The sequence below is a fragment of the Tamandua tetradactyla genome, chromosome 7 (assembly GCF_023851605.1).
Source record: "Tamandua tetradactyla isolate mTamTet1 chromosome 7, mTamTet1.pri, whole genome shotgun sequence".
NCBI lineage: Eukaryota > Metazoa > Chordata > Mammalia > Pilosa > Myrmecophagidae > Tamandua > Tamandua tetradactyla.
In genome coordinates this window covers 144,082,783-144,371,140 of record NC_135333.1, presented here as the reverse complement: position 1 = coordinate 144,371,140, position 288,358 = coordinate 144,082,783, and the positions used below count along the sequence as shown (strand labels likewise).

The following is a 288,358-nucleotide window of genomic DNA, read 5'->3' as shown; positions in this document are numbered from 1 at the left end:
AAGAGATCAACCGTTTGGTGCTGCTAAACCTGTAACCACCTCTCCTGGGAAATAGCGATCCCTCGGCCTGGAGAGATTAATCCTAGTTCACTAGATGAAACTGCAATGGAATAACCTGAAGTAACTGGCTTAAAAGATACTTCTAATTTTTTCATGATCCACTCCCATCACCCCTTTCTTCAAAGACCTATAACAAAACCAAAGTCTCAACAGGTCCTGAAAGGTGAGGTACGAAGTGTGACCGAGGCAGAGGTATGCTATACTCCAAAAGAACTGCATGAGTTTTCCAATTTATATAGCTGGAAATCAGGGGAATATGTGTGGGGATTACTATTAAGGCTGTGGGATAATGGTGGAAGGAATATATAATTGTATCAGGCTGAATTTATTGAAATGGGCCCACTAAGCCCAAATTTTCATGTTTTTACTAAGCAGAGATTCTGCATTCAATGTTGTAACTCGAGGGGTTAGAAAGGGCATTAATAATTTGCTTGGGTGGCTGGCAAGCATCAAAAGGTGGTCAACATTAACTGAAGTTGAAATGCCAGAACTACCCTGGTATAATGTAGATGAGGGGATCCAAAGGCTTAGAGAGACTGGAATGTTAGAGTTTATTTATCATGGAAGACCTGCTTACACACCCCAGGAATGTCCAGAGTACTTCCAGGAGGTTGTGTATTCTCTGAATCAGCATCCACTTATGGTGCTGTGTCTCCCATAGCCAGGATTCATGAGTCCAGGAATCAAGGGGTGGAAAAGGGAGTGACACCACTCATCATCACCCCTAGTGATCTAGAAAAAATTTTGCTTCCTGTTCCTGCAGGCTTAAATTCTGTTGGTCTACAAGTCTTGTTCCAGAAGGAGAGATGCTCCCACCAGGAGACAGAACAGTGATTCCATTGAACTGGAAATTAAAGCTTCCACCTGACCATTTTGGGTTTCTCATGACTCTGAATCAACAAGCAATGAAAGGAATTATTGTACTGGCTGGGGTTTGATTCTGACTATAAAGGGAAAATAGGACTGCATCTACACAAGAGAGATGAAGAAGAGTTTTCCTGCAATACAGGAGATCCCCTAAGGCATGATGTATGATTAAAATCAGTGGAGAACTGCAACAACCCAATCCAGGCATGATTACCAAGGGACCAGAAACTTCAGGAATGAAGAAATGGGTCATCCCACCAGGTGAAGAACCACGGTCTGCTGAGGTGTTTGTTGAGGGTAAAGTGAACTTGGAATGGGTACTGAAAGAAGGTAGTGATAAATATGAACTACAACAACATGACAGCTACAGGAATGAGGACTGTGAGGAGATGAATTTTTCTTCCTTGCTTGTTGGGAGTATGTTTGTATTTGTACATAAAGCAAATATCTTTGTTTTCTTCTCTATCTTATCCTAGATAGTTTGCTAGATGCCAGAATGCAATGTACCAGAAATGGAATGGCTTTTAAAAAGGGGAATTTAATAAGTTGTAAGTTAACAGTTTTTAGGCCATGGAAATGTCCCAATTAAAACAAATCTGTAGAAATGTCCAATCTAAGGCATCCAGGGAAAGAAACCTTGATTCAAGAAGGCCGATGAGCTTTCTCCGCCGGCCCGCCGCGCGGCGCTCACGCCCCGCAGCAGCCGACCCGCCCGCCCTCCTTCTCCCCTCTCTTCCCCCTCCTGCTCCAGCGGCTCTCCAACCACCACGGTGCCCTCTTCCCCCACCTTCACCGGCTCCTCCGCCACCAGCCTCGACAGCCTTGCCGCCCTCACCTTTCCTCCTCCAGAACAGCTACTGGGGGAGTGGAGACGACACAGAGCAGCTCCTGGAGCCACGACGGAGATCAAAGGGACAGCGTACCCCATCCTGGAATGGCTGACTGTCTGGGAGAACCAGCTCCGGTGAGAACACCGAGGGATGCGGGCTTTCCCGGGTGGGATGGCAAGCAGCCAGAGTCCCTCCCTTCCTCCTTCCCAGTCCAGCTGGCAGAATTGGGCAGGCGGTCCCCTCAGGCCGCAGCGGCTGGCGTCCCCACCATGCAAGGCCCCCCGGACCAACTGAAAGAGTTGGGTCAGAAATCCCCAGACTGCGGAGAATGGTGACCAGGGGGTCCCTTCCAAACACGTCACTCCCCGGTCCACCTGGGAACAGTGCACTCTCCCAGGCTGCGACAGCTGGCGCCCTTCTGCCACGCTTGGCGCCCCGGGCCGACTAGGAAATTTGGTCGGGCGCTCTCATGTGCTGCGGCGGCCGGCGACCCTCCCCGCGTTCGGACCCCCGGGCCGGCTGGCACTCTTCCAAGATGCTTCGGCTGCCAAACCTCCCCTACGGCGAGAGTTTTCCAGAGTTAAAGGACCCACAGCAACTTTTACTGGTGGATCCCACAGACAAACGTGTGCCACGAGCGCCACCTACTGGGCAGGATAAGAAAAACAGAACCCAGAGATTTCACAGAAAAATCTTACAACCTGTGGGGTCCAACACTAAGGGAAATCTGACTAAATGCCCAGACGCCAGCAGAAGATAACGGATCACGCTCAGAAAATTGAAAATATGGCCCAGTCAAAGGAACAAACCAATAGTTCAAATGAGATACAGGAGCTGAAACAACTAATGCTGAATATACGAACAGAAATGGAAAACCTCTTCAAAAACGAAATCGATAAATTGAGGGAGGACATGAAAAAGACATGGGCTGAACATAAAGAAGAAATAGAAAAACTGAAAAAACAAATCACAGAGCTTATGGAAGTGAAGGACAAAGTAGAAAAGATGGAAAAAACAATGGATACCTACAATGATAGATTTAAAGAGAAAGAAGATAGAATTAGTGATTTGGAGGATACAACATCTGAATTCCAAAAAGAAACAGAAACCATCCAGAAAAGAATGGAAAAATTCGAACAGGGTATCAGGGAACTCAAGGACAATATGAACCGCACAAATATACGTGTTGTGGGTGTCCCAGAAGGAGAAGAGAAGGGAAAAGGAGGAGAAAAACTAATGGAAGAAATTATCACTGAAAATTTCCCAACTCTTATGAAAGACCTAAAATTACAGATCCAAGAAGTGCAGCACATCCCAAAGAGATTAGACCCAAATAGGTGTTCCCCAAGACACTTATTAGTTAGAATGTCAGAGGTCAAAGAGAAAGAGAGGATCTTGAAAGCAGCGAGAGAGAAGCAATCCATCACATACGAGGGAAACCCAATAAGACTATGTGTAGATTTCTCAGCAGAAACCATGGAAGCTAGAAGACAGTGGGATGATATATTTAAGTTACTAAAAGAGAAAAACTGCCAACCAAGACTCCTATATCCAGCAAAATTGTCCTTCAAAAATGAGGGAGAAATTAAAACATTCTCAGACAAAAAGTCACTGAGAGAATTTGTGACCAAGAGACCAGCTCTGCAAGAAATACTAAAGGGAGCACTAGAGTCAGATACAAAAAGACAGAAGAGAGAGATATGGAGAAGAGTGTAGAAAGAAGGAAAGTCAGATATGATATATATAATACAAAAGACAAAATGGTAGAGGAAAATATTATCCAAACAGTAATAACACTAAATGTTAATGGACTGAATTCCCCAATCAAAAGACATAGACTGGCAGAATGGATTAAAAAACAGGATCCTTCTATATGCTGTCTACAGGAAACGCATCTTAGACCCAAAGATAAATATAGGTTGAAAGTGAGAGGTTGGGAAAAGATATTTCATGCAAATAACAACCAGAAAATAGCAGGAGTGGCTATACTAATATCCAACAAATTAGACTTCAAATGTAAAACAGTTAAAAGAGACAAAGAAGGACACTATATACTAATAAAAGGAACAATTAAACAAGAAGACATAACAATCATAAATATTTATGCACCGAACCAGAATGCCCCAAAATACGTGAGGAATACACTGCAAACACTGAAAAGGGAAATAGACACATATACCATAATAGTTGGAGACTTCAATTCACCACTCTCATCAATGGACAGAACATCTAGACAGAGGATCAATAAAGAAATAGAGAATCTGAATATTACTATAAATGAGCTAGACTTAACAGACATCTATAGGACATTACATCCCACAACAGCAGGATACACCTTTTTTTCAAGTGCTCATGGATCATTCTCAAAGATAGACCATATGCTGGGTCACAAAGCAAGTCTTAACAAATTTAAAAAGATTGAAATCATACACAACACTTTCTCGGATCATAAAGGAATGAAGTTGGAAATCAATAATAGGCGGAGTGCCAGAAAATTCACAAATACATGGAGGCTCAACAACACACTCTTAAACAACAAGTGGGTCAAAGAAGAAATTGCAAGAGAAATTAGTAAATACCTCAAGGCGAATGAAAATGAAAACACAACATATCAAAACTTATGGGACGCAGCAAAGGCAGTGCTAAGAGGGAAATTTATTGCTCTAAATGCCTTTATCAGAAAAGAAGAAAAGGCAAAAATTCAGGAATTAACTGTCCACTTGGAAGAACTGGAGAAAGACAGCAAACTAATCCCAAAGCAATCAAAAGGAAAGAAATAACAAAGATTAGAGCAGAAATAAATGAAATTGAAAACAGGAAAACAATAGAGAAAATCAATAAGACCAGAAGTTGGTTCTATGAGAAAATCAATAAGATTGATGGGCCCTTAGCAAGATTGACAAAAAGAAGAAGAGACAGAATGCAAATAAATAAGATTAGAAATGGAAGAGGAGACATAACTACTGACCTCACAGAAATAAAGGAGGTAATAACAGGATACTATGAACAACTTTACGCTAATAAATACAACAATTTAGATGAAATGGATGGGTTCGTGGAAAGACATGAACAACCAACTTTGACTCAAGAAGACATAGATGACCTCAACAAACCAATCACAAGTAAAGAGATTGAATTAGTCATTCAAAAGCTCCCTAAAAAGAAAAGTCCAGGACCAGAAGGCTTCACATGTGAATTCTATCAAACATTCCGGAAGGAATTAGTACCAACTCTCCTCAAACTCTTCAAAATAATCGAAGTGGAGGGAAAACTACCTAATTCATTCTATGAAGCCAACATCACTCTCATACCAAAACCAGGCAAAGATATTACAAAAAAAGAAAACTACAGACCAATCTCTCTAATGAATATAGATGCAAAAATCCTCAATAAAATTCTAGCAAATCGTATCCAACAACACATTAAAAGAATTATACATCATGACCAAGTAGGATTCATCCCAGGTATGCAAGGATGGTTCAACATAAGAAAATCAATTAATGTAATACACCACATCAACAAATCAAAGCAGAAAAATCACATGATCATCTCAATTGATGCAGAGAAGGCATTTGACAAGATTCAACATCCTTTCCTGTTGAAAACACTTCAAAAAATAGGAATACAAGGGAACTTCCTTAAAATGATAGAGGGAATATATGAAAAACCCACAGCTAATATCATCCTCAATGGGGAAAAGTTGAAAACTTTCCCCCTAAGATCAGGAACAAGACAAGGATGTCCATTATCACCACTATTATTCAACATCGTGTTGGAGGTTCTAGCCAGAGCAATCAGACAAGAAAAAGAAATACAAGGCATCAAAATTGGAAAGGAAGAAGTAAAACTATCACTGTTTGCAGACAATATGATATTATACGTCAAAACCCAGAAAAATCCACAACAAAACTACTAGAGCTAATAAATGAGTACAGCAAAGTAGCAGGCTACAAGATCAACATTCAAAAATCTGTAGCTTTTCTATACAATAGTAATGAACAAGCTGAGGGGGAAATCAAGAAACGAATCCCATTTACAATCGCAACTAAAAGAATAAAATACCTAGGAATAAATTTAACTAAAGAGACAAAAGACCTATACAAAGAAAACTACAAAAAACTGTTAAAAGAAATCACAGAAGACCTAAATAGATGGAAGGGCATACCGTGTTCATGGATTGGAAGACTAAATATAGTTAAGATGTCAATCCTACCTAAACTGATCTACAGATTCAATGCAATACCAATCAAAATCCCAACAACTTATTTTTCAGAATTAGAAAAACCAATAAGCAAATTTATCTGGAAGGGCAGGGTGCCCCGAATTGCTAAAAACATCTTGAGGAAAAAAAACGAAGCTGGAGGTCTAGCGATGCCGGACTTTAAGGCATATTATGAAGCCACAGTGGTCAAAACAGCATGGTATTGGCATAAAGAACGATATATCGACCAATGGAATCGAATAGAGTGCTCAGATATAGACCCTCTCATCTATGGACATTTGATCTTTGATAAGGCAGTCAAGCCAACTCACCTGGGACAGAACAGTCTCTTCAATAAATGGTGCCTAGAGAACTGGATATCCATATGTAAAAGAATGAAAGAAGACCCGCATCTCACACCTTATACAAAAGTTAACTCAAAATGGATCAAAGATCTAAACATTAGGTCTAAGACCATAAAACAGTTAGAGGAAAATGTAGGGAGATATCTTATGAATCTTACAACTGGAGGTGGTTTTATGGACCTTAAACCTAAAGCAAGAGCACTGAAGAAAGAAATAAATAAATGGGAGCGCCTCAAAATTAAACACTTTTGTGCATCAAAGAACTTCATCAAGAAAGTAGAAAGACAGCCTACACAATGGGAGATAATATTTGGAAATGACATATCAGATAAAGGTCTAGTATCCAGAATATATAAAGAGATTGTTCAACTCAACAACAAAAAGACAGCCAACCCAATTACAAAATGGGAAAAAGACTTGAACAGACACCTACCAGAAGAGGAAATATGGATGGCCAAGAGGCACATGAAGAAATGCTCAATGTACTGGCCATTAGAGAAATGCAAATCAAAACCACAATGAGATATCATCTCACACCCACCAGAATGGCCATTATCAACAAAACAGAAAATGACAGGTGCTGGAGAGGATGCGGAGAAAGAGGCACACTTATCCACTGTTGGTGGGAATGTCAAATGGTGCAACCACTGTGGAAGGCAGTTTGGCGGTTCCTCAAAAAGCTGAATATAGAATTGCCATACGACCCAGCAATACCATTGCTAGGTATCTACTCAAAGGACTTAAGGGCAAAGACACAAACGGACATTTGCACACCAATGTTTATAGCAGCGTTATTTACAATTGCAAAGAGATGGAAACAGCCAAAATGTCCATCAACAGAAGAATGGCTAAATAAACTGTGGTATATACATACGATGGAATATTATGCAGCTTTAAGAGAAGATAAACTTATGAACCATGTAATAACATGGATGGACCTAGAGAATATTATGCTGAGTGAGTCCAGCCAAAAACTAAAGGACAAATACTGTATGGTCCCACTGATGTGAACGGACATTCGAGAATAAACTTGGAATATGTCATTGGTAACAGAGTCCAGCAGGAGTTAGAAACAGGGTAAGATAATGGGTAATTGGAGCGGAAGGGATACAGACTGTGCAACAGGACTAGATACAAAAACTCAAAAATGGACAGCACAATAATACCTAATTGTAAAGTAATCATGTTAAAACACTGAATGAAGCTGCATCTGAGCTATAGGGTTTTTTTGTTGTTGTTTTTTACTATCATTACTACTATTATTTCTTTTCTCTATATTAACATTTTATATCTTTTTCTGTTGTGTTGCTAGTTCCTCTAAACCGATGCAAATGTACTAAGAAATGATGATCATGCATCTATGTGATGATGTTAAGAATTACTGAGTGCATATGTAGAACGGTATGATTTCTAAATGTTGTGTTAATTTCTTTTTTTTATTTTTATTTATTTTTTCTTTTTTTCTTTCTTTCCATTAATAAAAAAATAAAAATAAATAAAAAAAATAAAAAAAACGTGAAGAAAAAAAAAAAAAGAAGGCCGATGAAATTCAAGTGGAAAGGCACGTGGCAAACACGGTCAGGGTTTCTCTGTTGGCTGGAAGGGCACATGGCAAACACGATGTCATCTGCTAGCTTACTCTCCAGCTTCCTGGAAGGTGTTTTCATCTCCAAAAAGTCGCTGGCTTGTGGACTCTCTGCTTCATGGTCTGTGGCATTTTCTGTTGTGGGTTTCTCGTGACTCTGTTGTTCTTCTCTGCTCTGAACCTCTCAGAATCTCCAAAATGTTTCCTCTTTTATAGGATTCCAGTAAAGTAATCAGGACTCACCTGGAATGGGTGGAGACACGTCTCCAACTAATCCAGTTTAACAACCACTCTTGATTGAGTCACATCTCCAAGGAGATGACCTAATTAAAGCTTCAAACATACAGTACTAAATAGGGATTAGAAGAAACAGCTGCCTTCACAAAATGGTATGAGGATTAAAACATGGCTTTTCTAAGGTACATAATTCCTTCTTAATTGGCACACTCCTTATCATATGACATAGGTTATGAATATCAAGTTTTAGAGTCAATGTTACCCAATGGACTTGCACTCTAATCTGGATGGATTTAATGCATTTTCCAATTACACGCAGGATATTTGAGTATTGTTAGGTGAACAATATGTCTGTCATCATGTTCAATTTAAGATTAAGGATGGTTTAAGGTGATGTGGATAGCTGCCATTTTGCCAAGGGTTGGACTGTGATGGTTACGTTCTTGTGTCAGCTTGGCCAGATGATGGTGCCAAGTTGTCTGGTCAAGCAAGCACTGGCCTAACTCTTATTGCAAGGACATTTTGTGGCTAATTAATAAACCAGAAGGCTGGTTTTTAAATAATCAGTCAGTTGATTGCATGTATGGCTAATTACATCTACGGCCAAATAAGGGGAGTGTCTTCTACAATGAGAGAATCCAGACAACTGAATTTAATCCAATCAGGTGATTTAAGGGCTTTTTTGCAAGAGGTGATGATTTCAGCAGTTAGAAGAGAGAGCTTTTATCTCTGCTTCAGCCGGCCAGCTTCTCCTGTGGAGTTCATCAAACTCCTTCATTGTGTTGCCAGCCCTTGGCCTACCCTCTCATGCATGTAAATGCATGAGTTGTGTGAGACACTTTTATAAAACCTCAAATTTACAAGTATCTCCTGTTATTTCTGTTTTCCTAGAGAACTCTGATTAATACAAATGGATAACTCTGAAGTCTGCAGAGTGATCACCTCTGGTGGAAGGAAAGGCCTAAGAGTAGGGAGGTATGCACAAGGGTTTAGATCAGCAATATTTTACGTCTGAAGCTGAGGCATGACTACAACTGCATTTTTATATCAGTCTGTCTGGCTTTTTGTAAATATGAAATGGTTCATAAAAAAATCAAATAATATAGTTATTGCCTCTTGAAAAGAAAGTAGGAAAAGGGGACTTTGGGGAGAATGATTTCAATTTTGCCGGTAGGTAAGACTTTATTATACTCCAGTTTTCTATAAATCTGGAGCATAAAAAGATAAAATATTAACATATATTAATACTGTGTGGAGATGTCTTAGTTGATGGTTGTATCAGTCCCTGTGCTTTTCTTTTTTAATAAAATTTAAAAAATTTACAGGCACCTCCTCTAGGGACAATATACATGGGAGTCGTTATAAACGGGGTTACACTAAGTCACCCGAATTACAGCATATCGCCTTTTCGTTATTGCCACATGTACCTGGCCAAATATTAAGCAACTTATTAGACCAATCAACATGCTTTTGGAAACCTCACAACAAATATAGTAAACTATTATGCTCCCTTCAAACAAAACGAAACAAAGCCTTTTAGCAAATAATCTGTCCTTCTATCTTGTGACTGGTTCTAAGTAATTCTTCAAGTGTGTGGCTTATTTCAATGAAAGGGCAACATGGGAATGGCGATGAATAAAACCCAAAAAATGAATTAATCACTCGCACAGCTTATTATGTTTCTGTAGTGAACATTGCGTGTGTTTCCCCCTTTGATCATCATTCATTCCCCTTGTTTTAGTAACAGCTCTCACTCTTCCCTGAGGACTCATGCCTTTCCCACTCCCAGTCCCTTGTGGTTTATGTGGATGTGATCAACCTCTGGGCTCTAGCATGTGACCCAGGACTGGTTAATGGGAGTCTTCCTAGGACTTCTGATGGAACTCTTAGGAAAAAGCAATTTCTCTTCTGTTGAGGATGTAAATGTTGAAGTTGCTGGTGGACATTTTTGTTTCAGAACAATGAAAACTCAGAGGAAATTAGGAGCAAGATATAGATGGAGTGAGAAGAAAAGAGATAAAGCAATTGAGAACATAATGATTTTATGACATTGTTGAGTTACTAGATATAGTTCCCGGCTATGTAAGACAATAACCTGTTACTTAAGTTACTTTAAGTTGAGTCTCTATGATTTTCAATCAAAGGAATTTTGAGAAGCATACTTACATGCAAATGTCTGAATTATACTGAAACTCTAATTGTAGAAGTAATGTGCTTATTTTTTTGAGGTTAATAATTCCTTCTATCTTTCTCTGCTTCTTCTGGGTGACACTGGTGCCCATGAGATCATATCCAGGCTTCTTGTACACATCTCCCATGTTGCTTTAAGGCAAGGGTCATTAACCTGACAACCTGACCCTCTAAGGCGTCTGTGGTACAGCTACATGGGGTGTGTGAATGTCCCATTAAAATGTGTGTAAAATGTTAAGTGTATTCAAATATATATATTTTTCTGGGCAAAAGGTCTTTGGACTTCATCACATTAATGAAGGGACTGGTAAACCCAGAGAGGTTAAAATCACCCTTAGGTAGTCTAAGGCAAAATTGTAGGGATAAAGGTTAAATTTTCATGTTTCCAACAGTGTCTAAACATGCTAATTTTGCTAAACATACTAATTAGAGAATGTGAAATAATGAAGAAGCAATGTCACAATCTTCCTGGCATGATAAAATGACTTGTTAAAATATAAGCCCACTAATTGTTAAAAATGCCTAAAAACTTATTTTATCTAAACCCATCTGCAGCTACCACTATCTGAAAGGTGGGAGAGGCATATATATTTAATGACTAAAGATAGCTTCCCAGAAAGGTTTAGAGAGCCCTCCAGTGTCATGTATACAAATGAAATATTGTAGTTTTCTTGTTCTATTTGCATGAAATAATAATTCTCAGCAGTATCAATATATTTTGCATATTGCTGATTAAATCTTGAATATTCATGCATGCATTTAAAAGCCTTCTGTTGCTATGGTAGAAACTAATAACACGAAATGTGTTCCAGTTTTCCTTTAGGGAGAAAAATATTGTAACTGAAAATTAAATTAAAGCCGTTGCTTATCAATGGATATAATCAGAAAAAGAAAAGTGTCCTGTGAATAGTAGAAAGGCTAGATTAGATTTCCAACCAAATATCAATGTTTTGTGGGCCTGGGGCCTGGAGAGATTAATATTCAGGAAGGAATAAGTGTCTTTAGACCCTAAGCATTCACTGTGTATACAAGTCCCATTGTTTATTTGGGAAATGAGGCAACAGAATTCTAGAATGACAGGGACAGAGTGGAGGGACATGGAGTAAGATTGCCCCTCCAAGGAGCCTGGGATAATAATAAACAACCATCTGGATACACTGATTTTTGACATCAGCGATGTCTGCCCTAGGGGAGTAAGAAGAACAGAAAACAGCTTCGCTTTCACAGCATGCCTGCTTAGAAACAAAGTACTTAGTAGCCCTTACTAAAATTCTAAGTTTTAGTAGAGTTCTAAATTCTATTAAAAGTAGAATTACGTAAATTTGGAACTCCTATAGACCAAAGTTTCTCAACATTGGCACTGTTGACATTTTGGGCCAGCTAACTCTTCTTTGTGGGGGGTGCAGTCTGTGCCTTATGGTATGTTTGGCAACATTTTGGCCTCTATCCACAAATGCTAGTAGCTCCCTATTGTGAGGGTCCAAGATATCTCCAGACATTGTCTAATGACCCCTGGGGGTGGGGATGAAATTGTTCTCTGCTGAGAAGTACTTCTGTAGATCTTAGCAACCACCTAGCTCAATGATTCTCAAAATGCAGTTTCTATGTCAGCAGCATTAGCATCTCCTGGAAACGTGAGAAATGCAAATTCTTGGGTCCTGCCCCAGATCCGCTTAACCAGAAATTGGGGGTTAGGCTCAAGAAACTGGGTTTGAATAACTTCTCCAGGTGATTCTGAAGTTGACTAAAGTTTGAGAAACAAAAATCTACATCAACTTCCTCATTTTACAATTGAAAGGTTGGTTGAGTTACTAACCACCATCAAATAGCTGGCTAGCAGCCAAAGCAATATAAAAGATTGGCTAAGCCTGGCTGTTTTAGTTTGTGAAAACTGCTGAATGCAATATACCAGAAATGGATTGGCTTTTATAAAGGGGATTTATTAAATTACAAGTTTACAGTTCTAAAGCCATAAAATGCCCAGACTGAGACATCCAGAGATAGATACCTGGACTCAAGAAAGCTGGGAAGGCACATAGCAGATGTCTGCTGGTCCTTTGGCTTCTATTTTCAAACAGCTTCCCTGGGGGGCATTTTCTTTCTGCATCTACAACCATCTCTGTCTGTGTCAGCTCTGAGCTCTTTCCCTCTCTGTGAGTTCTCTTAAAGACTCCAGTAAACTAATTAAGGCCCACCTTGAATGGGCAAAGTCTCATCTCTATCTAATCAAAATGAACAACCCGCAATTGGATGGGCCACATCTCTACGGAAACAACCTAAGCAAATGTTCCACCCTACAATACTGAATCAGGATTAGAGGAACATGACTTTTCTTGGGTATCTAACAATTTCAACCAGCAAATACTCTAGTGGTCAATGAGAGGGAGAGGTAAGGGGTATGGGATATATCAGTTTTTCTTTTTATTTCTTTTTCTGAAGTGATGCAAATGTTCTAAAAATGATTATGGTAATGAATATAAAATATAGAACTATGTCATGATATTGTGAGCCATTTATTGTATACTATGGATGAACTGTATGTGCATGAAGATATCTCAGTAAAAATATTTTTTAAAATCTTAAACCAGCACACTGCCTTGGAGGAAAAGGTGTCTGGATGAATACAAAGATATTTCATCCAGACACTATATCACAGTAATGACATATGAAATGTCCAGCTGCACAGCAGAAAAGTTCCAAAACTAGCTGAATCTTTTTCTCAAATTTGATCTCTCCCTTAGATTCCCAGATTTCCTATGTTTCCACACAAAACACCTCATATTTAATGGCACATTATTTTTTTCTAAAGATAAGCTAACAAAATGATTCATTTACAGCAAGGCTGTTTTATTGTGTATTTTTCCTTCTGACTGTCATCACTAGATGCCAATTTTATTACACAGTAACTTGGAGTTAAAAAGGCACTATTTTCACAGACACTGTTATTATTATTATTACCCTTACTGATGTCACTGAGTGTCAATTTAAGATTTCAGAACTTTCAATGAGGTGGAGTGGGATAATAAGCGGAAATTACTAGAATGCTAATAATTAAAAATGTGTCAACCTTATGTATTTGAACAACCCTACCCATATCGCTTTAAAGAAAAAGTTAGCCTAAACAGAACACTGTGCAAAAATAATTTTTACCCCTGGTAAATGAGGGCAGAAATGTTTGAATGGAAAATAAACTGCACGTATTTGCTCTGTTTTCTGCTCTTCTCAATAAGAAGATATACGCACCCCCAGAGACATCGTGAACCCTGAATCCTTCATTGTACACTCCCTGCCTGGTTACTGTGGGAACTAGGATTTTTTAATTTCAAAGGAAAGTTGTGTGACCCATGTGCCTTCTATGGGAAAATGACTGAGCTGGGTAGGAGCTGGCAGAGCACACCTCCTGTAGGAAGATGATGGTTCCATGTGTGACTAGATTACTTAAGAAGCCAAGGAAGAAAGAAGTCACAACCAACAGGGGCCTGACTGCTGTTACTGCAACCCAGAGCCAATGTTCCCAGCTCTATGCCAAGAAACTCTTAGAGATGACAACTTCTCGTATCCTCTTTAGTGTTAGTTGCAAAATTTCCGGAAATAACTTTGTAGATTTGAGTATATTTTTACACTTAGATTTCCAGAAATGTTAAAATAAAATGATGTTTATCGTGGGATTGATTATTGATACAGTTATTTAATTGCCATCCTTTTGAAATGCCTCCTGATTGAGAGGTAACAGTGCACATTTTGGTAATCCTGTTTTCATAGACATCCCTATGGGCACATGCATATGCTACATACAGAAGCACTTTGTTTCACGTACATGGAATCATATTATGCATGCTGCTTTATCGTCATCCAGGCTACCTTCAACTTCTATTCCAGTTATCTTCATCCCTAAGGCAGTCAGCCTTGAAAGCTTCATGTGTCTCCTTCCAAATATTTATTCAGTTTATGCTCCCACACTAACATGTATTTATATACAAAGTGTTATTAGAATTGTTATCAATCCAGAATCTAGAACAGACCCAGTATTTAGAAGTGTCTGCAATAACATAAGTGCCCAATAAATATTTGTTAAGTGAATGAATGGTTTGCTTTACAAAAATAGGATCATATTATAGTGGGAGAGCAACATCAATTTGCTTAATTACATCCCTAAATGATAGTCAAGATGTTTTTAATTTTTTATCACTATAAATAATAATAGTTAACACCTATTGAGTATTTACTGCATGCTAAGCACTTTTTTTTTTGAGCACTTTATATGTATTAACTCACCAAGGTAGGGTTATCATTCCCATTGTAGGAAATTGAGCAGGTGAGCCTAAGAAATGTACCAAAGGCTAAAGATAGCCAGTAGGAGGCAAACTAGTCCATGAGGCTTCAAAGCACATTTCCCTAAAACACTTCTATACAAGGCAATAATCAGTGTTTGTTACTGTACAAACATCATAATGGACTGGTGCTTTTATTCCTATTTGGTAGTTTCCCAGGAGTGAGATTACTGTGGAAGAATATGTATATGTTTTATAATGTTAAATTGCTTTTCAAAAAGACAGTAACAATTTAGACTTCTGCCAACTGTGTATGACAGTGCTCTTTCTCTCAGCAGTTATCATTTTAAATATATACTATTTTCTGACAGTAGTGAAGTTGAGCATCATATGTTTATTGGCCATTTGGATTTATTCTAATATAAATTGCCTCTTAATATATTCCATATTTTTCATTTAAATTATCTTTTTCTTATCATCTTGTATGTTATGGATGTTAACTCAAATAATACAGCTGAAAATGCTTTATCTGATAGATATGTTGCAAATATTTTCCAAAATTATGTCTTTTAATTTTCTTATGTCTTTTCTTTTCATATAAATTGTCTAAATTGTAAATTATTACTTCAAATACTTTATAAGTGATCTGCAGAGTCATTGAAATTAGATAAAAATTGTGCAATGAATGTGGACACCGTTATTTTGATAATCATTTTTGAATTTTTGGTCTTCTAAGTTGATGTTAGGAGACTTTAAAATAATTATTTAAAATCAATTTATTCTTTCAACTCTAAAAAATGTTTGAGGAAGTTCAAATTAGATTATATGTCCTTTTCCAAGGAAAAAAAACTAGAGCAAACAGTTTTGACATATGGAAACTATTGCTTAGGAATTTTAAAGCTTGTAATCATCCAAATGTAATAATAATTACAACGGTTAAGTCTTAGAATACCAGATGAGTGGACTTCAGAATTTATTAATTTCATAATATCATTCAAATAAGTCAGTTTGTGTTTTAAAATTTTTCCTTCACAATTGTTGAAAACACGCTCATGAGATAATGATAATTAAATGCAGTGCATGGTTCTGAATGGGATCTGTTAAGGGAAGCGAGGAGGCATATTGGGTCATATGAAAAATTGGAATATAGGCAGTAAGCATTATATTGAAGTTATATTTCTTGAATTGGATGACTGCACTTAAGGTGGTTACATAAGTGAACGCCCTTATTCTCAGGAAATGCACATGGCAGAAGTAGGTGTCAAGGAGCATGATATACACAAACTGCCCTCAACTGTTCAGAAAATGGATTGATGGAGAGATGACAAATAGATAGACAGACAGATAGATGGATAGAATGTTATGGCAAATGTGGCAAAATGTTGAAATTGGTGGATATGCATATATAGAGGAGTGGTGGTACGTGGGAATTCTCTGGGGTTTGTATTATTTTGTAAGTTTGAAACTATTGTAAAATAAGTTTAAAAATAAGAAAAAACTTAAGCATACTATAGAAAAATTATTCTTAGTCAACTTATTTGATTTTTAATTTTCATTTTCAGCAATTATATATCAGCATAAATACTGTTTTTTAATTAAATACATTATTTTAATTTTAGCTAATATCTTAATTAAATGATATATTATTTAAAGTAATAAAGAAATTCAATAAATAAGCAACAGTCTTTAGGCACCAAAGTTTGTTTTAAACCTGAAAAACTATGCATGATGTTGAGGAAAACCTCATTCTCTCAGATGAGCATAAAGTTTTTATTCATTTAATTTTATATCACTTATTATTATAACTACCAGTATCAATTTAAATCTCACTATATTGTTAATCTCATATTTTCATGAAAGAAAAAATACAACTATTTTTCAATTTTACATACCCTTCAGTGAATGTGAAAATATTATTTTCTTAATAATTTATAAGGTTTTTCTTGCAGATACTTTGATAACATCTTTTCTTTCCCATATAGAAATTTAATCCCCACCTCTAGCTTTGACACCACCTTTTGTTAGTTAATTGGCTCCTAGGAGGCAAGAAACAGATCTTTTTTTAAAAATTCATTTAACTTGCAGCCATATGCACACAGGCTTTTGTATTGTGTATTCTGGTTTGACAGTTGGTTGGTTAGCTGACAACATGAGAGTTTTAAGTTAGGTAAGAGAAAAAAACATTTAATACTGGGATAATTGACTGTAGGAACCTGTTAAATCTTTTTCCTTGTATATCTGAGAAAATACTTTGGGTGTGGTCTTATCTGTAAGATCTTGGGGGATCTCAGCACTCAATTATTAATTATTAATATTTTTACACACTTTACAGTAATGATGTGAAAGGAGGTAAAAAAAAAAAAGAACAAATGTACTCTGGGCTCAATGTAGTATTCATGGTAGAGTGTGCATTTTTTTTTTTTAGAAATCATTCCATTCTACATATGCAATCAGTAATTCTTAATATCATCACATAGATGTGTGATCATCATTTCTTAGTACATTTGCATCGATTTAGGAAAAGAACTAGCAAAACAACAGAAAAATATATAGAATGATAATATAGAGAAAAAATTAAAAATAATAATAAAAATAAAAAATTAAAAAAAAGATAAAAAAGGAAAAAACAAAAAACACAAACAAACAAAAAAAACTATAGCTCAGATGCAGCTTCATTCAGTGTTTTAACATAATTACATTACAATTAGATAGTATTGTGCTGTTCATTTTTGAGTTTTTGTATCTAGTTCTGTTGCACAGTCTGTAACCCTTCATCTCCAATTACCCATTGTCTTACCCTGTTTCTAACTCCTGATGGTCTCTGTTACCAATGACATATTCCAAGTTTATTCTCTAATGTCGGTTCACATCAGTGGGACCATACAGTATTTGTCCTTTAGTTTTTGGCTAGTCTCACTCAGCATAATGTTCTCTAGGTCCATCCATGTTATTACATGCTTCATAAGTTTATTCTGTCTTAAAGCTGCATAATATTCCATCGTATGTATATACCACAGTTTCTTTAGCCACTCGTCTGTTGATGGACATTTTGGCTGTTTCCATCTCTTTGCAATTGTAAATAATGCTGCTATAAACATTGGTGTGCAAATGTCCGTTTGTGTCTTTGCCCTTAAGTCCTTTGAGTAGATACCTAGCAATGGTATTGCTGGGTCATACGGCAATTCTATATTCAGTATTTTGAGGAACCACCAAACTGCCTTCCACAGTGGTTGCAGTTGCACCATTTGACATTCCCACCAACAGTGGATAAGTGTGCCTCTTTCTCTGCATCCTCTCCAGCACTTGTCATTTTCTGTTTTGTTGATAATGGCCATTCTGGTGGGTGTGAGATGATATCTCATTGTGGTTTTGATTTGCATTTCTCTAATGGCCAGGGACATTGAGCATCTCTTCATGTGCCTTTTGGCCATTTGTATTTCCTCTTCTGAGAAGTGTCTGTTCAAGTCTTTTTCCCATTTTGTAATTGGGTTGGCTGTCTTTTTGTTGTTGAGTTGAACAATCTCTTTATAAATTCTGGATACTAGACCTTTATCTGATATGTCGTTTCCAAATATTGTCTCCCATTGTGTAGGCTGTCTTTCTACATTCTTGATGAAGTTCTTTGATGCACAAAAGTGTTTAATTTTGAGGCGCTCCCATTTCTTTCTTTCTTTCTTCAGTGCTCTTGCTTTAGGTTTAAGGTCCATAAAACCACCTCCAATTGTAAGTTTCATAAGTTATCTCCCTACATTTTCCGCTAACTGTTTTATGGTCTTAGACCTAATGTTTAGATCTTTGATCCATTTTGAGTTAACTTTTGTATAGGGTGTGAGATATGCGTCCTCTTTCATTCTTTTGCATATGGATATCCAGTTCTCTAGGCACCATTTATTGAAGAGACTGTTCTGTCCCAGGTGAGTTGGCTTGACTGCCTTATCAAAGATCAAATGTCCATAGATGAGAGGGTCTATATCTGAGCACTCTATTCGATTCCATTGGTCGATATATCTATCTTTATGCCAGTACCATGCTGTTTTGACCACTGTGGCTTCATAATATGCCTTAATGTCGGGCATCGCGAGACCTCCAGCTTCGTTTTTTCTCCTCAAGATACTTTTAGCAATTCGGGGCACCCTGCCCTTCCAGATAAATTTGCTTATTGGTTTTTCTATTTCCGAAAAATAAGTTTTGGGGACTTTGATTGGTATTGCATTGAATCTGTAAATCAATTTAGGTAGGATTGACATCTTAACTATATTTAGTCTTCCAATCCATGAACACAGTATGCCCTTCCATCTATTTAGGTCTTCTGTGATTTCTTTTAACAGTTTTTTGTAGTTTTCTTTGTATAGGTCTTTTGTCTCTTTAGTTAAATTTATTCCTAGGTATTTTATTCTTTTAGTTGCAATTGTAAATGGAATTCATTTCTTGATTTCCCCCTCAGCTTGTTCATTGCTAGTGTATAGAAACACTACAGATTTTTGAATGTTGATCTTGTAACCTGCTACTTTGCTGTACTCATTTATTAGCTCTAGTAGTTTTGTTGTGGATTTTTCTGGGTTTTGACGTATAATATCATATCGTCTGCAAACAGTGATAGTTTTACTTCTTCCTTTCCAATTTTGATGCCTTGTATTTCTTTTTCTTGTCTGATTGCTCTGGCTAGAACCTCCAACACGATGTTGAATAATAGTGGTGATAATGGACATCCTTGTCTTGTTCCTGATCTTAGGGGGAAAGTTTTCAATTTTTCCCCATTGAGGATGATATTAGCTGTGGGTTTTTCATATATTTCCTCTATCATTTTAAGGAAGTTCCTTTGTATTCCTATCTTTTGAAGTGTTTTCAACAGGAAAGGATGTTGAATCTTGTCAAATGCCTTCTCTGCATCAATTGAGATGATCATGTGATTTTTCTGCTTTGATTTGTTGATATGGTGTATTACATTAATTGATTTTCTTATGTTGAACCATCCTTGCATACCTGGGATGAATCCTACTTGGTTATGATGTATAATTCTTTTAATGTGTTGCTGGATTCAATTTGCTAGAATTTTGTTGAGGATTTTTGCATCTATATTCATTAGAGAGATTGGTCTGTAGTTTTCTTTTTTTGTAATATCTTTGCCTGGTTTTGGTATGAGGGTGATGTTGGCTTCATAGAATGAATTAGGTAGCTTTCCCTCCACTTTGATTTTTTTGAAGAGTTTGAGGAGAGTTGGTACTAATTCTTTCTGGAATGTTTGGTAGAATTCACATGTGAAGCCGTCTGGTCCTGGACTTTTCTTTTTGGGAAGCTTTTTAATGACTGATTCAATTTCTTTACTTGTGATTGGTTTGTTGAGGTCATCTATTTCTTCTTGAGTCAAAGTTGGTTGTTCATGTCTTTCCAGGAACCCATCCATTTCATCTAAACTGTTGTATTTATTAGCGTAAAGTTGTTCATAGTATCCTGTTATTACCTCCTTTATTTCTGTGAGGTCAGTGGTTATGTCTCCTCTTCCATTTCTGATCTTATTTATTTGCGTCCTCTCTCTTCTTCTTTTTGTCAATCTTGCTAAGGGCCCATCAATCTTATTGATTTTCTCATAGAACCAACTTCTGGTCTTATTGATTTTCTCTATTGTTTTCATGTTCTCAATTTCATTTATTTCTGCTCTAATCTTTGTTATTTCTTTCCTTTTGCTTGCTTTGGGGTTAGTTTGCTGTTCTTTCTCCAGTTTTTCCAAGTGGACAGTTAATTCCTGAATTTTTGCCTTTTCTTCTTTTCTGATATAGGCATTTAGGGCAATAAATTTCCCTCTTAGCACTGCCTTTGCTGCGTCCCATAGGTTTTGATATGTTGTGTTTTCATTTTCATTCGCCTCGAGATATTTACTAATTTCTCTTGCAATTTCTTCCTTGACCCACTCATTGTTTAAGACTGTGTTGTTGAGCCTCCACGTATTTGTGAATTTTCTGGCACTCTGCCTATTATTGATTTCCAACTTCATTCCTTTATGATCCGAGAAAGTGTTGTGTATGATTTCAATCTTTTTAAATTTGTTAAGACTTGCTTTGTGACCCAGCATATGGTCTATCTTTGAGAATGATCCATGAGCACTTGAGAAAAAGGTGCATCCTGCTGCTGTGGGATGTAATGTCCTATAAATGTCTGTTAAGTCTAGCTCATTTATTGTAATATTGAAATTCTCTATTTCTTTATTGATCCTCTGTCTAGATGTTCTGTCCATTGATGAGAGTGGCGAATTGAAGTTTCCAACTATTATGGTATATGTGTCTATTTCCCTTTTTAGTGATTGCAGTGTGTTCCTCATGTATTTTGGAGCATTCTGGTTTGGTGCATAAATATTTATGATTGTTATGTCTTCTTGTTTAATTGTTCCTTTTATTAGTATATAGTGTCCTTCTTTGTCTCTTTTAACTGTTTTACATTTGAAGTCTAATTTGTTGGATATTAGTATAGCTACTCCTGCTCTTTTCTGGTTGTTATTTGCATGGAATATCTTTTCCCAACCTTTCACTTTCAACCTATGTTTATCTTTGGGTCTAAGATGTGTTTCCTGTAGACAGCATATAGAAGGATCCTGTTTTTTAATCCATTCTGTCAGTCTATGTCTTTTGATTGGGGAATTCAGTCCATTAACATTTAGTGTTATTACTGTTTGGATCATATTTTCCTCTACCATTTTGCCCTTTGTATTATATATATCATATCTGATTTTCCTTCTTTCTACACTCTTCTCCATACCTCTCTCTTCTGTCTTTTCATATTTGACTCTAGTGCTCCCTTTAGTATTTCTTGCAGAGCTGGTCTCTTGGTCACAAATTCTCTCAGTGACTTTTTCTCTGAAAATATTTTAATTTCTCCCTCATTTTTGAAGGACAATTTTGCTGGATATAGAAGTCTTGGTTGGCAGTTTTTCTCTTTTAGTAATTTAAATATATCATCCCACTGTCTTCTAGCTTCCATGGTTTCTGCTGAGAAATCTACACATAGTCTTATTGGGTTTCCCTTGTATGTGATGGATTGTTTTTCTCTTGCTGCTTTCAAGATCCTCTCTTTCTCTTTGAACTCTGACATTCTAACTAGTAAGTGTCTTGGAGAATGCCTATTTGGGTCTATTTTCTTTGGGGTGCGCTGCACTTCTTGGATCTGTAATTTTAGGTCTTTTATAAGAGTTGGGAAATTTTCAGTGATAATTTCTTCCATTAGTTTTTCTCCTCCTTTTCCCTTCTCTTCTCCTTCTGGGACACCCACAACACGTATATTTGTGCGCTTCATATTATCATTCAGTTCCCTGATCCCCTGCTCAAATTTTTCCATTCTTTTCCCTATAGTTTCTGTTTCTTTTTGGAATTCAGATGTTCCATCCTCCAGTTCACTAATTCTAGTCTCTGTCTCTTTAATTCTACCATTGTAGGTTTCCATTGTTTTTTTACATCTTTTCTACTTTGTCCTTCAATCCCATAAGTTCTGTGATTTGTTTTTTCAGACTTTCCATTTCTTCTTTTTGTTGAGCCCATGCCTTCTTCATGTCCTCCCTCAATTTATTGATTTGGTTTTTGAAGAGGTTTTCCATTTCTGTTCGTATATTCACAATTCGTTGTCTCAGCTCCTGTATCTCATTCGAGCTATTGGTTTGTTCCTTTGACTGGGCCATATCTTCAGTTTTCCTGGTGTGATCCGTTATTTTTTGCTGGCACCTGGGCATTTAATCAGATTTCCCTGAGTGTGGGACCCAGCAGGTTGAAAGACTTTCCTGTGAAGTCTCTGGGCTCTGTTTTTTTTATCCTGCCCAGTATGTGGTGTTCGTCTGTCTGCGGGTCCCACCAGTAAAAGATGCTGTGGCTCCTTTAACTTTGGAAGACTCTCGCTGTGGGGGAGGGCTTGGGGACGCGGCTTGGGGAAGTGCCAATCCAAATCTCCCAGCCGGCCTGGGAAGCCGTGCATGGTGGGGAGCGCCGGCCGCCGCGGCTTGGGGGAGTGCCAATCCAAATCTCCCAGCCGGCCCGGGAAGCCATGTGTGTGGAAGGGGCTCAGGTCGCCGGCCTCCGCGGCTTGGGGGACCTCCGATTCAAATCTCCCAGCCAGCCCGGGAAGCCATGCATGGGGGGGAGGGGCGCCGGCCGCCACAGCTTGGGGGGGTGCTGATCCAAAGCTCCCAGCCGGCCCGGGAAGCCGCGCATGGGGGGGAGGCGGCCACCACGGCTTGAGGGACCGCTGATCCAAATCTCCCAGCTGGCCCGGGAAGGAGGGAGGGAGGGGCTCTGGCCGCCAGCCGCCATAGCCCGGGGAAGCGCGCGCCTCTCGGGGACCTCACCGCAGGGGATTCTCTTAGCCGGTTCAGCCGTTCCAGAATGGGGTATGCTGTGTTTCTGTTCTCTTCGTGGCTCTGGGAGCTGTTCTGTACTGCTTCTATTTCTTTAGTAGCTGTTCTGGAGGAGGAACTAAGACCCGCATGTCTTACTAAGCCACCATCTTCTCCGGAAGTCTAGAGTGTGCATTTAAGAACAGAATCAGTAGTGGCAACAAAGGATAAGCTGATTTTAGTCATCCTTACCCCCAAATCTCCATCAGCTTTCCAAGCCTCTTCAAACAATAGTAATAATATTTACATTAAATATATATATGAATGAAAGCCTCTGTAGAAAATTTTGCTTTTAAATTAAAAGCATGCTAATGCAAATACTACCTCACGGCCAGTTATCCACACCAACTTCCACTACCCTGCCATTACATATTTGTTTGTCTTAATCCCTTTAGTATAGTAACACTTGTGCGGAGTTGCCACTGGGAAGACCACTTCGACTGGAAGCCTGGATCTTCATTTATTAGTGACTGAGGGTGAGTTACTGAAAATTAGAATGATAAAAACCTGTTTCATAGAGCTTCTGGGAACAACTGAAGAAATTACTCCTCCCTGCATAACTTTCACCCATTGTTATTTGTTGTGTTGGAGGGATTTTTTCATTATTTTTTGAGCAAGTGAAAATAACATAGGAATGCAATCCCTGCCTGTAGTTTATGGGACACAGGCTTAAAGTAAAATTCTTAACACAATCACCTGTTCACAATTTTTATAGAAGATTTACAAGTGTGGAATTATGATCACGGTCTCTTATTTCACTAATGCAAGAAATTCAACCTATCAAAGACCTTCCCTATATGTGCTGCAGAAAATTTTAGAAATAGTAAGCAAGAAGATCATTCATTTACAGCAGATTTTAGCTTGTCTAAGAAGTTTTATATTCCTAAAAGTGTAATGATTTATGAGCCTCTCCACACATCTTAAAGTCAGCCATATGCAGTATTGGAGTAGAGAACAGGTAGCTATTTTGGGAACTCTTAGGCTGGTTGAAGTACTTCGAAAGTACAGCTTTATCTTAGGGAAATGCTAATCAAAACCATGAGATATCGCTTCACACCTACTAGAATGACCACTATTAAACAAACAGGAAACTGCAAGTGTTGGAAAGGATGTGGGAAGAAAGGAAGAAGTGAATACTGGTTCACTGCTGGTGGGAATGTGAAATGGTGCAGCTGCTGTGGAGGATAGTTTGGCTGTTCCTCAGGAAGCTAAATATAGAACCACCATATGATCCGGCAATCCTGGGTATATATACCCAGAAGAATTGAAAGCAGGGTCATGAACAGGCATTTGCATACTGATGTTCATATGGCATTATTCACAACTGCCAAAAGATGGAAAGAACCCAAGTGTCCATCAACTGAAGAGTGAATCAACAAAATGTGGTATATACATATGATGGATATTATTCAACAGAGGGAAGGAATGACGTCCTGATGCATGCAACAACGTGGATGAAACTTGAGGACATTATGTTGAGTGAAATAAGCCAGACAGAAAAGGACAAATATTGTAAGATCTCACTAATATGAACTAATTATAATAAGTAAACTCACAGAGTTAAAATTTAGACTATAGGTTACCAGGAGATAGAATGAGGGTAGTGAATAGGGAGCTTAATGTGTAGAGAATTTTTAATTTAGTTCAATTTATTTACTTATTTTTCATGTGTTTATGTCTATTTTACATTATTTTAAAAGTATTTTTATTGAAAAGTCTTCACACACATAAAGGTCATCCATAGTGTGCAATCAACCGCTCACAACATTTGCATCATTCCAAAAAGAGAAATAAAAGGACAAAAGAAAAAACTCATTCACCCCTTATTTCTCACCCCTCCCTCTCATTGACCACTAGTATTTCAATCTACCCAGCTTTTTATGCTTTATCTCCCCCTATTATTTATTTTTTATCATTAATTTTTTATTTATCTGTCCATACCCTGGATAAAAGAAGCATCAGACACAAGGTTTTCACAATTACACAGTTACATTGTAAATGTTATATAGTTATACAATTATCTTCAAGAATCAAGGCTACTGGAACACAATTCAACAGTCTCAGGTACTTCACTCTAGCAACTCCAATACACAATAAACTAAAAAGGGATATCTATATAATGCATAGGAATAACCTCCAGGATAACCTCTTGACTCTGTTTGAAATCTCTCAGCCATGGAAACTTTATTTTGTCCCATTTCTCTCTTGCCCCTTTTGACCAAGAAGGCTTTCTCAATCCCATGATGCCACGTCCCAATTCATCCTGGGAGTCCTGTCCCACATTGTCAGAGAGATTTACACCCCTGGAAGTCATGTCCTACATAGAGGGGAGGGTAGTGAATTCACCCATTGAGTTGGCTTAAGAGAGGGAAGCCACATCTGAGCAACAAAAGAGGTTCTCTGGGGGTGACTTTTAGGCATAATTATAAGTAGGCTCAGGTTCTTCTTTGTAGGAATAAATTTTTAGGGGTGAACCCCAAGATCATCGGCTCAACCAATTGAATTGGTTGTCCCTGTTGCTTGTGAAAATATCAGGAATTCCCCAGATGGGGGAGTTTAATATTGCCTTCTTTCTCCCCAGTCCCCAAAGGGAGACTTTGCAAAGTTTTTTTTTTTATTCTCTGCCGAAATTACTCTGGGATATATTGGGATATCACATTAACCTGTAAAAACTAACAAGATCTCACTCCCTAGTCAAGATTCTATACAATTATGAAATAATAATTGTATGGTCAATGTATGGTCAAATAAACTGATCATACAAGTTAAATGAGATAAAATATAAATTTTAATTAGATAAGATATAAATTTAAATTTAAATTAGATAAAATATAAATTTTGCATCAAATAAACATCTCTCCTTTTGGTCTCACACAGAAGTTGAAGTTTTAATGTATGAAGCATATCATCTTTTATCTTGTATTCTGATTTATCTTATCCTATCCAGATCAGTTTCATTCATATCTCTAGTCAAAGTCTGATCATTTTTTCAACTTTTTTTTTTATAACAGTTCCTGCATGCCATAAGCTGACTTTCATAGCATCAGTGTTCTAACTCGAAGTCTCAGGTGACATATAAATACCCAAAGTTTCAGGGAATGACCAAGTTATACACAGATAGCTCAGTATGTCAGAATTTAGAAAAAAAAAAAAAAAACAGTTACAACTCCAGAATAAATGTGACTGCTATAAGAGCTTACAATCTAGGTCCCTTTACAATAGCCCACAACTTGATAACTCATGCTCTTGACTTCAATTCTCCAAGTTTTATATTTAGTCCATACAACTGAGGCATGATGATATTTGTCATTTTTTTCTTATGCCATTTCATTCAACATAATGTACTTAAGGTTCATTCACCTAGTTACATGCCTCACTTTCTTCTTACAACCACTCAGTAGTCCACTGTATGTATACATGACAGTTCTATCTTCCATCCCTCAGTAGTTGAAGCCTTGGGCCACATCCATCCTAGGTTTAATTTAAATGTTTAGAAATGGATAGAGGTGGTGGTAACACTTTTTTAAAAAAAATTTTTATTGTATAGTATAACATATATACAAAGCAAAGAAATAAAAAAGCAATAGTTTTCAAAGCACTCTTCAAAAAGTGGTTACAGGATAGACCCCAGAGTTTTTCCTGGGCTACCATATGATCCTCTCAGATTTTTCCTTCTTGCTGCTCCAGAATATAGGAGGCTATCAAATCAATCGATTTTTTTCTTTCTTTTTTTTCTTTTTGTGAAAAATAACATATATACAAAAAAGCTATAAATTTCAAAGCACAGCACCACAATTAAATGTAGAACATATTTCAGACTTCACCATGGGTTACAATTTCACAATTTTAGGTTTTTACTTCTAGCTGCTCTAAAATACTGTAGACTAAAAAGATAACAATTTAACAATTCAGCATCCATATTCATTTGTTAAGTCCTATCTTCTATGTATAATTCCACTATCACCTTTGATCTTTCCATCCCTCTCATTGGGGTTGTTTGGGCTAAGGCAATTGTAAATTTTTGATATTAGAAGGGTCTGTCACTAATATGGGGTAGGAAGATGGAACTATCTGATGTTCTGGAGAAGCTGGGCTAGGTTTCAGGACTTATTTGGACCAGGGACCATCTGGAGGTTGCAGGTTTATAGCAAATTACTCTAGTGCCTGGAACCCTTGTGGAATCTTATATACTGCCCTAGGCGGTCTTTGGAATTGACTGGAATGGTCCTGGTTAGGGGTTGACAGATTATGACAGGTGACAGAGTTCTACCTGAAGTTTGAGTAAGAGCAACATGCAGAGTAGCCTCTCAACTCTATTTGAACTCTCTCTGCCACTGATACTTTATTAATTACACTTCTTTTCCCCCATTTGGTCAGGAAGGAATTGTTGATCCCATGGTGCCAGGTCTGAATTCATCCCTGGGAGTCCCCTCCCACGTTTCCAGAGAGATTTTCACCCCTGGATGTCATGTCCCATGTAGGGGGGAGGGCAATGATTTCACTTGCAGAGTTGGGCTTAAAGAGACTGAAGCCATATCTGAGCAACAACAGAGGACCTCCAGAAGTAACTCTTATGCCTATAGGTAGACTAAGCTTTTCGGCTACCTACATAAGCTTCACAAGAGTAAGCCTCATGATCAAGGGCATAGCCTATTGATTTGAGTATCCCTAAAGTTTGACACAGTGTCAGGGGATTCTCTGACGGTAAGGTTTAATAGTTCCATTGTCTTTCTCCCCTCCTTTATGGGACTTTGCCAATACTTTTTGATTATCTGCTTAATATATTCCAGGATATTTCCAGGCATTTTAACCATCTATACAGGATTAAAGGACCTCTTTCTTATTCTGTGCTTCCTGTGTTTCAGTTGTTCAAATGAGCTATACAGATAGGTTGAATTAGATTACACACCACAGAAAATTTCAGATATAGATCAAATAAAGCTTTCTTCCATTGGTCTCAAAGAGTACATGTGGTCCTTTTTGGTAGAGCCACGAGAAAGCCAGCAGATGCCACCATGTTCTCCATGTGCCCTTCCAGCTGAGAGAGAAACGTTGAACTCGGCGGCCTTCTTGAACCAAGGGTTAGAGAATATGAAAATGAGATAAAAGGCTCCCAGAGTTGATCTTCCAAAGTGGAAAATCAGATGAGAGGATTTTCTAGAGTTGCTGAATCACCACTTTGCTGGACATCTTGTCAGAAAACCATTATATGAAGTATGAAAGAAGGCTGCTGAAGCAACCATGAAATGGGGTGGCTTGAGCAGTGGGAATTTATCAGCTAACAGTTTTGGGATTGAAAAATGTCCAAATGAAGGCATCATCAAGGTGATGCTTTATTCCAGAAGACTGGCTGCTGGATATTTTTGGCTCTTTTGTCTCATGTAAGGCACATGGCAGGGTCTGCCGGTCTCTCCCTTCTCTACTGGATTTCATTGCTTTCAGCTTTTTGTCTGAATTTCATTCTCTTATAAAGAACTTCAGTAAGAGAATTAAGGCCCATCCTAAACGAGGTGCACCACATCTTAAACTGAAGTAGCCTTATCAAAAGATCCTACTCACAACGGGCTCCACAGGAATGGATTACATTTAAGAACATATTTTCCTAGGGTATACATGGCTTCAAACCACTGACTCCACTCTCTGAACCCCCACTCCCCAAAGACTTATTTTTTTCTGGCTGCAAAATATATTAATTCCATCATAATATCCCCCAAAACATAACTGATATCAGAAACAAGTGCTTAGTACAAAGTCTAATCAAAATCAGTTATGGCAAAGGCATTACTCCAAAACTAAATGTCAACTGGTAGAGGGCATAGGGAAGGGATATGGAATCTCAGTGGAAGAAATGGAAATGTGTTCCCATAGATTATGGTGGCAAAGACATGTCTATTTACTTAGGATGCCTTGTATGATATGTGAAAAAATCCATTTAAAAATGATCAGAGAGAAACAAGTGCTAGAGGAAATGTGGAGAAAGAGATGTATCTATTCATTGTCAGTAGGGAAACAGAGTTTCAGCGCCTTGGAGGGCAGTGTGGTGGTTCCACAGGAGACTAGGGGTGGGGTTGTCATATTATTCTGAAGTCCCATTGCTCATTATATACTTGGAGGAACTGAGTGTGGGGACATGAATGGACATTTGCACAATAGGGTTTATGGTGGCAGTGTTCATGATCCACAAGTAATGGAGATAGCCTAAGGGTACAACAACTGAGGAAGGAAAGGGCAACCAAACTGTGGTGTATACATACAATGGACTACTGAGCAGCCCCAAGAAAGAATGACATTATGAGGTAGGCAACTAGGTATATGAACCTTAAGGACTGTATGTTGAATGAAATGTCAGAAACAAAAAGTCAAATATTATCATGCCTCACTCATATGGACTTCATCCTGTACTCCTCTATCACATGGTGGCCAGCCTCTCCCGGCCTCATCCTTCTCTTCTGGTTTCTGTTGGATTTCGGGTTCTGGCTGCTCCCTCTATGACTTTTCTCTCCCTGAATTTCATTCTGCTTTTAAAGGACTCCAGTACTGGGATGAAGGTACCTCCTCATTGAGGTGGGCCACACCTTAACTGAAGTAACCTCATCAAAAAATCTGACAATATGTTCATGCCCACAGCAATGGATTAAGTTAAAGAACATGTTCTTATCTGAGGTACATAGATCCAAATATACCTATACTGTGTAAAGAGTAAAAAAGTATGAAAAGAGGGTAGGGAAGAATGAAATGGAAGCAGAGAAGCATAGACTGGAAAATTAATGGAAATTTTGACATGGGATCAGTCAGTAGTTTAATATGTATGTTGAACTAATCATTTGACTCCCATAGATTAAAATATATTCATTTATAAAATGAGTGTTGGATTAGATGATTAAGTTAACAACAAATCCTAATTTTCTTCCATCCTAAGAATTAGTAAAACTAAACAAAAAATATTAACTTTGAATTTTTGATTCAGAGGTGTGTGTATGTGTGTGTTTGAAAGTGGTATGCTCTATATGTGCAAATACATTTGTCTTCTTAAGAAAAATATGCTTAATTTACAAAGTACATTTTGCAAGTATCCTGTAGGTTTGAAATGGTGCAATAAAGTTATAGTAAATACATAACATTAAAATAGCTTGTGATACACTGGAGAAAAAGGTATCAATAAAAATCACATTGTAGAGCACATATGGTAATACTACAAAAAGATTCATAATTTTAAAAGTATAACAATTTTTTCAAGATGTTTCATTTTCTTATTCTGATTTGCTCTCTTCTATTGGTTAGTCTGTTAATTCTAACCAAAAAGCCAGGAAGTTTTTAATGGGCTGATATGAAATGGATTTTATTAATTCAACCCTCTATAAGCATTCTCATGCATCATTAACATTATACACTGCAAGGTACTGCTTTCCTTAAATTGCAGATCTTCAGATACAAATTTGAGATTGTAGTAAATAATTGACTAGTGAATGAACACTTGTAGTATGTGCACAGATGAGTTGTATGAAGTCTTTAATTAGGATATACATCTTAAAATGGCTCATTAAATCACAGAACACAAAAAAGCCATTGGAATTTGAATGATTTAAGGAGTGTGATCAGAATTTGATGAAACTACAATGTGAAATATTTAATTTTGATATTTCAAGTTCATTAGAATTATATCTCTATTGAGTATTCTAAATGTCCTATATACATTAGGCAAATATAATAACATTTAATTAAGAAGTTCTATACTGTTGTAATATCCTTTGGAATAGCAAAGAATGTGACTAATAAAATTGAATGATCATTTCCAAAAAAAAAAAAAAAAAAGAGTATGTATGGTTCTAAAATATAGATACTGTCTTCCTTATCCCTGTGTTCTGAATTACTTTAACCCCAACCTGTTTGGCTTCATTCTTATCTCTAAAAATCAGGTTATATATATATAAAACAGCCTCTCAAAATCCAGAAATAATATTCACCACTCTGGACTTAATGTGTTTGCTCTAAAAGCTTACAATCTAGGACCCTGTTTTCTCATAAGCATTTTATATAGGTGACCATACCATTGTTATTTTTTTGTTTCTGGCTTATTTTGTCTCACCAAATGTCCCACATGTTCATTCACATCATTGCATGCCTCACAACAGTGTTCCTTTCTGTAGCAGCACAACTTTCATTCACATGTATACACCATTGTTCACCAATCTACTTCTCAGTCAGTGCATCCTAAGCCACCTGCATTCACTGGGCATCATGTAGTGGTCCCAAAGTCCACAGTCCATCAACAGTCTAAATTTTAGATAATTTCAATGTTCCTTTATGCTGGTCATAAAAGTGGAATCATAGAGTATCTGTCCTTTCATGTCTGGCTAATTTTGCTCAGCATTATGTCCTCAAGGCTCATCCATTTTGTCATGTGCCTCAGGATGTCAGTTTGTCTTACTTCTGCATAATATTCCATCATATGTATGTATATACCACGCTTGGTTGACCTACTCATCTGTTGATGGGCATTTCCCTACATTTTCTTCTAGAAGTTTTATGGTGCTGGTTCTTATATTTAGGTGTTTGATCCACTTTGAGTTAATTTTTGTGTAGCGTGTAAGATAGGGGTCCTCTTTCATTCTTTTGGCTATTGATATCCACTTCTTCCAGGTGGTAACATTTTAAGCTAAGTGTAATTAACAGCATCAAACTATGCATGTGATTGTGGCTGAAAGAGAAAGGTTAGAGTTGTGTATGTCACTAGAAGGAAAGCTAGAGGAAAAACATGGGACTGTATAACACAGTGAACCTTGTGGTGGATAATGACTGTAATTAATAGTACAAGTATGAAAATGTTCCTTAATGAACATTTAAATTGTTCAATAACAAATATACATCATATTTCAAGGATTTAATAACAGTGGAATATGAAGAAAATGCATCTATTGTAAACTATGGACTACAGTTAATAGTAATATTTTAATATTCTTTCATCAATAATGAAAGTATCACACCAATGCTAGGGGTCAATAAAAGGGATGGGGATAAGGGGTATTGGATGTTTTGGTGTTTTTGTTTTGTAGTAATGAAAACGTTCTAAAATTGATCGTGATGATGAATGCGATGTGATGATACTGTGAGTCATTGATTTTTATACTTTGGATGGATTGTATGGTGTGTGGATGTATCTCAATAAAACTATGCACAAAAAAAGAGTGCAGTTTTAATTACTATTCATGTCTTAGAAAGAGAAATATCAGAAATAACGATTTTGAAATCTTGCCTTCCACAAAATACACAGGGTTTGTTTCTTCTAATTTTGTTTTTGTTTTAAAGACTAAAAATAATGTAAAAAAAAAAGTGCGCATCATAAAGTAGTCACACAATAAATGGTAGCTACACATTGTGAAAATAGAATGGTTAATAGTTTCACTAATCAACTTGATATGTTTAAAGTTCTTTTTATCCAGGGAACTACAAAGAAGAAACAGAACAACTGAGTCAGGTTGACATACCAACAATCTTTCATTGTCCTAAAACCTCTGCCCCTTCAGAGAAGAAACAAGTCATGCTGACCTCAACAAACTTGCTTATCTTCACTGGATAGCTCCGCTGCTGCAAAGACATCCTGCCTGTCCAAGTTGCAAAATTAATGAAACATGGCCCAAGGACACCCTGTGCCAGGCAACTCGCGTAGCTCACTCTTTCTTGCTCCCCCTCTCCATTCCCATACGCTCCTTTTGTTCCTAGCAGCCACATATACTGTCTGCCCAAAATTGCCTTTTAATCGGTAACCTTTTGTTGCTGTTGTGCATTAAAGCTACTTAAGTTCAATGAACTTCTATACTTTGGTTTTCAGAGTCTGTTTCTAGCAAAACACTGTCCCTTCTTGAGGACGAGGAGCACATATTTTGTACCCCCTCCAAAGGCCCAGTACATAGTCAGCAATCATACAAATATTTATTAAATGAAAGGATGAATGAATGAAATGAGTCCTACACTGTTTTCAATCCGTGGCCAAACTCTGGAGCCTCGCGCTGCCAGTTAAGACTGACGCTAACTAGTCCACAGTACTAAACTACAATTCCCAGCATGCAGTCAAACTCCGTTGTCGCAGTGCATCTTGGGAACGAAGTCTCCAGCTCTCCATTGGCCAAGTTGCAGAAGCGGACTTGTTTGTGGAAATGCGCGGGGTCTAGCGAACACTCGCACGGAGACTGCGCAGATCTTCTCCTCACCTGAGTTTCACGGACTTGATTTTGAATAGTCAGGAGTTTAGCCGGTAGGATTTAAGAGGAGTTCAACTTCCGGGGTCACAGGAAGCAATTTAAAGATGGCGTCTTCCTCGGTAAATGGGTCAGCTACAACGTCTGGGAGATCTGAATTTCGAAACCAGAAGCTGAAGCCGGAGGACCGAGGTGAGATTGTATGTAAGGGTGAAGTTTGGAGTCTGTGGGCGTTGAGCTGCGATTTTTTTTTCTTTTGCTGAGTGAGCATTGTATAGTTGCCTTCGGTCTGTTCTGTGGGATCGAGAACCTTGGAATACTGATGATTGGGGAACTGGCTGGGTCCACAGAAACGATTGAGATGGCCGGTGTGGTGCCTCCACGTGTACCTAACTCGTTGCTTTTGTTAGCTATCCGCCATAGTGAAGGTGGTGAATTCTTTCTCCTGTAAAAAGGTCAAGACAAGAACTGCGGAGGGCACTACGGGAGTTTACAGCGCGACGGTGGCTGGAGGTCGTGGACAGCATGAAGGGTGGGTCCTTCTGTGTGGGAATGAACGATCGTGATTGAAGGAGACAGACAAGGATATGGGGAAGGAGATGTCTGGCGTGTTCTCAGCTCTGCTTTATCAACCACTGAAGAAATTTGGAACATTTATCATTCCATTAAATCGTTTATCAGATTGCTAAAACATTAGACCTCGGAACTTCTACTCTTAAGACTGCCCCACTTTTCATTTGTTCTTCTGCTTGTAGTCTTGTTATATATATATATATTTGTATGAGTTACAGGGGGAGTGGCTAGAGAAGTAGCCCGGGTCCTACTCAGGTAGGCTTATAGGTTAAAGACCTTGGACTCTCATTCTAGGGATATTGGAGATATAGTAAAAGCTTTGTTCGGTTGTTGCTGCTTTTTGTTTTTTCTCTAAGTATAATATCCGTGGCAGAGAGTTCAGTACATTTATTTGTGAAACAGTAAAACGAACACGTTGAGATACCAGCAGCTACTCCCTTAAGTAGAACGGTAGACTACTACCATAGCCTAAAAAAGCCCACCGTGTGCACCTCCCAGATCACATTCTTTTCCTTTCCGGGACTAGAAGTAACCATTCTTTGAGTCGTACTGGTCATTCTCTTGCTTGTCTTCATAATTTACTTCATAATCTACTAAAAAAAATTGGTTTTCTTTGTTTTTAAATTGTTTCTGAATGAAAGGAGACTGTATGCTTTCTCCTGCGTCTTGCTTCTTAGGCTTAACTTTGTTTCTGCTGCTCAACCAGGACTATACCTGTAATTAGTTATTTTACTTATGGTATCCTGTTCTCTTGAGTGGGTATACCCTTCATTCTATCATTGGTGGCCATTTAGATTGTTTACATGGTTATTATAAACAGTGCGGCTGTTTATACAGTGTAAAACTGTCTCCTGGTACATATATTCTAGAGTCTCTCTAGGTTGTATACCTGCGAGTAGAATCTCTGGAGTGTAGGGTATTTGCAGGTAATGCTAAATCTTTTCCAAAGAGGTTGCAACAGTTTACACAATTTACTGGCAGTGATGAGACTTCCCATTACTCCACATCCTCAGTAAAACTTGATATTATCTGAATTTTGAATTTCTGTCATTTTGGTAAGTATGAAATGGTATTTGTTTACTTTTGTTTTTGTATGCTGTATGGCAGGGTCATGTTTCATTACTTTTCCCTGTGAGTATCCCGTTATTGCAGCACCATTTGCTGAATTTGTATTTGTGTTTGTTTTGCTTGTTAGTTTGTTTTTGGGGCAGTGCGTGGGCCCAGAATTGATCCCGGATATCCTGCATGGCAGGCAAGAATTTTACCACTGAACTACCTTTGCACCCCATTTGATTGAAATTTCAATTTGACCTTTCTTGATTTTTATTAAAGTTGTGCATCGTTTCATATACTTTAGGCTATTTATGCTTTCTCTATTGTGTAGTTCTTGTTTCTTTTGCCAGGTTTTTAGGGGGTGGGTTATGCATATTTTTCTTATTGATGCATAACCAATTGACATGCTTTAATTAGGTAGATAAATTACTTAAATTAAGTTACAGCTTTTTTGAATATTGCGTTTTTTAGAGTACTGGGTTGTGAATGGTATATGTGTAGACAAACTAATTTTCTGTGATTTGAACCAGAAATAGCAAAGTGGATGTGTGTACAAGAGACGGAAAGCACATTATGTTTACTCAATTAAAGTAGATAACATAGGTTAAAGCCCTGCCTCTTAAACTTTCCTGTACATACGAAGCTCTTGACTAGATTGTTAAAACACAGATTACCTAGAGATTTTGATTTGGTAATCTATGGTAGGGTCAAGAATTGCATGGCTTTTAAGTTCCCAGTTGATGCTGATGATAAAGGACTATAGATCATACTTTTGAGTAGTACTGGATTAGAGTTGTTGGATTCAAGACATTCTTAAAATCCAGGTCCAGGAGTTTTAGTAAATGATGTGGGAGATAATTTATGGCATATACCAAATGATACGGATACAAGGAATTTAGTTTTAGGTGACTGAAATGTATACAGATACTTTTAAATACTATGTGGATGATAATGACTGAGATATGTATTTTGTTGAATAATATAAAAAGGGAGGGGAAAGAAATCCAAGTTTGGGGAAACTTTTGAAAATTGTTCAAATAACCCTTAAAATGTGATATGTGAATTTTCCCCCTCTCTAGATGAATCAGAACTCCTCACTGTTCCTGATGGTTGGAAGGAACCAGCCTTTTCCAAAGAGGATAATCCCAGAGGACTCTTGGAGGAAAGCAGTTTTGCAACTTTGTTCCCAAAATATAGGGAGGCTTACTTGAAAGAATGCTGGCCATTGGTGCAGAAAGCCTTGAATGAACATGTATGCATATTTTATTAATTTCTTTGAAATTTTTGCTCTTGCTTATGCCTTTATTTTAAGTAAGTGTGTGCTAATGGAATTTTTTAAAAAGGTACTGACATAACTGGTTAATTTGATTGCTTTGGTATTTTTTATAGCTTAGTCAAACTTTGTTCTTACAGTTAATTAGTTTCTAATTTTGTGGATAATATATTGCTTTGAAAAATTCATATACTTTTAAAATTTTAGGGGCTTCATGGACTGTCTGAAACTTAACCCTGAACTCCAAATGGCAGAATGCCTTTTCTAGGTGATGACAATTTCCATGTACATCCATATGAACTGAGGCATGTTCCTGATTCATTACTTAACTTTGCATTTTAAATGAAAGATGTGGATGTGGCCATTTTTCCTTAATTTGTTGCTGTTGCCATACCTCTAGAGCAGTGTATTTGTTTTTGTTTATTGAACTGTGAATGGAAACCTATTAATGGATCAGGAAGTTGATTTAGTAGATGCAGTGAGCATTAAAAAATGAATATATCACATGTGGTAAGGGGAAGTATTGTTTATGAAACTTTTGTTTCAGGTTTGTATATTTGTGTGTATAGTGTACTAGGTTTATTATAAAATATGTTTTTATTGTAGGGTTCCTTAGGAGTCCCATATGCCCATTGAAGTGAGAGTGGCACAGCAAGCTGCATTCTGTATTACAGCTGTTTACATCTGGGACTGAACTCATTTTGTTTTGATGAACTCATAGAGAGAGACAACTTCATCTTGGGTTGTTACCATTCACTATATTGTATTCCTCAGGTTATGCCCCTGAGTCAGAAAATAGCATTTTTATTTACTTTGTTTAAATCTGATTCTTCCTCTTGATATTGATGCTTAATTTCCCTAATTTTGGCTTCTTTCTTGAATTTATGATAATTTTTTTTCACTTGTCAGTTAGCCCCCTAAACAGAAAAAAATTTTGAACGGCAAAAGTCCATTCACAACTTAAGGACCATTTTGTAGATTGGCTCTGTCTTGGTCCAGGATAGAGAAACTATACAACTTTACATTTTTACTTGAGTTTGGCTTCCTTTGGATTGATACACATTTATTAAACTAGAGATAATCTTGTTTCCAACAAGAACATAATATTTTAAAGCCAAGAATAAACGGTTCCAATTGTCTGAGTTTCTTGCATTCTATGGTGGGGGTGAAAGTAAACAAATATTCTTTATTATATTTAACTACCAAGCTTCTTCAGAGAGGGAGTTGAAAGAATTTGAGAGATGGCTTAATGGCACAAGAATTAATTAATGGGTTGGTGGGATAAACTCTGTCATTATCTAAAACTGAATTTATTTTTAGGCAACAGCTTGTTTTCCATCTTTTCGTAGCACATTAATGCAACCCTGGACCTGATCGAGGGCAGCATGACTGTTAATACAACAAAGAAGACTTTTGATCCATACATCATCATTAGGGCCAGAGACCTAATAAAACTTTTAGCACGGAGTGTTTCATTTGAACAGGTAAATCTAAATTTATAAAGACTGCTTTAGTTGCTTCAATATTAGAGATAACACCTTAACATTCTGTCTTTTTTATCTTAATTTCTTTCTTTTGCCATAGAGTTCTCATGTTTGTGCTTCATATTATTAACCTGAGCTTGGAAAATAAATGTATTTATAAAGAATATTGATGGGGGTATAATCTTTATTTTTCCAAAAGGCAGTCCGAATTCTTCAGGATGATGTTGCATGTGACATCATTAAAATAGGTTCTTTAGTACGAAATAAAGAAAGGTTTGTAAAAAGAAGACAACGGCTTATTGGCCCCAAAGGATCCACACTAAAGGTACGTTTTGTTAATGAAAAGCATTTTCTCCATGAAAACTTGAGTATCTTCCTCTATCATTACTTCGTTAGGTATACTAAATTTATCGTTCTTTCGACATAGGCATTGGAACTCTTAACAAACTGTTACATTTTGGTTCAGGGAAACACAGTTTCAGCCATTGGACCTTTTAGTGGCTTAAAAGAGGTAAGTGAACTATTCATTATCTTCTGTTAATTTTCAGCAGAGAACAAATTAAGTTTGTTATAATGTAAAGTTCATTGGATAATATATTGCTTTATAACTATTTTCTTAGATTTTCTTTGATTTCTCATCAGTAAATATTTATACTTCATGTAATTTGAGGGAATCATTACTTCTGTCATAATGTATTATGACCAACCTCTGGCAGCTATGGCAAAGTCCATTTCTGAATTAGAAGATCTGCTCATCAGTACTCTTCCCACTACATATTTTAAGTGGGCATTTAAGAGCTTATGTCTGTAGCACATTCGAGAAACCTAATCTAGTTACATCTATGCAGATAATTAGAGAATTGAAGAGCTTGTGATTTGCAGTAATGTATATAGCCAGCAGAGGTCAGACTCTGAAAATATTTTTTCTTCAAGGAATACCTTGTGTTTTTGAAGTTTAGTATAATGTTTATTAAATATTTCATGAAAATTTTCATTAACTTGTCATATTAATATTATAAGGAAATCTGTGGAGCAAAAACTGTTTATATTAACTACTTTTTGTGCTATTGCTGTCTGTATGTATCTGGGAGATTTTGCTTCCTTTTCTAGGTCCCTTAATATAATTTTATTTGGACCTCTTTCTCATAAATTATCTGCCCTTTTCTCATGGGGCAATAATAATTTAAATATATTGACTACCTTGTAATTTTTAAATTACAAAGTCTTTAAAAGGTATTCTTATTTAATTATTATAACAGACTTTTCAGGTATAGGTAGTTTTATTTGCATATTACATATGAGAAAGGTAGAACAGGAAAATCAAGTGACTTTTCAGTATATAAATAGCAGTTCTATTATTTGAACCCAAATTTTCTGTTCCTTAATACAAGCCTTCTTTCCCATACTTTGCTTAATTCCAGAGTGTTGCATTAGTTTTAGGCACCACACTTGAACAGGAAGGTTGAGAAACTTCATTGTATCCAGCAGAGGTTCACTATTATTATGAAGGTCTAGAAGCACCCAGAGCAATTGAAGGAACTAGTATATTCAATTTGATAACCATTACCTGAGTCATAGGATATTTTATACTATAATAATATTCTCCTGTACATTTTATCAAAATCTTTGTGTTTAATTCATTTTTTTTTAAATAAATTTCAGGTTCGAAAAGTAGTCTTAGATACCATGAAGAATATTCATCCAATCTATAACATTAAAGTGAGTTCATTATATATTATACCAGTGGTCATCAAACTTCTTTTAGCTTGAAATTAAACCTTTTATGACAGTCTTATATATAAAACTGATGAAGCAGAACTGTTTTGGGCAAATTGCAGATAGAGCCCAACTACTCAATTCTGCCTCCACTCTACCCCAGACCTTCACTTACCTCCTTGTAAAGCTTAGGTCTCTGTGGAGCAGTTTCAAAGTACTGAAGGAGAAACTGTGATATATAGTTTTAATAAACAGTGAAAATAAGCTACACAGAATATGTAGATAATATCAATCCAGTTTTTCATACATTATAAGCCCATGTATTATGTTTAAAGATGGGATATATCAAGAAGATTCTACCTTTTTCTATTAAAGTCTAGAATATCTGAGATAACATTAAAACCATTTTTGGACTTTAACACTCAAATTGTAGACCCTTTGAGAAAGATCTGTTTATGTCACTGAACCAAGTTTGTGATTGTACTTGGAATTGTAACATGTTAGAAGGAGATATTTTATGATGGGTGTTTGTTGAGCAATCTCCTTAAATTTAATGAAGTTTAAAAAGTCACTATTAATTAGGGCAAAAGAGTGATTTTGATTTACATTGGGGCATTGTAAAAACAGAGCTAGTGGTCCATGTGATGCCTGGTTTGCATCCTTTGATGTTCCATTGTCTAAAATTCAGATGGAGTGAGGAAATGTGAAAATACTGACTTTGACTAATCAAAGAAATATTAACTCTTTGACTAATCATGCGAAGGGTTATACTTTGCCTAGGATACTCAGTTGCTACTAAAAACTTCCTGCTCTTAGGAAACATAGGGCTAATTAAGAACCCTCCCTGTATTAACATCTTTAAATTTAAAAGGTTTAATGAAGTAATGGTTGAAAAGCTGTATTAAAATTTCATTTTCATTGTGATTTATTTTAATAGTTTTATATTTCTTAATCTAAGTTTCTGATGGTTTTCTGATACTTGATTAATTACACGTTTAAATTTTTTTTCTTGATAGAATTGGTTTAATCTCACTGAAGAGGCTAGAAACTACCTTTTTAAATTTTATCATTCATAGAGCAATATTTGTAGTGTCTTAGTTTGATAAATGCATGAATTTTGAAATTAAAAATTTTTTATTCTTCATATGTTGCCATGATTAAGACCTTAATGATTAAGCGAGAGTTGGCAAGAGATTCTGAATTAAGGTCACAGAGTTGGGAAAGATTTTTGCCACAGTTCAAACACAAAAATGTGAATAAACGCAAGGAACCAAAGAAAAAAACTGTTAAAAAAGAGTATACACCATTCCCACCACCACAGCCAGAAAGTCAGGTCAGTATTAAATCTTGAATTTCTTTATATGAGGGGAAACTCTTTTAACCTATTTTGTCAGAAACCTTACTGAGGATATTTTAGGTGAAATTTCCATGTACATGTTTGGGTATATAGAGCTATAAGAAACTGGAGGTAAATATAAATAAATAGGCTTGGGGGCTTCAATCATGAGTTTAAATTGCACTAAGGAGATTGGTGTCAACTGTGTCCCTGAAGCCACTGTAAATGTTTTGTGAATGAAAAACTCAACAATTTAGCCCTGTACTACACTAGTATACTTCAGCAACTACTGTACTATATGACTGCTCCAGTTCTAAAATCTTAAATTCTAATATCCAACCTTTCTTCTCTTACATGTTATTTCCTTTCCCACCATGACCAAAATTTCCTTGTTTTACCAGTTATTTTCTTTCATAACCCCTTTTCCTTCTGTCACACTTGTCCAGAAAAATGCTAAAACTTAAGATTATTCCAAAAACTTGACTTCTTTCTCAAACGGTGGCTACCAAACCTAGCTGGAGAAAATTTTATCTTTGATTAAGTCCACTATAAATTCATGTTTCCAACCTCATGGAGGCCCACAATATTGCCTGGCATTTCTTCTATGTTTCCTTAATTCTCTTAGTACCCTCCCACTCCTAGTGATGACTTTGCATTTTATTTTACTGAAATAATTGAGGCCATTGTGCAAGAGCTCCTTCAGTTTCTCTCTTACACATTTTTTTTTGTTTGTATCAACCCTTACCTTTTACCTGTTCTTTGAATTCCATCTTCACTTACTTCCTGAGGGTTCTTGCATTATCTCTTCCCTTGGTGGTATCTTAAGTCTTTCCTCTGTTTCATTTAGCTAAGCATGTAAATCTATCCCTTTCTCCATATCATCTTCCCTCCACAGCGAAACTCCTATATTTAGGAGTTTGGGGGATGGTTCGATGAAAGGTCAAAAGCAGAAAAGGAATGATGATGATTGTGGTGAAAAAATAATGGAAGTGATGGACCATGTGGTCTACTCTGAAAAGGGAAGAAAGTGAAGACAGAAGAAAACTGATAGTTAGGGAAAGGAGGTTGAGTATTATTTTACCTCTTCTGCTAGTTGGTAGGCTCCTGGAATCCAGGGATACTGTCTTATACTTGTTTTTACCCATTTTAAAGTCTAATACAGTAGTTGAATTTACAGCTTACAAACAAGAGTCCAGAGCTCTCTGTATTCATATGATGTCCTTTTGCTAAAGTTGCAGAAGTAAAAATCTGTTCCCAAGTTTCAGTCTTAGGCAGTGACTTCTCATCCATTTTATTTCTGAAATGATTAATTAAATACTGTTTTCCACAGATTGATAAAGAATTGGCTAGTGGTGAATACTTTTTGAAAGCAAGTCAGAAAAAGCGACAGAAAATGGAAACAGTAAAGGTAAAACTTTGTATCTCATTTACAACATTAATAGCAAAGTTCATAGAAACTTGAATTTTAATTTAACTGTAAATTGTATTTTACTCATGTACTTTTTCTTCTAAAAATGTAGGCTAAACAAGCAGAAGCTCTCAGTAGGAGACAAGAAGAAAGAAACAAAGCTTTTATTCCACCAAAAGAAAAACCAGCTGTGAAACCTAAGGAAGGTATATTTCTGTTTTTCAACCCTTATGATGTTAAAGTTCTTTTATCTGTGAAAAGTAACTCCATACTGAATTTGTCTGAATCTCTTTGTCAAGTTAAAAAATAACCATATCTTCCAACAGTTTTCTTAGCATTCATTAATCACTAATTCTAGGGACAAGAGATGACTGGCGTAGTTTATAATTTAGCAGCTAAATAGGCTAAGGCCTATTTCAGGGTATCCCAGATTAATAATCCTCTCCTGACATCTCGTCAGTGCTTGGGAAGGACTGTGTTGTGAAAGATAGAAACCTGGGTGGTGCATCCTGTGTGGAGATAAAAGTAACTAAAGCAGTGAGATTCCTGAGCTCGGCTATCATGCCTCTGATAAAGGGCTTATCATGAATTGTTCTTTTCTTCCCTGTATTTATGTGATCTCTGAGTTAGTTTGGTTCCTATATTCTTAACATGGATTTCTTATCACTTGGGCTAAAGGACACCAATAGAATGATGATAGGAAGGTTTCATTCAGGGGCTGTTAAAAGAGAAAACACTCATCCTTTTCTTTTCCAATCCTAGCCTCATTTTCTTTCCCTCTGCTAATATTTGTACTCTTCCTAAAGTAACCTCCAAAGTAAAATAGGCCACAATGTGGGGAGAAGAGGGACTAGCAGGATTGTACTTGATCTGTTGGTTAGAAACAAATACAACACATTACTGTTATGGTATCTTACATTGTATTAGTGTTAACAGCTTTAAAAATACTACATTCTACTATGGAGATCATTGGTTATATAAAACCTAAAGATGTCATAAGCCCTGTAATTTCCAGTGTATATGTTGTCAGTTGTGTGCTCTTAAAATATTCTCTATAGAATCTCAATCTATAATGACTGAACTATAGCTGTTTTAAAATAGTAGAGGCTTTAAATCTCTGTATTCTTTAAGTTGCCCTGTCGTTTGTGTGATGACATTTTATTCTTTGATTCTTTTATGCTGTAAATACTGTACTTTTAAGTGGGACAGAAAAGTACATTGTTTTGCTGCTTCCTTTCCCTATTTTGTTCACATTTTTGGCAGTGATTACGTGATGGAATTCTATTAGGTTGCCCCCTAAAAGCTATCCAATTTATTTTTATTACCAAGATTTTGTTAAGTAAAATAGTAGTCATTGAATATTTTTATTTTGAAGTTTTTGTTGTGGGATTAGATGAAGTTGATTTTGACCTATAACCTCATGATTTAGCTAATTAAATTCTAGAAGGGTTAATGTGTAATATTCTTCATGAAATGTAATTTTAAATTATTGTAATGTGCTGATGGAAAATTGGCATATTGAGGATTAAAGTCCCAAAGAATATGAGTAAAAATCTTATCTCCAGTATATTCAAGGAAAAATAGTTTTAATATAGTTGAATCCAGTAATTGGTTTAACTTTCTAAACTGTAATTCTATTTTCATGTATACTTCCACTGATGTATATTTATAGTGCTTGATTTTGACTTATTTTCTCTTAATCTGAAGAAAGTTTGAGATGGTGGTTCAAAATTTCCTGCATTAGGCAGATATATTTTATAACATGATCTTTCAGTTATAACGGTATTCTGAAATTACTGCCCTAAACATACATTCTTTGTTTTATTTGGTAGGAACTAAATATTTACATATGTTCATGTTTTTTATTTGTCTAGGTTCTACTGAAATTAAAATTGATGTTGCTGCCATCAAGGAAAAGGTTAAAAAAGCAAAGAATAAGAAACTGGGAGCACTTACAACTGAAGAAGTTAAGCTTAAGATAGAAGCAGATGAAAAGAAAAAGAAAAAAAAGAAGTAACAGACCAAAACAAAACAAAAATATCCCGAACTAGAATTTACTAAATTAATTCCTTTTGTAAAGGATTTTGATATCTGAGGACATTAGTTGTCTTATCTGTAAGAAATAATACTCTGGCCACTTTTTTCTGAGTTGTTTTTGTCAATAAAACAGCATTCTTTTAAAATATAAATTATGGAATTCTCCAAGGGTTTTTCAAAAACTTTTGTACTAGAAAATAGTATATGTGTCTTTGTATATGTTACACCCAGTGTTTTCCAGGCAGGTTTTGCCTAAGCATGATTTTAAGAGCACTTCTTTAGGCTGTTTATATCAAGATTTTGGGGATGAACTATTTAGCTTTTGTAACTATTCAGAAATTTAATGTCTGATGCATTGGTTAATTTTCAAATATAATTATGTCCCAGCATTTGGTTTTGAGGAAAATAAATGCAAATTTTTCAGTGTTTACTCTTTCTCTCTAATAATAACAAGTAAACATTTAGGCTGATCCCACTTTACATCTCATTTTATGTTTTATTAAGATTATACAACCTATAGGCAGAAAAAGCAAGGCCTCTTAAATTAAATCCCTTAATTAACTATTTATCTTGAGTCTGGGGAAGGGATAAACCAAAAAGACAAGTCGCAAGGAAGTGGGAAAAATCAGATCTTTAGAGTTGAGGTAGCATGAGACAATAGTATAGAAATGTCTTTTAACTAATAATGAGGGCCACTGGAGTTACTTAGAATGATTTAAATGTAACATACTCATTTTACAAATTTGGAAACTGAGGCACACAGAGGCTAGGTTACTTCCAAAGATCACGGCTGTGTGGCAGCCTGAAAATAACACTCAGAAAAGTGGAATGCAAAAATGGGTTAGCCTATAGACTTAGGAATTTGAACAGATTGTTCTTTTGAGTTAGGGCTAATTGCAACATGTTTTTTTTTTCCTGAAATTTTTTAAAATTAGAAATACACCCAATTGTTATTGTTACTAAAAAAGGAAAGCCATAATAAGAATAATTTTTTTGGAATTGTATTATTTCCAGATAATTAAATGAGGATATTTGTGCTTGATCAAAATGATAATTATAGCAATCAGTAACAGAATTAATGGACAAATAATGAAAAAAAGAGATGCATATCTATTACGTAAGGATATCGGCCAGCCTGGATACTGCAGAGAGTAGTAACCTGTGAAACAGATATATGGTATCCTCTTAGACACTGTTTCTCATTATGCAGCAGCATAATTCATGTAGCTCTTAATGAAACTATTCATATACATACGTGTGACTTTGTCTCGCTGTGGGTTAACTGTAAAGTCAGGGAGAAGAAAGAAAAAAATCATTTTAAAAAGTGCATATGGTGAGGTTTTTTATTTATTTACAAAAGCCAAATATAAGTGCTGCTTTGGCTTTGCTGCAGTGATTTCAAAGTTCAATTATTCATGATTTTTTATACTAGCTATACCAACTTGATATTTTAAAATCAAATAACTTTTTATATAAAAGAAACTATCAGTACTATAAATGGACAATAATTTTATATACCATAACTAAAAGATAATAAATACAATTAAAATATGAAATTTAAAATGAAAAATTAAATGTTAGTAATATGAGCAATCAATTAAAATGTTTTCCAAAAAACAAAAATTAAATCCTGAGATGATTGATACCACTTATGATTGAGTTCAGTAGTAAACAATGGAATGCGTTTAGTCCATTTCAGTATGTAATTAAATATTAAATGGCCATTTGACCCCCCCTCCCCATGCGGGACATGGCTCCTAGGAGTGTAAATTTCCCTGGCAACGTGGGACCTGCCTCTGAGGAGGAGTTGGGAACCTAAATCATGGGAATGAGAAAGCCTTGACCAAAAGAGGAAAGAGAGAAATGACAAAGTCTCAGTGACTGAGAGATTTCAAACAGTGGAGAGATTATCCTGGAGATTATTCTTATGTATTATATAGATATCCCCTTTTTAGTTTATGGTGTATTGGAGTGGCTAGAGGGAAGTAAAAGAAACTGATGAACTGTGTTCCAGTAGCCTTGATTCCTGAAGCCGACAGTTTGACTATATAGCTTTTACAGTGTGACTGTGATTGTGAAAATATTGTGTCTGATGCTCCTTTTATCCAGGGTATGAATAGATGAGTAAAAAAAAAATAAAAATAAAAATAATAAAAATAAATAATAGGGGGAGATAAAGAGTAAAACTGAGTAGATTAAAATGATCATGGTGAAGAATATACAACTATGTGATGATATTGTGAGTCATTGATTAAGTCATAATTACTCCTCTCCTTTACCTGAGTTTTATTCAGGTCTTAACAGTCACAGTTCTGGGAAGAAATAAACTATACCTTCTTTTAGCTTTCTTGACATTTCTTTCATTAGTTGGGCCACTTGTTCTACATCAGCTCTATGTCAGCTGCTGTTGAATGCGTGTGGTGGAACTCATCAGAGAGCTGACCCTCTGGGAATATAATATATGTAATTGGGCTTTCTCTGTGTTTGAATTATCATGATGTTGCTACTCTAACTTTTTTTTTAAATATTTTTATTGAGAAATCACACAAATACAGTCCATCTTAATATACTATCAGTGGCTTATAATACCATCATTTGGTTGTGTATTTGTCAACCTGATCATTTTTTACAACATTTGTATCATTCCAGAAAAAAAATAAAAAGAAAAAATTCACATATCCCATACCCCATGCCCTTCCCTCTCATTGACAAACAGCTACTCTGACTTTGATCAGTAATATTCCATGAAATAAAAAATTTGATGTGCTAATTACATTTTTTCTGATATGTATATTTTTAAAATGTTACGTATTCACTGTTAAAACAAATGTGCATCTATGTATTACCTAAAATCACTTCATGTACCATTGGTATGTCCACCAACACATTTTGAGAGACAGTCCTGATTTGACCTCTGTGGGTATGTATTGAATTACCAATAGTATCTAGAAGACCTCAAAGGATTTTTTTCTTTCATTGACTGCTGTAATTTGTCAGAGATGGAATCTCTTAAAAGCTTTTAACCTCTAACTCTTACCCATCAGAGATAAAGGTAAAGACAAGCGTGGCTATTCTTATGATTTTTTTAAGTTGCAAATCCTATTCAGAATTAGTGCAAAAAACAGCTTTAAAATAAGCTAATATTTATATGAAACAAACTATGTAAATCTTAGCATTGTGAATAGGAAATTAGTGACAGGCCCAATGTGGAACATTGAGAAGCCATCTAAATGGGTAATACATTTCAGAGTATTTTTTAAATATTCAGGTTAGCATGTTCCCTCTTCATCTTACTGAAGAGTCTAGAGGGTTTTTGTAATTAGACTACAGCCCTAATCTGAAGCTTATTCCAAAAGTTTTATCCAGACTTTTAAAGGGAATGTTAGATTTTTCTATGAAATATGCACTCAAATTTTAAGTGCTTGTTTGCCAGCCTTGGACTAGGCACTTTGTATACAAAATTAAAGTAAAATAGAGATAATTCCCTTTTTTTTTTTTGTGGTGGAGACAAAAAACCAGTGGCAACAATTAAATTACTTTAGATAACTTTAAATAATTGTTTCAATTTTCAAGATTAAAGTGTCATGAGGATTGTTAATGAGTATTAAAAACATGTCACCTAAAAGTTTGTGCATAAAGGAAACACCAACAGTAAGTTACAAGTTTGGGATTATTGGGAGGATGAATTTATGGATAATAGCTAATATTCAGAGCATTATTATATGCTAGGTTGTTAAAAGCATGAAAATTCCACATATACTTTTTCATTGACTTGTTTCAGTAAACCAGTGAAGAGGTACTGTCAGCCCCATTTTGCTGCTGAGAAAACAGGTCCAGAAACTTGCCCACAGTCACAGTGGTGGGACTGGTACTTGAACGCAGGCATGTTAATTCCAGAATTGTTGTTTTTAATCCCTATGTCATATTGCCTGACTTGGAAACATAATAATAATATGCTTTGTAGTGTTGTAGAAACATGAAAAATTCAATTAATATGCTGATTAAGATTAGTTGCATTGTAGCTACGTGTCACCAATACCTCTTAACAAGACTGATATGAGTGAAATATAGGATGACTGAAGTTGGTGAAAAGTGATACAGAAAGACAGGGAAAGAAGCAGTCATGGTATCTGGAGTAAAGATGAAAATTCAGTGTTTACAAATGGGAAGAAAGGAATAAGCAGCTTAAAAGCTGGAAGTCACCTTTGAAAACATCTGAGCAATGAAACACTTTCTCCAAACAAAATTTCTGGTACTGGAATTTGGTCTACTCTGTCACCTGGACTCCCTCTACGTACCCCATCCCATGCTTGGACTTTTGAGGAATTCAGTTTGTTACAGATGTAGATGCTAAGGGTTTCATAGGCTTTGCACAATTTTAACAGTTTACTTGAGGTCTCCCTTCGCACCATGGGAAAAAATGAAAGAAACTGTGATGGAAAGGCATGTGTCCAAAGGGAACCAAAAGCGCTTAGCTAATAACATATTGATACTTCAAAATTAGAAAGCAAATATTTGCAAGGAAGTTTAGTAAAACATCTTTAGAAAGATATTTTTATTGACCTTCTACAGAGTCTGTCATTAAATGCTGTCTTGCTCATAGAAAGCACCATGTTGAAGCTTTTTTTTTCCATTTATTTAGTTCCACACATGAAGATGCAAGGCTCCAACAGTGCCTTGGACAAGTAAGAACCCAAAGTACAGAATTCTGGTATTTTGGATGACCTTGTGTGTTAGTTAGATTCAGTTGTCAACTTGGCCAGGTGAGCATACCTAGTTCTGTTGCTGCGGACACAAGCCAATGGTACATGAATCTCATCTGTTGCTAATTACATCTGCAGTCAGCTAGGAGGCGTGTCTGCTGCAATGAGTGATTGACTTAATTGGCTGGTGCTTAAATGAGAGAACGCAATGTAGCACAGCCAAGCAGCTTGGCATTCCTCATCTCAGCACTAGCAGTTCAGCCCAGGCCTTTGGAGATGCAGAAAGAAGTCACCCCGGGGAAAGTTGTTGGAACCCAGGGGCCTGGAGAGAAGACCAGCAGAGACCATCCTGTGCCTTCCATGTAAGAAAGAACCTCAGTGGAAAGTTAGCTGCCTTTCCTCTGAAGAACCAACAAAAATAAATCCCCTTTTATTAAAAGCTAATCCGTCTCTGGTGTGTTGCATTCCGGCAGCTAGCAAACTAGAACACCTTGTTATACATATTTTGTCTTGCTGAAATTTGTAAATCTTGGTCTACAGTTTCCATCACCACAGTGATTTTTTGTTGAACCAACAACAACTAAATAAAAAGAGTACACTTTATTTTCTTAAATTTGCCTTAAACACAAATGCCTAGAACAGCAAGCAGTTGGTTTGTTTGCTTCCTGATGCCAGTTTCCTTGAAAATGGCTATTAGATAAAGTAAATGTTGGCATTCTTAAATCTATAGAAAGTTGCAACAGCTTTAGTTACATTGTATTTTTGGCAGGTTGATTTTTATACTCACCACAGAGCCTGTCCAAACAGTTGTCATTTTGAGGGCAGGCACTGCAAGTTGCTCCTCTCTTATATGGCCAAGTTGGGTAATTTCCTCTGTAAAGCAGAAGAAAGTTGTCCGTTAGGAGATTTTTGTTTTTCAATCCTAAGGCACTATGAATCCTTGATTAAATCTAGGAGAATAGTAGGGGAAAAATCTAAAGATTCAGAGGGCTTGGTAAGAGAAGTGAAGAGAGGGAAACAGAAACAGAAGGACGTTATTATTTGCAGAATTCATTTTGTGAGCTAAAATTTGAATCTACATCTCATTTAAAATGGACGGAAGTTATTTTTATTTCTATTTAACAGATAAGAAAACTAAGGTTCCAAGAGATTAAATCACTTGCCCAAGGTCACAATTTATAAGTGTCAGAGCTGGGATGAAACCTAGATTTGTCTGTCTGCAGAGCCATGCTCCCTTCACTTACCCTTTGGTAAGTACAGTTGCTGCCAGCCAAAAAAACTGCCCATCTTAGAAAAGCTATTGTGACCCACATTTACTCTCCCCAGTATAGCAAACCTCCATAGTTTTTATTGGAAAGAAGCCATATGGCTGGGGTAAGTGCCTTTGAAAAGAAAATAAGAGATAAGGCGGGATCTGTACCATGCAATGTTTTCACATACAAGACGTGGTATGAATAACTCAGCATTCATCATGTAACAGACACTGTTCTAAGCCATCCTTGAATGAAATAATTAATTCTCACAACAATTCAATGAGGAAATTACTATTATGTATCCTCATTAGGTAGATGGAGGTTGAGGCATAGAGTATAAATAACTGACTAAAATCACAGACTAGGAAAAGAGATAATATACACATTTTGTTTCCCCATGAATAGCTTCAGAGTATCAGTGACGGCAGAGTGTACATTTCTGTCAATGGCCCTACCTTTGCACTAATCCTTTCTGGAACTGCACTTCTGGAAAAGAGTTCTTAATTTTCTTGTGTCACAGTATCCTTTGGTAGCCTAGTGAAACCCGTGAACTCTCAGAATAATTTGTTGTTTTAAATGCATAAAATAAAATGCACGGAATTATAAAGAACATCAATGAAATTGAAAGTTATCAAATGTTAAAAATTATTTGCGATGTAGTAATGTGTATTTCTTTAAGTATGAACAAGATCTAATGGGGTCAAATTACAGTAATTTCAAAGTAGTGATGAACATAAACTGTAATTTGCAATAACTATGGCAATTGGAGTGTAATATGAAAACATTTTTGGTAATTACAAATACACTGGTTCTGCCAATACAAAGTCACAAACATTGCTAATATGACTGTGGAGTTTCGCCTTCATTCATAAAGGAAGTCAATATTATGTTCAATAGAGGGTAGTAAAAATAAACTAGAAACTTTTTTCTAATCCAAATTCATGGATCCCCTGGCCCCAATACTATACATTTTATCTCCAAATTTTAGAGGCATCCCTTTAGAGGCATTGCTTTATATTAACATCTCATTTTCCAACCCCTCAAATATTTTCTAATCTTGTTTGGTCCCAAGTTAATTCAGTTTGTTTCAGAAATTAAATTTACCCTAGCTTACCCTATATCATGGAAACATTTTAAAGGAATAGCATAGAGATTCTGATAGCAATTTTAAGAGATGAGTTCTGAAATACATATTAATCACTGGAGGATCTTTCATTGTTAAAAAGCACAAGATTCATTAAGTGGTTTAAGGTCTAGAATGTTTGTTTCCAAATCATTTATACTATGTCATTCTTTGTTTGAAGGTACATTCCAAACTGTAAGTGAGAGGACAAAAAAATCTTATAAAATAAACTAAAAGCCAGGGCAGGGGTGAGTTCTAGGGAGATTGCAGGATTCGTTTTGGGAGGACCATATTCCAGGAAAGGCCTGGAATTATCTAAATGGGAGGGATTAAGCAAAACTGAACTCAAGTGCCCAATAAAGATGCAGGAAATTTATTGTTTCCCTTAGTGGCGTGAGGGTACGGGGTTAGGAACCTGGGCCCTGGGGAGAGAGAGGACAGGTCTTTTAAGGAAAGATGGACATGAATAAAGGTCCCCCAGGCAGTGATGGCCAGAGCACATTAGGTACTAGCTGGGTAAAAATTGTTATCTGCTGTTCTGTGCTGTAATCCGCTCCACTAATTCACTGAGTAAAGGTCTAACTAACACACCATAGTCTTGCTTGGTGAAGAAGAGAGGACTGTGCCTGTGTTTTCAGATAACGTATTGCAGAGAGACCTGAAGAATTCAGGAGGAGAGGTGCCAAAACTGTCCCAATGATGGAAACTTGAGCAGAGTTCAATTCTCCAGGGGACTGGAGAATTAAGCACCCACCCCCTACCCCCACTTCATTAATTCTCACAAATATTGGGCAGGATACTGGCTTTCCTATGATTATGTGGAATGGAGACACAAGACTCTTTGTATATGGAAGGAAAATAAACAACCCCAGAAGGCAAAACTAATTAGTCAGGCATTCCCTCTAAACTCTGTGCTTTCCCTCTTAGGCTTCTTTATCTATTCTCCAGGCTTCACCTAATTGATCGCCATATTTAAAGCAGGTTTCATCACTTTGCAGCTGACATACTGGCATGGCTTTCCATTGTGATTTGAGTACATTTAAATTTTGCCATGACTTTCAAGCCCTGCATAATCTGAACTAACCAGCCCTCCATGCCCCCAAACTTCATCTCATTTAATGGTCAAAGCATTTGGCCATTCTTTAATTGGTTTAAAGAATTCTTCTGTCAATTCTTTAAACTTGCCAAACTCCTCTGCACAAGGACTTTATGCTTGTTTTCTTCACCAGACAACTGGTTCCTGTTTTTTGTATGTCTGGCTCCTTTTCCTTCTTCAATCCAATCCTTAAATATATCATAGAAAGCCTTACCCTAGGGGCTTTGCCTATTGATAATCTCTACTATACCATTATTTATATTGTCTTCATTGCCCCATCTTAATATTTTATTTGTATTTTAATTGTCTGCCTGTCCCATCAATATAAAATCCAGACTGTGCCTGGCCTGTTCTCCTTCGAAGTGCTATAAACAATAAATATTTGTTGAAAGATGAATCAGTAAAAGAACGAATGAAGTTACTAAATCTTTTTGGAAGCTTTATAACTGTCTATACATTTTACAGTTAATATTGTTTATTATTGAAAATAAGTAATGTCATTCTAAAGTAGGAGAATTCATATTTGTACCTTCTTATTATAATAGCAATAAAAATAATGACTACTTATTGAATGATCATCATTGCCAGACATTGTAGGTACTCGTGTTTTACATGACCTTTTCACATTAATTTTCATACTCATCCTATATGGAAGGTACTGTAATTATCCTCATCCTTTGTAGAGGAAACAAATTCAGAGAGGTTAAGTAACTTGTCTAAGGCCACAGAGTAAGTTAAATAGATAGCAGGTCTCAAAAGCATATACCAAAAAAAAAGGAAAAGTGTGTACTTTAACCATTATGCTATATAAATGCCATTTGAAAAGTTACTACTAATTGAATCATGGTTTTGGCTAGTGTTTCCAGGGTTTCCTTTATTTTCTGACTCAGGGTTTTTAAGTCAAAGCGGCTATCTTCTGAATGATACCTGAGTTTACTTCCTTTATTCCCACCTCCACTCAATCATAATATCAAACATCTGTCCTGAACGTCACTTCAGGGAAAGACAGAGAAGTTTCTTCCAACTATCCTTCAGCAATCTAAATGTTGGTAAAATCCAAACAAAATTCAAGGGCAACAAATTAGAGAAATACTAGTACATATAAAGCAAAGAGTTAAAAGCTTTAAAAGAGCGAAACCATAATCAGTAAGAAAAATTATTATAGTAGAAAAATGGGCAGACCTCATGAATCACAAATTAAGGAAGGTAAACAGATAATCAAGTTAGAAAATGTTTACAATCACATAATCAAAGAAATGCAAAAGGAAATAAATAAAATATTTTCTATCAAATTAAAATATGCTAAAAATTTATAGATACGCTCTACTGATGAGGAAGCATAAATTCTTATAATGCTAGAGTGTAATTTGACAAAATGTACTAAGAAAAAAGAGCCCCCCCAAGCACACTTTTTATCAAGTTTGTATGACTTCTAGGAATTGTAGGGAAAGAGATATAAGCAGAGATTTATGTACAAGTTTATTCATCATTTATTAAAAATATAGAAAAACCTGAATTCTTGAACAGGATAGAATGTGAGTGACCATTAAGATAAAGACTCTGGATTAGACAGCCATAAAGGCCAGCTGTGACAACAGCCACTCGCTGGGGGACCGTCTGAGCTTCAGTTTCCTATCTGTAAAACAGGGGTAATTATAGGACCTATTTCACAGACTTTTAATGAAGATTAAATAAGTTAATATATGTGAACCACTAAGAACAGTGCTTGATACATACTGGACAGTATATAAGCCTTTCTATAATTATGGAAAGTGCTCAAGGTATAATTTTAAGTAAAAATTAAAACACATGTTTTTCCAGCGTGATCTAAGTTTTCTAAATATGTGTGTGATGAATATGTAAATATACATAAGTTTTAAGGAAGTGCGGGGTCATGACTCTCCCCCATTTCCCAAAGAGGAAAAAATTAAAACCATTTCAGAAACATTGAACTATCAAAAGCAAACAAAATGTGATGCAAATTGAGGAATTCAATTTGCCATTTTTTTAGTTTGTCTTGAAAGTCATGTAAAAATTGCCAATTTTTAATCTTGCTATTTTTAAGATGCGTGTGTGTGTGCATGTGTGTATTTACATGGTATGTAGACACACAAATTTACCAGAATGTTGATAGATTCCTATCTCTGGGAAAGAAATCAGGATGATATTAATTTTTTTCTTTACCTTTTCCCTTATTATCCAGATTTCATATAATTTAGAGAAATGTTTCTATAATAGGATTTTTTTAAGAGGTCGATCTTTTTGAGGCACTTACGCTGGTCCGTAGTTGCATATGAAATGTGCTGCACTGGAAATATGGGAAACTGTAGGGCAAAATTGTACTGCACAGCCAACTTTGTAACTATTTGCCCAAACAACCTGAAAGAAAATAAGGATTTTTTTACAGAGAGACAATAATATGTACACAATATATACACTTGAGTATGATTAGGCCTGCATAAACATGGGGAGGTACACTGCTATTCGCTCAAGCCAGTTAGAACACTCACCACCAGGGAAGTTCTAGGTGTTCAGAATTCAGTGGGAAAAGACCTGTAGTTACTATTATTGGTGTGTGTGTGTGTTTGTGAAATATACATATAAATAACAAATGAAGAAATAAAACAGGGTAACACAATGGACAGGGACTGAAGGGAAGAGGGGTCTACTGGAACTTGGGTGTTGAGAAAAGACCTCTCTGAGAGCAGGCATTGGAGCTGAGACCTGAATGATGAAGAGGCAGCACCCAGGATGAACTTTTAAGAGACCAGAATGATGCAACACCAAACGCAGTCTCTAAGAGGGACTTTGCTTGGCATGTTAGAGTAATAGAAGATCAGGCTGATTATAGAGCTGGGATTGAACGCATGGGGGTGAGTTGTAAGCAATGAAGTCGGAGGCAGGGACAGAGCATGGAGGATCTTGCAGGTAAGTGGATGATATGCTCTTTTTCACACATTTTTGAAAGACCGCTTTGGTTATAAGGTAAGTGAACTGAGAAGGGCAAGCGAAGAAAGAGGGAGGAAACTTTGGAGGCGGTTTCAATGGTATGAAAAAGAGAACATGGTGACTTACATTTGGGTGATGGCAGTGGAGTTCCTGAGAATTGATCAGAATCGAAATATAGTCTAGAGGTGAAGCTGAAAGGATTTGCTATTTGCGGGAGTGAGGGTGGGGGTTGGGAGGTGGGTAAGGGGGGAAAAGAAAAATGAATAATGACTCAGGTTTTTGACCAGAGCAATATTTATTGAGGGGAGGAAAACTAAGGGAAAAGGAAGGTAAGTGGGAACATGGGCAAGGGATCTGTCAGGACCTGTGAATTCTGAGACGCCTTTTAGACATCTGAGTGAAGACTGATTGGGTTGTTGGATATAACCATCTGGCGGTCAGAGATCAGGTTTATTAATTTATATTAATTATTTCTGGAGAGAGTAAAATTCACCTTTTTGAGGTGTAAAGTTCTATGAACTTTAACAAAATCGTACAGCTGTGCAACCACCACCTCATTCTAAATAAAGAACAAGATGCAGAACATTTCTATCACCCTCCAAAATTCCCTTGTGCCCATCTGTGATCAACCCCTGGTTCTATCCCCTGGACCCTGGCAATCACTGCTCAGTTTTCTGTCCTTACAGATGTAGCTTGTTCAGTGTTTTACAATGTTCACAATGAATCCATTTAGAGGAGGCTTTTTGAATCTGGCTTCTTTTACTTAGCATAATGCATTTGAGATTCATTCCTGTTGTTGTATTCATTAGTAGTTATTCCTTCGCATTGCTGTGCAATATTTTATTGCATGAATGTAGTAGCACAGTTTATTTGACTTGGTTTCTTTTAGCTTCAGTAACTTTAGGATTCTGGGATCAACTTGTGTGGGCTCAGAAAGTTTGAGTTCATATTCTACCTCTGCCACTAATTGTGTGACTTTGGCATGAGCTTCTTCATCTATTACATGAGAAAAATAACTACCAATTTCTTAGGCTTATTTTGAAGTTTTAAATGAACTAATAATAAAGTGCCTTACAGAGCTTCCAGAATATTGCAAGCTCTCAGCAAATGTTAGCTTTTAGTTTTCATATTTTATTTTCTTACCACTATTTGTTGTATTTTTTTAAATGCATTTTTTTTTCTTTTGCATGGGCAGTATTGGGAACTGAACCCGGGTCTCGGGCATGGCAGGTGAGAACTCTGCCTGCTGAGCCACCGTGGCCCACCCTAAATGCATTTTAATATAGTAAACAGAAAACATAACTATAAAAAATAAGAGCTACTACTTATTGAGAATTTGCATAGTGCCAGATAATGGTTTAAGCACTTCACATACAACATCATGAATACAACATTATTCACCTTGCAGTTGAATAAATAGGTGCTATCGGCCCTACTTTTATACATGAGAGATTAGAACCTAATTCTGCCTGACCACAAAGTTTAGTGAGGACAGTGCAGGCCCTAAGTAAGATGTTGTAAGTCTGTTTCTTCCTTTTAGCAAGTCCTCCAGAACCAGGAGTGACTTTAAACCTTTCTAACAAGGGCATTGCAACTGGAGAACCCGGGGGCACGTTTCTTCCTTTTTGTTGATGTCTTCTAACCCCTTTAAATTGTCTGTATAAGACCATGTGGTTTATTATCAGGAATGTGGTAGCATTACAACATATATAAAACTGGCCAGAGAAATTGTGAAACATGTCACACTTCCATTGCTTCTGTGAATATGAAAAGAACACAAAATGTGGGGCTGGGAGGAATGGAATAAAAACAAAAATAAGATCAATATTGCCATCTAGTGGAACGGAGTAGCACTACCAAACACAAATGATCGGCTCTTCCAGGCCATTTTAGTGAAATGATTCCCAGACTTAACAAAGCTGAATGGTCAGCAACAAAATCTTTAATTTTATTAACTTGTCATATTCATACCCCAACATTTTCCTCATTGCAAGTTTGTCCCCCATGAAGTCAGAGCTAATGTCTGAATTAACATATCAAGCAATATCATACTTTTAGGAGGTGAAAATGGATCTGAATCAATTGCCTTTACATGGTACAACCACCAATAATCAATCAAAATGGAAATAGCTTGCTTTTTAATAGGGAATGAGGGTAAGGGTGAGTATTCAATACTCACTTGAGATGACTTTCCAGAACGAATTTAAAATAGCAATGAGTAGTCTTGAATCCCCCAACAAAATTTATTGCAAGGATGGAAACATGGAATCTGTAATCAAGCTATTAGGGCATTCTTTCAATATAATTTCTGGGAAACTGGCTCAAGGAAGAGAATTAACCTTTGTTCAATGCCTACTAAATACTAGTACTTTATATACATTACATTATTTAATAATTAAACATCTCTATTATCCGAATCCCAACTCTTCTGCTTGCCAGCTAAATAACATTGGAAAAAGAGCCTCTTTGGGCCTGTTTACTATGGATAATAGCATTTTCCTTACAGGCCTATGGTGAGGATTAAATGAGATTTTAAACATGAAGAGCTAAGCGCCACACTCACTTCTTTTGGCTGCTGCATCTTCCCGGACCCACGGGGTCCCTGGTATAGAATGCAATGGCCGTTTAGAGAAAAGATCAGAATCACTAAATTTGGGCTCTAATATCTATGTGCAAGGGATCCAGATTTTAGAAAATGGATCTTCTCTTCTACAAAATACTAGTTCTCCTTTTTGTCCCTGGACGTAAGGGAACATTTTTCAATAAGTGCACTTAATTTCTGGCAGGCCATCTCTAAAATCTCAGGCCCATGTGATACAAAATCTAGTTTCTTCTTATTTTGACTCCACTGGAAATATGGACATGGAACGTTTTAGTTTGTATGTATGAACATGGTTTAGGAATCTGTTGTCCATTTGACAGTCTTCTGATCTCATTTCACATGCTGAGCTACTTGCCATTCATCTGAAGCCTCCTTTGTCTACATTGTATATCTTGCACCCTTTGTTAACTTGGCCTAAAATTCTCTTCCCTTTTCTTTTCATTTGACACTCCCACTCAGTTTTCAAGAACCAATTCATAGGTCTCCTTGCTGTGTGAAGACATGCACCTTCCTTTGGCTGAATTAATTGCTCTGTCCTTTTTGCTAACATGGCATTTTGTTAGTTTCTTGGAAACGCATTTACCATGTCATTTGATCTATTTACATATCTGTTTCTCCCAAAAGGTCCAGTCAGTGACCATTCCCAGCTCTATCCCTCCTTCCCAGCCTCAGCCTCTATTTCCCCACACTCTCCTTGGAATTCTACTCCTCGATAAAGTAATAGCACATAAGCTATTGTCTCAGGCTCTGTTTTCTAGTAATCCAGACAAAGCCACATAACCAGTGCCTTAGAGAGTGCCTGGTGTAGAGTCGAGGCTTAACTACTGGCTGAATAAATCAAAGTCAGCACTCCGTGACCTCTGGAGACTTAAATACCATGCTGGGTAATAGAAGCAAGTACCTGCTGTGGGCATCTGGACTTAACTTTCTTTCCCTTTGTGACTTATGGGAATTCAAAGGATTTTTTTGTCATTGTTGTTAAATGTATCTCTAATCATAAACCAAAACTGTTGGCTTATGGGATAAGTTTAGGAAAAAACTTTAATCACATTTTCAAGGAAGAGACCAATGCTATTGATAAATTGATAGCCCTTATTGCTTATAATGATCTTCAAGTTGGAAATTACAATGAAATCTGTTCCGTCCCTATCATCGTAATAATTGCATATATCTGTGTCAAACTTGTTTGTGTCTATAACAACACCAGTGAGATCAGAGTCTTTATAAGGCTGAGCTGGAATGAGTTTTTCTAACAAAATTTTGCCCTTTAAAATCCCCAAAGGTTCCAATTTAGTTAGGAATGTTTTTGTCTTCAGCTCTCATTTCAACAGACTTTTGTAAGCTGAAACTTGTCAAACCTAGGTTCAGTTTTTTGTTGTTGTTCTTGGTGTGACAACGGACTACCAGGAAATAAAGGTAAATAAGCAAAATGTGGCCAGGATAGAAAGGCAGCATATTAAGAAGATGACTAGGGATTTATTTCCACTAACTTGCAAATTTGAGTTAGGGTAAGGGGTCCAAACCAACTTGAGTGAAAAAGGTCAGTGGGAGGCTCCAACTATGGCTATTGGGATGAATATGATGAATTTGGGGAGCAGAACAAGCACACGATGGTTCAGATAAGTTTATATGTTGCTTTCCCATTGGGGTGGGGACAGGGTTTTTCCTCCTTGTGTGGCACAGCACCCGCCCACTGGTAGATTCTCAGTGGATGTTTGAAAGAATGAGAGGTTGTGGACGCATCAACTCAAAGCTACTTCCTCAAATTTCATTGATGACTCAGACCAGATGGAATCTGGACACCCATTTATTTATTAAGGGTCTTTTGACTGCTTGAAAATGAAACAAAGTCCCAGGTAAAGACAGCATGCTGATCAGAGTTGCTAAGCTGTTCTCCATTGGTGGACCTCAATCTTACCTATGCCCCCTTGAATAGACTCTTCAATCACTGTCCCGCTAGGGTACTGGAGTCTGTTCTTTTTCTTTCTTTCTTTCTTTCTTTTTTTTTTTTTAAGGAAGCCTGCAACAACTTCTCCTTCGTATTTGCAAGTGCCCTAGCTTACTCCCTATTTTCTTAATACAATATTCCAGTTTTTTCTTCACTCATGAAAGATACTTACCTGAGTATAATGTTGACATACATGTTGGCACCTCCTAGTCTTAAAGTCATAGCCGTGGACTTCATCGTGCCAGTCCTTGATAGCTGAAGGCACAGAGAAGTAGGAGACAGATCCGGTCCAGATATTTTCCCCCAGTGAAGTGAAGTTTGGGTGCAACCTGTAGGGGGGCTTCAGCTGTGTGTTATGTGCAAATTGACAATTTTGTGCCCACGTTTTTGCAATTTGAGCTAATGCTGGGTCCCAAGTCTGCAAAAATAAATGTTAAACAATAAGGGGTTCAAGAACGGAACCTGTTAGTCAACAATGTAACGGGTGAACAGAGTGGGAATTTGAATGGAAAACAAGGTGTGCTGATAAGAATAAGGAATTCACTATGCAGGAGTCCTATATATAAATCTGTTCTTCAAGTTACTGCCTGGGACTGGGAGGAAATAGGGCAATCTGATTTCGTGGAATTTAGAATCTAAGTGAGGCAAAATGACCAACATCTCACTGAAGGCCTATTATGTGCAAAATACTGTGGGCTGTATTCTGCATATTTTGTATACTTTAGTCACCACAACAGCCCTTGTCCAGGAAGCTTAGAAAAGTTAAAAACCAGCTCAAAACCACAGAGCTGAGTTTCAAACACAAACCCGATTGAATACAAGTCCTAATCTTTTCAGAATGCTGTGCTGCCTTCCTGAGAAAGCCAAAACTCTGTCAGCAATCAAAATAAGTAAATTCAGAGAAAAAAAATAATCTTTACAAAAATTAACAGTAAAGAAAATTTAAGAAAAAGAGACATAAAGTCAGCCGTTGACCAGAGGAAATGAAGTTTCCAAAAAGAGAAGTAAAACATGTTTATGGGGCTTGCTGTGACAATAGATGAGCAAACAGGGCTTAGCTGGTTGCGTTTTGATCATAGATTGCAAATTTATTGCACACATTAATCACAAAGATAAAGTCATTCAGAATTCCCAAGGAGTTATCTCCCCAAATCAACACACATTAGTAATTTTTTACTCCGCCACAAATACTGATATCTTACCATGTAAAGCATATCACTGGCTGTTGGATTAACCTCTGATCGATACTTGTTATGATTTCGAACACAGTCGTTGATGAAATCCTCGTTTTCAATATCCGGCAACGTATCTGATGTGTAACTGGAGACTAGAGAAATCATCCAGGCTCCCATGGCGCAGGTGACCCACATGCTCAGCCAGGCTCAGCCTGAGTCCCAGGGGGCTGCAATCCGCAACCAGTGTCAGGTTCTGCAGGCTGAAAGCTCAGCTCAGCAGGCAGCAGTTTGAAAGCACAGCTGACTTCAGTTCTGAGAAAGGGAAACAGAACTTGAGTTCATACAAGTTTGAAGATACGGGTTTCTCCATATATGGTTTGCAGCTCACTCGTGCTTTTAACCCTGTCTTTTCAGTGACTTCTTTGTGACTCAGCACGGATTAATACAGATTTTTATGAGGCTGCGTCAGACTTTCTTTTGACTTAGGGGATCCTTCCAAAGGAAATTCTGGAGTCTCCAGAAATAAGTCTCCATTTTTTTTTTTTTATGGAAAGATACGGTGCTTAAATAAAAATATATCTCTTCCTTTTATAAATATCTTGCAGAGTGTTTTTTAAAAACTTTTCTTTAGAGTTATAGCAGTACACAGGGGTTGGCACATGGGGTTAACATTATACTCGACCTAGAATTCATTTCAGACGATGGAAGTGTGTGTGTGAAGGCATGAAAAAGAGGGGGAAAGAGAGATAAAACAGTAGAAAGAGCCTCTGTCTCAAATCCAGATTTTCTTACTTGTGTTCTGTGACTAAGCATGTAATCAATCTGCGCATGCTCAATAATTAGATCATCTCTAACTCTGTCATCTCGAGCCACTGTACTCATTATCCTAAAACCTGCCCATCTGTTGATATTATAGAACTATCAGAGCCTTACCATTCGGAGAGACATTTTTTAGGTTGATAGACCATCTGATCTCCTGCTTTGCACTTAGCAATAAACTCTTTCTCTCTTTGAAAGCCTGGTGTCTCCAGAGTTGGTTATTTGAGCCCATCATGCAGAGAACTCCCCATTTTTTTTTTATCAGTATCACCATCATTTCTGGGACACCATGAGCTAAACTGTCTGGGTTTTTCACACTAAAGGAATATGGGACCTCACAAGCAAGGTAGCAGTTTATGGTTGCTTGAGCAGTCCCAATTGTACGCATACAACTCCCAAGGACAAGCAATACTCTCTTGATATTGAGTAGAATTAGTTTTCTCTATTTTCCTGAAAATAAGGAGCAGAAGAGAAAGTCTGCCCTCTACAGAGACCATTTTTGCATTATTATACAGAACAATTAACTCCTCAAAGCCATAACCATCAACTCTCAATTCATACTTCATTTCTGCATCCAAAGACATTAGAAGTGGTTTGCCACAACAGGAACCTGACAGCAAATGCAAGCCTCCACTTCCCAGAATATTTTCAACATTACTGAGTTTTTTCACTTATTGCTCTGGGTCTTCCCCACAGTCTCTGGAAACGTATGTGTGTGTGTGTGTGTATGTTAAGGAGATATGTTTTCAGGTGTAAGAATTCGAGAGTTTTGCCACGCAAAGGAGGACTCCAAGAGACGTTCTCTCATGCAACACGCAAGGGGTTTATTTTCCACACATGTGTGGGGCTCACTGAACACCCAGGAACAGAGAGCCCCGAGCTTGAGTTTGTAAAAGTTTTTAAGGGGTAAGATGAGGGGGGTGGGGGTCGAGCATGGGTCACAGGTGCTGTTTTGCAAAAAGCAGATAAGAGCAGTTTTACAACAAGCACTTTTAACAGTTTTACAGCGAGCATTTCTTGAGCATGAGTCATGGGAGTGGCTATTGCAGATAGCCGCAGTTTTACAACAAGTAATTTAGGCACAAAGAGTCATGGGGGTGGCAAGAAACATATAACGGCCCTGGGAAAGTCTTGGATTGTTTATCTTCAACCTGATGGGGCCCATAATTCTTTTCTTTATAATTCTTAACTCACACCAAATGCATAGGCGTGAATATAAAATGACACAAATGCTTTTGCTGGATATTTCAGAAGCTAAAATATATGTAAATAGCGAAATTAAGCAGGAAAAATTAGCTACTGTTAAGCTTTATAAAATTCCCTTTTACACAGGGAATTCCTTTTAAGAGATTTTTTTATGCTCATTTTTATTCTCTTCTGTATTTTATTTTTATTATTTTTTTTTACTCAAGTATTTTCTTTATAATACTTCTGTATTATTATTTTATTCTCTTCTGTTTCACTTTTATTATAGTAGGCAGGTACTATTTTTTAATAATAAGAAAAGAAATTAAAACTATTTTCATTTGAGGCAAACCATATGGTCTTTACAATAATGTACAAATTAACACATATGCATAGCCTGGCAAACCCATGCATGCATAAAAAACTCAAGGCATAGAGGTATATATCAATACTGATTATGGTTTTCTTTGCATGATGGAATGTGTAGTCTGTATGCCAGCATGTTTTACTACGGTATCTTGGAAAAAGCAACAGTTTGTCTATATAACTTGAATTTATCATATTTTAATTGTATTTATCATATGGGAATATATTACCCTTAATATATTGTTCTGTACCCATCCATTTAGATATATAATGAACTTTTTTATTTCTGAAGAAATAATGTCAGAATACCCTATACTCCCACCACTGTCTCTGATTAAGTTCTGTGAACATTCAGGCTGCAAAAGGATCTAGTCACCTGTTCTACTGGGGATGGTGGTAAGGGATGGGATGGACAGAGGTAAAGGGTCCAGAAAGAGAGAGGGACTCTAATATTGATCAAACCTATGAGTATTATGTGGTCTGTGTAATAATATTTTAACAATACTTGGGATAAGTCAAGGATTTTTTTTTTTTTTTTTGTAATTCTAAATGTACGCACAAATGAGCTCTAATCCACATGCTAGGAGCAGTTCGTTAGCACTGAGGTACTCTAATCAGGAAGCCCCACTCCAAAGGTGGTCTTAGCACTTTAGATATGGTTATGACAATCGACACAAGAGCGTTAATTAGTTAGTATAAGGAATGTTAGAAATCAGTTTTCACTGAAGAAATACATAGTGTTCAAGATGAGTGGTTTGTGGGAAGATTGAACATGCCGTCCTGCCATTGCATGAATAAGATTTCCAGAAGTGGCTGAGTGCAGCACTCTGATACCATTGGTGCAGTGCTGAAGGACATTGCTACCTCAAAGGCTTCCATCCCCTGCCCTGACTCCAAGGTTGGCCCCTCCTGGCTTCAGAATGCCCTTTGCTTGAACTTCTCATACAGTCTTATGGTTGGATTATCTTCAGAATGCCCTTTGCTTGAACTTCTCATACAGTCTTATGGTTGGATTGTCTACAGCAGAGAGGAGGATCTCCTCGAATTGTAGAAGAGATGATATGATTATTTTGTAACTGCTTGTTCAATAAAAGTTGATACATTTGGCAGTATTTGGTATAAGTTTTGCTTTCATAGTAGTATATCATTCGATATTGAGATTATGGGGGAGAGGAAAATAGCCCTCGCCTAACCTAGCTAGTACTGTAGGAGGATACACATAGTTAGCAAAAGCACCTGACATTTAAGGCCATGTCACCCCATATTCATTATCTCACTCTGCTCTCACAATAACTGTGTGAGGTATGTGTTACTATGCCTATGTTACTGATGGGAATGTTGACACAAAAATGAGGTTAAATAGCTGGACCAAGAGCATAACACTGTAAGATGGTTTCTTTATCTATAAATTGAAGATAATAGTAGCATCTCCTCATTGGATTAAGAGAATATAAGTAAGAAAATATTTGTAAAAAGAGCTTAGAGAGTGCTTGGTACATAGTAGGTACTATACACGTGTTTTAGTTTCCTCAATGCTAAAGCAAATACTGCAATGGGTTGGCTTGAACAACAGGAATTCATTGGCTCACAGTTTTGAGGCTAGGAAAGTCCAAAATCAAGGCTTTGTCAAGGGGATGCTTTCTTCTGGAAGACAGTGGCATTCTGGGTCTGACTGCCAGTGATCCATGGTCCTTGGCTTTTCTGTCACCTGGCAATGCACATGATAGCATCTCCTGGCTTCTCTGTTTCATTGATTTTCAGCTTCTGCCTTCCCCTCCATGTTTTCTCCCTGACTTTCATTCTGCTCATACAGGACTTCAGTAATCTGGATTGAAACCCAACCTGATTCATTTGGGCCACACTTCAACTGAAGTGATATCATGAAGAGATCTTATTTGCAATAGGTCCACACACAAGAATGGATTTAAGTCTAAGAATATGTTTTTTCAGGGTACATAGCTCCCAACCACCATAGCATGTTAGCTATTACTATTATTACTTTCCTTTCCCTTTTCCAACCCTATATATACATTTGTGCATTGTACAGGTAAAATTGAGGCTGTGTTTAACCTAGAACATATTTATATTTATACTATGCTATTTAGATAAGAAAAATGAAATCAAGCTATTGTTAGAAAAATTTATTTGACACTATAAAATCATTGCTATAGATTCACAATGGGTTTGGAAAATATTCAGAATGGTTTTAAAGAGATATGTTTCTTTTTTTTAAATTTTTTTTTATTAATCAAAAAAAGAAAAGAAATTAACACAACATTTAGAAATCATTCCATTCTACACATGGCACTCAGTAATTCTTAGTATCATCACATAGATGTATGATCATCATTTCTTAGTACATTTGCGAGATATGTTTCTTAACAGAATTATCGTGTGATTTTTTTTCATACTACTGTATTTGATAGTCTGTATTTGATATTTATTTTCCTAATTTTAGACATGGATGGACTGAATTACCCCAATGATATTTTACAATTAGCTTTTAAACATTTTTGGAAATTTAGATGGAAAATGTTAAGAAAATGTTATTTCTTATTTAAAGTTACTCCTTATACAAAGATATTATACAAGAAAAATGCCCCTACTGATAGAAACATTCATTTCTTTTAGAATAATCTATAAAATTAAGCATTTTAAAGTTATTAGACTGAAACATTTTTATGCTGCTATGCTTTGAAATTTTTAGTTTTATTATATATTTTTTTCTGCCCAGAAATTGAAGATGCGTTTTCAAAAAACAATTTACCCTTTAAAAATAAACAACTTCATAAAACTGATTTTTATTTTAATGGCTTTTGCCTAGCTTGGATGATTTTGGATTATATGTAGACATTCTGAGCAACTATGTTAATTATACTTGTATGTTGAAGCATAACTACTTCTATATTGAATCTCTTCTGATATGTAAGGAGTCTGCTATATGGTAATTCTTTTCAATTTCTTATACTCAAGGGAAGAAGTGATTGATTCTTTTGTACTCTTACTATTTTCCCCTTCTCAATCTTTTTATTGGTGATAATATACACTGTTATCAGAACTTCCTTCCCCAAGATACGCCAACCACATCAAATTGAGACAGTATACACACCCTCACTGGTTCTTGGCCCCAGTTGACTACATGAGTCTGAAGTACAGTATAATCACCCATAAAAAGTCATCCAAGGATGTGTTTAACATTACCTAGTCCATAAGTCCATTTCCACCAAGACTGTGCTACTTGTCCAGGTTTTGGACCCTTCCCTTGTGTGGCCACTGATCCTTGAGCCTCCATGGGAGATGCCAGGCCATCAGGGTGGTTTCCAAAGCAGTGCTCCAAGCCCAGATCCTTTTCTGTTTTTATTACACTCTCCAACAGTGTTTAGACTAGGAGATAAACCTGAGTGACAATTCCTAAGCTGTTTGGAATCTCTCTTCTCTGTCTAGATCTACAGGGCCAAGCTCAGCATGAGTTCCCTCCTAGAGGCTGCTTAGTCTTCATGAAAAGAGGCTTTTGACCTTACAAGCCCAGGAATGCCCAGACTTGTGCTTAGACTCAAACAGGAAATCACCTTCCACTGTACTACTAGTAGGTGCCCCATTATACAAGGCACTTTCACATTTCTATCTTCAGACCCATGTATTCAACTGCTGCTCCATCATGATCATCCCATCTCACCGTGTTGCCCAAATCTCCAAATTCTCAGGCCAAAATCTAGCAGTCATCCTTGACTTTTCTTCCCCTCACTCCTCACATGTAATCTATCAGCAAATCCTATTAAGTCTATCTTTGAAATATATACAGAATTCAACCACTTCTCACCTCACCCCTCTAACCAACTTACCTTCATTTCTTGTCTTGATTGTTTCAACAGCTTCTTAAGTAGTCTCCCTGCTTCCTTCCCTGCCTCCTATGACATATTCTTCTCCCAGCAGCCAGAATTATCCTTTTGCGACATGTCACTTACGTTGTTCCTCTACTCAAAACCTGCCACAATTTTGATTTGGAGGTAAGCAATCTGAGGAAAACAGTCCATAAGAAGCTTCCATTTTTTTTCTGGATGGACTGCAGTAGACATGTACAGTTGTCGGGAGTTGTGGTTTACTGGGTGGCAGTTTACCAGAAGAACTGGAAGTTACTAGTTGTACAAAAATCAGGAAGTTGGCACTGATTATTTATAGCAGCAGTAGTGATAGTTTTCTTATCAGCCAGGAAGCTTACCCTGGAGACTATTTTGCCAGGCTCTTCAATCATTCTGTCAGTGGGGTAGATTGAAATATGTGCCCCAGGAAAGCATGTTCTTTCTTTTAAATCTAATAATGATTCTTTTATTCCTTGTAAGTATCAAGATTACTGAGAAGTCAAAAGAAGTTATGTTGAATTGATGATTCAAAAAATTATTTTCCAAACATTTTTAACCATTATAATTTAGGATAAATAACATTAGAGAAAGCAAACCTTTTATAATGTGACTTTAAATATACAGCTTCATTTAAATTCAATCTGAATCCATTACATCTTTGTTATTTGATAAGAACTGTGTTTCTATGTTTGGGACTATCTGCAAAAATCTACTTCAATCTTCATGAAATGGTCACATTTTGTTTGGTCTGCAAAACCAGGAATTTTCAAACTTTTGAACTTAGAATGAAATGTAATTTCAATATAAGTAGAAAGTATGATTATGTACTACAGAAGGTAACGTTTTCAGTTCTCATATCAGAAGCACTATAAAGAAAGCTAGATTTTATAACACACTTCTATTCCTATTGCATTTGAAATATGTTCCGTAAAACTAACACAGCTTTCATGTTTCAATTGGGGAAGATGTAAGCAAGAGTGACTTTTCAAAGTATCCAATAAAGCAATCTCTATAAAGCTTCAATTCAGGCTTAAAACAAACAAACAAAAACACCCTACTGCAGTTTATTTCATCCTTTGCAAGTTTCAAAGAAAAATTTTATCCTAGTTTTTAATACAAAAAGATGTTCAATTTGCTGAAAAACGAAATTAACTTCTTTCATTAAATTTGGGAATATTACCACATCAAGTATTTATTGTTAATTATTATTTTTGCTAGAGAATAAAACTGGCAGATCTATTTTTTGCATTATTACTTACATAAGAAATCTTTAAGAGTGCTTTTAGAACCATGACAAAACATTCCAAATCTATGATCTAAAAATGAAGCTAGGGATACTACCGTTTCTTGGTACATTGCCCCAACAAATACAGAGAAATTTGCCATTAGAATACTAGCTGTGTGTGATAGAGGGAAAAATAGGGTGTCCCAATCTGTTGATGAGGCTGATAAAAGGCCCCGGATAAGTCACCACCTTCAAGTCTGGACAAATTTCATATTCAAGAATTCTCAAATGCTTAAGAATAAGGGCCTTGTCATCTCCCCACCCTAAGAAGTCAAGTCCAAGCAGGAAAGCAGATTCTTAATCTTAAACTGTTCCTGAGGGTGTGAAGTCATCCTAAATAGGACCTTCCGAAGATGTTATTTTTAGTTAAGGAGTGGCCAACTGAATCCGGACGGCTCTTGACCCCATATCGCCATCCTACAATTGGTGTCCTTATAGAGGAGGCCACAGGGAGCAAGGCCCCCACGGAGGAGTAGAAGCTGGAAGTCAAAGGAACCCGGAAGAGAAAGGAGAGGAACTCACCACGTGCCAGAAAAGCTGGGGGACTATGAGACTTGCTGACAGCCTCTCAGGAACACCAGTCTTCAGGGAGAAAGCATCACCTTGCTGACACCCAAACTCAAAACTATAAGCCAATAAATTCTGTTTAACCTAACTGTGGTAGGAGATAGTTCTAGTGCCGCCTTTCCCTGGGACGCACACGTACCGCCAGTGCTCAGAACCAGGTGTGGCCACTGAGTAGATAAGGGGACTGCTGGTACATTCCTTCCGCTATTGCCCCGCAGCATATGTAAACATTCGCTGGAGACAGTCTGAGTCCGCGGCGTTTTTTTAACCTGCTTGGTTCACGCTCTGTGGTCTGTCTGCCCTTGGCGGGGAAGCAGCAGGATTCCTCCACTGCAGCAGCGCAGGAACACAAGAGAGGGGCTTGGGTTTGAGACCTGTTGGCTGTGGGAACTGTAGCCCACTAGTGAAGCTGACCCTGTTTTGTCTCTTTTTCTATGTGAATTAAATATCTTTCCATCAGAGCCTCTGTGAGTTGGGTTTTTGCTGGTGACACCTGACATCAACCATCACACGGTTTTTTTTAGCAGATGGTAAACTAAGGCAGACAGCTACTTAATTTTCTTTAATGAATGCCTTTTCTGCTTAACTTTGCCAGAATGCCTTCTTTTGTTTGCAACTATGAATCTAGACTTTTTGAGAAGGAAAAGAAATCTATGGATCTGCCTTGGAAGATTCTCTCTCTTTTTTGGTATTCTTCTATGACTTTTTTTAATTTGTCCATATGTAAATATGCGTGTGTGTATGTTTATGCATATACCTATGCATAAACACACACATGTACAACTATACAAATACGCAGAGTTTCTATTTGTTGAGGGCATAAATTATGCAATTTGGTATATTCCTTGTTTCCTCTTCTTATCCTCATTTGGTAAATATGATTTCAGTTGTTATAATCCCTCAGAAACATTTTGAGGGCTCTACCATGTTTCATCAAATAAATTTATCATAATTTATAGAAAAATTCTCTATCGTTGGATATTCAGTTTGCTTTAGATTTTTCTTTGCTGTGAAGAAAGCTGGTGTGGATATCTTTACACATAAAGTGCATTTCCTATTTATTAGGATTTATTCCTAGAAATAGAATTATTGTACTAAAGGGCATGAATGTTTTAAAGATTTCAAATATAGAGTGCCAAATTACCCTCTGAGAACCTGCACTAATTTATACTCAACAGTCAGCATATGGGCATTGGGACCTCTATTAATTTATTAAGCCAACAGAATGCAGTATACCAGAAATGGAATGATTTTCAAAATAGGTATTTAATAAGTTACAATGTTACATTCCTAAGGCTGTGAAAATGCCCAAATTAAGGCAGGAACAAGAAGTTACCTTTACTCCGCAAAGGTTGATGTTTTCTGGAACACCTTTGTCAGCTGGGAAGGCACGTGGGTGGCATCTGCTGATCTTTGTTCCTGGTTCTGTTGCTTCTGGCTTCTGATGCCTGTGGTTTCCTCTCTAAGCATCTGTGGGCCTTCATTTAGCTCCTGTGGGGAAAACACGGGGTTCTGGTTTGCTTAGCATCTCATGGAAAGGTAAATGGTGACATCTCATGGAAAGGCAAACGTTGGGCTATGCATTTCAAACATCTTGGTCTCATGTTGGCTCTGTCGGCTCTGTTGGCTGTGTCACTTCTGCTGTCTAAGCATCTGCATCAGTTCTGTAGTTTCTCCAAAATGTTTCTTCTTTTAAAGGGCTGTAGTAAAATAGTCAAGACCCATCTTGAATGAGGAGAGTCACGTCTCCATCTAATCAAAAGGTCTTATCCACAATTGGGCATGCCACATCTCTGTGGAGATAGAGTAATCAAAATTTCCGCTCTAAAATATTGAATTGGGATTAAAGGAAATGGCTGCTCCTACAAGATTGGATAAGGATTAATACATGGCTTTTCTGGGATACATAATAGCTTCAAACTGGCACAGGACCATATGTATCTTAAACATGGGGACTGTGTGTATGTATTTATCTGGTTATGCAGTATGCACATTTAAGTACTTCCTGTTTTCTCTCCCTCTGTATGCTAGATTTTAGTTTCTCTCTGCCTAGCTTTGTCTGATCTTGAGTCACAAGCAGGAAGCCACAGTAAAACTTGTGAATTTTTGCCTTTGACTTGGTGTGTGGTATAATAAGGGAAATAGCAGCCAAACCTACAATACAAGCACTAGAATCAATTTTTTCCCTAATTGTTTTAGTTTGCTAACCTTGCCAGAATGCAATATACCAGAAATGGATTGGCTTTTACAAAGGGGATTTATTAAGTTACACTGCTAAGGCTGTGGAAATTTCCAAATTAAGGCACCAACAAGAGGATATCTTCTTGGAGGAGAGGAAGCTGGTATCTAGTGTTCCTCTGAAACATGGGAAAGCACATGGTGATGTCTGCTGTCCTTCCCTCCCAGCTTCTCATTTCAAATGGCTTTCTCAGCTGCTGAGGGTCCTTCTTGCTTCTCCCAGTGGCGTTTTCTTTTATCTTAGCTTTCTCTCTCTCTGTGGGCTCTCTTAAAGATCTTCAGTAAAGGATTATGACCCCCTTTGAGTGGGCAGGGTCACATCTCCATGGAAACAACCTAATCATAGTTCCCACCTTCAATAGGTCTGCCCCTATAAGATTGGACTAAAAGAGCAGGGCCTTCCTAGGGTACAAAACAGTTTCAAACCAGCAGAACTTAATTAAAGAGCAATTATTTTTTAAACTATGGATTTGAACATGATGTTAATGCTAGAATTGAGTACATGGAATTCTAAGCTCTCTGACATTGCTACACTTGTCTTTCATATAATTGCTTTTTAAAACTTTCCTTACCAAGGTGTGTCTCAGAGAAAAACATTGGCCCAGGGTTCACATCACATTGGTGGATTTCTTAGTTGGATAAGTAGGGGTACTTTGAGGTCTGTGCCAGTTTGAAAGGATAATATACCCTAGAAAAGCCATGTTTTGATCCTGATCCATCACGTGGAGGCTTCCTGAACCAAGGTATCGTTCTTGGATGCCTTAGATTGGACATTATTATAGCTTTGCTTTAATTTGGACATTTTCGCAGTCTTAGAACTGTAAACTAGCAACTTAATAAATTCCCCTTTTTAAAAGCTGTTCTGTTTCTGGTACATCACATTCTGGCAGCTAGCAAACTAGAACAAGGTCCAAATATGAGTTAACTCAATTTCAGCATAAAAATCTTCATGGTGCCCCCTTGTCTGTTTCTCTTTGGGGCAGTGCTTTTCTGATTTGTGTCAGACAAGGAAGTTCTGTATACTCCATCAAGTTTTTCAGGGTCTTTCTGCCAAAGTGACCTCAGAGAATGGTTCACATGTTTCAGCAGTTATATTGCCAGCATCTTAGAGCTGAGCAAAGACCTCTGTGCAAACAGAAATTTTGTGCAGGAATATCAGCTTTTGTGGGAAGGAGCTGAGAGAGCTGGTATATATAGAATTACCATGACAACATCCTTCATATTTTGTCCTTTAGATTTTGCCCTGCCCAAGGATGGGGGAACCTAGTAGTGGTATACAGCTGTGCTCAAAGAGGACAGTTTTCTTCTGTCATTAACTGTGGTCCATTCACCAGGCAGAGATCTGTGGCCACCAATCCTATACTTTTCATGGTGTTATGGTATAATGGTCTGATAATGTTCTCAGTCATTGTTTTATTAGCAATATTTTTGATGAGGAAACTGAAGGCCAGAGTTCAGTCTTTTTTTTTTAATGTTTTTTTAATTGTAAATTATAACATATATACAAAGCAAAGAAGGAAAAGCAATTTTTTAAATGTTTTTTTAATTGTAAATTACAACATATATACAAAGCAAAGAAGGAAAAAGCAATAATTTTCAAGGCATATTTTAACAAGTAGTTACAGAACAAATCCCAAATCCCAGAGTTTGTTATGACCTACCACTCCACCATCTCAGTTTCTTTTAGCTGTTCCGAAACACTGGAAGCTAGAAGAAATACTAATATAGTGAGTCAGCATTCATATTACTGTTAAATCCTATCATCTGTTATACCTCCTTCTTCTCCTTTTTCTAATCTGTAGGAATCTTTAGGCAATGCCCACTCTGACTTTTTCATGTTGAGAAAGGGTGTTGATGTAAAGGATAGGGAGATGTAATTAATTGATAATCTTGGAGAGGCTGACCCCTCTGAGTTTCAGGATTTATCTGACCTAGGAACCCTCTCGGAATTATAGGTTCCTGGAAAGTAAACTTAGCACATGAAACCAATATAGAGTCTCAATTCAAGCCCTAGGTGTTCTTAAGAGTCATCAGAAGTGATGTTGGTTGAGGTTTAGCAAACCATGGCCATTAGCAGAGTTAAATCATTTTGAGTGAAGTCATTCAGGTTCATATGACGAATAAGTGAAAATAAACCTAGGGTTGTCTGTCACTCTTCTTTATAACAGGTGGTTAATAAACTATGGTATGCATTAGAAGGTCTACACCATAACAACCTATCAGAGCTCTTAATCTGTTCTCCTTAGTGTTTCTGGGATGCTGTCAAAGTTCGAGAAACATTTTACACTGTACTGCCTCTCTTTGCTCTGCTGGCATCCTGTTTCCCACAAACTACTAAGGGTGGCGGTGCTCACTCATGCTCATTCACTCCATCTTTTGGGTCATGGAAACAAATTCTCCCAGCTTCTTACTGTTGCTTCCAGACCATGGCCACTCAGGCTTCTCTCAGTAACTTTCTTTAAGGTGTGAGACATTCATTCATAGAAATTCCATTCTCGTTGCCATCATTCTCAAACTGCCTCTATGACCTCTGAGATCTTGGGCCTCAACCCACAGTCCTTGTCTCCATTTGAACACTCTACCCACAAAGTTCTCTAACAACTCTACTCTTGATTTTCACAATCATGTACATGCATCACATGCACATATCCTGGGCCTTACCAACTAGAATTGCTCTACCTCCACACTCCTACTCTGGTCACCAACTCCTGCCCTCTCATCTCTAACATTGGCCCTGTATCTGCTTCTAAACCTACTCTCCATATTTATTATGATTCACAGACTTCTCATACTTTTTTATTCTCTCTTTTATTTTCTCAGCAATAATCAATAATTACACCATGTTCACACAATAACTTCAGTATTCTTACTCCTGTGCCCTTCCAAGCTCAGGTAAAGCCTGATTTAAAAATATATATGTATTTATTGTCTTAAGTGTCCATTAAATAGAATAACAGAAAAAAGAAAAACTGTACTCACCAACATCATCATGGTTTGTGTTTGCTCAGCAACACTTTAAATCAGGTCCATTTTTTATTTTGAACAGTGGTTGGTCCAGACTTTTCTGCCATCCTTGGGTCTCCTACTCACCTTGCAGACCTTGCCCTTTTAGCTCAGCTACATTAAGCTTCTCACCATATACCAAATGCTCAGCTCCTCCGTGATTCTGTGCTTTTGTTCCTTCTGAGTGGGGTGCCCTTTTCTCACTTCTTTCTCTGTCAAACTGCCACTCATCCTTCAAGGCCTAACTCAAATGTGACTTTTTCTGCGATGTGTTTTTTGAGACCACTAACATCCCCTTTCCTCTGTGCTCCCTTATTTCTTTTTCCTATGTCTTCCTTTTCAACTAAACCATGAGGCAGAAGCAGGCATTATTCTATCACCTCTCTACTGTTGCTCAGTTCAGAATGCCTCCCCCAACTCAATCACGTGAAGTAAACAGAAGCCATTGCACGAGACAGAAGTGTTCTAGAACCGAGGCAAGACAGAAGTGCTCTAGAACTGAGCGACCTGCAAGAGCGCCATCTTGAAATCTTTGCTGTCTAATACTGTAGCCACTGACGGATATAGCTACTGAGCACTTTAAATGTGGTCAGTCTAAATGGAGATACACTGTAAATTTAAAATGCATTCCAGATCACAAATATTTGTATGTTAAAAAGAATGTGAAATATTTCATTAATATTTTTAACTTGATTGCATGTTGAAATGAAACTATTTTGAATATATTGGATTAAATAAATTATTAAAATTAATTTCATCCTGTTTCTTTTTATTTTCTTAATGTGGCTATGAGAAAATTTTAAATTACATATGTGGCTAATATTTCTATTCAAAGTGATTTTTAAATAAAGAATTCATGATGTTCAGTAGAGGTATAGTGACTAATACAGAGCAATGAACTGATGCAGTTTAGGAAGATTTTTCAACTTTTTGTATAATCCAGCATTTAAAAGAATATTCTATAATAATAATAATAATAATAAACGCACAAAAAATTCTTTAATAATCCTATGCAATTAGTTCTTATTTGAACATTTCTTGCCCCCTTATCATTAATACCTAATCCTTGCAGGAGTCAACATCTTTGTAGTCCTCTTACCAATTGTGCAATGCCTTCAATATCCCAAATACAAAGCAAATGCAATATAATTGCAAAATGCAATTGCAACGTTTACAGAAGATTCAGTTTTACAAAAAAATGTAGGAAAGCCATTGACAAAGAGCTGGCAAGAATTAAAAGTTCACATTTGAAAGAGAACAAAGCCACAAAATAATAACCCCATTAGGCCTTAACATGACAGTGATTTAAATATCAAAGGATTATGAGAGTTCTTAAGAAGATTGATGAAGACCTTTGACATATTGTTTTGTAACTCTGCCTCTTTACTTTGAAAGTCAAATGTGAAATGAAATAATGCTGTTCTGTGATACCAAACAACTTTCCCAAATAATACACTGACTCTGTCAATCAAAATTCATTTTATTCTTTTTTTGTTTCCAAGAATTCACAGTTGAGTTCTTATTTAAGCATTTGATACATATGAGAAGAAAATGAAATCAATTTCCAAATTTTTGCTTTCATTTTTCAAAATAAAGTCCCATTTAAATTCTTTATTCCACAGTTTATTTTGGAACTTTTGGTCCCATTTAAAGTGGATGTGCTTTAAATGGTCTTTTTCTGGTACCAATTATCCTCAGAAAATTATTCTCAGATAATTGTATGTCTAAATTTAAAAGATCACTATAAATTTCCTCAAACAGGATAATGGCACCTCTAAATAAATTACCATTCACATGAATAAACAGTTAGAGATTAATCCTTCTGTTTATGAAGTGCTTATATAGATAGTGATCGAAAGCAGGGCTTATGTGTTCAAATGACCAGTTCCTGCGACGCGAGTGTTTTAAAGAGAGAAAGAGTTTATTGCTGAGTGCGAAGCAAGAGATCAGATGGTCTATCAGCCTAAAAATCTGTCTCTCTGAATGGTAAGACTCTGATAGTTCTATTGTATCAAAAGATGGCCAGTTTTCAGGATAATGAGTACAATCGCTTGGGATGACAAAGTTAATGATGATCTAATTATTGAGCATGTGCAGATTGATTATATGCTTAGTCACAGAACACAGGTAAGAAAGTGGCGGCCTTATATCATGATGGGCTTCATTTTTAGTATTATAATGAGCTATAGGATACTTACAGGTTAAAGTTTAAGTTACCGTGCATGTCAGGCAGGCCCATTTTGGTTAGATCCAGCTTCCTCTAGTAAGACAGGTATTGGGGTGAGTTAGCTCTGAGCTGACTCAAGTTTCCTCATTAATAAACATTAGGGGCTGTCTTTTGCGATCATAAGACCCTCTAAAGTTGAAAACTAGGATAAGGGATACAAGTGTGGCCAGTCACAAGGCTTTTACAATCACAAGATAAAGATCATATAGTTTTACAATCATTATCAAAGATCAAGCCAGCTGAGCCACAGTTCAGCAACCTCAAGGCATTTCCCTTTGGTCATTTTACAATATACAAGAAAGTAAGAAACGCATATATATGTAATGATTCAGTAAACATAGTCATTGTGAATTTTTAACTCTCAGTTGCAATACCATGTTTAACAGTGCTGTTGATATGGTCATTAGTCACTCTTGAGTTAAACTTGTTAGGCAACTGAACATAACCCAAGTGTGTATATTTTAAGGGAGGATTCAAAATTTAATGGCAAAAGAGATAATATTCCCAATATAATATAATAGCATTTAGACTTATTCAATCAATGTTTACACCATTTGACCAGCTATACATTTTAGCCTAGTTAAATTTTCACTTCTGAGAAGAAAATAATTTTGAACTTAACAGAAGGGAAACAGTGGTTTCAAAAGCGATTTTGCTGTTTCCTTTTAATATTTTAATTCTCAACTTTTTTTTTCCTTCCTATTTTCTTCTCAGCAGTTACTTTGCTACAACATCTTCTAACACCGTGTCCTGTCAACTGTGGCTCCAGAGAGCAATTCATTTTTTTTAATAGACCTTAGAGAATTATTTGATTTTTAAAATTATGCATCTGAATATCTTTAAGAAACAAATAATCTTGGTTTTTGAAGCTTTCATTTTTATCTATTGTGGTGTGTAAAATATTGCCTTTATCTCTGACCAAGGGGTCCTGTATCTTCCTTCAGTATCCTTGAAACTATGGCAGGCTAACTTGTTAGCTCACAAGTAGGGTAAAATCTCAGCTCCTTTGGTGTTCTCTTTTTTTCAAGTACAAAGTAGTTTTATTTTGAGTTAAAATAGCAGGCATTTTAAAAAACTTTTTACTTTGAAATACTTGCAAACTTACAAGACAGTTACAAAATAATGCAAACTTCATACAGAGAACTCCCAAATTTCCCTACCAACCCCCCAGATACCCTAATCCACCAATTTTAAAATTTTGCTACAATTGCTGTATCATTCTATCAGTCTATCCATTTATGTGTCAATCCGTCCATCTGTTTATGTGTCTATCAATTTCTTGAACACTTAATACTACCATGTACATTTCCTAAGAACAGGATTACTTGCTTATGTAATCACCTTAAGTGCAGTTACCCAGTTCAAGATTTAACATTAATATAATGCTTACAGTTTATATTCCAATTTTTCCATATATTCCAATAATGTCCTTTTGCTCTTTTCTTCTCCATTGTTAGACACCATTGAGGGTAATTTATTGCACTTAATTGTCATTGTCTCTTTAGTTCTTTTTTCTTTCTCTGAGTTTATTTTTCACTGTGGGGACATATAGGCAACATAAACTTCCTCATCTCAGTCACTCCCAAGCATCCCTTCAGTGGGATTAATGACATTTACAGTATCACGGTACCTCATCACCTTCCATTACTAAACTTTCCCATCTTCCCGGACACCCTAAACCCATTATACATTAATTCCCCATTCTCTCCATCCCCACCCCCAGCAATCTGCACTCTAATTTCTGTCCCATTGAACTTGCATCTTCTCTGATACTTTCTTTGTAGTAATTATGGGGCTTAAATTTAACATCCTAAATCTATAACAAACTTGTTTGCTCTGACACCAACTTAATTACAATAGTATACACACAAACTATATTCCTGTACTTTTCCATATCCCCACTTTTATGCAGTTCTTCTCACAAATAAGATGTTTATATATGTGGAGCCCTAAACTACAGACTATCATTACATTTCAGGCATTTGCCTTTTAGAAGTTGTACGAAGTAAAAAGTGGAGTTACAAACCCAAAATACAATAGTCCTGGCATTTATATTTACTATGTTGTTACCTTTACCTTCACAATTCTTGAATATTTATTCTCTATTTATTCTCGTTAGTTTTTGAAGTGATTATCTTTCAAGGATTTGTCCATTTTATCTCAATTGAAAAAGATAATGGCAAAAAGTTATTCATTGTAGTCATTTATTAGTTTTGTGATTTCTTTAGCATCTCTAGTGTTGTCTCTTGCTTTATTCCTGTGTTGATCATTTTTATTTTCTCTGTTTTATTTAATCAGTTCTGCTAACGGGTTATCATTTTATCAAGCCTATGTAGTAAACTTGGCCAGGATTCCACAGGACTGCCACATGCAAGGAGGGTTAAAAGTGTAGGTAAAGACAGTGCTAGGAAATGTGACTTAGAAATAGAGACAGAATTGAGAAACTACTAGCCAGACCAAACAGGAGACTCACCAGTGGACGGTGTCTATGGTCATTTGAGTGTCTGAGGCTAAAACAAAAGGCAGCCAAGGCAAAGTCAAACAGATAATGACATCTAGGAATAAGTGAGTTGTCACTCATGATCCTTTTGTGAGGAGGACATAGGTCACCGCTGAGACCCCAAATGGGCAACGTCACTACTATGTGTGGAGATGCGGAAGGCTACCCTCGGATTTAAAACAAAACAAAAAAATAAAAAGCCAAAATATTCTCTGATTTTTACTTTAGAAGGATGCCATCTGCTTGTGTGGAGCTGCTAAAATCTGCCACTGTTAAATCACTAATAAGCATCATTTACTCTGACAGACTTGCACGAGCAGTCTAGTGAGTACTGAGAAGCAGGCCATTAAACACAAGCTGTCTCATTTTGCATTTCACTGTCTTGAGGTTGTTTTTGAAAGCAGAATAAGTGTGTTTGTTGTGCAAAAACTCATTTACAGCGACAAATGCAAAGGGGTATAATTTTTCTAAAATAGCAAAATGTAGAAAGGTAGGAAGCTTAGGGCTGGTGCAGCAGCAAAATGTCATCAATACCTCAAGCTGTTTCTATATTCCTGCCCCATCATCCTTAGCATGTGGCTTTTCCACTTGTGCTTTTTTATCTCAGGGTCACAAGATAGCTCTTCCATATGGCTTCACATCCGCACTCCAAACCTGCAGGAGGAGGGAAAGGAGGGCGTCTGTATCAGACCAGCAGTACACTGGAGATGGCTGCTGTCTGCCTTCTGTAGGGACAGGCAATGAAAGTTAGTCAGAGGAAGTTATGTCAGAGAGACAGCAGAATCCTCACCTGAGGCTCCTAACCCAGATTTTAGGGGGGTTAATTCCTAAGTGCCAGAATTTAAGGAGACAGTAACAAAGAAAGCATATTTAGACAAAGAGTTTCTTGGGTGCCGTCTTGGGAGGGTAACACAAAATAAGCATTGCTACACTTCTAGTAAAGGAATTAGAAGTAGGAATAGTGAAGAAATTATTAAGCTCAAAGTATTGATGTTTTAGAACAGGACGATGGTTTTATGTCATTATATTTACAACACACTAGTTTTTCTTGCTCTTTAAATTATTTAAACAGTTCAATAAATTGAGTCATGCTAAAGCTTATTTATAGTTTATTTTCAAAGGAAAAGTAATTATTTAGTAGATGTTTAAGAAAAATGGATTTTCAAAGTTCCGTTAATTATCGCTAACAAATTTAGCATTAAAATAGGTATAAAGAGTAACATTCATGCACAAAAGCCCCTTTGACTTTAGATAGCCTGCTAGTTGATAACAGTACATATTTATCCAAATTCTAATAACTATATATAAATTATAAGACTGTTAAACTGGAGACTAATATATACATATGTCTACATTACCTGGTTGTAATAAAGGGCTGATCATGGTGGGGGAGGGGGGTGGGGAAGAGGCCCTCCCTCAAGGAAGAAATGGGAAAAATAATGGAAGAAAAGAAGATGAGTGGCAGGGGAGAAATAGTGTCCCACAGAGCTAAGGGGCTAAGAAATAGGTAACAGTACATACATGAACTGAATAAATATGGAGCTACACGATGCTCCGGGATTGGCAGATGGCATTGAGAAATGTCAATTCTCTCTAATTTTAAAAATAAATTTAACACAATCTCAATTATAATAATCCCAATAAAAACACCAATGAGATTTATTTTATATATTGACAAAATGAACCTACAGTTCGTTCAGAAGAATAAATGAGAATAGCAAAAAATATCTGAAAACAAAAGTAACAAGGAAAGATTTCTCTATAAGAGATGAGAGATCAGTATAATGATGATGATGATGATAATAAAAGAATCTTACTGATGCAGGAATGGACAAACTAACCTCTCTATCAGGAGCTCAAATTCCTCATTTATATCCTGGCCCTTTTATTCTGTCCTTATCAGGAATGACAGCATATCATTTCCATTTAGACAGGCCTGTTTCTTATTTAAATGATTTTCTGACAATAGCCAGGTTCTTCTCTTTAATCTTAAAATTACCAGAATTCTTCAGTAGTAAGCCAGTTTTACATGTACCCAGTAGAAAGCTTATCATTATAATTCAAAAAGAAAGTGGTGAGTAGTTGCATGAGGGATCATTAGGTCTAAAATCCCAGTGATCTTCCCTGTGACATTCCGCCAGCCTTCTGCCAGGAGTACAATTTTCTTCTGTGCCTCAGGGAATCTGTATTGTTAAAAATGTCCATGTCTTTTAGCTTTCTTTACTCCAAAGTTTCCATTTAATGAATACTTATTTTCTCAGTGGCAGCAGTAGGGGTTCCCACTCACTCAGAACATTCATATCTACTGTGTGCACCAGAATCCCTCACCCTCAGAGTGAAATTTAAAAAAAATATGCTTTTTGTAGTTAGAGAAGTTGTAGGTTTACAGAAAAATTGTGTAAAAAATACAGCATTTCCATATACCCCCTATCGTTAACACTTTGTATTACTGTAGTACCTTTGTTACAACTGATGAATGAATATTAAAATTTTACTATTAACTGCAGTCCAGAGTTTACATTTGGGTTTATTTTTTCCCCATGTATCATCCTGTTACTAACACCTTGCATTAGTATGGTACATTCATTATAATTCATGAAAGAACATTTTTAAAATTGTATTAATAACTATAGTCCATAATTTGTAATAAGGTTCACTGTGTTGTACTGTCCTACGTTTTATATTTTAATTTTTATTCTAGTAATGTATATATGACCTGAAATTTCCCTTTTTAACTACATTCACATATATAATTCAATGCTGTTTAATTATACTCTCAATATTGTGATACTGTAACCACTGACCACAGTGGTTTTACTTGTTATTGTAGTTGTTACTTTAGCTTATTTTTTGAATCAAGAAGTTAGATTTAAGTGATGGTTATAATTACTGAATTATTATATAGATATTCCTTTTTACTTTCCTTTATATTAGACAGAGGGAAATACCTGAAATTTTTGAATTGTAATCTATCTGCCTTAATCTCTGATGATGATTGTCTAGCCTTTTTCTTGTGCTCTTGAGATTGTAAAAGCCTTGTGACTAACCTTCATTTGTACCCATTTATACAGTTTTTCAGCTTTAGAGTCTTGTGATCACTAAAGGCAGTCCCTAATGTTTATTAATGAAGGGTCTTGGGTAAGCTCAGAACTAACCCACTCAAAGTCCAAAGTTATCTTGACAACCAAGATTGGATCTAACCAAAGTGGGCCCTTCTGACATGTGCAGTAGCTTAGATTTTTTTTTTTTTTTTTCAATGACATATTTCAAGTTTATTCTCGAATGTCCGTTCACATCAGTAGTAGCTTAGATTTTAACTCACAAGTCATCTGTACCTCATTATAATACTAAAAATCATGCCCAACATCATATTAAGGCTGCATTTTCCTTACATATTGTGTGACTAAGCATATAATCAATCTGCACATGCTCAATAATTAGATCACCTCAAATCATATCAACTAGGGCCATTGTGTTCATTATCCTAAAACCTGTCCATCTTTTAATACTATAAAACTATCAGAATTACTGCAGTTTGGGGAGAAATATTTTGGGGCCCAGAGGCCATCTGATCTTTTCTTCATGCCTAGCAATAAATGTTTTCTCTCTTTGAAACCCTGGTATCTCAGGAATTGGTCTTTTGAGTACTTCAGGCAAAAGAATCCACTGCCTTTGTCTAGTAACATCTCTATTCCCTTAGCTGATATTGTAGTTGCTATCGTATGTTAACTGAGTGATTTATATTTATTATTGCAATGGCTACTTTATTTTCATTTAACTGAGTGATTTGTAACACTGTTTGTTAATAACATTATCTCCCCTTGGCTAAATCCCATAAAAACCCTAAACTCTTTGGACTCAGGGAGACAGATTTGACCTTTTCCTTTTTTCTGTCTCGTTACTTGGCTTTCATGTAGGACAGCTTTCTTTTCTTGAAATCCTGATATCACAGTACTGATTTCTTCGTGCATCAGGCAATGAGCCCTTGCTTGGTAACACTACCATCACCACCATCCACTTCGAAAACTTTACAGCAAACTTAAACAGAAATTCAAATAGAAATTCTGTACAAATTAACATTAACTCCCCACTCTCTACTCCAACCCAGCCCCTGGTAATCTAAATTCTAGATTCTAACGCTATGAATTTGCTTGTTCTAATTGTATCATATCAGTGAAATCAAACAATATTTGTCCTTCTGTGTCTGGCTTATTTCACTTACTATAATTTCTTCAAGGTCTCAACAGAATTTGTTTCTGAATTGCCAGTCCAACACCTTTCACTCTTTCATCACTGCATCTCTCTTACCCTCAATATGATAAATGGTGCATGCCCTAACATCTGGGCTATGATGTGCTTAGAGTCCAGTACCCAGAAGTCCAGGAAGGAACTGCTTGTTATTGTAATTGTTACTTTAGCTTATTTTTGTAATCAAGAAGTTAGGATTTAAGGGATAATTATGATTATGAATTATTATTATAGTAGTTATCCTTGGATCATTATACCCATGACCTCGTTAAATAGTTCAGATCTTCTTCACCTACCTGTCAATTGGAGTTTTTTTTTATTTAATTAAAAAAAATTTTTTTTAAATACCAAAAAACACCAAACAAACTCAAACATTCTTAACTTTTGATCTTTCCATTCTACATATATAATCAGTAATTTACTATATCATCACATATTTGCATATCCATCATCATGATCATTTCTTGGAACATTTGCATCTATTCAGAAAATGAAATAAAAAGAAAACAGAAAAAAAATTCATACATACTATATCCCTTACCCCTCCCTTTCATGGATCACTAGCATTTCAATCTAAATTTATTTTAACATTTGTTCCCCCTATTATTTATTTTTATTCGATATGTTTTACTCGTCTGTTGATAAGGTAGGTAAAAGGAGCATCAGACACAAGGTTTTCACAATCACCCAATCACATTGTGAAAGTTATATCATTATACAATCCTCTTCAAGAAACATGGCTACTGGAACACAGTTCCACATTTTCAGGCATCTCCCTCCAGCCTCCCCATTACATCTTGACTAACAAGGTGATATATGTTTAATGCATAAGAATAACCTCCAGGATAACCTCTTGACCCTGTTTGGAATCTCTCAGCCATTGACACTTTATTTTGTTTCATTTCACTCCCCCCCCTTTTGGTTGAGAAGGTTTTCTCAATCCCTTGATGCTGAGTCTCAGCTCATTCTAGGATTTCTGTCCCACGTTGCCAGGAAGGTCCACACCACTCAGAGTCATGTCTCACATAAACAGGGGTGGGTAGTGAGTTTGCTTGTTGTGTTGACTGGAGAGAGAGGCTACATCTGAGCAAAAAAAGAGGTTCTCTTGGGGGTGACTCTTGGGCCTAATTTTAAGTGGGGTTAACCTTTTTGGGGTCAAGTTTCATATGAACAAATCCCAAGATTGGGGGCTCAGCCTATAGCTTTGGTTGTCCACACTGCTTGTGAAAATATCAAGAATTCAAGTTGGGGAAGTTGAATTTTCCCCCTTTCTCACCATTCCCCGAAGGGGACTTTGCAAATACTTTTTTATTCACTGTTCAAATCATTCTGGGATATATCAGAGTATCACTCTGCACAAACCAACAAAATCTCATGCCCTACTCAAGGTTCTATGTACTTATGGTGTTCAATTAAGCTGTCTACATAAGTTATATTAGGAAATGCACTAGTCAAAATATAAATTTTGTACCAAATTTTTTGCTTTAGTCTCACACATAAGTTAAAATTTAAAAACATTAATTACCATCTATTTTCAGCACCCTGCAGTAATGACATCCCTTTGTTCTTCTTCATGCAAAAACATTTTTAAAATTTGTGCATTTAGTCACTATCATTATACACTCTAGGCATTCCTAGATTATACCATCTCAGTCTTTATCGTCCATCTTTCTTTCTGATTTCATTTGTGCCCCCAGCCCTCCTCCCTTTATCATTCTCACATTCAGCTTCATTCAGAGCTTTAACATAATTGTATTACAGTTAGGTAGTATTGTGCTGTCCATTTCTGAGTTTTTACATTCAGTCCTGTTGCACAATCTGTATCCCTTTCAGCTCTGATGGTCACTGATATGAACTGACATTAGTGAATAAACTTGGAGAATTTCATTGGTAACAGAGACTGTCAATTGGAGTTTTAATCTCATCCTCCCAAAATTGTTTTCCTCATGGAGGAGAGCTTAGCCTCAGACACTTTAGTCAGAATCTTTTAATTTTTTTTCATAATTATTTTCCCCTCATTTCCTCCCTGAAACCTGACAGCTGAAATTTAGCTACCCATACTCATGTGAAGTGTCAGTTATTGCAGGCAAATCTTCTTAACTCCCTATGGCAACATGGAAGTTCATCACGCAGATTTTCCAAGAGAGAACCTGCCAAGAAGAATGCAGTTACTTGAGAACCTCCTACTATAGCACCTTCAGAATCTGCCGCAGCCTTTCAGCCCAGGTGACACTTTTCCTGGGCAGTGACCGAGGATGACAGCAGCACTGTAAGGGTCAGCCCTGCCCAACATAAGACTCCACCATGGGTGTTTGTGCCAGAGCTCCCTCTTGTATGGTGTTTTGGTTTCCTGGATGAGTACCCGGCCCTGAGGGTAGCCATTGTTTGACCCACCCTGGACAAAGGTGGTGTCAGCTATTGTTTCAACAATGGTAGCAGTGGAGGTTAGGGCACCACACTTCCTCAGGGCTGCTGGGGACAGATAGTTGAAGGGCTGCCTTTGCTGAGCAAGCCAAGAAAGCTCAGCTTTGGAAAGCCATCAGAGAAACTCTTGGCAGCTTTCCCGGTCATCACCCCAGGAAAATTTGGAGCCAGTCTGTGCCCCCTTAGTGGGTCCATGGCCCTATTTTGGCTGGGAAAGATGGATTTGGGAAAGTCCTCTCTGGTGTGCCCTTCCTCCCAGAATTTGCCCTTCAGGCAAAATCAGCTCAAGATGATGAAATGAGTATAAGTATCTACAGAAGTGGACATTCTGGGGAAAAGGCTGTGGGCTTCAAACACCTGGGAGGAGGTCTGTCTACTGGGAAACAGATGGACAATAAAACTTCTTAAATAGGGAACTCCAAAAGAATTGAAAAGCAAAAGCCTAGGACAAGATACAGGCCCCCCCAAAATAGGGAAAACCATGCACAATGCTTTTGCCTTCCTGCTAAGAGGGCTGAAGCTCAAGAAAAATCTCTGTTTTATCTACCAGCTGGTTACAAAACCAAGAAACAAACATCTAGGGGAATATTAAAATGTACAGTGTGCAGCAAAAGAGTGCAAGACAAAGAAATAGGAAATGATGGCCCATCCAAAGGAAGAGGATAGAAATACAGAAACCACTAATGAAGAAGGCTGGAAGATAGACATACTGAGAAAAACCTTTTAAAAAATGATCTTAAAAATGCCCAAGCAGATGAAGGAAAATACAGAGAAAGAACTGAGGGATATCAGGAAAACAATGAATGAGCACTATGAGATTCTTAGTAAGGAGAGAAATTTTAAAAAGGAACCACACAGAGCTATTGGAATTGAAAGCCACAATAACTGAAATTCAAGAGCAGATTGAAGTTGGCAGAAAAAAAAAAGAATCAAAGAACTTGAAGACAAGACAAGTGAAGCGAGTCAGGCTAAGGAACAGAAGAAAAAAAGAATTATTCAAAGTGAAGATAGCCTAAGACACATCTGGGACACCATTAAGCATGAAAATATGCACATTATGAGAGTCCTAGAAAAAGAAAGAAAGGAAGTGACAGAAGGAATATTCAAGTGAATAATGATACAGAACCTCCCAAACTAAGCAAAAGACATGAATATGCATATCCAAGAAGCCCAGAGAACACCAAATATGATAAACATGAAGAGAAATACACTGTCATATATTGTTCACACAATTAACTGAAAAGGACAAGGAGAGAGTTCTGAAAGCTGGAAAAGAAAAGCGATGTGTTATGGACCAGGGAATCTCAATTAGACTGAGTGCTGATTTCTCATCAAGAACCATGGAAGAAAGAAGGCTGTGGGTTGAAATACTTTAAGTGCCGAAAGAAAACCACTGCCAACTAAAAATTTTATATCTGGTGGGACTTTCTTTAAAAAATGATGACAGTATTAAGACACTTCCAAATCAACAAAAGTTGAGGGAGCTCATCACCACTAGATAGGCCCTATATGCAATGATAAAGGGAGTTCTTCAGTTTGAAAGGAAACCTAGACAATGGTTCAAAGCAGCATAAAGAAATAAAGACCTGTGGTAAAGGTAATCATTTGGGTAATTATAAATGTTAGTAAAATTGCAGTTTACTATTTGGTATGTAACGCCATTTTTCACTTCAACAGGTGCTAAAATGCAAATGAGTAAAAATTAGTGGTAAATCTATGGTTTGGAGCATAAAAATGTACAAAGATGTAAGTGGTAACAAGTATAGAAAAACGTGGGGGCACAGAGGGGTATAGGAAAAATATTATGTGCATGCTATTGAAATGAAGATGGTATTAATCCATAGGCTATTGCTACAATCTATTTAGACAATAAATTTTAACCCCATGGTAACCACAAGGAAAATAGATGGAAAATATATCCAGATAGAAGTAAGAAGACACTCAATATGGCACAACACACAAAAAAACAATAAAAATTATATTAGGTATTAATGGAAGAATCGAGGGACAAAAAAGTTGTAAGACGTAAAATGGATAAATAGCAAAATAGCAGAAGAAAGTTCTCTATTATCAGTAGTGACTTTAAATGTATGTGGATGAAATTCTCCAGTCAAAAAGCAGAGATTGGCAGAATACATAAAAAAATAAAATCCAACTATCTGCTGTCTGCAAGAGACTCACCTTAAATTAAAAAATACAAGTAGGCTGAATGTAAAAAGGTGGAAAAAAATAGACCATGCAAGTAGTAACCAAAAGAGAGCTGGGGTAGCTATGCTAATATCAGATAAAATAGACTTTAAGTTAAAAAACATTTATGATGGATAAAGATAGTCATTATATACCTTTAAAGGGGACAATTCAACAAGAAGATATGAAAGTTATACATTTATATGCCCCTAACACTAGAGTCCCAAGATAGCTGAAGTGAATACTGACAGATTTGAAGGGAGAAACTGATGGTTCTACACTAATAGTAGAAGACTATAGTACCCCACTTCCAATAATGGACAGAACATCTAGTCTGAAGATCAATAACAAAACACAAGATTTGAATGATACTCTAAACCAACTAGGTCTAACAGACATATTTAGAACATTTCCTCAACAAAAAGCAGAATACACATTCATTAAGAAAACTTTTTTTTTTATTAGAGAGCTTGTGGATACGGAATGGATTCCCATACACCACTCCAGCATAACACTTGCACTCGTGTGGAAAATTTGTTATCATTGATGATAACACTATCTACTATTTTTTTAACAGTAGTTACATTTGTTACAATTGATGAAAGATTATTAAAGTAGTACCATAACTATTGTCCTTAGTTTATGTCGGGGTATTTTTCCCCATATTCCTGACCTATCTTTTTTCATGCATGTCTTTCTTTTATTATTTATCAACCCATACACTGGATAAAGGGAGTGTCAGCCACATGGCTTTACAATCACGTGATCAACATGATAAAACTATATAGATACACATCATTATCAAAGATCAAGGCTACTGGATTATAGAGCAACAATTTCAGACATTTTCTTTTGGCTATTCTGATACACTGGAAACTAAAAAGAAATATCTGTATATTGAGTCAGTAGCCATGATCATTTGTTAAATCCTAATTTCTCGGCTACACTTCCTGTCTCTCATTTGATCATTCTCTTAATCTTCAAGGCTATCAGGCCAATGACCATTTTAGCTTCTTCATGCGGGAAAAGGGTTGACCTTATGGAATAGAGGAATGAAATTCATTGATATTCTTGGGGAGACTGGTACCTCTGAGTTTCAGGGCTTATCTGGCATAGGAACAATCTGGAGGCCTTAAGTTTCTGTAAAAATAAACTTACTAAGTAAGACAGTTATAGGGTCTTAGATAGAGCCCAGAAATATTGTTCTTTGGTGTTTGGCATACTGTGGCAATTTGCAATATCGGGCTGATGCTTAAACTCCAGAATGACCTCTCAACTCTATTTGAAATCTCTTAGCCATTGAAACTTTATTTTGTTTCATTTGTCTTCCCCCTTTTGGTCAAGAAGACATCTCAATCCCACAATGCCAGGGCCAATCTAATCTCTTCCCTGGGAATCATGTCCCACATTGCCAGGGAGACTTACACCCCTGGGAAACATGTTCCATGTAGCAAGAAAGGTAGTGAGTTTATGTGCAGAGTTGACTTCAAGAGAAAGGTCACATCTGTGACCTCTCTCTCTAAGTCAACTCAGCAGGTGAACTCACTGCCCTCCCCCTCATGTGGGACATGATTTCCAGAGGTATAAATCTCCCTTCAATGTGGGACAGACTCCCAGGATGAGTCAGGACCCAGCATCATGGGCTTGAGAAAATTTTCTTGACCAAAAGAGGGAAGAGAGAAATGAGACAAAAAAAAGTTTCAATGGCTGAGAGATTTCAAACAGAGTCAAGAGGTTATCCTGGAGGTTATTCTAATGCATTATATAGATATCCCTTTTTAGTTTATGGTGTATTGGAGTGGCTGGAGGGAAGTACCTGAAACTATTGAGCTGTGTTCCAGTAACCTTGATTCTTGAAGATAATTGTATAACGATACAGCTTTAACAGTGTTACTGTGTGATTGTGAAAACTTTGTGTCTGATGCTTCTTTTATCCAGGGTATGGACAGATGAGTAAAAAAAAAATATGGATAAAAAATAAATAAATAATAAGTGGGATAAAGAGTAAAATAAATTAGGTAGATGGGGATACTAGTGGTCAATGAGAGGGAGTGGTAAGGGATATGGAAGTATGAGTTTTTTCTTTTTATTTCCTTTTCTGTAGTGATGCAAATGCTCTAAAAATAACCTTGGTGATGAATCATAATGTGATGACATTGTGAGCCATTGATTGCATACCTTGTATGGACTGTATGTGTGAAGATTTGTCAATAAAAATATTTTTTATAAAACGAAAAAGGTCACATCTGAGTAACAAAAGAGGTACCCTAGGGTTTGACTCTTAGGCATAATTATAAGCACACTTAGCTTCGCTATTGCATAAATAAGTTTTATATGGCAAGCTTCAAGATCGAGAGCTTGGCTTATTAAATTGGGAGTCCCTAATGCTTGTAATAATATGGAATTCCCCAGGAGGGGAAGTTAGTTTCACATTTTTTCCTCCAGGCTCTCAAGGGAACTTTGCAAATACATTTTTTATTTTGTGCTCCAAATACTAAGAAGCACATTATTCTTGAGTGCATATCAGTCATCCTCGAGAATGGACCATACATAAGGTGACGGTAATTCTCAATAAATATAAAAATATTGAAACTATACAGTGAGTATTCTCTGACCACAATGGAATGAAGCTAGAAGTCAATAAGAGGGAGAAATGGAAAATTCATAAATATATGGAAATTAAGCATGTACTCTTAACCAATGAGTTAAAGAAGAAATCTGAAATACAGTTAGGAAATATCTTGAGGTAAATGAAAATGAAAATCTCATGGAATGCAATAAAGGCAGTGCTGAGAGGGAAAATTTTATCTCTAAATGTTTACTTTCAAAAAGAAGACTTTGAATCAAATCAGACACCTAACCTCAAAACTGATAGAAGTAGTAAAAGAAGAACAAGCCAATCCCAAAGTGAACAACAGGGAGTAAATAACAAAGATTAGAGCAGTGATAAATAAAATAGAAAAAAACAGAATTTTCAAAATAAAAACTTAGTTTCTTGAAAAGATCAATAAAAGTGACCAACATTTAGCTAGACTGACAGAAAAAAAAAAGAGAAAGGAAACAAATAAAAATTAGAAATGAAACGGGAGCCATTACTACTGACCCTACTGGGAAAAAAAAGGACTTTAACAGGATACAATGAACAGCGGCACACAAAAAAATTAGATAATCTAGATGAAAAGGACAAATTTTTAGAAACACACAAACCACCTACATTAACTCAGGAAGAAATAAAATATCTCAACAAACCAATTATTACTAATGAGATTGAATCAGTAATCAAACAACTCCCAACAAACAGAAGCTTAGAACCAGATGGCTTCAAAGGGGAATTTTACCAAAAATTTCAAGAAGACTTAACTTTAATTTGCTTAAATGCTTCCAAAATATTGAAGAGGAGGGAGCACTCCATAATTCATTCTATGAGGCCAACATCACTTTCATACCAAAGTCAGATAAAGATGCCAAAAGAAAATAAAACTACAGAACAATATCTCTTATGAATACAGATGTAAAAATCCTTAACAAAATACTAGCAAACTGAATCCAACAGCTCATAAAAAGAATTGTACACCATGATCAAGTGGGAATTATCCCTAATCTGCAAAGTTGGTTCAACATAAGAAAATTAATTAATGTAAAACACCACATTTGCATAATGAAGGAAAAAAACACATAATTATCTCAATTGGTGTAGAAAAGGCATTTGACAAAATACAGCACCCTTTCTTGATAAAAATTAGAATACTAGGAATAGAAGGAAACTTCCTCAACATGATAAAGGGCAAACATGAAAAGTCCAGAGCTAACTTCCTGCTTAATGGTGAAAGACTGATAGCTTTTTCTCTAAGATCAGGAACAAGGATGCTCAACATCACCACTGTTATTCAACATTGTAGTGGAAGTTCTTTTGTCAGAGCAATTAGGCAAGAAAGAGAAATAAAAGGCATCCAAACAGGAAAGGAAGAAGTAAAACTTTCCCTATTTGCAAATGACATGACCCTAAATACAGAAAATACTAAAAAATCAACAAGGGTCCTAAAGCTAATAAATGAAATCAGCAAAGTGGTGGGTTAGAAGATCAACACCCATTGTTTATATATACACACAGTGAACAATCTGGAGAAGAAAGCAAGAAAAAATTCCATTTACAATTGCAACTAAAAGACAGAAATATCTAGGAATAAATCTAACCAAGAATCCAAAGGATTTGTACACAGTAAACTGCAAAACATTGCTAAAAGAAACCAAAGAAGGCAGGTGCCCTCTGCAAAACAATTAATGGGGTTTGTTTGTCACTTAAAAAGATTGAGATGATGCCCTGGACACAACATTTATTTGCACATTCAGAGAAGAGACATGGAGTTCATCTCCAGCCCAAAGGAGGTCCTCTTTCATACTGAGTCATGGAAAATTTTCTTTGAGGGACACACCCCCTTCCCCAAATTACAGGGCCTTTGCTCATTCCTATAGGTATGGTTTATGCTATCTGCAAGGCTATAGATTGGTTGGTAGTTTTGGCAAGACTTGAGCAGGACTACATCAGAGTCACAGATTCTGGTTTATCAGGCCCAGGTGGCCACCCTACTTGGCACTACATGGCCTCTCCCCTAGAAGCTCCCCTCCTCCGACTGCATACCAAAGACTCAGTTCCCTTCCTTCCTGCGAGTTGTGGCTATTGGAACAATGCTTACTAAACAACTACTCCTAGTGGTGGCACCTTTTGCTCTTATTTTCCCTACTATAGGTACTGAAGCTTTAACATGTCTTTTGGAGTAAGATAAAATCTTTGGCTCCCTAGATAGGCCATGCCAAGTGGGACCCCTGTGGAACTTCCCCTGACACTCAAGGTGATAAATTCAGAAAAAGCACCTGAAACAAGGTACGAGGGACTCTGGCCTATAAACCAAGACCTCCTTATCCTTTATACCTACATCTCTCCATACAATAGCCCTACTCAGCCAGCTCTTAAAATCTCCAGCAATGTGGGGCAATTAAACACCAATTATACCAACCTCAATGTATAAGTCCTGCCCATCAAATCTACTGTTTCTAACATAATCTAATTAATAAAAGATATACACAAAAGCATAGGCAATTGCTTTGCTGTCACTGACTTGGCCAACATGTTTTATTCAGTGCCAATTCATTAAAAAAAAAAAATCCTAATCACCACTGCCAAAACCTTAATAATTGGTCTTTAAAAAACCATTTAATACTGGCATTATATGGCAGACATCCAATTAAGTGTTGACTGTAAAGATGGCCTCTGAGAGGGCCTAGCCACATTCACATGTTATTTACAAAAATGAGGCTGGGCAATAGAACCCTGTAAAATATAAAGGCCATCAAAATCTGTCAAATTCTGAGCATCATCTGGTCCTATAAAGGCAGTCAGATTCCCATCACCACCAAACACAAGCCTACCTCAGACACCAAGACATGCACAAAATCTACAACTTATTTATGTTCTAGAGATAATGCATCCCATGTTTCTCACTCTCATCACAGCCCATATACAAAATCACACATATATCTACTGCTTTACAGTGGGGAGATCCCCCAAAATGCGTCTTATAATTGGTATAATACATTATTTCTGAAGACATGACCCTTGTCCCAATGGGAAACGACTTTAAATTAGAGGCCCTTGCTACCTCTGAATATACCCCTGAGAATCCTTGGACTAGGCATGGCAAATCCTGGCTGTTTGGACAGGTCTAAAAATGTAGGTGCTGACAGGCACACAACCAGTCAGCCTGTGCATATGGATTCTCATAATGCAATGGGTGAGAGAAAATTCCCAGCAGGAGCTCAGCATGACCACTGAAGCTTCACTGGTAAATTGGAGAATCTGTAAGAGAGGCCTTTCCAAATCAGAGGTGGACGTGGCTTACCCCATGTTCAGCCCCTTGCCCACAGATCTTGAGACACTGGCAATGGCAGCTGCATTGCTCCCTCCACTAAGCAAGTGAGGCGTCCCTTGAAACCAACTCCCTGACATGGAAAGGGAGTCGGTATATCTCACCAGTGGTAATGCTGTTGTTGTACTCAGTGCAGCAAACTGAAGAGCGACAGCATAACAGCCGACCTTAAACACTGTACTTACTCAAGAAGGCTGATTTGGGGTCTGCACAGTTGAACGAGCTGGAAGGGGTCTAGTTATCCCTCCAGGATCCTGTGAGACTCCAGTTGCCCAATTTCCAAATCTTCACTGATTCTTGGTTGATGACCAAAAGGCTGGCAGGGGGAAAAGGCCAATGGAAACAAAATAATATTCTCAAATAAGAAATGTCCTTGTGGTGGCCTCCATGTTTGGAAACAGCTCACAGCCTCACCCATTTGTACGCATGCTTGACTCATCACAACAGAGTACACTGCCAGCAAACTACCTAACTTCATTTCTCCATAGCATATCTAGTAGGTCCCTCAGAGACTGCCCACCCAGGGCCTCCAAGCTTTCCCTACCAAACATCTGAGCCAATAACACTTCAGGCCTTGGAATCTACTCTGCCCTGAAGAAGTGAGCACATAAAAAGCAATTGCTTCTAGGCCAGTTACTGGCCAAAATACATACTAAAGGCTATGAGCTCTGCTCCAAAACCAAACACTGGCATCTCATAGAAAGGGTCATGTTCCATGGTGGGTGGAGGGGTAGGGGGATAAACCCTTCTTCCATTGCCATATTAATTACATAGGACCTCTTCCCATCACTGCTGGAGGTACCAGGAAATGGAGATTATTGCTCCCAAACCAAGGAGTAGATTGATCTGGAGCACATTTAGAGGTGAAGGAGAGCTACGACTGGTGGATGCCAGTAACATAAAAAAAAATTACTTCCTTCTACCCTGCTATGAGTGCCCATTACCTATACACATTGCCCCGGCTGGCAAACATGACATACATAGAACAAGCCTGGAGAGAAACTGGGATAGCTGGGTTCAGGTGTCGACTTGGCCGGGTGATGAGACCCAGTTGTTCTGTTTCTGTGGACTTAAATCATCAGTATGTGAAAGTCATCTATGGCTGATTACATCTGCAGTTGGCTAAGGGGAGCAACTTCTTAAATGAATGACATTTAAATTCATTAGCTGGAGGCTTAAAAGAGTGCGGTCAGAAGAGAGCTCTGCAGCTCAGCATACCTCATCTCAGAACTCAGAGCTTAGACCCAGATGTTTTGAGATGCAGAAAGGAATCACCCTGGGAAAACCATTTTAATCCAGAAGCCAGAAGGGAAGCCCCACAGACATCCACCATGTGCCTTCCCATGTGATAGAGAAAGCCTGAGGAAAGCCAGCTGTAACTAAGTAAATCTTATTAAAAGCCAATCCATCTCCAGTATGTTGCTAATTCTGGCAGCTTTAGCAAACTAAAATGGAAACCATTATGCAATTTCTCAGCAAAGGTAGAAACAACATCAAGTGCTACTATCACAATACAAGTTGCAGCCCCTGAAGCTATTCCTTGAAGACTGTGCAATGTCAAAGTTCACCCTAATTAAGCTCCTGGTTTAATATTTTTGCTGGCTGTATGGGTCATAGACTTGTTTACCAATCCACAAGACCTCACCGTGTAGGCCCAGGAATGCTCAAACAATACTTTGCTAATCCTAAAATTGAGGAGACTGCTGTCTGTTGCTCCTCAACCACCTGTGCCTAGCATGCCACCAAGCATGGTTAATCACCCAAACCCATCCAACCTGTATATCAAATGGGTCCACTGGCACCAATGCATAAATGTTTCTTGACCCAGGCATAACCTAAATAAGGTTCCCATACTACATCAATGGCCTCACAAATATAATCAAATCAAACCTACTTGGTCAACTCCAGCCCATTGGACATACTATTCTAAACAAGAACTTAGATTGCAAAGAGTTCCTAAGAAAAATCAATACCCAGTGGCAAATAAGTGTGGACAAAATATATTTTTCCTTTTGAGGAAAATGCAGGGGGGCACATGGGAACATGTACTTTGATAGGTGTGTCCTAGACGATCTACTAAAAGTCATGGAGCTCTGTAATGACAACTACTTTACAAAACCTAAAGAAATGTCATGATTAGAGTTTCCCAGTGGTCTTTTTAAAAACATGATAAAATTCTTTATGGATTGCTACATGGGAGGGATGCCCATCCCTGCATTGGTCCCCAAGGGTGACTACCTTCTTACAGATGACATAGAAATGACACTGCCCAAGACCACCACTGAAGGTAATCCACTGCTCCTGTCACTGAGATGAACCAGAGACTCCCTATGCTTGAGTCAGCTAATGAACCCAGATGCTACCTTGAGAAATGAAAAGAAAAAACATCAAAATACTATTTGGCTGCAGCCTCTTGGAGGGCAGTCTGGTGGTTCCACAGGAGGCTAGGGATGGGGTTGCCATGTGATCCTGAAACTCCATTGCTCAGTATATACCTGGAGGAACGGAGTGTGAACATGAATGGACATTTGCACGCTGGTGTTTATGGTGTCAGTGTTCCTGATCCACAATGAATGGAAGTGGCCTAAGGGTACAATGACAGAGGAACGGAAAGGGGAACTATGGTGTATATATACAATGGAGTACTGAACGGCCTCAAGAAGGAATGAAGTTGTGAGGCATGCAACTAAGTGAATGAACCTTAAGGACTATATGTTGAATGAAATGTCAGAAACAAAAAGACAAATATTATCATGCCTCAATCATATGGACTAATTATAACATAACTCAGTGAACTAAAGTCAAGAGCATGGGTTATCAGCTTGGGGCCTATTCTAAAGAGTCCTAGATTGTAAGCTCTTACAGCAGTCACATATATTCAGGAGGTATAACTGTTAATTCTAAATTCTGAGATACTGAGCTGTTTTATGTACCATGGTCATTCCCAGAAACTTCAAGTATTTATGTGACACATGAGACTCAGAGTTAGAGCTCTGAAGCTATGAAAGTCAGCAGTACCCCCAACAGAACTGTTTAAAAAGTTGAAAAAGTGATCAGACTTTGGGTAGAGATATGAATGAAGCTGATCTGGATAGGACTAAGGTATATCAGAAACATATATATAAGGATAAAGGATGATATTGTCCATATTTGAAAACTTCAACTTCTGTGTGAGACTAAAGGGAGAGATGTTTACTGAGTACAAAATTTATATTTTGGGTAGTGGATTTTGTAACTTAACTTATATGATCAGTTTATTTGAACACTATAAATTAAGTACATGGAATCTTTAATAGAGCATTAGATTTTGTTGACCTGTCCAGGTTAATGTAATGCCCTGATATAACCCAGGGTAATTTGGGTAGTGAATAAAAAAATATTTGCAAAGTCCCCTTGGGGGACTGGGGAGAAAGGAGGAAATATTCAACTTCCCCATTTGGATAAATTTTATATTCTTGTAAGCAGTGGGGACAACCAAATCAATAGGCTGAGCCCTCAATTTTGGGATGTGCCCTATGACACTTATTCCTGCAAAGGATAGGCTAAGCCTATTTAAAATTAGGCCTAAGAGTCACCTCCAGAGAATCCCTTTTGTTGCTCAGATGTGGTCTCTCTTTCTAATCCAACTCAGCAGATGAACTCATTGCCCCCCTGCAACCCCCGCTCTCCCCACGGAACATGAGTCCCTGGCAATGTGGGACAGAAATCCCCGGATAAGCCAGCACCCAGCATCATGGAATTGAGAAAGCCTTCTTGACCAAAAGGGGGAAGAGAGAAATGAGACAAAATTAAGTGTCAGTGGCTGAGAGATTTCAGAGTCGAGAGATTAGCCTGGAGATTATTCTTATGCATTACACAGATATTTCTTTTTAGTTTATTGTGTATTGGAGTGGCTAAAGTAAAGTACCTGAAACCATTGCGCTGTGTTCCAGTAGGCTTGATTCTTGAAGACGACTGAATAAAAATATAATGTTCACAATGTCATTGTGTGATTGTGAAAACCTCTTGTCTGATGCTCCTTTTATCCAGGGTATGGACAGATGAGTAAAAAAATATGGATAAAAAATAATTCAATAAGGGGGGACAAAGTTTAAAATAAATTGGGTAGATGGAAATACTAGTGGTCAGTGAGAGGGAGGAGTAAGGTATATGGTATATATGAGTTTTTTCTTTTCACTTTTTTTTTTCTGGAGTGACGAAATGTTTTAAAAACAATGATCATGGTGATGAATACACAACTATATGATAATATTGTGAGCCACTGATTGTACACCATATAGGAAATGTACGTGTGTGAAGAATTCTTAATAAAAATATTAAAAAAAAAATACTTCCTGGCTAAAATGACAGACTGCCAAACATGGACTCCTCTTCCTTATGGGATGTTTGTTGCAGTGGGTCACACTCCCCATGACTGTAAAGCTGTCTTCTACTCTGTCACCCCCTATTGGCAAGCTAAATGTTATATCTTTACTGTCACACGAAAGGGACAATTTCCAACATCTAGAGGCCCACATGTTTGCCCTCAGACCTTTTGCCTAAGTTCCCATCCCTCTGTATTGCTAATAAGGGCTAATACACAGCAATTAGAGACCCTGACCCAGGGTGTCTTAGATAACTGCCTAGCCTTAGACTACCTCTTGGCCAAAAAAGGGGTGTCTGTGGCATAAGAAATGCCTACCACTCCCTACATATTAATAATTTGGGACAGGCCAAAATAACTTGCAAAGAATGGCTCAAGAAATCAAGGTGTTTCACAATATAACCAAGGTTTCTCAATAAATACCTCTGACCCTGAAAAACTGATGACATTTCCTCTTAGCTATTCCCTAAAGGGTAAGGGAAATGACTACACAAAGGTGTCCTGCTCTTAGTTTTACTCTTCACTGGCATTTTTATAATAACAACATTCTCAAGTGCCTTATGAGTTAGCTAGATAATGTTATGCCCCTGGAAGTAAGTATATCAGCCACCCAAACTGCCATAATTCTCCAAATAAATGATGCCAAGGCAACAAAGGATGGATTGCTATACTTTTTGTGTGCTTCTTCAGTAGCTATTGCTTGACTTTCTGCTCTGCATGCTTAGTGGTGGTGCACCCCAAAGTTAGCATATCCTTTCCGGGAGATGTAGCAAGGGTCCCTTTAAACCATAAGCTATGGCTGAAGAGCTTTTTTTCCTTGCACTGGTTAGTGCTATGTGGGGCAACTAATCACTGATGCTGCACCGTCCAAACCTGGCTGAGTCAGAAGGCTAGCAGTTCTGTTTTTTGTTAATTATGAGGCCTACCAAATTTGTGTAAAAGGAACATCATAAGGATTCTTCACATTTTAAATATTTTTAGAGATCCTGTCCAATACTGCCCACGATAACATTTCTGCCACTCTGGTGGTATTTTCAGTTTGTTAGTGGGCATGTGCTTTTAGCAATTCCCTCTTTCAGAACAAACATGCTGAAGGAAAATGTACAGTCCATTGCCCACCATCCCAACCTAGTCCCTCCACTGCTGACCAACTTGGTTTCTCAGAAACATTAATTACACTGAGTGACACAGATGAGGCTCATGGCTGTGTGTGCTGGCTTGAACATGTTGTATACCCCAGAAAAGCCATGTCCTTTAGTCCTTATTCAATATTGTAGGGTGGAAACTTTTGGTTAGTTTACATTCATGGAGAGTTACACACCCAATTGTGGGTATGGCCTTTTGTTTAGATGGAAATGTGGCTCCATGTATTCAAGGTGGGGGTCTTGATTAGTTTACTAGAATCTTTTAAAAGGGGAAACATTTTGGAGAGGGCTCAGAGTCTATAGAAACACAGATGTTTAGAAAGGTGGAAACCCTAGGAGATGCCAGGAGCTGAGAGAGCTGGGAGAAGCTAGGTAGTTGCTTCAGAGCTGACAGAGATGCAGACATTTAGAGATGCTTGGAGTGCCAACACAGAGAGCAGATGCCTATACAGAAATGTTTGGAGATACAGAGCCCAGCAGGCATTGCCATGTACCTTCCCATGAGCTGCTAAGCAAGCCAGAACCCAGAGTTGCATCCTGGGGGAGCTAAGTGAAGGCCCACAAGTGCTTAGAGAGGAAATCACTGGTATCAGAAGCTGGGAGCAATGGAACTAGGAACAAGGACCAACAAACGCAGCCACGTGCCTTCCCATGTGCCATATATCAGCTTTTCTTGAGTCAAGGTATCTTTGTCTGGATGCCTTAGTTTGGACATTTTTCTGGCCTTAGAACTGTAAACTTGTAATTTAATAAATTCCCTTTTTAAAAGCCATTCCATCTCTGATTATTGCACTCTGGTAGCATTTAGCAAACCAAACACTGTGCTGAATGATTACAGGTCCTACCCTCTAGAGTGACGAACCCCTTATCTAGCAAGATCCTCACCATTGCTGTGTATTGTTCCTTGTGAACATTCTTCACTCATTCCGTTTCTTTCCCAGCCTCCTTTTGTGTCTACTACCATTGAGCACTGTAGATCACTGCTATGGGAAATTGAGGAATCCATGGCAAACCCAACAATCTTCATCTTTGTTTTGTTTGAAGGAATAACATTTCACCCTTGACCATTTAAATTGAGGTTCAATTAAATGAAGGACTCAAGACAGCACTGGACCACTAACATTTTATCAATATTTATTGACTAAATGTCCTGTCCTTATTCTTTCACACTCTACTTTCTCTACTTATCATCTTCTCTGGAGAGGGACATTAACAGTCACAAACATAGGCAATGTGTTTCAATGAAAATATGTTTTTCTCTTAGATGGTTATAGATCATTTTCTTTTGTTTTCCAGGTTTGGAGCATGCTACTCTTATAATGAACTTATCTGTGGGTACTTGGGGCCCTCTGATGACTCCATGATTTTCACATGGACAATAACCATGGCCAAGACATTGTCAGCTTCATCATTGTTCCTTAATTTTTAAGCTAGTTTTAGGATATCATTTTCACATTCCACTTACATTTTATATCTCCTTTCTCATTCCAATACCTTAGCTAAACCAATGGCAAGCATAAAAACAACACGGCATTACAATATCATCTACTGTCTTTGTAATTACATCAGAGCTTTCCTATAGAGATTAATCCAAATTTGATCTATAGTCTCTGTGTCATTTCCACCGGCTGCCAGTGTTCTGCACAAGTGAAATATCGACAATATAAATGGATTACTGGAAAGACAAGGAACAAATCCTTGAGAGCATAAAACATTTTTCCTCACATAAAGGACAGAAAAGAATATCAGGATAAAGGGCAGAGAGATCAGCAATACTCTCCAGGGTCAAGGCAGTGCAAACGTCCAGGTACTAAACCTTATTAACAGATGTATAGTTGCAGAAGTTAAGGTGGAAGTGCATAAAGGACTAGAGGTATATCTGTCTTCCTCCAGGCTCGGTAATATGCTGGCACATTCCTGCACATAATCTGGTATAGACATATGCTGGCGACTACGTCACAGACTCAGGTATATCGCAACATTCTAAGAGTTTTACAACACAGATTAGAATACTCAGCATTTTAAGACATGAAGCAAATGTTCATCCATCACCCCAGACTGTTTGGGCCAGAGCACCCTGATTAAAGTACATTCCTTAGTTTAGTGTAATGGAAACAGAACAAGGTGCCATGGGATTCATGATAACAAGCCCTTAGGCTAGCTGAATGGGTCAACCTACAATTTTTGGAATAAAAATTAAGATTAAAAATAAAAAGCCAAGGTTCTGAATAATAGGATTGTGTGTAGGTTTGGGAGAGCTAGAAATGATACCTAGAACAAAGACTTGGGAAATAAAACTTAAGAAGACACTGTGTTTATTAGACCCCCTGGTGATATGAAGAGGATCAACCAACTGTTCAAGCTATTTCAGAATAATGAAAAATGCGATACAAATAATTCTATAGTAAGAGGGTCTGTGGTGGGTTAGGGCAAAATTGCCCCTAGTTGAGAACCACTGGTCTACAGCAATCATATTCCACGAAATTACCCAGAGAATGTATAGAAGATTAGCTGTAGAAAATTAGAAATTAGGCATAGAGACATATAACAAATTAGTCATATGTGGGAATTATGATGACATAAAGAATTTATATATGCATCAGAATATTCAGAAATGAATTTGTTCTCACTTCTATGTTGAATCATTTCACAAATCCAAGGTCAGTTTCTCGTTTTAAAATGGAGGTAATACTAATTACACAGAGTGAATAATTTGGTGAAAGCACTTTGAAGCTATAGAGCGAAATAAAAATGTGCGATGATAAATAAAATCACTGTAGAGTACTAACTCTTTTCTCTAACTAAAGCTGTTTCTTAGGAGGCTATGTAGAAAAGACTGATTTCTTAGAAACAAAACATTTAATCTCTAAAAAGCAGAGTCTTGAAAAAGCAAAACAAAGTATATGGAAAACAACACATCAAAACTCTCAAACTCCAGGGCTTTTTTGCAATTAAAGAACATGAGAGTCAATAAATAAAGAGTTTATAACATTTAACAGATTTACTATGTTACATGTTTTTATTCCATTCATTTATTAGTATTACAAGTGGTAAGTAGTTAATTTGTCTTATTAATTTATGAACTTTTACTATAAGTATTGAATAACTACAAGTAAATAACTATTTTTAAAATTTATTTTATTTCATCACGTAAATGTGGAAGCAGCCAGATTGCATAATCACAACTAATTAAAGTTTTGACATTTATTATCCCTTGGTGGCAACAGATTAAGAATTACAGCAAAGTTTTAATGCAATTTTGAACATGAAGCAGAGATGACACATGTTCTCCTAACAGGATATAAAGGTACCACTTAAACCAGTCCAAACACATATACCACAAATATAAATGCTATTAGATACCTTGATATCAGATGAAAGAAAAAATACCACCAGCACCACTAATAACAACTATGATAATAATAACAGAACAACCAAATCAATAGATATTAAATGGTTATTCTGAACCCAAGAACTCTAAGCACCTTACATGTATAATCTCATTTAATACTAGAGAAATTTATGAACTCATTTAAAAATACTTAAAACACATAGATACCAACATACTTTGAAAATGGAAATTCCCTTCTTTAACAGGATACTACTGTGAAATCTTAAGATTTATTAGACTGGTCAAATCTTTTTTGGTGTTTCTATCACATCTTTTTCTATTCTAAGTCTCCAAGAGCTTGTCTTATAATATTTACTTTGCAGGTTTTTTTGGTTCTGTTTTTTTAAATTTAAATTTGTTGAACATGTATAGCAAAAAGAAGAGAATAAAAGGTACTGCAATAGTGGTTTGCATATTTTCTTTCTTGGTAAAGCCCACTATTTTACTTTTATTATTTTGGGGGGATTTATTTGTATTATACTGTTGGTTTATGTTGGTGGTAAATCTTACCCCTCCTCTTCTTCCTCTTTCATCTCCTTTTTCTTTTCCTCTTCCTCCTCCTCCTCCTCTTCCTCCTGCTCCGTCTCCTCCTCCTCCTCTTTTATCTTTTTCTCCTCCTTTTTTCTCTCTACCTCTTCCTTTTCTTCTTCTGTTTCAGATTCCTCGGGGGTAAATATCATCATTTGTTCTTGTAGGATATTGGGAAACCGGTGCTGTATTATCAGAACACATATGGTACAGAGTATAAAACAAAGTACTCTCAGGAGTAATGTAAATATGCACAACGGATCACACACAAGCGGCCGGGGCACTTCCCACCTGGGATACCAAAATGGGTAATCTGTAAATAAAGAAGCAATTGAAAGCTGTATTTCATGCAAAGTAGTAACATTGTTCAAGAAGTAAAGGACAATACATACATGTGGCTTCATCACGATTCATATTACCTGGAAAAAAAAAAAAGGAAAGTTTTTAAAGAACTACATAAAATTTCCTCTTTCCTTAAAGAATAAGTTTTCCAACCACTCTCCTAGTTCTCCAGGATTATACAGTCGTCTCTAATGTCGCCCCTCCAGCCTGTAGCCAACGCTTAGTAAAAGTCAGTCTGTTCTAGAGACAGCTTGGAAGCATAGGCCTGAGACGTGGATTCTGGTACTAATTCTGTCTCTAAACCATTGTGCCTCCTTATATGTTATCTCACTTCTGCCCTTTAAAATTGGTTCCAGCTCCTCATTCTAGGGCTCCACACCTCATATTTTCATCTTTCTCTTTTTACCCCAGACCACTCCAAATTAATCTTCTGAATTTACTCACTTTCCTCATTTAGTTTTTAATTACATTATGTAAATTAAATAAATTATTTTCAAAAGCTTTCAGTTGCCTTTCATTTCCTGGACAGCAAGGTTAACACTACAGAATGGCATTTACTGTTTTTAGCTATCTAGCCCAATCAATTTCCACTTTTTAGGAAATTGATTCTCTGTCTCCTACACACTTGGTTAGAGAGGGCCAGTACACACTTTCCTGGCTTTCACAGGAAGGAAAGGGGGAGGATGGATAAGTTCTTACACATACAGAGCCCAGTGGCAGCCACGAGTTTTGTCTTGCTATGATACTAGCTGAATAGGGAAGGGATTTAGAGCTCACGCTTGAGGGACCGTGGAGATGAACTGATCTTCTATTGAATCTTTGAGGTTATTTCAGCCTTTTGTCTATGGTCTTATTTCAGACTTCATATCTTATATACTGCTTTCTATTTAGGGCTATACTGTTTTCTACTTAAAAAAAAATCTTTCACCATATAGTCCGTATTTCTTCTACTTCATTCTCTGTATGAGTATCTGTTAATCCCTTAGTATGAGCTATGATATAATTAGTACCGAATTTCATTGATTGTATTTTTCTTTTACTTCTGCATTTGATTTAACATTTAAATACATTAAATGTACTTATATCTTATTGTTTGACCTATCAACTTAAAATAATATCTTGTGGCTCCTGGTTATAGAAGATGAGGAAATAAGTATATTTTTCTATATCTTCCTTCTTTTCTCAAGTTTTATTAATTATACCATTTTTCTATGGTAAAACATTTTACACTTTCACATTTTGCTGCTGTATGCTGAGACGGTGGAGCTTTCTCAAAGATTCTTGAGAATTGTAACAATTTCCTCATCAGCTTTTGAGAACCACCTATTTTGGTACTTCAGACTGAGATCTCCAATGCCTGCTTCCCTGACCTTCGGATTACAGTTTCTCTGCCTTTTCATTGCAACTTCCTTGACCTTTCGCTTCCCTATTTTAAATACATTTTTTGCCAGATACTTAGAGTGGCTGCTTCCCTGATTCAACCCAGACTGTTAATCTCTCTAAAACATGATTTTACCCTTATCCTTGGATGCTTAAAGGATTCTTTCGCTTCCTCTGAAGTCCAATAATTTACTAGGCTATATCTAAATGTTGATTATTTTGCATCATGTTTTCCTAGCATGGTGTGTACTTTCAGAGTTTGGGTTCAAGTAATTCCATTTCTGAAAAGTTGTTTATCATGTCTTTAGATATCTATACCTACATATCATTTAAATTTCTGTTCTGTTATTTTCGTTCTGTTCTTTATAGCCTCTGATTATTCACATGTTAAATCTAATTTATCAATGCATATTTTAAGATTTTCTCCTTAATTCTAATTTCTTGCTTGCATTTCTCAGTCCTGACCTCCCTATCTCTTACTGTGTTTTCCAACATTTTTTTGTTTGTCATGCTGTTTCCATGATCTTTTTTATTTCTGTAATGGCTTAAGTTTTTCCTTTCATATTTCTCGAGTTTTAACGTGGTTTCACCTTCTGTTGTCTTGCCCTATCGTCTGTGACCTGCGCATCTTTGCGTTGATAGATTTTTCAAGCTGTCATATTACACTTTTTAATTGAAGATGTTTGGTCTGTTCTCATTTTCTTTCTGTTCAATGCATATTAGTTTTCTGGCTGCTAAAACATATACTAGCAACGTATTGGCTTAAACAACAGGAATTTATTGGCTTACAGTTTTGAGGCTAGGAGAAGTTCAAAATTTAGGTGTCATAAAAGTCATGCTTTTTTCCTGGGTCTGGCTGCCAGTGATCAATGGTCTTTGACTTTTTGTCACATGGCAATGCACACAGTAGTATCTTCTTTCTCTTCTGGGTTCCTTTGACTTCCTGCTTCTGGCAGCTCCCACAGCTTCTCTTTCTGTGCCCAATTTCCTTTGTTTAAAAGGACTACTAAATTAAGGCCCACTCTCAGTCAGTTGGGGCATATCAACTAATAACATCTTCAAAGGTCCTTTTTATGAATGGGTTCATATCGGCAGCACTATGGATTGGGATCTGAACATGCCTTTTGTGGGGGACCGATTCAATCCCCAACCCATGGAAATATTATTCTGGCAAGTAGTTTTCTTTTGCCATTCATTTGTTTTTTCCCTTTTTCTTAAAGTTATTTGTAATGATCATGTGCCTGGCTGTTTTCATGTTTAAAAAATCGGTTTTCTATGCTGTAACACACGTTACCCCAAGCTTAACAGCTTAAAACAACACTCATTTATTATCTCACAGCATCTGTGGATCAGGAGCCCAGGCAGAGCTTAGCTCTGTCCTCTGCTTCAGTGATTCACCAGGCTGAAATAAACGTGTTGACAGGGCTGTGTTCTCATTTAAAGGCTTAGATGAAGAACAGTCTGCCTTTAAGCTCACTTAGTTCGCCATATAATGTAACACAATCTTGGAATGATATATTACCTTTGCTGTATTCTATTGGTTAGAAGACAGGTGACAGGTCCCACCCACACTTAACAAGAGGGTTTAGTCAGGAGAATGAATACGAGAATGTGGGGATCATCGGGGTAGGGTCTGTCAGCTACATTATTTGGCTTTGAACAGATCAGTTTTTCTCAGACAGGTATTTGCAGGCTGTTGTGGGGGAGGGAGAAGCCAGGTCAGTTTCCAGGTTAACTGTAATTCTTCCTCATTCACTGGTAAATTTCTCTATGTCACGAGATTGTCTGTGTGAGGGCCTTTTTTAGCCTTTACTTCTCTTTGATCAACAGAGATTGGCAAGGTTTCCTAAATAGTCTTATTTGACTTAGGACAGATGCCTCACTGCAAATATGTCATCTTATTCAAGCTATGTATTAGTTTCCTGCAGCTACTGGAACAAATTACCACAAATTGAGTGGCTTAAACTAATAAAAAGTAACAGAAATTAATTGTTTCACAGTTCTGAAGTTAGAAGTTCAAAATCAAGGAGTCAGTAGAGTCATGCCCCCTCTGAAGGCTGTGGGGAGGAATTCCACCTCGCTTCTTCCTGGCTTCTGGTAGTGGCTGGAAATCACTCCAATCTTTGCCTCCATCTTCACACTGCCTCTTTCCTCTGCGTGCCTCTCTTTCTGTCTTGTCCTCTTTTATTATGGATAACAGTGATTGCATTTAGGGCCCCCTCTAATTCAGTTTGATGTCATCCTTTTTTTTTCCATTTACTTTGTTAATATAGGAGGTTATGGTATTTGGAAAAGATTTCCAAAAGCTTCTTTGTCTTCTTCATCTTTGTATTACCTTATTGGACTTCGTGTAGTCTAATCAAACATAAAGTGAAATAAAATGAAATGCCACTAGTACGTGGATAAGTAGGATATATAGGGAATACAGGCTATCCTGCAGGTTGGACTGCAGATTATCTCCTGACTACCATCCCCACCAGAATGTTTTGTGTTAAAAAAAATAATTTTTTTTTATTAGCAGCTGCAGGTTTACAGAAAAATCATGCAGATAATATAAGAATTTCCATATACACTCACCCTCACAGTTTTCCCCATTATTAACATTTTGCATTTGTGAGATACTTTTGTTACAATTGGTGAAACAATATTATTATAATTATACTATTAGCTATAGCTCATAGTTTACATTAGGGTTCTTTGAGTTGTATAGTTTTATGGTTTTTAAAAACTGCTTTATGTATAGTTTTATGGTTTTTTAAAAAATATATGGTAACATATACACAACTTAAAGTTTCTCATTTTAAATTACAGAATTCACTTGGGTTAATACATTCACAATGCTGTGCTACCATCACCATCATCTTTTCCATCACCCCAAAAAGAAACACTGTACCAATTAAAGCATTAACTCTGCATTCCCCACTCTCAACTGGCCCTGGTAACCTGCATTCTAATATCTGATTTAATGAGTCTGCAAATTCTAATTTCATTAAGTGAGCTCATACAATATGTGTCCTTTGGTCACTCAACATGATATCTTCAAGGTTCATCCATGCTGTCACTTGCATCAGAATTTCATTCCTTTTTATGGTTAAATAAGATTCCATTGCATATATGTGTGTGTATATATAAATATATATATCACATTTTGTTTATCAAATCATCTATTGAAGGATACTTGGGTTGCTTTCACATTTTGGAAATTGCTAAAAATGTTCCTATGAATATCAGAATGCAAATACCTGTTTGAGTCCCTGCTTTCAATTCTTTCGGGTATATACGTAGAAGTAGGATTGCTGGGTCAAATGATAATGCTACACTTAACTTTCTGAGGAACTGTCAAACTCTTTTCCACAGTAGCGGCACCATTTTGCATTCTCACCAATAATGTACAAGTGTTTCTATTTCTCCACATCCTCTCTAACTCTTTATATTTTCCTTTTTTAAAATAGTAACCATTCTAGTGGGTGTGAAATAGTATCTCATTTTGGTTTTGATTCACATTTCCTTAATGGCTAATGATGTTGAGCATCTTTTCATGTGCTTATTGGCCATTTGTGTATCTTTGGAGAAATGTCTATTCAAGTCTTTTGCCCATTTCTTAGTTGGGTTGTTTGCTTTTTGAGTTGAAGGATTTCTTTATACATTCTGCATGTTAAACTCTTATCACATATATATTTTCCAAATATTTTCTCTCACTCTGTGGATTATCTTTTTACTCTGTTGACACAGTACTTTGATACACAAAAGTTTTTGATTTTGGTGAGGTCCCATTTACCTATCTTTTCATGCTTTTGCTTTATTTTCACTGATTGTGCTTCTTCAAAAAATTATTAGAGAAGTTGTGAGTTTATAGAATAATCATACATAAAATACAGGATTCCCATATTCCACCCTACCACCAACACCCTGCACTGGTATGGAACGTTTGTTACAATTGATGATATTTCTAACAAATGTGTTGTTTATACGAAATTCAGATTTAACTGGGAGTCCTAATTTTAACCTGATCATCTACAGGCTGGCCCTCCGCTTGGACCCCCTCCCACTCCTACTGAGACTCTGACCTCCAGCTCTGGGCTGCTCCAATGTGTGGACTCCCTTCTCATCCTACTTGGGCTCTGACTCCTCCTCGGTCAGGCCACCTCCCCTACACTGAGACTCTCCTCACCTAGGTCGGACTCACTGCCTCACACACTAAGAAGGTATGTCCCCTTACATGCTTAGGCTGATTCCTCATCCCAGGCCACCCAATATGTGAATGCTTTCCTTATTCTGCTTGGGCTCTGACAAGTGCCAGATCGTCCCTCTGTGGATGCCTTCATCACCTGCTCAAACTCTGATATCCAATGTCAGGCTGCTCCCCCCACCCCCTACCCCCAACCCCGTGTGGATGCTCTCCTGACCTTGCTTGGGCTTGGATACCACTCGTTGAGCTACACCCTGCATAGACACCTGCTCACCCTGCTCTGGGGCTGATACCCCAATCCTGAGCTCCTGCAGGAACACCTTCCTCTCTCCAGGAGGGTCTGATTCCCCAGGCCACTCTCCCGTGAGCACACCATCCTCACACTGCTTGGCTGTCTCCCCACGCCTGCTGCATATTGCATGGTTCCTTTGTCATCCTGCTTGTGTTCGAATATGCCACACCTGTCTGTCTCTGCATGGATGCCTATGTCACTCTGACCTCCATAGCAGCTTTAGAGCTGGATTTTTCAAAAAGAAGAGTAAGGCTCTGCATCTTGAAGCAAAAGTAAAAATTGAGGATTCACTCCAGCAATAGCGTTATGATGAAACTGTCCACTAGTTTCTTTAGTACAAAAGCACAATATGTCTCTTACCCAGTGTATGACTTTATCCCTTACCACATTCCTCTAAATAAATAAGTGCATATTCCAGGTATAGTTACACTTTTGAGCTATATGCGCTTATATTTAGAAAAGTTAAAATAAAAATTTAATCAAACATATTTCCACTTTTCTCTTTCTGAATATTTTGTGGAATCTTAGTTTTTTTTTGGGGGGGGGGAGATAATTGAAAAGGCTATTAAACATTTGCTACTTTACTTCTTTTCTTTTCATAAATATTCTGGGACATCCTATCCTTTAGAGCAGTCATTTTCAAATTGGCTGCTCTTCCAGAAATTTACTGTGAAGCTTTTTCAGAGTGTAACCCTTAGTTCTCATTTCTTCTTTCTAACACTCTGATATCCCCTTAAGGGCAGGATTAGGGGTAAGACAGTAGAAAAGGCTGTGTAATTTAGAAAAATCTAAAGATGATCTTGTTTCAGCCCTCCTTTGATAACATAATAGGACTTTGAAAAAGAACCCTATTGACATGACTGTGAAAAAAACTAATGTTCAATCACTTAATTTTTCTTGTCTTTCAATGCATTATAGATTTTTTTATTTTCAAGGTATTGTCTATATCTTACTGCATAAAAAATCTGTGCAAGTGTCATCTCTGCTGCATTCAGTGCAATGTATTCCTCGTTTATAAGGCCTTCTTGTCAGAGTTCGTCTACAAAAAAGCAGAATGTTTAGTCAGAAAAACTCTCAATTTTTATATGTTATTTAAAAAATCTGACTTTTCATAAAGGTGATTTAGTTAAGGAAATGGACTAAAGGATATACTTTTTCCCCACAAAAAACAGTCTCTCTGAAATTAAAACCTTCATTCTTGAAACAAAGGGTTGTAATTTAAATGAGTGAGATTGAAACCTTTCACTTTAGTTTACAGCAAAATTTATCCTTTAAAAATTGAACATTATAGAATATTTGGCAATTAACTCCTTTCTGGTTGGCACAAATGTATAAAAAGTTTTGTTGAAATATCTTAATTAGCTGAAGAATTTACAAAATCCTGAAAGGCTTTTTGTCCCAAAGACCCAGCTGCATGGGTTACTTTGAGGCCTAAGTAAAAAATACATAAGTAACTAAACAAGTAGATAAATGAAAACAGTATTATATAAAGTTGATATATTTTAGTATTGAGCTGAAAAGAGACATGAGAAATGATTACATCAATTACTCAGAGCTAAATAAGGAAAAAAAGGCTTGAAAGTAGATATGAATAGAGAAGCTTATATAAAGGATTGAGGATAAAAAAAACACAGGGAAGATAGGTGGGGAAAAGATTTTTTTGAGTGGGAGGAGAGAAACTAATCTTGGTTCTTTAGACAAATTGCTAAAATACCCAGTGTGCAATTTGAAGCTATGTCAGCCATATAAATCTCTGGTTGGGCTGCATAGGGCTATCTAGAAAAGCCAAACCTAAGAAACATGTATTTAAAAAGACATATATCAGTGCACAGGTGGTTCAGTGGAGAATGCTTGCCTTCCATGTGGGAGACCCAGGTTCACTTCTTGGACCATGCACCCAAAAAAAAAAAAAAAAAAAGAAAAGACATATCTAATTTCTGAGCCATATCTTATCTAATCAGAGGGATTGGTGACAACGTACTCACTTTCCACAAAAACTACTTCAAACCTTTCCTTCAAATTCTTCAAATTATGGATCGACTGCCTCACAGAAATGAGAAAATGTTTTGGAAGAATGAAAGCTGTGGAGAGAAGGGAGAAAAAAAAGGAAAAAAAGAGATACAAGAGTAGAGAGTACAAGATAAAAGAGTAGAGAGTAATTGACACACTCTTTATAAACAGGACATAATCTGTCCCACTTCAATGAGACAAATAAAAATCTAGACTGGAGTTTGAAATATTTTCTGTCACTAAATATGACAAGCATTTCTACTCACTACTATTTTTCCTTTCTAATACAACTGAACAAATACTTCTCCTTCTATCTAAGGCTAATCTCCAATTAATAATGTAACCTGCAAGAAGTGGTCAGTTAAAACTGCCCTTCAGGTTACAAACTTGTGTACACTTGAAACAATTCTTATGACAAATTTCAACATATCTAATCTTATTTTCTATTGGTTATTTTTATAAATATGGGAATAAGCTATTTTGGAAAATAAGCTAATCCTGTGCTAATTAGACTAGATATTGTGAAATGCAGGTAAAATACTAAAGTTAAGATTTTTCTAGAAGGAAATACTTGGATGTGCTACTAGTAAAATCAATATGCCCAAGTTATGACATTTCATTAGGGAATTTAAAAATATTACATTGTAAATTCTTTAATCAATATTTTATAGTTCGCAAAAACGTTAGAAGAATATATTGAAAGTTAGGATAACTCAAACTTCAAAAAATTCCCAATTTATTTTTATATTCTTTTATTAATTTAAGTAACTTACCCCGGTGCATAGTTGCATATAAAAAGTGCCGCATTTCTAATATATCCAATTTTTGCACATGGAGTAACTGCACAACCAATTTTGTAAGAGGTGTCCCAAACAACCTAAAATAAAAATTTCAAAGAAAACATAAAACTTATTTCTGTCATATTATAATTAATAAAACATTCCACTCACATAGAATCTTTATTCAAGGAACTCAAGAATTATGAACTATTCTTCATTTATATACTAAGAAAGAGTTATGGATTTAGGGCAGCATTTCTAAAACTGCATTTAGAAGACACTTCAATAGGTTCTACCAATGCTATATTTCAAGTAAAAACAGTTTGAAAAACATTGTTCTGGAGTTATTATGCTTCAAAGCAAAAGAAAGTCACACATGGTGAATCAATTTTGAACTTCTGATTGAATCTGAAAGTTTTAGGTCATAGGGAGGGAGGAAAAGGGAAAAGCAGAGGAGAAAATGTTTTGGAAGAATGAAAGCTGTGGAGAGAAGGGAGAAAAAAAGGGAAAAAAAAGAGATACAAGAGTAGAGAGTACAAGACAAAAGAGTAGAGAGTAATTGAGTGCTCTCAGCATTTATCTTTTCTTTTTGAGGAAATTCCATTATCGAAAAAAAAGAGATTCTGGACTTCAAAAAAAAAAAAAAGGAATAAAAAGAGAGTTGAGGGTGGTGTGACGGTAGCTCAGTGGCAGAATTCTTGCCTGCCATCTAGAGACCCGGGTTCCAGTCCCAGTGTCTGCCCATGTGGAAAAAAATGGTAAAAATCACTTTGAAAAAAAAAAGAGGGTTGAATCTTATAAAAGGGAAAACAGGTCTTGAATTGGAGTGAAAAGATGAGACTAATTAAAGACATTCCAGAAATTCTCTGTTTGGCTTTAATATTTCTAATACTTCTAAGTGAACAAAAAGTGTTTGTTTTGTTAATCTCCCTGTGGAAGAGAGAGGAACCATTTCTATTTTGCTTTTTTCTTTACCTCAAACCTCAGTGGTCTCTGCCCTCAATATAGTATCAAATACATAAGTAGATGATTATAAAATAATGTGATAGTAAGATAAGTAGTTCAGTGTAGCTGGGGTATGAAGTGTGAAGATGGATTGTTAGAACATGAAGAAGGAAATAATATAATTAAATTGCATTTAATGTGTTTTCATCAATCAGCTAGATAATAGTGTATGTATTCATCTGTACAAAAAAATTAAGAAATTTACTTATATTTATGATCAATAATTTAAAAATAATTTTTATTTTCCCATTTCTTTTCCATGGTGAAAAAAATTCCTTTCATTTCTGGGCACGGAGATTACGTTTACCATATTTAAAAGAAGACTTTAATTGTATGGCTCACATAATATATGGAATTACAGGCACTTTGAAGATCTACGACTGGTTATAATTTTCATTCTATTAGATGTAATCATTTTACAAACTGAGTTATTTATAAATTTGAAACATAATCAATAAAAACTAGACATTTAAGCAATTAAGCCTATGTACTTAACAACAAGATAAAAATTAGATACCTGAATATAATGAGAACAGTCTCCAGAGCAACTGGCATTTTCATAACTGTAGAGCTGCCTCTCTGCATACCAACTTCTGATTGCAATACTTGCAGTAAATTCATTTTCAGGGCCGACCCACATATTTTCGCCAATACCATGAAATCTAGGATGGGACATCTGTACATCTTCTAAATAAATATTAGGTGAAAATACACATTTTTTCCCCCATGCTCTAGCAGTCCGTGACAGAGCTACATCCCAAGTCTGAAAAAACAATGCAAAATGAAAAGAATACAATATAATAGTAATGTTTCGCTCTAAATTATTTCCTTGCATTCTCAGATTAGATTTATAAAAAAATAGAATTCAAATCTTGTATTTATGGTCTTCTTTGTGGAATTTCTGTGGGATAAAATTTTAAAGGTAATCATAAATGAAATGATTTCTTCAGACAAAGAATTAACAAATATTTTGTAGCTAAAATATCTAAATGTTAGATAATGCAAATTATTAAAAATACTCATACACACAGTCTATTCAGAATAAGCAACGTATGTATATTTTTAATCTACTACAGCCTTTTTATATGTAGTGATACAATTTAAAATGTTATTCATTTAAGCACTATTTATTGGGCAGTGATTATATGCAAAATATTGCATTGTAAGGAATACAAAGGAAATATATTGCATTGTAAGGGATACAAGAAAAAAGCCACCCATAAATTTCATCCTTCAGTAGATTATGGTTAAGAGAATAACTGGGGAAATTTTATACATAAAAATTTTAAAAAAATTTAACACATTGCGGTAGATGGTAAATGTTATAAAAGAGGCACATATAAACAACTCTATAGAAGACTACAAAATTTTAGAAAATATCACAAGATGCTTCTCCCTGGCTAGCTATCTGGAAATATCCAGAAATGTGTACTTACGTCATCATTTAGAGGTTCAAGTTCACTCTTCAGTTACGGACATAATCAGGTTGGGATTAAGGTATTCAGAACACAGGAGTAAGGAAGACATTGTCTATAACTTAGAATCTCACCTACTCTTTGAGACCAAGGGAAGAAAGGTTTATTTGTCTGGAACCTAAATTTTCTATAGCACATAATCTAACTCAACCTGTCTGCATAGCTCATTTAAACAATCAAAATGCAGGGCGTCCAGATAAGAATAAGGGTTTTTAATCCTGTATAGCTTAATGTAATGCCTGGATACATCCTAGAATATATTAAGCAGATAATCAAAAAATATTGACAAAGTCCCTTGAGGGATGGGAGAAAAATATGGAACTATTAAACTTTACCACCGGAAACCCCTGATACTGTGTGAAACATTAGGGACACTCAAATCAATAGGTCGAAACCTTGATCTTGAGGCTTACTCTTGTGAAGCTTATGTCGGTAGCGGAGCTTAGCCTACCTATTAGTATTCCTAAGAGTTACTTCTGAAGGACCTCTTTTGCTGCTCAGATGTGGTCCCATTCTCACTAAGCCCAACTCTGCAAGTGAAATCAATGCCCTTCCCGCTACATGGGATATGACATCCAGGGGTGAAAGTCTCCCTGGTGGCATGGGAGATGACTCCCAGTAATGAGCCTGGTCCCAGCATCATGGGATCAACAATGTCATTCTGACCAAAAGGGAGAAAAGAAGTGTAATAAATAAGGTATCAGGGGCTGAGAGTGTTCAAATAGGGTTGAGAGGCTACTCTGCAGGTCACTCTTATGCAAGCTTCAGTCAGACATTGCTACCTATCATAACTTGCCAACCCCAACCAAAACCATTCCTACCAATTCTAAAGAACACCTAGGGTGTTATATAAGATTCTACAAAGGTTCCACACATTAGGGTAACTGTCCAGAAACCTACAACCTCCAGCTAGGTCCCTGGACCAGATAAGTCCTGAACCCTAGAGGGGCCCAGCCTCTCCAGAACATCAGCTAGTTCCATCTCCCTACCCAATATTATTGACAGACCTTTCCAACATGAAAAGGTCAGAATGGCTGTATTAGTTAGGGTTCTCTAGAGAAACTGAATCAACAGGAAATATTTGTAAATGTACAATTTATAAAAGTGTCTCACGTAACTGTGGGAACATGGAGTCCAAATTCTGTAGGGCAGGCTGTGAAGCTGATGATTCCGATAGAGGGTCTGGATGAACTCCACAGGAGAGGCTCACTGGCCAAAGCAGGAAGAGAGCCTGTCTCTTCTGAATCTTTCTTAAAAATCCTTCTTAAAATCACACTTCCAGTGATTAGATTAAGCAACACTCATTAAAAAAGATATTCCCCCTGGCTGATTACAATCGGAATCAGCTGTGGATGTAGCTGATGTGATCATGATCTAATTCTATGAAATGTCCTCATAGCAAAAGACAGGCTAGCACTTGCCCAACCAGACAAACAGTTACCACCACATGGCCAAGCTGACACATGAACCTGACCATGACAATGGCCGTAGCCCAAATATCCCGAAAGAGTGAGAGAAAGATCAAAGTTGATGGTTGAGTTATACAGAGAAGGTAGGATTTAACAAATGAGTATGACTGCTGAATCATTATACTGATATTTCTTTTAGTCTCCAGTAGAGTAGCTAGAAGTAAAAACGTAAAATTGTGGAATTGTAACTCATACCAAACTCCGAGGTCTGTTCTACCACTAATTGTTGTGCAGTGCTTTGAAATCTATTTTTTTTGTATATATGTTATTTTTCACGCACAAAAAAAGAAAAAATGTCAATTGTTATGATAAAAAAAATTTATTCCTTCTAGCCTCCTATGTTCTGGAGCAGAAAAATCTAAGATGATGGTATAGTAGCCCATGACAGATTCTGGGATCTGTCCTGTAACTAATTGTTGAAAACTGCTTTGAAAACCATTGCATTTTTCTTTCTTTGCTTTGTATATATGTTATACTGCACAATAAAAAAGTTAAAAAAATTTTGCTTATGCATACATTTGTCTGTCTCTGCACATACAGGCATACCTCGGAAATATTGCGGGTTCAGTTCCAGACCACCTCAATAAAGTGGAGATCACAACAAAGCAAGTCTAACAAATTTTTGTGTTTCCCAGTACATAAAACTGTTTAAACTGTAATCTATTCAGTATGCAATAGCATTACACCTAAAAAAACAAGGTACTTACTTTAGTTAAAATGTGACAGACACATTTTGCTGTGGCAAAATGGCGCTGCTAGACTTGCTTGAAGCAGGGTTGGTACAGACCTTCAATTTGTAAATAATGCAATATCTGTGAAGTGCAATAAAGCAAAGTGCAATAAAACGAGGTATACCTGTACACACACATACACACACTTTCAAATTTGTTTTTCATTGTTTTTAGATGGGTAGTTTGTTTTTTTCCTTTCACTACTGTGAACATACTATACATACTATTTTCGGCCGGAAACTTTTACAGTTTTTACTTTCAGAGATCTTTCCATATTAGCATAACTACTTCTATTTGATTTTTACAAACTTTGCATAGTTTTCCATAGCATGTATAGCTGGTAGTAAATATGACTGTTCCACTATTAATGGTCTTTCAGTGTGTTTATTATTTTCAAATAACACTCCCTTAATCACCCTTCTACTCATTTATATTGCATGTAATTTATACACCAACTGCTTATTTTGTACCAGCCAGGATTCTAAATATTTTACAGCACTATCTCATTTAATTCTTACCATTACCCTATAATGTATGTACTGTTATTACTGCTTCTTACTTACAAAGGAAGTAACTAAAACACAGAGGTTACTTAAGGTCTCAGAGTCAGTAAATTGTGAAACCTGGATTTAAATATGGGAAATATGACTCAAGTACAAGTTTATAAACATTTTACTTCATTGTTTCACATGACTGAGTGCAAACAAATCTCAATAGTTACAAACTCCTTCACTAAATCTTTAATAAAATTATGTTGAATACAGAGGCTAAAGTTTCAGGTAGCAGTTAGTGCAATAATGAGAAACTTTTAGATCATAATTTCTTGAGAAAGCAAAGAATTTTGTTAACCATAGTCTTTTTTTTAGATAAACTAGCTGAGTCCATATTCTAATTCACATTTCTTTCTAGGTAACATGAAGATTTTGTGATATTTTCAATATATTTCTCAAAAATATTATCTGTGTGGCCTTTTCTCATTAATTGGGCTTAACATTGGGTGGTCTCTGTTAAAGAACAATTTTTAAAGGTGGGTATGATATCACTTTCATACATATGCCAAAGATTTTATTTAACTCATTAATTAATGATGGAGTCAGTAAGATGTTAAATTGGCTCAAGGAAAATTCAAGGAATTTATATATATATATATATATGCAGTAAAGTAGTGTTGAAATCACTTGACAAGTGATTTAAAAATGGGGCAATACTCAGGTGCAGTTCATCAGAAACAACTAGTTTGCATTTCCATGGCAAAAACTATTTTCAGTCTGTATTAGTTAGGGTTCTCTAGAGAAACAGAATCAACAGGGAACACTTGCAAATATAAAATTTATGAAAGTGTCTCACGTGATCTTAGGAACGCAGAGTCCAAAATCCACAGAGCAGGCTGCGAAGCCGATGACTCCGATGGATGGCCTGGATGAACTCCACAGGAGAGGCTCACCAGCCAAAGCAGGAATGGAAACTGTCTCCTCTGAGTCCTCCTTAAAAGGCTTCCCATGATTACAGTAGGCATCACCAATTGCATAAGACACTCCCCTTTGGCTGATTACAAATGGAATCAGCTGTGGATGTAGCTGACGTGATCATGACCTAATCCTATGAAATGTCCTCATTGCAACAGACAGGCCAGCACTTGCCCAATCAGATAAACAGGTACCACAACTTGGTCAAGTTGACACCTGTCCCAAACCATGACTGTCCACCCCTTGTCAACTTGGCTCCTATATATATATATATATACATATATATCACCTTAGACCATACTTAATTTCCAAATGAAAACAAATAAGCACACATTTTTTTCTTTTACCTGACAATACTCAACTGTCCTGCATATAACTGGAAACACATTAAATCTCTCCAGAATAGGGTACAAATCCTTGGGCAACATTCATTCTTAAACTTGATATCTTACAACTTAAATAGTATAATATGAACAAAACAGCATTACAGTCCTCGTTTCTGTAACTGATCACGTGGTCAAAGTTCATATTTATCACTACCTTCTTCCATTACCCATTCCATGTTCCCTTTCCCTTCAGCAAGCACTTCAGCTGGCCGTGGTTCTTTGCCTGGTGGGGTGTCCCAAACCTTCATTCCTGAAGTTTCAGAGCCATTAGTAGTCCTGCCTGGATTGTGTTGTTGCAGTTTTCCATTGATTTTAATCACAGGGCATGGTAGTACTAATAGACGCCCCAGGGGATCTTCTATATTCCAAGAAAACTCTTCTTTACCTCCATTATGTAGTTGCAGTCCTACTTCCTTCTGATAGTCAGGGTCAATTACCCCAGACAATAATGTAATCCCCTTCTTGGTGTGTTGATCCAGAGGCATAAGTAGCCCAAAGTGACCAGGTGGCAGTCTTAACTTCCAGTACAGTGGTATCACTGTTGTTTCTCCTGGAGGAAGCACACCCCGTTTTGGAACTAAAACCTGTAGACCAGCAGAACTCAGGGCAGCAGGGACTGGAAGCAAAAATTTTCCTAGTGGATCACTAGGGTAATAGTGAGTGGCACCACACCCATTTCCACCCCTTGGTTCCTGGACCCATGGATCCTGGCTATGGGAGAAACAGCACCATACAGCGGATGCTGATTCAGAGCATACACAGCTTCCTGGAGAACATTACCCCAGCCTTTCAAGTTTTTGCCACCTAGTTGGCACCATAATTGAGTTTTCAAAAGGCCATTCCACCGTTCTATCAATCCAGCTGCTTCTGGATGATGGGGAACATGGTAAGACCAGAGAATTCCATGAGCATGTGCCCATTCCCGCACTTCATTTGCTGTGAAGTGTGTTCCTTGATCTGAAGCAATGCTATGTGGAATACCATGACGATGGATAAGGTATTCTGTAAGCCCACAGATGGTAGTTTTGGCAGAAGCATTGCGTGCAGGGAAACCAAACCCATATCCAGAGTATGTGTCTATTCCAGTTAGAACAAATCGCTGCCCCTTCCATGAAGGGAGTGGTCCAATGTAATCAACCTGCCACCATGTAGCTGGCTGATCACCTAGGGGAATGGTGCCATATCGGGGGCTGAGTGTGGGTCTCTGCTGCTGGCAGATTGGGCACTCAGCAGTGGCTGTAGCCAGGTCAGCCTTGGTGAGTGGAAGTCCATGTTGCTGAGCCTATGCATAACCTCCATCCCTACCGCCATGACCACTTTGTTCATGAGCCCATTGGGCAATAACAGGAGTAGCTGGGGAAAGAGGCTGACTTGTATCCACAGAACGGGTCATCTTATCCACTTGATTATTAAAATCTTCCTCTGCTGAAGTTACCCTCTGGTGTGCATTCACATGGGACATAAATATCTTCATGTTTTTAGCCCACTCAGAAAGGTCTATCCACATACTTCTTCCCCAGACCTCTTTGTCACCAATTTTCCAATTATGGTCTTTCCAAGTCCCTGATCATCCAGCCAAACCATTAGCAACAGCCCATGAGTCAGTACACAAACGCACCTCTGGTCAGTTTTCCTTCCAAGCAAAATGAACAACCACTTGCACTGCTCGAAATTCTGCCCACTGGGAGGATTTCCCCTCACCACTGTAACTTCAAGGACACCCCAGAAAGGGGTTGTAATGCTGCAGCTGTCCACTTTCGGGTGGTACGTGCATATTGTGCTGAACCATCTGTAAACCAGGCCTGAGTTTTCTCTTCCTCAGTCAATTCACTATAAGGAACTCCCCAAGAGGCCATAGCTCTGGTCTGGGAAAGAGAAGGTAATGTGGCAGCAGGAGTGGAAACCATGGGCATTTGTGCCACTTCTTCATGTAACTTACTTGTGCCTTCAGGACCTGCTCTGGCTCTATCTCATATATACCATTTCCATTTTACAATAGAGTGCTGCTGTGCACGCCCAACTTTATAGCTTGGTGGGTCAGACAACACCCAACTGATGATAGGCAACTCAGGTCTCATGGTAACTTGGTGGCCCATGGTTAAACTTTCAGTCTCTACTAAAGCCCAGTAGCAGGCCAAAAGCTGTTTCTCAAAAGGAGAGTAGTTATCTGCAGCAGATGGTAAGGCTTTACTCCAAAATCCTAAGGGTCTGCGTTGTGATTCTCCTATAGGGGCCTGCCAAAGGCTCCAGACAGCATCTCTATTTGCCACTGACACTTCCAGCACCATTGGATCTGCTGGATCATATGGCCCAAGTGGCATAGCAGCTTGCACAGCAGCCTGAACCTGTCGCAGAGCCTCCTCTTGTTCAGGTTCCCACTCAAAATTAGCAGCATTTCTGGTCACTCGATAAATGGGCCAGAGTAGCACACCCAAATGAGGAATATGTTGTCGCCAAAATCCAAAAAGACCAACTAGGTGCTGTGCCTCTTTTTTGGTTGTGGGAGGGGCCAAATGCAGCAATTTATCCTTCACCTTAGAAGGGATATCTCGACATGCCCCACACCACTGGACACCTAGAAATTTTACTGAGGTGGAAGGCCCCTGTATTTTTGTTGGATTTATCTCCCATCCTCTGACATGCAAATACCTTACCAGTAAATCTAGAGTAGTTGCTACTTCTTGCTCACTAGGTCCAATCAACATGATATCATCAATATAATGGACCAGTATGATGTCTTGTGGGAGGCAGAAATGATCAAGGTCTCTGAGAACAAGATTATGACATAGGGCTGGAGAGTTGATATACCCCTGAGGTAGGAGAGTGAAAGTATATTGCTGACCTTGCCAGCTGAAAGCAAACTGTTTCTGGTGGTCCTTACTAATAGCTATTGAGAAAAAAGCATTTGCCAGATCAATAGCTGCATACCAGGTACCAGGGGATGTATTGATTTGCTCAAGCAATGATACTACATCTGGAACAGCAGCTGCAATTGGAGTTACCACCTGGTTGAGTTTATGATAATCCACTGTCATTCTCCAAGACCCATCTGTTTTCTGCACAGGCCAAATAGGAGAGTTGAATGGGGATGTGGTGTGAATCACCACCCCTGCATCTTTCAAGTGGCAGTAATCTCTGCAATCCCTCCAGGAATACGGTATTTCTTCTGATTTACTATTTTGCTTGGTAGGGGCAGTTCTAGTGGCTTCCACTTGGCCTTTCCCACCATACTAGCCCTCACAGCACGAGTTAGAGAACCAACGTGGGGATTCTGCCAGTTGCTCAGTATGTCTATGCCAATTATACATTCTGGAACTGGGGAAATAACTACAGGATGGGTCCGGGGGGCCCACTGAACCCACTGTGAGATGGACCTGAGCTAAAACTCCATTGATCACCCGGCCTCCATAAGCCCCCACTCTGACTGGTGGTCCAGAGTGACGTTTTGGGTCCCCTGGAATTAATGTCACTTCTGAACCAGTGTCTAATAATCCCTGAAATATCTGATCATTTCCTTTCCCCCAATGCACAGTTACCCTGGTAAAAGGCCTTCAGTCTCCTTGGGGAAGACTTAGAGGAAGGTTAACAGTATAAATTTGTGGCAGTGTAACAGGTTTCTCCCCCATAGGGACCTGGCCTCCCCTTCATTCAAGGGGCTCAGGGTCTGTAAACTGTTTCAAGTCTGGAAATTGATTAAGGGGCTGTGACTCTGTGTTTTTGTAATTCAGGTTAGATTTCTGTTCCCTTGACCTAGAACTCTTTTGTTTATACAGCTCCAACAAGAATTTAGTAGACTCCCCTTCTATTGTATTTCTAGGCACCCCATGATTTACTAGCCAATGCCACAAATCTCTGCGTGTCATATAATTTTGATGCCTCCTTTGAGTTTGTTGTCTATTATAATAGCCACGTCTACCTTGTCTTTGGTGATTAAGTGCTGCCACCTGGCTTCTGCCAACTCGGGATCTTGTCATCCCCATTGTGTTTAAGGATTCCAGCTCAGTGACAGCAGTTCCTACAGTAATATCTGACCTACAGAGAAGTGCAACCACAGAGCTCTTGAGGGATGATGGTGCTAGTCTCACAAACTTATTTCTCACTGTTCTGGTAAAAGGTGCATCCTCTGGACATTCCTGGGGTGTAAGAGCAGGCTTTGCATGATAAATCCACTCTAACATTCCAATCTCTCTAAGCCTCTGGATCCCCTCATCTACATTATACCAGGGCAGTTCTGGCATTTCAACCTCAGGTAATGTTGGCCACTTTTTGATCCATGTTTCAACCAACCACCCAAACAAGCTGTTAACACCTTTTCTAACCGCTCGAGCTATAACATTGAATGCAGAATCTCTGCTTAGTGGGCCCATATCAATAAATTCAGCCTGATCCAGCCTTATATTCCTCCCACCATTATCCCACACTCTTAAAATCCATTGCCACACATATTCCCCTGATTTCTGTCTATATAAATTGGAAAACTCACACAGTTCTTTTGGAGTATAACGTACCTCTTCATGTGTGATACTTTGTACCTCACCTTTAGGGGCCTGTTGGGACTTTAGTCTAGTTATAGGTCTAGAAGAAATGAGGGGTGGTGGGGGTGGGTCATGAAAAGAATTAGAAATATCTTCCAAGCCATTTGCTTCAGGGCCTTCATTTGCAGTTTCATCTGGTGAAACAGGATTAATCACTCTAGGGCTAATTCCTTCAGGAGGAGGTTGGGTGGCCAATTCCTCAAGGCAGGCTGGAGGTGGGGCAGCTATGTCCTCAGGGCAGACTATTACAGGGTTATCTAGACCTTTCAGCTGACCTTGCCAGCTGAAAGCAAACTGTTTCTGGTGGTCCTTACTAATAGCTATTGAGAAAAAAGTATTTGCCAGATCAATAGCTGCATACCAGGTACCAGGGGATGTATTGATTTGCTCAAGCAATGATACTACATCTGGAACAGCAGATGTAGTATCTACATCTACATATCTATCTTCTCTAGATAACAGGGTTATCTAGAGAAGGCTCAGCATGGTCTAGAGTTTCAACCTCACCCCCAACATCATTATCAATCCATATGTCACCATCCCATTTTTCAGGGTCCCACTCCTTTCCAATCAATGCCCTCACTTTAACGGCAGACACCATGCAAGACTGAGATTTCAGTTTACGTTGTAAAGTTGCTACTCTAACAATAAGATTCTGAGTCTGATTTTCAGAGATCTTAAGTCTACAGCTACAGGAAATAAGATTTTCCTTCAGGATACTCATCTTTCATACGGCGCTTAAGCTTCTCGTTTGAAGCCTTAAGCTCATCCCTTTCACCCTTTAATATAGACATTGTATCTAACAACAACCAACCAACATCTCTATAACTCTTATTTCTACAAAACTCTGTAAAGGTGTCAAAAACATTATCCCCCAGAGTCTGGCTTCATACAAGTGAAGCATTAGGAGAATCAAATGATGATATTTTGACTATCTCCTTTGCCAACTCACTCCATGGATTGGGAGTGTCATTCTGATTACAGGAATCAGAGTCCTTAGTATCTCTGTGTCTAGTCAGAGTAGAAAACCATTCATAAAAACCCATTTTTAAGATTCTGTTCCTTAAGAACCACTCCTGGTACCAAGATGTATTAGTTAGGGTTCTCTAGAGAAACAGAATCAACACGGAACACTTGCAAATATAAAATTTATGAAAGTGTCTCACATGATATTAGGAACGCAGAGTCCAAAATCCACAGGGCAGGCTGCAAAGCCGATGACTCCGATGGATGCCCTGGATGAACTCCACAGGAGAGGCTCACCAGCCAAAGCAGGAATGGAAACTGTCTCCTCTGAGTCCTCCTTAAAAGGCTTCCCATGATTACAGTAGGCATCACCAATTGCATAAGACACTCCCCTTTGGCTGATTACAAATGGAATCAGCTGTGGATGTAGCTGACATGATCATGACCTAATCCTATGAAATGTCCTCATTGCAACAAACAGGGCAGCACTTGCCCAATCAGATAAACAGGTACCACAACTTGGCCAAGTTGACACCTGTCCCTAACCATGACACAGTCTAATCAATTTTCTACAATTTAAAGAACTGTTAATATGCTGCTCAAAGACAATTAATGGCAAAAATAATCGATGTGGATGAGATTAACTAAAGCACCCAATATTCAGTCTTTCACAATTTTTCTTGACATTTTTTTAAATATAAAATACCATCTCTTTGGCTCTCGGAAATTTCTTCTATTATTTCTTTTTTTTTTTTTTTTGTTCTTTTTCTTTTTATTTATTTATTTTTCTTTTGTTGTTTTTTTAATATTTTTTTGTGTTCTTCTATTATTTCTTAATTTCTTCTCCTTTATTCTGTTTCCTCTTTGCACAGTGCCTATTAGATTTGCAAACTGTGTAATCCATTTATTGTCTCTGTCTCCTAATTTTTCTTTTTGTGCTTTTACTCTACATCATTTCTTAATTACTTCGTTTATTTATTCATCAACTCAACAGATGTAAATTGAAAGACAGATTACAGATGAAGAATGAAACAAATGTATTAAAGATCTTTGAAATTCAGCAGATATAAGTAATGAAAATTTACAGTATGAGGGAGCATAAAGACAAAACATTAAGAGACTATAGAATTTAATTATTTTAATACATTGCTGGCTTTGACCTGTTACTTTGAAGTTTGCATATATATATGCATAAATGAAGTTGTCTACATTTTTTATGTTTTTCTTTCTTGCTCTGTTTATCAAATTTGGTGATTAAGGCTATTCTAGATTTGTAAAAATGGATTAAAGAATATCCATTTTCATTTTTTAAAGACATATAGAATAATTTTAATTTCATTAGAAATGTTTTTTGAAGATTATATAGCTATAAACCCATTGCAACCTGGGACTGAGACCTATTTGTATTTAGGTTGTTGATACATTTTTTAACAGCCTTGCTACTTTCTGGTGTAGTATTGGTCTGTTAGGGTTTCTAACTCTTTCTTTGTGTACTTTATAAGATATATTTTGCGAGAAAAATAATTTCCTCTAAATATCTAAATTCATTAACATAGTCAAATATAATATTCTCTTATAAGTCTTACAAGCTCTTCTGCATCTGTGATTATAATTCCTTTCTCATTTCTAAAATAATTCCTGGGTTTTAAAAAATTAAAAAAAATTTTTTTTTTTTACCTAAGGCTTATCAGGAATGTGACTATTTTTGTTTCCAGTCCTCTCAAACAGGAATACTGTTGTTTTTTTTAAAAATTTCTGTTCATTAATTTCACCTCTTACATTTATTCCCATAATTATTTTTTTTCTCTTAGTTTCCTTAGTTCATTTATTTTCAGTTTTCTTTTTTTTTTTTATGTAAGGAGAACATTGAGAACTGATCGTCTTTTCTTTCTGATATTAAGTGTCCACAAGCTGGAGAAAATTGGACTTTGGTTCTCGATCTAAGGGTAATGTAAAAAGTGTTCCTTAATTTCTAAGCAGTGAAGATTCTATTAACCCTTTTTGTCGTTGTTCTTGTTGAATTTTTATTTAACTTTGGCCAGAAATTAGTTTAAAAAGTTCTGCTTAAGTTTGTCTTAAAAAAAGCCATTATACTGACTTTTCTGTAAAAGTTCCATGAACATAAGAATGTGTATCCTTATTATAAAAGGATATATATTTTTTTGTTTTGCTCAAAATTATTTATTGTATTACAGATCAGTTAATTTTCAAATTTAATGAATTTTCAAGTTTGGAAAGAAGTATAGAAAACATCCCACAGTGATTGTTTAAAACAAATTTTATGTGTATTTCTAGGAAATTTCACTGTAGTTATTTCTGCTAGTTATTTAGTGCACAGTCTAATGTATTTTGGCTAGTCTATCTTCATGAATTATACCTTTTTTCATAGCATAATATTCCTTTTTGTCTCTTTTAATTCCTTTAGTTTTCATTTCTGTGTCACTTTATATTACTGTTTTTCTTTTTTTATTAGAATTTGTAATATAATTTTACTCATCTTTTTATTTTCAATCTTTTTATTTTGCATACTTTATTTTCAATTATTTTAAAATTTTCAATATTTTAATTTGTTTCAGCTATACATTTTTGTAGACTGTGTTGCTGGATTTTTTTAAAAATCAATTTGTAATTCTTGATCAGGAAATTAACGTCACTCGTACTTGCTATGACAATTGATATACTTAGTTTACTTTTCCCTTTTATTTCCTGTTCACAATTTTTTATTTTTTATTGTCATTTCCTGTTTTTTCTTACCTTATACTCAGGCTTGAGCAACTTTTTTTTTTAATTCACTGTTTCTCCTTTTTTAATTTGGAAGTTCAACTAGCTTTTCCTATCTGCTAGCCACCAATATCCCATCTTTAATGATAACATTTAAAATTATATGTATATATTTGTTGAGATTTCAAAAATACATAAGTATGCTCAATTACATTTCAATGTCTTAATTGCCCATTTCTCCACATCATCCGTGAAGATGAGACTTTAGGAATGTCACTCCCAGTATCCTAAATTTTGGATTTTGCTTTTTTAGCTATTACATTTTTTTCTTATCTTATGAATCTTTTGCTTCAAGAAAACTTTTTTAGTACTTAATTTCATTTCCCAGTGACAATCACCAAGCAATTAAAAAACATTTTATTTTAAAAAATATTTTAGTTTTTGAATAGGTAAGACATGCAATAGTCACTAATCAAATACACATAAAATCTTTTGAGAAGTCATGTTATTATCCTCTTCTCCCACCATCCCATTTTTCTCAACCCTTTCTAGGGTAACTAACTGGTTCTTTGTGGTCTAGTGTTTTTTAGGCAAATACACATTATCTATTTCCCTTTCTTATACAAAATGTACCTTTCTTTCCTTATTTGGATGGAGAGTTCCTCATTCTATTTTTTCACAGCTATGTGGTGTTTCCTAGAATGGATGAATCATAGTTAATTTAGTCAGGCCCTTAATGTGAAACATTAGAGTCTGCTTCCAACTATTTGCTATTATTTACCAATTGTTTAGGTCTGCTAGAGTTGCTAGAATGTAATATACCAGGTCCTACCCACAACAGGTCTGCACCCACAGGAATGGAATAAAAGAACATGGCCTTTCATTGGGGTACATAATAGTTTCAAACTATGATATTAATGCTACACTGAATAACCTTACACTGATAGCATTCCCTAGTTGTGTATGTATATTGGTAGGATAGGTATTCAGAAATGGGATGACAAGGTCAAAAGGTAAATACATTTATAATTTTAGTAGGTATTACAGTGACCAAATGACATATGTAATTTTAGTAAGTATTGTCAAATTCCTCTCTAAGGGGATTATATCATGTTGCTCTCCTACCAGCAATGCATGGGGTAGGTAAGGTCTTTCTAACTTCTGACTTAAACTCCAGAAGCAATTTTTTAAAAAACTGATAATTTCAATTTTTTAAAAAATGGATAATTTCAGTCTTTTTAGATAAAAAGAAAAATGACAAACTGGCTATAATAATTGCAATTCACAACACAGATAAAGGAAACGCCTCTGATTTATAAAGAAAGTGTGTGTGTGGGGGTATTGAAAACCTGATACCAAAAGACTGGACACATACAGACCCTTATTAACATGAAATTATGTTTACCCTGCTCAAGTACGAATGGAAAAAAATTAACACTATCTGCTGATTTTATATGTCATCTATCAGACTTGTAAAATCCACAAAGTTCACCCATAATTTTGTTACGGTTCCTGTGGGGACTCTTGGACCAATCTGGAATGTACACCTGGTATACGAGTGAGGAATGGATTACATAGTACCTTTTTCAAATGAATACACAGATTTCCCAACACCAATCTGTTAAAAAGTCTATTCTTTCTATCCCATTGATTTAAAATGCTGCCTTTATCATATTCTGAATTCCCTTATATAGCTGTTTTTTTCCTGAGCTCTGTATCTTACTATTGGTCTGATTTTTTTTTTTTTGCATTTTATAACTTCTTTTATTGTGAAATGTGACATATATACAAAAATGCAATAAAATTCAAAATACATTGTAGCAAGTAGTTATAGAACAGATTGCAAAGTTTGGTGTGTGTTGCAGTTCCAGAATTTTAGGTTTTTCCTTCTAGCTGCTCCAAGACATTTCAGACTAAACAGAAATATTAATATAATGGCCCCAGAGTCATGCACATTTTTTAAATCCTAACTTTTCTGTTGTAACTCTTCCTTCTCCTTTGATCCTTCTCCCAATATTTAGGTATATTTAGGCTATGCCCATTTCTACTTTTACAAGTTGAAAAGAGATGTAGACAATATGGGATTGGGGAATGGAACTGGTTGATGTTCTTGGAGAAACTGGCACCTCTGGATTTCAGGAGTTATCTGGCCTGGGAGCCAACTGAGGGTTTTAGGTTTCAGAAAAGTAAACTTAGCACATGAAACTTTTGTAGATTCTCAAATAGAGTCCTTGGTGTTCTTTAGGGTTAACAGGAATGATGTTTGTTGGGTTTGACAAACCATGGCAATTAGCAATTTATAGCTTAAGTTTGCATGACAAAAGCCTCCAGAATAACCTCTTGACTCCACTTGAACTCTCTTAGCCACTGATACCTTATTTTGTTATGTTTCTTTTATTCATTTTGGTCTGGAAGGAATAGTCAATCCCACAGTACCAGGGCCAGGCTCATCCCTGGGAGTCATGTTCCACATTTTTAGGGAGACTTCACACTGGAATGTCATGTCCCATGTAGGGGAAGATGGTGATGATTTTCCTTGCAGAAGTTGGACTTAGGGAGAAAGGCCACATTTGAGCAACAGAAGTGGTTTCCAGGAAGAAACTTTTAGGCATAAATATAGGTAGTTTTAACTTCTCTGCTACACAAATAAGTTTAATAAGGTTAAGCATCAAAATCAAGGGCTTAGCCTGTTTTCTTTGGAGTCCTTAATGATTGAGAGAGTACCAGGGGTTTCTCAGGTGGGAAAGTTTAAAAGTTTCATAATTTTTCTCGAATATCTTAAGAGACTCTCCAAATACTTTTTATTTATCATCCTACCATAGTCTGGGATGTATCTGGATATTATATTAAGCTATACAGAATTACAAGGCCTCATTCCCATTCTGAGTTCCACGTGGTTGGGTTGTTTAAATGAGTTATTTAAGCAGGTTGATTTAGGTTGTGTGTTACAGAGGATTTAGGATCTAGACACAATAAACCTCTTCACCTTTGGTCTCATTTAGTAGTTGAATCTCTAGATTATATACACTATCATCCTTTGCCCTGTATTCTGATTTACCTTAGTACCAGTTAAATTGGCTTTGTTTTTATCTCTAATTGAAGCCTGACCTCTTTTTCAGTTACTTTAACAATTATTGTATGTGGCCATGCTGACTATCACAGCTGCAGAATGCTAGCTCTGAGTCTCAGATGTCAGACCACACCATATTTGTTCTTTTGTTTCTGCCTTATTTCACACAACACAACACCTCCAATAGTCATTCATTTCAATGCATGCCTCATGACTTTGTTCCCCTTTGTAGTGCACAATTTTCCCTCATGTGTATACATTACAGCTTGCCATTCTCCTTCTCAGTCAGTGTAACCCTTGGCTCCCTCCATCTACTGGCCATCATGCACAATGTACAAAAAAGTAATCTATGTCTCACAGTGTCCTCACTTAGCTGTACCATCATCAACACTCTCAATTTTAGACAATTTTCACTGATCCAAAGAGACAAAGATCTGATAAATATAGCCTCACCAAATATCACATCTAAACCTTCCCTTATCACTTGTCCCTCCACCCCAACTATTTACTCCTGGTATTGCTGTGGTAATGTTGATGTCTTCTGTTAACTATAGGTCACAGCATGCAATATTAGTTCCCCCCATATCATCTGCTATTGACTCTTTGTACAAGTTCAAATCTCTGAAGTAGTTCGTATAAGAACTTATTTATAATTGGAGAGTTAATTGGTGGGATATATGACTCTATATAATCTCTTTCAATCCTATTCACCTTCGATATGGCAATGTGATTACAACCCCACTAATGAACCACCTTCACTTCTAACCTATCTCTTACATTTAAGTTCAACCTCATTGGGTAACCGTTCATCCATCTCTAGCCTCTTTGAACCTCTGCATCCCCTATATTTTACATTATAAGCCTCTGAGTTTCCCTATACCAGAGTCAGATAGTATCTATCCTTTTGTCTCTGGCTTATTTCATTCAGCATTATTTCTCAAGGTTCATCCTTCAGGACTTCATTTTTGTCTTACTGCTGCATAATATTCCATTATATGTATATACCACATTTTGTTTATCCATTTGTTTGTTGATAGGCCCTTGAATTGTTTCCGTCTTTTGTCAGTTTGAATAATGCCACCATGAACATCAAGGTGCAAATGTCTGTTCATGTTACTGTTTTCAACTTTTCTGGGTATATACTGAGTGTTGGTATAACCAGTTTGTAGGGCAACATGATACATAGTTTTCTGAGGAACTTCCTGTGCTGATTTGAAACTGTTATTACCCCAGAAAAGCCATGTTATTTTTCTTAATCCAGTCTTGTGGGGAAAGACCTATTTTTAGGGTGGGAACATTTGATTAGTTTGTCTCTACGGAGATGTGGCTCACACAATTGAGGTGGTATCTTTTTTCTTTTTCTTTTTTTTGTTTTTGTTGTATGCTGTATGGTGAAGTCACATTTCACTATTTTTCCATGTGAGTATTCCATTATTGCAGCATCATTTGTTGAACTTCTGTTTGTTTGTTTTGCTTGTTTTATATTGGGGAGGTGGGGTAAGTGCCTGGACCAAGAATCGAACCCAGGTCTCTCGCATGGCAAACGAGAATTCTTGGTCTGATTTTTAACATACAAACATTAAATTGTTTTAAAACTGAGGCTTTATAAGATGCTATGAAATCTGATTTTATCGTTATTATTTATTTGTCAGAATTTTTCTGGCTATTTTTATTTTATTTAATCAAACAAACTGCCCATCAATAAGGGATGGTATATTTGTGGGATAATATTGTGGGATAAAAATATGGTATATTTGTGGGATAAAATGAATGAATTAGATTAAATGCACCATCTTGACTAAATCTCAAATGCATAGTTTTGAACGAAAAAAACAAAATAATGATACATACTGTAGGATACCATTTATGGAAATATAAAAAACAACCCTAACAACAATATTTTTGGTAAAGGTAATCATATAAGTATTCAAAAGTTTGAAAAATTGACTGGAATGAATCATGTCAAATTCATGAAAATTTGTTGCTTCTGGGGTTAGAGAAAGGGAGGAAAGATGACTGAGATGGCTATCATATGGGATGATCAGTTTAACTGAAGTGTTAAAAATAAAAGGAAGTAGTTTTGTAATGTTAAAAGTTAAAAATTGATATTATATATTAAACCATAAGCTATTTTTGGTACATGAGGGAAGTCAAAATCCAAGCCTTGAGCCCTAGAGTATACTACTACGTCAGCTTAGATAGGACTCACTCAACATCAGGAGAGTCCATGAAAAGAAGGGATGGATTCTATGCTTCTAATAGCCAATAAGATAAGATAAGATAAGATGATTCCAGTAACACAGACACAAAGTAAGATACAATTCTCTAATACTGACTACTCAGAGAAATGCTGAATAAAACAGTTAGATTGAAAAAGCTTGGGTTTTTTTTAAGTCAAAATGATTGAACGACAGTAATTTCACTTAATCCAACATATATATGATGAAAAAGTTTAAAGTCCACTTCTTTCTAAGGAAAGAAAGGTAATATTCAGTGGCCAGAAATGAAGAGGGAAGTTAAAAGTCAGAATGGTAAACTCAAGAGCCCAACCTGAAGACAGGAGATGATCAGTCCAGCTATAAATTCCACCAGTATGGGATTAGAAGATGTGGCCATTGAATCACATGAAGTAGGTGCTAGGAAAGAGAGCTCGGTAAAAAGTGAGGACCCTGACTGCATGCTAAATGAAGGAGACTAGAAAATTCTGCTCACTGGCCCAAGGAAGTGACAAAAAGTAAGGTGGAAAATAAAAGTCATGAGAAATCTAAGTTCTCAACCCATACTACGTATACAGGTGGAGACAATATATACTCTATCTGCATAGGCCAAGAACATCCAATATAAAAAGTGATTGTGGGAGAAGTAATGAAACCACTCTGAAATAATACTTATTCTTCTACAACGTGGACAATATGGTATTCTCTCTTTCCCAGCATCTCTGTTGACAACTAATCCATGCTAAAAAGTTCTAAGTGTCACAGAAAATCAGTACATAAAATAAAGAGGAGAATTAATGCCTTAAATAATAAAAAACTAAAGGTATTTTATAAAAACATTAAATAATGGTGTTTAAAATGATTAAAGGTACAAAAGTAGGTACAAAAATCACAAGAAAAGAACAGGACACTGGGTAAAAATGGGCATATTGAATACAAATCAAACAGAACATTCTGTTAGAAATTAAAAACTCAATGGACTAGATAAGAAAATACGAAAAGCTGAAGAGAAAATCGAAAGTTCTGAAACAATGACTTAGACTGAAGAACAGAGAGGTAATAAGAGGAATACAAGGAGGGAAAAGTAAGAACACAGAAGAGAAGAATGAGAAAGTCCAACATACATATAATAGGGGCTCAAGAAAGGGCGAGCAAAGAGGATGAGAAAGAGACAACATTCTATGAAATAATGTTAAGGAATTTTAGAGTGAACAATAGGCATGAATAGGGATTCAAGAAGAACAAGTCCTAAACAAAACAAATAAAAAACACATACCTAGATCCAGCATGGTAAAACTACAGAAAAAGAAAATCTTAAAAGAAACTGGAAAGTAAAAACTGTTGTTCTTTTAAAAAGCAGCAATTAACACCAGTGCCTCTCAAACTTTAGTGCACTACAGAATCACCTGGAGCACTTGCTGGGTGCCAAATAATGATTGCTGGGTGCCACCCCAGGGATTCTGATTCAGGAGGTCTGGGTGAGTGCTGCATGAAAGGCTACGTGATAGTTGTGGCCACTTAATTTATAGGCTCGGATTCGCAGACAACACAGATTTCAGTGATATAAAAACAGAATTGATTAGGAAAGTAATTAAAAGATTATTAAGAATGAGACATAGTTACATCACCAGATGGGACAGCACCAACACCTAAAGAAGGGTGCTGGGGAATCTCAGAGATAACATTCAGGGTCTGACTGGTAAAAAGCCAAAGCAGAGCATCTTCTTCCCAGATGAGATTCTCTCTCTCTCTCTCTCTCTCATGAGATTCTCTAGTCTAACTGCTTGCATGTAGTTTATATGGTATCATTACACAATAGTGACTGGATTCCAATTAGCTTACGGGACCGGGCCCAGGTGGTATGGCTAGGGACTGAGAGGAGTTTCCTGGGACCTGGATAACTCTTTCTATCAAAATATATCTCTTTCTGGCCAGGACAGCCAGTCCTCCCAGCTAGAGCGCACATTTCAACAACTTATTGTTGAAATTATTATTAACATTTTCAACAATTTACTGTTGAAACAATTATTACGTGACCAAGGTCACGTAATGGCCACCTTACTTAAGCATAACAAACTTTACAACAATTTATTATCAAGGGCACGTAAATGGACACCTCAGTTAAGCATAACAAGCTCTATAACAATTTATTATCAAGGTCTCAGAAAGGAAACCTCAGCTGAGCAGAACAGACTCTAAAAATTTAGTTTTCCCTTTCAGTGAGGCCCGAGTTTTTTCTTTTTAAACAAGTTTACAGGTAATTCTGATGCTGTAGGTCTGGAGACCATTCTTGGGGAATCTCTAAATTCAACTCATGGCAGGGATCTCAAAAGCCATAGTAGAAGCGAGAACTATGAAAGGAACAACAAAATTATCCAAGAGTGAGTGTGAAATCAAGATTATTTTAGATATAGAAAGTCTGAGTTTACTATTCACAGACCTTCATGAAAGAGTTATTAAAGGATATACTTTCAAGAAGGAAGTTGAATCCAGAAAAAAGTGGGATACAAGGAGCAATGGTAGGGAAGGAAATTGGCATAGCATTGACAAATCTAAATAAGAATAAATAATAGGAGTAAAATAATAAGACTCAATTTTTTTGGTGTTTAAAAACAAAGCAGTAGACAATAGGATAGATATAGAAGGGAGGCATTCAGAATTTAAGTGTTCTAAGATCTTTTTAATGTTTGGAAGGGGGTTAGAGACACTGATTAATTTTGGACTTTTTAATATGTAATATTTATTAAAATGTTAAGAATAACTAATAAAAGAATAAAAATAAAATGTATGATTTCCAAACCTGTCAAAAAAAGTTTTAAATAGACCATACTATTACAGTAGAGTATATTATGTACAATATAATTCTTACTATTTATGTACTAGTAAAATATGTAGGAAAAATACACACCAACTTTAAGTTGGGACTTTCAGCTAAACTCAAAATACCCTTCCTTTAAAAATCTTCCTATTATAAAATATAGACTCTAGGGTACATGGGTAGTTCCGTGGTTAGAATGCCTGACTTCCAAGTGGCAGACCTGGGTTCGATTCCCAGACCATGCACCCCCCCCAGTTAAAATATAGACTCTGGGTACACAGGTATCATTTATATTATTTTCTACACTCATCCATGTGTTTGAAATAGTTTATGATTTTAGAGATTATAAATATGAACCCTATACAAAATTGTATTAATAAATGCATATTTATTCATTTTCAGGAGAGAGACTAACCCTCAAACTGGGTACAACAGAATTAACCACAAAGAATATAAAATATATCCTACAATTCAAATATTACCAAATTCTATCAATAATTCAGAAGGTAAAAAATGGGCATGGAAAAAAAAAATTCCAGCACATTGGACTAACGGGTATTTCTATATGAAAAGAACTCATATAAACTGAAGAGAAAGTGTGATAAAAAAAGGCAAAGAAAATGAATGTGAAAGAACTAAAACATAAACACATGGAAAACATCCAATCAAAATTACCTTAAAAAATTTAACACTGAAACAACATAACATTTTTTAGTTTATTAATTTTAGCAAAGGATTGCAAATGCTCAAGCTAGTGAGGATGTAGTAAAAACATAACACTTACTGCTGCTATTTGCTTAATTTGGCACAGCAGTTTAGAAAAGTAACTGTTACGTATCAAATGAATAAAAAGTATCATATCCTTAATTGAATGACCCCATTTCTGGAACTATTCCTAAGGAACTAATTCAAAAGAATGAAAATACAATATGTCTAGAAAGCTATTCCTTGCAGTATACTTTAGAATGTAATCTGGAAGCTCCTAGCTGCCTAATAAAAAGAGTTATTAAATCTATGGATTTTGTAGACATTTAAAATTATAATTATGAAAACTTTAAAACAACAAAGGAACAGCTGATACTCTGAATTAAATGGGAAGGGGGGTGGAGGGGATGAGGTAAGAAGTAAAAATAAAACTGTAAAAGAATGCAAAATCGAGGCCAAAACGAGGGTGAGGCAAGTAAAGCACTTCTTCAGGAGAAAAGTCTGGAGGGAAACGTGGAGCACCAAAAAGCTCAACAATAAAGCTAAGTAATATTTGATGCAATATTTTAAAAGACTGAAATTAATGCCAAAAAGCCCATGATGGAAAAACTCAAGCTTTTAAATTAAATTAAAAAAAAGAATGTGTTGCATTGGTAAGAACAAGAGAGAAAATGCCTCACTTGCTTTCCCCTAATGCAGGCCCAAGGATCCGCTCTTTATTTAAAATGTTGATATATATATATTTTAAATTGCATTAAAATATTTTCTTGATTACTCAGGGTTTTTTTTTTCTTTCTTTCCTTTTTTTTTTTTTGACACCCCCTTAGATTTTGCACCCCAGAAGAGTGAACCATTGGACTCATCCTAGTTCCGGTCCTGTGCAAAGCCGTGGTAATATTTTACTTCTTGAGGATGGCAACTTTACATGTAATTATTTTAACCCAAACTAAAAGTGTGGTTCTCCGCCCTCTCTAAACCTCAGGGCAGAGGCTCAGCCTTTCCCACTGGAGTGACAAAAGTTGTTGGAGGTTCAGGCAACTGCCTTCTGGGCTCACCATGAAGCGCAAATTAGATCCTCGAGGGATGACGTTGCCGCGCAGCTCATTGTGGAGGTTCACATACTCATTGATAAACTCCGTGTCCTCTTCCAGGGGCAAGTATCTGGCGTTCAAACCAGAACCCAGCAGGAGTAGCCACAACTCACAAAGCCACAGCTTCAAAACGCCCCCTGGCGCCAGGGGTAGCGGCTCCGCGCTCCACTGGGTGGAGAACGACCTTGAGGCCTCCATGGCGCACCAGCCGCGGACTGGTCAGTGCGCGTGCGCCGGCCCACCCCTGTGCCCTGCCAGTCTGCCTGGCAGCGCGCGCCAGCCACGCCCCCGCTTTCCGGAAAGGAGTTGGGGGCGGAGGGGTGGTGAGATCAACCCTGGAGAGTGGAAAGCTCAGAATTTAAGGATGTAGGTTAGAGATCATCAACATCTCATGAAGTTGAAATTCTTCAGTTTCTTCTCACATCATCACTATATTAGATAGCATGGAATATCAATATTCATATGCTCTTTTGGCATGCATATCTGCTTTCATAGTAGAAAAATTTTTTTTCTTTCATTTTTCTTTTTCAGTCAAAAATATCCAGTGTTGGGCGGCCACGGTGGCTCAGCAGACAGAGTTCTCGCCTGCCATGCTGGAGACCTGGGTTCGTTTCCTGGTGTCTGCCCATGAAAAAAAAAAATTATATATATATATATATATATATACATATATATATATATATATATATATATATAAATTATATATATATATGTATATATATTAGTGTTCTTGAAGATTTTTGTCCCTGGTCTCTTTACTTCTAAACATTTTGCTCAAGAAAAACTTGCTTTGAGGCATGTAAGCTCTATATTCAATATTCAAAGCACGAATTTGTTTTGAAGTAAATTTGCATTTAATGTGTCCAAAAGTATTGAAGACATTTATAATCATTGAGATTGGGACAGAATTTTGCTACAAAGAAAGCATTGTAGCGAGATGGACCCCAAATTTTTTTATAAGAATGTGTTATTTAAAAGTACATTTGATGCACACAATTTAAAAGCAGTAGACGGGTTCGATTCCTGTGTTTTGCCCATGCAAAAAAAAAGAAAAAGCATAGACCTACACAAGATGGTTTCATTCATTCCTTTAATTCATTCCTTTATTCCTTTAATAAGTATTGTCAGGCACTGTGCTAGTGTGGCTGAGAAATACCAGCGTACAATGCTTTCAAAAAGCCCATAGTTGAGAAAACTAGCAAGCAAACTTTTATGCCATATGATAAATACAAAGTCAAAATGTTATTGTACCATGGACAGAGCACTAACTCCCTTATTGAGAACTAGGAAAACCTTTCTGAAGAATGTGACACTAAGAAGGTGAAGTTGACAGGTAGAAGCAAGCATTCTAAACAAAAGAAAAGCATGGAGTATCCCACAGGAGAGGAAGACCTGAAAAGGCTGAAAGTAGGTGAAGATGGCAAATGCAGAAAGACAGAATGCCCTTATTATTGTAGTACTGTTAGGATGTGACAACTGCAAAGTTAAAGAACAAATATCAATAGGCTAATGCAATGTTAGATTTGGGAGAAATTTTAGACATTTTCTGGCCCTTCATATTAGACATACTCTCTGACATATAACAGATGATGATCGATATCTTCTTCTTAAATAATTACAGTAAATAACCATGTTCTAGGCAGCCCAGTCCATTGTTAGACACCTTGTTCATTAATTTAATAAATATTTTTTTAGTACCTACTAAGTGTCAGAGCCCATACTAGGCACTAGAGCTAAAATGAACAAACTAGACATGGAATCTATCCATGCAAAACTCTTGAAGGGGATACAGACGAATCATTAAACAATTTTGAGTAACAAATTTTATTTTAAATTTTTGATTAAATATTTATAACATATAATTTAGCAAGTTCACCATTTTTAAATATACTAATCATTGGCATTTAATTATATTTATAATGTTGCGCAACCATCATCAATTTCCAAAATTTTTCATCACCCCAAACAGAAACCCTATACCCATTAAGCAATAACTCCCCATTGTCCACTCCCAATTGGCCCTGTAACCTATATTCTAGTTTCTGACTTTATGAATTTGCGTATTCTAATTTATATAAGTGAATATACAATCAAAGAAATCATACAATATGTGTCCTTTGGTGGCTGGCTTATTTCACTCAACACGATGTCTTCAAAGTTCATCCATGTTGTAGCATTATCACAATTTCATTATTTTAATGACTGAACAATCTTCTACTATATGTATATGTCACATTTTGTTTATCCACTCACATGCTGGTTTCTGCCTTTTGGCTGTTCATAATTTTTATAGCTTGTACTTTGACCTTTGAAATTTCTGGCTATTCAACTATCCCCCAGTTATTTTGTTTACCTTAATTTAGAAAATGTTTACTGAATGCAATGTAATTGCTAGAGGGTATTGACAGAATTATTTATTTCTTTGCTAGCAATGTGGAAAGTAAAACATCATTGAATTATTATGAATTATTGTACTAAAATTCTCGTGGTGATGTATTTTTTTGAATACCCATTTACTGCAGAGATATTGCTTTCCTTTAAAAGTTAAGGGCAATTTTAGGAAATTGACTTTAAACATTTGATTTATCTCAGATGAATTTGGACTTCTCTAAGTCTTCAGTTTTTGTATCAACATACCGTAAAACTGCAGTGGGATTTCTTTTGACATTTTAAGGAAAAAGAATGCTCTTAATTCCCTACTTTTTTATTTTGATAAAAGCTAGCATTTTTCTGTATATTTAATGAAATGATTGTGAAATAAGGCTAAAGACTCAGGAATGTATTATTTTGTTTTTTTTTTTACAGATTATGCTGGATAGATTTTGCTGTGTGCTTTACTGACTCTTTTTCCTATCCTTTTCTCTTTCCCATCAGTGCTTACTTGATAGATCTTGTCCACAATTCAAGTATTAAATTTTGATAATGGTGCAAGAGAAGCACAAGAGAAAAGCAAAATAATGCTACATAAAAGGCTAGCATTAAAAAATGGAAAGATAGACTTTACTACATTAAAATTTAAATAGGGGAAACACTGAGAAAAAAATTGTTTAGATAAATGTCAAAGGATTAAAATATTTTATGTGCGAAGATCCACTAAAATTCTTAAGAAATGAATAGCATCAATAGAAAAATGAAGTCAACGAACAGACAACTGACTCCCCTTCAAAAAAAAGAGTAAAAAAAAATAGTAGTGAAATATTCATGCCCTATCTGTTCTTTACACGTATGGATATGATAGACTGTCTGTAAACAGATTCCAAGATGAGTTTGGGTCTCTGAAACTAAAATGCAATCTGCCTCTATCCAAAAGTCAAAGCCATAAAATTGAGTATAAACCTGAGAATATTTATATGAAATTTAGACTCCTAAATATACATTACACCTATATTTTTTAGGACAGTATTTACTATGGTTGTATGTAGGCAGCAAATCCTTGGAATATTTTGACCAAAGGAAGGCATTCCCTAGTTTATCTTAATAACTCTAAAACAATATATTTGTTAACTTGAGGGCAGTTTATGAAAGTATGTTTAAATCTACTGGTAATTCAAGAATTGCAAAGTAAAGGCATCTACCTCACAGAATTGAAAGGATTAAGTAAGTTATTTCATATAAAATACTTCGAACAGTGCTTGGCACATTGTAAACATTATTTAAATGTTAATTATTTCTATTATTAAATTAAAATGCGATCTAATTGATGATATTGATAAGGGCTAAAAACAATTATTGATTTTTAGCATGGTGTCAGACATATTATGCATGCTTGATAATATTTATCAAATTATTCTTATGATTTTCAGAGCTAGGAAATGTTGAGGGAAGTGGTGATTCTTAAAGACTATGTGGCAAGGGTACAAATAGGTCAGATTTGTGGGAGAAAAGTTCAATGAAACTGTTAATCTACTTTGAGATATTAGAGTGATAAGAAGTGTTTCCTATTAATCATGTGATTCCAAAAACTGACAGCAAAGGCAGGAAGAAAATTTAACTGTGAAGGAAACTCTGGGAAGTGTGGAGTGAGTTATTATGTATAGCACACATAGGGTCCAAAAACACAGGGGAAGAGATCCCATCACGGCTGGTCCCCTGGGAAGGTCCACTGCTTGGGTCAGAGTTGGTGGATGGCAGCTCTGCTCACTCCACTTTGAGTTGGAGAGGCGAGATGCCTGCCTGCCTAAGAGTGAGCATTTATTCACCAGGTACAGGGGACCTTGCCACTGAGCTGAAACATGTGTTTTGGTTTTTCCAGCATTAGGTACTGGAAAGCAATATACCAGAAACGGAACAGCTTTTAAAAAGGAAATTTATTAAGTTGCAAGTTTACAGTTCTAAGGCCATGACAATGTCTAAATTAAGGCATTGCCAAAAGATTACTTTCACTCAAGAAAGGCTGATACCATCTAGAACACCTCTGTCAACTGGGAGGGGCACATGGCTGGCATCTACTGGTCCCTTGCTTCTGGGCTCTGTTGCTTTCAGCCTCTGTGGTGGGGGTTCCTTGCTTGGCTTTTCCAGAGCTGAGCTTCATCTCTTGGCTCCCTTGGCTCTCTCCAGGTTTGGCTTGCTTAGCATCTCATGGAGGCAGATGGTGTTATCTGCCGGGCCCTGAATCTCAAATAGTCTCTGGTTGTGTCAGCTCTGAGGCTTTTTTCAAAATGGTTCCCTCTTAAAGGGCTCTAGTAAGCAACCCCACCTTAAATGGGTGGAGACACAGCTCCATGGAAACCACCTAAATCAAAAGGTCCCATCCAAAACTGGGTGGGTCACATCTCCATGGAAACAACATAGTTGAAAAGATCCCACCCAATAATATTGAATGAGAATTAAAGAATATGGCTTTTCTGGGATAACAACAATCTCAAACTGGCACAGCATGTTATCAAGTAACCTTTGTGAGGAATTCTTTCCCTGATAAGCATCTGAAGCTGTGTTTGTTCCCAGTTTGGGATTCAATGTACTGTCAGTCCCTTCCATTCCAGTCTATCCCAGGATGCAAAATGGAAACATATTGAAACATCTGTACACCAAGAAAAGGAAGGGGATAGGCAAGGGCTGGGAGACGGCCACTGAGCGTGACCTTCCCAGTGGGAAGTTCCCACGTCTGGCAGTATGGTAGACTAGAAAACCAGAAAAACTAACTACTACAAAGAATACCTAAAATATCTTTAAATGTATGGGTAAGTTTACAAAACAAAACAAAACAAAACAAAACAAGGAAACTCCCCAGGGGCAGAAATGAAAGGGAAACTGAGAGGTAAATGTATTGATGCTGAACGTGCCCAGGGAATTGCCAGTCATGGTAAATAAGGGGCTTGGTTTTAATGGCAACCACAGGAGTGGAGTCTAGATACAGGAATTTGGAAGTATAACCAATCATTTTCCAGTGCTATGGGTTAGAAAAAGTCTCTCTTAAGATTTTGTAACAACAGATATGTCCTCATAATTAGTGGAATTTGTATTCACCCTAATTGCATGGTCCAGGAATCCTAAAGTAAGATATCAGTGTAGAGATGGTGCTAGGTTGGAAAGACCTCTGTGTCAATTTGCAGAATGAAGTAAAATCCTCCATCAACCCAGGTCTCAAGGCCTCTCACAGATAAGCCCAAAAGAATATGTGCTCACAATCCCAAAGTATAAATCTGTGAGTAAAAAAAATTCCACTGTGAACAAGAGTCGACAGAAAAAGTAAGCACTTTTCATAATTAATAAGCTGAGCCACTGAAGAATGATCTTGGTTCAGCAAGAACCAGGAGACAATGCTCAGAAGAATTGTGCCTGAAATCAGTATAGGACACTGTGACACTTTTCCTTTGTGAAAGGCAGAAAGAATATAGGTACTGAAGGGGAAAATACTGATGATTTCCAGAAGAAAAAATACAAGCTTTATTGAGGCATGTAATGAAAATGTATTGGGGATTTGAAGCCTAAACATTACCATTTTTTGCTCAAATTAATGTGTAGTTTTAATGAATTCCCAATTAAAGTCACAGTAATATTTTTCTCGAAATTTTACAGTAAAATTCTAAATTTCAGAGTATATGTATACTACTGTGAAAAAATATTTTGCATAAAAGGAAAATATTTTTCCTTTATGTAAGAGAGGGGACCCTCTCTTACATCTATTATAAAGCAACAATATTTATTTAAAAGTGTGTTACAATCTTCAGATCAAGTGCCACTTGATCACTGGAGAAAAATGTGTCATGCATAAAATACTCTCTATTAGCTATAGAAGTCAAATACAACCTGATGGAGAAAAACAGTGTAATTTAACAGTTGCTATTGAAATAGCTTCTTGACAATGTAGGACTGAATAGATTTAGTCCTAAACTCATATTATATATCAAAACATTTTCTAGTAAAAACTTAAATATTATACCAACTTGGAGAAAGTGCAATTGCACTTTTATCTTATCCCTGGAAGGAGAATAATCTTATAAGGCTAGAAAAGAAATAAATCTCAAAGATTAAAAAATAATAATTTGACATGATTTCTTAAAAGCATTTTTTTTTCATAGGCAGGCACTGGGAATTGAACCTGGGTCTCTGGCATGGCAGGTGGAAACTCTGCCAGTAAGCCACCATTGCATCGCCTAAAACATTTTTTAACTATTATTTTATAGTAAAAATGAAAAGTTAATAAGCTTGGAAAATATTTTCAGTAAATATGACAAAGGATTAATATATTAATAAATTTATATAGAATAAGTGAAAGAAAAAATTAAGATAAAAGTTCGAGAAATATGCTATTCAATAAAAAGGGGAAATACAAACCATAAATGAAAATGTACAACCCCGGTAAGATAGAAGAAATGTGAATGAAAACCAAGAAACTGTTTTATGACTATTCATTTTCGAACACACATTAGATAATACCCATTCTGATGAGGCTGCTTATGAAAACTTTATCTTTATAAATTGCTGATTTTTGTGTAATTTGATACAATTTTTTTGGGGGGGGAAGAAATCACAATTTTCAAGGAGAAGAAAACATTTCATTCTATTTATTTATTCCATTTCTGACTTTTTCCCTCTCTAGGGAACTAATCCAAACACCAGGAATTCTAGCTATCAGGAGATACTTGATTCTGTTAGGTATAAGAAAAACTTCAAGTAAAATATTCTAACAATAGAGAAGGAGTAATTAAGTTATGCTGTGGATTGTGCAGCCATTTAAAATAACTGAGTGTTGCAATAGCGAAAATGTGAGACACTAAGTGGAAAAGAGTATAAATTTCTGTGTACACAATGTGAAACCTCAGAAATATGGGTCAAGACTGAATTAGAACACATAATGAAAAATCTGTTGTTGTAGAGGGGTGGAGTTATGCATTACAGTATTTTTCCATTTTATATACTCTATTTCCTATGTTAGATTTCAAAGAAAATGCAGGTGTCTTGTACACCTACATCTCATCCAGGTGATCTGAGCCTTTTTTTGGTCCTGGGGTGAAGGAAGGAGGGACTGCAAAGAGCCTGGAGGGGTTAGCACACTTGTGCCTCTGAGCCCTTGCAGTGCACATCCACCTCCTAACTCCCACCCCCCGAGCCCCAGATCAACCTGCAATTCTGTAGGAGGACAGTGGGTCCCACTCCTGAACCTGGTGGCCTTCTTCATCACACTTACCGGTTCTGAGACCTGGGTGTCCTAAAGCATGGCTGTGGTAGTTAGATTCAGGTGTCAACTTGGCCAGGTGATGGTGCCCAGTTCTATTGCTGTGGACATGAGCCAATGCCATGTGAAACTCAACTGTGCTGATTACATTTGTAGTCAGTTAGGAGGCGAGCCTGCTGCAATGAATGATGTTTGATTTAATTGGCTGGTGCTTAAATAAGAGAGCTCAATATAGCACAGCCCAAGCAGCTCAGCATATCTCATCTCAGCACTTACAGCTCAGCCCAGGCTTTTGGAGGTGCAGAAAGGAATCACCCTGGGGGGAAAGTTGTTGGAACACAAAGGCCTGGAGAGAAGGCCAGCAGAGATCACTCTGTGCCTTCCCACATAAAAAAGAACGTCAGTTGAAAGTTAGTTGCCTTTCCTCTGAAGAACTAATGAAATAAATCCCCTTTTATGAAAAGCCAGTCCGTCTCTGGTGTGTTGCATTCTGGCAGCCAGCAAACTACAACAATGGTCTAGGTTGGCAGTGAGAAAGAATAGTGTGGTTAAGTTTGATAGCATCATAGAAGAAGAGTTCAAAAAGAATGTTGAAATGAATAATGGAATATGAATAATAGAAACCAGTTAAACATAATGCATCTGTATTTTTTCCAGCAACAAGCATTATTATTCAATAATGAGCTTTTAGCTTATAAAATAAATGTTCATTGTGACCATGTATCTTTGAAAAGTAGCTGAGGGGAAATTGCAGATTAATTGTAGTTGTAATGATAGACATGCAATCAAACAATATGAAAATGTCAGAGTTGTTTCTTGCCCCTTTTCTGGAACAAACATATCTTTAGCAAATATTCTTTAATTCATTTTTTCCTTGTTCTTTTTAGGTTCTATTTTGTGTATTTTATAATATGTGTAATTATTTTGCTCTATTACACAATAAGCATAATACAACTAAATTAGATGTACATCTATAATCCTGGGAAACCCCTCAGTCCTGGGCAAACAAGAATTGGTTGGTCATTCTCTAATATTTTTCACTGATGGGAATGCATGATAAAAAACAATTTATACCATATGGGATGTCCCTGACCAGAATCGGAACCATCCCTTCACCATCCTTCCAGAGGGGTAAGGAGGAAGCTCACTTGGTTCAGTGAAGCTGACAAGTCTGATCACTTCACCTCCAAGTGATTAAGTTTCTGGGAACTTCAAACATACCCTAGTAGGCCAAGAGAATTCTCAGAAAAATGCCCAGCCCCAAATCCTGAGTTAACTGCCCTCAGTACTTTGAAAAAGCCAGTGCTGGAGCCGTTTGTTTACCAGTTCCAAACTGAATGGAATAGGCAGATAACCTAGGGTCACTGTTAAGACGAGATCTGCTCAGAGGAAAAGAATCACAAGTGATGGCAGGTATCTCAAGAGGTTCTGTTAAGTGTTTGTAGCTAAGATAACAAGGAATGAAAAAGATAACTCGTTGACCCAGGATTTTCTCCCACTCCCATCTCCTCCAATAAAAAGAGACACTGCCTTCCCAGCCTCTGCTCCATAGCTTTAGCATGGACAGAAAACACTGAAAAAAAAATTCCCCTTCTTTTGAGAACTTTAACTCTTTGTAAGTTCCTTTTAGCAGTGCCAATCTAATACTCTTTGGCACATTTGTCTTTGAAATCAGGGAATAAAGTTCTGTAAAAATTCATTTTATGTATGAGATCTATATAATTTCAACTTATTTGGTTTAAGCAAACTTTTATTCTCATGAAAAATAAGGAGTCTGAGGAAATAAAAGAGTAATCACATTAAAAAATCAGAGATATTTTAATTATTAATGAAAAAATTTAAACATCTATGAAGATAACAATAAACAGTATAACAGGTAGAAAAGTATATTCTACATACATGTCGATTTACTTTAGTCTATCTCAAATCACGAGTAAGGGAATAAGTAATTACGAATTCAAATTTTAACAAAGGAAGGGTATATGTAGTTAAAATATAAAATATAACAAAAATAAAATATTCTTCATAAAAATGTTTACAAAGTCAAAATAGTAGATTCAAATAGTAGATTTGAAACATAAAATCACTTGGCTTCTTTTAAAAACAACAATAATCCAGCTTCATGGAAATTCCTAGATATTTGGCAATATATACAAAACAACTTTCAGTCATGTTAAACATACATTAAAATGAAGCATTTTAATATTTATAGCTGAAGAGAGTTGGTGGTTGGCTGCCTTAGTTGGGAAGACAAAGATACAGATACTTCAGTCCACAGGAGTCAACAATTCAGTATAAATGGTTTTTAAAACTGAGTTAATTGAATAATCTGGTTTTTCTGTCTTCAGACAAAAGAAATACCATTTTGACAAATCCTTTGGTTTGTAGAAATGTTATATCTACAGATAATTTTGCATATTCTATTGAAGATACATTACCTGCACCCAATAATTTTATACAGGGCACATGTAAAAATACAATCACCTAAAAGTGTGATTTTAATTATTAGAACATACATTTACTTTACAAAGTTTCAAAATTCTTTTATATTTAAATGACAACTAAATGATTAATACTGTAAAAAAAGATTCCGAGAAGAACAGGAACCAGGCAAAATTGATTACATGCTATCTGTGGAGGTGTTTTGCCTATTGGCTTCCAATCTGGATAATCTGGTAATAAAACAGAACACTTAAGAAGTCAGTTCACTTTCAAGTGGAGGAAATAACTGAATCAATATTGAAAGACTTTGATACATACTTTTGAGTTTATCACGTTCTGGATTTCCTAAGAGAAAAAAAATATTATAAAATGAAAAACATTCCCTGGCTTTTCTGGACTTTTTGAATAAGACAATCAAAAGTTCGGAAAATTAGTTTGACTTTTTAACATAAGAAAATGAAAGCTTCTCCCCAGATCCACAATATTTAAACATCTTTATTATGTCCTCTATTAACAGTGTCATGTCAGCAAATATTTCCAAAATGTTGGCTGTGCAAAAAGAAGAAATTGAGGCATTTTGAGAAGAGTGATTTGATGTGATTTTTTTGTGTAAAATAGTTTGGAGTGGGAGACTGCATTAGTTCAGGCAAGAAATGACTTAGATACCAGGTAGGAAGGGGAAATGAAAAGAATGTGTTGTTGATATATTAATATCAATGACTAGAAGAGATTAGTTCACAAATAGAATATACATGATAATTTTTTAAAACTACCTTGAATCTGAAATCACTCCTTAATTGAAGTAAAACATACATATAGAAAAATACATGTCATTTAAGTGGACATTTTGATGAATTATTACAAAGTGAACACACCTGTGTAACCACAGGGTAGGTTCAGAAAGTCCTTTTGGTGTTTTCTTTGAATCACTAACTCTTCTTTCTTCTCCAGAGGTAACCATTATCCTAATTACTCCTGCTTAGTTTTGCCTGATTTTGAACTTTAAAGATTCACTATGCATTGTTTTTGTGTGTTTTCTTCCTTGGCATCACATTTAATATACAATTTACAAATAATTTCCTCTCTCCACTCTTTTTACTCTGTCCTTAACCAATTTATATATATATATATAAATTATATATATAATATATTAAAAAATATATATTTTTTAGTCTTTATTCTGAGAGCCAAAAGGCTGTCGATGGAAGAGAAGTACATTGGCTACAAGTTACAATTAACTTGGAAATTGATTAATTAATTAATTCTGAATGAATTAATATTACTAGTAGTATTAATATTAATAATTAATAATTAATGATAGATGCAGGGGGATGGAAACATTTCAATCAATAGTTATTTTGAGTGTAGCAAGAAACTGGATCACAGATGTTACCTCACTCCTTTCTGTCCTTCAGCTTGAGAGGGAAAATAATCAGTAAAGAATATTATGTCATTTTACGACCTGAGTTTAAATATGATAATGTGTAAAAGATGATTTATATCACCATAAAGTAGTAACCACATATTGTCCATAAATTCACTATAAACTAAAGGAACCAAATTTTTAAATAAAATTAATTTTTGGAAACATTACTCTTCAAATGGAATATTCTGATTTTCTTTTTTAGCTTACGGCAGAGGTTCTCTGTGCAAGTTTCTCCTCCACACATGGAGCAGGATACTCCACTTCTGTAGGGGAATGCGTTTATATAATTTCCTCTGCAAGAAAAGAAAAGGAGCAATTAGACAAATGGCTATTAATTTCTGTCATTTTGTGCATACATTTACACAAGTTGCTTTGGCCACTCTCTAAGCCATGAACGTTGGAAAAGAAAACTGGTGACAACCTTTGTCCCAATTTTATGCTCATTTCTTTCATGAAAAAAAAGAAATATTAAAATTGTTCTACTTGGGAGGTCACTAAATTGTATTCGTGAATATTCTAGAGAACTCCAATGACATGCGAACTCAATGTAACCTTAACACGTGACAGTCACAAAGTGTTTACCACTTGTATGATTATCCCTTGATTTTTGCACGGGCAGGCACTGGGAATCGAACCTAGGTCTCCGGCATGATAGAAGAGAACTCTGCCTGCTGAGCTACCGTGGCCTGCCCTCCCTTGATTTTTTAGATGGAATAAGTAGAATTTAAATTCTAAATTGCTGCATATCCTTTATTATTTGATTAAAAAGTAAATACTTAATTCTTATCTAGTTCCAAATATTTATAGCAGTTATTATGCCTGTTTTTAAAAATTATTTGCTTTCAGAAAACTGACAAGTGTTATTTACCCAGATTACATAAAGAAAATAAAATTAATGACACAAGATTTTTTCAACAATAATAAAAATAATTCTATATGCTCAATAGACAAGTAATTTGTAAAAACAATACAAGCCAAAATAAAAATGAAATAAATAAAAGTATTTATATATCCATTACTCATGTTACATGTCTATAGACAAGTATACTTAGGCAAGATTTTCCTATTTCAATAACTAAAACTATTAATTTCACTCTTTTCTATATGCTGAAAGAATGGACTATAAATATATAATTCTTACACATAATAAAATTAAAGAATGAGACCCTTGGAAATGGAAGTATGGCAGACCTGCTACACTGATTCTCTCACTGACAGTATTTTAAAATGATGAACAAAATACGTATTTAAACATTCTTAAAGGTATTGGTAATAAATTTGGGAATAACAGGCCAAAATCTATCCAGAAATCCAGAAAAGAAACTAAAGGAAAATTGGTTATTTCAAGTCTTGGTGGAAAGAAACCTCTGATGAAAATGCTCAAGGCAACTTCCATATGAATTTGCAGCCCAGATTCACATTATCTGCCCTCGAACTCGCTACTTGGGATTTAGTTTAAAGTCATTTCACCAGAGTAGTACTGCTTGTGTGTCTGCCAGAAGTTATGGTAAATCCTCAGGAAAAATTGTGTTGAATCTATAGACTGATTCAGCAAGAAATGACATTTTAACAGTATTGATTTTTCCAAGCTATGAGCAATGTATTTTCACCTAATTATTTGTGCCTTTGTTAATTTCTCTCATGAATATTATGTCATGCTCTATTCATAGGTCTTTCATATTTTCTACTACTTTTATCCTTAAGTTTTATATGTTTTTTTGACACTGCTGTAAATGGTATTGCTATTTTAATTCAATTTCTGATTAGTCATAATTAGGACATGGACATACAATTATTTTGGTACACTGATCCTGTATTCTGAAAAACTGCTAACCGTACTAATAGTGATAGAAGAATTTTGGTAGATTCCATTGGATTTTCTATATATACTGGTCATAAGCAAATGATGGCCTAAAGGCCAAATGTGGTCTGTGGTCTGTTTTGAGTAATCTTCCAGGTAAGAATTATTTTTCAAATTTTTTTGTAGCATTTAAAAAATTGTTTTATTGATATATATTATATATTTACTACCATGTAGTCATTTGAAGTGTATAATCAATGGTTCATGATATCATCATATAGTTGTGCATTTATAATCACATTGACTTTTTTCTTTTTTGTGAAAAATAACACATATACAAAAAAACCCAATAAATTTCAAAGCACATTGCAACAATTAATTGTTGAACAGATTTCAGAGTTTGATATGGGTTGCAATTCTACAATTTTAGGTTTTTACTTCTAGCTGTTCTACTGGAGACTAAAAGAAATAGCAATATAATGACCCAGCTATCACACTCATTTGTTAAACCCTATCTCCTCTGTATAACTCCACCACCACCTTTGATCTTTCTCCCACTCTTTAGAGGTATTTGGGTTATTCTCATTCTAACTTTTTCATGTTGGAAGGGGCTGTCCATAATATGGGGTAGGGGATGGAACTAGCTGATGTTCTGGAGAGGCTGGCTCCTCTGTATTTCAGGACTTATCTAGTCCAGGGATACATCTGGAGGGTGTAGGTTTCTGGACAGTTACCCTAGTACATGGAACCTTTGTAGGATCCTATACAATGCCCTAGGTGTTCTTTAGGATTGGCAGGAATGGTTTTGGTTGGGGCTTGGCAAGCGATGCTAGGTAGCAATGTCTAACTGAAGCTTGCATAAGAGTGACCTCCAGAGTGGCCTCTCCACTATTTGAACTCCCTCATCCACTGATACCTTGTTGCTTTTTACATTTAAAAATGAGTATAATAAACAACACAGAAAACAAAGAAGAATATGTGAGAGGGACTGTGACACACAAAGCCTAAAATATTTATTGTCGAGCATGTTACAGAAAAAGTGTTTTAACTTTATGTGTAATGTTAGCTAGGTTTTTCATATATATTCTTTATCAGATTGAGGCAGTTCCATCCTATTATTAGTTTACTGAGAGCTTTTATCAAGAATGAATGCTTGATTTTTTTTGAGTCTACTGAGATGATCATATGTTTGTTATTTTTACGTTTGTCAAAATACCTTGGTTGATTTTTGTATGTTAAACCAGTCCTACATTTTTGGAGTAAACCCCATGTGGTTATGCTGTGCCAGTCTTTTAATATATTTTTTGATTCAATGACTAAAGTTTGTTTAGAATTTTTTCTCTGTAGTTTTCTATTCACCTTATCTCTCCTTTACAATTTGTCTTTCAAGAAATTTATTCATTTAATCTAAATTGTCTTTTTTTGTCTAACTGTTAATAATAAGCTCTTCTTTTCCTTTTAAAAGCTATAGAATCTGTTGTGTTGTCACCTCTCTAATTATGAGTATTGTTGATTTATCTATCTTTTTTCCTAATGAATATGGTTTGAGATCTTATTGATCAAATCAGTTTTTGTTTCATTCATTTTCTCTGTTTTAGAGACATAAATTTAATAGATATCTGCTTTGATTTTTATTATTTTATTTAATCTGTTTACTTTGAGTTTAATTTGCTCTTCTTTTTCTACCTTATTAAGGTGTAAGATGAGTAGATTTTGAGACCATTTTCCTTTTCTAACTTGGGCTTTAAGTGCCATAAAATTTCCCTGAAGTACTAATTTAGACACATTCGCACATTCTGTTACATTCTTTTTTTTTCCCTCTTTCAGTTCCAAACATTGGGGATTTTCCAAGGGCTTTTCTGTTGTTGATTTCTAATTTATTTCCCTATGATAATAGAACATATTTCGTATGATTTTGACGTTTTAAATTGATTAAAACTTGTTTTATGACCCAGAATACGGTCTATTGTTGTAAATATTCCATGTGGACTCGACAAGATGTATGTTCTGCTGTTTAGTGGTGCATTCTACAAATGTCAATCAGGCCAATGTCAATCAGACTGAAGTCTGTTGATGGGTCATTCAAGTTTTCTATCATCTTACTGATTTTCTGTCTACTTGTTATTTCTATTTTTAAGATGCAGGCATTGGAATCTCTGATTATAATTGTGGATTTGTCTGTTTCTTCTTGTAGTTCTATTGATTTTTGCTTCATATAATTTCAAACTCGGTTATTAGCCACATAAATATTTAGGACATTTATGTCCTATTGATTAATTGACCCAATTATTCATATTAAATGAATTTCTTTTATGCTGATAATATTCTTTGCACTGAAATCTACTTTTATATTAATATAATAAATGATGCTTCCTTTGAATTAATGTTTGTATCGAAAACTTTTTCCATTATTTTACTTTTAATCTGTGTGTCTTTATTTAAAGGGTGTTTCTTGTCGGCAATATATAGTTGAGTCTACCTAATTTTGCAATGTCTGCCTTTTAATTGGGATGTTCATACCTTTTACATTTGGTGTGATTATTGATATCGTTACATTTGAGGATATCATTGTCTTAGTTATTCTATTTGTCCCATCTAGTTCATATTCCCTTTTATTCTTTATCTGTTTTCCTTTGGATTAATTGGAAATTAAAAAAAATATTTTCTGCTATTCTTTGTTTTATTATTTAGTGGTCACTTTAGGTTTTATAGTATACATATTTAACTTATCATAGGCAGGTAGAATTATCCCACAAAGAGTATGAGAACTTTAAAGTAGTGTAATTTAATTTTTCCCTCAAACCTTTAGGTGGTAGTTGTGGATTTTAATTTTACATATGTTCTAAACCCCACAATGCATTGTTATTATTTTTATTTAAACAATTTTCTTTGAAAAAATAATTAAATGATAAGAAAACACATCTTATGTATTTACTTAAAATTTACACTTAAAATTTCTGGTCTGAGAATTTCTTTATTTCACCTTTAATGGAAAAGATGTTTTCACAGGGTATAGAATTCTAGGTTGGCAATCTTTTTTTTTCTTTTAGTAATTCAGTAATGTTGTGTCACTGTTTTTTCTTACAACACTTTCAATGAAAAATCTGCTACCATTCGTCAATTTGTTCCTCTGTATGAAACATGTCCTTGTTCTCTGACAGCTTTTAAGATTGCTCTTTGTTATTGGTTTTAAAAATTTGATTATAGATGCCTTGGTGTAGTTTTATTCATGTTTCTTTCGATTGAGGCTTGTAAGCTTCTCTGCTCTGTGAGGTTATACTTTTCATTAAGTTTGGAAAGTTTAGGGCAATATTTCTTCAAATAGTATTTGCCCTCCTTCTCCTTTCAGGAAAATCAATTTCTACTTGAAGTTGACTCACAGTTCACTGATGCTCTTTTTCATGTTTTTTTTTTTTTAAATCTAGTTCTGTGTGGTTCATTTTGGATAATTTCTAATGAAATTAGAATTTACTACTGTTTCTTTTTTGTGACATTTAGTCTACCATTAATCTTATTGGTTTTTGTCTGACATTGTCATATTGTATTCCTTTAATGTCTTCCATAATTCTACTCAATTTTTGAAAATATGGAATACAGTTATTCTTACTATTTCAATGTCTTTTTATGCTAATCCTAACATCTATGTCAGTTTTGACTGATTATTTTTCTCAATACAGGTCTTATGTTCCTGCCTCTTTGCATGCTTGATAATATTTGATTGGATGCCAGATAAAGGAAATTTTAGGTGCTGGATATTTTGTATTCCTATAAATCTTCCTGAACTTTTTTTGGGGATTCTCTTAAGTTACTTGGAAACATATTTATCATTTTGGTTTACTTTTATGTATTGTTAGGTGGGTCTAGAGCAGCCTAGGGTTAATTATCTCCCAAGGGCTGGTGGGATCAAGCATGGTTTCTGGCCCTATGTGTGTCAGGTAAAATTTGTTCTAATTCCTTCAGATGGTTCTTCCCAGGCCTCATATAGTTTCCTTACATACAGGAAACATGTAAGGAACATACATACATACAGGAATGTAAAAAACATTCCTTACATTAACAGGTACTCTGCGGAGTATTTGAGGAGGATCTTTGAAGATTGGCAAGATTCTCCCTATGGAGTGGTTTTCTTTTCTCTGGTACTCTGTTCCATGACTCTGAGCTGCACTGATCCCCCTGCATCTCAGAAATATGTCATCAATAAAAGGAATGTAGTAACTTCTACCTCAATTCTCCCTGTCTCTGCTGTAGTCTGAAAACTCTCTCATGACGGCAATCTTGAACAATTTCAGAGCTAACTTTGCGATTAGTATTGTAGAGGTGAACTTCACTTATCAACTTATATACTTGTTTCTCTAGCATAAAATACTATTTTTTGGAAATAACTGTTAACATTTAAATATTTAAAATATTGGAAATAACAACACAACTTACGGTGGTGCATAGTTGCATGCAAAAAGTCCAGTATTTCTTGCCCCAAGGTTAGGACAAATTGTAATTGCACAACCAATTTTATATGAATTGGCCCAAACTACCTATAAGGAAAATGTTTTTAAAATAAAATATACAAGACAACTCTATGCAAACAAGGTAACATGGAAACAGGTATTATTTTCTGTCATGCTAGCAAAACATGAATCACATAAATATTTGTCTACAATGGCTTTCTAAGATGTCTAATAGTAAGTTAAGACAATTATTTTGATAATGCTGCTTTCATCAAAAGAAGAATTTTTTAATGCTCAATGTAGGACCAGATTTTTGAACAGATAGTATAAAGAGCAGCTCTTCAGAGTATTCCAACTGGTTTATCCTTGGTCCCTCATATGGAAGCCTATATCACTCTGAAGTCTACTTAAAGAGCTATAAACCTCTTTCTTATGTCTGAATGCAGCCTGGTCACCTGGAACATGGATATTTTCATTGTGAAGGAGTACAGGCAAAAAGAACTTTATTAGGTATTTTTTAGAATGTTTTTGCTGGAGGGGATGAGAGATTTGGGGAGTTGTTGCTACATGAGCAGAATCAGCATATACATAAACCACCAGCAATTAACTTATGTCCACCCAGAGTGAAAACATTAAGAGAATCTATACCTATAGCTTAAAATAGAGAGATGATATGCTAGGAATTAAGTTTAAGAATAAAGTCTAAGGATTTATCATCTAATCTCTAAAATGTAACAATTTTCAGGCTCATATTACATATTTCTCATGTTAAGGAAATATTTTGAGTATCAAATTTTAGATATATCCATACCAAATGTACTTGTTGCAGATTGAATTTAAGAGTTTTTAGGCACGTAACATTTACCTGTCATATACATTTAAAGTAAACATTTTAGAGCAGGAAATAACATTAGACATTATATCTCCTTATTTTGAAGATGAATAAACAAAAAGTCAAGGATACTAAGTGATTCACTGCATAATTTTTAAATAGGTTCTAAGGTTATAAATCCATTGTTTTTTACCAGTTTAGGCTGGATCTCTCTTAAGGATAATGCTCCATATATTGTCTTGCATTTTAAATGAGTACAAATAAGAATTTACAAATAAAATGTCAAATATTTACCTGTGTATAATGCCCACAAACTTTGGAACATGAATTACCTGTAAAATTATAAAATCGAACTTCATTATACCAAGCATTAATGGCATTACTTGCATTAAACGTGCCAACTCCACCTAACCAGATATTTTCTCCAACAAATTTAAAGTCTGGATGGCAACCATTTGCTTTTGATAAACAGGTGTTATGTTTGAATACGCAGTTGCTTGTCCATGCTTTAGCAGTCTTCGCTAAAGCTTCATCCCAGGTCTGAAAGATAAAATATTTTAAATTGAGTTTGTATATATATTCAGGTTTAGATTAAAGTTATTTAATTATTTTAATTCTTTAAATTTGTTTACATTTATTACTTGAATAGCATACGGTTTTTGTTTCACGTTTATTTTGACAGTCATTTCTTTTTTATAATTTCTAAGCACTTTTAATTAGAATCATAAACACATACAAATATCTGTAATAGCACATTAAATAATATTTTTCCATGCCAGCTGATACACAACACTATATGGAATTCAAAATAATATCTTTTTCTCTGGGTTAAGAAGCATTAAAAGAAAAAAGAAAGATGTATCTGCAATGAGGAATTTTAGATTAGTAAGAAAGAAGCTGAAGTAGAAGCATCAACAATCAGCTCAGTAGATAATGTCTACACTTGTACTTAAAAAAAATATGAACCTAATAATTAGTCTTAGGTAAACTGTTAAAGTAATACATTTTGCCCTGATATGTCTGATCACAGTGCCGTGAGGTAAATTGCAACAGACAGCCTCAATTTTCTGCTTGCAAAATCACACATTAATTCCGTTTTCTACTCGGTTTATACTTAGGTTCAAGAGATCTAGAATTTTCACTCAAGTTATTGGAGGGAGTTAAAATAAGAGTCTAACTTCATATCTGAATATCTAATCTCAAATGGTAAAAATAGAAAATGTGATTTAAAAACTTAATCAAGACATGTAATGAAAGCTAACATAAAAAGTTAATGTTTACAAACAACATGAATGTTTAGTTCTATTCCTTTCTTCTAACTTTAAAAATGAATTTTAAAGCAAAACATGTAAGAATCTTGAATTTCCTTGTTAGAAGATTTCTTTCCTCAAAGATTCTGTTTAGGCTTAATTTGATGTTCATGATCTCCAATCATGTGCTGTAGAGATGATTTTTCCAGTAATAGTATTTGATAAACTGGTCAGAGTCTTAGGCTGCAACCCACAATTAGCAAGTTGTTTATGAACAATCTTCTTATCCAGTACTTTGTCCACTGGTGGGTAGATGTTAAATATAGCAATTGGCTCATGAGTATACCATCCTAAAGAAAAAGATTCACTCTGTGAAAATTTGAGTAGCTTTGTCACAGAATGTAGAGAATGTGGCATAACAGTTCCTGTAATCTCCAAACTAAATAGACCCTTGTCCCTAGGATGAACTTGTGACTTCACGTTTAAACTTCATGCCTTATGCATATACATTGTGGCCCCTCGAAAAGGTATATGGGGTCACAGGGTTGGTGGGAGTCCTACTGGTGGACCAGAAGTATCAACTTAACTTTTACAGTTGATAAAATATTGAGCAATGTAAAGGTCTTGATTCCATTAATCAGTACAACATACTCAGATCTGTGATCCATTTGCATTTCATGTTGCCCTTGATAGAGAGTATGTATGATTTTAAAATTTTGTCTTGCACACCCATCTCTTCCAGCCAGGAAAAATTTTCCTCTTCATCTTCATCACTGATTGTCTGCTCCTCCCCATGACCCAAGTTTGTTCCAGATGCTTTCTTCTTTTATGGACATTTTCCTCTACGAAAGCCAAGAAAATTCAATAACTTCATTTTTCATAGTTTCTCTTAAATCTCTAGTTGTGGGAGATATGATAGCTGTGATTTCATTTCCTGCTAATCCTGCTGCACAGAATAGGAGAGTAAATTGATAGGTACAAGTGCAGAAATAGGGGCAAAAGTTCTGTCTTCAACAGATTATATACAGAAGTAAAGCTCACAGACCAGTCACTCATTAAAATGTGTTGTAGGGTTTCATCATTTGACAAAGGGCTTGTCCTTCCAGTCATTTTTCTATCAGTTCCAATACAGGGCAACAGTGGTTGCCAGGACATTGCAGGATGGAGCCAACAGATAGGCTCTGCTGGAAGACACAACAGAGATGGCTTGGGATCCTGCATACTTTGTGGCAAAGTAACTTCTGTTGTCCTATGATGCTGGACAAGACCTTGAGCCTCTTCTGTCCTTTCAAATGATCTGCCCAGGTAAAGGGCTGAGAAGAGTAAAAAGCAGTTGAGTTTTAATACGCAAGTCCACAGGTAATTTGGTAGTTTTTGAGGTTGAAACTTCAGATTCAGACAATGATACGTGTAGGGTCTTGGGTAATTCACTAATGGCTGCTCTTTCAGGAAACTTCTCTTACCACAGTAAATCATTTTTTTAAATTAGAATCTAAAAACTTTAACTGATCCCAGGTGCTGAGGTCTTTTCCAGAGCGCGGTGGCCGACCTGCTCCAGTGGGAGGCTCACTTCTCCCAGTCGTTTCTTTTTAGGTCTGCTTCACAAACACTTATTTACACTAAATAAGCACATAAGTTCATCTTTGTACTTCCAGTACCTAACAGATAACCTTCATTTAGTCCTTTAGAGGCACTCCACAAATATATTCGAATATGATTAAAATAAATCAGAATTCAGAGTTGAATAATTCAGCAGGCCATGCAAATTTATAATTAAAAGAAGAACGCTCATTTATAATTAAAAAACAAAATTTTTAGCAAACTCAGAATGAAATTTCCCTAAACTATTCAAGAATCTACAAAATATCCTATAGTTAGCCTGAATATGTAATGGTGAAATACAAAAAGCTTTCCTCCTAGATTGGGAACAAAACAAGTTGGCTGCCCTCTCATTTCTATTTCTTATTGTGCTGGAGGTTAGCTGGTATAACAAAGTATGTGAGATAATTAAATATAAAAGACAAAAGGTATAAAATGTATAATATCAGAATCTGTCATTATTCATAGATGACATGAGTGGATACATAAAAAATACAAATGAATCCACAATCAAAACTGGAAGAAATAAGTGAATTTATTAAGGTCAAATAAATATCATTATTAAAAAAATTAACTGTATTTCCATATACATCTTACAAACAAACATTAATAAATTATATGCAAAATCTTGACATGGAAAACTATGAAACAAAACCCTTCTTATTAACCTTGCCTTTTTTAAAAACATTTTTTATTGTGAAATATAACATATGCAGAAAGTGGTAAATTTCAAAGTACAGTTTAAAAAGCAGTTATAGAGCAAATTTAAAATACGTTATGGGTTACAGTTTTACCTAATTTCATATATTTCCTTCTAGCTGTTCTAATATACCAGAGACTAATGAGAAATATCAATGTAATGATTCAGTTGTCATAATCATTTGTTAAATTTCATCTTCTCTGTTACTGTTACAACTCCTCCCTCTCACTGACCCTACTCCCAATCTTCAGAGATATTTGGGTAATGGTCATTCCAGCTTCTTCATATTGAAAAGGGGTGTCACATTATGGAGTAGGGGGATGCAACAACCTGATATTCTTGGAAAGACTGGTGCCTCTGGATTTCAGGGCTTATCTGGCATAGGAACAATCTGGAGGCCTTAGGTTTCTGAAAAATAAAATTTAGTGAATGCAATTTTAAAGAGCCTCATATAGAACCCTGGGTATTCTTTAGGGTTTTCAGGATTTCTGTTGGTTGGCATACCATGGCAATTTGCATTATCTAGCTGAAGCTTGCATAAGAGTAATCTCTAGAATAGCCTCTCAATTCTAACTCTCTTCTACTCCTGCTTCTACCAGTACACAGAGGCTGAGGGAACATTTGGCAGTCCAATTTATCTGAAGAAGACATTTGAGATCTCAGACAAACCGTATGTACTGACAGCCTTAGCTGCTAGTGCCAAACTTTGAACCTAGAATGATGTAGATGCCCTCCTTACCACAAAGAATTGACTGGGCTACACCAAGAAGAGAGCACCCACTGGCTTCCATCAGGTTATAGAAATTTTGTATAAGAACAGTGCCCCAGTCCAGAAATTACAGGACTATGTTACTCTGGTGGAACATGTGGACACAAAATTGAACTTGGCCACCAAGGTTAAGCCATGATGTTGTCATTGATACCTGCTGGGATCTGAAGGATCATCAGCAGTTGCTTTCATGCAGGAATAAAGCAGATAAAGGAGCCGCAGAGGAGGAGAAGATAGATGCAATTCTCAATAGCTTGCAAATTCGATGAAGATTTAAGTGGTATCAGCTATCCTGAAACCTGCCTCATTTCTTCCTTTCTTGCCTGTGAAAGAAGAGAGAGTTCTTCTTTGGGAGAGTTAAAGCATCACATCACTTAGGCCCATTAGCAGCAGGCAGTACCTGATACTCTTGGGACAGAAACCAACAGCTGGGAACAGATAGTTTCAGACTGATCTTCTATCCAATGAACATCATGACAGGGCCAAGATCTAAAGCTTTGACTGATGAGAGTCCCTCTCCATTTGGTGCTCCTGTGATGGTGGGAGTGATTTCCAGATTGAGCCCACATTGGGCAAGATCTCTCTTGGTCTAAGAAGAGTGACTGCTCCAGAAAAGAGGACTCTCAAACTAAGTGGTCAGGGGGTCATAGGGTGGTCACTCCATTCCTCTCAGCTAGTGATGACCCCAGACTTGTGCTGGACCTTCGTAGTTCGACTCTGAATGGGGTCATTACAGAACCAACATAAATGTAGGGCAGGGGCCTCAGGAAGGATTGGCAGTGTTGCCCAGGATCTCCTGGGGAGCAGCTCACACCAGACTGTACACAGTCCTCCACATTATGATGGAGATTGCCCAGGCATTGTATTTCTTCAGCCTCTGCTCCTCTGCTTTCTCAGTCTCCCCTCTATTCAAGAACTTATGGCTTCTCTCACCTGCACACTGAGATGACCTAGTATAGGTGATGAGAATCACCCCCTTATCCTTACAAATTTATATGGAGCTCAGATCCAACAGTGCTGGCAAGCTCTGCCTACATGTAAAATCTAACTTCACCCGGAACTTTCAGAAGTCTCACCTGGGCTAAACAGCAGCATTTCTGACCTTCAGGGTATAAAGATGGAAGTTGTTTTGTTTTCACACTTAGTTTTTGAGAGGATATCCTGTATTGTAGATTCTTGCCTTGTTCCAATATTAGATTCTTTTCACTGATTGAACTGGGTTTCCCTGATATGCTAGACTTCTAATAAAGCTATTTCTTTCTTGGTACAAAAAAAAAAAATTGCCAATCCATTTCTGGTATATTGCTCTGGGGCAGATTTGGTAAAGTGAAACAGATTTTGGTACCAGAGAAGTGGAGTGCTGCTGATTTTGCAAATACTAAACATGTTGGAATGGCTTTTTACATGGATAAGGGGCAGTTTCTGGAAGAACAGTGCAGAGATGAATGTAAAAGGCTTTGCTTTCAAGAGGCAGTTGGTAGAAATATGGATGATAAAAGTTCTTCCAATAAGGCTTTAGTAGAAATGATAAATGTGTCATTGCAAACTGGAAGAAAGGCGATCCTTATTTTATAGTGGCAGATAATTTGGCAAAATTGACTCCTGGTGTTGGAAGGGAGAATTTGAAGACAAACTTGGATATCTAGCTGAGGAAGTTTTCAAACTAAATGTGGAAAATGCAGCCTGGCTTCTCCTTGCAGCTTATGGTAAAGTGTAACAGGAAAGGGATAAGTTGAGAATTGAACTCTTGGATACAAAGAAACCAGAAACTGATAGTTTGGAAAATTCTGAGCCTTTGGAAAATGAGATCCCAGAGAATATTGCCCCATCTGAGGATTTTTTCAAACATGGAACCAGTCAGCCATGTCAGAAAGAGCCAGGATTGAAGATGGAGCTATCCAGAAAGGATTTGTGGACAGTCCTATTGTCTGATGGTTCTGATCCCTGTATGCTGCATGCCAAATCAACACATTTTTGGTGAGATATGTATGAAAGGAACTACTGCCAGTCTGAACTAAAAGGGACAATCTGAAGGAAAAATGACTTCAAAGGCAGAAGCATGGAATCTAAGGTCTGGAACCAGGAAATCTCAGGCCAGGAGAGTGGATTCATCCATGCATGTGGGAGAGGGTGATTTTGCTCTGGAAGCAGAGGACAGGCCTTCCTCACCAATGTTCAGGAAGAGTTCAGGCCTCAGACAGTATGGAGCACATTCCCCAGGGAATGGGGAAAGCCTGGATGCCACCCCTCTGCCCTGAAGGGGTTAAGTGTGTACCCTGGAAATGGCAGAGGGTCCAGGTGCCACCCTGATGCTTAAGGGGGGTGGGGCTGAGAACAAGGTGGTCTCCCCAAAGCTTGGATATGTTCCAACCCTTACCCCTGTGTTTGTAGAGAGAAGGAATGCTGTGTAAACTTTTGGAAAGGGTGGGACTGCTCCTTTCTCAAGCCCTGAGGAGGAAACATCATACTATAAATGATTCTCAGACCTTAAAATCTAAAGGAGTTTGCCCTGCTGGTTTTGGGATGTGCTTGGGACCTCTGACCCCTGTTTTCCTTCCAGTTTCTCCCTATGCAACGGGAATGTTTATCCTATGACTGTCCCTTTTTATATTGGAAGCAGATAACTTGTTCTGAGTTTCACAGATCCAAAGCCAGAGGAGAATTTTGCCTTAAAACAGACCATGCCTGTAGAAACTTTGATGGGATTTTGTATTGTTTTTGACTTTGTATTGTATTTATATTGTTACTGAAATGATTTAAGGCTTTTGTGATATTGCGATGGAATGAATGCATTTTGTATATGGAAAGAACATGACATTTGGGGGTCCAGAGGGTGGTATGTGCTGGTTTGAAACTGTTATGTTCCCCAGAAATGCCATGTTACTTTAATCCAATCTTGTGGACAGACCTATTTAATCCAAAATAGGACAGACCTATTGCCAGGTTGGACCTTTTGATTAGGTTGTTACCATGGAAATGTGACCCACTCAATTGTAGGTGAGACCTCTTGATTAGGTTGTTTCCATGGAGATGTAACTCTACCCATTCAAGGTGGATCTTAATTAGCTTACCGGAGTCCTTTAAAAGGAGAACATTTTGGAGAAAGCTCAAATACAGATGCTTGGAGATGCATCTCCAGAAACCAGAAGCTCCGAGAGAAGGAGAGCAGATGTTATCATGTACCTTCCCATGTGACAGAGAAACCCTAGATACCATCAAGCCTTTCTGGAGTTAAGTCCTCTTGTTGGTACCTTAATTTGGGCATTTTCACAGCCTTAGAATTAGTAACTTGTCATTTAATAAGTCTCCATTATAAAAGCCAATCCATTTCTGGTATATCACATTTCAACAGTATTATCTATTCAAAACACATTATTATTACATTTGCTTTAAGTAGCCAATACTATAAAAGGAATATGAAGAAAATCTATTGTATTTACTCAGATATTTACTCCTTCTGGCACTTTTCACTCCTGTGAGTAGATCTCGGTTTCAACCTAGGATCTTTCTCCCTCAGGCTAAAAAACTTCCTTTCATATTTCTAATAGTGCAGTTCTGCCTATTTTGCATAATCTTTGAATATTTCTTTATTTTACCTTTTTTTGAAGGCTATTTTCACTGGGTACATAATTCTAAGTTGACAGGGTGTTTTTTTGTCTGTTTTTTTTTTTTCAATTTTCAAAGGCTTTCTTTCAGGATGTACATGTGATTTTTTTTTTTTTGAGAGGAAAATCTTTTTAGTCAATAACATGACAGTTGTTTTTGTGTTTTACCCTTTCAGCCCTTTAAAGATTTCATTCCATTGTCTTCTTGTTCCATTTTCTTTGATGAGAATTCAGTATCATTCTTATTTATGTTTTACTCATAAAATATATCAATTTTGTTAAAAATTTTGTATTTTATCCTTTGATCTCCAAAAGTTTGACCTTGATGTGTCTACTTGTGGTCATCCTTCTATTTATCCTGGTTGGGTTTTGATAAAATTTTTGGATCTGTGACTTGATGTCTTTCATCAATTTTGAAAAATTTTTGCCCATTATTTTTTAAATATTTCTTTTTCGCCAGGCTTTCTATCCTTTCATGTTGGGGCTCCATATACATGTACATTAAACTATTTGGATTTGTCCCACGGTTTTTTTGGTAACCAATTCTCTTTTTTGTGGTTATTGACATTTTTTCTCTGTGATACAGTTTGAATAATTTCTAAATATCTGTCTTTGAGTTCACCAAGCATTTCTTTGGCTCTAGCAAATCTGCTTTTAAGCCCATCCAATGAATACTTCATTTCAGATAATTTTTTTTCAGTTTTAGAATTTCCACCTGGTTCTTTTTTAAATATCAATTTATTTGTGCAATTTTCCACCTTTCCACCCATTTTATCACTATTTCCCTCTTATTTAGCATATTTTAATTGTTATTTAAAATCTTTGTCTACTAATTCCAATTTCTGGATCATTTGTGGTTCAACTTCTATTGACATTTTAATATGGGTCACATTTTTGGCTTCATTTTGTGTTTTCTAAACTTTGATTGTATGCCAGAACCTAAAACAGATATTTCCCCTTACATGGCTTGTCCTTTTGTACGCCCTGAAACTAGCTAGGGTTAGGAGCTGATGTCTTTGGTCTAATTAGTCATTGTCCTGAATTGGAGCTGATCTTCACTTTAGTTTTAGTGTACCTCTGATTTCAAATATTTTGAAGGTGGGATAAAATACCTCCCTCTGGGTTCTAAATACCTTGAGTCTTGGAGACTGTTAAATCACTCTCTGTTTTCCTAATCCTTATTTCCTGACACTGTCATTTACTCTCCAAAATTTCCATCAAAGAAAAACAACAGACAAAGAAGATTAGGCTGCCTTTAGTTGTCCTTCAGATTCCAATCCTCCATGCTAGCCATATACAACCAGTAGAAGGCTAGCTTGTTTTTCCTTAGCTTCACAAACTTCCTTATCCTATGGCAGGCCTGCTTTTTCTACTTCAAATATCTCCAGACTTCTGGAGAAGATGGCGGCTTAGTAAGACGCGCGGGTCTTAGTTCCTCCTCCAGAAAAGCAACTAAAGAAACAGAAACAATACGAAACAGTTCCCGGAGCCACGACAGACACCAAAAAGACAGCGTACCCCATTCTGGAACGGCTGAACGGGCAGGGAGAATCCACTGCAGTGAGATACCCGAGGGGCGCGCGTTTTCCCGGCCGGGGCGGCTGCCGACTGGGGTCCCCTCCACGCACATGGCTCCCCGGTCTGACTGGGAACGTTGGATAGCGGGGCCCTCCCGCCACGCTTGGCGTCTCTGGCCAGCTGGGCAATTTGGACCGGCAATTCCCCAAGCCGCGGCGGCCGGCCACCCCCCCTCCATGCGCGGTTTCCCGGGCTGACTGCGAGATTCGGATTGGCAAGTTAAAGGAGTCACAGCATCTTTTACTGGTGGGCCCCGCAGACAGACAAGCGCCACGAGTGCCACCTACTGGGCAGGAAAAGAAAAACAGCCCAGAGATTTCACAGAAAAACCTTTCAACCAGCCGGGTCCCACACCCAGGGAAATCTGATCAAATGCCCAGACACCAGCAGAAAATAATGGATGATGCTCGGAAAATTAAAGATATGGCCCAGTCAAAGGAACAAACCAATAGTTCAAATGAGATACAGGAGCTGAGACAACTAATGCTGAATATACGAACAGAAATGGAAAAACTCTTCAAAAACCAAATCAATAAATTGAGGGAGGGCATGAAGAAGACATGGGCTCAACAAAAAGAAGAAACAGAAAATCTGAAAAAACAAATCACAGAACTTATGGGAGTGAAGGACAAAGAAGAAAAAATGGAAAAAACAATGGATACCTACAATGGTAGATCTAAAGAGACAGAAGCTACAATTAATGAACTGGAGGATGGAACATCTGAATTCCAGAAAGAAACAGAAACTATAGGGAAAAGAATGGAAAAACTTGAGCAGGGGATCAGGGAACTGAATGACAATATGAAGCGCACAAATATACGTGTTGTGGGTGTCCCAGAAGGAGAAGAGAAGGGAAAAGGAGGAGAAAAACTAATGGAAGAAATTATCACTGAAAATTTCCCAACTCTTATGAAAGACCTAAATTTACAGATCCAAGAAGTGCAGCGCACCCCAAAGAGAATAGACCCAAATAGGCGTTCTCCAAGACACTTACTAGTTAGAATGTCAGAGGTCAAAGAGAAAGAGAGGATCTTGAAAGCAGCAAGAGAAAAACAATCTGTCACATACAAGGGAAACCCAATAAGACTATGTGTAGATTTCTCAGCAGAAACCATGGAGGCTAGAAGACAGTGGGATGATATATTTAAATTACTAAAAGAGAAAAACTGCCAACCAAGACTCCTATATCCAGCAAAATTGTCCTTCAAAAATGAGGGAGAAATTAAAACATTCTCCAACAAAAAGTCACTGAGAGAATTTGTGACCAAGAGACCAGCTCTGCAAGAAATACTAAAGGGAACACTAGAGTCAGATACGAAAAGACAGAAGAGAGAGGTATGGAGTAAAGTGTAGAAAGAAGGAAAATCAGATATGATATATATAATACAAAAGCCAAAATGGTAGAGGAAAATATTATCCAAACAGTAATAACACTAAAAGGTAATGGACTGAATTTCCCAATCAAAAGACATAGAATGGCAGAATGGATTACGACCCAGCAATACCACTGCTAGGTATCTACTAAAAGGACTTAAGGGCAAAGACACAGACGGACATTTGCACACCAGTGTTTATAGCAGCATTATCTACAACTGCAAAGAGATGGAAACAGCCAAAGTGTCCATCAACAGACGAGTGGCTAAACAAACTGTGGCGTATACCTACGATGGAATATTATGCAGCTTTAAGACAGACTAAACTTATGAAGCATGTAATAACATGGATGGACCTAGAGAACATTATGCTGAGTGAGTCTAGCCAAAAACTAAAGGACAAATACTGTATGGTCCCACTGATGTGAACCGACATTCGAGAATCAGCTTGGAATATATCATTGGTAACAGAGACCAGCAGGAGTTAGAAACAGGGTAAGATAATGGGTAATTGGAGCTGAAGGGATACAGACTGTGCAACAGGACTAGATACAAAAACTCAAAAATGGACAGCACAATAATACCTAAGTGTAATGTAACTATGTTGGAACACTGAATGAAGCTGCACCTGAAATATGGTTTTTTGTTTGTTTGTTTGTTTGTTTGTATCTTCTGTTTTTGTTTTTTTTCTTTTTCCTTTTTATATATATATATTTTTATTAGTATTATTATTTTAATTCTCTTCTCTATATTAACATTCTATATCTTTTTCTGCTGTTTTGCTAGTTCTTTTCCTAAATCGATGCAAATGTACTAAGAAATGATGATCATACATCTATGTGATGATACTAAGAATTACTGAGTGCATGTGTAGAATGGAATGATTTCTAAATGTTGTGTTAATTTCTTTTCTTTTTTTGATTAATTAAAAAAAATTTTTAAAAATTGGATAAAAAAATAAAAGCACATAGTAGATTCAGAAAAAAAAATAAATAATAGAGGAAAAATTGTTAAAATAAATTCAGTTTGAAATACTAGCGATCAATGAAAGGGAGAGATAAGGAATATGGTATGTAAACATTTTTTTTCTTTTTCTGTTTTTGTTTTATTTTTCTGTTGTCTTTTTATTTCTTTTTCGAATTGATGCAAATGTTCTCAGAAATGATCATGATGATGAATATGCAACTATGTGATGATATTGTGAATTACTGATTATATATGTAGAATGGAATGAGCATATATTACGGATGTTTGTGTTTATTTCTTGTAATTTCTTTTTAATTAATAAAAAATTATTAAAAAAAAAAATATCTCCATGCTCCACAACTTCCCCCAGTGATGGAAACAGTGCTTGGGTAGGAAGTGATGACCACTCTGAAATGCAGTCCATTTGGATTACTTTGCATTCACAGTTACTCAATGACTTTAAATAAAATATGACTTATTTATTTTAGTTTCTACAATGTTTTGTCATTGTTGCTGCAAGATTAACAACATTTTATGAACTTCTACATCCTAATCAGAGTCCTCTTTGTGATTGAAATTTATTGATCTTTAGGCCATCCCTTCTTTCTGGTGGGATATAAATATTGTCTCAGATTCATGTTGTGCATTTCCTGTTCCAGATCTAGACTCAGCCATTTCTCCAAAGAGTTTGATTTCTTTTTGTGAAAAAATACGGGTGTTATGAATCCTCATTGCTAATGGTTTATCACTGCTTCTACGATTTGCAATGGAGCCAGGAAATATCACTTAAGAAGAAAATCATAGTTTATACTAATTGTTTTAGTTTTCTAGCTGCTAAAACAAATATCATACAATGGGTTGCCTTAAACAATGGGAGTTTATTGGCTTGTGGATCTAGGAAAAGTCCCAAATCGAGGCCTCAGCATGAGGACGCTTTCTCCCTAAAGACTGTGGAATTCTGGGGCTGGCTGCTGGCAATTCTTGGTCCTTAGCTTTTCTGTTACGTAGCAATGCACATGGAGATATCTTCTTTGTCTTCTAGGTTCCACTGATTTCTAGCTTCTAGCTCTTCCCTGCAGTTTCTCTTTCTGTGTTCAATTTCCTTCTTTATAAGGACTTCAGCCATAATGGATTAAAGCCCACCTCATTCAGTTTGGCTACACCTCACTAATAATATCTTTAAAGGTTCTGCTTACAAACGAGTTCACACCCATAGGACCAGGGGTTGAGGCCTGAGCATTTCTTTTGTGGGGGATGTAATTCAATCCCCAACATTAATATTTCAACTTTGATTTCCTATTGTAGCATTTCAATTTCTTTCCCCATATCATTTTTCTCTTATGCTGAAAGTTTTGATTCCTAAATATTAGCATAATTACCTCTTTTGCCTTATCATACCATGTAAAATAAAATTATATCAAAGAGCATCTCCAATATCACTACTAACATCAACATTTCTGAACTCAGTTTAAGATTTATTTTTAGTTAATTTTGGCCTCAGAATACATTGCACTAAAAATGTACATTTGAAATACTGCATTCAAAGCCACTCACAGGATTTTTTACATGTGGCATGTTACCAACTTGATACATTATTAGGTTTATTTAAAAATTTTGTTTCTAAGGGACATTTTTTCCTTTTTGATTGAACTTTTAAGATTATGTAAAATTTTTACATGTTTACAAACAAAGTCATTTCATAACAAATCCGTGTCCTTGATCACCCAACCTGTTGGAACTTAAAGTATTTTTTAATACTGCATTAATGAGATCACTTCATTTTGTTTAATCCAGTATTTCCCAAACATTTGAAACCCCTCCCCCACAAAAACCTTTTTCCATACAGCAGAATAATGCCATTTTGAATTTATGTTAGTGCCTAAATTGTGATTAGAATTATTTTCGTGTTAAATAGAAAGGAAGAAAGCTGGAATAGATAGAAGAATTACAATGTGTCTCTTCTTGCATAGTACTTAAGAAAGCTTAATGCTATCAACATCTACATTTAAAATGATACACATGCCAGAGAAAGATATAATGCAGGGGAAATTTCCAGCAACACAATTTATAGTCAATAATTTTTTTAATCAGAAATTTTATAGATTATTTTAATAATTTAATACTCATTCTAATTCTTCATTTGTACTCTTCTTCTTTTTGTCTATAGAATGGAGGTTTATAGAAGACATAAAAAAACAGCTCAATGCTTTTGCAATTAAATTACATATATTAATTTTCACAAAAATGATAATCTGATGCTGTTAACATCTGATATCATTTTCACATCTTTGTAGAATTTTTAGTACTACATATGTATTGTTTCGATTTTGGGTTAATAAAATGTAAAGAGAAATAACAGAACATAAGACTCTCCATCCCTGTGCTATTTCTTACTCTCCCTCCACCCCCAGTCCCCCAACGGATTAAGTCTAGCTAGAAGTTTTGTTTTTTTTTTTACTCATCCACTCCCATCGTTTCCCAGAAGGAGACAGCCAGGTATGATTTTCAGCTATAAATCTTAAAATCAGACTGAATTCTTACAAACGAGTTCATTAAATTTACGGAACAGCGACCCTAGCTAGGATTAGCTAGAGAAACAAGATCCCCGTCTAAGTTTTTTCTCACCATGTATTTCATGTCGGCAGCACTGGGCGAGACTCGGCTACGGAAATCGTTGTGGGCCTTGACGCACTGGTCTATAAAGCTCTGGTCTGAGATGGACGGGACTTGAGGAGAGCCTCTACTGGTTACCAGACACAGACCTATGACCCATAAGCAACCGAATGTCTTCCAGAGCGCCATGGTGGGAAGCTGAGGCTGCCCTGGCTGCGCGGACCGGTAACGGCCTACCTGGCTTCCTGCCCCCTGGGACTACTTTCTCCGCTGCCTCCGTCTTCCTGCACAAAGACTCGAGCCTGCGCCAGAGCCAGGGGAGGCCGAGACACGCCCGCACGCAGTGTCTGCACCTGGGCGGGACACGTAGCAGGTATAGCCCCCTTAAAGCCCCCGGCACAGGAGAAAACCTCGACTCGCCCCCTCTGGTGGAGAGCTGTAACTACCTAAGGTGCTTTCTGCGGATCCAACCCATCTTCACTGGAGATGGCACCTGGACTGTATAATTCATATTGCAGTTTGCAGGCAGCACAGTGCTGTGTAATGAACAGCACTGGATGCTGGCAATGGGGCAGGTTTGTGCGAAACACTTTTATATTAATCACACAGTTTCCACATATGGCTTCTTTATTTTTTTAAAATTGTTTTAAATAAACAACAGTATTACATTGCCCTTGGAATGTGATGGGAATAGAGTAAGAATAGAGAATTTGTGTGCTCGGGGTTATACCGTGAACCTAAACGGTTATCTTGTCACAAGTATTTAATAAGAAGCTATTGGTTTCAGATTTTTCATCTAAAGAAATTGCTGAGAAAAATAAAAATAGAGACATATGCGAAAGTGCAGAGAGATAGTTCTTCTTGACAAAATAACCTTCTCCTCCTAGTATTTAGTTTGGAAAAAAGACCTACCATTTAGTGACTAGAAGACTTCAGATAAAGCACTACTTGAGTTGGTGTACTAAAGACTAGGGCAGAGTACATTTGATTGCTTATAAATCATTCATTTGACTTAATATTTTGAATCCATTATATTGTTATTCCATAATAAATCAGCATTTCCCCCATGATATGTTAAATGACATTTTTCAGTTTTTCTGATTTTCAAATAAATATCTTTAGTCAATGATTTGAGATTGATTACAATGTCATTTAATCCAAATGAACACATTATTTACATCTACTCAATGTTCCTGGTCAGAGACCTTGCCACTAATAATTTTCTTTGGTGAAATGAATCAATTTTTCCCCCAATAAGATAAAAGTTTATTTTTCTCTCAAGAAATAGTCCAAAAGATGATGGGCTGTTCAAAGCAGGTATGCAGCAGCCATGTTCTGCAAGATCCTCCAGACACCAAGTGCCTTCTCTGCTACTGCTCCATTGTCCCCAAGGGTTATATCCTTGACTGCAGAGTAAAAACTGGATTATTATCATGTTATCATTCTACACACACGAAGAGGAAGAAGTACATCCAGGGCAAGTGGCTACAGCTTTAAAGTGATGATTTAGAAGTTGGATGTATTATTTCCACTAACTTCTCATTGGTTCAGATTTAGTGATTTAGTAGCTCAGCAGCTGGTATTTGGTTTTTAAACAATTAACAATGATCTAAGCATTCACATTCTGCTTAGATGACTATTCTATCTAAACATTTGAATTTACAAACTAACATTCCCTAAACATTTAAATAGTGATTAAAGACAATTAAACTCTTGCTAACTAAATACTTAATACAAATAAGACTACTCACCATTTAAAAATAGAAAGCAGAAAAGTAAGCTATAAAATGGGAAAAATGGAAGCTTCCTAATGGAAATTCTACTGGGTAATAGAGAAAATATTGCTAGTCTGCTATCTGCTAATGGAGAATTGCTACATGTGCTACTTTAGAATTGCATACTTGGTCCAAATAGTTTCTGATACCCCACATTTCAGTTAATGGCTACTCCACTCCTCTAGTTGCCTACACCCAAATGTTTGGACATTTGGTCTTTTAGCAAATTCTGTTGGCTTTGTCTTTTCATATTCAGAATTTGACCACTGCTCACTATTCCAAATAACCTCTTCTGATTCCATTTATTTTTTAATGTGGATTGTTGCAATAGCCTCCTGTCTTAATTTCCCAGTTGTAATCACAAACACTATGAAATTGGTTTACAAAAGGAATTGATTGGCTCACATTTTTGAGGCTAGGTGAAGGTCGAAATCTAGGCATAAGCAAACTGATGCTTTCCCCCAGAAAGACTGCAGTGTTCTGAGGCTGGCTGCCGGCATCTTTGGCCCTTGGCTTTTCTGCCACGTGGCAATGTCTTCTCCTTTCTCTTGCAGGTGCTGCTGACTTCCACCTTCTGGTCCTCTGGCTTTACCTTATAAAACCCCCAGTAATAGGATTAAGGCCAAACACCTCATTCGGTTGGGTCACACATTAACTAAAATAACATCCTCAAAAGATCAGTTCACACTCACAAGAATGGACTAAGATTAAGAACGTGGTTTTTTTTTCTGGGGTACATGGTACAGGTTACCACACCTCCTAATCAATGCTCCTGCTTCCACCCTTATCTTTCGATAGTATCTTCCCAAAATAGCAGTCAGATTGATGATATCAAATTTTAGATCATGTCATTCTGCTTAAAACCCTTCAATGGCTTCTAAATTCATTAATTCAACAAATATCAGACATCTTCTTAGTGCTTGGGATCACAACTATGAAAAATCAAACAGACTCTAAAACCTGCATTTGTGGAATTTTAGTGGGAGGAAAGCAGACAATATATGATAAGGATAGGGTGCACAGCTGGCTCAGTGGTAGAATGCTCGCCTTCCATGTGGGATGCCTGGGTTCGATTCTCGGACCATGCACCCCTCCCCCCCCAAAAAGAACATAGGCGTTAAAAAAAAATTATAAGGATAATAAATACATTCTTTAGTATGATAGAAGGCAGTAAGATCTATGAGAAAATTAAAGTGAGACAGGGGGTTTAGGAACGGTGGGGTGGATGTAGAGGGAGGATGGTGGATTGCACTTTTCAATAGGGGTCACAGTGGATGCCTTGTAGAAGATGACTTTTGAGCAAGTACTTGAAGAGGATGAGGGAGTTAACTATGTGGGTACTAGAAGAAGAGTGTTACAGGCAGAAAGAGGTTAAATATAAGGCAGAACTATTATAATACTAGAGGAAAATAATATGGAAGGTGGGAGAGCTTAATGATTATAGCTGAACTATTCTAAGATCCTTATATTGTAAGAGTAGAGATATTAAGTAACTTTTGACTTTGTTAAGTGAAGTATGAGTGCTAACCAGAATGCCATACCAGAAATGGAATGGCTTTTAAAAAGGGGAATTTATTAAGTTGCAAGTTTACGTGTTCTAAGGCTGTGAAAATTTCCAAATTAAAACAAGTGTATAGAAATGTCCAGTCTAAGGCATCCAGGGAAAGATACCTTCGTTCAAGAAAACTGATGATGTTTAGGGTTTCTCTCTCATCTGTAAAGGCACATGGCGAACATGGCAGCATCTGCTAGATTTCTCTCCAGGCTTCTTGTTTCATGAAGCTTCCCTGGGGATGTTTTCCTTCTTCATCTCTAGAGGTCTCTGATTGCGTGGGCTCTATAGCTTTTTCCCAAATGGTTCCCTCTTAAAGGGCTCCAGAAAGCCACCCCACCTTGAGTGGGTGGAGACATCTCCCTGGAAATCATCTAATCAAAAGTTGCCACCCACAATTGGGTGGGTCACATCTTCATGGATAATCAAAAAGCTCCCACCCACCAATATTGGCTGAAGATTAAAGAATTTGGCTTTTCTGGGGTACACAAAATTCAAACCAGCATACTTCCTATTGGCCTTTTTATCTGCTGTATATTTCAACTCTTACCATCACATTTTATGATGTAATTCCTTGTAAATCTTATTGTCTCTCCCCTCACTTCCGTAAACCTCATGAGACAGGGATTTTTATATTGAGCCCCCAGAAGTACAGTTCAACATTTGCTGGGCAAATTAATAAATGAATCCTTTGAGATTTAGATCAAATGTTGCTTAGTTTTATGATCTTCTCCAATTAGAAGGAATCACCTGTGGGTAAAATATTTTAGGTCCATATATCGTTACTTTATTCCTCTGTTTATCTTTTATTCCCCCAAACACTTCATGTGTATAGCTTATTAATTCATTCTTCTATTTCTCTCATATATCAATTTCAATCCACTTACAAATCCTGTTTTCTCTACTTTAAAAATATATCTTGAACATGATTACTTTCATTCTCCAAATAGCTAACACTCTAATCACACCCACCATCATCTCTTGTTTGAATTAAGGGAGCATCCTCCTATTTGGTTACCCTGCAACTGAACCAGGATAAAATAGGACAAGTGCAGGTCCCTATTTCCTATCCAATTCTGAAAGAGTTAATGGACAGCTGCAAGTTCCTGGTGTCCTATCTAGCGCCAAAGGAACTAATGCAAACTGTAAATTTCCCAAATCAAGAATTTCACCTCAAGTCCTGAAACTCCCTAAAACCATAAAGCCTGTAAAATCGGGGGCACAAAACAAACTCTTAGTTAATGACAAAATGCATGGGGTCATAAAGATTATTAAATGTCTACCCAAAGACAAATTTTAAATACATGATAGAACTCCACAAGCGTTGATAGTTATCTTCTCCTGAAACAGTGCAAACAATGTAAGCGTGCTAACACAAACCATGTAAGCTCCAGTTATTTAAACGTCACTATGAAAACATGCTACCAACAAAAGCCTTCCTATCAAAAAACAAGCTAACCCCCACCATTAGACATGTGTCTCTCCATTGAACACATCTGCACTAATTTCTTTAATTTGTATTCTCTCTCTTTTTAATAGACTTTGCTATTTATTCCTACAGGCCCTCTCTCATCTCTGCATTCTTTCTGTGATGAGAGCCCTGAACCTGGAATGGGGCTCAGCTGACTGTGATGTAAGCATGGCTCTGGTTACATATTTTAGGAGCCAGCCAGGAGGTTGCAGGAGATTGCAGGAGCTCCCAGGAACTTACCGGAGCTTGCAGGAGCACCTTTCATGTAAGGCACTGGCCCTTGCTTCTTATCTTCTAACTGGCCTCTATTATACTCATCTTGGCTTTTTCATTGCCTTTGTGTGCCAGCTGGCATTTAGCTTACTCCACACTGTATGAATTAACTCTCCTACCATCTTTCTCTCACTGCCCATGGCACCCAACTCTGACCAGAGAGTCACAAGAAATTTCTGCACCTTCTATCCTTCTCTTCTTCCCATTTTCCGTACTCCTGACTCACAGCGTCTTTTCTTCTGGCTCCTTTGCTGTTCAGTCTCTTCTTTCCTTGCTTTCTGTTAGGCTTGTTCTAAAACTCTTATGCGTAGAACCTCCTAAAAATGAGCACAGTGAGATCACCCAGGGAACTTTTTTTATCAGCTGGCTGGGGAGAGTCATCTCTGGCCCTGCCCAGTCCTGTTTTCTCTTGTTTCTCCTGCTTCCTTTCTTTAAGGACTCCTCACATACCTTCTTCTTTGCAGTTGGTGTCTTGGCCACACTGGACAAGCTCTTCTGTTCACCCTGGAACCTCATCCATTTTCTACTACCTAAGGAGAAATCAGGCCTTAGCCAAATGAAACCTCAGTTTCTGCAACTTCTGTGTCTATTGTGGCTCCTTGCTGTGGCCCTGAAGCATAGGTTTTGCAGAATGCCTTGGGCTTCTCACTCAAGTCCAGTCTAGGGAAGATTTTAAGACAGGTCCAGGTACGATGGTGCCTAGTTCCACCACCAACATCAAAAATCTCCTCTGCATTTTCTGTCCTTCCCTCCGTTTCCATTTACAGAGTCTCTCTCCTGCCACTTCTGCTCCTTTGCAGGTGGCCTAGAAGCTGCTCCTATAGGAAATCTCTCATTTATCTACTGACCATCTGATCACTTCTCCTCAAGTCAAAGAAAAGGAGCAAAGGTTTGGCTCAGAGCCCCTGAGGTGAGAAATCTGGCTCACCTGCCCTCTGAATTTGGCCCAGAGCCACAAGGGTGAAAGATTTTGGTCACCAGCCCCTTGAGTCTGGCTCAGAGCTGCCGGGGTGAGAAGTCTGTCTTCCCAGCGCTCTGATTCAGGCTCAGGAGCCAAGGAGTACAACCAGACCACCTGTCTTCGAAGACTCAACTTTTCTACCCTGTAAGGATGCCCAGGGGCTACAAAGTATAACAGGGGATACTCTCAGCTGCAGGATACCTGGGCTGCCAAACCTCAATGAGTATTCCCCCTTCACTCTTTCCTTTTCAAAATATAAGCAGTGTGCCCAACATCTCAATGAATAGCCCCTTGGGCTGCATCTTGTCAAAGCCCTTGCAGGGGGGAGGCTTGTACCTTAAAGGGGTGAGGTAAATGCCCCCGCTCCTGCTTGTGTTTCTACCCTGTGGGGTGGTGCATGCATCTGAAGCTGGAATACATGTCCATCGTGGCGCTGTAGACCTCCACCCTGTAAGGGTGCCTGATCACGGACTCAAGAAGGTCAAGGTCTCCAGCTGGTGGCTTTCCTCCGTTTCTCTTCCTTCCCTCACCCCTGCCTTCCTTGTCCTCCCTTTCACCTCGAGGCCCCTCCTCTTCTTTGCTTGAGAAACTCTCCCCATCTCTCCAAGAGTGCTGTTTGTGCTCCTCCTTCACTGTGCTGTTAAAATCTCAGAGAACTCATCATTTACCTGTGATCACAGCTTGCAGACCCTCCCGCAGCCAGTTTTACCACATTCTCTCTGATACATTCAGTGACTCCTTTCCCTGGGGAAGTGATCTGCAGGATGCGTGTAAGTTTGCTGTTTTCTGATTGCTTTCTTTTCATTCGCCCCCCAAGCTGGTCTGCCAAGTTTTGCAAAATGGGACTTGCTTAATAAAAGGATTGAGAAAATGTATTAGAAAACTTGTAAATTACAACATGCTACAGAGTATCACTCAGGAAAATCCTGCTCTGTTCTAAGGGTAGCTATGGAAGCTATAACAAACGTACCAGGATTGATCCAAACTCTTAGGTAAGAGCAAATCATGTTAAAAACCTACTTAATAGGCCGGTCAGCTTCAGACATAAGGGAAAAACTGCAAAGGATGCCCTCGGGGGTCCCAAATACCTATGCATGACCTTATGAGTACTGCCTTTTCTGACAAGACTGCAGAGGAGGGGACTGGAAGAAGGCAAGGCTCAGAGCTGTAGCTGTGGATGGGAAGCGGCCACTGGGAGCTGTCAGCGATGTGATGTGGAGAGTTGGGGCCCTGGGGGGGAGAATGCTTCCAAGGACAGAAGGAGCCCCCAGGAGGGTGAAAGTCCCCTGGACTCAGTCCACAATGCAGGAAGGCTGGACCTGGGGCCTGAGAGCACACTGAGCCCCCAAGGGGGAGCGAGGCCTCTCCAACATCCTGGTGACCGCCCCTAAGCTAGACTGAAGGGGTCCAGGACCAGGGGCAAACTGGATCACACCGAAGAACATCAATCTCAATGCCCCAGGGGGCTCTTGATGTGGTGGGCAACACCATTAATTTTTAAATTAATACAAGAACAGCATATTCTGCCTTAACCTCGCATTATAGCCCCCTCTCCTCAAGGACCTATTCCATAGTGGGAATAAAAAGGAAGTCTTGAGTTTGAGTCTTCACCCCACCGCTCACCTACCAAATTACTACTATTCTTTTAAGTCATTAGCTTTTGATAATACCAGAGTGTTCCACCCTACTTCTAAGAAAAGATATATTAAAGGTGTTAAGTGCCCAAATCCAATTAATAGGCTGTCTGCCAAAGTAAGAGCATGAAAGCTCCATTGAAAATACTGTGACATGAAGTATGGTGTTAATTGGGACCAAAGGCACTCTAGAATTCCCTCCCCTTAGAGTTAAAAAATCAGGTGGACCCCAAAGTCTGGGAGACAGACCTGCCTGGGAAAGCAATTCATGTCCCTCCTATTGTAATTCAGTGCAGAAGGAGCCTGCTTTTCCCTAGAAAACCAGGAGGACATAGATGGTATCCAACCTCTCATTCAAAAGTTCCTAATGGCAAGACTTCCCTTTCCTGCCAGTCCTCTTGTAATACCCCAACCCTCCCTGCCAAAAAGCCAAATGGAACCTACCAGTTAGCGCAACTTCGGTGCCTTATGCTTAAGGTTTTTTTTTTTTTTTTTTTTGGTGGCAAATTCTTGTTAAAAAGATTGCATCTTACTGTTTCAAAAATACATTGATTAAGGTGTTTTATGTATTTAGCATTATTCTAACAAGTTTAATTTATATGGTAATTGTATGTTGTGAGATATTTGCTTAAAAACAGTTTCTGAAATTATTTGGTAACAAGTATGAAAGGTATAAAGATTTCATGGGCTACCATACGAGCCTCTCAGATTTTTCCTTCTAGCTGCTCCAGAATATAGGAGGCTAGAGGGCTTAAATATTTTTTTTATCATCACAATCAACTTTTTTTCCTTCTTTTTTTGTGAAAAATAGCATATATACATAAAAGCTATAAAAAAGCACAGCACCACAATTAGTTGTAGAACAGATTTCAGAGTTTGACATAGGTTATATTTTCACAATTTTAGGTTTTTACTTCTAGCTGCTCTAAAATACTGGAGACTAAGAGAGATATCAATTCATATTATTCACAGTCATTTGTTAAATCCTATCTTCTCTGTATAATTCCACTATCACCTTTGATCTTTCCATCCCTCTCTTTAGAGGTATTTGAGCTATGGCAATTCTAAATTTTTGCTGTTGGAAGGGTCTGTCACTAATATGGGGTAGGGAGATGGAACTATGATGTTCTGGAGAGGCTGGGCTAGATTTCAGGATTTATCTGGAGCAGGGACCTATCTGAAGGTTGTAGGTTTCTGGAAAGTTATCCTAGTGCATGGAACCCTTGTGGAATCTTATATATCGCCCTAGGTGTTCTTCAGGATTGGCTGGAAAGGTCCTGGTTGGGTGTTGGCAGGTTAGGTAGCAAGGTCTAACTGATGCTTGTGTAAGAGCAACCTCCAGAATAGCGTCTCGACTCTATTTGAACTCTCTTTGCCACTGATATTTTATTAATTACACTTCTTTTTCCCCTTTTGGTCAGGATGGAATTGTTAATCCCACGGTGCCAGGTCTGGAGAATGTGTTTTTATTAAAAGAAAAAAAGAGTAATTTTGTCCTACATAAATGGATGTTACAGAATAAGAAAGAAGCAAACATAGAACAAAACCAAAATGGATATAAAAAACTGCAGAAATTTCTTGGAAAAGGAAATTATAGTCAAAGTTGTGAAAAATTTAATGTCTGTTATATACTAATGCAAACTAAAATTTAGTTTTCTGTTAAAGTGACAAAATTTTCTTAAATGATTAGTCTGTCTTTAGTAAGAAGTTTTCCTTAATAGTCACTGTAAAGAGCAAAGAGTCTGGGTTTTGTCAGAATAATTTGTGCTTTGGGTTAACATTAGTGTGTCCTTAGTTGTTAAAAAAAAACTGTCTCCTGAATAAATAAAAAAACAAAAAGAAGAACAAAAACAAATTTTGTTTCAAACCTAACAACCTCCAAATACTAAAAATATCTTTTCATTTCAAACAGTTGCAAAAATTCTGTTCTTTTGACCGCATAAAAAATTAAATTCTAAAAATGATTAAGTTAATTTAATATAAATTGCATAAAAATGCTCAGTGTTTGTGGTAGTTAGGTTCAGGTGTCAACTTGGCCAGGTGAAGATACCTAGTTCTATTGCTGTGGACATGAGCCAATGGTATGTGAACCTCATCTGTTGCTGATTACATCTGCAGCCCGCTAGGAGGTGTGCCTGCTGCAATAAACGATGTTTGATTTAATTGGCTGGTGCTTAAATGAGAGAGCTCAATGTAGCAAAGTCCATGCAGCTCAGCATAACCTCATCTCACCACTCTCAGCTAGCTCGGCCCAGGCCTTTGGAGATGCAGAAAGAAATAACCCGGGAGAACTTGTTGGAACGCTGAGGCCTGGAGAGAAGGCCAGCAGAGATCGCCCTGTGCCTTCTCCTGTAAGAAAGAATCTCAGTTGAAAGTTAGCTGCCTTTCCTCTGAAGAATTATATGTTTTTAACTAAATAAATCCCCTTTTATTAAAAACCAATCCATGTCTGGAGTGTTGCATTCTGGCAGCTTTGGCAGACTAGAAGTATTATAACCGAATTTCCTTGTTGTTTAAATTGCTTTACTCTAATGCTTCTCTAAAAATGCTGGCAGTAAACTACAGGTCAAAAATTTATCTTCAACAAAAAAATTTTTTTTTAAGTAACAAGGCGAGTATATAAAGTATGTTATACCTGTTAACTAACATAATTCTAGTAAAAATCCTAGTAAAAAAAAGAAAACAACTGAACCTTTGTTTTAATTAAAATGTTTACATGTTTGCTAAAACCAATGGAATAAAAAAACTCTACAATAATTTTACTCACAGAAAAAAAAATCTTTCCATTTGGGTACCCACGAAACATTTATGCTTAAGCCCCTAGGCTTCTTTCCTGCTTCATCTAAATTCATCTGTCTTTCTTGATTAAGTTGCAGCTATAAAGGCATTCCACCGCCCAGCCCAGCTGATTGTTGGTTTTGCAGATATGTTCCAGCTTCGAGTAATTCTAGCCTCCAATAGAATATTCTTCCACTGTCTTCAATTAAGTGACATAATTAAATAATTAAATAATAACTGTCCCCCCAAAGTGGCAACTCCCTAATTCCAGTACTCTCTATAATTAACCACTCTCTTCTGTATATTATTTCTATTATCAGAGTACATCTAAACAGGACCTGCCCATCTGTGACAACTGTTTGGGACAGCTTAATCTGCATAGTTACTGAAGGTAGCATCCCCCGGGCACCAGAACTCCTCTGATTTAACTGCAAATCAGTTAATGGCTGTTCACACTAATGTGTGACCAGAACATCATAACAACAAAATAAATGAATCGGATAGAGGAGGGAGGGAAAGGCAGCTTTAACTAAGCCAGGGCATACTTGCCTCCCCTAAATGCTACTGTAATCTCATTTCTCAACATTGTAGGCTGTAAACCTATAACCTCTTATTCCCACTCTCAGGGACTTATGTGGAAAAGGTGGCAGAAAAGTTGCGAGAGTTGTGGGATAGAGTGGACTGTAACAATGTTTTTGCATTTTCCAATATCCCCCAACTCTTCCAACCTTATCAGCAGTTATACATGTACTCTCTCAATTTTGTACCTTCGTTTTCTTTCCCAGAATTAACCCCATAAGAAGTTGTGGCCAAAAAACAAACATTAAGAAACAATGAACTATATTAGCCATATGTGTATGCATCTCTTAGCGCCATGCCTTCTTTGTCTATGCCCACTCTAAAATATCCTGCCTTTCCCCAATCAATGTGGACTTCCACCTCCACTTTAATAACAATCCCCTTAAAAATTCATCCTTCAACATCCCCTTAAGATTAAGTGGGGGTTCACAGCTGGTTCAGTGGTAGAATGCTTGCCTTTCATGCAGGAGACCTGGGAAGATTCCAGGACTATGCACCGCCCTCCCCCCCAAAAAAATAAAGATTAAGGGGGTTTAACTCTTTGTGGGCAGTGGCTGAAGCAGGATTAAATAAGACAACTGCAAGTCCCTAGTTTCCTATCTAGCTCCAAAGGACTTAATGCAAACTGCAAATTCCCAAAAGCAAGAATTTCCCTTAAAGCCCTGAAACTCCCTAAAACCATAAAGCTTGTAAATTCAGGGGCCCAAAACAAACTCTCAGTTAATGACAAAAAATATGGGGTCATAAAGATTATTAAATATCTGCCCAAAGATAATTTTGAACATGCAACAGAACTCCACAAGCATCGATAGTTATCTCTTCCTGAAACAATGCAAACCATGTGAATACCTGGCTAATACAAACTGCATAAACTCTGGTGTTCAAAGGTCACTATGGAAACATGCTACTAACAAAAGCCTTCCTATAAAACAAGCTAACAACCACGATTAGGCATGTGTCTCTCCCTTAAGCACATTTGTCTTAATTTCTTTAATATGTATTCTCTCTCTCTTTAGTGAACTTTGCTACTCATTCCTACTGGCCCTCTCTCACCTCTGAATCTTTCTATGACGAGAGCCCCAAACCTGGAACAGGGCTCAGCTGACTCTGTTGTCAGCAGGGCTCCAGCTACACAACCATTCTTGCCTCTCTATAGTCTATTTTCCATAGAACGGTCAATTATTCCTTTGAAACATAAGCTCCTCCTATTCTCAAAACCCTCCAGTTATTTCTTAGTGCATTTAATATAAAATCTGAAGTCCTGATTACAGCTTGCAAGGCACTACATAATCTGACCAAAACCCTGGCCCCTTCCCAGCCATTCTTCCCTGTCTACTCTGCTTCAGCCACATCCATCAAGGATGTCCTTTCCTCAGGCCCTTTGTATTTGCTGTTCCTTTTGTCTGCAGTGCTCATTACTGGGTTCCCCTCAGAGAAGCTTTCCCTGATAACTCTGCACTCCCCCACCCTCCCACCTGTCAGTGTCTGTCCCTTTAACCTATTTCATTTTTCTTCATTGCATGTATCACTACCTGACATTATATTATTCACTTCTTGAATGATGGTCTACTCTACTAGATTTTAACCTTCACCAAAACAGCAACCTTGTTTTGTTCTGAAAATAATAAAGATAACTTAGAAAGTTATGGCATATTAGGGTGGAATGGAACCTTAGAAATAACTATAATCACACTTTTTCTTTTATAGATGAGGTGCAGACACCCAAAGTTTTTGTGTGCAGAACAAAGACATAAAATTATAGCAGAGCAAAGAAATGGAGGTGCCCTGATTTAGTATTTTCCTTTGTGTGTATAATTTTTTTACATGAAGTATTGTACTGCAGCAGTCTTATCTTTTTAAAATAATTGCAATTCCTTGAGAGCAGATATTCCAGTATATGCTTAAGTTTTCTTTTTATTCTAAATACAAAGCGCAGTAGATGCTTTATAAAATGTGTGTATAGAATTCAATTCAATGAAAGAATTACACTACAAGGGCCATAATCCGGGCCGGACTTTGGAGCTCTCCCTGCGAAGGAGAAGTGTTTGGGGATCAGTCCGCTCCGATTCCCCGCCGGGGTTTAGAGGCGTCACGAACTGGTTGCTTAAGAAGCTGTGGAGCTACTACAGGAGGATTTCATCACTGGGCTTTCCTGTGAGTACCTGTGCAGGGCAGCGCCACGGGGACTCCTGTGTTGCGATCAAGGCCCCCTGAGGAACAGATGGACGCAGCTTCTGGGGGTGGAGGAGGGAGGGAGCCAGGGACTCAGGCCCACGAACTCCTTTTTTCCTGGATTCGAGTGAGGGCTAAAGGAGGCCACAGCCTGGAGGTGACTGTTGCCAGGCAACGTACGGACGCGGGGCTAAGCCTTTGAGGAAACTTTCCCTTCCAGCCCAGGTGCCAAGTGCTCTAGCAGTGATTAAGCAGGTTATCCCTCTGGTTTCCTGCCTGTCTGAAGACGGTTCACGGTGGAATCTCCCTAGTTAATAGCTTTTCATTTTCCAGCCCTCCGATTGCGTACATGGCCTTTACCCAGCTTGTTGGGTCCAGTCAGAGTGGCTGCCCGCTGTGTGCTTCTCCATCCACGAATCTCAGATAGGGAGGGGGGAAGGGACATTCCTTCTGGTACATGGCAAATGCCCTAAAGTATCATCTCAAACTTGGGGGAGTGGTAAGGGAGCAAGGAGCGTTGCCCAGCTTTGTTTGAAATTAGAAATGAACCAAGGATCAATTCAGACACCTGCCTCTGTTATTGCCTGGTCTCCGAGGTTGACTTGGCCCCTGCCCTCACGGAGCTTATATCCCAAGTTGTGTTTACAAATCTCTTTCCTCTCTGCTTGCTTATGGGCTGGATTTTATCCATTTGTAGTATTCACCTCTTTCCATTATGTTCTCATTTGGCATAAGCAACATAGCAACCACTTATTTCACTAACCAAGAGAGAAGTGAGGATAATCAGAATTGGAAATAATAAACCTTAACTACTAAGGGCAGTTGAAGGTGAGTTCAATATTTTATATGAGAATTAATGATAATATGGCAAGTCTTGGCTCTGTCACTTAACGTTTACATCCTAATTGTGACATCTCATGACTTGCAGCAGTGACTGATGCCATTCAGAATATTCAAATGTGCTCTGGGTTCCTCTTGTCAGCCCTTCTTCTCCCAACACACCCTAACTCAATATTCAGTGCTTTAGGATAAGGTCAACCCTTGGCATGCATCCCAGAGATTGGCCCATAACCTGTCTGTTTGGGATGCTGATTCTTGTGCCAGCGGAATTAGGTTTCTGCTGTTACTTAGTCCCTACAACTAATTCCTCCTCTCCTTCTTTACCTGTACCAACAAGGGTTTAGTTCTGGAAAGAGGTCTGAACATGTTTTTGAATTCAGGCACTAAAATAATCGATAAATAATGTGGCAAAGTAAAATTCACTTTTCTAGATCTCAGATTCCTCATTCTGAAAATCAGAAGGTTGGGCTGTTTTATCTCTAAAGTCCTGTCCAAATGTTAAGATCTCTGAAAAGGGGTGTGCTTTAGTTTGTAAGCTGCTAGATTGCAATATGCCAGAAATGGGATGGCTTTTATAAAGGAAATTTAATAAGTTGCAAGTTTACAGTCCTAAACCTATGTTCTAAGCCTTAGTCCAAACTAAGGCTTCCAAAGAAAAATACCTAAATTCAAGAAAGGCCAATGTGTTTGGACACCTCTGTCAGCTGGGAATGCACACTGGTCCTTTGCTAGTGCCTTACTCTTAGGCTCCATTCCTTTCAGCATCTGTTCCTATTAGGATTCCCCACTTTGCTTCTCCGAGGCTGACTTTCTTCTCTTGGCTCTCTTCAGGTTCTGGCTTGTTTAACATCTCATGATGACATCTGTTGGGCTCCAAGCATCTCCAAATATGTGTTTCTGTTCTCTAAGTGTCAGCTCTGCTGTGAAGTTTCTGTTGGCTCTGTTGTTTCTGAGGTTTCTCCAAAATGTTTCCCTTTTCAAGACTCTAATAAACTAATCAAGGCCTACTTGGAATGGGTGGAGTCACATCTCCATTTAAATAAAAGGTCACATCTCCATGGAGATCATCTGATCAAAAGTTTCCAACCCACATTGTTGAGTCAGGATTAAAAGAAAAGGCTGCCCCCACAAGATTAGGTCAGGATTAAAACATGGCTTTTCTGGGGTACATAAGAGATTCAAACTGGCACAGGGTGTCACAGGCCTAACTGCTCTATGAATCCATAGATTCCATATAGGGATTCCATATATGAGGGCATTGCTCTTTAAAAACTCCTGCTTTATCTGGATGAACCATCTGTATATGACATTGTTCTAAATTAACTCATGTCTGAATTGGCTGAAATCACTTGTTCAGCAACTATTTATCTTCTTCCTAGGATCTTCGAGGCTTTCTGCTCAGCAAAAACAAAAAAACAAAACAAAACAAAAAAACCCAAAACCACAAAACTGTGTAACAACATGAAAATTAGGATCTCATAGCTTTATTGAGCACTTCATGAATTGGACAGCAGCTCATCCAGGAAAGATAAGGGAGCTCTGAAGAGTCGAGTTTTAGAAAGGGCAGGGTTTATATAGACAAGCTTATGCAACCAACAGGGTAGCTAGAAATACAAATGACTCCATTGGCTGTTATCAAGATATTATCCTTGTTTGGCTAATGCCAAGCCAGGGGGTGTGGCACACAATATAAATTGGAGCTGACGGATTATGATTGGTTAGCCTTAGGTTTCGGGTTTTGGGAGAGGTGAGGGCCCACAAGACAGTAACTAAGTTAAGTTTTGGTCCATCTTGGGCTTACGTGCATTATATAACACTGCTAAGTGTTGAGATGTAGTGGTGAGTGAAACCAATATAGTTGTTGCCCTCATGAGGCTTGCAGTCAATTGGTGAAGAATAAGAGCTACGATTCAATGCCTTTCCTAACTGTTCTAAGAATTTATGAATGGATATTGTGATCATGTCATAATTAGGTGGAGAGAAGTGAGACAATCTAAAAATATGTTCAAAATGTGTACAGGAGCTTAACCCTTTGTGCATTGTTATTTATTGACAGTAGACATTTATTGAGCATCTAAGCTGCATTGAATGTAGTCCATACCAGCCTTTGTGGACAGTGAATCAGATGAAAAAGAGCTAATGAGAGTGAACTGTGATGAATGCCATGCTTGGGAAACAGAGGGACTAGGAAGACCAGGACATTTGACAGTTTAACTTTTGCTGTTTTTGCTAATTGCAAATGACATTTAGTGATTTATAGTGACAATGATTTGAATTACTAAGGTTTAGATAATTGTGAGGTCCATGTGTGGCGATTGCTCAGAATCCCTTGGTTTTGTTGACAGACAATCATTCTGGCAAATATAATGACTCTTGTGATGTGATAAAAAAGCAGACAAACAGTCACTTTCCCTAACCCAAAAACAATTTTAAAAAGTCACTCGTTTGTGAAAAAGAACTCTGAAAAGAAAACCATCTGTTGGTGCTGTGGGAATATTTTCAAATATGATGATTTGTGATGTATTCAGAATATGTCTGTTGCTAGTTGGTAAATCTTCCTGACTTTATTCTTATAGTGGAATTCTAGGTTTAAAGGCAAGAATGTTTTAGGAGAAGGGACGATGGGATGGGGTGAAGGAAACATGTAGTTAAGTTAGTAAGGAACTGGGACATCTTTCAGGTAATAGGATTACTTTAGGCATGAAATAAAGGTATATTTTAATAATAATAATAATGATGGTTACCATATATTGAATATTACTTTGTTCCAGGTATATACAGTAGGATGCGAAAGATACTAACATTAAGCTTAAAAATTTAACACATTAGAAACATTGGCTCAGAGACATTAAGTTCTTACCCAAGCTCAAATTGTACGAAAGTAGCAGAAATCAGAATTTTAATGTAAGTCTATTTGACTCTGATCCTGCAGTATGTTATGCTGTCTTTCCTTTTAAAAACAAATAAAACCAAGAAACTATTTACTATTAAAATAATTCAAGTTTAGCCATAGTAAAAAAAATATGAATAAGTCTTTAGGCAAATTTATTCTTGGTAATTTAATGTTGAAGTATAAATTAAAATATGCAGAATTTAGATGGAAGAAGTAATCATCTGATTTTTGTTTAATACCTATTTGCAAGTTGATTATTTTCAAAATTCTCTTGTACACATTTTTAACTGTAGCCATGGAATTACCACCTAAACCTTTCACTCCATTTTATTCTTTGTGTTAGATAAGGAATATTGTTTGCTAAAAAATAATTTCACCAGCCTATCTGTTAAAATCAAAACTCATGAAGATTTAGGAAAAGAGTAAAGAAAATAAATGTATATCTCATTGTGGTAGAGAAGAGGGACATGCCTTCATTTCCTATTGCTGCTGTAACTAATTACCATAAACCTAGTGCTTAAAACAACATAAATTTATTCTTTTGCGATTTGGAATATCAGTAGTCCAAAAGGAGCCTGAAGGGACTAAAAGGGAGGTGTCAGCAGGAATGGTTCTTTCTGGAGACTTCAGAGGAGAATCCATTCCCTATTTCTTCTGGCTTGTAGACGCTGCTCATAGCCTCCTCCTCCATCTTCAAAGCCAGCTGTGTAGCATCTTCTCTTCCGTCTGACCTCTGCTTCCTCCTTACATCTTCTTTCTCTCACTCTGATCCTGCCTCCCTCTGCTGAGGTCCCTGGTGTTTATATTGGGCTCACTGTCTAATCCAGGATAATCTCCACATGTCAAGATCTTCAGCTTGATTACGTTCTGCAAAGTTCTTTTTACCATGTCAACTAACATTTCACACGTTCTGAGGATTAGCTCAGGGCCATCTCTGAGGGGCTTTTATTTAGCTTGCTGCACAAAAAGTTGATTTGAGGAAAATAAGAAAGAGCGATTAACCTCTTCATTATTTTCCATGTAGAAGTATTATATAATTTGTATGAATTATTTAAAATTATAGTAAGAATAACAATTTTATATTTACTTTTCTTTTTTCAAAGTATACTGCATGATAAATACACGAACTTGAATGGATTTAGAAGTTAAAGGAGTTGCTGCATCTCCTAGGAGCCAAACTCAGCCATTCTCTGTAAGAAAGAAACCACTACACGTACGTATTGTACATAATTTTCTCTGGTAGGAGACATTGAATAGTTTTCTGACTCCTTATGTTTTTAGGACTATCTATAATCATAAATGTTCAGGATCTGTATTGCCCAGATTTTAAGAATTGAACCATGAAAGTAAAGATTAAAAATTGGCTGCTGCTTAAAATGTACTGGGTTCCTATTTGGCATGATGGAAATGTTTTGATAATGGATGGTGTTGATAGTAGCACAACATTGTGAATATAATTAACAGTACTGAAATATATGTCTGAATGTGATTAAAAGGGGAAATGTCAGATTACATATGGTAATAGAATAAAAAATTTTAAAATATTGGCTGCTACTTGAGTTTGATTCTATTTTTTTAATTAAACTTATTATTGTTTTCCTTTTATTATTTAAAAAATTATTTGTGTTTGAATGCAGAAAATATTTTTAAAATAGTGGGAAGAAGATATCAGCATCTTCAATATTAGAAAAATGTTATTAACATTTTGGTGGACTTATATATAACTGGTACAACATTGTAACTTCATATATAGTATTGAATCCTGTTTTTCTGTGCAACATACAGCATAAGCATTTCCTAAAGTATTAAAAACTCTAAAATAACTTTAATGGTTATGTTATATAATATATGATGTAATTTATTTTCAGAGAAGTCTTGAAATAGCATAAACAAAACTCACTTTAAAATGTATGTTACAATTATTTAAAAATGGAATCATGGGTCTGGATTCTTTTGGATTTATTTATTTTGTACCTATAATGTACTTAGCACAATGCTGTGTTAAGGACAACAATAAATGAGCTGTCAATTCTTCTTTCAAGGAACTCCTAGTCTTGTAGGTGAAACAGTGTTAAAGTTTAACTGTGCAAATTGAAATTTAGTTGAACTAATAATAGTTATTATGATAATTTATTTTAATAATAATATGGAGTATTATAGAGAATAACATGGTATATATATTTTGATAGACATAGATGGTGCAGAAGGCAGCCAGAATAGAGGAGATTGCATGCTTAAAAATATTGACGTATGAAACACAGATAATCCAACTTTTTATTTGTATATTTAAAGAAAAATTAAACTATTTGGACAACTAATATTGTATTTTGGGTTAGCTAGGATGGAAAAGAATCTAGGCTTCTATTAGTAGGATCTTTATTATTCTCAACCTTCATAATTTTACAGTTGTATATTTCATTGATTAATTAAATGCAAATTTTAAGCTACTTTGTCCATATACCCAGGATAGAATTGGGTAAATATCAAGTTTAATTTAGCAATATATAAAAAAAGTAAGGTATAGCCTCTTGTTATTCTTACAATTTCAAAAATCAGTGCTTGTAGCTTATCAGAACCCGTGGTAAATGTTTTAATGACTTTATCAGTTAGTTCTTACAACAAACCTTAGAGTTAGATACTATTATCAGCATACTTTTAGGCAGGGAAGAACTGAGGTTCTTAGAAATTAAGCTCTTTACCAAAGTCATTTATCTAAGTAGCAGAGCCAGGATTTTGCACTCCAGTTTTGACTCTAAGACCTGTGCTCTTTATATTAAGCCATTTCCTTTATATGAATGAGGTAGTGCTTTGGCTAATGCTTTGGGTTTCTTAGAATGCACAATATTATGATTTCATTCTGAATTACTTTGATGATTGAGTCAGAGCAGCTATTTTTGTTGGTCAAAATATCAACTGCAGTATTATGGCTTTTCCCACTGGTTGATTGGTGATCATATTTTGAAGGCTTCAATTTTTTTGTTGTTATTAATTGCCAAAGAAAGCTCATTGTTTAAGTTCTTAAAAGAATGATTACTGTATTTACCATTTTCTGCCAAAATAATACACTAGTAGGAAGATCTTACTGATGGTGGAATTTAGGGGACAGGTTTATGCATATCTTAGAACTGCTGTTTCTTAAGGGAAAAAAAATCCCAAATGTCTCATATAGTGTATAGTAAAGTATCAATATATTAATTATTGGCTATCATTTGTGAAGCATTTTAAGAGAGAATTAAAGGTCAGAAATAATACACTTTTAAAAAAATGGTGCTTAAAATAACAAATGCCAGTGTTATAAATATCAATAATTGATAAAAACATGTATAAGAGCAGAAAAAGCTGTTCAGCCCAAATGATAATCAAAGAAATACAAATGAAAATATTTATATATCTTTATGCCTCTGTTAAATTGGAAAAAATATTTAATATTATGAGTACTCGGAATTAAAGATGGTGCATTGTAAATTGGTATAGTGTTGGAATGTGATTGACAGTGTGTATTTGAAAACAAAAATTTTCAAATTATTTGATCTCATTAACTCCACTCCTCACAATATGTTCTTAGAGAATCGTCCAAAATAGTCTACAATGTAGGAAAAAAACAGATGATAAGGTATTTTTTACAGTGCTTTTTTTAAAAATAGTAAAAGAGTATTGGAAAATATATAGCAGTTGAAGAATACAAGGTAAATTATGGCACTTCCTCAATATGCAATAAATTATAAACATAAAAATTTAGAAATAGCTTATAATAAAAGGTGAAGAAGACACAGAGCAAAAATACCCAGCTTTTTCTGTAAAGGGCCAGGTGGCTAGTATTTTTGACTCTGTGGGCTATGCAGTCTCTGCTGCAACCACTCAACTCTGCTATTGTTGTGTGAACACAGTTTTAGACAAATCATCAACGAATTAGCTTGGTTGTGTTCCAATAAAAGTTCATTTGCAAAAACAGGAATGTGAGACATATTTTTGCTGACCCTTGATCTAGAGACTTATAAACTATAACATCTTTCTTCTGGATTGACTGGCATAATTTTGTTGGAACTAGACAAGAAAAGTATTAACCGCCATTCTAAAAAAAGCTATGCTTTGACTTCTGTAGACTATTTGTAGGCCTGTTCACACATTTCTGGGGCAGAATGATAAGGATTAACTGTCATAACTGTGGTGTATTTAGGGTTTTCTCTAAAGTTAGATGATGACATGATGTTTCCCAAAAACAGTTAAGAAAACCTTTGATATGTGATGAACGTGTGCTGCTTTTTTAAAGCTATGTTAAATATATAGTTCCATTTAAATGATCATTTTAAAAATTTACCATTTCTATATTTTAACTATTTATTATGATATTGTTTAAAACAATCTTGTACTAAACTTGATATGGAGCAGAATTTGTATTTCCTTACTTTTATGTTCAATTAGAGTGATGAAACTCAGAATTGAATGTAATTTCTGTACTTGCTATCCATAGCACAAAAAATGATGAATTAGATAACATTTCAGAAGTGAAGTACAAGTCCTGATGGGTGAATTATTTCTTGCTTCAGTTAACTTGCACTTTTCCTAAGATATATACGTATTATCTCATAGTGGCTGAGCTCACTGTAATTTTCATGTCTTTGCACAATTTTTTGGTAATAAGATTGACTATTTACAAATACATACCTGTTTAGATATGGTACTTCCTTGATTGAGACACTGTAAGGTTCTAATGTTTAAAAACTCCAGAACTTGTAACAACCCTGACCTGTACCTCGTCACACTCTGGATTTAACCCCTTTGCACCTGCAAATGCTTACTTGTGAAACCACGTAGCACAAGTTGTTCCTCCTGCTTGAAGCAATTTTCTCCCTCCTCTCTCCATCTAGCTAGCTCCAGCTTAACCTTCAGAGCTCAGTTTAAAGGTCACTTCTTTTGCAAATGCTATCTGAACTAGGTTAATTCTAGGCTGAGCACACATGCTTTGAACAGTTGCTCTATCATAGCCCTTATTTTTCACATTATTTGTTTGAGGAGTATCTTCCCTGGAAGATAGAGTGTGATGAGTGTAAGGATTACTTATCTTGCTCATCGTTTCATCTCTGTATCTCAAGCACAGTAGGGAGGGAGTTAATAAATATTTCTTATATGAAGTTTATTGAAAAAAATGGTAATTGCCTTTATTGTATTGATGTATTGCTTATCGTTTAAAGTGCAAAAAATAAATTTTTATTTATTTTTTTCTTATTGAAGCAAGGCGTGACTTCTGAATCATGGGCAACCCAGAATCCATGCCCGCCTGTGTAAGTCACATTTCTTCACATTTGGACTGTATAGTAGTCAAATATTTTTGATATATTGACATATAAAAAGAAAAAGAAAGCAAAATTATATATGCAGGTAGGTATCATTATGAGCCACGGGAAAATTTATATTTGTATGGAAATCCTGAAAAATCACTATGCCAAAATTAAAATAGCTCTTGTAATAGGATGGGCAGGAGTATGGGTAATACCTTATTTTAAAATTTTTCTTTAATTTTTTTCTTACTTTTTACTGAAAAAGTTAAAATATTGCTTTATTTGGAAAATTTAGCTAAATAAATTTATTAAGGAAACACCTAAAATTTTGCATTTTATAGTTGGGATAGTCAGAATGCACTTAATGGTAGATTTATATATGCTTTAATTTTATCATGATGAATATGACAGTTTTATCAATCTTGTTTAAAGTGTTTTATTTTTGGACTATAATGCATTAATTTGTCTTTTATTTTTTGCATTATTTTTGTCTTTTAAAATTTGGAATTATGAGTTTTTATATTCTTTTCAAGTATTTTAGACTATTGGGCTTAGAAAATTGAGATTAAAACCCAAGTAATTTATTAGGCTACTAACCACATGAAACTGACATTTTTGTAGATAAAAGGATGCGTAAATAATAGATATCTGTATGCATATCTAGACATAAAGAATAGAGCTAGTTACAAGTGTTAGATACAAGATACTGAGTATGAAACATTGGCTACAGTCAATGATGTGCTGGTAAATGTTTAGCAACTAGTTTTCTGAAAGTTTATTATAAATTTTATTTATTTATTATAAATGAACTTGTTTATATGTTAATTATAAATTTTCTGATATAAAGGATGCATAGCAAACAATTTACAACTACTAATAAAATATATAAACTTTTTATTCTTATGCTTTCTTTGATTTTTGCTGAGCTCTTAAATTTGTGGCCAAGCTAGCGATGCATTTAATGAACCAATGTAATTCCAACATGAGTGTTCATTGATATTTTCATTTACTTTAGAGTGACATGAGTGACTCCTTTGCTGAATTGAATAATGGTTTTGAATGCCAGACGCTATTTCCTCAGTTTTTGTGCTCTTTGCAATGTGACAACTGCAAATGTGGTACATTTTAAAGTTTAATCTATATTATTAATATTTCTTCACCACTTTTTAAATTCTAGCGATCAACAAAAAAATATATCAAGTCCTGATTTATAGCATTTGTTATGAAATCACCCATCCTAGCTGATTTCAAATGCCTATGTGACATGACGGAACATAGAGTTAGGAGGAGATGTGCACCATTATATTATTTTACAGATACAACCGATGTAAATAACTGCTACAGTATAGATAATAGTGAAATACAGTAAAATCATTAGGCGGTGGTGTGTTTTGAGCACTTATCACCTCTGTTTTAAACATAATTTATTTAATTGTAAGTTAAATTTAATTAAAAATAAATGTATTAAACAACCAGCTTGAACAAGTATTGAACATCTGATAAAAGCCTCTCAGAAGCCATTATGAGGTGGGCTTCAGTGTACCACTTTCTATGAAATGTAACATATATGATTTGTAATCCCCAATTCTATTTTTAAAAGTTATGGGATGTATAGATTATTTCTTTCAGGGTTCCACGGCTTGACTTGGGAAGCCTTGTTGACTCTGATGATGAGGTAATTTTTACGTGATATTTAATATAATAAATATCTGGACACAATATTATATAGAGAATAAATAAATATCATTTAATTTTATTTTTAGGATGATTTTTCATATGTTCCACTTAATACAGCACATATTCCTTTTAACCCACCAAATTCATCTTCTGCCCTTGGTTGGGTCACACCATTTCAAATACCATATACTCAGAATCATCTAAAGGAACTGGTTAGTATTTATTTATTACCAACTTTCAGAATTATTATGCATTATTAGAAATGGTTATTAGAAAATTATTATTAATATTTAATCTAGAAATGTTGTTTATTCAGTCCATGTTTTGTCCATTTAAAATATTTTATATTTTAAAATCAGAAACTGTAATGTTGGTGAGATAATTTTGCTTTGTTTTGATTTTTTTTCTCACAGGTGGTAAACTCAATAGCAATGACATTATAAATTTTCTTGTAATTTGTTAAGGTACAGGCATATACTAATATGGAATCCAGGAAATTGGTAAAATATTAGATCATATTTTGCTTGTTTAATAATGTAACAAGCTTCATGCTTTAGACTACTAGAATACTGCAGGTTAGTAAGTAACTTTACTTATTCCAAGGTGTCTCTTTGGGATATGTTTATATTTGAAAGAAAATCTAGTGTTTTATTTCACATTATTTATTCCAGTCCTTGCTCTCTAATCCACCAGAATGCAAATGCTGATCTGTATTCCAAGTGTAAGGCTTGCTTTTCTGTTTGCCTTAGTCTTTTTTCAATAGCTAGCTCTATTCATGTTATCTTAGTCTTATTTTGGATAAATTTGCATGAACAGTACTCTGTAACATGCTACAGATTTCACCATGAAGCTTTTCCTCTTCCTTCTCTAGGTCAGATTTATCAGATGGTCTCAACTTTTTTCTAGCAGTGGACTGACCGGCTTTGTGAGGCTCCTTTTAGAATGTCTGTTTCTCTCTGGGCCAATATGTATGCCCCTGTGTTTGCTTAGCACTCCTTTTAATTTCTCTTATTCTCTGGTCTGTACTCTCTCACTCCAATGGAAAAGTGACAGGGAACCAAATAATATCAGAAGATGGTGGTATCTCAGTTGTCCAGAAATGACAGCCAGTGCTTCTCTGTATTAATGATTGCCAGTTCCTCAGTACTAGTCATTTCCAGTTCCTATGACTGTTCCAGAAGAAAGTCTTGACAATGGAGTTCTCCTTAGGAAGAAAAAAAAAAGTCTTTCTAAAACACCTGTAAGGCAAGGAAAGTCATGGTTCTTCGCTCATATTATTTTAGAGCCAGTACTGATTTCAACTTAGAAACAAGGTGCACTCTTATTGTATATTTAGGACCAGTGTTCATTCTGTGCAGTTCTGTCTTGCTGTGACTGTTCAGTGGTGCTGTACCAGATAAATGTTTTAAACCTCATCTCTGCTTACAGCATGGAGTATAATAGTCTGTTTCTTCGACTTAAATGTAAGGGAAATAATAAAGCTGCCAACATCAATACGAAACACTAATAACTATTTTGATTTTTTTTTCTAGTGGGTAGTATGATTTTTTCTTTTTTACCTCTAGGAGCAAAATGTAATACCTGAAAATTTACCAGGACCAACCAGCAAATATCAACTTAAATATCAACAATATAAGACTGAAATGAAAGAGGGATATAAACAGTATAGTCAAAGAAATGCTGAGAAGAAAAAATCAAATGTCACATGCCAGCAGGCTCCAAAAAACAAGATAGATGAAAAGGTAATGTGCTGGACTTTAAAAAATTCTAATTGGGGAATTTAAAGAAAACAGTGCGCAGATTACAGACCCATTTTTTGTCTCACTTATCTTGATATTAACTATAATAATTGTAAAATTTAATTTTATAATTTAAGTGTAGACATGCCCACATATTAACTTTACAAAGACACAATATAGACAATATAGTTATAATAGTTGCTAACTTTTATTGAATGCTTACTATATGTCAGTTACTTTTATAAGTGTTGTACATGTATTATCTCATTAATTCTTTTTTAGTAAAGTAAGCATCATCATTAATCCACATTTTACCTATGAGTAAAGCAAGGTGCAATGGTTATTTAATGCCTTCCTTTGTTTAAACTCAGTTATTCTTAATATATATTAAGGTTTGTTTATTATTTTTATGAATAGTGTGTACAAGGTGAAGAAGCGGTCATGGATGATTTTACAACTCTGGATAGGAAAGCCCTCTTCCAGCAAGGTTATGCAGACAACCCTGACAATTCGCAGCAGAGAACAAGAAAATTTGAGGCAGTATGTTATTAGTATTTTTCCTTAGTTATTTGATAAGCCATTAGGATGGTTTTCTTTTTGAGGCTGTATAGAGTTACAGTTGAATCTGGATAGAGGTAACTATTCATTATTGTGCAACTTGAGTCTTTATTTTGATAAATTGACTTGTTTTTGTGTAAATATTGTCTCGACTCTTTAGGAGTTCTGCAAACATTTTTTTATACTATTCATAATGTTAATTGGCTGCTAATCTATATTAGTGGTGGTGTTTGTTATCTCCCACCAAGAAAATAATCTGTTTAGTTTTTGAAAAAATCTAGCATTATTAGAGAAATTCACGTGGTTTCTGGAGCATTCCAGAAATAAGGTAATTTTTCTTTGGGAAAAATAAAGTAAAACTCCATGCTCTCAATATTAATTTTAAATTAAAAAAAATCTTTTATAAAAAAATTAGATTAAGTTTTATGAGTATTGCTTAAAGCAGTTCTGGTATAAGGAGATAATTATAACATTTGCATAGTGTCCTGGGATAAGTGGACCAAGCTGCTTAAAGTTGGAGTCCAGTGGCTACCCCAGGTACCCCTGGGCGATTAATATCATAGGCACACCTATAACTGATGTACCTATATATGGTGACGTACAAATTGGGAAAACCCTGGTTCGATAACCTAAATAATAATAAAACAATATGGTTTGGCTGGTTACATTATCATTATCATTGAGGCAAAATTCAGTATATATTTTGTTTGGGTTACAAGCATCCAAAATTATTATCTTCCGAAATGAAAGCAACAGGTAGTCAGTCTCTGCATGGGTACCCCCCGTTGCTATATTTGTTATAATTATTTCTCTAAAACCAGTCACATGTTATTCTCTAGGCCCATTGTCTTTAGTATTTATGCTTAATGGAATAAAGAGTATTACCAGGATTATGCTAAAAATAAAAGAACTACTTTAGAAGGTGAAAAAAAATTTTTTTATCCCAAATATAAGGCTTATTTTGATATATTCCTTGCAGTTATAGTTGAAATGGATTATACCAATACTTAAAGCCCATCAGATATTTTATTATAATCCACGAGTCATTTGCATGGGTGAACTTCTTTTCCTTAAAGAATTGCATTAAATAGTGGAAATATACCTAAATTTACCATCAAGTAAGTTTTACTTTTTTTTTTTTATGTAGCACTTATTTATCTGGCTTTTTCAAGGAAATATGTATATGAGTAAACTTTCAAGGCATCTTAAAGTGCTATCAATCTTGTTACAAAATATAAATAGAAACTTCATTATTTAATTAACTACTTAAATGGTCAATGGAAGCAGTGAATCTGTGGCTTGTATGTCAGTCTCTTCTCATTTTTTGTCACTTTTTATTGTCATCAGAACCTTTCCATCAGTGTGACTTCTGTTTCATGTTTACTCAGACCTCTAAGTCAGTGTCCTGGTATGAGCCACCATCATCCCCAACACTTAGGGTGAGCTTTCTGCGTGCCCTATGGTGATCCTCCTCAGCTCCTTTGCTTACTGCAGGGTTTTACATCTCTGATCTGGCTGTAGCTGATCCAAAGTCTGGCCTTTGGTTAAGTCCCTTTCTGAATATAATTTCAATATATTTTAGTCACTATCCATGTTTTAAATCACCCTAAATATTTATAAAATGTACTTTCTTTATCTCTAAGTCAAACAAATTTTCTCATTTTAATTGCTATTTTAAATCCATTACTAAACAAAAAAATAATTAAAAAGTGTCACGAGCTTAGAGAACAGCACAAGATGCAATTAAATACCAAACAATATATATTTTATATATGAGCATATTTGGATGTTTAAATTATACATCTAATATTTCTTCCAAACAAAAAACTAAATTTGATTATAAGCAAACATTAAATTACTGTGCTCAACTTCTTCAAATTTCTTAGGAGATTTACTTTTAGTTTTTTTTTTTTTTTTTTTTTTTTAGCAAGATAAAGCTTTATTTTTTCCTCTCATGTAAGAAAAGTCTAAAGCAAGGAGTTTGGCACAGGGATAGAGGCTCTCAGAAATTTCCAGGCACACAGGAGATTTTGTTGTTTGTTCCACACCCATGCACGGGGCTTCCAGCCTCAGTGGTGGTTCATAGGCACAGATGCTATCCAACTCTTTCAAGGAGGAAAGGCCTAACTAAACCAGCCAAGGCAGCTTCCAGCATCTTCCATCCATAGACAGTCACTTTGCAAAGGAGCCTGGGAGGTGTAGTTTTCAGCTTGACATAATACCTCCTACAAGCAAATAAAGTTTCAATAAAAAGAGGGAAGATGATAACAGGGCGTTAGTTAGCAGTCTGCGCGAAGTTGTCCTACTTTCTCACTGATGCAAAAAATGCTATAATGAATATCTGTGACATACTATGAGGTATTTTTTTTTTAACTCATTCCCAAGTGTGTTCTAGGTGTTTGCGGTTTTCGTTTACTACCTCATAGGTGATTTTTAAAAAAAAATTTTTATTAATTAAAAAAAAATTACAAGAAGCACAAACATTCCCAACGCATACACTCAGCAATTCACAATATCAACTATGTGATGATATTACATAGTTGCATATTCATCATCATGATCATTTCCCACACATTTGCATCAATTCAGAAAAAGACATAAAAAGACAACAGAAAAATAAAACAAAAACAGAAAAAAAAATTTTACACACTATACCCCTTACCCCTTGCTTTCATTGATCACTAGCATTTCAAACTAAATTTATTTTAACATTTGTTCCCCATATTATTTATTTTTATTCCATATATTCTACTCATCTTTTGACAAGGTAGATAAAAGGAGCATCAGACACAAGGTTTTCACAATCACACAGTCACATTGTGAAAGCTATATCATTATACTATCATCATCAAGAAACATGGCTACTGGAACACAGCTCTACATTTTCAGGCAGTTCCCTCCAGCCTCTCCATTACATCTTAAATAACAAGATGATATCTACTTGATGCATAAGAATAACCTCCAGGATAACCTCTCGACTCTGTTTGGAATCTCTCAGCCATTGACACTTTGTCTCATTTCCCTCTTCCCCCTTTTGGTCTAGAAGGTTTTCTCAATCCCTTGATGCTAAGTCTCAGCTCATTCTAGGGTTTTTCTCAATCCCTTGATGCTGAGTCTCCACTCATTCCAAGATCTCTGTCCCACGTTGCCAGGAAGGTCCACACGCCTGGGAGTCATGTCCCATGTAGAGAGGGGTAGAGTGATGAGACTGCTTGTTGTGTTGACTGGAGAGAGGGGCCACATCTGAGCAACAAAAGAGGCTCTCTTGGGGATGACTCTTAGGCCTAAATTTTAAGTAGACTTGACCTATCCTTTGCAGGGTTAAGTTTCATATGAACAAACCCCAAGACTGGGGCCTCTGCCTATAGCTTTGGTTGTCCACACTGTTTGTGAGAATATCAAGAATTCAACTTGGGGAAGCTGAATTTCTCCCCATCCTCATCACTCCCCAAAGGGGGCTTTGCAGATACTTTTCCACTCACTGATCGAATCACTCTGGGATTCATCAGGGCATCACTCTGGACAAACCAACAAAATCTCATGTCCTACCTGAGATTCCAAGTACTTATGGCATTCAATCAAACTATCTACATAAGTTATATTAGGAAATGCACTAGTCAAAATATTAATTTTGTAACAGATAACATTTTTTGCTTTAGTCTCACACAGAAGGTGACATTTTAAAATATTAATTACCATCTTTTTTCAGTACCCTGCAATAATGACATTCCTTTGTTCTTCCTCATGCAAAAACATTTTTAAAATTGTGCCTTGTACATTTCACTGTTATTATACACTCTAGGCATTCCTAGATTATACCATCTCGATCTTTAACATCTATCTTTCTGATTTCAATATGTCCCCAGCCCTCCTCCCTCTATCATTCTCACATGCAGCTTCATTCAGTGTTTTAACATAATTATATTACAGTTAGGTAGTATTGTGCTGTCCATTTCTGAGTTTTTGTATCCAGTCCTGTTGCACAGTCTGTATCCCTTCAGCTCCAATTACCCATTATCTTACCCTATTTCTATCTCCTGATGGTCTCTGTTATGAACAATTTATTCCAAGTTTATTCACTAATGTCAGTTCATGTCAATGAGACCATACAGTATTTTTCCTTTAGTTTTTGGCTAGTCTCACTCAGCATAATGTTCTCAAGGTCCATCCATGTTGTTATATACTTCATAAGTTTATTCTGTCTTAAAGCTGCATAATATTCCATCGTATGTATATACCACAATTTGTTTAGCCACTCGTCTGTTGATGGACATTTTGGCTGTTTCCATCTCCTTGCAATTGTAAATAATGCTGCTATAAACATTGGTGTGCAAATGTCCGTTTGTGTCTTTGCCCTTATGTCCTTTGAGTAGATACCTAGCAATGGTATTGCTGGGTCATATGGCAATTCTATATTCAGCTTTTTGAGGAACCACCAAACTGCCTTCCACAGTTGTTGCACCATTTGACATTCCCACCAACAGTGAATAAGTGTGCCTCTTTCTCCACATCCTCTCCAGCACTTGTCATTTTCTGTTTTGTTGATAATGGCCACTCTGGTTGGTGTGAAATGATATCTCATTGTGGTTTTGATTTGCATTTCTCTAACGGCCAGGGATGTTGAGCATCTCTTCTTGTGCCTTTGGCCATTTGTATTTCCACTTCTGAGAAGTGTCTGTTCAAGTCTTTTTCCCATTTTGTAATTGGATTAGCTGTCTTTTTGTTGTTGAGTTGAACAATCTCTTTATAAATTCTGGATATACTAGACCTTCATCTGATATGTCATTTCCAAATATTGTCTCCCATTGTGTAGGCTGTCTTTTTACTTCATCAAAGATGAAGTTCTTTGATGCACGAAAGTATTTAATTTTGAGGAATTCCCATTTATTTCTTTATTTCTTCAGTGCTCTTGCTTTAGGTGTAAGGTCTATAAAACCGCCTCCAATTATAAGATTTATAAGATATTTCCCTACATTTTCCACTAACTTTTTTATGGTCTTAGACTTGATGTTTAGATCTTTGATCCATTTTGAGTTAACGTTTGTATAGGGTGTGAGAAACGGGGCCTCTTTCATTCTTTTGCATGTGGATATTCAGTTCTCTAGGCACAATTTATTGAAGAGACTCTTCTGTCCCAGGTGAGTTGGCTTGACTGCCTTATCAAAGATCAAATGTCCATAGATGAGAGGGTCTATATCTGAACACTCTATTCAATTCCATTGGTCAATATATCTATCTTTATGCCAGTACCATGCTGTTTTGACCACTGTGGCTTCATAATATGCCTTAAAGTCAGGCAGCGTGAGACCTCCAGCTTCGTTTTTTTTCCTCAAGATACTTTTAGCAATTCGGGGCACCCTGCCCTTCCAGATAAATTTGCTTATTGTTTTTTCTATTTCTGAAAAGTAAGTTGTTGGGATTTTGATTGGTATTGCATTGAATCTATAAATCAGTTTAGGTAGAATTGACATCTTAACTATATTTAGTCTTCCAATCCATCAACACGGTATGCCCTTCCATCTATTTAGGTCTTCTGTGATTTCTTTTAACAGTTTCTTGTAGTTTTCTTTGTATAGGTCTTTTGTCTCTAGTTAAATTTATTCCTAAGTATTTTATTCTTTTAGTTGCAATTGTAAATGGAATTTGTTTCTTGATTCCCCCTCAGCTTGTTCATTACTATTGTATAGAAATGCTACAGATTTTTGAATGTTGATCTTGTACCCTGCCACTTTGCTGTACTCGTTTATTAGCTCTAGTAGTTTTGCTGTGGATTTTTCAGGGTTTTAGACAGATAGTATCATATCATCTGCAAACAGTGATAGTTTTACTTCTTCCTTTCCAATTTTGATGCCTTGTATTTCTTTTTCTTTTCTAATTGCTCTGGCTAGAACTTCCAACACAGTGTTGAATAACAGTGGTGATAGTGGACATCCTTGTCTTGTTCCTGATCTTAGGGGGAAAGTTTTCAGTTTTTCCCCACTGAGGACGATATTAGCTGTGGGTTTTTCATATATTCCCTTTATCATTTTAAGGAAATTCCCTTGTATTCCTATCCTTTGAAGTATTTTCAACAGGAGAGGATGTTGAATTTTGTCAAATGCCTTCTTTGCATCAATTGAGATGATCATGTGATTTTTCTGCTTTGATTTGTTGATATGGTGTATTACATTAATTGATTTTCTTATGTTGAACCATCCTTGCATACCTGGGATGAATCCTACTTGTTCATGATGTATAATTCTTTTAATGTGGTGCTGGATTTGATTTGCTAGAATTTTGTTGAGGATTTTTGCATCTATATTCATTAAAGAGATTAGTCTGTAGTTTTCTTTTTTAAATATCTTTGCCTGGTTTTAGTATGAGGGTGATGTTGGCTTCATTAGAATGAATTAGGTAGTTTACCCTGCACTTCAATTTTTTTGAAGAGTTTGAGCAGGATTGGTACTAATACTTTCTGGAATGTTTGGTAGAATTCACATGTGAAGCCATCTGGTCCTGGACTTTTCTTTTTGGGAAGCTTTTTAATGACTGATTCAATTTCTTTACTTGTGATTGGTTTGTTGAGGTCATCTATTTCTTCTTGAGTCAAAGTTGGTTGTTCATGCCTTTCTAGGAAGTTGTTCATTTCATCTACATTGTTGTATTTATTTGCATAAAGTTGTTCATAGTATCCTGTTATTACCTCCTTTATTTCTGTGGGGTCAGTGGTTATGTCTCATCTTCCATTTCTGATCTTATTTATTTTCATTCTCTCTCTTCTTCTTTTTGTCAATCTTGGTAAGGGCCCATCAATCTTATTGATTTTCTCAAAGAATCAACTTCTGGTTTTATTGATTTTCTCTATTGTTTTCATATTCTCAATTTCATTTATTTCTACTCTATTCTTTGTTATTTCTTTCCTTCTGCTTGCTTTTGGGTTGGTTTGCTGTTCTTTCTCCAGTTCCTCCAAGTGGACAGTTGATTCCTCTATTTTTGCCCTTTCTTCTTTTCTGATATAGGCATTTAGGGCAATAAATTTCCCTCTTAGCACTGCCTTTGCTGCATCCCATAAGTTTTGATATGTTGTGTTTTCATTTTCATTTGCCTCGAGATATTTACTGATTTCTCTTGTAATTTCTTCCTTGACCCACTGGTTGTTTAAGAGTGTTGTTGAGCCTCCACATATGTGTCAATTTTCTGGCACTTTGCCTATTATTGATTTCCAACTTCATTCCCTTATGATCTGAGAAAGTGTTTTGTATGATTTCAATCTTTTTAAATATGTTGAGACTTGCTTTGTGACCCAGCATATGGTCTATCTTTGAGAATGATCCATGAGCACTTGAGAAAAAGGTGTATCCTGCTGTTGTGGGGTGTAATGTCCTATAAATGTCTGTTAAGTCTTGCTCATTTATTGTAATATTCAAATTCTCTGTTTCTTTACTGATCCTCTGTCTAGATGTTCTGTCCATTGATGAGAGTGGGGAATTGAAGTCTCCAACTATTATGGTAGATGTGTCTATTTCCCTTTTCAGTGTTTGCAGTGTTTGCCTCATGTTTTTGGGGGCATTCTGGTTCAGTGCATAAATATTTATGATTGTTATGTCTTCATGTTGAATTGTTCCTTTTATTAGTACATAGTATCCTTCTTTGTCTCTTTTAACTGTTTTACATTTGAGGTCTAATTTGTTGGATATCAGTATAGCTACACCTGCTCTTTTCTGGTTGTTATTTGCATGAAATATCTTTTCCCAACCTTTCACTTTCAACCTATGTTTATCTTTGGGTCTAAGATGTGTTTCCTGTATACAGCATATAGAAGGATCCTTTTTTTTATTCCATTCTGCCAGTCTATGTCTTTTGATTGGGAGTTCAATCCATTAACATTTAGTGTTATTACTGTTTGGGTAGTACTTTCCTCTTCCATTTTGCCTTTTGTATTTTGTCTGTCATATCGTATTTTCCTTTTTCTACACTCTTCTCCACACCTCTCTCTTCTGTCTTTTCATCTCTGTCTCTAGTGCTCTCTTTAGTATTTCTTTCAGAGCTGGTCTCTTGGTCACAAATTCTCTCAGTGATTTTTTGTCTGAAAATGTTTTAATTTCTCCCTCATTTTTTAAGGACAATTTTGCTGGGTATAGGATTCTTGATTGGCAGTTTTTCTCTTTTAGTAATTTAAATATATCTTCCCACTGTCTTCTTGGCTCCATGGTTTCTGCTGAGGAATCTACACATAGTCTTATTGGATTTCCCTTGTATGTGATGGATTGCTTTTCTCTTGCTGCTTTCAAGATCCTCTCTTTCTCTTTGACCTCTGACATTCTGACTAGTAAGTGTCTTAGAGAACGTCTATTTGGATCTATTCTCTTTGGGGTACGCTGCACTTCTTGGATCTGTAATTTTAGGTCTTTCATAAGAGTTGGGAAATTTTCAGTGATAATTTCTTCCATTAGTTTTTCTCTTTCTTTTCCCTTCTCTTCTCCTTCCGGGACCCCCACACCACGTATATTTGTGCTCTTCATATTATCATTCAGTTCCCTGAGTCCCTGCTCATATTTTTCCATTTTTTTCCCTATAGTTTCTGTATCTTGTCGGATTTCAGATTTCCATCCTCCAGTTCACTAATTCTAACCTCTGTTTCTTGAAATCTACCATTGTAGGTTTGCATTCTTTTTTTCATCTCTTCTAGTGTATCTTTCATCCCCATAAGCTCAGTGATTTGTTATTTCAGACTTTCCATTTCTTCTTTTTGTTCATTCCCTGCCTTCTTCATATCCTCCCACAATTTATTGATTTGGTTTTTGATTAGGTTTTCCATGTCTGTTCGTATATTCTGAATTAGTTGTTTCAGCTCTTCTATCTCGTTAGAACTATTGGTTTGTTCCTTTACTGGGCCATATCTTCATTTTTCCTGGTGTGATTTGTTATTTTTTGCTGGTGTCTAGACATTTAAATTACCTTAATTAGTTTATTCTGGTGATTGCTTTCACTTCTCTTACCTAGGGTTTTCTTGCTAGATGAATTTGTTGTCTATCTGTTCTTTGACCTTCAGTTCAGCTTTTTCTGGACCTCTAGCTTAGGTTTTGTTTAACAGAGGATAATTTTTCAGTTCTTGTTTTCTTGTTTCTTGCCCTGCTTGTATGGTGCTTCTTCCCTCCCCACCCTTAGGAGGGTCTACGTAGGTATTATAGACTCCAGCCAGGTTTTTCTGGACTAAACTGGCCTCCTATCAGGGGCAAGGAGTCACCTGTGTCAGTTTTCCCTGAGGGTGAGACCTAGCAGGTTAAAAGACTTTCCTGTGAAGTCTCTGGGCTCTGTTTTTCTTATCCTGCCCAGTATGTGGCATGTCTGCCTGCAGGTCATACCAGCAAAAGATGTTGCAGCACTTTTAACTTTGGAAGGCTCTCCCTGCTGGGGGTGTGGTGGAGACAGAGGAAAGGTTGTAGGCTGGTTTTAATGGCTTCAAATTGCCAAGCCCTGGGGTCTGAGTTTCTTGATGGAGGGATTCCACCTAAGTTGGGCTTCACCCCTCTCCTGGGGAAGGCACACGCGGGAGATAGCCCTGAAAGCAGCCCATTTCTGCCTATACCTGGGGCAGTTGCAGCCTGAGAAGTCCCGCTGCTGAATCCAGAGGCTGCCAAGTCTCTGTAGAGACACAGCCACTAAAGCCTCTGTTTCCTCCCCTTTCCTCTTTTTCCATGAGCCCAATGAGCGACCTCTGCCTTGACCAGGTTTAAAGTCTCTTTCCTTTCTCTCTGGGAAGCTGCCTGTGGGGGAGGGGCACCAGACGCCGCCGCTGCAGCTTGGGGAACTCACGGTTTTGGGGAGGCTTGCAGCTGGTCCAGCTGGTCCCAACTGGGGTATGCTGTGTGTCCAGTATCTGACGTGGCTCCGGAAGCTGTTCGGTACTGTTTCTGGTTATTTAGTAGTTGTTCTGGAGGACGAACTAAAACGCGCACATTGCTAAGCCGCCATCTTGGCCCCTACTTTTAGTTTTGATGCTGTGTCCTCAGACTCTTTTTTTTGTTTTTCATGGGCAGGCACTGGGAATCAAATCCATGTCTCTAGCTTGGCAGGCAAGAACCCTGCCTGTTGACCCCCATGGCCTGCCCCCTCAGATATCTTTATTTGATTTTTTTTTGTGATAGTTTTAAATAAAGCAGTTTCACATAAGTTCTATCTAAAACATTATTCTTCTTGAGTTTGTTGGAGTGATGATCAATAAGGATGACAATAATATACATCCCAAAAATATAAAAGTTCTGTTTGACTTCCTAAATTTTTTATTTTTGTTTTACCTGCCTTTCAAAAGAAAAATTTTAGTGTTTATAGTTACATGGTAATCTGATTGGAATGGAACGATGACTGGTCTTTCCATTTGAGGTGACCTAAACCATGGGAAAAGCAAAAAATAGTATGAAGTCTGCTTAATTAAATTAGTAATTGAGAAAATTTGATTAAGTATTTTTTATAGATTTTGTTGAGATATATTTATGTATCATATATTCCATCCAAATTATACAATCAATATCTCACAGTTTATTCATTTAGTTGTGCAATCATCACACTCTTACACAATTTTCACTAATCCAAAAAGAAAATTACCAGATGTAGACAAAAAAGGAAATCCCAAACACCCCATATCCCTTATTTCTCCTTATTATTGACCCATAATATGTGTCATTTACCTGTTACTGTTAATGAAAGAATTTTAAATTATTACTGTTAACTGTAGTCCATAGCTTGCAGTAGGTAATTTCTCCCCATGTACCATTCTGTTATTAACTCTGTACCAGTGTCATTCATTTGTACCTGTTCATGTGAGTACTTATTTAATTTTGTAGTGTTATTCTGTGACATATATGTGACATGCATGTCTCTAAACAATACCTTTCAACCGAGATCACCTACAGTACAGCACTATTTCTTATATTCCCATTAACGAGCTACCCTCACCCCATATCTATTTCCATACATTTTAAGTTCAACCTTGTTATACATTCTGAACATATTAGTTTTCAGAATGTGAAAACTTTTCTAACTCCTGTCTATTTCTTGGCATTCTATATTCTACATTTTAAGACTATGAGTTTACATTTTCCAGTTAGTTCATATTAGTGAAAGCATATGATATCTGTCTTTTTGTGTCTGGTTTATCTCACTCAAGATTCATCCATGTTGTCACATGCTTCAGGACATCATTACTTCTTACTGCATTTTGTGTATCCATTCATCTCCTGATGGGCATTTGGATTGTTTCAACCTTTTGACAATTGTGAGAATTGCTTCTATTTGAACACAGGTGTGCAAATGTCTGTTTGTGTCCCTGCTTTCAGATCTTATGGGTATATACTGAGTAGCATAATTGCCGGTCATACAGCAACTCAAAATTTAGTTTTATAAGGAACCACCAAATTGTCTTCCACAGCACTGTACCATTTTACACTCCCACCAAGAGCAGTAAATATGTGTTGCTATTTTTCCACATCCTGTCCAACACTTGTAGTTTGCTATTTGTTTCATAGTGGCCATTCTTATAGATATGAGATGATATCTCATTGTGGTTTTGATTTGCATCTCCCTAATAACTAATGAAGATGAACATCTTTTCAGGTGGTTTTTATCCATTTGTATTTCCTCTTTGGACAAATATCTATTCATATCTTTTACCCATTTTATAATTGTATTATTTGTCCTTTTATTGTTGAGTTGTAGAATTTCTCTATATGTACTGGATATCAAACCCTTATCAGATATATGGTTACCAATATTCTCTCACATTGAGTTGGCTGCTTTTTCATCATTTTGACAAAGTCCTTTGAAGCACAGAAATGTTCAGTCTTGAGGATTTCCCATTTATATATATTTTTTCTTTTATTGCTTGTACTTTGGGTATAAGGTCAGAGAAGTTACCTCTTCTCACTAAGTCTTCAAGATGTTTCCTTATATTTTCTTCTAGGAGTTTTATGGTCCTGGCTCTTATATTTGAATATCTGATCCACTTTGAGTTAATTTTTATGTAGGGTATGAGGTAGGGGCTCCTCTTTCATTCCTTTATATATGGATATACAGTTCTCCCGGCACCATTTATTGAAGAGACTATTCTGTCCCTGTGGCTTGACCACTGTGGCTTTATAATAAACTTTGAAGTCAGGAAGACCTCCCACTTCATTATTCTTTTTCAGTTTTTTTTTTTTTTTTTTTGGCTATTCAAGACATTTTCCCTTCCAAATAAATTTAGTAACTAACTTTTCCAATTTTGCAAAGTAGGTTGTTGGAATTTTGATTTGGTATTGCATTGAATCTGTAGATCAATTTGCATAGAACTGACATCTGAACAACCTTTAGCCTTCCTATCCATGAACATGGGATGTCTTTCCACCTATTTAGGTCTTCTTTGATTTCTTTAAGCAGTGTTCTATAGTTTTCTGAGTTCACATCCTTTACATCCTTGGTTGAGTTTATACTTAAGTTCTTGTTTCTTTTAGTTGTTTTGTGAATGAAACTGCTTTTCCTCAATTCCCTCCTCAGTTTGTTCATTCCTAGTGTGTAGAAACACTACTGATTTTTGTGTCTTGATCTTGTATCTGCCACTTAGCTGAATTAGTTTATTAACTTAAAGAGCTTTGTTGTAGATTTCACAGGATTTTCCAAATAAAGGATCATGCCATCTGCAAATAATAAGAATTTTACTTCTTGCTTTCCAATTTGGATTCTTTTATTTCTTTTCCTTGCCTAATTGCTCTTGCTAGAACTTCAAGCACAATGTTGAATAACAGTGGTGACAGTGGGTATCCTTGTCTCTTTCCTGATCTCAGAGGGAAGGCTTTTGGATCTCCCTATTAAGTATGATGTTGGCTGTGGGTTTTTCATATATGCTCATTATCATATTGAGGAAATTTCCTTTGATGCCTGCCTTTTGAAGTGTTTTTATCAAGAAAGGATGCTAAATTTTGTCAAATGCTTTTTCAGTGTCAATTGAAATGGTCATGTGATTTTCCCTTTTTTATTTGTTAATGTGATGTATTGCATTGATTGATTTTGTTGTGTTGAATCATACTTGCATGCCTGGAATAAACCCCACTTGGTCATTTTTCTGGTTTGCTAAAGCTGCTGAAATACAATATACCAGAAATTGACAGGCTTTTAACAACGGGGATTTATTAGGTTTCAAGTTACAATTCTAAAACCATGAAAAATGTCCAAAGTAAGGCACCAAGAAGAGGACACCTTCTCTGAAGAAAGGCTACTGGCATCTGGGACACCTTTGTCATATGGGAAGGCATATGGCTGGTGTCTGCTGGTCCGTTGCTCTTAGGTTTTGTGGCTTTCAGATTCTGGCGTCAGTAGCTCTTTTGGCTTCTGTATGTCCTTGCTTGCTTCTCCAGGGGCTTTCCTTTCTTTGTTCTTTCTGGATGTTTTTCTCTTTTATCCTCTCAAAAAGGACTCCAGTAAACGATTAAGAGCCACCTCAAATTGGGTGGATCTCATTTCAATTGAAACAGCCTAATCAAAATGGTCCTACCCACAGTAGGTTTGTACCCATAAGAATGGATTAAAAGAATACAGCATGGCCCTTTCTGGCCCTTAAAACTAGCACAGTCATGGTATATAATCCTTTTGATCTGCAAGTATTTTGTTGAGAATTTGCCATCTATATTCGTAAGGGAGATTGGCCTCTAGTTTTCTTGTCATGTAGCATTTTTATTACGTTTTGGTATTCGAGTGATATTAGCTTCATAAAATGAGTTAGGCAGTGTTCCCTTTTTTTCACTTTTTGGAAGAGTTTGAGTGAAATGGTGTTAATTCTTTTTGGAATGTTTGACAAAAGTCCTCTTGTGAAGCCATCTGACCCTGGGCTTTTCTTTGTAGGGAGGTTTTTGATGACAGATTGAATTTATTTACTTGTGATTGGTTTGTTGAGGTCTTCTATTTCTTCTCCAGTCGATGTAGGATGTTCATGTGTTTCCAAGAAATTGTCCATTTCATTTAGTTTGTTGGCATACATAGTATCCTCTTAATGATCTTTTTTATTTCTTTGGGATCCTTGGTAATGATCCCGCTCTCATTTCTGATTTCATTTGCATCTTCTCTCTTTTTGACTTTGTCAGTTTGGCTAAGGGTTTGCCAGTTTTGTTGACCTTTTCCAAGAACCAACTTTTAGTTTTATTGATTCTCTCTATTGTTTGTTTTCCAATTCATTCATTTCTGCTTTAATCTTTACTATTTATTTTGTCCTACTTGCTTTAGGGTTAGTTTGATGCTCTTTCTTTACTTTCTTCAGTTCACTTAATCCTTTGGTTTTATCTCTTTCTTCCTTTTTAATGTAGTCATTTAGAGCTATAAATTTCACTCTCAGCACCACCTTCAGTGCATCCCTTAAGTTTCGATATGTTGTTTTCTCATTTTCATTTATCTTCAGATACTTACTGATTTCTCTTAAATTTCTTCTTTGACCCACCGATTGTTTAAGAGTGTGTTGTTATAACCTCTATATGTTTGTGAAAGTTCTGATTCTTTGGTGGTTATTGTTTCCAGCGTCGTTCCTTTATGACTAGAAAACATGCTTTGAATAATTTTAATCTCTCTAAAAATATTAAGACTTGTTTTGTGCCCAGAATATGATCTATCCTGGAGAATGTTCCTTGAGCCCTTGAGAAGAATGTGTATCCTGCTGTTTTAAGATGCAATGGTCTCTATATATCCATTAGGTTTAATTAATTTGCATATTATTATAGGTTCACTATTTCTTTCTTGATACTCTAGTTGTTTTATCTATTGAAGAAAGTGGTGATGTATTGAAATCTCCCACTATTAATGTAGAAACAGCTGTTGCTGCCTTCAGTTTTGCCCGTGTTTGCTTCATGTACTTTGAAACACCTTGATTGGGTGCATAAACATTTATGATTGTTATTTCTTCTTGATGATTAAAGTGATTGTTATTTCTTCTTTGTATTTAAAATCTATTTTATCTGACATTACTCTAACTATTCCTGCTTTTATTTATTTATTGTTTTTGGTTATTGCTTGCATAGAATATCTTTTTCTATCCATCCATTTTCAACCTATTTGTATCTTTGGGTCTATACTGAATGGCATATTGATGGATCATATCTATTTTTTTATCCAATCTGCCAATTTGTGTCTTTTGATTAGGGAGTTTAATCCATTAACATTCAATGCTATTACTCTAAAAGCTGTCCTTACTTTATCCATTTTATCCTTTGGCTTTTATTTGTCAGATCTAGAATTTTTCTCTCTTTTTTATCATTTTGGTTACTTTCATTGATAACCATCATTTTTATACTCTCCTCCAAGTCTTTCTCTCCTGTTTTTTTTTCAACTGTCAGAATTCCCTTTAATATTTCTTGCAGAGAAGGTTCTATATTAACAAATTATCCTAGCATTTGTTTGTATGTGAAAATTTTAAACTCTCTTTCACTTTTTTTCTCCCTCAGAGAAGGACAGCTTTGCTGGATAAAGAATTCTTGACTGGCACTTTTTCTCTTTCAGAATCTTAAATGTATCATACCACTGTCTTCTCACCTCCATGGTGCCTGTTGAGCAGTCAGCGTTTAGTATGATGTGGCTTTCCTTGCATGTGATGACTTGCTTTTCTCTTCCTAATTTCAGGACTCTCTCTTCTCTTCAGCATTTGATAGTCTGCTTGGTATATTTTGGAATGGGCCTATTTGGATTTATTTTATTTGGAGTTCATTGGGCTTTTTTGATTTTTGTATTTGTGTCTTTTATAAGGGTTGGGAAGTTTTCCCCAATTATCTCCTCAAATAACTTCCCTAGCCCTCTACTCTTCTATTCTCCTTCTAGGACACCAGTCATTCTTCTATTTGTGCACTTCATGTTGTCATCATCTCCCTACGATTTAATTCAGATTTTCCCATCATTTTCACTATTTGTTCTTTTGTGCATTTGAATAAAGCTGCTCTGCCCTCTAGTTTGCTTATTCTTTATTCTACCTCATCAAATCTACTGTTGTGTGTCTCTAGTGTATTTTTCATTTGATATACTGTATCTTTCATTTCCATAAGATCTGATTTTTTTCATTTATTCTTTCAAATTCTTCTTTATGCTCTTCTTGTGTCTTGATATTGTTTATCTCTTTAGACAACTCATTAAAGTTATTTAGGAGATTTGTTTAAACATCTTTGATTAGTTGTTCCAAATCATATGTATCCTCCAACTTTTTGATTTTATCATTTGGCTAGGCCATGTCTTCTTTGTTCTTATGGTTGTGATTTTTTGTTGGTTTCTTGGCATTTGTTTATCTTGTTAAGGTTATTTTGAGAGTTGGTTTCCTTCACTCATCTAAGATTTTGTTTTTGCTTGGGTTTATGTTTAAGGTCTTCTTAAGCACTTGGTTTGTTAGTAATTCCCAGCCACACCAAGGTCAGGGCCTAACTCAGGGGGAGCAGCTCTTTCAAGAAGTGTGTTGGAGGATGGGCAGAGCAGTTTACCAGTTTGCACTTTCCCAGTCTACCCACCAGATGGTGCCCTTGGGCCACCTCTTCTCCTAACCCCACTTCTGCATTTTCCTGACTGCGGCTGCCTGCTAGGTAAAAATCCAGTAAAGGCAGCAGGTCCCTAGGTGCACTGGAAGCTGCTGGCTTTGCTGGCTTGAGGGGTTGTGAATGGACACCATGCATTACTGTGAAGACTCTATTATATAGGTGCGATGGTCTAGTGATTCCCAGCCTCCTGTACGGAAAGACTCTAGACTGCGGGACTGGGAGATTTGACTGCACCAGCTATTAGCCCACACGGGAGTGCTCTGCTTTGCACTGTCCAGCAAAACCCCCTTTGGAGATGGGGAAAGGGTCCTTGGCATTATAGTGCAGCTGCCTGTCCCCAGCCTCTCTGCCCATGTACTCAGTGAGCACCTGGGTCCTGTGTAAAAGGGATAGAGGCAGCAGGAGTGTCTCTCTCCCCAGCTAATTGTTAGATCGGCTCTGCTTTGTATCCCCCTTCATCCTGAGCTGAGGGCTTCCCAGACTTCCTTAGGTGCCCGCAGCAGCCTGCCTCAGGGATGAGGGGTAGGCACTGGGCACTGCAGCAGGGTCTCTGTATGAGGCTAAAATGAGTCCACTAGGCTGGGGGGCTGAAAAGATTGCTTTCCCACCTCTCCCAAGCAGAGATGTGCTGTTTTTCGGCTGCCTGACTTGGCCATTGTGCTGTGGTGCATGCAGGCCTTAGGGATGGTCACGATTGAGTATACTCACCCTGATTTCTCAGTCCTAGTTTCTCTGCTTTTCCATCCAGGTCTTCTTTATATAATGCAGAGATCCTCTGGTCACCCGGACTCCAGAACTCCTACTTTGGTTATTTTCTGTCTGTTCTCTCAAATATTATTTTTTTACTATCAAAAAATTTTTTTTCTTTGTTAGAGTTGTAGAGGGTTTAAAGAACAATAATGCATAAAATACAGGATTCCCATACACCACCCCACCACCAACACCTCGAATTGGTGTGGAACATTTGTTGCAGCTGATGATAGTATATTTTTATAATTATACTATTAATTCAAGTTCATGGTTTAAATTAGGGCCCACTGTATATGTAGTGCAGTTCCTTATATTTTAAAATAATTTTAATTTGCTACTAGATATACAATCTGACATTTGCCTTTTTAATCACATTCAGATATATATTTCAGTGCTGTTAATTGTGTACACAATGTTATGCTGCCATCACCACCATCCATTAAAAATCCTGAACACTTCCGAATGTGTATCATCCTTGTACAGGGGCCATGCCTATATCTTCTGTATGGTTCTAATTTTAATATCTGCTGCCAAAGTGAGCATGATCAAACATTATGAATGGGTTGTATACATAAAATTTTAAAAATTGCTTTAAGGATGAGAGGTGTTTTTATTTTTTAGATTTTTGATGGGAGGGTTGAATGATTCAATTTCAGTTTCACCTTCTTCTAACCACACTCCCCAGTGGTGGCATTCTTTTTGGGGTAGGTAAAATGCCTTTTGTAGGGCAGCTCTTGAGGGATGGGACATCATAATCTCCTCCTCCTTTATTCTGACTTTATAGAAGGGAAAGGCAGCTGGAAATAATGTGGTGACGATCACTAAAATATAAGTGCATTACTTTATGGGAAATAAGATGTGCTTTATAGATTAAATAATTAAAATTAAAAATTCTAAATAATGGATATTCAAGAAGGAAATCAGAAATGTGTAAGTATGTTTTGCCACTACTGTGTTAACTATTGCATTGTTCTTCTATTTTATGGAAAATGAAATTGTCTTTCTGTTTCCTCTTCTCAGGAAATTGTGGCCGCAGAGAAGAAGAAACAGGCTGTTGCAGAGCAAGTGTTGACAGACCACTTATCTAGGTGAGAGTTAGTGACTGGTAATGCAAATCCATCTGGAAGGTTCTCATTAAGTTTCTTTTTCATGCACAGCACTCATATCCTTGGTGAATCAACATGAGGCAGATTCGGAGATTCCCACGTGTTCTCTGTGCACTGCATCCTTACTGTTTTAATAATTTTTCAACAGGACTCCTAGGCCAATAGAAATACCTAACAGATTCATTTATTAAGTATTTTGGTCTAAACAACCAAATAAGTATTTCCTAAGAACTTAATGGGTCATTTGAAAAAAAAAGAATACACATAAATTGAAAGAAAAATTTGTAATTTTGTTCTAAATAACCACAATTACATATTAATGGGATATCTGCACCTATTGGGCATTACACAGTTTCTCAGGCCTTGGGATCATTTAGGATACTGCCATCCTCACTTTGTGTTCCACACTGAAGTTCACTTGGTACTTGTTATTTTTCATAACAGCAATTGCAGAAAATTCAGCTGTATAGAGATAGCAATGTCACATAATGACTTGTTGAAACTGTAAATTACATTAAGCTAGCAGTTTTCATGGTGTCCAACAGATATTAAGCATCACTGTGTTTCCCTCAACATTAAAAATGTCACACAGTGTTTCACAGAGTTCACTTTGGTACTTCAGGGTTTCTTGGTGCATAGTTTGAGAACTGTGGTGCCGTCAAGAATTTAAAAGCTTACCTGGCTTAACAACACTTAAATAACCCTTAGAAAACCATATAAACTTTTAACATATGCAGTGCTAAATTACATGATAACATGTAAATATGGTAGAATTTTGAGATAGGCAAAATAGTCTGGAATGTCTTAAAGGAAGAAGACTCATATTTCGCTTTGGAAAAAAGTTGCCTAGATAGGTGGCAGAAAGAAGGAATGATATTCTACCAGCATGTTTTCTCAGTAAACTCTTGGAAACAGCTACACTTGAGTCTCCAGTGTATCTCCTTCCATTATTTCTTGAACTCATGTAGAATCTCACCTCTACCGTTTCATCACAACTTCTTCTATAAGATCACTAATGGCATCCATATTGCTAGACTCATGGTGATTTCTCAGTTCTCATTTATTATACCCACTAGCAGCATCTGTCTCTGTTGGAAACTTTCTTCTCTTTAAAACATTTTTTCCCACTTGGCTTCCTAGACCCCACATTTGGGTGGTTTTCTTTCTCCTTTCCAGTCCTTCTCAGTCTCTTCCTTGTTCCTCTTTTTCTTCTCAGTCTTTAAATGTGGGCTTGGCCAAGGGCCCTGTGCTTGGAATGATCTTTCCCCAGAAATCCATATCGCAGTTCACTCACTTTACGTCTTTATTCATCAGTCGCCTTGATGAGGCCAACCTTGGCCACCAAATAAAAAATGTATAGTCCCTACTCCTAACTTCATATCATCTTAGTACTTTATCTTTCCTCCATAAAACTTTCAGATATATTACTTAACTTATATTTTAGCTAGTTATCATGTTTATTGTCTGTTTCCCTCTTCAGAATGTGAGTTGCATGGGGGCAGGGCTCTCTGGATGTTTCATTCACTGTGTATTCTCGTTGCCTAGAGGTATAGTAGGTACATAGTAAGTACTTGTTAATGAATGAATGAATTGATGAATGAACATGAGAATACTTAGCTAGGAGTCAGTAGAACTTGATTTTAAGTTCAACTATGTGACTAACTTGTTCTTTACGTGTTCAAATTTTCCTTCTGTCTTGCTTTTTGCCTCTCCAAATGCACATTAAGACTCCTTATAACCCTAACATTCTGTATGACTATTTTTAACATAGAACTATTAAATAAAGTGAAAATAAAATAAGCACCACTTCTGGGGAAATGTCAGCTTTTAAAGTGAAATTTAAAAACTATATTAATATTCAATATCAAAAAGAAAATTTGGTTTGTGAAATGGCACTCTAGTGAATAAGGTCTATAGTATGTGGTAGAGATGTACCAAATTCTTCCTGAATGTTCCAGCAAATGGAGTAACTCAGTAAATTCTTCAAGCTGTTTCACCTTTATACTTTGAAATGGCTCATCGAAACGAACCCAGGTCTCTGGCATGGCAGGTGAGCCACCTCTGCCACTGAGCCACCGTTGCCCGCCCATCATGAAATATCCTTTTAAAATTGTCTGCTCATGTATTCTTTTAGTCAGTCAATCAACAGACTCACTCAGACTTGGGATTTTGCCAGATAAGTAGGAAAAAAGCCACAGAGAGCAAGTTAGTGGAATAATGGGTGGGGACTTTATATTTAGATGAGTCGTGTAATCCAAGTTGGGTAAGGAGGGGGTAGTTAACAATTCCTTCTATTATAACAACAATAACAACAAACTAAAAAACACACTACAACTTCCATATTCCTTATATTATTATTATTTCCTAAGTGCACAATCAATGGCTCCTGATATACTCAAATAGTTATGCATTTGCTACCACAATCTATATGAGAACACTCCCATTTCTATCTGATGACCTCAAAATTCAGTTAGTTTCCTAGACCTGTATGTGTTTCTTGAATCTGTTTCCTCTCATCTGTTTCTATTGACACTTTAGTATAGGCAGTACCTACTCTTCCTCTGGATTCACTCATATTCAGTATTGTATGTAGTAAAAGGGGGATTGAGGGATACAAGTTCAATGTTGAACCCTTCTATAGTACTTATTAGATGATAGGCATTCTTCTAAGCAACGTGTATATATTGACTCATTTATTTAATTTCCCCAATAATTTTTTGAGGGGGGTACCATTATCTCTTTTATAAATGAAGGAACAGGCCTAGAGTTAAGTGACTTGTATGCTACCACACTGCTAATTATTGGCAGAGGCAAAATTTGAACCCAGGCAGTATGGATCCAGAGTCTGTCTTTCATCCATTACGCTATGTGCAATTCCCTAAGTGTGCAGTGCTGTCCCACTTCTGTGCCCTTGCACATGCTGTCCCTCTGCTTGGAATACTCTTACTCTTCGCTGAGTATTAATTTCTACTCACCTTTCAAGAATTAGTGCAATGTCATCTCTTCTAGAATGTCTTCCATGAATGATTCTTTTCCAGGATTTAAGACATGTTCTTCTGTGTTCCCCATTGTATGTTCACTGTGGTACTTAGTATTTTATATTCTTATTTTACTTTTTCTGTGTTTTTTTTTTCCTGTAACATCAGAAACCAATACAGTGTCGATTTGTTTGAGAATGGTGTCTTAGTTTGCTGGGACTGCTATAACAGAGTGCTATGAACTGAATGGTTTACAAGAATAGGAATTTATTGCCTCACAGTTCTGGAGGCTAAGATTTTTAATCAAGATGTTGGCAAGGTCATGCTTTGTCTGAAGTCTGTAGGGTGGCATAATTCAATCTAGTGGCATAATTCAATCTCTGCTTCCATCCCCTGGCTGTCTCTCCCTCTGTCTCCTACTATCTCCAAATTTCCTTTCCTGGTAAGGACACTAGTCATACTGGATTAGATCCACCCAAATCCAGCTTGGCCTCATCTTAACTGATAACATCTTCAAAGATCTTATTTCCAAATAGAAACATGGGACTGGGAGTTAGGACTTACGTTTTTGGGCAACGCAATTCAATCCATAACAAATAGTAACAGAAAGAAATGAAGCTCTTAATTCTCTCCCCAATTTTATTCTATTTCTAGATAATGTTATGGAAAAATAGAAAAACCGGAAAATTCACTTTTTTTCTGGCCAGTAGTCTTTAATAATTCAATTTATTCATATCTGACCTAAAATATAATGCTGACAGTAGTAAATTTGCACTTGGTATATGAGATTTTCCAGATGCTTATAAAAATATGAGTGCTAGAGCAATGCATTATCACATAGTTTAGAATTAGTGAAGTTGCATTTTTAATTTGGGTCTGGGTGGAGGTCAGGCATGACACAATGAGAAACTGAGGTGATAACACATAAGAAAAGATAGTTTGGTACTCACAGGTTCCAGAGAAAGAGGGAAGGGTACTGTGTGGGCTTGCTGGGAGCACAGTTGGGTCTGGTGGCTCAACCAGGAGGTGGGGAGCACACAAGAGAGCGAGAGGGACCCATGGGCTTGTCATTTATTTTGCTTCAGGGGTGGAGGTTAAGGATTGGTTAGTTTAAAGCAAATGCATGTGAGAAGGTGAAGGGACTGGAGGTTTGAGGGTGATGAGGATGGTTAGCTTATCCTTTGGGACCAGCTGTGGGTTTTGAGTAAGGTGTGTGGGTGGTGTGGGTGATGATGTGATGTGGGTTTGAACTCTTATGCCTGGAAAGCTGCTTACGAACTAGGCCGAAGGTCAGTGTTGAGGCACCTGGCTTAGTGGCAGTGAGATGAATGCTGACGTAGCACACAAAGTTTTCATAGTATGACACAATTTAATTACCAGACTTTGTGTTTTCCTTTCTAGGGCTGTAATCAGTGATCCAGAGCAAAATTTAACTATTGCACAACAAGAAAGTTCTTGTATCCTTCCAGATCCAAAGATAGCACCTTCAAGAGTTAGGAAAAGAACACTACATGAAACAAAGTAAGAAGTCTTCAATTACATAAAGTGAGAATGCAGTCAGTATGTTATAAATGTATTTTTTAAAATGAACTATGTCTAATTGAAAAGTTTTTGTTTTTGCTTTTTTTCAACTTAAAGGAAGGTGGAAGTTTAGATTTCAGATCTCAGTTGTTCCACCTTAAGACATTGGGACAATACCTTGCTCTTTTTGCCTTCCAGATTTTTTATTTACAGCTTAGGAATAATAACCACAACCTTAGGAGATAATTTTTGTGAAAATGTATAATACATTAACTGACAAATTTTTGTGTACCTCAATATATATTGGCTGATTCTCATTGATATAACATATTAAAAATCACAGTATTTATAAGGTCATTTTTTCACTTTGTAGCTTATAAAATGTGTGAGTAGGAATGGACTTTGACAGTCTTCCAGTTCAGTAGACTTGAATTCTTCAACTGCTTCACTGACAGTTAATGGGTTAGAAAATCTACTAGTTCCTGCAATAGCTTTTACAAATTTTCAGACTGCTGTATATTAGACAGTACTTACTGAAAGCAGATATCTATTGGTCTCATTCTTATTTTCTGGAAGTCTTTGTTTTCATACCTTTAAATAGTTGAAGGTGTCTTGCATTAGTTTTTTATTACTATGTAATAAGCTACCACAAACTTCGTGGCTTAAAACAACACAGATTTATTCTCTTACAGCTCTGGAGGTCAGAAGTTTAAAATCAAGGTGTTGGCAGGGTTGCGTTCCTTCTGGATGCTTCAGAGGAGAATCTATTTCCTTGTCTTTTTCGATTTCTTCAAGCTAATGTATTTGTTGGCATGTGGTCCCTTCTTCCATCTTCAAAGCCAGCAGTGGTTTGTTGGGTCTTTCTCACACCGTATCACTCTGCCCCTCCTCTTCTGTGGTTCCAAATGCAGTAAATTTCCTCTTTATAAGGACACTCATGGTTGCATTGAGCCCACCCAGGTACTTGAGGACAATCTCCATGTCTCATGATCCTTAACTTAATCCCATCCACAGAAGTGCCTTTTACCATATAAGGGAATAATTCACAGGTTCTGGAGATTAGGACATCAGCATCTTTGGGGGCCATTTTTCATCTACCCCACATATAAATTACTCCCTTTTAAAGTAAACTTTAAAATAAAACATACATTCAGAAAAGTACAAAATTGTAAGTGTACAGCTTAGGGAATTTTCACAAACTGAGCACACTCGTTTATCAAGCTCCTAAGAGAAACGGGGTGTTCCCAGTATCAGGAAGCTTACCTGCTGTCATCACCCAGTTACTAACCATGCTCCCCTCTTGGGTTTGAACTTTATAGACACGAAATCACAAAATTTGGACTCTTTATATCTGGCTTCTTTTGCTCAAGCTTATGTTTGTGAGATTTATCCATGTTTCTAGTTTTAGTTACTTTTTTCTCATTTTGCACATTTTTAATTGTACAATTTATGGTTTATTATGATGGACATTTGACTCTTTATGAACAGCATTTCTGAACATTCTTGTGTATTTTTTTTTTATGCTGTACAGTGGCAGTCACATTTCATATGACTATCCCATTGTTGGAGCAACATTGTTGAATTTCTTTTTCTTCTGAGGGGAGTGCATGGGCCAGGAATTGAACCCAGGTCTCCCACATGGTAGATGAGACTTCTACCACTGAACTATTCATGTGTCCCACTTGTTTATGCCTTTTGGTGAAAATATGTGCTTATTTCTGCTGAATATATACTTAGAGATGAAATTGATAGATCATTTGGTAAGCGTATTTTCAGGTTTAAAAGATATTGCTAAATAGTTTTCCAAAGTGGTTGTTGTACAAATTAATATTCCCACCAGTAGTGTGTGAGAGTTTTAGTTGCATCCCGTCTTTGCCAATGCTTGATATTGTATTTTTTTCCATTTTAATTCTTATGTGTGTGTAGTCTCATTGAGATTTTAATTTGTATTTCACTGGTAACTAATGAAATTGGGCATTTCCCCCTTAGTTTACTGGCCATCTAAGATATCCTCTGATGAGAAATACCTATTCAAGTCATTTGGATTGTTTGTCTTTTTCTTAATGATTTGTGGAATTTATATATTCGTGTTATGAGTCCTTTGTCAGCTGTGGTGTTGCACATATCTTTTCTCACTCAGTGGTCACTTTTTCATTCTCTTGATGGTGTTTTTTGATGAACAGGAGTTACTGATTTTAATGTAGCCCAATTCAATGAAAATTTCCCCCATATTCTTAGTATCCTTTGTATCTTCTTTAAGAAGCCTTTGCCTACCACAAATCATTGTCCCTCTAACTTGTAATGCCACTTATGTCATATACCAAGTCTCCTCAATTACATCTATCTGTTATCTATTCTGACACCAAGATTATCCTGCCTTAATTAGCATTGCTATATAGTATGTTATTATCCATACCTTGTTTATCTTCAATATTGTCTCAGTATATTAGAGCTTTTCCTCGTCAACATAAATTTTAGACATGACTATTCCAGTTCCATGAAAAATCTCATAAGAATTGATAGATTGATTAGATTTCATCCCTTTTCCTCAAAGGAGGAGAGAATTCTGCTTTATAAAGTTGAAAGTAGAAATTGGCATGCGTAGCCAACATCTTCCTCTTCCCTTTATCATGAGAACCAGCTGCCTGTAGAATCACACATTTCTGCTTTCTGCGTGGAGCTTTAAAGGGACCCTTCTCAACAGAATGAGTGACTTTACTATATAGTATGGTAAATACCTATACTTTGTTTATCTTCAGTATTGTCTCAGCATACTACATCTTTGTGTTCAATTTTAGTGTGGAAGACTTAGCTTATTCTTACCATATATTTAAGCCATGTTTTCCTAAAGCTTTATCAATGATAAAACTCATATTTTGGTTTTCATCTGTCTGATTCTTATTTCTGTATTGGTTAAGAACTTGAGTAGAGGGAAGTATTGGTGCCACATGTTAAGCATCTGTATTAGTTAGGGTTCTCTAGAGAAACAAAATCAAACAGGGAACACTCGCAAATATAAAATTTATAAAATTGTCTCACGTGACCATGGGAATGCACAGTCCAAAATCCACAGGGCAGGCTGGGAAGCCCATGATTCTGATGGAGGGTCTGGACGAACTCCATAGGAGAGGCTCACCAACTAATGCAGGAAGAGAGCCTGTCCCTTCTGAATCCTCCTTAAAAGGCTTCTGGTGATTAGATTAAGCATCACTCATTGCAGAAGACACTCCCCTTGGCTGATTACAAATCGAATCAGCTGTGGATGCAGCTAATGTGCTCCTGATCTAATTCTATGAAATGTCTTCATTGCAACAGACAGGCCAGCCCTTGCCCAACCAAACAGCTACCACCACTTGGTCAACTTGATACATGAACCTGACCATGACAGCACCTAAATCCCAATATGGCACTTTGCATTTTATAATGTAACTGTCTGTTTGCTTCTTTTTTCTTTTTCTTTTCAAGAAAGCTCTAGGCTCCTTGAAGCTATAGCTCCAACTAGTCACTGTTTAAGTGAGTTCTTTTCACCACTGACAAAAGCAATATAAGATAATGGCTAAGAGCAAAATTTTTCCTGGCTCTGCTACTTACTTGTTCTTTGGCCTTAGGCAAATTACTTAGCTTCTCTCTCTGCCTGTGTAAAATTTATTCATAAAATGGGGACAATAGTACTTATTGCAAGAATTAAATGAATCAATAAACATAAAGTGCATTTAATACTCTTCAGCATTTGCAGTCTGTTCAATAAATGGTGGCTACTATTGTTGCCATTGTTTTATCAGCATTTAAAATTGCTTCAAGCTCCTAGTGGGCACTCAATTAATATAGCTTCTATGAAACAATATTTGAATACCAATGCATAACATTGAATTGAGACAGCTAAGCTTTTAAGACTCCATCTGTGTTCACAAATTCTCATTTGTTTGGCAGGCTCTAGTTCCCTGGAACCTATTTGCAGAGACCTAGATTGTATATTGGCATAGCTCTTCAAGATTCCAATTACCCACACACTTTCTTACTATTTACATTGTTACAATTCCATTTTACTCATGGTTTTATGGGGACACACAAATTTATTTGGAAAGGGGAGAAAAGTTACATCACTGAATTGTCAGTTTTCTTAACATGAAGAATATTAGTAGTGGGGTGCCAAAAGTATGTGAATTTGGGTTTTGCCTCATATGATCAGACAGAATTTTAGAGCTGGCAGACTTTGTGAGACCTTTCAGTGCTGTCAGAAGGTCATAGAGATGAAATAACCTGTCTGAGGTCTCACAGCTGGTTCCTTTCTATGCCAAGGTTGGAACTTCTTCCAGCATTCTTTTTTCACTCTTCTGTTATTTCAGTAAGGAATGTTTTCAGCTACACATAACTGAAAATGTGTCTGATAGTGACTTAAACAAGGCAAGATTTATTTTTCCTATACAAGCAGCTGCCTGAAGGTAGGTAGTTTTTGGTTTTGGCTCAGTGACTCAGTGATGTCACAGTTCTGGGCTGGTTTCCCTGAAAAGTTACTGGCCTTTCTCTCAAGGTTGCTAGATGGCAGGTCAGTAGCTTACAGTGTGATATCCCTGCCACACTCACAGGCAGGAATCCTTCTCATGCCTTTCTCTTATATCAGGATTAGGAAAGGCTTTTTTACAAGCTTATTGGGAGAACAGTGTTCTTTAGCTGCCCCTACCATTTCTTGCAACAGATTTCAAGAAAGCAAATTCTAGCAAGTTCCTCTAGGAAGGAGGCAAAGGAGAATGGAGTTAGACATGGTTTTCAATAGCTCTGAAACAGTGTCAGTTACGAATGTGCTATCTCTGTTCCATATATTTTACAGCACTTTTAGTACTATGGGCTAAAAATCATCCATGTACTGAGAACTGACTGTATCTCGGGGTTATTGCTTCCATGTCTACTACAACTTGTAATCTGAAAAATACCCAAAAAAACCATATTAAATGGAAAGGTTTGCATTTTCACCTTTATCCAATCTATGCTGTGTTTCAAAATATAATCGATTTCTTAGACAAAGTATTAACGTAACCTTTTTTGTACTTTTATCCTTTAAATCAAATGGAGAAAAGATTATTTAAAACATTATTACATTAAAAAATTAACAGATACATTTCTTAACAGGATAAGAACCCATTCTACATTAACTGAGAATGTGCTTTCTAATAAATTACAGTTTGATGGTAGGATCATAACAAGGTAATTATGATTTTATAAAATTTTTAAATGCTATAATTATAAAAAAATTTTACCTTTTCATATAGACATAATTATAATGAGACTAGTTAGATTTGTCCATTTAAATGAAAATTTCAATTTAGAACAAATAATTCAAGTTAATAATTTCCATTACAAAAATTGTAGGAAATGTGAAATTTTAAAGTTTCAATTAGAAGTTATTAAAAAGTGATTTTAAAATGTCTTAAAAGGAAACTTAGAAGTGAATTTTTTTGAGATTATGTATTACTACTAGAAGATTCTAAACCATTTAAAGTTATTCTCTATGTAAACTGCTTTAGGTTCATTTTAATGGTTCAGGTTAATAGATTTTTTCATAGCTGCAGTAATTGACAAGGAAGTGATTCTTAAATACATATCAACCTTATAAACTTTCAGTATACACAATGATATCTGATGTTCTTTGTGTTCTAATACTAGGAAAATACGTTTTTTTAATTATCATATTTGATCAGTTATTTTAAAACTTCTCTTTGACAATAGAAAATAACTGTATCTTTGAGTGGCTTGCTGTGTTATATTTTTTAAAGGTCTCCCATTTTATCTTAAAAGTCTATGTTGCATTGATAATCTGCCCTGTAATATATTCATATTCATTATTAGTATAAAAAAAGTTTTTCTTCCATCCAAACCTAAGTTAAATTGACACTTTGGCAAGCTGTGCTGTATTTTTCCTTTGGTTCCTATAATCATTATTCACTGTCACAAACTCAAGGGAGTTTTGCTAGCCCAGTTTGCAAGGCACAGTTTTAGTTATTTTTATTTAATTTGGAAATGATTCTATTTTTGAATATGATATTTCCATTTTTATAGAAATGGACGTGATGCTTGCAGAGAGCTAATTGGATTCTTTTTCATTCATGACAAGTCCCTTACTATTTATGAATATCGGCAGTTTGGGAAAAATAGGTATGCCATAAAACATTGTTACAATTCTCAAGATGATTACTTCTGAGAGAAGCAGAATAACTTTACTTATTTTGTCATTTAACTTCTAGAACAAATGTGCTGCCTTTTATTCAAAAAAGTGTTTATAGTCATCAGTGTGGACGAAGAAAAGGAAACCAATACCAACTTGGTGATTTTTATATTGTAAGTTAAGTGTGTGTGTGTTTGTGTGTGTGCACAAACATTTTAATATCAGATATTAGATTTTAGAAGGAGCCTGGGGGAGCGGGGTTTCTAGTCTCTATTTTCTCTCCCCCTTCCTGAGTAGAGGTTTGCATGAATGGCTAATGTTTGATGTTTCCCCAGAAGGTCCTGCTTCTTAAGCCCAGATCTCTTACTGGTCTGACTCTACAAGGCTGCTTACCATTGGGTAAGAGGCTACCTTAAGTGCACCAGGAGTAATGCTCCTTTGAAAGGAGGTTATCCTCTCAGGATGCAGGGTTTCTGTTATATGGGGGGATGCTTGGCCTCGGGTATGGCGTATACAGTATCTGATAGCCTTTTCTCTTTGCCATTTTCTCCCTGTGGGCAACACCTGCATACAGTGTTTATAAGGATTCCCTAGAATGGGCTGATCATAGGCAATGTTGTTTTCTTCCCCTTTCCTTGTTGGTATTTCCTAAGGCTAAATCTGTCTGAGTCCATTGCAGTTTATATAGCACTCTTAAGTCTTACATTATACTGATGTGTCTGATGATTAAAATTATTCATAGAATATTATAGTTATAGCAATCATTCATATAAAATGTATATATTCATAGGCAAAGTTCTGGAGATTGAACAGTGAATAAGTACCTTTTTTAATATAATCATTTTAATATTTATTTAAGCAATATATACTTACACTTGAAAATTAAAATTAAAATTTCATTACAATGAAAAATATCAGTCTTTTGACCTGTCCCTTCTAACCCTCAACTAAGGTTGCCACAATTCCCAGTGGCAACCACTTTAAATTTTCTGTTTCTTGCTCTTTGGTAAGTAACTCAATATCTTTAAATCTGTTTTTATTTCTATTATTTTAAAATGTTTTTTAAACATAAATGTTCCTACCATATGATCATTCCATTCTACATATATAATCTAATTCACAATATCAGCACATGGTTGTATATTCATCATCATGATCATTTCTTAGAACATTTGTATCAATTCAAAAAAAGAAATAAAAGAAAAACAGAAAAAAATTCATACATACCATACCCCTTACCCCTCCCTTTCATTGATCACTAGTATTTCAATCTACTAAATTTATTTTAACATTTGTTCCCCCTATTATTTATTTTTAATCTTTATGCTTTACTCTTCTATCGATAAGGTAGATAAAAGGAGCATAACATACAAGGTTTTCACAACCACACAGTCACATTGCGAAAGCTTTATCATTATACAGTCATCTTCGAGAAACATGGCTACTGGAACACAGCTCTACATTTTCAGGCAGTTCCCTCCAGCCTCTCCATTACCTCTTGACTAATAAGGTGATACCTATTTAATGCATAAGAATAACCTCCAGATAACCTCTCGGCTCTGTTTGGAATCTCTCAGCTGTTGACACTTTGTCTCATTTCACTCTTCCCCCTTTGGGAGAAGGTTTTCTCAATCCCTTGATTCTGAATCCCAGCTCATTCTAGAATTTCTTTCCCATGTTGCCAGGAAGGTCCACACCCCTGGGAGTCATGTCCCACGTAGAGAGGGGGAGGGCAGTGAGTTGATTGTTGTATTGGCTTAGAGAGCTAGGCTACATCTGAGCAACAAAAGAGGTTCTCTTGGGTGTGACTCTTAGGCCTAATTTTAAGTGGGCTTAGTCTATCTCTTGCAGGATTAAGTTTCATATGAATAAACCCCAAGATTGGGGGCTCAGGCTATTGCTTTGGTTGTCCCCCACTGCTTGTGAGAATATCGAGAATTCTCCACTTGGGGAAGTTGAATTCTCCCCCTTACTCACCGTTCCCCCAAGGGGACTTTAAAAATCCTTTTTTATTCACTGTTAAAATCACTCTGGGATTTTTAGGGCATCACTTTGGCAAATCTACAAAATCTCACGCCCTACCCAAGGTTCCATGTACTTATCAATGTTCAGTTAAGCTGTCTACATAAGTTATATTAGGAAATGCACTAGTCAAAATATAAATTTTGTACCAAATAAACATTTTTTGCTTTAGTCTCACACATAAGTTAAAATTTTAAAATATTAATTACCATCTATTTTCAACACCCTGCAGTATTGACATTCCTTTGTTCTTCCTCATGCAAAAACATTTTTAAATTTGTACATTTAGTCACTATCATTATACACTAGGCATTCGTAGATTATACCATCTCAGTCTTATATATCTTTCCTTCTGATTTCCTCCATATGTGTATGTGCCTCCATACCTCCTCCCTCTATCATTCTCACATTCAACTTCATTCGGTGTTCTAACATTATTGTATTACAGTTAGGTAGTATTTTGCTATCCATTTCTGAATTTTTACAATCAGTCCTGTTGCACAATCTGTATCCTTTCAGTTCCAGTTACCCAATATCTACCCTATATCTATCTCCTGTTTGTCTCCATTCTTAACTGAAATTCTCCAAGTTCATTCATTAATGTTAGTTCGTATCAGTGAGACCATACAGTATTTGTCCTTTTGTTTTTGGCTAATCTCACTCAGCGTGATGTCCTTAAGGTCCATCCATGTTGTTACATACTTCATAACTTTATTCTGTCTTACAGCTGCATAATATTCCATCGCATGCATATACCACAGCTTGTTTAGCCACTCATCTGTTGATGGATAGTTTGGCTGTTACCATCTCTTTGTAATTGTAAATAATGCTGCTGTGAACATTGGTGTGCAAATGTCCATTTGTGTCTCTGCCCTCATATTCCCTGAGTAGATACCTAGCAATGGTAGTGCCAGGCCATATGGCAATTCTATACTTAGCTTCCTGAGGAACCGCCAAAATGCCTTCCACAGTGATTGTACCATTTGACATTCCCACCAACAGTGGATAAGTGTGCCTCTTTCTCCACATCCTCTTCAGCACTTATCATTTTCTGTTTTATTGATAATGGCCATGCTGGTGGGTGTGAGACGATATCTTATTGTGGTTTTGATTTGCATTTCCCTAATAGCCAGGGAAGTTGAGCATCTTTTCATGTGCCTTTTGGCCATTTGTATTTCCTCTTCTGAGAAGTGTCTGTTCAAGTCTTTTGCCGATTTTGTAATTGGGTTGTCTGTCTTTTTGTTGTTGAGTTGAACAATCTCTTTATATCTTCTGGGTACTAGGCCTTTATTTGATATATTGTTTCCAAATATTGTCTCACATTATGTAGGCTCTCTTTTTACTTTCTTGACAAAATTCTTTAATGCACAAAAGTGTTTAATTCTGAGGGGTTCCCATTTCTTTCTTTCTTTCTTCAATGCTTATGCTTTGGGTATAAGGTCTAGGAAACCACCTCCTATTATAAGATTTATAAGGTATTTCCCTACAATGTCAGTAGGGACAATTTCCCTAACAGTTTTATGATCTTAGATCTTAGACCTAATATTTAGGTCTTTGATCCAGTTTGAGTTAATTTTTGTATAGAGTGTGAGATATGGATCCTCTTTCATTCTTTGCATGTGGATATCCAGTTCTCTAAGCATCATTTATTGAAGAGATCATTCTGTCCCAGGTGAGTTGGCTTGACTGCCCTATCAAAGGTCAATTGTCCATAGATGAGAGGGTCTATATCTGAACACTCTATTTGATTCCATTGGTCAATATATCTATCTTTATGCCAGTACCATGCTGTTTTCATCACTGTAGCTTCATAATATGCCTTAAAGTCAGGTACTGTGAGACCTCCGACTTCATTTTTCTTTCTCAGGATACTTTTAGCTATTTGGGGCACCCTACCCTTCCAGATAAATTGATTATTGTGTTTTCTATTTCTGAAAAGTAAGTTGTTGGGATTTTAATTGGTATTGCATTGAATCTGTAAATCAATTTAGGTAGAACTGACATCTTAATTATATTTAGTCTTCCAATCCATGAACACGGTATGCCCTTCCATTTATTTGGGTATTCTGTGATTTCTTTTAACAATTTCTTATAGTTTTCTTTGTATAGGTCTTTTGTCTCTTTAGTTAAATTTATTCCTAAATATTTTATTCTTCTGGTTGCAATTGTAAATGGATTTTTTTTTTCATGATTTCCTCCTCAGATTGTTCACTCTAGTGTATAGAAACGCCACAGATTTTTGAGTGTTGATCTTGTAACCTGCTACTTTGCTGTACTCATTTCTTAGCTCTAGTAGTTTTGCTGTGGATTTTTCAGGGTTTTCAATATATAGTATCATCTGCAAACAGTGAGAGTTTTACTTCTTCCTTTCCAATTCTGATGCCTTGTATTTCTTTTCCTTGTCTAATTGCTCTGGCTTGAACTTCCAACACAATGTTGAATAACTGTGGCCATAGTGTACATCCTTGTCTTGTTCCTGATCTTAGGGAGAATGTTTTCAGTTTTTCCCCATTGAGGATGATGTTAGCTGTGAGTTTTTCATGTTTCCTTTATCATGTTGAGGAAGTTCCCTTCTATTCCTATCCTTTGAAGTGTTTTCAACAGGAAAGGATGTTGAATTTTGTCAAATGCCTTCTCTGCATCAATTGAGATGATCATTTGGTTTTTCTGCATTGATTTGTTGACATGGTGTACTACATTAATTGATTCTCCTATGTTGAACCATCCTTGCATACCTGGGATGAATCCTACTTGGTCATGGTGTATAATTCTTTTAATGTGCTTCTGGTTTCGATTCATAAGAATTTTGTTGAGGATTTTTGCATCTATATTCATTAGAGAGATTGGTCTGTAGTTTTCTTTTTTTGTAATAACTTTGTCTGGCTTTAGTATGAGAGTGATGTTGGCTTCATAGAATGAGTTAGGTAGCTTTCCCTCCTCTTCAGTTTTTTGAAGAGTTCGAGCAAGATTGGTACTAATTTTTTCTTGAATGTTTGGTAGAATTCACATGTGAAGCCATCTGATCCTGAACGTTTCTTTTTGGGGAGCTTCTTAATGACTAATTCAGTTTCTTTACTTGTGATTGGTTTATTGAGGTCATCTGTTTCTTCTCAAGTCAATGTTGGTTGTTCATGTCTTTCTAGGAAGTTGTCCATTTCATCTACATTATTGAGTTTAATAGCATAAAGTTGTTCATAGTATCCTCTCATTACTTCCTTTATTTCTGTGGGGTCAGTCGTTATGTCTCCTTTTCCGTTTCTGATTTTATTTATTTGTATCCTCTCTCTTCTTTTTTTGTCAATTTACTAAGGGTCCATCAATCTTATTGATTTTCTCAAAGAACCAACTTCAGGTTGGTTTTCATTGTTTTCATGTTCTCAATTTCATTTATTGCTCTAATCTTCATTGTTTCTTTCCTTTTGCTTGCTTTGGGGTTAATTTTCTGTTCTTTCTCTAGTTCTTCCAAGTGGACAGTTAATCCCTCGATTTTTGCTCTTTCTTCTTTTTTGATGTAGGCATTTAGGGCAATAAATTTCCCTCTTAGCACTACCTTTGTTGCATCCCATAAATTTTGATATGTTATGTTTTCATTTTCATTTGCCTCGAGATATTTACTGATTTCCCTTGTAATTTCTTTCTTGACCCACTGGTCGTTTAAGAATGTGTTGTTGAGCCTCCATATATTTGTGAATTTTCTGGCACTCTGCCTATTATTGATTTCCAATTTCATTCCTTTATGATCTGAGAAAGTGTTTTATATGATTTCAGTCTTTCAAAATTTATTGAGACTTGCTTTGTGACACAGCATATGGTCTATCCTTGAGAATGATCCATGAGCACTTGAGAAAAAGGTATATCCTCTTGTTGTGGGGTGTAATGTTCTATAAATATCTGTTAAGTCTTGCTCATTTATTATATTATTCCAATTCTCTGTTTCTTTATTGATCCTCTGTCTAGATTTTCTGTCCATTGATGAGAGTGGGGAATTGAAGTCTCCAACTATTGTGGTAGATGTGTCTATTTCCTTTTCAGTATTTGCAGTGTATGCCTCACATATTTTGGGGCATTCTGGTTCTGTGCAGAAATATTTATGATTGTTATGTCTTCTTGTTGAATTGTTCCTTTTATTAATACATAGTGTCCTTCTTTGTTTCTTTCAACTGTTTTACATTTGAAGTCTAATTTGTTGGATATTGGTATAGGTACTCCTGCTATTTTCTGATTGTTATTTGCATGAAATATCTTTTCCCAACCTTTCACTTTCAACCTATGTTTATCCTTGGGTCTAAGATGCATTTCATGTAGACAGCATATAGATGGGTCCTGTTTTTAATCCATTCTGCCAGTCTGTGTCTTTTGATTAGGGAGTTTAATCCACTAACATTTAGTGTTATCACTGTATAGGCAGTACCATTTGCCTTTTGGATTTTATATGTCATATCTAATTTTTCTTCTTTTTACCTTTACTGTGTTTTCATTTCTACACTCTTATCCACACCTCTCTCTCTCCTTTCTTTTCCTATCTGTCTCTAGTGTTCCCTTTAGTATTTCTTGCAGAGCTGGTCTCTTGGTCAGAAATTCTCTAAGTGATTTTTTGTCTGAAAATGTTTCAATTTCCCCCTCATTTTTGAAGGAAAATTTTGCTGGATATAGAATTTTTGGTTGGCAGTTTTCCTCTTTTAGTAATTTAAATGTATCATCCCTCTGTCTTCTTGCCTCCATGGTTTTTGCTGAGAAATCTGCACATAGTCTTGTTGGACTTCCCTTGTATGTGATGGATTGCTCTTCTCTTGCTGCTTTCAAGATTTTCTCTTTCTCTTTGACATCTGACATTCTGATTAGTAAGTGTCTTGGAGTATGTTTATTTGGGTCTATTCTGTTTAGGGTACACTGCACTTCCTGGATCTGTAATTTTGAGTCTTTCATAAGAGTTGGGAAATTTTCACTGATAATTTCCTCCATTAGTTCTCCTCCTCCTTTTCCCTTCTCTTCCCCTTCTGGGACACCCACAACATGTATATTCATGCACTTCATGTTATCTTTCAATTCCCTGAGTCCCTGCTCATATATTTCCATTTTTCCCTATATTTTCTTTTGCTTGTCAGATTTCAGATGTTCTGTCCTACAGTTCACTGATCCTATCTTCTGCCTCTTGAAATCTGACATTGTAGGTTTCCATTGTTTTTCCATCTCTTCTACTGTGCCTTTCATTCTCATAAGTTCTGTGATATTTTTTTCAGTCTTTTGATTCCTTCTTTTTATCCTCCCTCAATTCATTGATTTGATTTTTGATGAGGTTTTCCATGTCTGGTCAAACATTCTGAATTAGTTGTTTCAACTCCTGTATCTCATTTGAATTGTTGGTTTGTTTCTTTGACTGGGCCATACCTTCTATTTTCCTAGTATGATTCATTATTTTTTGCTGGCATGGGGCATTTAATTACCTTAATTAGTTTATTCTGGAGATTGTTTTCACTTTTTTTTACCTAGATTTTCTTGTTGGATGACTTTGTTGTCTATCTGTTCTTTAACATTCAGTTCAGCATATTCTGGATCTCTAGCTTAGATTTCATTTAGCAGATCAGAATTTTTTGCTTCTTGTTTTCTTGTGTCTTGCCCTGTCTGTATGGTGCCTTTTTCCCCCCTTAGGAGGGTCTACCTAGGTATTATAGACCCCAGCCAGATTTTCCCAGACCCAACTGGCCTCATCACAGGAGGAAAGAGTCACCTGCATCAGTTTTCCCTGAGGGTGAGGCCCAGCGGGTTGAAAGGCCCTATGAAGCCACCAGAATCTGTGTTTTCCCTATCCTGCCCAGTATGTGGCACTTTTTTGCCTGCAGGTCCCACCAGCATAAGGTGATGTGGTACTTTTAACTTCAGTAGACTCTTCCTGCTGGGGGTGTGGTTGAGACAGAGGAGAGGTTGTAGGCTGGCTTTAATTGCTTCACTTTTCCAGACCCTGGGGTCAGAATTCCTTGAGGGAGTGATTCTACCTGAGCTGGGCCCCACCTCTCTCCTGGGGAAGACACAGGCTCCAGATGAACACTCAAACAAGCTCAATTCTCTCAATTCCTGGGGTAGTTGGAGCCTGAGAAGCTTTGCAGCTGTATCCAAAGAGCAGTCAAGCCATAGAAACACAGTCACAAAAAAGAAAGAGAAAAATCCTTTTCAGAGCAGGACTCCTGTTCCTCAGGTTTGCCAATCAAGAGCTTAAGTTGCTATGTTGTTTTGTGTACCTTCAGGTCCTATGTGCCCCCTCCTTTCCTTCAGGGCCCAGACCCTTTCAAGTATTATGTGCTATTCGATTCAAAAAAAAATCTGTTTCTTTTTTCCTTTTTTCTTTTTCTGTCAGCCCTATACCCTCTGCACCAGGGCAAAAACCAGCAACCTCCTCTTTTACTTGAGGTTCAGCTATCTTGGGGCCCTTTTTTTTTTTTTTTTTTAATATGGAACACTTCACAAATTTGCGTGTCATCCTTGCTCAGGGGCCATGCTAATCTTCTCTGTATTGTTCCAATTTTAGTATATGTGCTACCGAAGCGAGCACTGGGGGCCTATTTTTAATAGTTAGAATTTGTGAATTAATTCCACAATTGGAGCTTGGGTGCGCTCAGCCCCTACTGCTGGCAATGTCTCTTTCCTTTCCCCTCTGGGAAGCAGCCTGTTGGGCGGGGCAGGGGGGGTGGGTGGGTGCGCCAGCCCCCACGCCAGCCCCCAACCGGGGAACTCACGGTTCTAGGTGGGCTAGCAGCCTGTCCAGACTGGGGTACGCTGTGTGTCCAGATACTGACATGGTCCCAGTAGTAGTTCTGTACTGTTCCTTGCTAAATACTAGCTGCTCTGGAGGACAAACTAAATCCCACATCTCACTAAGCTGCCATCTTGGCCCCTCTCCCCACTCCCTACCTTTGAGGCATTTACTTTCTAGTGGGAAACAGCCTTGTACATAGGTATTTATGAGGCAATGTGACTTGCTGTGATAAGGACATACAACGTGCAGCCAGATAGAAGGGGAAACAAATCCAGTTTTGTGGGATCAAGAGATTTCCTGGAGAAAGTGACATTTAAGCTAGACCTAAAGAGTGAATAGAAGTTAACTAGTCTGGGATAGGGAGATAGGAGAGTGTTGGAAAAATGCTTACATGTGAATAAGGCAACAAGTACAAAGAAAAAAAGCAAGATAGAACATGGCTTATTTGGAAAACTGACAGTAGTTCAGTCGGTTGTAGTATGGAGTTCACAATGGGGGTTGGCAAGAGATGAGTCTGAAGAAAGTAAACTGGGGCCTGATTGAAAGCACCTTATCTTAAAGACTTAGATGTATGGTTGTTTATCAAGATTTACAATATCTGAGATGTTTTGAGGAATCATTGAAGGATAACGTGGTGGTGGTGGTGGTGGGGTTAGAATAGGAGAGGTGGTTGTGATTTACAAAGATCACTCTGGTTATAATGTGGGAAATGGATTGAAGTGTACGAGACTAGATACACAAGGTCTGGGTTGGATTGCATTATGTTAATCCAGGAGAGGTTATGTCAGCCTGAATTAGTGACTGGCTGAGGTTATATGAAAATAAAACAATAAAAAGTAAGACATAGTGACTACCCATTAGATGAGGAGAAAGGGTAAGGGAAAGCTTTGCCTTTTAATTTCATATTAAATGAACTATATGTAGGTTACTCAAAAATACATCTTGAGAGCTAGAGAAAATCAGCTCTGATTCCCATCTCTACAACCTGTAGAAAGAATGTTGAGTTCTTTCCCAAGATTAAGGTTACCTCCATCTCTGAGCTGCAGTAATTTAGAATAGCTTTTGGTTTATTCTCACTATCTTCCGTCCGATGTTAATTTGAACCACGTGTGGAACTTTATTCCCTTTATCTGATTTCTACAAAAGAGAAAGAGAAAGAAAGGAAGAAAGAAGCACACACAACTTATGTGATATAGAGTGCTTTGTACATGTACATATATAATGCTTTGTTTACATACAGACATTTTGAAAGGGATATGTAGGGAGGTTTATGTTGCAGCAATATAAGCAGCTTACAACTTATTCAGCATTCCTATTCCTAAATATATATGTCCCTGGGATATTTCCCATGGCAAAGGCCCTCTTCTCCATTTTCTGACTCCTCCCATCTCTTGTCCCTTCCCAGAAGTCTTACATTTCTTAATGTAGAAACATTTAGCTCTTCTTCCTCACCCTCACACACACCTTTTTTGTTGTTGCTGTTCTCTTCCTTTGAGACATTATTCTGGAACATATCCTTTAATTTCCAAATGCCATATTAATTTTTTTTACTAAACAGAGACAAACCACTCCCTAAAAGAAGTTATGGTGCCAGCTGTTAAGATAATACTTATATAAGCATGCACATGTTTCCATAGACCTGCCTGCATGAAAGTACAACCACCTATGCCACGTATGTAATTCACTCATATTCATGCACGAGTACCTTCGCATGCACTGACACAGATCACACAGATATACTCTTACACGTATAGCTATATGTATATACAAATAGGTATACACACATATGCTTATGTGTATAATCAGCTAGCTACATATCTCATATATTCTTTCTCTTTCTATATATATATTCAAATATAAGTAATAGAATCGAAAAACCTATGATTGAATTCTAAATGCTTTCTTTAGTTGGTTATCATCATAATTATTTGCAGTAGACATTGTGAAAGTTCTTATTCTCAATCTTAACTACCCTTGTCTTAAATGGCCTGGCTAAACTGCTGTATACTCTTAAGTGGTGTCCCAGAATTGTTATCATCTAATTCTGGATAGTATTTCATTTTATCACTTTCGTATTTCTTTACCTTTTACTTCTGAATTGCACGGTCTTTGGACCTTTCTTTATATATTACATATACTCTTTTTTTTTCTTGCCATTTTTTTCTCTCTCTGCTATGATAAGATCACTCATTTCTTGAAGGGCTTCCTAACTTCTGGGTGTTTTTCTATCATGAAGACCCAGAAGATTAAAGAAGGGTAAAAGGAATTACATTTGTCCTTATAGAAGTCAAACCTCACTGCACTATCTAAAATAGCTTCCCTTCCTTTCTGTGTTTTGCCGTGCTTGATTTCTCTTCATAGCCCTTATTACACAACATTATATTATATATGTATTTGCATGAAGAGATTTATTATAAGGAATGCACTCATGCTGTTGTGGGGGGTTTGGCAACTCTGAATTCCCTAGGGCAGGCTGGAGGCTGGAAATTCCAATAAGAGTGACATTGAAGTCTTGAGTCCACATTTCTTAGGCTGGAAACTCAGAAGGAGTGGAAGGTATAATTTTGAGGCAGAATTCCTTCTGATCCCTGGAACTCGCAGTAATTCATTTTAAGACCTCCTGCTGATTGGTTGAGGCCCAGTCACATTATTGACAGTAATCTCCTTACTTAAAGACAACTGATTGTAGATGCTAATACCATCTCTATGAAATACTTCCACAGCACAACCTGGCCAAACTTTGACCAAACAACTGGATGCCATAACCTAGCCAGGTTGACACGTAAAATTAACCATCATTCATGGATATAATCTCTTATCAGAGAGATACTTGGTAGAGCTAATCTATCTTACCCTTCTCTTTGTAATTGACCTGATGAGAAAACAAATATAAAATTACCTTTTATTGGGGGAGAAATACATTTTTCAATTGCATATTGTTTATTTTTCAATCATTCAGTGGTACTGATCTATGTTTACATATATGATATACCTGTGTTTCTAGTTGGGTCAGAAAAAGATTTTAAAGTACTAGTCCTCAAATCTTTCATGCCAAAGCAAATGTACTATTTGCCTTATTTTAATGGTTCAACCTTGATTTATTTATAATCTCAATTTTGAATGTTAATTAAGGCAACAATTTGACTTCTCATGAGTTTTGTATATAAAGTTTTTATAGCTAAACATTAGAAAACTTCTAGTGTTAAAAATGGAAGGCAATAGATCTTCAATGCACTGCTTCCCAACTTTTATCCCAATGTTTCATAGAAAGTGAAATATTTGTGCAGCACATCAGCACAAACAAGATAAGTTACTCAAAGCAGCACAAACAGGAATTTGCTCAAAAGCAGAAGCTGTCAGCAAGCTCTACTTGTCACCAAACTCACCCAGAAGATCCAGAACCCATCTGTAATCTTACCTAGAAACCTCCTTTTCAGTGCTTCCTACTTTCTTAATTGAATAATATTTTAAGTGCTTACTCACATGACTGGCCATATTTATTTGAGAATTCAGCGATCCCTAAGTTTGGGATAAGTTTTTCTTTTTTAATTGTGAAATATAATACATATACAAAAAGCGATGAATTTCTAAGCACATTTTAACAAGTGGTTATAGAACAGATTTTAAAGTTTGATATGGGTTACAGTTCCACGATTTTTTGTTTTTTCTTCTAGCTTCTCCAAGACACTGGAGACCAACAGAAATATCAATATAATGATTCAGCAGTCGTACTCATTTGTTAAATCCTGTCTTCTCTGATATACTCTTCCTTCTCTTTAAATAACATATATACATAAAAGCAATAAATTTCAAAGTACGTCAAAACAATTAGTTGTAGAACAGATTTCAGAATTTGGTATGGGTTACAATTCCTCAATTTTAGGTTTTTATTTCTAGCTGCCCTAAGGTACTGGAGGCTAAAAGAAATATCAGTATAATGATTCATCACTCACTAATTTGTTAAATCAGACCTTCTCTGTATAACTCCACCATCACCTTTGATCTTTCTCCTACTTTTTAGGGGTATTTGGGCTATGGTCATTCTAACACTTCCTTTGGAAGGGGCTGTCAGGGATAAAGGTTTTTAATGGGAATTTTGTCATCTTGATGCTCTAAGTAGGTTTAAATTAGGTTTTATGTCTACATGATATTTGTCATCAAAAGACCAGGTAAAGGAGTGTAGTGAATCTATCACAGTACTCCAATTATAGTACATCTATCTGTGAATCAGTGGCTCTACTTCTGTATTTAGGGATGTCATAATTTTTATCCATCTAAATTGTCCTTTCTTCTTCTGATTTTCATAAAAAACCTGAATTTCTCATAATCTATTTTTTTCACATAGATTGATAAATAGAAAATTGTTTTAATTGAGGGATTGATCAAGAGAATGGTTCTTTTACTTTCCTGTAGCATAACTAAAGCCTGCGTGGTTTCTAAATATTGCTCTTTAAACATACTTTTTATTATTAAAAAATATACTGTGTCATATAATCAAAATGAATATTTTAAATTAGCACTAGTCATATGTTACTTCTTATGTATTTTCTAACTTTTTCCTTTGCCAATTTCTTTAGGGAGCAAACTTGACATTTTTGAGTTCTGATCATCCCAGCCTTCCAGAAAGCATGAAAGAAAACCCATTATTTATACTTCGAATCACAAATATTGATCAGATAGCTTTGAATGTCCTTAAGTAAGTCCAACATGAATTTGTTTTTGTTTTTTTGACACTAATTGAAAACATTCTATTTTGTTATTTTAAAATGAATCTAGCCTACAGCATTTGACCTTAGTGAAGTCTTATTATTTTTAAAACTAAAACATAGCTATATGTGTCTATTTTGGGTACTGTGTTGTACTCAAATATGCTCTATGTGCGAGAACAGTTATAATGAATTAAAGATTAAATAATGTCTTATTTTAGGTTTTTTTAAAGATACTTATTTATATGTCTTTGCTATAATACTTTCATTTTATCATATACTATTGAATCAAGAAATTTTGGAAGATAGAATATCAGTACAATATTAAAACAATTTTTCCCACATTGTTGGGGTGAAGTCTTTTTCAACAAAAGAAAGTCTTGAGTTGCTCATGATAAAAGTATTCTCTGACTGATACTATGCGTGATGATAAAATACTATAAAATCAAACATACTTTTATACCTTTAAATGAATTTGAGGGTTTTTTTTTAGCGTGTATATATATATTCATATATCTTATTCCTACTAAGTGTTTTGTTTTGTTGGTGCCAAATATAATTGAAAATGGCAATAATTGGTGTACTATATGTGTGGTAGATACCTATATCCCTAGCCTCTGTTTCTTTGTCATTTACTGTATTGTTGAAAATAAATTTAATTTTTTTGAAATAGCATTTTTTTTCTGTTCTTATACATTACAAGGTAACTCTGTTTCTAAGTTTAATAGATTTTATTAAGTATTTTAAAAGAACATTGAAATGGCAGCAGAAATGGTATATTTAAAGGTCATTCTTGGAAATTTTTAAGGATTTTAGCTCTTGATTTAGCATAGTTAATCCCCTTGGGGATTAGAGCAGCAGGCAAAGGTGGGAGTTGATTAATCCCTAAACACTTTTCCAAAACTTTCAAGTTTTTTGAGTCTGAAACAGGGAAGAGATTAGAGACTATGCACTAGAGATTGCAAGACAGTTTATTCTCACTGTGCACATGTCCATTGTGGAAGGACTTCTGTGGAGCATGAGGATGATGTCACCAGTCAGGAAGCCAATGATAAACTGGTCTTCAAGACCATTCAAGGTATGTGTTACTACTACGGTCTCAAGTAGTGTTAATTTCAACCATTTTCTTTGTAAGCAATAAAGAAAAATTTCTAGATATTTTAAATTTAATGGCATGTGATTAATTTTTCCTATTGTTTTATCTTTTAGAAATTAAAATATGTATTTTTAAAAATTAAAAGTAATTTTTCTACTATAACAACCCTATGTAACTGAATAAGTATCCTGTGAATTATGAATTTAAGAATTCCAGAAGGCTGTTGAAAATGAGAGTTTTATACATGAATTTAATAAAATTTAAAAGTGACTGTACTATAATACTTGTCTTGAGCGTTAAGTGAGATCCTAGAGATGTGCAGCAGTCTAGTATAGAAGAAGAAGCACTAGACTGAGGGATAGATACATGTTTGGACTCTGGCTCCCAACACACATATGATCTTTTGTATAAATCCCCTGTACTGGCCCTTCATCTCCAAAATGGGGGTAATAATACCTGTTTTATTAACTTTCCTGGGTTGATGTGGTAAATAAATGAAATATATATGTGCTTTGGATATGAAAACTTTGCAAGGTTACAAAGTTAAGTTTTACAAAGTTATGTTATTAGTACTAAATGTAAAGAACTGGTTGCTTATATTAAATCCACCCATCCCTCTTTTTTTTTTTTTAAAGCTATTAACGTTTGCTACAATATTAGGCTAAAATTTTGAGCCAATCATAATAAGACAAAAACTTAATGCTGATATAATTCTGAAGTAATCTGCCTTAATAATTAATTAGAGTAAATATTATTCATATATATCATATATTACATATATTTTATTTAAGTTTTCTACTCAATCCCTGCCAGAGAAATAAATCAGGTGAAAATAATCCCCCTCTAATATCTGAATGTCCACTAGAAACCCTAATATGTGAAAATATTCTGAAGTTTATTCATGTTTTACTGAGAGGTTTTTACTTCCTAGAATATTAATATTCCCAAGCTCATTGAATACGCACATGAGCCGATGATTAACAGTTTATACTGTTAATAATTTTATACTTAGTTTATGTGCTAAACACTACATTAGACTCTGGGAGTTCAGTAGTGATAATTATTATAATGATAATTAACATTCATTGTCCTTTTACTACATGGAAGGTCCAGTCCCAGCTACTTAATGTGTGTAAGACAAGGTTGTATGATTATTTCCTGTTTCACAGTTGAAGATATTGAGGACTTAAGAAGTTAAATATCTTGCCCAAGATCATACAACTAGTTAGTGCTAACAACTGAAAATAAAACCCAGAGGGTCTGTTTCTAGAGTCCAAGCTTGTAACCACTATATACAGTAGGCTCAAAAATAGATAATTTTTGAGCTTTTGTTGGATCTCATAATTTTTGAGCCTTTGTTGGATCTCATAGTTTCAAAGTGAGAAAAGGATTAAGTAAGTGTTCACAGAAATCAACGTGTATTTTAAAGATTTTGATCAATCCTAATTTATCAGTTAAAGATGATTAGGGAGCCACAGTAAGAAGGCTAGAAAGAGACATTTAAAGTTGTCTGATATTCGAACTCCCAAATATGCTTGATAGCATTGTTAGTAAATAATTCTCTATTCTATTATGGTCACTATAAAAGATGCACACTGTGGTAGCTAATTGTATCTTATGACATTCACTCTTTCCTCTAATGTATTGTCTAATGCCTAGTGTACTGAAGCTACCCATATTTTCTGAAGTAAAAATGGTGCAAACTGCATTAAGTGAAGTCACTGAGATAATACTATCTCAGTGTATAATAAGTAGTAATACTCTTATTAATTTCTGAATAAAAAGGGTTACTTTAAATGTATTAGTATAGGTTAAGACTCCAAAGCTTTGAAGCTCTTTAATATAGATATTACAATTTGAAGTTTTCAAGTATTTTAGAAATTAATAATTTTTGGCCAGTAGCAGTTTCGTTTAGTCAGTAAAAGCAGAAAGAGAGGAAGAGATTAAAGATGTGCAGTTGCTTAGATGAGTAGGAAGCCTAGAAAATTAAAAAACAAACAAACTGAGATTTAGGTTATTTTTCATTCTGATAAAGTGAAACAAATTATTTTCTTATATTTCAAATAAAACACTTTCACCACACAGTGGTGCTATAGTTCTGGTATATTTGGATGTAATTTTATGTATAATCTCCTTTAATAAAGGAGTTTTCCAAGATATTTTTTCCAAGATCTTTTGTCAGTCATTCACATAACTTGGTTGACTGTTAATATCCTTCATTTAGTTACCTTGATTCTAATTTTCTTACAAGAGAGACAACCACAGTTTATTACATTTGTGCATAGCAACATTTGGTTTCCCTTTCTCTTCTTGCTAAACAGATGTGCTAAAAGAAAAACTACATAAAAGAGGAGTCCGTATTTTGACTGGTTTGGGAAAATACTTTAAACAATTGGACAAGGAAGGAAATGGACTTTTAGATAAGGTGGATTTTAAGCAAGTTCTAAAATTATTTCATTTAGAAGTGTCTGAAAAGGTATGTACCACAGATAATTTTCTGCAATGAATATATTATTCTTAGGTGGCATTATTCACATTTCCACTGTAATTTTAGTAGTTACTTTGTTTCCTCCTTCTTTATTTCCCATTCTCTTTACTGAGTCACTAACAAGTTATGTAATTTTTACATTTTCAACATTTATTCCTTCGTCATATATTTATTGAATTCACTAATCAAATATTATAGAAGGTCTGAGAAAAGATACACACTGTACTGTCAAGGTCATCCAAGGAGAGTACTAGATAAATGATTACTAAACAGTATGATACATATTAGATAGAGGATACTTTGGGGATACATGATAAGTAACTAATTCCAGCCAGAAGTGGGGAAAGGTGAAGGAAGTAAGATCATGGAAGGATTCCTGGAGGATGATACATCCAAGCTGGGTTTTGAAGGATAAGCAGGAATTAACCAGAGACAAGGGAGGGGGAGGAGTGTGGATCAACAGTAGATATTTCCTGAGAAGGAGAAAGACAAGTAAAGTCATGGAGGGGAGGGAGAGTGTGACTTGTTCCAGAAACTGTGAATGAATGGTTCATTTCCCACTGCACAGCCTTCACTCCTGCTGTTCCCTCAGTCCACATCATTCTCCACTGAGAGAGTTATCATGACATTGCTGTCTAAAAGGGACATCCCCTTCTTACCATTTGCACTTGCTGCACCATTTTCCCATTTTATTTTCCTCATACCACTTTCTGCAGGTATTTTTTGGCTCTCCCTGATTCTAGAATATAAGTTACATCAGGACAGAGAATATGTGCTTCTGGCTAGCTCCTAGAATAGAATGTGTCACACAGCAAGTGTAAGTCAGTGGATTAATTTGAATGGATGGATGGATGGTGGATAGAAAAAAGGTATAGAAAGAAGGAAGAAAGAAGGGGAGGGAGGGAGGAAGGAAGAGAGGAAAGAAGGAAGGAAGGAAAGAGAAAGAAATAAGCTGGAGCTCATTACATTAAAGACTTCAATGTCATGCTGAGAAGGTTGGCTTTTATTTTAAAAATATGTGAATTTGAAATACATCTGCCTCAAGGATTTCAGATAAGGGATTCTTTTTCACTGTTCTCTTTTGCTTCAAATGATCTTATAACAACATGCAGTGTATTTTGTAGAAGGATTTGGAGCTTGCAATTATGAGATCCAGGCTCAAGCTCTAGTTTTACTACTTGAACTGGTTGATATAGGACAGGTCCTTTACTTTTCTGATTGATGGGTTCTGCCCTTACCAGCCTGAAATCCCACCCATTGTTAGAGTTGATTTGAAGTTCAAATGAGGAAATATATGGGGGTATGCCTTACGAATTGTAAAATTCTGTGCCAGTATCATGTAGCCTATCACTGTCATGACTTACCTGTCTTTAGTGTTTTCCATGATATCAAATCTTGTTGCCTACCTAATAACAAACAGTAGGGATCACCCTTCTTTTCCTTGGGGGAGGGGGACAACAATAGAAAATGAGAAAGCCTGGAATCTTTTTTCCATAATCGCACAGGCAGTTAGTAAGCAATATAGAATTAGAACCTAGGTAGTCTGGCCCAGTTAATATAGTACTTCTTTCTTCATCATGCCAGTGAATCTGTGGTTGATTGGCTAAATTTTTATGATTGGGCTTGGGGTTAAAAACTAAAATATTATAGAAGAATTCTAATCTACAGAGAGCATATATTACAAAAATATGAGTTAGCTTCCCCTTTCTCTCATATTTTAAGCGATATTCCTTGTTTTATTCCTGTAACATCACTGAAAACTGCCCATGCAATGGTAAGTAAAACCAAAAGGTTCCTAAATAAGAACAGATGAATTGCCAATCTAATGGTGTAAAACTAAAGAATACGTTACTATATTAAAGTACATCTGAGTATATTAAAGAATATTTGTGGAAAGTTGTATTTGTTCTCTCTGATTTGAAATAAAAAATTGATATGCATTCTAAATAACCCAACTTTTATATAGCTATTATTGATGAATTTATCTTAGTATTTTTCAACTGAAGTATCATTTTCTATTGTATACCATAACTTAGAAAAATAAAGTTATATGCATTTGTTGTCACATATTAAATTATATAATTCTAGAAAATTGCTTCTTATGAACTTCAGGGATTATATTCTAATTCTAGCATCCCATGAGCTGGGTCAATGTATCTATCTTCTCCCATCCATATGTCTCATGATTTTTAAGTTCAAGCTCATTCCAGTTCAGTTACACAGATACTTAGAGTCTGTATCATGATGTACAGGTATGCATAATACATGTATCATGTATAACAATAAACAAAAAAAATGTATGGACTGCTGAGAATTTGAAGGGAGCAATCTTGATATTCAGTTTTCCTAATTAAGGTTTTAACTGAAGAATTAGGAAGAAGTGATAGAGAATTTTTTTTGAGTAAGCATTATTTGCCAAGCACCTTATATTTCATTTACATTATCATTTAAAGCTAACAACTTGAATGAAACATTCAACATATATTTACTTGACTTTAAGAAAATTACATGCTGTAAGCTTTGCTGTAAGTAACTCTGTGAATTGAGCATTCTTTTAAATAGGGCATTTATCTGAGACAAAATAAAATGTCAAAGGCTGAGAGATTCCAGAGTTGAGAGGTTATCCTGGAGGTTATTCTTACGCATTAAATAGTTAACACCTTGTTAGTCAAGAGGTAATGGAGAGGCTGGAGGGAACTGCCTGAAAATGTAGAGCTGTGTTCCAGTAGCCATGTTTCATCAAGATGATTGTATAATGATATAGCTTTCACAATGTGACTGTGTGATTGTGAAAACCTTGTGTCTGATGCTCCTTTTATCTGCCTTATCGACAGACGCGTAAAACATATGGAATAAAAATAAATAATAGAGGGAACAAATGTTAAAATAAATTTAGATTGAAATGCTAGTGATCAATGAAAGGGAGGGGTAAGGGGTATGATATGTATCAATTTTTTTCTGTTATCTTTTTATTTCTTTTTCTGAATTGATGCAAATGTTCTAAGAAATGATCATGATGATGAATATGCAACTATGTGATGATGTTGTGAATTACTGATTATATATGTAGAAAACAGAATGATCATAAATTAAGAATGTTTACGTTTGTTTGTTATATTTTTAAATTAAAAAATTAATGAAAAAATGTGAATAATGGAGGGAAAAATGTTAAATTTATTAGATTGAAATGCTAATGATCCTTTCATTGAAGTGATCAATGAAACGGAGGGGTATGATATGTATGAATTTTTTACTGTTTTCTTTTTATTTCTTTTTTTGAATTGATGTAAATGTTCTAAGAAATGATCATGATGATGACTATATATCTATACAATGGAATAAAAAGAATGTTCATATTGTACGTTAATTGGTTTTATTAATTTTTTTTAAATAGGGCATTTATCAAAAGAAATAAATGGTAATAGTCAAATAAATAGACAGCATAAAGGATTTACTCAACCTAACACTTTTCAATGTAAATTATGGAACAATATTTGAGTCTCTATATTTTCAGGCACAAAGACTAACAGATCAGTTTGTAGTCATAATGATATTTGGGACATTCCAGAACCTGTGATAACTTTTGAATTGTCACAGACCTACTAAATAGAATAATAGTAATCAAATGTTCAATATAGAATAAACGGTAAGAATATTTTTGAAATAGAAAAGGATTTGAACTTAAGGTAAATTTGTGACTTATTGTCACTCCCAAATGGTTCTAAACTTCAGAGAATTGTTTACTAAAAGTTCCTTAAATAGCTCTTAGTGACTTTGCACATGATTAGATTTATACATTAGACTTTTCAGAGTTTTCTTCTTAAGTGAGCATCGTCGTGAGGCCTGCAAAAGAGGTGACAAAATAACAGACTGGAGCGGGCAATGGTGGCTCAGTGGCAGAGTCCTCGCCTGTCACGCCCGAGCCTGGGTTTGGTTCCTGGTGCCTGCCCGTGTAGAAAAATAACAGACGATAATTTTTGTTGTGATCATGTATAACTTAAAGGTGTAACAGTGATACTTGATTATTTCCAGGATTTTGAGTCATTATGGTTAATTCTGAGTGGCAATAGCAATGACAAAGTTGATTATGGAGAATTCACACGTGCCATTATTGGTGAAATGAATGAATATAGGAAATCATTTGTTCGAAAGGTAACTTCAAGTAATCTTTCAAGTTGTTACTTTTAAGATTGTTAGATTCATTATTTAAAAATTTTAATGAATTGCCATTTAACTCTTTACATGTAATGTATGTTGGATTTAGTAAAACACAAAGACATAGATATACAAATCTATCCTGAGTAAAGCAAAAGGACTTTTATGCACATGCTTTAGGAAAATATTATTAAAAAAAAAGTCAAATCTGACCTTAAATTTTGGCTCATAAATTACTAGTTTCAGAAATTACTAGCTATATGACTATATATGTTGTCAGATATCCCTGAGTGGCAGGTTCTCAACCCATCACGTTGGTGTGAGGATAAATGCAGTATCTAAGAGATGTGACATTTTTAGGATTATGACGCCCCCACTGTCGTGCCCAATATATGTTATTTTAGGATGATGATTAAAAAGTGTTGGTCTGTTTTTTTAAATATTAAATATTAAAATGAAGATTCAAATGACCACATTAAATTTGAATTAAAAGAGGGAAAAAATTAGGGAAATTGCATATTACTTGAACTCTTGGTAGCTATTTTTAGAGTGTACTTTTGAGCTAGGTAGTTTCCTTTTTCTTTTCTTTTGTATGCATACCTGCAAAATATCTAATATTGAAATAAAGCTATTGTTTATTTTAAATATGAAATAGAAAGTCAAATCCCTATTTTTATTGGCAAAGGAAACGTAATAAAAACCTTAAAATAAACAAATTTACTACAGCATATTTATAAATTTACATTCATTTGTACATCCCATCTCCTGGTGATAGACTTAAGTATTTGTGGTTTGTTGCTCTATCTGCTGTAAGGTTACTAGGAAGTTAGGAGTGATAGCTGGATGGTTGTCTCTTTCATAAATCCTAGTACCGGGAATAGAGATCAAAGGAGGAGTTATAAGATACCACATTTCTTTGAACACAATTCTGTGAATAAACAAAATTGATTCGATTTCTGACTCTTCATTAACATAGTGTGTTGCTTTGGGTAGATTGTCTGGTTTGGTATACCTACTCCTCATCCATTAAAATATTTTATGCTGTTTTATGATGCTCAGAGTTTTAGTGGATTAGAAGGGCAATAAAAACATTATCATTTCAAATAGCAGTATTAAATGTCATGAATTAAAATAACAAAACTCCTTTTAAAAGTATTTCACTCTCTCATTGATTTTAGTAATGGGATATTTGCAAGTTTTTGTATCAAAATAGTCCCGGCAGCTTTGTCTTGGCTGCTAGAAAGTGGCAGGTTTGCTGTTATCTTGCCTCAGTATCCTTCTCCATGTATTTATGCTTCCAGTATATTCCAATTTAGTGCTTTTAAACTGTTTTGTTTACAGCTAGATATAACCTACTGCAAAAATAGAAACTTAAGTCCTTATATCCAATATTTCATAGTAAAAATAACCTTTCTTTCTTTAGGCATTTATGAAACTGGATTTCAACAAAACTGGCAGTGTGCCTGTTATAGACATAAGAAAATGTTACTGTGCAAAGAAGCATCCACAAGTAATTTCAGGTAAATATTGTTAGTCCCAATATGTATGAAATTTCTAAAATGTTCGTTAATAAAAGTAATAGCTTTAAAATATGTTAACTTATAGTGTGGATTTGAGACCAGTAAGGCAGGGAAATATATATATTTTTGAAACTAGAAACTTGAGAGCTAGTTGCCCTTTATCATTTAGAGATTCTAAGGTCTCTTGTCTGTACTTATTTTTGTGTGTGTGTGTTTATAATTGAGATAGAACTTTTATTTCCAGCTGAGGAGATTGTGAGGATTTGAGTTACAAAAAATAAAATAGAATAGATCTAGAGAATGGATCTTACTTATTCAGGTTCTCTGAGTTTTGCTACATCTGCTTAAACTGTTATTCATACTCAAGGATCAAGGCTTTTAAGGACAAAAAAAAGGTAGTTTTATTCACTACTACATTTGTCTATTGTTTTATAATTAATTTCTAAATGTATTCTTATTATAAAGAAAGTATTTGACCACCCAGTTCTCCTCTATATCATCTGATAAATATATTGCCAGTCATTTCTCTATGAACATGTACAATACATACATAGTAGTTATAAATATCTATAGGTTTTGAAGTTTTTTTCCCTGATCTGAGAGGTGCGCTATACATTTCAATATGTAGCCTGCTTTTTTCACTCAACGATATGTTCTGGAAGACTTTCAGATTTAATCCATATTGAACAAACTTATTTCTAGCTGCTGAATGTTCTTTTTTTATGGATATACTGTAGTTTATCTACCATTTTCCTATTGGTAGACATTTGATTTCTGATTACTGACGTGCAACCACTGCATGTAGTGATGTGCACTATTTGTACAATCACAAATAAAAAGAAAATTATTTTTGACTCCATAGGTCCATTTTCTATTGTTTCCCTAGGGTAGATACCCGAATCTGGAATAATTGTCATAGAACATCTACATTATAAATTTTAATTGGAACCTCCGAATTACATTGCAATATGGCTTACAAATTATACTTGCATTAGTTGTAGTATTCACTTCCCCCACAATGTTGCCAAAAACTTCAATTTTTGTCAATTTGAGGCTAAAGAAACATATATTGTTTTGGATTTCCATGGTTGCTAAGAAGGTTAAACATATTTTGTGTAAACATTAACCATTTGTACTTTATCTTCTAAGAATAGAGTTTCTTTCAAATTCAAATTTTAATTACTACATTTACAATTATTTAAAAATTTTATTTTTTCATAGTAAGATACTGTAATTATTTTGATTTCTTAAAATCGCTTATCCAAGTAAGCTAATATTTTTTTTTATTAATTAACGGAAAAAAAAAGGAATTAACCCAACATTTAGTAATCATACCATTCTACATATGCAATCAGTAATTCTTAACATCATCACATAGATGCATGATCATCGTTTCTTAGTACATTTGCATCAGTTTAGAAGAACTAGCGACACACCAGAAAAAGATATAGAATGTTAATATAGAGAAAAGAAATAAAAGTAATAATAATAGTAAAAAAAAACAAAAAAACAAAAACAAACAAACAAACAAAAAAAAGCCTATAGCTCAGATGCAGCTTCATTCAGTGTTTTAACATGATTACTTTACAATTAGGTATTATTGTGCTGTCCATTTTTGAGTTTTTATATCTAGTTCTGTTGCACAGTCTGTATCTCTTCAGCTCCAATTACCCATTATCTTACCCTGTTTCTACCTCCTGCTGGACTCTGTTACCAATGACATATTCCAAGTTTATTCCCTACTGTCTGTTCACATCAGTGGGACCATACAGTATTTGTCCTTTAGTTTTTGGCTGGACTCACTCAGCATAATGTTCTCTAGGTCCATCCATGTTATTACATGCTTCATAAGTTTATCCTGTCTTAAAGCTGCATAATATTCCATCGTATGTATATACCACAGTTTGTTTAGACATTCTTCTGTTGATGGACATTTTGGCTGTTTCCATCTCTTCGCAATTGTAAATAACGCTGCTATAAACATTGGTGTGCAAATGTCTGTTTGTGTCTTTGCCCTTAAGTCCTTGGAGTAGATACCCAGCAATGGTATTGCTGGGTCATATGGCAATTCTATATTCAGCTTTTTGAGGAACCGCCAAACTGCCTTCCACAGTGGTTGCACCCTTTGACATTCCCACCAACAGTGGATAAGTGTGCCTCTTTCTCCGCATCCTCTCCAGCACTTGTCATTTTCTGTTTTGTTGATAATGGCCATTCTGGTGGGTGTGAGATGATATCTCATTGTGGTTTTAATTTGCATTTCTCTAATGGCCAGGGACATTGAGCATCTCTTCATGTGCCTTTTGGCCATTTGTATTTCCTCTTCTGATAGGTGTCTGTTCAAGTCTTTTTCCCACTTTGTAATTGGGTTGACTGTCTTTTTGTTGTTGAGTTGAACAATCTCTTTATAAATTCTGGATACTAGACCTTTATCTGATATGTCATTTCCAAATATTATCTCCCATTGTGTAGGCTGTCTTTCTACTTTCTTGATGAAGTTCTTTGATGCACAAAAGTGTTTAATTTTGAGGAGCTCCCATTTATTTATTTCCTTCTTCAGTGCTCTTGCTTTAGGTTTAAGGTACATAAAACTGCCTCCAATTGTAAGTTTTGTAAGATAACTCCCTACATTTTCCTCTAACTGTTTTATGGTCTTAGACCTAATGTTTAGATCGTTGATCCATTTTGAGTTAACTTTTGTATAGGGTGTGAGAGATGGGTCTTCTTTCATTCTTTTGCATATGGATATCCAGTTCTCTAGGCACCATTTATTGAAGAGACTGTTCTGTCCCAGGTGAGTTGGCTTGACTGCCTTATCAAAGATCAAATGTCCGTAAATGAGAGGGTCTATATCTGAGCACTCTATTCGATTCCATTGGTTGATATATCTATCTTTATGCCAATACCATGCTGTTTTGACCACTGTGGCTTCATAATATGCCTTAAAGTCTGGCAGCGTGAGACCTCCAGCTTCGTTTTTTTTTCCTCGAGATGTTTTTAGCAATTCGGGGCACCCTGCCCTTCCAGATAAATTTGCTTATTGGTTTTTCTATTTTTGAAAAATAAGTTGTTGGGATTTTGATTGGTATTGCATTGAATCTGTAAATCAATTTAGGTAGGATTGACATCTTAGCTATATTTAGTCTTCTAATCCATGAACACAGTATGCCCTTCCATCTATTTAGGTCTTCTGTGATTTCTTTTAGCAGTTTTTTGTAGTTTTCTTTATATAGGTTTTTTGTCTCTTTAGTTAAATTTATTCCTAGGTATTTTATTCTTTTAGTTGCAATTGTAAATGGGATTCGTTTCTTGATTTCCCCCTCAGCTTGTTCATTACTAGTGTATAGAAATGCTACAGATTTTTGAATGTTGATCTTGTAACCTGCTACTTTGCTGTACTCATTTATTAGCTCTAGTAGTTTTGTTGTGAATTTTTCTGGGTTTTTGACATATAGTATCATATCGTCTGCAAACAGTGATAGTTTTACTTCTTCCTTTTCAATTTTGATGCCTTGTATTTCTTTTTCTTGTCTAATTGCTCTGGCTAGAACCTCCAACACAATGTTGAATAATAGTGGTGATAGTGGACATCCTTGTCTTGTTCCTGATCTTAGGGGGAAAGTTTTCAATTTTTCCCCATTGAGGATGATATTAGCTGTGGGTTTTTTATATATTCCCTCTATCATTTTAAGGAAGTCCCCTTGTATTCATATCTTTTGAAGTGTTTTCAACAGGAAAGGATGTTGAATCTTTTCAAATGCCTTCTCTGTATCAATTGAGATGATCATGTGATTTTTCTGCTTTGATTTGTTGATATGGTGTATTACATTAACTGATTTTCTTATGTTGAACCATCATTGCATACCTGGGATGAATCCTACTTGGTCATGATGTATAATTCTTTTAATGTGTTGTTGGATACGATTTGCTAGAATTTTATTGAGGATTTTTGCATCTATATTCATTAGAGAGATTGGTCTGTAGTTTTCTTTTTTTGTAATACCTTTGCCTGGTTTTGGTATGAGGGTGATGTTGGCTTCGTAAAATGAATTAGGTAGTTTGCCCTCCACTTCGATTTTTTTGAAGAGTTTGAGGAGAGTTGGTACTAATTCTTTCTGGAATGTTTGATAGAATTCACATGTGAAGCCGTCTGGTCCTGGACTTTTCTTTTTAGGAAGCTTTTGAATGACTAATTCAATTTCTTTACTTGTGATTGGTTTGTTGAAGTCATCTATTTCTTCTTGAGTCAAGTTGGTTGTTCATGTCTTTCCAGGAACCCATCCATTTCATCTAAATTGTTATATTTATTAGCGTAAAGTTGTTCATAGTATCCTGTTATTACCTCCTTTATTTCTGTGAGGTCAGTAGTTATGTCTCCTCTTCCATTTCTGATCTTATTTATTTGCATCCTCTCTCTTCTTCTTTTTGTCAATCTTGCTAAGGACCCATCAACCTTATTGATTTTCTCATAGAACCAACTTCTGGTCTTATTGATTTTCTCTATTGTTTTCATGTTTTCAATCTCATTTATTTCTGCTCTAATCTTTGTTATTTCTTTCCTTTTACTTGCTTTGGGGTTAGCTTGCTGTTCTTTCTCCAGTTCTTCCAAGTGGACAATTAATTCCTGCATTTTTTCCTTTTCTTCTTTTCTGATAAAGGCATTTAGGGCAATAAATTTCCCTCTTAGCACTGCCTTTGCTGCGTCCCATAAGTTTTGATATGTTGTGTTTTCATTTTCATTCGCCTCTAGGTATTTACTAATTTCTCTTGCAATTTCTTCTTTGACCCACTTGTTGTTTAAGAATGTGATGTTGAGCCGCCATGTATTTGTGAATTTTCTGGCACTCCGCCTATTATTGATTTCCAACTTCATTCCTTTATGATCCGAGAAAGTGTTGTGTATGATTTCAATCTTTTTAAATTTTTGAAGACTTGCTTTGTGACCCAGCATATGGTCTATCTTGAGAATGATCCATGAGCACTTGAAAAAAAGGTGTATCCTGCTGTTGTGGGATGTAATGTCCTATAAATGTCTGTTAAGTCTAGCTCATTTATAGTAATATTCAGATTCTCTATTTCTTTATTGATCCTCTGTCTAGATGTTCTATCCATTGATGAGAGTGGTGAATTGAAGTCTCCAACTGTTATGGTAGATGTGTCTATTTCCCTTTTCAGTGTTTGCAGTGTATTCCTCACGTATTTTGGGGCATTCAGGTTTGGTGCGTAAATATTTATGATTGTTATGTCTTCTTGTTTAATTGTTCCTTTTATTAGTAGATAGTGTCCTTCTTTGTCTCTTTTAACTGTTTTACATTTGAAGTCTAATTTGTTGGATATTAGTATAGCCACTCCTACTCTTTTCTGGTTGTTATTTGCATGAAATATCTTTTCCCAACCTTTCACTTTCAACCTATATTTATCTTTGGGTCTAAGATGTATTTCCTGTAGACAGCATATAGAAGGATCCTGTTTTTTAATCCATTCTGCCAGTCTATGTCTTTTGATTGGGGAATTCAGTCCATTAACATTTAGAGTTATTACTGTTTGGATAATATTTTCCTCTACCATTTTGCCTTTTGTATTATATATATCATATCTGACTTTCCTTCTTTCTACACTCTTCTCCATACCTCTCTCTTCTGTCTTTTTGTATCTGACTCTAGTGCTCCCTTTAGTATTTCTTGCAGAGCTGGTCTCTTGGTCACAAATTCTCTCAGTGACTTTTTGTCTGAGAATGTTTTAATTTCTCCCTCATTTTTGAAGAACAATTTTGCTGGATATAGGAGTCTTGGTTGGCAGTTTTTCTCTTTTAGTAACTTAAATATATCATCCCACTGTCTTCTAGCTTCCATGGTTTCTGCTGAGAAATCTACACATAGTCTTATTGGGTTTCCCTTGTATGTGATGGATTGCTTCTCTCTCGCTGCCTTCAAGATCCTCTCTTTCTCTTTGACCTCTGACATTCTAACTAGTAAGTGTCTTGGGGAACACCTATTTGGGTCTAATCTCTTTGGGATGTGCTGCACTTCTTGGATCTGTAATTTTAGGTCTTTCATAAGAGTTGGGAAATTTTCAGTGATAATTTCTTCCATTAGTTTTTCTCCTCCTTTTCCCTTCTCTTCTCCTTCTGGGACACCCACAACACGTATATTTGTGCGCTTCATATTGTCCTTGAGTTCCCTGATACCCTGTTCAAATTTTTCCATTCTTTTCCCGATAGTTTCTGTTTCTTTTTGGAATTCAGATGTTCCATCCTCCAAATCACTAATTCTATCTTCTGTCTCTTTAAATCTATCATTGTAGGTATGCATTGTTTTTTTCCATCTTTTCTACTTTATCCTTCACTTCCATAAGCTCTGTGATTTGTTTTTTCAGTTTTTCTATTTCTTCTTTTTGTTCTGCCCATATCTTCTTCATGTCCTCCCTAAATTTATCGATTTCGTTTTTGAAGAGGTTTTCCATTTCTGTTCGTATATTCAGCATTAGTTGTTTCAGCTCCTGTATCTCATTTGAGATACAGGTTTGTTCCTTTGACTGGGCCATATTTTCAATTATCTGCACGTGATCCATTATCTTCTGCTGGCATCTGGGCATTTAGTCAGATTTCCCTGGGTGTTGGACCCCACAGGTTGAAAGATTTTTCTGTGAAATCTCTGGGTTCTGTTTTTCTTATCCTGCCCAGTAGGTGGCGCTCGTGGCACACGTTTGTCTGCGGGTTCCACCAGTAAAAGTTGCTGTGGGTCCTTTAACTTTGGAAAACTCTCGCCGTGGGGGAGGTTCAGCAGCCGAAGTGGCTTGGAAAAGTGCCAGCTGGCCCAGGGATCCGAACGCAGGGAGGGTCGCCGGCCGCTGCAGCCATGAGAGCGCCCGACCGAATTTCCTAGTCGGCCCGGGGCGCCAAACGTGGCGGGAGGGTGCCAGCTGCCGCAGCCCGAGAGAGTACACTGTTCCCAGCCGGACCGGGGAGTCACGTGTTTGGAAGGGACCCCCGGTCACCGTTCTCTGCGGTATGGGGATTTCCAACCCAACTCTCTCAGTTGGTCCGGGGGGCCTCGCATGGTGGGGGCGCCAGCCGCCATGGCCCGCGGGGACCGCCTGCCCAATTCTGCCAGCTGGCCTGGAAAGGAGGAAGGGAGGGACTCCGGCCGCTTGCCATCCCGCCCGGGAAAGCCCGCTCCCCTCGGCGATCTCACCGAAGCTGGTTCTCCCAGACAGTCCGCCGTTCCAGTATGGGGTACGCCGTCCCTTTGATCTCCGTCGTGGCTCTGGGAGCTGCTCTGTATCGTCTCCACTCCCCCAGTAGCTGTTCTGGAGGAGGAAAGGTGAGGGTGGCAAGGCTGTTGAGGCCGGTGGCAGAGGAGCCGGTGAAGGCGGAAGAGGGCACGGTGGTGGTTGGAGAGCCGCCGGAGCAGGAGGAGAAAGGGAAGGATAAGATGGCGGATGGAGCACCGCCGGAGCAGAAGGGGGAAGAGGGAGAGGAGGGCGGACTGGCTGGTGGGGCGGGAGTGCCGCCGGGCCGGTGGAGAAAGAGGGAGAGTAGGGCGGGCTGGCTGGCAGGGCGGGAGCACCGCCGGGCAGGCGGAGAAAGCCTAAGCTAATATTTTTAATTGTGAAGTGAAAAAGCAACAGAATTGGTTACAAAGATTGAAGCTGACCATGCTAATAATCACTGGCTCCCCAATTTCTAATTATCCCCATTTAAGATAAAAATGCTTTAATTTTCTTATTACTGACTTTAAATGAACTACAGTTGCTCCAGGAAAATTTCTAGTATTAGTTCATTGTCTTTAGTGTATTTTTTTCCCTTTAGCCCGTGACGTTTTCTGTGTTTTTCCTTTAGTCATACTGAATATAAGAACAAAATAGTGTAATTATTTCAAAATTAGGTGATTTCAGTCATTTGTATTTCTTTTCTCTTTGTCTTTCCCCCAATAATTTTTTATTTTGCATGTTAGATAATTTTAATAATTCACCATAACTTTCAGAATTGAAACAATGCAATAACTTTCTGTTTACAAATATAAGATGCTATTTATAATTTTAATGTAATTTTATGAGATGTATTCATGCACCATACAGTCCATCCAAAATACACAATCAATGGTTCACAGTACCATCACATAGTTGTGCATCATTGCCATGATCATTATGAAACTTTGTTCTGTAATAGCAAAGCTGGGCCTGCTTGTAATTATGCCTGAGTCACCCTAGATAGCCCACTAATAACGTTAATTGTTTAAGTAGCTTTCAGGTTATTATGGCACTGAATTCCAGAGGATGATTTTGACTTGTTCTTGTTGGGTAAATCTTCATTAGTTTAAGGAATTCCATACATTGTCTTTGCATTCACATTAAGAAAGACAAGCTACCAAGCTACACTATCTTCAAAAGAGAAAAAGTTATTAATGTGCTTTTAAAACACCTTTATTTTTATATATCACTATAAATGATAATCTGTTCACCTGCCCATCTCTGGGATGGGTTGTTTAAAATGTGTAATTAATTTCATTAGGATCTTATATCACATTTGATTTAATCTTAACTATAGAAAATAAACTTTTTACTTTGCTAAAGTAATTTTTAACAAAATATTTTAAAGATTAATAGAAATGGGATTTCCCAAAGATGTTTCTGTGTAATAGTGTTAGAAATCCAGTGCTTGTTTATTGGAATATTTTTCGGATCTTAGGAGGAGCAAAAGAAAGTTTAGTTGCAAATGATAGAAAGTAGGTATTTCCCGGGCTGGGTATAAAGGAAGGATAAAATTCTTGACTCTTTGAAACATAAATATAAATAAAAATTGTTTTCCTTAGAAAAATAGTGTTAAAACTCACTATATAGAAGTATGGGAGGTAAGTAGAGGGCGATATCTCTTCTGTCAAATATTTTGTCTTTATATAATTCATATATTATTAATGTTTTGACTTTGACTAATAAATTGATAAATCCACTTTATTTTTGTATTACTACCTCTATGTAGCATAATTATTTCCATCCTTATTCATTCACCTTGTTTTTAAATAAAACAATCTCTCTGTTAATTCTCATATGTGGTGTTAAAATACACCAACCTTCTTGATGTCCAAAGCAGATCAGTTCTTTTAATTTGAAAGCCACGTTAAACATGTGTTATTATTTAAGTCCATTAGAAAAAAAGATCCAACTCTTAATCTAATTTGGTCATCCTGTTAGACAACCTATTAGGGTGGTATGCCTGTTTAAACTTGCTACTTTAAAATGCCACATGACTTTAAAGGTTTTAGAGGGTCAAAAAGATTGGGATACTGTGCTTTAGAAGATTATTTTTTTTTCTGATGCTGTTTTGCCTTTGTATATGGATCGCTCTTTATTCTCTTTTGCATATTTTCTGTACATCTTCTATATCTTCCTCACATTTTTAAATTCCTCCTTTCTCATTTAAAAAAATGAGTGTCTTTTTTTGCTTTCATGTTTATGCTAGGATCTTGGAGTTGATCCAAGACCAATATGAAGGGGGAACTGCCTCTCCCTCATTGTGTGTTGGGGGACTATTTAGTGAAATTTGTTCTCTAGTGGCAGAGCCGTATTTGGAGCTACCTGCGAAGTCTTCCCAAGGAAATGGTGTTTAATGAGGATCTCTCCGTGCATTAACTGCCCATAATAGAATCAAATAAGCTACTTATTTAAATAGATTATAGACTTCTGTTTAAATAAAAAAAATCTAATGAATTTACAAACAGATGAATTATATTTTATGGTATCTCATTAAGTAACAAAGTAGAGTTACTTTTTTTTTAACATGTGGTTCTTAATAACATCTTCCTATACAATAAAATTTATCATATTTAATTGAATCCACTGAAATAGTTTACTTAAGGTCAAATATTAAATTGAATGATTAATCAAGTAAAAGTTTTCAACTAAGATATACACAGGCATCATAATTTCATATTTGCACTGATATTTTCTAGGTAATAAAATAACGAGTGCCCGAGAAATTTCTAACTTGCTTTCTTCCTTCCTCATTTCTAATGGGAATGAAGCCCAGTCCTCTAGAACATAAAGCAATGCAAGAATATTTGCAGTGGGGACTCTACATTAAGGACAGACCTTACCAGAAGCTTAAATGTGTGTTATTGTCATCCACCATGAAATTCTAGTTCACACGAAGAAATGTTTAAATAAATCAGAGGGTAGTTTGACCCTCTGATTGGGTTGAAAAGAAGATTTTAAGAACTTATTAAATATTCCTTTATCATCATCATTTTACTAAACTTTTAAGGAAATTGTTTCATTTTTAGTACTTTTCTTACAGGTTATTTCACAGAGGAAGAAATCAAATCATCTTTTCTAGAAGCATTAAAAGATGCTTGCAGCAAGTCTGATGAAGTGTCATATTGTGAATTTGAAGATTACTATGAAGGTTTAAGTATAGAAATAGTAGATGATGAAGATTTTATTAATATTGTACGGACTCCATGGGGGATTTAGTTTTTAAAAATGTGTCACCAGGACTAAATGTTTTGTTGGACAGATGAATGGAATATAAAATGTGATCAAGCACTAGAATATATTCTTTGGGGACTCCACTTATTCTGATTCCCCCTCTTCAAAAAAGTGTTTGTAAAGAGAAATATTCAGAAAGATAGACGTAAGGGTGTGTGTGTATGTGTGTGTGTGTAAGCACCTATCTACGTTTATAAAAATTTTCTGATTTATTACTTTTCTTTAATCTATTTTAGATGTCATTTTTAAATAATAACATTACATATAGATCAAGTAGGCTTTGGGGGGCATCCACACAGTAACCCGATTTCCTGTCTTTTTTCATTATTCTTTTGCTATCTCTTCCCCAAATATAATTGCCACCATTCTCAATTGGACCAACTGGAATTGGTCTCAAAGCCTATTCGATTGAAATAGTTCATCTTATTTTAAACATATGAAAATGTTAAAGAAATTTAAGGATATGCAAGGGGAAATAGTCTTGCAATGGGAGTACAGATGTTTTCTCTACCATTAATGTTTAGAATGATGGCAACTTACCCCCCAAATGCTTATTTGAAAACTGACTTGCCTTGTCAGGTCTTGTCTTGTAAAAAACTGTTGTGCTATTATTCAAAGCAGCACTAGGTAATTATTCTAGTGAATTGTTTGAGCCTTTTATTCTGTTTTTAATTGCAATCCTTAATACCTGTATAGAACCATTAGTCAGTTAAAAACAAATAAAGCATGAGGAGGAATGTTCTCCTGGATTATTAAAGAAATATTTCTGAAATGTGCATTATTGCATATATGAATCTAAGAGATTACTTAGTAATTCTTAAAAATAGATATTTTGTGCCATAAAATGAATGTATGATATTCCATGCATCTTTTCTTGCTATATTAAACAACTGAAACACTTTTTTTCTCAATGTATATATGAAAAAATGAGAATACATTCTTTGGAGAATATGACTTCAAACATATCACTTTTCTGTCTATACCCTTGTCAGCATCATCAGAATAGTCTGAAGTTTAATATGCATGAGGCCAATAAATTCAAAGTCCTTTTTAAGATTTTAAAGACTTAGTACCAAAATTTTAGAAAGGAAATATGTACAGACCTGTTAGTGCTATTTTCATTAGCTGAATTCTTTATTTCTTGTCTTTTTCCCAATTCAATTATTGAAATGAAAGCAATATGCTAGGGGTTGTTTTAGCAGAAATAAATCTATTAAACTATTTTTAAATTCAATTCATTTATCTTCTATTCATCTTTTGGCAAACATCTGACAATGTGAGCAAAACTATACTACTCACTATAATTACACACTGTTGCTTTATACAGGTTGCAAATATATTATAGTAGATAAAATTCTTGTCTAAAGACATTTTCTATAAATCTGACATATATTTTTCTGAGTTAGGACAAAAGAAAGCATACGAAACTTCCATTCGACCATCATCTATAAAACTATTTCTGAGTTACAATTTCTTCTTGGAAACATTCTTTCAACCAGTCATCTTAAACTTTGCAAATTCTTCTCATGTTAAAATGACTAATGCTATGGGCACCAAATATATATGTAGTATTAATAAGTGTTTATTCAGTTCTCATTAACAAAATCTGTTTCAGTATTGTTATCTCATTTTCCAGTGAATATAAGCAGAGAATGTAAAGACTGTCATATGATTAAACAGGGAGCAGAGCACATTTCTGGAATTCAACATGTTAATATGACAGTATACTCTTAATATAAACCTCTATCTTCATAAGTAGCAACATGTCGTTATTTGTAGGAAGTTTTTCTGTTAATGAGATGTAAATCTTTTGTAGTTAATATTATTTTGCTTTCATGTTTAGCTTTTTTAATAAAAAAGCATATTTATAAGATGCTTTTAGTGGGACCTGTTAAATTGGAATTGGTGATTCACAATACGTCATTCTGCTTTCGGGTTTGCCTGCACTACCTGCATTCTTCTTTAACTTTAATACAGTAAAATTAATATTTAGTGTTCAGTTTAATAGAAGAACTTTCCACATATCCACCACATAATAATTGACTTTTGAAATACTATTCTAAGTAGTCTTCAAAATTCTGAAGTACTTTTTGAATAACTTTAAAATATGAAATATGTTATAATTTCATTGTGTATTTTTTATCATTAAGCGTATTTTATAGTTCTCTATATTTTGACATTTGGTCACTTGTTTGTGTCATAGAATTACTTTTCCAGTTAACTATATTGTTTATTAAATTGTATATATTTATCTTAATGTCTCTATTGTAGAGTTTTACAGAATTTTCAAGAAAAATTCACATTTTATTAGGAAAATAAGGGATATTATTTAGAATTATTTTAGCTGTATTTTAATTAGGAAAAAATATACATTTGCATGATGGAACAATTAAAGTATAGTGTACTTAATAAAAGTGTATGTTCAGGGTGCACTGGTGGTTCAGTGGTAGAATGCTCGCCTTCCATGCAGGAGACGTAGGTTCGATTCCCTAAGCATTCACCAAACAGAAAAGTATGTTCACGTTTTACAGCTTTATAGTACCTGAATGAAAACACTCAATGAACCAGTTATTTTCTGCGTAGTAAGAATCGCTTAGAATAATTCATAATTTTGATAAAGTTTAAGAGATTTTATTTTGCTGATTACTTTTGACTTCTGTCAGAGTTGTTGGCATTTACCTCAGGAAAGAATTATGGCCAGTAACTGTGCATACTCCAGATTGTTTAAGTGTGCATTTGTAAGATTGTAGTGGAAGGTATTTGCAGAACTTAAATATGTACCGTGATAAACTGTAATTGCTGCTAGACTGACCAGCAAGGGCAGACATATATAGTAGAAAGGAAAGGTGCTTAAAGACATAGAATAGCCTGAGTCTGTCTAACACAAGCCAAGCAAGAGCAAAGAGAATCCACAAATGTGAACAACATAGTATCAGATAATGAGAACAAGCTCCTATCAGATCTTCCTTTTTTTACTTTAAAGTTAAAGAAACTTCTAAGGAAAACTTACCTGTTGGGTGCACTTCAGATAATAAAGAAGAAATGCTCCATATTGGAGCCACTGTGCATTTAAACATTAGTTTATTCATTCTTTATCAGTCATTTATACTTGGTGAATGGCACTGACTATTCAATTGCCCAAGGCTCGGAAGTATTCTAGATTCCTCTCACACTCGCTTCTTATATCCATTCAATCTCAAGTCCTACTTACGGTTTCTTACTTTTGAATCTGTCCCTTTCACTCTATTCTCATGCTTTTGGCTTAGTTCAAGGCTTTAGCGCTGCTTGTTTGTATTACCTCCTCATCCACTCTCCCTCCTCCCCAATCCTACTTCAACCTGTCCTACACAAAGCTATTGGAATGATCTTTCTAAAATGTACTTTACTCCCATGATTAAAATCTTACAGTGGTATCCCATGTATTTCAGATTTCAAACTACTTACCTTAACACATAAAACCTAAATCATCTAGTCTCTCTAACCTCACCTTCCTATCCTCAGCTCACTTACTGCTTTGCTCCAGCCATTCTGAGCTGCTTATGTTTTAAAATGGATTGTGGGGTTTCAAACTGCTGTACCTTCATACCTGTTCTGCTAATTTGTCTTCCACTGAGTGTATCTAAATTAATCCATGCTGGTCTTTTAACCCTGCCTCAAGAATCATCTCTTCTAGAAAGCTAAATCAGACAAATTCTTGAGTCTACTATGGTTGTTCTCCCGTGGGATCCTAGTGATACCCTGGGTGTGACCTTAATCTAGCATGTATCACTTTATATATAATTATGTTGCTTCTGTTTTCTCTACTAGATTATAAGCTTCTTGACGGTAGAGACCATATCTTACTTACTTGTACAACCCTGTTGTCTGGCACTGTATCTGGCAATCAATAAATTGATTGTGTTCAATTAGTGTATTTGATGACTGAATAAAAGTGTGATTTATTGAACAGTAACTATTATGGTGTTTATATTTGACTTTAAAATACTTTAGCATAGACAATGTAAGTAATATGAATGCTCTATTTGGTGCAACTTCAACTTTAAGGGCAGTAAGTTTCCTAATAAGGAACATAGTGTTGTGATGGTACAGCTAGCACTTTGTCAAAAAGACATCCCTTGAAAAGGGCTACTATATTCACTTCGGTTATCAGTAACTCAGTCAAGATTTGAAGCCCAATTAATTAGCCTTCTAAACGTAATGGTTTTATCCGTCAAAATAGTGTCTTGTTGGATCCTTAAATGGTCTTGTTCCAGCTATGGATTAGAATGACTTCTGGTTGTCCCATTCTAACCATAAGGCTCTGGTAATTCCTGTCCCTGGTGTATTGTTTCTGCTTCCTCCAGTGAGCCTTTTGGACAGAATGGGGGTTGAAGCTCCCAACAGAACACACTGCTGGGATTTCACTGAGCTTACAGAACAAGTTATGTAATATTTTTGTGTCTCCTTGCTAATATTTGTTTAATAAATATTTGTATGTAAGACACAATTTGGTCCAAAATATTTTCAATTATAACCTGGATATTGAGGATAGCAAATGCTCACCTACTTAAATAATTTTGAGCACCACAATTACCTATCAAAAACGACCTGGAACTTGTGCCTGACTAAATTATCTTCTTCTAGTTCACAGCTGCAATTCTGTTAGGCTTCTAGGCTCTACTAGGCTTCACAGACCCCAAAAATGGCATGACACGGTACCTACACTCATGTAGGTAAACATTCAACCACCACAGTTCCAAACTGTTATATCAATATAGCTGATATAAAAGGGGCACAAAGAAGCTGATATATAAGGTGTGGTGGAACTTGGAAGGACTGTCGCTGTCAAGCCAGGGAAGTAATAATGATACAGTATCCTGATAAAATAACATATTAAGGTATTACTGAGATGGAAATTAAAGTTTATACAAAAAAATGAGACTGAGAAAGATGTGGAGCTTTACTTCTATAAAACATGAAAATTTATTAATGAGACGTATTTCTCATTTTTCTCCTCAACAACTCAGAAAGCTGATTTGTGTACTTTTTCGATGTCCAAACACTGTTATCTGAAAGGATTTGCATAAAAATTACCTATCTGTTGACAAATTTTGTATATGGAGCAAGCAATCAAGGTCCCTGTCGGGCTTAAGTATTCCTTTTACCAAGCTAAAATAGAGATATGGATGGGGCTTCCGAATCATGGCTGAATGAGTTTAGATAGGAGTGAAAAGATTCTCATCTTTGCAACTGTATGTTGAGTTTCCTAGCATTTTCGGATGCTGAGAAGGCCAATATGGAACAAACCACCATAATTCTTGGGAATCACTATGTGCCACTTACAAAAGTTGCACACTTTAGTAGTTAAGGAGCCACTTAAAGAACTTTAAAGAAAATGTATGCTGTCAAGTAAAAGTAATTTTGAGAAAGTAGTCAGGTTTTCCAATAAGAAAAAGTAGGTGTTTATGTTATATAGGTGGTGATGAAGAAAGAGCACAGGCTTTAAAGTTAATGAATACTGATTTCAAACTTGAGCTCTCTGCAAATTATCTGTCTGATTTTGGGAAACTACTTCACTGAGTCTCTAATTCTTCATCTATAGGTTCTAATAAACCTCCTATTATTGTCAATTATCTTTCTCCATAAGAATCCATGAAGGAAAATAAGCTTGCATTAAGATTATCAGTAATTTTCCTTTAAAGCATTCAGCAAGGTGGTGGGTTACAAAAGTAATTAGTAGCAAAATGTATTGTCATTAATATTAATTGGCAGATGATACATGTGGAAGACTAATTTTATATCTGTAAAGACTTGAAGTAGCAATCCCAATATCCTTGGTGTGCACGTGCTAATATCACTGATGACTTTGAATCCGGTAACAGACTTGGTTTCTAAAGATGGCTGGAACAGTATGTCTCAGCCCATATTATCTTCTTACATTGTGAACCTGACTGCACTCTAACCTGTTGATAGGGTCTATGATCCTTCTTCTTGAATCTGGATGCTTTTTTTCACTTGTTTGCAACCAATGCGATGTGGTTGAAATGATGCTGGGTTACTTCCTGGACTACACCAGAGAAAGCAATATAACTTCTCCCTTTTGCACTAGGACACTTAAGCCACCGGGTAAGAAGTCAGACTACCTGGGACTGTGAAACTAGAGGGGATACATGCAGGTGCTCTGGTCAACAGACTGACCGGAGCTCTCAGCTGTCAGCTAGCATCAGCCGTCCACCCTCTGAGTGAGCCATCTTTGACATTCAGTCCAACTGTGCTTTCAGAAGACTGCAGCCCCAGCCAATGTCTCATTACATCCACATCAGAGTTTCCAGATGAGAACCATCCAGCCAAATCCTTCTGTATTTCTAACCCATAACTTTGTGAGGAAAATAAAAAAAAATAAAATGGGTGCTAAATTTGGGGGTTATTTTTATTTTTATAAGCCATAGTAATTAGAACAAATCCTTAATTAAAGTTTGAATAAAAGCTAGATTATTAAAAGTTTTGTCAAATATTCAGAGGTATAATTAATATGACCCACAGTTTATAAAATTCTTCTGAGATATTAAAGGAAAAAATAGGCATTATATGTCTATATGATGTTATAAGGAAGAAAGTGATTAGATGGAATGTGTGATTTACAGAATATGAAAGGTCATACTTTCATAAAGATAAAACTGAATTGAACCATAATGTTAAGCCAAAGCCTTGCTGAACATATATTTGACTGTTACTCAGTATATTGTATTAGTTCTAGTAATTAGTGAGCTTAATTATTACTGTCTTAGAGTAAGTATTATATAGTTTTCTGGCTGGAAAAAAACGTATATTTGTTACTCAGTATATTGCATTAGTTCTAGTAATTAGTGACAGTAAGGCAGTAATTATTACTGTCTTAAATTAAGTATTATATAGCTTTCTGATGAAAAAAATTTCTCTGATTTTCTCTAGAAATTTTACTGATGACTCTTATAAATATGGCAAGATAATCTGTAGAGATGCTAATTTATGTTTAATTCTAATTGCTTTAAGATAAAGTCAAGAACAAGAGAACTCTCTAGCCCCATTCCAAGAAGACAGGCAAACTTTGGTTTTTGTTGTCTCAGGGTCAGATGCAGACATTGCCGAGGACTTAACTCATAATCTAAACCTCACCAATCTTTGGGTGTGTGTGTGTGTGTGTGTGTGTATATATATTAGAATGTGTGTGGTTCACGTGTGTATTGAAGTCTGTCTAAGTTGGATCTAACAGATATAAGTCCATTTAGGGTGGAAAAGGAAGTTTTGAGAGCTTCCTATGAGCCAGAAAAGGAGAGATTTCCCAGTCCTGTGAAGAGTGGAGCCATGTGCGCTGCTCTTGGAGATGACACCCTGGAGGGATGAAGCATCTTGAGGAGTGTTCTAGTTTGCTAGTTTCCGGAATGCAATATACCAGAAATGGAATGACCTTTAAAAATGGGAATTTAATAAGTTGCTAGTTTACAGTTCTAAGGCCGAGAAAATGTCCCAGTTAAAACAAGTCTATAGAAATGTCCAATTTAAAACATCCAGGGAAAGATACATTGGTTCAAGAAGACCAATGAAGTTCAGCGTTTCTCTCTCAGCTGGAAGGGCACATGGCGAAAATGGCGGTGTCTTCTGGCTTCCTCATGGCTGTACCAAAAGGGACTCTCTCCAAAATATTTTCTCTTTTAAAGGATTCCAGTAAGCAACTCCACCTTCAATGGGTGGAGATGCACCTCCATGGAAATCATCTAATCAAAAGTTACCACCCACAGTTGGGTGGGCCACATCTCCATGGGAATAATCAAAATGCTCCCACTCAGCAATTTTGAATGAGGATTAAAGGACATGGCTTTTCTGGGGTCCACCATAGAGTCAAACCAGCACAGGGAGCAATGGCCATGTGGCAAACACAAAGCATGTAGGCTGATGGCCCCAGAGAAGACACCCAATTGTAATAAGCACCACCCTCAAGGACCTTGATGGCTTGAGCAATTAATTAAACCAGTTATATATCCAATCATATATGGTCATTTAAAACATACTTATTGAGCAGTATCATGGTACAGGCACTGCTCTAGATTCAAGACATAGAGCTGTGAACAATATACAATATACAAAAGTATTCCTCCAATCTACTTTATTTACAGTTGTAAGAGAGGGTAATCAAGTAAACAAATAAGGCAATTTTAGTTAAGTCCTTTGAAGAAGAAGAAAAAATAAAGTGTGGGCAGAGTGACTGAGAAAGTATTCTCTGAAGAGGCATCATTCTATTTGAGGTCTAAATGAAGCAAAGAGTAAGGGAAGAATATTTCAAGAAGACAAAGCAGGAAAAAAGGCCCTCGAATGCAAATGAGTCTGGTGTTTTCAAGGAAGATAAAGAATAGTGTGCCAGGAACATAGAGAACATTAGGACTAGGGTTTTAGATTTGGAGATGGTGAGATGTGATTAGATTTGTGATTTATTTTGGAGGTAGAGCTAACAGTACATGTAGTTAAACTGTGTAGGGTGAGAAAGAGAGGAAGGCAAGCCTAATGTACTGGACTGAGCAATTATGTGGATTGTTAAGAATGGAAAAACTAGGAGAGGAACCAGTTAGGAAAATCAAATGTTTCTTTTGACTATAATTCAAGATTCTTTAAACATCCAAGGGAAAATGTCAAGTAAGTAATTAGATCTATAACTCAGGGAAGAGGTCAGGGCTTGGTGATAAACAACCACTAGTATATAGGTGATATTTAACCATTGTGGAGGCACTAGGGACATGAGGGAAACAGGAAAGAAAAGAAGGCCAAGCACTGAGCCACGGGAGACATTTAGAGGTCTAGTGAGGACTGAGTGGTCTCCAAAAGAGACTGACATTGCTGACCAGTGAGGTAGGAGGAAAGGCAGAAGATTGTGGTGTCACAGAAGTCAAGGAATCAATCTTTATCAAGAATAAGAAGTGATGAACTACGTTGAACAAGATGAGAGCAAAAAATGTGACCATTGGATTTGGCAATATGAAATGGTGGGGACAAACCAGATCAAAGTGTGTTGATGAGAGAATGAAAAATGAGAATGTGGGTTTAGCAATTGTTGACACTCTCTTTCATTGGGTTTTACTTTGAAGGGAAGCAGAGATGTGGAGCAATAACTAGAGGCGAAGGTGGGGTTGAGAAAGGTTTTTATTTATCTTAAGATGGCAAATAATTGAGGATTTTGGCATTGATGACAGTGATGCATGACAGCAACCAGTGGGAACTAAAGACCAGATGTCCTCATGCAAATGTTTTGGACTGTGTGATTCCATCAGACCTCTTGGGTTCATTGGTAGAGGAAAGCCCAGTCTCCAAATAATTGCGCTTCATTATCCTGTTAGGAGGGTAAGGTCTAGCATGGAGTGAGTGAGGCACCTGCCCTAGGGTAAAACATAAAGCAGCATCAAAAAACTCAGTAATTAAATAAATAAATATGTATTAGTAGAAAAGTTTGCAAAAAGGTCATGCAGAAAATACAAGGTTCCCAAATACCCTTCCCTGCCTACCCACAGTTTTCCCTGTTATTAACATTTTACAGGTGTAGTGCTTTTGTTGCAATTAATGAAGCAATATTATAGTTATAGTGTTAGTTGTAGTCCATAGTTTATATTAGAATTCACTGTTTCTGTTGTATAGACCTGTGGTTTACAAAAAGTTTTATTACAGTAACATATACACATCTTAAAATTTCCCACTTTCTAATATACAAATCAGGGTATATTCATTTCAATTTTTCCACCACCCCAAACAGAAGCTTGTACCAATTAAGCATTGATTCTCTGTTCCTTACCCCTCCTCCGACTGCTGGTGACTTGTATTCTAGTTTCTGTCTCCAAGGATTTGCATATTCTAATCAAATATATTAATTCGATAATTTAAGAAATAAAAGCTAACGCATCTTGGGTGGTGCAATGGTGCATCAGTCGCAGAATTCTTGCCTGCCATGCCAAAGACCTGGGTTTGATTCCCAGATCTACCTGTGCCAAAAAAAAAAGAAAAAAAAAAGTTAATGCAAAAAGATACCAATGAACAAAATATCAAAATTTTTAATAATGACAGAATCGGCAAAAGTGCTGTACTGAGCAGTATTGTAATGTGAGGCAAAAGGAAAAATTAGTAATACTGATCTTGTCTATATTTAAATTTTTTATATTTTGCTCACCATGGATTTTTTACTTTAATTTTTACTTTTTAAAATATTACACTAAAATATAATTTATCTTGCTTACTGAAATTTTGCTGTCCCCTTAGATTTTGCATCTGAAGGAAATTCCTTGACCATCTCCCTCTAGCTCCAGTCCTGCTTGCCAGCCCAGTGCACAGTTTTCAGAGGAGACTGTGTTTTGTTCAGAGAAAGGAGTGTGAATGTTTTTGCAAATATGAGTGTATCATGAGCCTCAGATTTTGTATTCTTTAAAATTCTTGATTTTAAAACCTCAAATCACATCAGCAAATTTTATTTCCTATTGAAAGCCTTGTGGTTAGGTTGTTTTAAGGGTATGTTTTCCAATATTTCATTAAGAATGTTTTCTCCTTTAGTGATTAGTCTACGACAGAAGCTCAAGGGGCATCAAGTATATCATCCAGCAGAATGTAACGCTTGGTAAGGCAGGATAAACCTCAAATCTCTGTTATCAGGAAGCGCTTGCTCTTAAAACATAAGGGGGTAAAATGAAGCAAAGTTTTCTGAAACATGGTAGGTGCTCAAAAAGGTGTTAAATACCTTTCTACTGTTCCTTTCGTGACCTCTCATTCCACACAACTCAATAGTACTTATTACTAATGAGAAAAAAATAGTCTTATTAATTAATTACAAAGAATTTATCATCAGAGAAAAATGCATTCTTTTTCTTTTTAATGTAATCCTGGTCATCCAAAAGTTGAATGAGCCTCATCTCTAAGTCTGTTTATTTCTTAAATTTGTTTCCAGTTTCCCACCATTTCCCTTTTGCGTAAGACTTTTAGGTGACACAGGGATATGTTTTTATCATAAAAGTAAAAGTTATCTTTTGTTAATAAATGCCTTCCTTTGCAGCTATTTCCTTCAGAAATTTTAGAAGTATTTCTGTTCAATGCATTTTTTTTATCCGTAGTCACTATTTGTCTTAAGAAGAGAAGAGAAATGGGATGCCCAAGGCATTATAAAATTGTTGTGAGTGGTGAAAGAAACCTATTCCTGAGAAGTCTCAGAAGAATTTGAAATACAGGCTTAATTTCTTTCAATAAATTCAAATTTAAAAATTATTTTTTAAATTCTAGGTTGAACCATTTATAGTTAATGTTATAATTTTAATGCTATGTCTAGGGTTTTTTAAAATCATTTTATTTTTTTATTAATTTTTAAATTTTTAAAAAAATGTAACAATAAGCAAGCACAAACATTCTTAATTTATGATCATTCCATTCTACATACATAATCAGTAATTCACAATATCATATGATGTCGCATATTCATCATCATGATCATTTCTTAGAACATTTGCATCAATTCAGAAAAAAATAAAAAGACAATAGAAAAAAATTCATACATACCATACCCCTTACCCCTCCCTTTCATTGATCACTAACATTTCAATCTAAATTTATTTTAACATCTGTTCCCCTTATTATTTATTTTTATTCCATATGTTTTACTCATCTGTCCATAGGGTAGGTAAAAGGAGCATCAGACACAAGGTTTTCACAATCACACAGTCACATTGTGAAAGCTATATTATTATACAATCATCTTCAAGAAACACGGCTACTGGAATACAGTTCCACATTTTTAGGCATTTCCCTCCAGCCTCCCCATTACATCTTGACTAACAAGGTGATATATGTTTAATGCTTAAGAATAACCCCCAGGATAACCTCTAGACTCTGTTTGGAATCTCTCAGCTATTAGGACTTTATTTTGTCTCATTTTGCTCTTCCCCCTTTTGGTTGTGAAGTTTTTCTCAATCCCTTGAAGCTGAGTCTCAGCTCATTCTAGGATTTTTGTCCCACATTTTCAGTAAGGTCCGCACCCCTGGGAGTCATGTCCCATGTAGACAGTGGGACGGCAGTGAGTTTGCCTGTCATATTGGCTAAAAGAGAGAGAGGCCACATGTGAGCAACAAAAGAGGTTGTCTAGGGTTTTTAAAATACCCTTTTTTTGGTTTTGTTTTGCTTCTTTATTGATCACCTATTATGTGCCAGGTATTGTTGTAATTGCATCAGTGAAGAAATGTAAACTTTTTGGAGTTCTCATTCTAGTGTTGAGTGAAGATAATCATTATAATAAATAATTAAATTATGTGATATGTTAAATGGTGATAAGTGTAAAAAAAAGTGGGATAAGAGGAATCCCAAGTGAAAAAAGGTATAATTTTAAATAAAATTGTCAAGTGGATCATTACTGAGAAGGCAACTTAAAAAATATGTGATAAGACAACACTTAACGCTGGCTTCATGCTCAGGGAAGAACGCTGTACCTCCTCCTCATGGTTTTTGGTGCCCTATACTGCCAGAGAACCTTCTGTAGTAACAAACTATAGAAATGACCCCTGAATGCCTGGAGTGTATAATGATAGTGACTAAATATACAAATATAAAAAATGTTTTTGCATGAGGAAGAACAAAGGAATGTCATTACTGCAGGGTGCTTAAAATAGATGGCAATATTTTAAAATTTTAATTTATATGTGAGACTAAAGCAAAAAATGTTTACTTGGTACAAAATTTGTATTTTGACTAGTGCATTTCCTAATATAACTTATGTGGACAGCTTAATTGAACACCATAAGTACATGGAACCTTGAGTAGGACATGAGATTTTGTTGGTTGGTCCAGAGTGATGCCCCAATAAATCTCAGATTTAAACAGTGAATAAAAAAGTATTTGCGAAGTCCCTGTTGGGGAATGGTGAGAAAGGAGGAAAATTCAACTTCCCCAAGTTGAATTCTTGATATTCTCACAAGCAGTGCAGACAACCAAAGCTATATAGGCTGAGCCCCCAGTCTTGGGGTTTGTTCATATGAAAGTTAACCCCACAAAGGAGAGGTCAAGCCTACTTAAAATTAGGCCTAAGAGTCACCCCCAAGAGAATCTCTTTTGTTCCTCAGATGTGGCGCCTCTCTCTCTAGCCAACACAACAAGCAAACTCACCACCCTCCCCCTGTCTAAGTGGGACATGACTCTGAGTGGTGTGGACCTTCCTGGCAACGTGGGACAGAAACCCTGGAATGAGCTGAGACTCAGCATCAAGGGATTGAGAAAACCCCTCAAATGAGCTGAGATTTAGCATCAGGGGATTGAGAAAACCTTCTCGACCAAGAGGGGAAAGAGTGAAATGAGACAAAACAGAGTGTCAATGGCTGAGAGATTCCAAACAGAATCGAGAGGTCATCCTGGGGGTTATTCTTAAGCATTAAATAGATATCACCTTGTTAGTTAAGATGTAATGGAGAGGCTGGAGGGAACTGCCTGAAAATGTGGAGCTGTGTTCCAGTAGCCATGTTTCTTGAAGATGATTATATAATGATATAGCTTTCACAATGTAACTGTGTGATTGTGAAAACCTTGTGTCTGATGCTCCTTTTATCTACTTTATCAACAGACAAGTAAAGCATATGGAATAAAGATGAATAATAGGGGGAACAAATGTTAAAATAAATTTAGATTAAAATGCTGGTGATTGGTGAGTGAGAGGGGTGGGGGGGTATGGTATGTATGAAGTTTTTTTTGTTTTCATTTCTTTTTCTGAATAGATGCAAATGTTCCAAGAAATGATCATGATGAATATGCAACTATGTGATGATATTGTGAATTACTGATTATATATGTAGAATGGAATGATCAAAAGTTAAGAATGTTTGCGTTTGTTTGGTGTTTAAAAAAATTTTTTTCAATTAAAAAAAATATGTGATAAGCCAGAGGGTGGGCCACGTTGGCTCAGCAGGTGGAATTCTTGCCTGCCATGCTGGAGACCCGGGTTCGATTCCTAGTGCCTGCCCATGCAAAAAAAAAAAAAAAAAAAAAAAAAAAAAAAAAAAAATGTGCTATAAGCCAGAAACCTGAGAATGATGAACAACCAGCCAGTGCACGTGACTTAAGATAGAGGAGTGCCTGGCATTTTTGAGGAACAGTGAACTGGCCAGTGTGGCTACAGCTAAGTGAGGAGACTGAAAGTAGTTGAAAATTCATTGGGAGGGTTAAGATAGGATCATGGTGGTTATTGTAAGGGCTTAGGCTGTTCTTCTGAATCTCTTCTTTAAGAGCTACTCGCTCATTCCATTTTGTCTTTGATTCAAACAGTCATTCATTTAACATATGTCATCATATTATTTTCTTATACTTAAAGAGTTTTATTTCTAGATGCAGTCAGATTAATTTTTTATAGTTTATCTGCATTCCCTTGCAAGCTCCTTCTCCCATCCTTAATTTAGACCTATCAATGGAATCTCCTGAGCCAAGTTCTTTCTCGGGATGCAGTGAGAAGTTACCGTTTAGAGATATTGACGTAAAGAATATCTATATTAGTTTATATATATTCCAGTGTGCACATGCACACACACAGCTGGAATATTCTAATTTGTACAGTCAATGCTTTGGTATTATTTTCCAGCTAAAATAATGAATTTTAGTTTCTTCATTGAGTCCCACCAGTATTCCTTTTGATTGACTGAATCTGAAGTTTATACATCAGTACTAATCTTAATTGAAAATATTTAGCCCTAATTGTTTTTACTCTTAAGCAATCCATGGTTCTTCTCATTTATTCTTCCCTTAAACAAATCTGTATTGAATACTTACTGTATGTCAGGCACTGTGCTGGGCCCTGGAATCATACGAACAGAAGTGACAGAGTCACTACCTCGTGTCACTATCTGTCTGCGGTAGTTGTTTGGAACTATGTACCTCAGAGAAACGTGTTCTTAGACTTTATCTTTCCTGTGGGTGTGGACCCATTATAAATAAGGTTTTTTTAAAGATCTTACTTCAGTTAGGGTGTGGGCCTAATAAATCAGATTGGGCTTTAATCTAAATTATTGGAGTCCTTTATAAACTGTGTAAAAGTCAGACAGAGACAAGGCCACAGGGAGCAGTCAAAAGCTGGAAGTCAGGGAACTCAGAGCCAAGAGAGGCTGCCATGTGTATTGTCAAGTGACCGAAAGCCAAGCGAGGATTGTCAGAAGCCAGTCCTAGAATGCCACAGTCTTCTGGGAGAAAGCATCGCCTTCATTATACCATGATTTTGGACTTTTCCTACCCTCAAAACTGTGGGCCAGTAAATTCCCATTGTTTAATAAGCCAAACCATTGCATGCTATTTAAACACCTAGTGTAGGAAACAGCCATACCATTATGTAATCATAGATCATAAGGAATTATGGAACCCCCCAGCAATATGATAGTGGTGACTGACTAGGGAAAATTTCCTGCAGGAATTGGAGCCAGAGATTCTTTCTAAGGGATGAGGAAGAGTTAGCTAGTGAATATTAGGGATGGAGGTGAGAGGAGGGGGAAGGAGAAAGATATTCTAGACGAATCCAGCATAAGCAGATGCACAGGGCTTTATGTGAGTGTGTGGATGTGTGTGCATTGTGCATTCATATCCCAAGTACAATTTGGGTTTTGGTAGAATTTGACCAGTCAATTAAAGAGTGGCAAAAGCCTACACAAACTGGTAAGAGAAGTTCTGGGTGGCCTTATATTCCTTGCAAAGGGAATTGGATTTTATGCTGAAGGTGAGTGGTTTTTAATCTACTTTTGATAGTGTTCCCCTTTGAGAATCTGGTGACAGCACTAGAATCTTTCTAGAATAATGGGGAGAGTGAGCATGCTTATAGATTTAACATGGATCATATATATATATATATTGCTCTAAACACAAGCAAATGATAAGCAAAACATTAAAAAATTAACTACTGACCATAAAAGTTATTTTTTTGCATATTAAAAAAATAACAGAAAACATGGCATAGGAAAGGATTGTTAGAGATGGTTAATGTGTGCTTAAGTCTTGTGATTGGTTGGGGGTGAAGGAAGAAATACTATTACATTCTGTTAATATTATAGTTAGGTCTTCATGCTAAAATGTTAATGGAAACTATCAAAGTACATAAATACACAATGCATAGCTTTGAAATCATCTGAGCTAAAAGGAAATAAAAAATGTTTATCAATCAGAAGACAGGGAAGAGGAAAAAGGAATGTAAGAGAAAACTATGACAAACAGAAAACACAAAACAAGTTTGTAATCAAATCTTCATATATCAACAATCATAATAAACACAATTAGGATAGTCTTACCACACAGATTTTTATAAGATTGGATAAAAAGAACACAATTTTAGTGATCTGCTGCTTACAAAAGATACCTAAATCAGAGACACATGGGAATGGATGAGGAGATATACACTATGCAAAGAATGACCAAAAGAAAGCTTATTAATCTAAATATCTGAAGAAACAGAATGTGAGGCAAAGGCATTTATAAGGATAAAGTGGACAATGCTTAAGGAAAATAAGGAGAAGAAGATGAAAGAGGAAAGAAAAAAGAGGAGCTACTGACAGATGAGTAGGTAGCCTGGGGCAAGATGGGGCTAAGGTAGATGAGCTTAAAAAGATTCCATAGATAAAAGAACATGGAGGCGGATAGTTGTAGATTGTTGGAAACCCCTCCAATTTGTGGTTAGAAATGGGTCACATTTACTTTATTTCCAGTGCCTCTTATCAGGCACCATTATAAAATTAGTAATCTCACCTTGAAGCTTTCCCAATTGATTCCCGGCAGTTTTCAAAATGGTACCTCACATGCTCCCAGAACCCATTTTGCCAGCTGGATTAGCGTGTATGGTCTGACTGTCAAGGGATCAGGTCTTGATCTTGGTGTAGAATCAACTACCCACTCTCTGGTCCATATGGATTTGATGAAAGCAAAAACAAGAACCACAGCTACCCAGAAACGAGAGGAGACTGTTCTACAAAAGGTAACCGCCAAACCCTCCCACTCACTAATAAAGAAGAAAAGAAACAGAAGAAAAGAAGGTCACTGCGTTTATTTTGACAGAACTTCTAGACACATCAGCCCAGAAGGTTCCTGCCTGCAGAGGCTCAGGAGACTTTCTTCTCTTACATCCTAACCCCCTCTTCTTGGCAATGTTGCAGCATCATCAGTGGTCCAGGCATCTTCTCTCTGAGGTCTGCTGGTGAGTGCATATTGAGGTGGCAAATGAATTATCAGGCCAGACTTATGTTTTGGGGGAAACAGGAAACTTATTACTTAAAATGACTCCTAGGCACTTACTCATTGAACAGACAAGGATGAGATAGGATCCCTCCTCCAGTTGCTAACAAGCATAATATTAGGCTGAAGTTAGGTATTGGCCAAAATTCAGGCATAAGGTTAAGTCTAGGTTGACTTCTGTCATTTGTAACATTTTTAAGGTTTCAATTAGCATGGGAATTAAGAATAACAAGGACTAGAGGTATTTGATGCGATCAATGTAACCCTGTTCTGACTTTTCATTGACTCATGTTCTCAGACTTTCTTGAAAATTTTCTAATATCTCTTTAGTCATTTTCTTATTAGAAAAGAGGGTTGACGTGCTATCCTGGGTATTTAAAGTGGCAAATGTTAAACGTTTGTGTTGGTGCATATGTGTGTGTTATGAGTGTGCATGTGCTCTAAGCATTTAAAAAAGACATTGAGAGCAATTAAATGCCATTCATTTCTTAGCGTACACATTACAACATACAGTGAACTCTACTCTAAATGATAGACTATAGTAAATTATAAAAATGTTCTTTCATGAATTGTAACAAATGTGCCACACTATTACAAGGTGTTGATAATAGGACGGCACATGGGAACTCTGTATTTTATGCATGAATTTTTTGTAAACTTACAATTTCTCTAATACAAAATTGCTATGAAAAAATCAAATTGTTCATTTTGAATCTCCAAAATAGGTCTTAAGCCTTGTTAGAAGAGTATCAATACGATGGGCAACTTGAATGCTGGCCAAAATTCACAGTTTTCATGATCAGTCTTGGTCAATAGGTAGGCTTTAAAGTTTTGATAAACAATATTTAAAAACGTGTGCATTGCAAATGCTTTTGATATAATTGATATTAACTTAAAGATAACATCAGATTTATGTGTTATTTATAGTCTCAGCTTGTTCATTTACATTAATGACAGCATTAATGTAAAAAAAAAAAAGGCTCAATGCCTTTCTACTTGGATACCACTGTGGGTAGAACTATTCTACACAGCCTGACGTTCTTACTCATTTTAACCTGCCCTCAGATTATTGAAAGCATTTAGTTTTCCAGAAAAAGAAAATATCCCAAATCCAACTTCAGCAACGAGTATCTTTTGTGGAAGGCTTGGTTAAATTTTAGTGAAAGAGGATATAATAGATTGAGGTCTGGTTTGGGGTTTACACCATTCTATCATTACTGCTGGTGATAGACAAAGTGATACTAGAGAGATCATTTAGGTTATACCAGTGACTGATGGTGATAAATTCATCCTAATTTCACGAGGGTTAATTTTATGTAGGTCAAATAAAAGCACTTCTCAATTTTTATTTTTAATTACTAGCATCCCACCCTATAGTTTATATATCCATTCAATCATTCAACAAATATTTTGAGCATGCACTGTGTGCCAGATACCTTTCTAGGGGCAAGAGTTAACAGTAGTTCTTTCAGATTCTATTTCCAAAGATAACTGCAGCAATATATCTCATGCATAAACTCTTCTGTATTATGGTCTTGGGACTCTCTTATTAAGAAAGTGTCTTTTTTTTTTTTATCCCCTTGAATCTGAGCAAGTTCCAAACTATGTTATCCAATAAGATATGGCAGAAATGACACGGTAGCAGTACCTGGGTATGATGGTAAAGTATAGTGTCAACTTGGCCAGGTTATGGTATCCAGTTGTTTAGTCAAGCGAGCACTGGCCCGACTATTACTGAAGAGATATTTCATGGGTTCAAATTCTCAGTCAGTTAATTGCATCTATTATTGATTACATTTACAATCAACAAAGGAGATTTTCTTCAGTAATGAGAGAAGATGGATTCAATCAGTTGAAGGCATTAAAGGGAAAGCTGATGATCTTAGCATTAAGAAAGAAGTATTTCTATCTCTACTTTAGCTAACCAGCTTCTCCTGGGGAATTCATCAAAATGGTCATCATCATCCATGGCTTGCAGCCTGCCACCTGGAATTTGGACTAGCCAGTCTCCACAGTTGTGTGAGCCAAATCCTATAACAAATCTCAGAATAGTTACATTATGTGTGTGTGTATCCTTTGGTTCTGTTTCCCTGGAGAACCCTGAATAATACACTAGGAAAGGACTTAACTTGCCAAACAGCATTCACTTCCTGCCTTTTAGAAGTCAGCTACCATGTAAGATTTATAACTACCCTGAGACCACCATAGTATAAGAAGCCAAACCACATGGAAAGATCCTGGATGAGGAGAAATCCCAGGGAAGGAGAGAGCTCAGTGAGCATTGAGGTCCAGACGTGTAAGTGAAGAAGCCATATCCTGGAAGTGAGTCCTCCCTTCTTCAACCACCCCATCTTGAGCAGAGGCAACCACCCATCCAAGCCTTCCCTATATCATGACCCAAAACTTGATAAGCAAAAATAAATAGTTGTTTTAAAATGCTGTGGTTTGGGATAATTTCTTATGCAGCATTAGATAATTAGAATAGTAGTGATCAAAACAGGCAATATAGTCCTATATATATAACATACAGAGAACTTATATTATTTTGGAGAAATAGATGATGAACCAGACAAATAAATAAAAATGGCATATTAAATAGTGATAAATGCTAAGGATAAAAATAAAGTAGGAAAGGGGATATGAAATGTTGTGTGGGAATTTGAAATTTTAGATAAATCAGGGAGTGCCTCCTTACGAAGATTACTTCTACAAAAATATTTAAAGGAAGTGAGAGAGCTAGTCTTGTGGCTGACTGGGAGCACAGCATTTTAGGCACAGAGAAGATTAATGCAAAAGACCTGAGGTGAAAATGTGCCTGGGTGTTAGCAGAATACTTAGCAAAATAGCTAGTTCAGAGAGAAAGAGGGGGACAGTATCAAGAAGTGAGGCCAGAAGACGAATGGTGAATCAGATCTATATACCCTTATAGCTCATAGCAAGGACTTTGGATTTTACTTTGAGTGAGAACTGAAGCAAATGGGCATTTTGAGCAGAGAAGTGACTGCTCTGACATTATTTTACAGGCTCACTCTGCCCAGTATGTTGAAGAGAATACTGGAGATGGGAAGGGGGATGATATTCAGAAGCAAAGAGAGAGTAAAAAGCTACTGCAAAAATCTAGGATGGTGTCACTAGACTAGTATGATAACTGCAAGGGTGATCGAATTCTGATTATAGTTTGAAGATAGAGCCAAGAGGATATTCTTAGGCTACACTTACTATATGACTTTTCATATTTTCCCAGAACATATGTTGACCTCTTATGATGTCCATTGTTTCAGAAATTTGAAGTTAACTATTGAGCCCTTCCACTTAAACTTGACAGATTTGTTATCCTTGTTCATCAGTTCTCCTTTCAAAAACTCCATTAAAATATCAGTGAAGAATAAAAAAAAAATTAACCACAAGGGAAAAAAAAACATGATAAACAACAGTGGATGAAAGTTTTCCAAAAAGTGTGGAGGCCAGGAAACTGATGGAGGAGTTGTAATTTACTTAATGGACTAAAAGAAATTTCAAACACCTACAGAGGGTGGAGAACCTATAAGAATTGATCTAATTTGCCTTGCAGAACTTGGGGTGAGGTGTGTGACTGACATGGTTGCTTGAAAATCTGTATACACAGTGGCTGGACTTTGCTGATCTCTTCCACCTGCCTGAGCAGTCTGGAAATTACCCCATCCACATTCATCTCTATAGGTAACAAAAAGCTTGATCTCTGCAGAAACTTAACCAAAGTGGCTTTGGATTCAGAGGCAACAGGTACAGCAGAAGGAAAGGATGAGTTTAGGAGATAACAATAAAGGGATTATGTAAAAAGCTAGGTATTGCCATACAGGATGATCAGGCTGCTTTTCCAGCTTTGCTCCCCAAATCCCAGACAGCAGGATTTATAACCTCCATCCCACAACACACACAAAAGCAAGTGTTCTAGTCAGCTACTCATCCTTAGATATGAAAGGACAATTGACAATTGACAAACACTAGACATTTGAGAAAAGACGATTTAAAAGAGCTAAAGCAAGCAAACAAAAATTTGGGCAAAAAGGCAATCGTGGAGTAGAAGAAATAAAAAAAAGGAATAATATCATGCCGGTAAGGAAAGGTATCCTGACTGTGAAACAAAAATGGGGTCCATTGATAAAAGAACAGGCAGAGACCAGTAAAGAGATTTTGGAAATTAAAAAATATGATGAACACAAAGAGGTCTGCTTCAGTCTCCGCCGGTGGGCACACTGTGGTCTTGGTAGTGCAGGGAAACCAGTGATTTGGAATGTCGGATGCTGCCAGCAGGAAGTGGGCATGTGCAGTGGCATGAAGCTGGAGCTCTGAGGCTGGGAGGAGGATGTGATGGTGGTGGAGGGTTGGATGCTGGTAATAGACCTCACTGAACTGGTAGATGCCTGACCCAAAGAAGAGCCCATGTTGTCCCTTCTGGGTCCAGCCAGCTCTGGACAGTGACACCACATTTACCACATGGTGAAGGATTTGGGGACATAGATCTTGGCAGGCCTCAAAGAGTTCAGCTATTCAAGCTGTCAGAATTCTTCCTTGCTACAGGACAAGAGATTTCAATCACAAGTAAAAGAGCTGAGTCTGACAGAGCTTCCTTGAGAATGAAAGCACTTTGCCTTGAATATAGAAGAACGCCATCATGGAATATCTAAGGCATTTGACTTTTTAGGATCATGCTCTGAAGCTTTTATCCTGGCTCCAACACTTTTGACAGTTTCTTGGCTCTTATGAGGGTGAAACCTAAAATTTGTCTTGCACTGGAGTCTTTTGTTTTGCTGGCTGCCAGGATAGTCGAAGAAGAATATAAAGTTCCATTCACTCATGAAATAATTCAGATTAGTCCATTTGAATGCACTCTCATAATAGTTGAAGAATACAAAGTTACATCCACTCATGAAATAATTCAGATTAGTCCATGTAAATGCACTGCTTCTGACAGAAAACGAGGAGAAAAATAATTTAAGAAAATTTAGAGCAATGAACTGAAATTTACTACCATTTCACACTTTTCCTCTTATGTCAACTATTATACTTCCTCATGCTAGAAAGAGCAGAAATATTGAGCCTTGATAAGCTGGAAGACCAGCCGAAAGCTTGCAAATTCCGACCAGACTTTTCAAAAGTAAAACCACCTGTATTAACTTTATGTCTTCTCTATCTGGAAGAAGAACTTTGTAATTCATTAAATTTTTGGAAAATTTTCCTGCTTGTCAAAAGCTTTCAAAGTTTAATGATGCTAAGTTATCTTACTGGAGGAAGGTAGTTTCCAAATACCTTGCTGAGTATTTTCTCTTGAATGTTGCAAATCAGATAGCAGCAAGTTGGTTTGAACTATTTCAAGTTGCAAAGCCTAGGGTCCCCTCCCCTTCCCCACCCCAACAACTATTATAATGTACCTGAGTTGTCCTCAATATTAGAGGTGATTGTCCTTGTGAAGATGAAAGTGAGGTCTCTGAAGAAACTGGTTGTGGTGAATGAAATCTCAGCAGTTCTCCAAGGGAGGCACCTTATTTTCAACTTGAAAGTGGCAGAATGTTCTTTCCATCTTAGAAATCTAATTGCACTGCGTCAGAATTTAAAGTGGGTATACTGTTTCTAAGCAATAAGTTGGAAGTAGGTAGTTTTCTTGTTCAGCCCCCATTTAGGCAGGAAATAGCATGGACTGGAACATCTACCTTCTATGTATTATTCTGATTAGATCTGGTCTATTTTCATATTTAATTCTAAGCCATCAATGGATGAGACCCTCCAAAGCAATTGAAAATACTTTAAATATTTTTTCCTCTGAATAGAAACAGGAGGGAGAGGAGGAAAGGGATTGATACTTTCAATTTATTACATGTCAAGAGGATTTTTAAAAGGTGAGTAATGTAGCATATCTTAAACTTTTTGAAAAGCCTCCAGGCATCATTATTTAAACAGATTGAAGTGTGCAAATGCTTCTTTAGCAGTAATGGTGGATTATCTTTTTAATGGTTTATCTTAGATCCCAGCTAACACCTGCTCTCCCCACAGCACCTCCTCTCCCTCCTTTCTCAGAATATAGAATATACTATCAAATGTCAAGAATCCCCCCTACTTTTATTTAAAGCTAAATGTTCTATCTGATGTAGATCCTATAAACTTAGGAGTTACAGTGTTGACATTTCTGAGAACTTTATTATGTAATGTCCTAAAGGTGACCTCGGATCGGGCACAATTAAATGACAGGGTAATTGTCAAGTTCATCAACATTCCCTGTGGTCACGTTTATCTGACATTTGGCTAATTTTGCATGCACATGTAAAAGCTGTGCAAGAAGTCGAACAGATCACTATGTAATTGATAAATATTGTTCACTAAAAAATAATTTACTTACATTTAAAATCATGTCTGCATGATTCCATTTTCCTCACTTTGGAATTAAGATTTCAAAAATAATTATATTAGTACATGGGTGCTAAGAATGAACATAAAGTGAGAAAGAGTGTTTATCATATTACAGTTTTAAGCATATTTATTAAATATATTATAGTTATAAGAATGGTAGTACATGAAGTCTGTACATATAAGGTTTTATCCAGATAAATGTGCTTTTTATATTTATAAAGTGTATATCATATGTAAATTCTAAAAATGAACTTAAAATATTGATTTTTTAACCTCATATATGTAATAATCTAGTAATAGAATGTAGATATAAATCATTGTGTTTTTGTACTGTGAAATCACAAATTAATGATTTCCTTTTATACTGGTAAATCAACATTCATTTTCTGAAGAGGATCTTTTTGAAGTTATAACATTACAATTCAATAAAAATAGTAATGAAACATAAAACACATTATTGAATAAAGGAAGAATAGAATGGAAAACAAAAAGATGAAATGAAAATAGAAAAAAAGTTGAAAATTGAAAGTAAGTAAATGCAGGTCCAACATGTGATTTGGGTCATATTTCCTAGCTACTAAAACAAATACCATGCACAAATGAGTAAAACATACGGATTAAAAAATAAATAAATAATAGGAGGAACAAATGTTAAAATAAATTTCATAGACTGAAATGCTAGTGATCAATGAAAGGGAGTGTCATGGTTAGGGACATGTGTCAACTTGGCCAAGTTGTGGTAGCTGTTTATCTGATTGGGCAAGTGCTGGCCTGTCTGTTGCAGTGAAGACATTTCATAGGATTAGGTCGTGATCACCGCAGCTGCATCCACAGCTGATTCCATTTGTAATCAGCCAAAGGGGAGTGTCTTCTACAATTAGTGATGCTAAATCTAATCACAGGAAGCCTTTTAAGGAGGATTCAGAGGACACAGGCCCCATTCCTGCTTTGGCTGGTGAGCCTCTCCTGTGGAGTTCATCCAGACCATCCATCAGAGTCGTCAGCTTCACACCCTGCCCTGTGGATTTTGGACTCTGCGTTCCTGTGGTCACATGAGTCACTTTTGTAAATTTTATATCTGCAAGTGTTCCCTGTTGATTCTGTTTCTCTAGAGAACCCTAACTAATACAGGGAGTGATAAGTGGTATAGAGAAAAAAATAGGGGAAACAAAGGCTAAAATATATTGGGTTGATGGAAATACTAGCAATCAATGAGAGGGAGGGGTAAGGGGTATGGTATGTATGTGTTTCTTTTTATTTCTTTTTCAGAATTGATGCAGATGTTCTAAGAAATGATCATGGTGATGAATATACAACTATGTGATGGTGTGAGTTATCGATTATAAAACAAGAATGGAATGATCATATGGTAAGAATGTTCGTGTTTGTATGTTGTTATGTTTAAAAAAATAATAATAATAAATAAATACAATAAAACAAACAGCATGCAATGGACTGGTTTAAACAATGGGAATTTATTGGTTTTGAGGCTAGGATAAGTCCAAAATGAAGTTGTTAGCAAGGTGATGCTATCTTGCAGAAGATTGAGGAATTCTGGGGTTGGTTGTCAAGGTTCCTTGGTCCCTGGCTTTTCTGTCACATGGCAATGCAAAGGGCAGTGTCTTCTTTCTCTTCTGGGTTCCACTGACTTCCAGATTATGGCCGCTCTGTGTCCTCTTTCCCCACCTGACTTTCACTCTGTTTATAAAGGACTTCAGTAATCTGGATTAAAGTCCAACCTGATTCATTAGGGCCACATCCTAATTAAAATAACATATTGAAGAGATTTATTTACATTGGGTCCATATCCAGAATGCAGACCAAGACCAAGAACATGTCCAGGGAGAAATTGGTGATTTAGAGAGTTAGCTCTCAACAACCATAAGAGATCTGGGTTGACAATGGAGACATAGCCTGTACAAGCATATTATTGAGAAATGTTGAGCTGAATGCACAACAGTCAAAGGACTTGAACATGGATGCGTTTGAAGAGTGGAGCTAGGGTAGGAGAGGGTGGGACTGGAAACTGTGGCTTTTTAATTTAATTTCTTAGTACTACATAATTTTTACCTATACAATAGTATTATTTTGGCAAAAATTGATAAAAAAATTTAATGTCAATGTTTTAGTGTGTTCGAAGGCATCTGAATCTAAGTTTTATATTTTACTCACTTTATTAGCACCATGTATGAAATTTATATCTAATGGACGCACGATACAACAATATTAACTTTATCTGCTTCTGTGCTTTTTCTTTAGTGGAATTTTACCTACTACATATGTTCTTTAAAGGATTAACTATTGTATATCTATGTAAGGTCTATAAAAAAATCTTTTGCACATTTAAATGTATGTATGTGATCATTTGGCACAAGACATATTCAAATCAGTGACATTCCTACATGGTACTGTATAATTGTGGCTATTATTTTGCAATTGGAGGAGCCAGCAGTCAAAGCAAACTTTATTAAGCAGCACTGTACAGGGTCAAACACTTGCACATGCCTCATATTTTGGCTAATGACCACTTGTGAATGAAGATCAGTAGTTTGGGTACTGATGAATAATTCAGTAAGTAGATCAAGCACATTAATATGCAAGTTTCTTAATAAAATATTACATTTTAAAAAGATTTTTAAACGTTTAGTTTGTAAGTAGGAATTTCAGAAAGATCAAAATCTGTTGACATTCTTTGCACTTATTTTGCAGTTTATTAATATTTTTATTTTGAAAGTAACTGGGGTAAAAGCAGTACCACCATATTATTTTCAGAGTTTATCAATCCCAAATATGAGCATATTTCATGGTTGATGAGCTATTACTGTATTGTGAACGACAAATTCAGTCTAAGTCACTGAAATAGACTTGGGTCAGTCTCATGGACTGCAACAAAGTTCAATTACAGTTTAGTTATGGTTTCACAAGGGTTTGGAGTGCACAGAAACTGCTTTAATAGGGAGTCTATTATGTTCCCTTTCAAATGAGGACTTTTCCAGAGGGTAGAAGGAGCTATTGAGACCTCTGTTACACAAAGAACAGTCCACAGGTAGCAAGGGAATTCAATTATAGAGCCCAGTCCAATTCTGATTTTGTTAAGATCAGATCAATTAATTAGGGTCAGATCAATGACAACAGAAATTTTTTAAAGATGTGGCATATTTATTGATTATAAATTCTCATTTCGGTATTAACTCAAATTCAATACTTACCCAAGATTAAAAACAGCTAATCAAGGCTATCATAAAATAAATATTTTAGAAGTCTTCCAGGAATCTACATATCATATGATACTTCTCACTGAGGAAGTTTGAACTTGACAATTTCTGAGGGGAGGGAAATCTGCCTTGCATAGATCAATAGGAAAATTAATCTGAAAATTTTCATCTCTCAGTCCTTCCAGAAGCAATTCATGGGATTGAGATTGTAATGTGGGCTGATCCAAACTCAGATAATAATAGAATGTCCCTGTTGCAATTGTACCATAATACTGAATTTATGTGTTTATAATTTGGGGGGAAGTCTCAGCCTCAGAAAGTCCAGGTCTAATATGTAAATTGTTGTGTGGCTATACGGTCTGTATCTCCATTCTAAATTAGTTTTCCTTAATAATGCACATAATGTGGAACAAACAAATCACACAGTAACAATCAAGGTTTCGTTCCATTTAAATTAGTAACTTCTGTTAAGAACAGTTTTAAACTTAGAAACATCATTCAACTGATACCCATTGCATACTGTTGTGCTCAACATGTGGTATTAAGTCAATGGAGATAAAATTTATGTCTCCAATTTAATGTTGTCTAGATTGATTAGAATTCCCTTATTTTATTGACGAAGTTTCTATCTAGAGGGTTTGAGCTTCCATGGAAGCAGCTAAACTTAAATGTAGCAACAGCATTGGGGAGTTTACTTCATTGGATAGGTATTGCCTTCTTACCAGAAAAGGCAGCCTCTGCTTTTTTAAAGCTGTCTAAGATTTATTTCCTTCCAACCAGCCTTGATCACATTAATATATTTTGATAATAAAGAAATTATTCATAGTTCCTCTGGGGAGGATACCTACTGATCTGTACTCATTTTCCTTCACTGGTTACTTACAACAGTTGTCCAGCAGAGGCAGAAAAATATGTTCCCAATCCAAAAATATATTCTTAATTGCCCAAGATACTTTTAACATTATACTGCTTACCTTGAAAAAGCAGAGAATCCTTGTAACTCAACTCACCATCCCCTAATCTTTAGTTCACCTTAAGATCATATTATTTAATCAAGGGAATGAAAGGAACATAGATAGCATTAACAAGTACATTTATCAAAATCTTAATTCCAAACTAATGAGACACACATTTTGACAATAAAGAGACAATTTAAAAACAGAATAAAAGTCAAAGATTTTTAAAAATTATTTTTGGAGGAAGGGACATTTACCTTGAAAAATAGCTCTGACCAGACTCTGGATACTGATTTATAACCATTTCCTTTCAACAAGTTCAAAGACCTAACAGTCCCAAGTTTTGCCAACTCCTCTAGCGGAGAAAACAGTCAGATGTATATTTTACAGATATGTCCATATCCTCATCAGCTGAGAGTGGATCTAGGGGAAAAAAGGACCATTCTGGCATCTCCAACCATCTGATATCAGCAATGTCTTTGCACTGGAGATATTTATGAGCAGAATTTGAGCCAAATAGCTCAGGAAGTATTGTGCTGCTGCTAGACACCTTTGGCAGACAATTTTTGCAGTTAGTTTTTGTGCCCTATTATTTAAACTAGGCAACTATGTACTTTTAGCAGTAGACTTTAGACAATTTACCTCACAATTTCTAGATTCCGTTACTTTCTATAACTCTTGTCGGCTCCATTTGAACTTTTCAAATTCTTTCTGCCTAAGGTGGTCTTTCAGTAGAGGTGCATTCCACTGGGATTGGTAAGCAATAGCCAAATCATATAGCAATCTTTGACCTCATTTTTTTGGTATCCTCTTTCTGGTCCTTAAAATATATGTAAAAAAGAACTTGATCATAAGGTATCATGGCTTGGGTGTCATCCTTCGAGGGTCAGAAGATCTTCCTTCTCTCCTGGCCATATCTTTACAGTTTCTCTCTGTTAATGGCTGGATTCTTAAATAGTTAGATCAATGTAAGGGTCCAAAATTGTTTCTTGGGAATGTAGCAAAGAAACCAGGGAGCTCTTCTGGTGTTGTAACTTCTGGATCTGTAACTTCTGACCTGAATGACTCCAAAATGTCTTTATTTGGTCGCCTGAATGGCAGAACTTGCAAAGCTTTCATTCAAAAGGACCTCAACCCCCTCACTCCTTGTTGGTCCAACCATGTGATAAAATTACTTTTTCTTGCTACCAAGCCTCCAGAAGAGAGGCTTATGGGACTACTCAAAGTTATAATTAAACAAGGTCTATATTTCTGTAGCATCAATTTCCATCTGTGAGGATGTGGGAAATGAATAGATTCCAGTAGGAGCCCATCAGGACACTCAAAGCCACAAATAAGCAAGGTGTCTCCTGGAGCATCAATTTCCTCACATAGTAAACAATTTTGTATAGTTCAGATTAATACAAATTAAGACATATTTTGAAGTAGGATGCAAAATTTAAGTATATTTTAATGATAGAACAGCAAATGTCAAAGAAAATTGATATTTATGGAAGATAACTTTGGCTAGCACTCTGGTTCCTTTGGAAGAATGATCTTTCCTCTGTCGTCTGTGTGGAAAAGCTTTAGAAGTTCCTAGGAAATAAGTAAGGTGAGAAGGTAAAGAGGCCTTGAAAGAAAGGCAAAGACACAGGGCAGTTTATTATCCACAAAATAGGATCCTGCACGGAAATGGGTAAAATAATGAAAACCAACCGATGTATATTGAGATTGAAGTACCAGAACCATATAAAAGCATAAATATCCCTCACATGTAAATAGTAACAGGTATGAAAAGGCAAACCTGGATTTGGAAATTGACAACATAGAGAAGCTATACGAGTGGAAGTTTTATCTAGGGAGTATTCTAAGGAAAAAATATAATAGTTGAGTTTTGTAGATTTTGAGATTTCGGAGTTATGATGATTAATTTCATTTGTCAGCTTGACTAGATTAGGTGTTCAGTGTGGTCAAACACTGGCCTAAATGTTGCTGTGGAGGTAGTTTGTAGATGTGATTAGCATCAACAATCAATTGGCTATAAGAAAGATTACCCTTAATAAAGTAGGTAGGCCTTGTCCAATCAGTTGGGGACCTTAAATGCAAGGAACTGGGGATTCTGGGAAGAAAAATAAATTCTAACTCAAGATTGTACTCTCCACTTTTCTCTGGGTTTCCAGCCTGTTGGCCTCCCATAAAGATTTTGGATGTAAAACTTTAATATAAACTCTCACCAGAATGTCTACTCTGCTGACCTGCCTAAGGATCTTGGAATCACCAGCCCCACAGTCATGTGATCCAATTCCTGAAAATCAATCTCGTCTACCCTTATATATAATACTTATATCCTGTTGGTTC

At 36.3% G+C, this 288,358-nt stretch overlaps 5 protein-coding genes, 1 non-coding gene and 3 pseudogenes across 20 annotated transcripts; 2 read left to right on the top strand and 7 right to left on the bottom strand.

The window, feature by feature from the left end:
• Positions 1-33,057: 33,057 nt before the first annotated feature.
• KRR1 (KRR1 small subunit processome component) lies at positions 33,058-44,205 on the top strand. Of its 3 annotated transcripts, XM_077111469.1 has the most exons (11): positions 33,284-33,365; positions 33,629-33,705; positions 35,879-36,051; positions 37,422-37,556; positions 37,756-37,881; positions 37,984-38,067; positions 39,219-39,275; positions 40,435-40,605; positions 41,939-42,016; positions 42,129-42,222; positions 43,891-44,205. In XM_077111469.1, exons 2-11 carry the CDS (start codon positions 33,699-33,701, stop codon positions 44,031-44,033), a joined length of 1,068 nt encoding a protein of 355 aa, XP_076967584.1. In that variant the 5' UTR covers positions 33,284-33,365; positions 33,629-33,698; the 3' UTR covers positions 44,034-44,205. The 3 variants fall into 3 exon arrangements, with proteins under 3 accessions (XP_076967582.1, XP_076967583.1, XP_076967584.1); XM_077111467.1 differs by lacking the exon at positions 33,629-33,705 and having other exon boundaries at positions 33,058-33,365; XM_077111468.1 differs by lacking the exons at positions 33,629-33,705; positions 39,219-39,275 and having other exon boundaries at positions 33,059-33,365.
• Positions 37,426-69,170, bottom strand: GLIPR1 (GLI pathogenesis related 1). Of its 2 annotated transcripts, XM_077111472.1 has the most exons (8): positions 68,940-69,170; positions 67,115-67,257; positions 60,930-61,214; positions 59,900-60,145; positions 54,504-54,607; positions 49,544-49,629; positions 45,309-45,335; positions 37,426-45,212 (listed from the first exon to the last, which is right to left on the bottom strand). In XM_077111472.1, the coding sequence occupies exons 3-8, from the start codon at positions 61,095-61,097 to the stop codon at positions 45,058-45,060; spliced, it is 786 nt and encodes a 261-aa protein (XP_076967587.1). In that variant the 5' UTR covers positions 61,098-61,214; positions 67,115-67,257; positions 68,940-69,170; the 3' UTR covers positions 37,426-45,057. The 2 variants fall into 2 exon arrangements, with proteins under 2 accessions (XP_076967587.1, XP_076967585.1); XM_077111470.1 differs by lacking the exon at positions 67,115-67,257.
• Positions 69,171-102,394: 33,224 nt separating this feature from the next.
• On the bottom strand, positions 102,395-137,018 carry GLIPR1L2 (GLIPR1 like 2). Of its 2 annotated transcripts, none has more exons than XM_077168135.1 (6): positions 136,773-137,018; positions 113,677-113,922; positions 112,149-112,252; positions 110,319-110,404; positions 103,555-103,581; positions 102,395-103,475 (listed from the first exon to the last, which is right to left on the bottom strand). In XM_077168135.1, the coding sequence occupies exons 1-6, from the start codon at positions 137,004-137,006 to the stop codon at positions 103,141-103,143; spliced, it is 1,032 nt and encodes a 343-aa protein (XP_077024250.1). In that variant the 5' UTR covers positions 137,007-137,018; the 3' UTR covers positions 102,395-103,140. The 2 variants fall into 2 exon arrangements, with proteins under 2 accessions (XP_077024250.1, XP_077024251.1); XM_077168136.1 differs by having other exon boundaries at positions 103,174-103,347.
• Positions 137,019-146,262: 9,244 nt separating this feature from the next.
• GLIPR1L1 (GLIPR1 like 1) lies at positions 146,263-170,230 on the bottom strand. Its single transcript, XM_077111466.1, has 6 exons — positions 169,838-170,230; positions 155,667-155,912; positions 154,527-154,627; positions 148,502-148,587; positions 147,187-147,213; positions 146,263-147,098 (listed from the first exon to the last, which is right to left on the bottom strand). Exons 1-6 carry the CDS (start codon positions 170,012-170,014, stop codon positions 146,977-146,979), a joined length of 759 nt encoding a protein of 252 aa, XP_076967581.1. The 5' UTR covers positions 170,015-170,230; the 3' UTR covers positions 146,263-146,976.
• Positions 156,760-158,099, bottom strand: LOC143690334 (protein downstream neighbor of Son pseudogene; annotated as a pseudogene).
• On the top strand, positions 169,873-264,638 carry CAPS2 (calcyphosine 2). 11 transcript variants are annotated; one of them, XM_077111455.1, is made up of 20 exons: positions 183,134-183,245; positions 183,756-183,848; positions 187,857-187,966; positions 191,986-192,035; positions 193,662-193,707; positions 193,796-193,921; positions 195,275-195,451; positions 195,866-195,988; positions 214,285-214,352; positions 218,750-218,869; positions 223,997-224,071; positions 224,924-225,019; positions 225,109-225,202; positions 238,380-238,498; positions 239,513-239,586; positions 241,926-242,080; positions 246,125-246,244; positions 247,671-247,767; positions 258,062-258,169; positions 264,341-264,638. In XM_077111455.1, exons 3-20 carry the CDS (start codon positions 187,886-187,888, stop codon positions 264,475-264,477), a joined length of 1,866 nt encoding a protein of 621 aa, XP_076967570.1. In that variant the 5' UTR covers positions 183,134-183,245; positions 183,756-183,848; positions 187,857-187,885; the 3' UTR covers positions 264,478-264,638. The 11 variants fall into 11 exon arrangements, with proteins under 11 accessions (XP_076967572.1, XP_076967574.1, XP_076967569.1 ...); XM_077111457.1 differs by lacking the exons at positions 183,134-183,245; positions 183,756-183,848 and adding an exon at positions 169,873-170,198; XM_077111454.1 differs by lacking the exons at positions 183,134-183,245; positions 183,756-183,848 and adding an exon at positions 182,867-183,002.
• On the bottom strand, positions 213,706-213,805 carry LOC143643027 (U6 spliceosomal RNA; annotated as a pseudogene).
• LOC143642923 (U6 spliceosomal RNA) lies at positions 233,492-233,598 on the bottom strand. Its single transcript, XR_013155982.1, has one exon. It is a non-coding gene; the product is annotated as a U6 spliceosomal RNA (small nuclear RNA).
• Positions 264,639-270,633: 5,995 nt separating the features above from the next.
• Positions 270,634-270,798, bottom strand: LOC143643090 (small nucleolar RNA U3; annotated as a pseudogene).
• Between the last annotated feature and the right edge of the window lie 17,560 nt (positions 270,799-288,358).

What these genes read in the sequence shown, in the direction of transcription:
- GLIPR1 (XM_077111472.1), bottom strand. Translation starts at nt 61,097, where the DNA reads ATGTGGGTCACCTGCGCCATGGGAGCCTGGATGATTTCTCTAGTCTCC. An exon ending in ATATGCAACTACGGACCAGC is followed by an intron (nt 49,630 to 54,503) that starts GTAAGTGCCTCA and finishes TCTGCTTTACAG; the next exon opens with AGGAAATTACCCAACTTGGC. An exon ending in CTGTTTGGACAGGCTCTGTG is followed by an intron (nt 45,336 to 49,543) that starts GTGAGTATAAAA and finishes CTGACTTTACAG; the next exon opens with TTAACCCACAGCGAGACAAA.
- KRR1 (XM_077111467.1), top strand. Translation starts at nt 33,281, where the DNA reads ATGGCGTCTTCCTCGGTAAATGGGTCAGCTACAACGTCTGGGAGATCT. An exon ending in AGAAAGCCTTGAATGAACAT is followed by an intron (nt 36,052 to 37,421) that starts GTATGCATATTT and finishes ATCTTTTCGTAG; the next exon opens with CACATTAATGCAACCCTGGA. An exon ending in AGAAAATGGAAACAGTAAAG is followed by an intron (nt 42,017 to 42,128) that starts GTAAAACTTTGT and finishes CTAAAAATGTAG; the next exon opens with GCTAAACAAGCAGAAGCTCT.
- GLIPR1L1 (XM_077111466.1), bottom strand. Translation starts at nt 170,014, where the DNA reads ATGGCGCTCTGGAAGACATTCGGTTGCTTATGGGTCATAGGTCTGTGT. An exon ending in CTGCCGACATGAAATACATG is followed by an intron (nt 155,913 to 169,837) that starts GTGAGAAAAAAC and finishes TTTATCTTTCAG; the next exon opens with ACCTGGGATGAAGCTTTAGC. An exon ending in TTTGTGGGCATTATACACAG is followed by an intron (nt 154,628 to 155,666) that starts GTAAATATTTGA and finishes TTTTCCTTATAG; the next exon opens with GTAGTTTGGGCCAATTCATA.
- GLIPR1L2 (XM_077168135.1), bottom strand. Translation starts at nt 137,006, where the DNA reads ATGGAGGCCTCAAGGTCGTTCTCCACCCAGTGGAGCGCGGAGCCGCTA. An exon ending in GATCTAATTTGCGCTTCATG is followed by an intron (nt 113,923 to 136,772) that starts GTGAGCCCAGAA and finishes TTGTTTTTTCAG; the next exon opens with ACTTGGGATGTAGCTCTGTC. An exon ending in ATATGCAACTATGCACCGGG is followed by an intron (nt 110,405 to 112,148) that starts GTAAGTTACTTA and finishes GCTTTTTTGTAG; the next exon opens with ACGAACTCTGACAAGAAGGC.
- CAPS2 (XM_077111457.1), top strand. Translation starts at nt 187,886, where the DNA reads ATGGATTTAGAAGTTAAAGGAGTTGCTGCATCTCCTAGGAGCCAAACT. An exon ending in TTGTTGACTCTGATGATGAG is followed by an intron (nt 193,708 to 193,795) that starts GTAATTTTTACG and finishes TTTTATTTTTAG; the next exon opens with GATGATTTTTCATATGTTCC. An exon ending in GAACAAGAAAATTTGAGGCA is followed by an intron (nt 195,989 to 214,284) that starts GTATGTTATTAG and finishes TCCTCTTCTCAG; the next exon opens with GAAATTGTGGCCGCAGAGAA.